The 288,358-nt window shown below is 43.4% G+C and overlaps 2 protein-coding genes and 1 pseudogene across 3 annotated transcripts; all 3 read left to right on the forward strand.

Moving 5' to 3' along the window:
* The first annotated feature begins 698 nt into the window (after positions 1–698).
* Positions 699–89,647, forward strand: LOC126108121 (D-3-phosphoglycerate dehydrogenase). Its single transcript, XM_049913365.1, has 10 exons — positions 699–923; positions 51,882–52,039; positions 58,339–58,404; positions 67,129–67,282; positions 70,620–70,752; positions 74,134–74,240; positions 77,615–77,823; positions 82,303–82,460; positions 84,235–84,456; positions 87,827–89,647. Exons 1-10 carry the CDS (start codon positions 789–791, stop codon positions 88,129–88,131), a joined length of 1,647 nt encoding a protein of 548 aa, XP_049769322.1. The 5' UTR covers positions 699–788; the 3' UTR covers positions 88,132–89,647.
* Positions 89,648–97,780: 8,133 nt separating this feature from the next.
* Positions 97,781–97,898, forward strand: LOC126109006 (5S ribosomal RNA; annotated as a pseudogene).
* An 18,497-nt stretch (positions 97,899–116,395) lies between these two features.
* LOC126108958 (uncharacterized) lies at positions 116,396–237,615 on the forward strand. Of its 2 annotated transcripts, XM_049914347.1 has the most exons (8): positions 116,396–116,473; positions 171,677–171,962; positions 181,504–181,621; positions 191,019–191,180; positions 198,224–198,460; positions 221,571–221,702; positions 232,566–232,738; positions 236,249–237,615. In XM_049914347.1, exons 2-8 carry the CDS (start codon positions 171,799–171,801, stop codon positions 236,355–236,357), a joined length of 1,095 nt encoding a protein of 364 aa, XP_049770304.1. In that variant the 5' UTR covers positions 116,396–116,473; positions 171,677–171,798; the 3' UTR covers positions 236,358–237,615. The 2 variants fall into 2 exon arrangements, with proteins under 2 accessions (XP_049770304.1, XP_049770305.1); XM_049914348.1 differs by lacking the exon at positions 221,571–221,702.
* Positions 237,616–288,358: the final 50,743 nt, after the last annotated feature.

Here is a 288,358-nt window from a genome sequence, read left to right on the forward strand (position 1 = left end):
TTTGAACCATTTAGACTTTAGTTACACCTAACTAACCAAATGACAACACAATCCACGCCTGAGGCGGGATTCGAACCTGCGACCTAGCAGCAGCCCGGTTCCGGACTGAAGCGCCTAGAACCGCGCGGTCACAGCGGCCGGCAGATACCCTCAGTGCAGTCGCAAACCTCACCTCTCACCCCATATGATCGTAATTTCGATAGCAAGCGCGTATGTAATACCGAGTCAAATGCCTTTTGACTCAAGGTCAACAGCATCCGTTTGACCGCCCTGTTCCAAGGCTTCCGCGATGTCACGTGGGAGAAGCTACGAGTTGTGAAGTAAGCGACCGACCGTAGATATAAAATGGAACTATTGTTACAATAATTAAACGCTTTATTTCGCTCGCGGGGGCCGGCGAGCTAACGCACCGCGATGCCGGCGTGGAGCTAGTGGCCGAGTGGGCCATCAATGAGGCGATCTGCCCGTCCTGCGTCAGACCCCACGAGCGCTCGGACGAGATAACGCCAACAATCCGGCCCATGACAACAGCTTTCGCAAGCGTCCGTTCATCCCAGTCACACCACACGCCCCTCACCCCGTGCCGGCCGATTCGCGCAACAAGTGGCCGACGCGCGCACCGCCTACCGGCCGCCGCGCGAAGCTCTGGCACGCGCGCGCGGTATAAAACCCCACGCTCCGGGCACTGCGCCGTCATTCCGGACGCGGCTGTCGGCGAGGACACACGTGTGGTTGAAAGTCTGGTTTTTATTCAGTGTCTCGAGTACGCGCACTGCTAAACCGCTGACATGCCGGTGAATATCGCTTCCGTTCTGGTCGCGGACGCAGTCCACGAAAGCTGCGACCAAATCCTGCGCGAGTACGGCATCTCCGTGACGCGAAGGCTACGCATGACACCTGAGGAGCTGTTGGAAGAAGTCAAGGTGAGTGTGTGCTCTGAAGCCACCCCGTGGCCACAGAATACTTCCGGAATGAATGCGGCGGAGTGTCTGTTCATCTGCATCAGTTGACAATTAAGTGCCTGGCCTCTATCGTTTCACTCTCGAACAGCGCGTAGGATAAACGAACACTTACGGCGTGACAAGAGGGCGACGGACGAAAATATTGCTCAAATTCAGGATTTTTTTCTGTGTACTGGAATCTAATAGACAAATGAGTTTTGCTGCTATGAATGAAGCATATATTGAAGTTTTTATTGGTATTTTTTACTGATAAATATTGATATCTTCACTGTGTAATTAGGATTTCGCGAGGCAGCTCTAGAAGGAGATAGATCGAGGGCTGTCGCTATAGCTCCGTTTGTGGTTATCTGAAACATGAAATCAACGTATCACCCTGAGCCTTAGAGATGTAATTTTAGTTCATCATAGTGATTTGAAAAAAAAAAAACGTGAAATTATAGATATTCGAAAAAAAATGACAATTTTTGGTCCCTCCTTTTTGACCCAAAGAATACTAAATATCAATACAAAAAAATCGGCTACGATGAACTGTACACAATTCAATTTGCTTCAAGGAAGACCAAAAATTACTAAAATCGGATGAAGATTGTAGTATGGGCGACGACAACCATGCCGAAAAACAAAGTTTTTGAGAAAAACGTGTTTTAAGTTTGACAAGAATTTTTCGTATAAAAAAAGGGACAAAGCTTGAAAGTTACGGGATATCATCGATGCCTGGTCCATAGTAACCGTATAGTGGATGGCCGCATTCTGCTACTTTGACCTGATAAAATAAAGCCCTCATTTTCGACCTCAAAACTCTTTCCGTCTTTGAGCACCTTGCCGCTGGTGTCTCTGTCTTCACATAATAGTCGCGTTTCTTCGCCGATGTTGATTTGAAGAACGTTTGCCACATGCGTTATTGCAGTATGGCCTACACTGAATTGACTTACGGTCAAACTTGAAGCAATGTTGACAATTACGCTTCGGCTGTATGTTACTTTTTGGAGCGTATCTCCAAGTGAGACTACTGAAACTTTCGTTCACATTTTGAGTAACGCTCCAGCACATCAGGTTTACTCAAATGGTGACGGTATCGATAACGACTGTGGCAACCTCTTCTGTGTCGGCCGGTGTGCCCGAGCGGTTCTAGGCGCTTCAGTTTGGAACCGCGTGAACGCTACGGTCGCAGGTTCGAATCCTGCCTCGGGCATGGATGTGTGTGATGTCCTTAGCTTAGTTAGGTTTAAGTAGTTCTAAGTTCTAGGGGATTGATGATCACAGATGTTAAGTCCCATAGTGCTCAGAGCCATTTGAACCATTTTTTTGAACCTCTTGTGTAACGCCTACGCGGTCCGTGCACGCTCGGCTTCAAACGTTCACAGAATCGTTACTTTTTGGAGTACGCGCATAATATTTTGGGTAATAATTCTTCAGTGTCTATACGACCGAATCCCGCAGTAAAAAAAATTTCGAATTATTCGCCGTCAAAATTTCGTACCCTCTTAAACCGTGCTGCGCGTGCTCTGATTTGCCTTATTTTATTATCAGATCATTCGTTTCTACGTAAGTCGGCGACAACCAAATACTTGCACACTCTGATGACAACGTCGGTGATCGAAATTTAATGAGAAGGTCTTGCCGCAACGAAAAAACCGCTGTCTTAATGACTGCCACCCCAATTCGTGTGTCATATCCGTGACCTTCTCTCCCCTATTTCGCGAAGATACAAAACAAGCTGCCTTTCTTTGAACTTTTTTCGATGTTCTCCGTCAAGCCTGTCTGGTGCAGGTCCCACGCCGCGCAGCAGTACTCTACAAGAGGGCGGGCAAGCGTTGTGTAGGCTAGAGATGGGTCGAACTCGTTCATTCCCGTGAACTACTTCATTCATTTCACTCTTTGCCGTGAAGCGTTCAAATGAAGTAGTTCATTCGTGAAGTAGGGAAGCCTGTCGAAGTTGCCCAGTTCGCCGCTCAGCCGCGGCTACGATCGCTTCGCCTCGCTCGTACAATAAAGCTTCGTAATACTTCACAATTTTACCAACAGATGGCCGAACTATGCAGTAACGTGCACGCAACGTTTTACGCTCTTACAGCGTCTGAGCTAACTTAAATAGAGCATGGTCGAAGGGGACAAAGGAAAGATAAACAGAGAAGCCTGTCACATATAAAGAAAGTATTACATTTAATTTTGCTCGACATTTTCTCAGGAAGCGCCCAAGAAAGTCTTCATCTGCCAAATGAAACATTATTTGTTGTATTCATGGACTGAAAACTAGGACTACCAACGAAAGGCAGTCCAATTTTATGTTCCTTTTAAAATTTAATCCAAAATAAAATGAGTATGTTTACCACTGTCATAAAGTCTATATACCTACGTTAAGTTTTCCTTTAGATTTTATTTTTGTTGAGAATAATAACCCTCCAGATTCAAAACGTAAACTGTCACCTGTAGTCATTGGACACGATTTCAGGTAAAATCCCTCTTTCAGTGTTATTAGTAAACAGCCAGCCTCTTCGTTTGTATCTTTAATATTCATTTGTCTGCAAGCGCTGCCAACGGTAGGCTACCCGTAGACGCGCCGATGTAATGGGTGAGGGAGAGGGGAAGAGAGTGAGTGAACTAGAAAAAAGTGTGGAGTGTGCTATCTGTGAAGAGTTTGAAGTACCAGTTCATTGAAAATGAGTGGTTAGTTCACACTTCACTGGAGTGAAGCGTTCATTTGAACGACTCATTCACGAGCTCCGCATCACTAGTGTAGGCAGTCTCTTTGGTAGACCTGTCGGATTTTCTAACTGTTCTGCTAATAAATCGCATTTTTTTTGGTTTGCTTACCCCACAAAATTATCCGTGTGATCGCTCCAAGTCAAGTTATTCGTAATTGTAACCCCTAGGTATTTTCATCAGGTTGCCCTCCTTGGGGTGGGTGCACCGACTGTGGTTATATTGGGTTAGACAGAGCAGCAATCAATCGTAGAATTAAGTTGATGACATTTATAGTCACAACGAAGATCCGATTTCGAACTGTGTCAGGTCATTATCAATGCAGTGGTGTTTAGCTGAATTACAGGCTTCATGTTTCTGTGTCTTATTCTGTAACCGAAATTTAGCGGATTCCTTTTTGTGCTCCTGTGGATGACTTCACTCTTTTCATGACTTAGAGTCAATAGCCGCCTGTCGCACCATCTTTTCTAAATCGTTTCGACATTTGTTTTACTGATCTGATGACTTTTTAAAACGGTGAATGATATCATCTGCAAATAATCTAAGAGGGCGGCTCAGATTGTCTCCTGTATCGTCTGTGCAGACTGGGAACAGCATAAGGCACTTCGTTGGATAACGCGAGGCGTTACTTCTGTTTCACTTGATGACATTTCGTCAGTTACTACATCCTGGCAGGAAATCACGAATCCAGTCGCACGGTAGTCTATGGGCACGCAATTTGACTGGAAGTCGCTTGTGAGGTACGGTGTTAAAAGCGTTCTGTAAATCTAAAATCCCCTGGTGAGAATAAAGAGGTTGTGTAACTGCACAAGAACGATATTTTCCACAATCTGGAACTGCGAGACCGTTACGGTCGCAGGTTCGAATCCTGCCTCTGGCATGGATGTGTGTGATGTCCTTAGGTTAGTTAGGTTTAAGTAGTTCTAAGTTCTAGGGGACTGATGACCTCAGATGTTAAGTCCCATAGTGCTCAGAGCCATTTGAAGGATATTTTCTGACTCCGTGTTGACTGTGTGTCAATAAATCGTTTTCTTCAAGGTTAACTATAATATTCGAACACAGCATATGTTCCAAAACCCTTCGAAAAATCCACGTTAGTGATATTGATCTGAAATTTAGCTGATTACTCCCATTTCCTTTCTTGGGTGTTGGTGTGACTTGTGCAACTTTCTGGTCTTTAGGTACGGATCTTTCTATAAGGGAGCCGTTGTATATTTTTGCTAAATATGGTGCTATTTTTATCAACATTCGATATATGGTATGATCAGTTTCACATTGAAACTTCCTGGCAGATTAAAACTGTGTGCTGGACCGAGACTCGAACTCGGGACCTTTGCCTTTCGCGGGCAAGTGCTCTACCATCTGAGCTACCCAAGCACGACTCACGCCCCGTCCTCACAGCTTTACTTCTGCCAGTACCTCGTCTCCTACCTTCCAAACTTTAGAGAAGCTCTCCTGCGAACCTTGCAGAACTAGCACTCCTGAAAGAAAGGATATTGCGGAGACATGGAAAAGTTTGGAAGGTAGGAGATGAGGTACTAGCAGAAGTAAAGCTGTGAGGACGGGGCGTGAGTCGTGCTTGGGTAGCTCAGATGGTAGAGCACTTCCCCGCAAAAGGCAAAGGTCCCGAGTTCGAGTCCCGGTCCGGCGTACAGTTTTAATCTGCCAGGAAGTTTCATATCAGCGCACACTCCGCTGCAGAGTAAAATCTCATTCTGGAATTTCACATTATTCATGATGACATCGGACTTCCCTACGGACTGAAACTTCCTGACGGACTAAAAGGGTGTGCTGGGATTCGAACCTCTGACCTCTGCCTGTGACGGGCGGGCGCTCTAGCGACTGAGGTATCCGCTTTCCTTCCACCAATGCCTCATCTGCTGCCTCCGAAGCTTTACAGAAGTTCTCCTGCATGCATTTCTAGAAGAGAGAATATGAAGCTATGAGGGCGGGTCGCAAGAAGTGCTTGGATACCTCAGTCGGTAGAGCACATGTCAGAGGAAGGCAAAGGTCCGTGCGGGTTTCGATTGTCGGTCTGGTGCACAGTTTTAATCTGCTGGAAAGTTTCAACTCAGCTCCTCACTGCAGAGTGAAAATTCATTCTGGAAACAGTTCCTTACGAATTAATTAGATCCTTACATATCTTCTGCGTGACGCAGAATTCAGCAACGCAGTCCAAAGACTGGTCTGATGCAGCTCTCCATGGTACTCTATCCTGTGCAAGCTTCTTCATCTCCCAGTACCTACTGCAACCTACATCCCTCAGAATCTGCTTAGTGTATTCATCTCTTGGTCTCCCTCTACGATTTTTAACCCCCACACTACCCTCCAGCACTTAATTGGTGATCCCCTGATGTTTCAGACTGTCTCCTACCAACCGATCCCTTCTTCGAACCAGGTTGTAAGACAAAGTTCTCTTCTCCCCAATTCTACACTCCTGGAAATTGAAATAAGAACACCGTGAATTCATTGTCCCAGGAAGGGGAAACTTTATTGACACATTCCTGGGGTCAGATACATCACATGATCACACTGACAGAACCACAGGCACATAGACACAGGCAACAGAGCATGCACAATATCGGCACTAGTACAGTGTATATCCACCTTTCGCAGCAATGCAGGCTGCTATTCTCCCATGGAGACGATCGTAGAGATGCTGGATGTAGTCCTGTGGAACGGCTTGCCATGCCATTTCCACCTGGCGCCTCAGTTGGACCAGCGTTCGTGCTGGACGTGCAGACCGCGTGAGACGACGCTTCATCCAGTCCCAAACATGCTCAATGGGGGACAGATCCGGAGATCTTGCTGGCCAGGGTAGTTGACTTACACCTTCTAGAGCACGTTGGGTGGCACGGGATACATGCGGACGTGCATTGTCCTGTTGGAACAGCAAGTTCCCTTGCCGGTCTAGGAATGGTAGAACGATGGGTTCGATGACGGTTTGGATGTACCGTGCACTATTCAGTGTCCCCTCGACGATCACCAGTGGTGTACGGCCAGTGTAGGAGATCGCTCCCCACACCATGATGCCGGGTGTTGGCCCTGTGTGCCTCGGTCGTATGCAGTCCTGATTGTGGCGCTCACCTGCACGGCGCCAAACACGCATACGACCATCATTGGCACCAAGGCAGAAGCGACTCTCATCGCTGAAGACGACACGCCTCCATTCGTCCCTCCATTCACGCCTGTCGCGACACCACTGGAGGCGGGCTGCACGATGTTGGGGCGTGAGCGGAAGACGGCCTAACCGTGTGCGGGACCGTAGCCCAGCTTCATGGAGACGGTTGCGAATGGTCCTCGCCGATACCCCAGGAGCAACAGTGTCCCTAATTTGCTGGGAAGTGGCGGTGCGGTCCCCTACGGCACTGCGTAGGATCCTACGGTCTTGGCGTGCATCCGTGCGTCGCTGCGGTCCGGTCCCAGGTCGACGGGCACGTGCACCTTCCGCCGACCACTGACGACAACATCGATGTACTGTGGAGACCTCACGCCCCACGTGTTGAGCAATTCGGCGGTACGTCCACCCGGCCTCCCGCATGCCCACTATACGCCCTCGCTCAAAGTCCGTCAACTGCACATACGGTTCACGTCCACGCTGTCGCGGCATGCTACCAGTGTTAAAGACTGCGGTGGAGCTCCGTACGCCACGGCAAACTGGCTGACACTGACGGCGGCGGTGCACAAATGCTGCGCAGCTAGCGCCATTCGACGGCCAACACCGCGGTTCCTGGTGTGTCCGCTGTGCCGTGCGTGTGATCATTGCTTGTACAGCCCTCTCGCAGTGTCAGGAGCAAGTATGGTGGGTCTGACACACCGGTGTCAATGTGTTCTTTTTTCCATTTCCAGGAGTGTATTAATTACCTCCTCATTACTTACGCAATCTATACATCTAATCTTCATCATTCTTTTGTAGCACCACATTTCAAAAGCTCCTATTCTCTTCTTGTCTAAAGTGTTTATCGTCTATGTTTCACTTCCTTACATGGCGACACTCCATAGAAATAGTTTCACAAAAGACCTCCTGACACATATATAGTCCATGTTAACAAATTTCTCTTCTTCAGAAACGCTTGTCTTTGCCGTAGCCAGTCTAAATATTATTTCGAACCGTATGTTTGTGATGTTGTTGTGGTGTTCAGTCCAGTGACTGGTTTGATGCAGCTCTCCATGCTACTCTATCCTGTGCGTGCCTTTTCATCCCGAATAAGTGCTGCAACCTACATCCTTCTGAATCTGCTTACTGCATTCATCTCTTGGTATCCCTCTACGATTTTGACTACTCACTCTTTCTTGCATTACCAAATAGACACCGAACGAGGAGGCGCAGTCGTTAGTACACTGGACTCGTATTCGGGAGGACGACGGTTCAATCCCGCGTCCGGCCATCCTGATTTAGGTTTTCCGTGATTTCCCTAAATCGCTCCAGGCAAATGCCGAGATGGTTCCTTTGAAAGGGCACGGCCGACTTCCTTCCCCGCCCTTCCCTACACCGATGAGACCGATGACCTCGCAGTTTGGTTTCTTCCCCCAAAACAACCCCAACCCAAAGTGACGCCTACATCTACATCTACATTTATACTCCGCAAGCCACCCAACGGTGTTGGCGGAGGGCACTTTACGTGCCACTGTCATTACCTCCCTTTCCTGTTCCACTCGCGTACGGTTCGCGGGAAGAACGACAGCCGGAAAGCCTCCGTGCGCGCTCGAATCTCTCTAATTTTACATTCGTGATCTCCTCGGGAGGTATAAGTAGGCGGGAGCAATATATTCGATACCTCATCCAGAAACGCACCCTCTCGAAACCCGGACAGCAAGCTACACCGCGATGCAGAGCGCCTCTCTTGCAGAGTCTGCCACTCGAGTTTGCTAAACATCTCCGTAACGCTATCACGCTTACCAAATAACCCTGTGACGAAACGCGCCGCTCTTCTTTGGATCTTCTCTATCTCCTCTGTCAACCCGACCTGGTACGGATCCCAGACTGATGAGCAATACTCGAGTTTAGGTCGAACGAGTGTTTTGTAAGCCACCTCCTTTGTTGATGGACTACATTTTCTAAGGACTCTCCCAATGAATCTCAACGTGGCACCCGCCTTACCAACAATAAATTTTATATGATCATTCCACTTCAACTTGTTCCGTACGCATACTCCCAGATATTTTACAGAAGTAACTGCTACCAGTGTTTGTTCCGCTATCACATAATCGTACAATAACGGACGTGACCTACCGACCCATCCCTTCTTTTAGTCAAGCTGTCACCTAAATTCCTCCTTTCCTCACTTTGCTTCACGACCTCCTCATCAGTAACTCGTCACGCGCGGCTATTCTTCGCCACTGTTGTGCAGCGCCACGCTTCAGAAGAGCGGCTGTAATCTCTTCTTGACTGAGCCGCTTAGCAGCCAAGTTTCACGTCCATGGAACACTTGAGACAAGTGCCTTAACAAAAGAATTTCTAACACAATTGATATTCGATGTAAAGAAACTGCTGTCTCTGAGAAACGCTTTTCTTGCTGTGTGTGTGTCCGCAGCTCGTGGTCTAGTGGCTAGAACTGCTACCTCTGGATCACAGGGTCCCGGGTTCGATTCCCGGCCGGGTTGGGGATTTTCTCTACCTGGGGCTAGGTGTTTGTGTTGTCCCGCTCCTCATCATCATCATTCGCGACTGTGTCTAGACTGCGGAAAAAATTGGTCTGTGTGAAAATTTGGACTTTGAGTGGGCGCTGATGACCGCGGTGCTGAGCGCCCCAGAAACCAAACATCATCATCATCATCATCATCATCATTTCTTGCCGTGGCCGGTCTGCATTTTGCATTACCTTTTTTATCTCGGCAACCATGCTGCCCAAAGGGTAGAACTCACCTAATACTTTCAGTGTCCCATTTTCTAAGACTTAAAAAAAGCAGAAAAAATCGTGCTTGTAAAAAAAAAAAAAAGTTGAAATGTGTGTGAAATCTTATGGGACTTGACTGCTAAGGTCATCAGTCCCTAAGCTTCCACACTATTTAACCTAAATTATCCTAAGGACAAACACACACCCACGCCCGAGGGAGGACTCGAACCCCCGCCGGCATCAGCTGCACAGGAGGTTGCTTGTTGTAAACGATGAAAACTGCTGGTGTATCACGTGGTTTATTAAGAGTTGGAGCAAACTTATTCACAAAGTGAATATACATCTTACATGGTCTCTACCGTGACATGGAGGCGAAAAAAGATGCATTAGTGAAAGTCTCTTCAGTAGCTCCCAAGGATACAACGTGGGATTTTTGCTCAAAAAAATGGTTCAAATGGCTCTGGGCACTATGAGACTTAACATCTGAGGTCATCAGTCCCCTAGACTTAGAACTACGTGAAACTAACTATATCGTACACATCTTTGCCCGAGGCAGGATTCGAACCTGCGACCGTAGCAGCAGCGCGCTCCCGGACTGTAGCGCCTAGAACCGCTCGGTCACAGCGGCCGGCCCAACTTATAGTCCACCCACTACACTTCTAGTGCCCCTGCCCATTACACACATTACTCGCTGCAGACAATCTGACTGAGTCCCGTAAGAGTTGGGGTAATGCGTGTGCATCCGGCACAGAAGGAGGAGGTCAATGGCCGGTTAGCCTTATCTGTATGAAGATGGTATCTGTTCTTTTGGACGTGTCCAAAAGAATAGATACCATCTTCATAGTATACACTTATGCCGGCGCGTTTTCTATCTCCCGGAACATTTAAAAAATTCCATCTTTCGTATAGCTGTTGTTCTCTCAGTGAAGCGTCTTTAATCTGATATACGGCTGCTAAACGGCGGTCCTTTAAGTTTATTTATTTTTGGGAACAGGGTGAAATCACGTGGGGCCATGTCTCCTGGATGTTGAGGGTTGGGCATCATTGCAGCATTGTGTTTGGCCAAAAAATTTGCGAAAAATCAGCTAAATGTGGCCAGACGCATGATCGTAAAGTAAAAACTGTGAATCGTTACGGCACAGATCCTGGCGGCTTACTTTCAGGTTGCTTCACGCAGACGGCACTGAGCTTGTGGTCCGTAGCTCGTGGTCCAGTGGCTAGCGTTGCTGCCTCTGGATCACGGGGTCCCGGGTTCGATTCCCGGCCGGGTTTGGGGATTTTCTCTGCCTGGGAACTGGGTGTTTGTGTCGTCCTCATCATTCCATCACCATTCGTGACAGTGGCTAGATTGGAATGTGTAAAAATTCAATTGAGCACCCCGCAAACCAAAAAATGTTCAAATGTGTGCGAAATCTTATGGGACTTAACTGCTAAGGTCATTAGTCCCTAAGCTTACACACTACTTAACCTAAATTATCCCAAGGACAAACACACACACACACCCATGCCGGAGGGAGGACTCGAACCTCCGCCGGGACCAGCCCCACAGTCCATGAATGCAGCGCCTGAGACCGCTCGGCTAATCCCGCGCGGCTCAGAAAACCAAACATCATCACTGAACTTGTGAGCAATACTCCTTGTTGATCGTTCGACCTTGTGTCATGAACTCGTGATGTGATGGATAGGCCGTTCAAATAGAAGAACCTGGTGAGCATAGGCACAGCTGATACAACTTGTGCAGTTTTTTTTTGTGTTGTAGCGATCCACAACATTTTCACTGGGAAGATCGAACTTAGTTTCGACGTCGTATCCGCAAGCCCATGTTTACTCGCCTGTTTTGACGTGTTTCAGAAATTCTGCGTCGTTACTGACTTCACATAACTACAGGGCTATTACAAATGATTGAAGCGATTTCATAAATTCACTGTAGCTCCATTCATTGACATATGGTCACGACACACTACAGATACGTAGAAAAACTCATAAAGTTTTGTTCGGCTGAAACCGCACTTCAGGTTTCTGCCGCCAGAGCGCTCGAGAGCGCAGTGAGACAAAATGGCGACAGGAGCCGAGAAAGCGTATGTCGTGCTTGAAATGCACTCACATCAGTCAGTCATAACAGTGCAACGACACTTCAGGACGAAGTTCAACAAAGATCCACCAACTGCTAACTTCATTCGGCGATGGTATGCGCAGTTTAAAGCTTCTGGATGCCTCTGTAAGGGGAAATCAACGGGTCGGCCTGCAGTGAGCGAAGAAACGGTTGAACGCATGCGGGCAAGTTTCACGCGTAGCCCGCGGAAGTCGACGAATAAAGCAAGCAGGGAGCTAAACGTACCACAGCCGACGGTTTGGAAAATCTTACGGATAAGGCTAAAGCAGAAGCCTTACCGTTTACAATTGCTACAAGCCCTGACACCCGATGACAAAGTCAAACGCTTTGAATTTTCGGCGCGGTTGCAGCAGCTCGTGGAAGAGGATGCGTTCAGTGCGAAACTTGTTTTCAGTGATGAAGCAACATTTTTTCTTAATGGTGAAGTGAACAGACACAATGTGCGAATCTTGGCGGTAGAGAATCCTCACGCATTCGTGCAGCAAATTCGCAGTTCACCAAAAGTTAACGTGTTTTGTGCAATCTCACGGTTTAAAGTTTACGGCCCCTTTTTCTTCTGCGAAAAAAACGTTACAAGACACGTGTATCTGGACATGCTGGAAAATTGGCTCGTGCCACAACTGGAGACCAACAGCGCCGACTTCATCTTTCAACAGGATGGTGCTCCACCGCACTTCCATCATGATGTTCGGCATTTCTTAAACAGGAGATTGGAAAACCGCTGGATCGGTCGTGGTGGAGATCACGATCAGCAATTCGTGTCATGGCCTCCATGCTCTCCCGACTTAACCCCGTGCGATTTCTTTCTGTGGGGTTATGTGAAAGATTCGGTGTTTAACCCTCCTCTACCAAGAAACGTGCCAGAACTGCGAGCTCGCATCAACGATGCTTTCGAACTCATTGATGGGGACATGCTGCGCCGAGTGTGGGAGGAACTTGATTATCGGCTTGATGTCTGCCGAATCACTAAAGGGGCACATATCGAACACTTGTGAATGCCTAAAAAAACGTTTTGAGTTTTTGTATGTGTGTGCAAAGCATTGTGAAAATATCTCAAATAATAAAGTTATTGTAGAGCTGTGAAATCGCTTCAATCATTTGTAATAACCCTGTATTCTTGCATTCATCTGTAGTTCAACAATTTGGAAACAAGTTTTCCTGTTTTGACGTGTTTCAGTAATTCTGCATCGTTACTGAGTTCATATAACTATTCTTGCACTGATCTGTAGCTCAACAATTTTGGAACAAGTTTTCGTACCCGAAACAGCTAATCGATGTGCCAACATCATCAACCACTTTCCCGACTGCGATCTGGGGATAGTACGTCACCACTTCCCCGGCATTTCTCACGACTTCATCGGCTGATGATGTCCGCTCGAGATCTTCACAGAGCTTTCCGGAACGTATCCCACCACTCGCGAACCCATGTTTCATTCATAGCACACTCGCCAACAGCGGTGTTTAACATTTCTAAAACTTTGCAGTACTTGTTGTGTAGTTATAACACAATTCAATATAAATTTTTTCATCATTTTTATACAAAATAGATAATCAGTACTATCAAAACACCCGTTGGTTTTTGGCGGCTGACAACAAACTAAATTGCCGCTGTGGCTACCATTTTACTCACAACGGAACCTCCCCATCGCACCCCCCTCAGATTTAGTTACAAGTTGGCAAAGTGGATAGGCCTTTGAAAAACTGAACACAGATCAATCAAGAAAACAGGAAGAAGTTGTGTGGAAGTATGAAAAAAAAAGCAAAATATACAAACTGAGTAGTCCATGCGCAAGATAGGCACCATCAAGGAGAGTGGGAGCTCACCAGCGCCGTGGTCCCGTGGTTAGCGTGACCAGCTGCAGTACGAGAGGTCCTTGGTTCAAGTCTTCCCTCGAGAGAAAAGTGTAATTTTTTTATTTTCAGACAATTATTATCTGTCCGTCCGTCCGATGCGATCACTTTTTTGGGGGTGATTATCACATCCACAAGAAAACCTAAATCGGGCAAGGTAGAAGAATCCTTGTACCCATTCGCCAAATGTACAAGTTAGGCGGGTCGACTACACATGCCGTCACCAGTGTCGTAGAGAATATATCAGACGTGTTTTCCTGTGGAGGTATCGGTTGACCTATGACCTTGCGATCAAATGTTTTCGGTTCCCATTGGAGAGGCACGTCCTTTCGTCTACTAATTACACGGTTTAGCGGTGCGGTCGCAAAAACACAGACACTAAACTTATTACAGTGAACAGAGACGTCAATGAACGAACGGACAGATCATAACTTTGCGAAAATAAAGAAAGTAAACTTTTCACTCGAGGGAAGAGTTGAACCAAGGACCTTTCGTTCCGCAACTGCTGACGCTAACCATGGGACCACGGCGCTCCTGAATACATACGGGCCTTGATGTTAATTATCTTGCACCTGGACTACTCAGTATATATTTTTTTTCATACTTCCACACAACTTCTTCCTGCTTTCTCGATTGATCTGTTTTCAGTTTTTCAAGGCCTATCCACTATGCCAACTTATAACTAAATCTGAGGGGGGTGAGATGGGGAGGTTCCCTTGTCAGTTATGTTTACAAACACAACGAAGGAAAAAAATATAACGAATAGAATTAATACAAGCCGTGAAATTACGTAAGTGCCGTGACATTCTGAACACACCTCGTAATACGCCTATTGTAGAGGGAGTATCCGCCAATCGCTAGTGACGTCACGCCCTTGGAAGTGACCGATTTCCGGAACAACAGCTTCAAGGTCACAGCGCGCTCTTGGCGCCTCTGAACGTAAACACGAGCGCGTGGAACGGCGGTAGGTAAACAGGCTAAGCTCAGTTGCTTCTCGGAACGCCTGCGTGCTTAGCGAAACGCGAGCTGTTGCGTCGTAAGATGACGAGGCGTCACACACGCACACACTCACACAACCACACAGTGAATACGAGCTGTAGTAAACACACTCCCACACGGTACAATGGCCAGTCAATGCAGCTAAGTCAACTCAAAGTCAACAAGGCACTGGGCCCTGTAACACGATAGCCTACTGTAAAGGGAAGAAAAACTTTGGCTCTCTGAGGACTATACGACTTACCATCTGAGGTCATCAGTCCCCTAGAACTTAGAACTACTTAAGGGGCTCCGGAAAGCCCTATACTTGCAATGTTAAAATAACGCTTATAAATTACATCTATCCTCACAAAGTATTTGAGGTAGGAACTTGAACTCTTTACAGATTATTTATTGGAATATGGGCTACAACTTAACACAGGGATTTTACAAAATTTTAGTTCAGTTATTAAAGATGATTTTTTTCAATTGTATTGAAAATTCACAACATTTTTTTTGCAATTTTTTATTTATATATTCATAAATATACATTTTTTTGGAAAAAGGCTGTGTTAAATTATGCAGAAGGTACTGTGTAACATTTACTGAAAGTTTGAAACAAATATGTTTGGAAGATCCTTAGAAAACATGTAATTAGTATGAGAAAATAAAAGTTTTGGGAATCGAACGACAAAGATCGGATTAACTTTTTACTGCATTCCAGGTCCATAGGATGGATTATCTTCATCCTCTGCAAACTCCTCCTCCAGCTTCATCTTGTTCCTCCTCCTGTTTACTCTTGCTTGTATTTCTAGACTCTTGACAGCCCTGTCTGCAGCCCGAAGGCGTTCCTTGTCTAAAGCAAGCATCGCTCGTACCATATTAGAACCTATCTTCATTCCCATATTTCTAAATACCTTGCACCTTACAATGTTGCCATCACTGAAAGTCGCAACAGCATCATACACACCAAAGTGAAGTGTTTCTATTCCAACAAATACAGTCTTGGGGATTCTCGACCATATAACACTATTTACACTTTCATTGGGGTTTTGAGTTTTTCCGGGAGTACACTTTTTCAACAGTTCAGGTGCTGCTAAGTCTCTGAAAATAGGTTTTATCACCTCCATTATGTACCTGATGAACACGGACGTTAATAATAACACCATTTGACAGCAGTTTAACAGCGCCACAGTGGGTCACGCCCATGTAGAACACATTTCAAAAAAATTTAAAAATAGTTGTAGTCTTCGGAATTGAATAAATTATATATCTATTAAAAGGTAATAGTCTGCAGATTCAGAAAACGCAAAAAAGTAAAATTTGAACTTTTCATGATTTTGAGCCTTTCCGGAGCCCCTTAAACCCAACTAACCTAAGGACATCACACACATCCATGCCCGAGGCAGGATTTGAACCTGCGGCCGTTGCAGTCGCGCGGTTCAAGACTGAAGCGCCTAGAACCGCTCGGTCACTCCGGCCGGCGAAGACACACTTTATTCAGTCACAAACACGCGACCGTGGACGCAGCTAAGGCGGCGTCCTACGTTAGCGAACTGTTCCGAACGCTTTGAGGTGCAGCGACCGCGCTCAAATACCAAACAATGGCCAACGGTCAAATTGTCCTGCGTGAGCGCGCACGTGCGAGCCAGTGTGCGACTCCAGTTGTGGCGAAGCGGACGCCAGCAAATTGTTTTTTATTTCTGCGCGAAGTGGACGCGGTTTGCAGTGTGTTTCACAACTTAAAACAGCTGAAATTTTAATCAGTGCTGGTTCAAGAACGGCGTGTATTGTGGGCAAGAGAAATAAAAATTAGCGTAACCGATTAATATCATACCGTGAATGGGGGGGGGGGGGGGGGAGTTGCGAATATAATTGGTACTACAAGTAACTACATGTGTAATATACATTTATTAAGCAGTGTTGTTTACTTTCTGTGCGCAGTATTTTGTTCAACATACAAAAGTAGTAAAGCGCTTTAGCTATTTGGGGAGCAAAATAACTGATGATGGTAGAAGTAAAGAGAGGATATAAAATGTAGACTGGCAATGGCAAGGAAAGCGTTTCTGAACAACAGAAATTTGTTAACATGGAGTATAGATTTAAATGTCAGGAAGTCGTTTCTGAAAGTATTTGGATGGAAGTGAAACGTGCACGATAAATAGTTTGGACAAGAAGAGAATAGAAGCTTTCGAAATGTGGTGCTACAGAAGAATACTGAAGATTAGATGGGTAGATCACATAACTAATGAGGAGGTATTGAGTAGCATTGGGGAGAAGAGGAATTTGTGGCACAACTTGACAAGAAGAAGGGACCGGTTGGTAGGACATGGTCTGAGGCATCAAGGGATCACAAATTTAGCATTGGGTGGCAGCGTGGGGGGTAAAAATCGTAGAGGGAGACCAAGAAATGGATACACTAAGCAAATTCAGAATGATGTAGGTTGCAGTAGTTACTTGGAGATGAAGAAGCTTGCACAGCATAGAGTAGCATGGAGAGCTGCATCAAACTAGAGTCAGGACTGAAGACCAGAACAACAACAACAATTTAAAATTTTTCTGCATTGGCAATATAGATGATACTACAAGTAAGAGCGCACAACACGTTTTTAAGCAGTGTACTCTACATTCTTTTTTACAGGATTTTGTTCAAAATACAATTTAAAATTATCCCTCATTTGCTGCTCGTCATCATGCATTGTATATCTTTTGTAAATTGCCTTGTGCTGAATTTGGTATATTTCGGTATACATCTTGGAAAAATGACACCTCTGACTCGTTTATTGATTCAAGTTGACAGATGATGTTGTGTAATAAAGTTATAGTTTTAACAATATGTACTGCATTTTATGCAAAATTCTAACTTCATTTGAACCATTTTTTAAAAAAAAGAATGGTTCAAATGGCTCTGAGCACTATGGGACTTAACTTCTGAGGTCATCAGTCCGCTAGAACTTAGAACTACTTAAACCTAACTAACCTAAGGACATCACACACACCCATGCCCGAGGCAGGATTCGAACTTGCGACCATAGCAGCAGCGCGGTTCCGGACTGAAGCGCCTAGAACCGCTCTGCCACCAGCGGCCTGCTGGACATTTCAATTCTTCGTAGAAATGGTGAAATTGTCCATGGATATGCCTTTCCAAATATATCATATTAGTTTCACTCCTTTGTTGTAGACAATATTTCTTGAGTATTTGATACCTGAGATACGAGTTTTCCATTAAAAATATGTTCCTTCTGTCCATAATGAATGTAGTGTAGTGATAGGGCGGGTATGCTGACACCAGATTGACGCGTCTGCTTCCACAACTGTTCACGCCTGAGCTGCAGGCAACGCGCTCGACACCTGCACCCTCGAATAAAAATACTTCAGCAGATCTTTCGCCATTCTTTACTGAGATATTGCTTTTGTTCCTGCTTTAAAAACAATTTCGATATGTCAGCTACATTTTATACGCAGCAACATACCACTTAAAATTAACCAGACGTAAACTAGCCAGCGACCACATTTTTCACTGAAAACACTCTAAATTTGATGAGATAACTTACTTAAAAATTGATTATCACAACGACTGTGACAAATAGCGAAAAAGATTGACATTTCATCATCAAGCTGCGATATGATGCTGTAAGATGCGGAAAAATCAGTTCTTTGCAACAATTAGTTTTCTTTTAATCGAATGAGAAGTATTGTATTGTGAAGAAAACTCCCAAAACGGAAAGAAGCGGTTTTTAATTTTTTAAAGGAAAAGGAGAATTGCTACTGAAAAACTAACTACAGGAGTTGATGTTGCTTTGCTTCATTAACACGCAGGTTTTTTTTTACTGCCAGAAAATCGGGAAACACTTTTTTCTCTTGAACTGGTATGATTCGTTGCGCAGCTGACAGCCCACGTAGGACAGAACCGCACCGCACCGCATCGCTTCGCTCGCCTGCTTACGCGGTCCCCATTTGACCGCTCACTCAGGACTTGATATAAGATCGGGTCTTACTCGAGTTCACGGCTGAAATCAGCTTGACTCGCACTATGCTCCACAGATGGTGTTGTCTCTGGATTTACACCGGCCGCTACGGTGACCGCGCGTGACCTTGAAAATCCGTCCGTCGGGCAGCACAATGGTTTCTCATTTCTCATGGCCGCTTTTGCGCGCCAAGTGCAAAATTAAAGCTTACCTCGAAATTAATAAATATTGAAACACACGTGTCGCTGCAAGAGCCAGTAGGCTCTTTTGAAGCGGAAAAGATGGACGATTACAAGTGTGAAGACGCGCCTTCGACATCCGCATTAGTTTCTAAGTTCTACATCCACATCTATGTGATTACTCTGCTATTCACAATAAAGTGCCTGGAAGAGGGTTCAATGAACCTTCTTCATGCTGTCTCCGTACCGTTCCACTCTCGAACGTCACGCGGGAAAAACGAGCACTTAAATTTTTCTGTGCGAGCACTGGTTTCTCTTATAGTATCGTGATGATCATTTCTCCCCATGTAGGTGGGTGCCAACAGAATGTTTTTGCAATCGGAGAAGAAAAGTGGTGATTGAAATTTCGTGACAAGATCCAGCTGCAATGAAAAAGCCTTTGTTTTAATTACTGCCACTCCAATCCACGTGTCATATCTGTGACACTATCTCCCCTATTTTGCGATAATACAAAACCAGCTGCCCTTCTCTGTACTTTTTCGATGTTACCTGATGCGGATCGCACACCGCGCAGCAATACTCCGGAATAGGGCCGACAAGCGTGGTTTAAGCAATCTCTTTAGTAGACCTGTTGCACCTTCTAAGTGTTCTGCCAATGAGTCGCAGTCTTAGGTTTGCTCTGCCCACAATATTATCTATGTGATCGAATTTAGATTATTTATAATTGTAATCCCTAAGTATTTAGTTGAATTTACAGCCTTCACATTTCTGAGACGTATCGAGTAATCGAAATTTAGCTGATTTCTTTTAGTACTCATGTGAACAACTTCACACTTTTTTATTTAGGATCAATTGTCACTTTTCGCACCATACAGATATCTTATCTAAATCATTTTGCAAGTCGTTTTGATCACCTGATGACTTCATAGGACGGTAAAAGTATCATTTCCAATCTAAGACGGCTACTCAGATTGTCTCCTGTGTCGTTAATATAGATCAGGAACAATAGAGGGACTATAACACTTTCTTGGGGAACGCCGGATATTACTTCAGACTTTCCGTCTATTACTACGAACTGTGACCTTTCTGATAGGAAATCACGAATCCAGTCGCACAACTGAGGTTATACTCCGTAGGCACGCAGTTTGGTTAGAAGACGCCTGTGAGGAACGGTGTCGAAAGCCTTCTGGAAATCTAAAAATATGGAATCTATTTGACATACCCTGTCGATAGTACTTATTTCTTAATGAGTATAAAGACCTAGTTGTGTGAGTGTATTAAAAGTTAAATGTTATAAATGAATCTGGACTGTAAAAGTGAATATCTCGGCAATGCATTATCCGATTGCAAACACGCATACACGGATACATCTCGTAGAGCTGTATCGGACTGTGGTAGTAGATTTACTGAAATTGTTCACGTATTTAAATAAGAGGCCGAAAAATGGATTTCGCGCCATTAGAAACAGATTTTCTTACCAAATAAATAGAGAAACATTAGAAGTAGCGGCAGTACTGTAAACTTTAGATATATAGGAAATTAATTAATGCATAATTTAAATTATTTGTTAATATTTTCATTTATAGATCCGAAAATGGAGAAAAACCATAGAAATTGTTGTTCGTAAGTAAACTGTGTCAGATAAAGGAAAAATGATAACAACACAATATTTGTCAGAAAACTTCTGTGTGTGGCCGAGCGGTTCTAGGCGCTTCAGTCCGGAACCGCGCGACGGCTACGGTCGCAGGTTCGAATCCTGCCTCGGGCATGGATGTGTATGATGACCTTAGATTAGTTAGGTTTAAGTAGTTCTAAGTTGTAGGGGACTGATGACCTCAGATGTTAAGTCCCATAGTACTCAGAGCCATTTCAACCATTTTGTGATTAGAAGTATCATATGCGTATAAAAAGTAAAATGGCTCTGAGCACTATGGGACTTAACATCTCTGGTCGTCAGTCCGCTAGAACTTAGAACTACTTAAACCTAACTAACCTAAGGACATCACACACATCCATGCCCGAGGCAGGATTCGAGCCTGCGACCGTAGCGGTCACGCGGTTCCAGACTGAAGCGCCTAGAACCGCACGGCCACAGCGGCCGGCTATAAAAAGTAAAAATTTCAGCAGTTTTCACATTCAGTACTTTAACTGACTTCAGTGGTGCTAGAGCGAGGTTTCCTTGGTGAACAGCGGCTATTTGCACGGGAGTCTAGGTTCGAACGCCGTTGGTGGCGGTCAGGCTGTGTTAGTCTTGTGTTGCAAAAAAGTTTTATCTGATGAGCGGTGAAACAGCCGCTAGTTCGCGTGTGTGAATTATTCAGAGTTCCTACTTTCGCACACAGATATTAGGATTGCTTACAAAACACTCGCGGGACCGATTCCAAAATATTGCTCAAGTGTGTGGAACCCGTACCAGAGAGGACTAATAGGGGATATTGAACATATACAGAGAAGGGCAGTGCGAATGGTGACAGATTCCTAGAGTCACCATTTAAAGCCTTGGCTTGAAACTTTGTTAACACAGACTTTCTTTCAGGAGTGCTAGTTCTGCAAGGTTTGCAGGAGAGCTTCTGTGAAGTTTGGAAGGTAGGAGACGAGAGACTGGCAGAAGTAAAGCTGTGAGTACCGGGCGTGAGTCGTGCTTTGGTAGCTCAAATGGTAGAGCACTTGCCCGCGAAAGGCAAAGGTCCCGAGTTCGAGTCTCGGTCGGGCACACAGTTTTAATCTGCCAGGAAGTTTCTCAGGACAGTTTACATCTGTCCTCAAGAACCTGCCTGTTCACTTCCTTCAGTATCTCTCCGACACCCTCCCATGGATTAAACATCCTACCTTCCAAACTTCTGTTCTTTGTATCTCCTTTGGAAGTTCATATACGGAATATCGGACCAGGTTTGTGATTGGATTCAGGATTTTCTAGAAGAAAGAACACAACATGTCATTCTTAACGGTTCAAAATCTGCAGATGTAGAGGTAATTTCGGGAGTACCGCAAGGAAGCGTGATAGGACCTTTATTGTTTACAATATACATAAATGACTTAGTTGACAACATCGGTAGCTCCGTGAGGCTATTTGCAGATGACACGGTTGTCTACAAGAAAGTAGCAACATCAGAAGACTCGTACGTACTCCAGGAAGACCTGCAGAGGATTAATGCATGGTGCGACAGCTGGCAGCTTTCCCTAAACGTAGATAAATGTAATATAATGCGCATACATAGGGGCAGAAATTCATTCCAGTACGATTATGCCATAGGTGGTAAATCATTGGAAGCGGTAACGACCGTAAAATACTTAGGAGTTACTATCCGGAGCGATCTGAAGTGGAATGATCACATAAAACAAATAGTGGGAAAAGCAGGCGCCAGGTTGAGATTCATAGGAAGAATTCTAAGAAAATGTGACTCATCAACGAAAGAAGTAGCTTACAAAACGCTTGTTCGTCCGATTCTTGAGTATTGCTCATCAGTATGGGACCCTTACCAGGTTGGATTAATAGAAACGATAGACATGATCCAGCGAAAAGCAGCGCGATTCGTCATGGGGACATTTAGTCAGCGCGAGAGCGTTACGGAGATGCTGAACAAGCTCCAGTGGCGGACACTTCAAGAAAGGCGTTACGCAATACGGAGAGGTTTATTATCGAAATTACGAGAGAGCACATTCCGGGAAGAGATGGGCAACATATTACTACCGCCCACATATATCTCGCGTAATGATCACAACGAAAAGATCCGAGAAATTAGAGCAAATACGGAGACTTACAAGCAGTCGTTCTTCCCACGCACAATTCGTGAATGGAACAGGGAAGGGGGGATCAGATAGTGGTACAATAAGTACCCTCCGCCACACACCGTAAGGTGGCTCGCGGAGTATAGATGTAGATGTAGACGTATAAAAAGTAACATGTTCAAATGGCTCTGAGCACTATGGGACTCAACTGCTGTGGTCATAAGTCCCCTAGAACTTAGAACTACTTAAACCTAACTAACCTAAGGACAGCACACAACACCCAACCATCACGAGGCAGAGAATCCCTGACCCCGCCGGGAATCGAACCCGGGAACCCGGGCGTGGGAAGCGAGAACGCTACCGCACGACCACGAGATGCGGGCAAAGTAACATGTATTACAGGCCACTGAAGATGCTTATAAATAAGGAAAGCGAAACGCGTATGGTAATAAACAAACTGTCTTCAGTTAGTTGCATAGACCGAACATACCTCCATGAATTTTGGAAACAGTTACGGAACGACGGAAAACAGAAAATAATGACGAAACAAAACAGAGCTTATGTGGCGATTTTCACGTATCAAAACGAAACAACGTCAACGTTCATTTGGGCCACTCTGTAATTCACCTGTGACTGGAAAAGATGGTTTGTCGCACTGCACTGCAAGGGCTAAAATACACCGGCTGCTCGTAAGTGTGTGAGGCAGCTCCTGGAAGCAGGGTTTGCGTGGCGTGCCGATGCTGTTGGCTACACTGGAGGGCTGAAGGCCAACAGGTCGTGTGTGTGTGTGTGTGTGTGTGCGTGTGTGTGTGTGTGCCCTTGCCAAGGTGAACGGCCGGCTCAGTTTGTGGCTCCCACTGCCAACGATACGAACGTTCTTCCCTGTCCTACACTACGCTATGTCGCGGTGCGCGTTAGGACATGAAGTGCTGAGTGCTATTGACAAGCGATTTCAGATCGATTCCGTTTGCCTGGATTTCCGGAAGGCTTTTGACTCTGTACCACACAAGCGGCTCGTAGTAAAATTGCGTGCTTATGGAATGAATAGGGCAGTTAAAGATATAGTAAAAGGAAAAGACAAAAAGATGATTTTTGCAGATGATATGGTAATATGGGGTGATAAAGAGGTAGATGTACAGTTACAGCTTGATGCGTGGAAGGAAATAATGAAAAGGTATGGATTAAGAATAAATAAAGATAAGAGTGAAGTAATGGTATTTGGAAGAGAGAAAGGAATCAATGGAAATATTACCTTGAATGGAGAACCCCTCAAAGTGGTAGAAAGTTTCACTTATTTAGGGAGTGAAATATCTAGGGATGGAAGAATAACTAACGAAATTAATAGGAGGTTACAGAAGGGAGGCAATTTCTACCAAACAATAAAACATCTGATTTGGAATAATGAAGTTTCAGAAAGAGCAAAACTCCTGATGTATAAGAATTATTACTTCCCTATTGTCACCTATGGTGGAGAAACATGGACAATGAAAGAAAGGGACTGGAGCAGACTGCAAGCAGGGGAAATGAAATTTCTCAGAGCAGTTAAGGGAAAAACAAGAATGGACAGAGTAAGGAATGTAGAGATTAGAAAGGACCTCAAACAAGAAAGTATGAGAGAAGAAATTGAAAGAAAGAGATTAAGATGGTATGGGCATGTTAAGAGGATGCATGGGCGGAGACTCCCCAAAATTATGGAAGAACTAAAGATGGATGGGAAACGACCTAGAGGGCGCCCAAGAACACGGTGGAAAATGGGAGTGGAATATCTGTTGAAAGGAGAGGTGTGACCTGGAAGCAAGTGGAGGAAGAAAAGTGGTGGGAGGGCCGAGCCACATGGAGAGGACTCGTCAGCACCCAGACCCGGCAGTAGCTGGAGCGGGATTCGGATATAGATAGATGGAATATCGCCTCAGTTATGTGACTGGATTTGTGATTTCCCGTCAGAGAGGCCACTGTTCGTAGTAACTGACGGAAAGTCATCGACTAAAACAGAAGTGATTTCAGGCGTTCCCCTAGGTAGTTTATAGGCCCTTTGCTCTTCCTTTATGTATATACGCGATTTGGGAGACAATCTGAGCAGCCGTCTTCGGTTGTTTGTAGATGACGCTGTCGTTTATCGACTAATAAAGTCATCAGAAGATCAAAACAAACTGCAAAACGATTTAGAAAAGAAATCTCAATGGTGCGAAAGGTGACAGTTGGCCCTAAATAAGTGTCAGGTCATCCACATGAGTGCAGAAAGGACCTCGTTAAACTTCGGTTACACGACAAATCCGTAAATTCAACTAAATACCTAGGTATTACAATTACGAACAACTTACATTGGAAGGAACACATAGAAAATGTTGTGGGGAAGGCTAACCAAAGGCTGCGTTTTATTGGCAGGACACTTAGAAAATGTAATAGACCTACTAAGGAGACTGCCTACACTACGCTTGTCCGTCCTCTTTTAGAATACTGCTGCGCGGTGTGGGATCCTTAGCAGATAGCACTGACGGAGTACATCGAAAAAGTTCAAAGAAAGGCAGCAAGTTTTGTATTACCGCGAAATATGGGAGACAGTGTCACAGAAATGATACAAGATTTGGGCTGGAAACCGTTAACAGAAGGGCGTTTTTCGTTCCGACGGAATCTTTTCACGAAATTCGAATCACCAACTTTCTCCTCCGAATGCGAAAATATTTTTTTGACACCGACCTACATAGGGAGGAACGGTCACCACGATAAAATAAGGGAAATCAGAGCTCGTACGGAAAGATATAGGTGTTCATTCTTTCCGCGCGCTTTATGAGATTGGAATAATAGAGAATTGCGAAGGTGGTTCGATGAACCCTCTGCCAGGCACTTAAATGTGGTTTGCAGAAATCTGGTAATGAATGCAGGTTGCTTATCGAGTTGAGCCGAAAGAGGTGATAGGGAAGCCGTATTTGAGAAGGGAGTGAGATAGGTCTGATGTTACTAATAAGTATGAATTAACAAACGCCTTCCGTCACAACTTTTCGTGTTTTACTAAGTACACGATGCATTTCGGACGCTATGGGTCCATAATCAGGTGTAACTTGTCCTAATACATGCTTTGTTTTCCCCTGAATGAGGTGAAATGTATATTCCTCTCATGCATTTCACCTCATTCAAGGGAAAAAAAAACAAAGCGTATATTAAGACAAATTACACCTGATGATGAACTCACAGGGTCCGAAATGCATCGTGTACTTAATAAAAGACGAAAAGTTGTGACCGAAGGCGTTTGTTAATTCACACTTCCAATGTACTGAATACAGTCACGTTTGAAGCCGCGAAATACGGATAAAATTAGATTGATGCTACTAAGTCTGTATGCCGGGCAAGTGGTAAAGGAAACAAAAGAGAAAGTTGGAGAGGGGATTGAACTTAAGAGGTTCAAATGGTTCAAATGGCTCTGAGCACTGTGGGACTTAACAACTGAGGTCATCAGTCCCCTAGAGTTAGAACTACTTAAACCTAACTAACCTAAGGACATCACACACATCCATGCCCGAGGCAGGATTCGAACCTGCGACCGTAGCGGTCGCGCGGTTGCACACTGTAGCGCCTAGAACCGCTCGGCCACCCCGGCCGGCTACAACGGTCTGTGGCGCGTTGTTGTATAACAGCGAACTGGAAGGGCGCAGCGGTACAAACAAAACGAACAGCAGCCTTTGCCACGTACTTAGGAACTCGGAGAAACCTACTGTAGAATACATGGGCCAAACAACATGCCGAATGGACCGCTCAGGTTTGGCATCACGTTCTCCTCACCGATGACTGTTGCATATGCCTTGAACCAGACAATCGTCGGAGACGTATTTGGAGGCAACCCCGTCAGGCTAAACGCCTTAGACACACTGTCCAGCGAGTGCAGCAAGGTGGAGGTTACCTGCTGTTTTGGGATGGGATTATGTGGGGCCGACGTACGCCGCTGGTGGTCACAGAAGGCGCCGTAACGGCTGTACGATACGTGAATGCCATCCTCCGACCGATAGTGCAACTATATTGGTAGTATATTCGCGAGGCAGTCGCCTTCGTGGACGACAATTCGGGCCTCCATCGTGCACATCTTGGGAATGACTTCCTTCGGGATAACGACATCGCTCGGCTAGAGTGGCCAGCATGTTCTCCAGCCATGAACCCTATCGAACTTGCCTGGGATAGACTGAAAGGGCTATTTATGGACGACGTGACGCAGCAACCACTCTGAGGGATCTACGCCGAATCGCCGTTGAGGAATGGGACAATGTGGACCAACAATAAAATGGGCCGAAATGATGTTTAAGTTGATCTCTATTCCAATTACCTGTACAGGTTCCGGAACTGTCTGAACCAAGGTGATGCAAACCTTCTTCTGATGTGTGTATTAATAATACCACTTCATGTAACTTTTTGTCAGTTGGGTTACTGAAACATTAACCTTATATCCTGACAAGTAATGGTCTAAATAGGAAACAACATGTTTCTTGAAACTTCCGGGCAGATTAAAACTGTGTGCCGGACCGAGACTGGAACTGGGACCTTTGCCTTTCGCGGACAAGTGCTCTGCCAACTGAGCTACCCAACCACTACTCACACCCCATCCTCACAGTTTTACTTTTGCCAGTACGTCTCCTACCTTCCAAACTTTACAGGAGCTCTCCTGCGAACCTTGCAGAACTAGCACTCCTGAAAGAAAGGATATAGCGGAGACATGGCTTAGCCACAGCCTGGGGGATGTTTCCAGAATGCGATTTTCACTCCGCAGCGGAGTGTGCGCTGATATGAAACTTCTTGGCAGATTAAAACTGTGTGCCGGACCGAGACTCGGGACTTTTGCCTGAATCCCGAGTTCGAGTCTCGGTCCGACACACAGTTTTAATGTGCCAGGAAGTTTCATATCTGCGCACACTTCGCTGCAGAGTGAAAACATATTTCTTGATTGTGACGCACTTCACTTCTTCTATACGACTAATGACAGCCTAATGTTGGTTGTAAAGAATAGAACAAGCAAAAGTGGGAAAAAGCGATTATAATTTTAAATGAAATATTTTGCAAAATTGTCGGTCGATCTTCAACACGCTGATGCTTGATAGTGAACATAGTAAATCTTCATAACTTTATACACTACTGGCCATTAAAATTGCTACTCCACGAAGATGACATGCTACAGACACGAAATTTAAACGGCAGGAAGAAGATGCTGTGATGTGCAAATGATTAGTTTCAGAGCATTCACACAAGGTTGGCGCCGGTGGCGACACCTACAACGTGCTGACATAAGGAAATTTTTCGACCGATTTGTCAAACACAAACAGCAGTTGACCGGCGTTGCCTGGTGAAACGTTGTTGGGATGCCTCGTGTGAGGAGGAGAAATGCCTACCATCACGTTTCCGACTTTGATAAAGGTCGGATTGCAGACTATCGCGATTGCGGTTTATCGTATCGCGACATTGCTGCTCGCGTTGGTCGACATCGAATGACTATTAGCAGAATATGGAATCGGTGGGTTCAGGAGGGTAATACGGAACGCCGTGCTGGATCCCAACGGCCTCGAATCACTAGCAGTCGAGATATCAAGCATCTTACCGCACGCCTGTAACAGATCGTGCAGCCACGTCTCGATCCCTGAGTCAGCAGGTGGGGACGTTTGCAAGACAACAACCATCTGCACGAAAAGTTCGACGACGTTTGCAGCAGCACGGACTATCAGCTCGGACACCGTGGCTGCGGTTACCCTTGACGCTGCATCACAGACAGGAGCGCCTGCGATGGTGTACTCGACGACGAACCTCAGTGCACGAGTGGCAAAACATTTTTTCCGATGAATCCAGGTTCTGTTTACGTCATCACGATGGTCGCATCCGTGTTTGGCAACATCGCGGTGAACGCACATTGGAAGCGTGTATTCGTCACCGCGATACTGTCGTATCACCGGGCATTACGGTATGGGGTGCCATTGGTTACACGAATCGGTCACCTCTTGTTCGCATTGACGGCACTTTGAACAGTGGACGTTACATTTCAGATATGTTACGACCCGTGGCTCTACCCTTCATTCGATCTCTGCGAAACCCTACATTTCAGCAGGATAATGCACGACTGCATGTTGCAGGTCCTGTACGCGCCTTTCTGGATACAGAAAATGTTCGACTGCTGCCCTGGCCAGCACATTCTCCAGATCTATCACCAACTGAAAACGTCTGGTCAATGGTGGCCGAGCAACTGGCTCGTCACAATATACCAGTCAGTACTCTGGATGAACTGTGGTATCGTGTTGAAGCTGCATGGGCAGCTGTACCTGTACACGCCATCCAAGCTGTCTTTGACTCAATGCCCAGGCGTATCAAGGCCGTTATTACAGCCAGAGGTGGTTGTTCTGGGTACTAATTTCTCAGGATCTATGCACCCAAAATTGCATGAAAATGTAATAACATGTCAGTTCTAGTGTAATATATTTGTCCAATGAATACCCGTTTATCATCTGCATTTCTTATTGGTGTATCAATTTTAATGGCCAGTAGCGTAATTTAACTCAACTCCGTTGAGGTGGAACGTTACGGAGCATGATAGTAGATGATGGCGGGGCACTGGAAAACAGTCAGAGCACGCACTCCTATACAATTTTCCTGTATCTCTGAGATCGGGAGGCCGTGGAAAAGAAGTTCAGTGTTTTGTTTCAGGCTGTTGCACCGGGGGACCGTAGCGACGACCCAGCTGGTCGGCTCACTCGGGCAGAGAAAGTCGTCCTGGATGCAGAGGTTGGCGAAACCGGGTTGCGAACCAGAGACCCACTTACCTCTGCAACCCCTGCCGCAACCCGCACCCAGATGCACCGGTTGTGAAGTCTACGTGTCCATAGGCAATTTAAGGCCTCACTGCTCTCCCCGAGTACGAGACTAACAATTCCTTGATGACTCAGGATGTTTCGTATCAACCGAGCCCTTCTTCTAGTCAGGTTGTGCCACAAATTTCTTTTCTTCCCAATTCAATTCAGTACCTTCTCGTTCGTTAGTCAATTCTTCAGTAGCACCACATTTCAAAAGCTTCTATTTACTTCTTATGTGGACGGTTAATCTTCCGCATTTCACTTCCGTACAACGGTACAGTCCAGACAAATATCGTCGTAAAAGACTTCCCAACACTTAAATTTATAATCGATGTTAACAATTTTCTCTTTCCCAGAAACGCTTCTCTTGCTATTGCGAGTCGCATTCCCTCCACTGCGGCCATCGTCCGTTATTATGCTCTTCAAACAGCAAAATACATGTATCACTTTAGCTATCCCATCCGCTAAGACTTTTTTGAAAAAAAAAAAAAAACTAGAAAAATCCGCTAAGGAAGTTGAAGCGTTTTGACGTGTTCTACACTGAAGAAGGCCACACGCCAATCGGATTTTTGTAATTTTTTTTGTATTTATTGTACCTAAAGTTCATGCCTCAAATATCAGTCATCCAAACCTACTTAGTGCAAAGGTTTCCAAGCACATTTAATATCTACGTGTACGTGGTTACTCTGCTATCCACAATAATCTGCGTGGCAGAGGGTTCAATGGACCACCTTCAAGCTGTCTCTCTACCGTTCCACTCTCGAACGGCACGCGGAAAAAACGAGCACTTAAATTTTTCTGTGCGAGCGCTGATTTCTCGTATTTTATCGTGATGATCATGTCTCCCCATGTAGGTGGGTGCCAAAAGAATGTTTTCGCAATCGGAGGAGAAAACTGGTGATTGAAATTTCATGAGAAGATCCCGTCGCAACGAAAAACGCCTTTGTTTTAATGATTGCCACTGCAATTCACGTATCATGTCTGTGGCACTATCTCCCCTATTTCGCGATAATACAAAACGAGCTGCTCTTCTTTGTACTTTTTCGATGTCATCCGTCAGTCCCACCTGATGAGGATCCCACACCGCACAGCAGAATAGGGCGGACAAGCGAGGTGTAAGCAGTCTCTTTAGTAGACCTGTTGCACCTTCTAAGTGTTCTGCTAATGAATCGCAGTCTTTGGTTTGCTCTGCCCACAACATTATCTATGTGATCGTTCCAATTTAGGTTATTTGTAACTGTAATCCCTAAGTATTTAGTTGAATTTACAGTCTTCAGATTTGTGTGACTTATCGCGTAATCGAAATTTAGCGGATTTTTTTTTAGTACTCATGTGAATAAGTTCACACTTTCCCTTATTCAGGGTCAAGATTGTCTCCTATGTCGTTATTATAGGTCAGGAACAGTACAGGGCCTATAACCTTCCTTGGGGAACGCCGGATATTACTTCTGTTTTACTCGATGACTTTCCGTCTGTTACTACGAACTGTGACCTTTCTGACAGGAAATCACGAATCCAGTCGCACCTTAGATGAAGTTAAGCTTTTCCGTAATTCACGTTGTTCATGTGGGCAGCTTGGGTTCGCTTTCCAGTCAACGCATATTTTTAAACAGAGGTGCATTTTCTACAAGCAGCGGCGAGATCTTAAAATACATTAAGATGAAAAAATTGTAATTTATAATATTTTTTAGTTTAAACAATCTTTATTAACAATGTTTTATAAAATATCGGTAATTAACACTATATCGGAGAAGAAATACTCGTAAAAACTTTCAGGTTTCCCGATGACTTTGTAATTCTGTCAGTCACAGCAAAAGACTTGGAAGTGCAGTTGAACCGAATAGACATTGTCTTGGAAGGACGATACAAGATCTTTTCTTTTCTTTCTTTTGCTGGTGCCGTTTTCCCGCAGTGATGCAGGGTGAGCATGGTTAATGGAATTTGGCAAGGTTAATTTAAGGGGTGGCCGGATGCCTGCCGCAACGCCTTACTCCCCGGGACGGAATTAGTGTACCCCAACTGTCTGCGTCTAGTGTAAACCATGGAATAGTGCGAATGTGTTCATATGTCTGCGAGCCGTGTAACTGAAGCGCGACGTGGGGAACAGGCCGGTATTCGCCTAGGGGGATGTGGAAAACCGCCTAAAAACCACATCCGGGCTGGCCGGCACACCGGCCTCCGTCATTAAGCCGCCGGACGGAAGGACGATACAAGATGAACATCGCGAAATCAAAACAAGGATAATGGAATGTAGTCGAACTAAATCGGATGGTGCTGAGGGAATTAGATAAGGAAACGAGACACTTAAAGTAGTAGCCGAGTTTTGCTATTTCGGCAGCAAAATAATTCATGTTGGCCGAAGTGGAGAGGATATAAAATATAGACTGGCTAAGGCAAAAAAGAAACCATTTCTAAAGAAGATAAATTTGTTAACATCGAATATAGATTTAAGTGTTAGGAAGTCGTTTCTGAAGATATTTGTCTGGAGTGTTGCTGTGAATGAAAGTGAAATATGAACGATAAACAGTTTAGAGAAAATATTAATAGAAGTTTTCAAAATGTGGTGTTATAGAAGAATATTGAAGATTAGATGGGTAGATCACGTAACTAATGAGGAGGGACTGAATAGAATTGGGGAGAAGAGGAATTTGTGGCACAGCTTGATTAGTTCTGAGGTGTCAAGGGTTCACCAGTTTAATATTGGAGGGAAGCGTGGAGGGTAAAAATCGTAGAGGGAGACCAAGAGATGAATACACTAAGCAGATTCAGAAGGATGTAGGTTGCAGTAGGTACTGGGAGATGAAGAAGCTTGCACAGGGTAGAGTAGCATGGAGAGCTGCATCAAACTAGCCTTCAGACTGAGGACCAAATCAACAACAAGAACCTTTGATCACTGAACCCTCGTAAAATTAACGATTACAGTAAGGTATCAAACAGAATATTCTGTACTTCATTTGGTATATAATATACCACAGGAGATGTAATAATTGGAATTAATTAAAGCACAACTTAAAAATTATGACATTTGAATAAATTTGGGGTAGCGCAACTTACGATGGTTTAGTGGCAATGTAACATTTCTCCCCCTTTAGTGTTCTAGGGTTAATAATTTGCATTTGCTTCGAAAAATGGATTTTCTATGTGATATGTAAAAAGAAATAGGAAGACGTGCATTTTTCATAAAAATGACAATTATAGTTTTGTTAATTAGCGTATATTTGACGAATTTTGTATTTAAGTGACACGATTATTCAAAGTGAACGGGAAAAACGCGAGAAAAATAATGACCAAAACGGGACTCGAACCGGCGGTCCAGTGATTACGTCTCGAGCGCTGCTAATTTTTTCCATGTTTCTGTATTTTGAGCTTCACGGAAATGATTGCAGAACATGCTACTTTTCGTTAAAAAAATGCATTGGCCGCAAATAGGACCCATGCCGCCCTCGTGTTAGGCGAGTGTGATACAACAGACACGCGACCCAGCAAAGAGGTTACCTTGATTTCAGGTATTAACGGTGCTCAGAAAGCTTCAAAGTCGATTTAACGAGAACGGCTTTGGTTGGTTGATGTTCGCGGTCTGAACTTTTCGTACCATAAATATAAAGATTTACAAAAAGTCGGCCGGTGTGGCCAAGCGGGTCTAGGCGCTTCAGTTTGGGACCGCGCGACCGCTCCGGTCGCAGGTTCGAATCCTGCCTCGGGCATGGATGTGTGTGATGTCCTTAGGTTAGTTAGGTTTAAGTAGTTCTAAGTTCTAGGGGACTGATGATCTCAGATGTTAAGTCCCATAGTGCTCAGAGCCATTTGAACCAATTACAAAAATCCGGTTGTCTCGTGCTTTGCTTGAGAGCACAGTATGTCTTGTGAACTATACAACAGCCAGGTGAACTGCAAAACTCACGAACTGAGCATAAGAAAAGACTGGTTCACGAAAGGCGAAAAACTACGAAAAGCGACTAAGCAACCACGTTCTTTGTGACTTTCAACCTACGCTTACAACGAAGAAAAAAACCACAGGACTTCAGAACGTGTTAGTAAACTGTGCGCCCATTATACAAGCAAATACTGCTTTTAGTCTACGAAGGTAAGGCAATTATTATCCGCAATTTAGTTATAGTTTTGTTTATCTTGGTAGTACTGTCGTTTTACGTTGATGACGCATGCTTTGTTTATTAGTGTTATATCTTTGCACTTTTCAAGCCGCTAGATTAGTTTCGTTATCGCTGCCGTGCTGTTAATCATGGCTGCTCCGCTGTCTATTTGCACCGGAGACGAGCAACGTTCAGTGATCTGTTTTTTGTGGTGGAAAGGCGTATCAGGGGCCGAAATTCATCGAAGCTTTCGGTACAGTACGGGAACAATGTTTTGCCACAACGTAGTGTTTACGAATGGACTGAAAAATTCCGAAATGGTCGCACAAGTGTTACGCACGATGAAGGAGCCGGACGACCGTTTACCGCCACAAATGAAGAAACAATTGAGCGTTTACGTGAAATGATTCTCTTACACAGACGGTTAAATATTGCTAAAGTGGCACATCGTCTGCAAATATGTCACGGTTCTGCCTACGAAATCATCCACAACAGACTTGGGTTTCATAAAGTTTTTGCAGGATGGGTCCCAAAACAACTCACACTTGCATAAACAAACGCACTTGGACTTCTGCATAAAACATTTGGCTCGCTATGGTAGCGAAGGGGACAATTTCTTAGACAGAATCATTACTGGTGACGAAACATGGATCCATCATTACGAGCCGGAGAGGGAACGGCAGAGTATGGAATGGAAACACCCAAATTCATTGTGCAACAAAAGTTCAAGACCCAACCATCCGCAGGAAAACCGATGCTTACGGTTTTTTGAGACTCACAAGGTCCAGTACTGGAACATTATGGGGAAAGGGGCACAACAATAAACAGTGTACGTTGCGGTGAGATGCTTACCGCCAGGCTAAAGCCTGCAATTCGAAGCAAACGCCGAGGATTGCTGTCAGAAGGTGTTGTGTTGTTGCACGACAATGACCGTCTGCATACTGATGCCCACACTGCTGAAACGCTCCAGAAACTAAAATTTGAAGTACTGGATCACACTCCATATAGTCCCGATCTTTCCCCTTCTATCACTTGTTTGGTCCACTTAAACAGGCACTAAGGCGCCTTTGATTTGCCTCGGACGAAGCAGTGAAGGAAGTGGTGTATTCCTGGCTCGCAGCTCAACCGAGAAGCTTTTTTATGAGGACATCAGGAAGCTTGTAAAACATGGACCAAGTGCGTTGAAACGCAAGGAGGCTATGTCGAAAAATGATGTTCTTGTAAGTTTCCTATTTGATTACAACGAAATTTTATACTACTTTGCGGATAACAGTTGACTTACACTCGTATAAGCACCAAAATGTAGGGACGTAATACGAGGGTCACTCGAAAAGAGATGCACACTATTTTTTTAAAAATCCATCTTTCATTCTACATGTCTGAAACTTTTACAGTGTGTAGATACATCCTTTACGAACAATATTTACATTTCTCCACATAATTTCCATCCCTCCCAACTCCCTTACGCCATCTGGGAACCAGCGCCTGTATACCCGCACAGTAAAATTCTGGACCAACCTGTTGGAGCCACTGCTTGGCAGCGTGCACAAGGGAGTCATCATCTTCAAACCTTGTTCCACGAAGAGAGTCTTTCAGTTTCCCAAAGAGATGACAGTCACACGGAGCCAGGTCAGGACTGTAAGGCGGGTGTTTCAGTGTTGTCCATCCGAGTTTTGTGATTGCTTCCACGTTTTTTTGCCTGACATGTGGCCGTGCATTGTCGTGCAACAGCAAAACATCCTGCTTTCTCCGATGTGGTCGAACACGACTCAGTCGAGCTCGAAGTTTCTTCAGTGTCGTCACATATGCATCAGAATTTATGGTGGTTCCACTTCGCACGATGTCCACAAGCAACAGTCCTTCCGAATAGAAAAACACCGTAGCCATAACTTTTCCGGCAGAAGGTGTGGTTTTTGAATTTTTTCTTTCTTGGGTGAATTTGCATGATGCCACTCCATTGATTGCCTCTTCGTCTCTGCTGAAAAATGATGGAGCCACGTTTCATCACCTGTCACAATTCTTCCAAGAAATTCATCTCCACCATTCTCGTACTGTTCCAAAAGTTCGCTGCATACAGTTTTTCTTGTTTCTTTGTGAGCCACTGTCAACATCCTGGGAACCCACTCGGCACAAACTTTTTTTAACGCCAACACTTGCTTCCCCTATCCCAACGTAGTGTGACAATTCGTTCACTGTGATGCGTCTGTCAGCAGTCACCAATTCGTTAACTCCCTGCACATTGTCTGGAGTGTGTGCAGTACGAGGCCTGCCGCTGCGAGGACAATCCTCGATATTGCCGTGCCTGCTTTCGTCACGTAACCTGCTCGCCCACCGGCTAACTGTACTGCAATCGACAGCAGCATCTCCGTACACCTTTTTCAACCTCTTGTGGATGTTTCCCACTGTCTCGTTTTGACAGCACAGGACTTCTATGACAGCACGTTGCTTCTGACGAACGTCAAGTGTAGCAGCCATCTCGAAGACATGCTGTGACAGCGCCACTCACGGAGTCAGGTTGAACTAAGTTCGAAAACAAACGGGAAGGATGTATCTACACACTGTAAAACCTTCACACATACAGAATGAAAACCCTATTTTTAGAAAAATAGTGTGCATTTCTTTTGGAGTGACCCTCGTATGTATGGTGTTGGGAGCGCAGTCTTCCACTGGTACGTTTCTGCCAGACTACGAAGCGTGCCAACTGCGGCGTGCTGAAAGGAACAGCCAGAAGTGTGCGTACACAACCACAAACGCAAACGGAAACGCAAACAGTGCTACACAAAGGCGGTCACGCGCGCGCGGGCGGTAAACATGTTTATGCCGGCTGTTCAGTGAACCCCGGTAATTCTCCTCGCTAGCGTCTGGTTCTGACTGCAGGTCACCAAACTCGTTCAGTTTTACATTAAAAGTTGTCGCTTCACTTACCGCGTCAGGTTCGGACAAAATTTAAAGTTTTTGATGATAACCTACATCGTCATCGACAGATACTAAAATTGACTTCCGTGAACTGGTTTTTTTCTCTTATTTTATCCGTCCCCATTCAAAAAAATGGTTCAAATGGCTCTGAGCACTATGGGACTCAACATCTATGGTCATAAGTCCCCTACAACTTAGAACTACTTAAACCTAACTAACCTAAGGACAGCACACAACACCCAGTCATCACGAGGCAGGGAAAATCCCTGACCCCGCCGGGAATCGAACCCGGGAACCCGGGCGCGGGAAGCAAGAACGCTACCGCACGACCACGAGCTGCGGACCGTCCCCATTAGCTGAGTGGTAAAACTACGCCCAACGCCGTTACGACTGCTGAATTTTTAAACCCTGACGGTATACCTTACCCTAAAACAAAGCGAAACGCAATTAACTGGTTAGCCGGCCGTGGTGGCCTAGGCGCTTCAGTCCGGAACCGCGTGACTGCTGCGGTCGCAGGTTCGACTCCTGCCTCGAGCATGGATGTGTGTCATGTGCTTAGGTTAGTTAGATTTAAGTACTTCTAAGTTCTAGGGGACTGATGACCTTAGATGTTAAGTCCCATAGTGCTCAGAGCCATTTGAACAATTTTGAACCAACTAACTCGTCGAAAGGCCTAACGATGCATTACATCCTCACAAAAGAATCAAGCAATAGGGAGGACTTCTGGGTATACCTTACAACTGAGCACCACAAGTTGATGTGTACTAAAAAATACAAAGAAAATTACGCAAATTTTGTAACTAAAACAACACTGTAACCAAAAAAGTGCGTACTTTACATTACACATCCAAGCATTTCGTATATTAGACGAAAGATTTTTGGTTAACGTTTGTACTTCACGTAGCAGCAGGAGGATTTCCAACAGAAAGTAAACAGAGAAGATCATCAGTATAGACCAGTTAAGGTAAGCCTGTGTGTATCTATTACTTTGTTTTATGGTAAGCACAGTGATGAAACTGGTATATACCCTTTATTTAGTTTCTGTCTTTCTTTCCTTTTCTTTTCACAGTAAGACACATTTATGTTAATTATGTGTAAAATGAGGCAGAAAAAGCCTACTTTACTTCATTACCTTCTGAAGAAGAAAATTTTACTTATCAGCAATAATGAGTTTGCTTCTTTCCGTTTTTCCACGCACGGAGAACGAAATTTATAGATGCAGTTACATTTCCATAACAATTATGTGACTGCCTTCTCAACGAAATTTACATTTATTTTTATTCGCCGGCCGGTGTGGCCGTGCGGTTAAAGGCGCGTGACCGCTACGGTCGCAGGTTCGAATCCTGCCTCGGGCATGGATGTGTGTGATGTCCTTAGGTTAGTAAGGTTTAATTACTTCTAAGTTCTAGGCGACTGATGGCCTCAGAAGTTAAGTCGCATAGTGCTCAGAGCCATTTGAACCATTTTTTTTTTATTCAAGCCATGTTGCAAACAAAGGCAACAGAAGAGGCATACTTAGTTTGTCATTCAGAAGAAGCGCATCTCCACACCATCAAGTTACGTTCTCTCTTTAGAGGCGGAGAAGAAAAAAAAAGCGGTCTAAGGCGCTGGTTAAAAATATAAAAAAATAAAAAAAATAAAAAAGATAAAAAACGAAAGAAAGTGGTCAGCGCGGCGGAATGCTACGCCAAGGGGCCCGGGTTCGATTCCCGGCTAGAACAGGAGATTTTCTTCGCTCACGGACAGGATGTTGTGTTCTCCTCATGATCATTTCATCCCCATCTCCGACGCGCAAGTCTCCCAGTGTGGCGTCGAATGCAATAAGTACTTGCCCTCGGCGACCGAACTCCTCCGAATGGGGGACTCCCGGCCTACGATGCAGTCCGCTCACTTCCATTCTTTTATTCTTATTTCAGTTCTCCACAGCGGGAGCGGATGAAACCGCTCTTCAGCCAAATGTCACATAAACTACACTACTGGCCATTAAAATTGCTACACCACGAAGATGACGTGCTACAGACGCGAAATTTAACCGACAGGGAGAAGATGCTGTGATATGCAAATGATGAGCTTTTCACAGCATTCACACAAGGTTGGCGCCGGTGGCGACTCTTAGCAGAATATGGAATCGGTCGGTTCAGGAGGGTAATACGGAACGCCAGTGGCGACACCTACAACGAGCTGACATGAGGAAAGTTTCCAACCGATTTCTCATACACAAACAGCAGTTGACCGGCGTTGCCTGTTGAAACGTTGTTGTGATGCCTTGTGCAAGGAGGAGAAATGCGTACCATCACGTTTCGGACTTTGATAAAGGTCGGATTGTAGCCTATTGCGATTGCCGTTTATCGTATCGCGACATTGCTGCTCGCGTTGGTCGAGATCCAATGAATATCGAATATGGAATCGGTGGGTTCAGGAGGGTAATACGGAACGCCTTGCTGGATCCCAACGGCCTCGTATCAGTAGCAGTCACAGGCATCTTATCCACATGGCTGTAACGGATCGTGCAGCCACGTCTCGATCCCTGAGTCAACAGATGGGGGGACGTTTGCAAGAGAACAACCATCTGCACGAACAGTTCGACGACGTTTGCAGCAGCACGGACTATCAGCTCGGAGATCATGTCTGCGGTTACCCTTCATGCTGCATCACAGAAAGGAGCTCCTGCGATGGTGTACTCAGTGTCGAACCTGGGTGCACGAATGGCAAAACGTCATTTTTTCGGATGAATCCAGGTTCTGTTTATAGCATTACGATGATCGCATCCGTGTTTGGCGACATCGAGGTGAACACACATTGGAAGCGTGTATTTGTCATCGCGATACTGGCGTATCAAACAGCATGATGGTATGGGGTGCCACTGGTTACACGTCTCGGTCACCTCTTGTTCGCATTGACGGCACTTTGAAGAGCGGACGTTACATTTCAGATCTGTTGCGACCCGTGGCTCTACCCTTCATTCGATCCCTGCGAAACCCTACATTTCAGCAGGATAATGCACGACCACATGTTGCAGCTCCTGTACGCGCCTTTCTGGATACCGAAAATGTTCGACTGCTGCCCTGGTCAGCACATTCTCTAGATCTCTCACCAACTGAAAACGTCTGGTCAATGGTGGCCGAGCAACTGGCTCGTCGCAATACGCCAGTCACTACTCCTGATGAACTGTGGTATCGTGTTGAAGCTGCACGGGCAGCTGTACCTGCACACGCCATCCGAGCTCTGTTTGACTCAATGCCCAGGCGTATCGAGGCCGTTATTACGGCCAGAGGTGGTTGTTCTGGGTACTGATTTCTGAGGATCATTGCACGCAAACGGCGTGAAAATGTAGTCAGATCTAGTATAATATATTTGTGCAATGAATACCCGTTTATCATCTGCAATTCTTCTTTGTGTAGAAATTTCAACTGCCAGGAGTGTAGATGTAGAAACAGCATTAGTGGAGCGCGGACGGATGCAAGTTGTGAATTTATTAACAGCGGCAAATCGCAGTTAAGAATCGCAGTTACCGAAAAGTGGCATTCTCAGAAATTACTGCTATCGGAAAATCGCTGTTTAGTCAGCGCTGCCTACTGAACGCCTCCAGCGCCGTCGCCGGCGAGGAAGTGAAGCTGCGACGTATGGTGAGGGGGGAGAGGGGGGGGGGCGTTGAATTAATGACGGGACGTGTCGACCTCTGGCGCGCGGGAACCGCTCCGAACCGGTTCCCCTGTGGCTGTGATCCTTAAGACAAACAAGGAGCAGGCGTCCGTCTAGCTACTTCTGGTTCCCGCAGTCGCACACGGTCACAGCTGGACTCCGCTTCTATCGCACCGGACAGCGAGGTAGCGATACGAGACACCGTAGCACGGTCGACTTACAAGTTTCTGTAATCACTAGACGGCGCTATAGAGATGCGACATTGCACAATGCGTACTGAATAACGCCACTTCTTTCCCCCATATCGGCCGTCTATAGACCACATGAAGTAACTTACTATTGATCTGTGGTGTGACCGCCAGACAGCACACTTGCTAGGTGGTAGCCTTTAAATCGGCCGCGGTCCGTTAGTATACGTCGCCACTGTCAGTGATTGCAGACCGAGCGCCGCCACACGGCAGGTCTAGAGAGACTTCCTAGCACTCACCCCAGTTGTACAGCCGACTTTGCTAGCGATGGTTCACTGACAAAATACGCTCTCATTTGCCGAGACGATAGTTAGCATAGCCTTCAGCTACGTCATTTGCTACGACCTAGCAAGGCGCCATTACCAGTTACTATTGATATTATGAATAATGTACAGTCAAGAGCGACGTTCACCATTAATGGATTAAAGTTAAGTATTCCACCAGCTACGTCCATTTTTCTATAGTCTAATTTCCTTGTACTGTTCCAGACCTCATGACAGCCTGCGTGAGCTAAAACGCGTGCCTTCCGGCTTCCTCTAGTAAACCGGTGTTGGCTCTCCTGCCAACCCACAACATGATCTTCTCTTTGTTGCTAATTTTCAGACTTTCCAGTATTTCTTCAATATTGCACTGTCTCCTCTTCCTCTTTCATCTCTCTGTACAGTGATCGTTTTCTAACTTCTCCCTGGAAAACCCCCAAACTTCCTATTATTGCCTTCAAAAGCTAGCCTGTATAGAAATTATGGTTGTCTAAAGTACACTACTGGCCATTAAAATTGCTACACCAAGAAGAAACGCAGATGATAAACGGGTATTCAATGGACAAATATACAGGGTGATTCAAAAAGAATACCACAACTTTAAAAATGTGTATTTAATGAAAGAAACATAATATAACCTTCTGTTATACATCATTACAAAGAGTATTTAAAAAAGTTTTTTTCACTCAAAAACAAGTTCAGAGATGTTCAATATCGCCCCCTCCAGACACTCGAGCAATATCAACCCGATACTCCAACTCGTTCCACACTCTCTGTAGCATATCAGGCGTAACAGTTTGGATAGCTGCTGTTATTTCTCGTTTCAAATCATCAAAGGTGGCTGGGACAGGTGGCCGAAACACCATATCCGTAGCATACCCCCATAAGAAAAAATCGCAGGGGGTAAGATCATGGCTTCTTGGAGGCCAGTGATGAAGTGCTCTGTCACGGGCTGCCTGGCGGCCGATCCATCGCCTCGAGTAGTTGACATTCAGGTAGTTATGGACAGATAAGTGCCAATGTGGTGGCGCTCCATCCTGCTGAAATATGAATTGTTGTGCTTCTTGTTCGAGCTGAGGGAACAGCCAATTCTCTAACATCTCCAGATACTGTAGTCCAGTTACAGTAGCACCTTCGAAGAAAAAGGGACCAAAAACTTTATTGGCTGAAATGGCACAGAAAACGTTCACCTTAGGCGAGTCACGTTCATACTGAGTTGTTTCCCGCGGATTCTCGTCGATTCACTTCTGCCGTACTCAATAACACAAAAAGCTTTCTGTTGAGCGGTCGCCATCTTAGCATCAACTGACGCTGACGCCTAGTCAACAGCGCCTCAAGCGAACAAATGTACAACTAAGTGAAACTTTATAGCTCCCTTAATTCGCCGACAGATAGTGCTTAGCTCTGCCTTTTGTCGTTGCAGAGTTTTAAATTCCTAAAGTTGTGGTATTCTTTTTGAATCACCCTGTATTATACTAGAACTGACATGTGATTACATTTTCACGCAATTTGGGTGATGGACGTTTAAACCTTTGAAACGCGTCGTGGAAATGAATAAAACGGTGACTGGTAACAGTAAACTTGTTGTTTCATTTAATGTCAATAACAGTCACGGTAAAGCCTAACATAAAACGTTCGCATTTAAAGGCAAGGATTACGTTGGCCACTCGAACACATCTTGATGCAGTTGTGCGGGTGAATAGGCAAGGTTTAACTGATGTCTGGTACCGTGACGAGATCTCGGGACCCCATGTGCGATTGTTGTGAAGTGCTATAGGTCTGGACTGCATGTTGATGGGTGATAGTGCTAGACTTCATAGAGCACGGGAGGTTGATGTTTTCTTGGAAATGGAAGATACTGCACGCATCGTGTGGCCTGCTCGCTCTCCCAATTCGAATCCCGTAGAGCATGTGTGGGATGCACCAGGGAGACGGGTAGCATCATATAGTATCCAGCAATCACTCTCCAAGACTTGCTAGCAGCTCTGCAGCAAGAATGGTCGTTACTGCCTCAACATCAGATTGATGACATCATTCACAGCATGCTGTGACATTACAGCCTTTATCACTGCGATTTTTAACATGTAAAAGTTTTTTTTTTCTGTATTCGCGTCAGTATGTGCGAACTTTTAACATATACCAATGAATGTTGTAACCAGATATCTTTGCCGCGCTCCTGAAAAGCGCAGAATATCACGATAGCTATAAACTGTTATACGCTGCTATCTATCAGTAAAAAAAAAAGGATGCACCTATGTTTCAAAATAACAATTGCCAAATTTTACTTCTGCAGGGAGCCGCGCCGCTCTCTAGTTGTTCTTCTGTGAATGTGTTGCGAGTCGGACGCAAAAGTATTGTGCTCCATACTGATATAGTCATTTTATTGTAACTTTAAGAGTTTAAGTGATTAAAAATATATGTAGCCACAAACAAGCGAGAATGTGTATCATGAAAATTCGCTCCACCGCCACAATGGGTGGCCATGTTAATGTAAGTTTCCGTTTCATAATATAATACTTGAAGCCTTGAAGTTTATTTAATTTCAAAGAAAATCTCTCAACCTTATTTTCATTAATTATACTTGTGATAATCTTTTCTGTTTAAAAGATTTATGCAGCTTATGATCCAGCGTGTGTTCTGTCGGAACAGGAGGCTGTCGTGACGACATCGCTATATTATTTATTCCCAGTTCTTTCAGTTCCGTTTATATGTTCGTACAAATCCAATTAGTTGGTCCCTTAGGTTTCTTTCATGTAACTTCCGTCTGTTTTCTCCGCGCGATCTTCCTCCGAAAAAAAATTCTGTTCATTTTTTAGTAATTTTCGATATCGCCAATGAGAAAAGACAGCCGCCTCCTGCTCCGAACGGAACACCACGACTTTTCTAACGTCGGAGAGTACCGCACGAATTTTCCGCTAAAAGGTAATAGAATTTCTTAAAGCTGGATCAATTACACATGTTGCTGCTGTTCTCCGACAAATCTGGTGTGATTAATAGTAATTTATTCTGTCACGACAAAAAGAACCAATTTTATTTTTACCAAAGCAACAAAGCTTTCAATTAAATTACTAAAAAAAAAAATCATACCAGAATGCCCCATCATTGTCAGGCCTGTAATGCTGCCAGAGGTGGTGACACCCCATACTGAGCACATTAACCAGTTGTCGGAATGTGTATGCAAGTCTTGTAAGCTGGAATAACGAAGAACATTGTTGTCTATGGTTATGCATGTTGCAGCTGACTACGTTCTGTATTCTTTACGTTGTTTCTACTTTATTATCGTCTGATTATACTACACACATGTTCATAAATTAAGGACAATGCTGATACACGGTGAAACAACGATCTGGTGGGCGGTTTGCGGGTTTAAATCACCTCGGGGTATGACCGTGCGGTGCATTTGACCTGCGGTCGTCGCACGGCGGCGCTGGCAGCAGTCCAAATACGCAGAGGTGTGTTGGTGCATGTCAGAGTACGCTGCAGCGAGTAAGCGTGCAGACGTTTTCACACATGCTAATGGTGACGGTGTGTTGAAAATGGCTCGAAGAACATACTGATGACGTTATGAGGGGTAGAATACTAGGGCGACTGGAGGCTGGTCAAACACAGCAGGTCGCAGCACGGGCCCTCCGTGTGCCACAAAGTGTGATCTCAAGATTATGGCAACGATTCCAGCAGACAGGAAACGTGTCCAGGCGCTACAGTACGGGACGTCCACAGTGTACAACACCACAGGAAGACCGATATCTCACCATCAGTGCCCGCAGACGGCCACGGAGTACTGCAGGTAGCCTCGCTCGGGACCTTACCGCAGCCACTGGAACAGTTGTCTCCGGACACACAGTCTACAGACACGGTTTATTCGCCCGGAGAGATGCAAGCTGCATTCCACTGACCCCTAGTCACAGGAGAGCCCGTAGAGCCTGGTGTCAAGAACACAGTACATGGTCACTGGAACAGTGGTCGCAGGTTATGTACGCGGACGAGTACAGGTATAGTCTGAATAGTGATTCTCGCCGGGGTTTCATCTGGCGTGAACCAGGGACCACATACAACCCCCAAATGTTCTTGAAAGGGACTTGCACGGAGGTCGTGGTTTGATGGTCTGGGTGGGATTGTGATTGGTGTACGTACACCCCTGCACATCTTTGACAGAGGAACTGTAACAGGTCAGGTGTATCGGGGTGCTGTGGGTCCCACCTTCCTTCTCATGCATGATAACGCACGGCCCCACCGAGCTGCCATCGTGGAGGAGTTCCTCGAAACAGAAGATATCAGGCGAATGGAGTGGCCTGTCTGTTCTACAGAGCTAAACCCGGTCGGGGACGTCTGGGATGCTCTCGGTCGACGTATCGCTACACGTCTTCAAACTCCTACGACACTTCAGGAGCTCCGACAGGCACTGGTGCAAGAATGGGAGGCTATACCGCAGCAGCTGCTCGACCACCTGATCCAGAGTATGCCAACCCGTTGTGCGGCCTGTGTACGTGTGCACGGTGATCATATCCCATACTGATGTCGGGGTACATGCGTAGGAGACAGTGGCGATTTCTACATCTACATCTACATTTATACTCCGCAAGCCACCCAACGGTGTGTGGCGGAGGGCACTTTACGTGCCACTGTCATTACCTCCCTTTCCTGTTCCAGTCGCGTATGGTTCGCAGGAAGAACGACTGTCGGAAAGCCTCTGTGCGCGCTCTAATCTCTCTAATTTTACATTCGTGATCTCCTCGGGAGGTATAAGTAGGGGGAAGCAATATATTCGATACCTCATCCAGAAACGCACCCTCTCGAAACCTGGCGAGCAAGCTACACCGCGAAGCAGAGCGCCTCTCTTGCAGAGTCCGCCACTTGAGTTTGTTAAACATCTCCGTAACGCTATCACGGTTACCAAATAACCCTGTGACGAAACGCGCCGCTCTTCTTTGGATCTTCTCTATCTCCTCCGTCAACCCGATCTGGTACGGATCCCACACTGATGAGCAATACTCAAGTACAGGTCGAACGAGTGTTTTGTAAGCCACCTCCTTTGTTGATGGACTACATTTTCTAAGGACTCTCCCAATGAATCTCAACCTGGTAGCACATGTGCTTCGTGACGGTTTTCTCAACTTATCACCAATACCGTGGACTTGCATATGTGTGTCGTGTATGTTTCCTATGTGCCTGTGCTATTAGCGCCAGTTTTGTGTAGTGCCACGTTGTTAATTTATGAGCATGAGTGTATTTTTTGGCAAAATAAACGCAACCTTGCAGAATTTCCGTTTATTGCTTTAATTTTGGACACCGGCGTAGTTACACCCTGCCCACCCTGCAGATGTGCAGGTTCTGCAAATCGCAGTAGCGTTTTTTTCCGGTCAGTGTTCGAAGATAAGTCGATTTTCGCACCGGCTGCGCTCCGCTCTTGCGGGCCAGGACTGTGCAGTGACCTCGACAGCGCTCGACAAGCGGCCGGCAAATGAGAACCAGCGTCCAGCCTGCTCGCCTCATTCTGCCAATTGCCGCCGGCGCCAACTGGTTCGTCCTCTGCCGCACCAGAGGTCGGCGTCCGTCTCAGACTGCTAACTCCGCACTTCTTTCCCACAGAGGTGAGTCCAGTACAGAAACTGGGCGCAACTGGCAAGGAAGCGCTCGGACGCGAGGTCGCAAGTTCAGTTTTTTGTAAGGCTTATTCGAAAGCGCTGTGTTAACAGTTATGACAAGACGTACACTACTGGCCATTAAAATTGCTACACCAAGAAGAAATGCAGATGGCAAACGGGTATTCATTGGACAAATATATTATACTGCAACTGAGATGAGATTACATTTTCACGCAACTTGAGTGCATAGATCCTGAGAAATCAGTACCCAGAACAACCACCTCTGGCCGTAATAACGGCCTTGATACTCCTGGGCATTGAGTCAAACAGAGCTCGGATGGCGTGTGCAGGTACAGCTGCCCATGCAGCTTCAACACGATACCACAGTTCATCAGGAGTAGTGACTGGCGTATTGAAACGAGCCAGTTGCTCGGCCACCATTGACCAGACGTTTTCATTTGGTGAGAGATCTGGAGAATGTGCTGGCCAGGGCAGCAGTCGAACATTTTCTGTATACAGAAAGGCCCGTAGAGAACCCACAACGTGCGGTCGTGCATTATCCTGCTGAAATGTAGGGTTTCGCAGGGATCGATTGAAGGGTAGAGCCACGGGTCTTAATACATCTGAAATGTAACGTCCACTGTCCCTCTCAGACTGCTAACTCTCGACAGAGGTCAGCCCAGTGCAGAAACTGAGCGCAACTGGCAAGGAAGCGCTCGGACGCGAGGTCGCAAGTTCAGTTTTTTGTAAGGCTTATTCGAAAGCGCTGTGTTAACAGTTATGAACGGACGTACACTACTGGCCATTAAAGTTGCTACACCAAGAAGAAATGCAGATGGCAAACGGCTATTCATTGGACAAATATATTATACTACAACTGAGATGTAAGATATTGCACGCATCGTGTGCAGCTCTGCAGGATGAATGGGCGTTACTGCCTCAACATGAGATTGATGGCATCATTCACACCATGCCCCGTCATTGTCAGGCCTCTAATGCTGCCACAGGTAGTCACACCCCATACTGAGCACATTAACCAGTTGTCAGAATGTGTGTACAAGTTGGAAAAACGAAGAACATTGTTGTCTAGTGTTATGCATGTTCACGCAACTTGGGTGCATAGATGCTGAGAAATCAATACCCAGAACAACCACCTCTGGCCGTAATAACGGCCTTGATACGCCTGGGCATTGAGTCAAACAGACCTTGGATGGCGTGTACAGGTACAGCTGCCCATGCAGCTTCAACACGATACCACAGTTCATCAACAGTAGTGACTGGCATATTGTGACGAGCCAGTTGCTCGGCCAACATTGACCAGACGTTTTCAGTTGGTGAGAGATCTGGAGAATGTGCTGGCCAGGGCAGCAATCGAACATTTTCTGTATCCAGAAAGGCCCGTACAGGACCTGAAACGTGCGGTCGTGCATTATCCTGCTGAAGTGTAGGGTTTCACAGTGATCGAATGAAGGGTAGAGCCACGGGTCGTAACACATCTGAAATGTAACGTCCACTGTTCAAAGTGCCGTCAGTGCGAACAAGGCGCGACAGAGACGTGTAACCAATGGCACTCCATACCGTCACGCCGGGTGATACGCCAGTATGGCGATGACGAATACACGCTTCCAATGTGCGTTCACCGCGATGTCGCCAAACACGGATGCTGCTGTAAACAGAACCTGGATTCATCCGAAAAGACGACGTTTTGCCATTCGTGCACCCAGGTTCGTCGTCGAGTACACCATCGCCGGCGCTCCTGTCTGTGATGCAGAATGAAGGGTAACTGCAGCCACAGTCTCCGAGCTGATAGTCCGTGCTGCTACAAACGTCGTCGAACTGTTCGTGCAGATGGTTGTTGTCTTGCAAACGTCCCCATCTGCTGACTCAGGGATCGAGACGTGACTGCACGATCCGTTACAGCCGTGCGGATAAGATGCCTGTCATCTCGACTGCTAGTGATACGAGCCCGTTGGGATCCAGCACGGCGTTCCGTATTACCCTCCTGAAGCCACCGATTCCATATTCTGCTAACAGTCATTGGATCTCGACCAACGCGAGCAGCAATGTCGCGATACGATAAACCGCAATCCCGATAGGCTACAATCCGACCTTCATCAAAATCGGAAACGTGATGGTACGCATTCCTCCTCCTTACACGAGGCATCACAACAACGTTTCACCAGGCAACGCCGGTCAACTGCTGTTTCTGTATAGAAATCGGTTGGAAACTTTCCTCATGTCAGCACGTTGTAGGTGTCGCCACCGGCGCCGACCTTGTGTGAATGCTCTGAAAAGCTAATCATTTGCATATCACAGCATCTTCTTCCTGTCCGTTACATTTCGCATCTGTACCACGTCATCTTCGTGGTGCAGCAATTTTAATAGCCAGTAGTGTATATTGAAACTTCCTGACAGATTAAAATTGTGTGCCGGAGCGAGACTGGAATTCGGGAGGTACTGGCAGAATTGGAGCTGTGAGGACCGGTCGTGACTCGTGCTTGGGTAGTTGGGTAGCTCAGTTGGCAGAGCACTTGCCTGCGAAAGGCAATAGGAGCCCGTGTATCCTATGCGGCAAGGCCGTTGTCCCTGACCATTTTGTACCCCATATTTTTTTAGTCCCTGTGCTGGCTGTAATACTGGTGGCACTCTACAACCCTCGCGAGATTTGTTCCGCTGATTTCGTCCCTTATGATGCTCGTCGTCCTGGATGCGTGACATCTGTGTGGTCTGAGTTTAGCTTTCGCTGTTCCTGCGCGTTTCCACTTTGCAGTCATATCACGAAGAGTCGACTTGTGCAGCTGCAGAAGGGTTGGAATGTCGATGACGGATTTTCTGCTCAGTTGACGGCCAGTGTCCAGCTCACGTTCGAAGTCACTCAGCTTTCTTGACCGACCCATTCTGCTCTTCCCGCTTCTCTACTGAGAACACAATGCTCCCCAACTCTTTTTATACTGGCGGATCCGCCTACGATGGTCAATTCTGCATTACTCGCGGATGGACACTTTCGATCAGATAGAGTGTTTGATATGATGTTGGTGTTGTGGTGTTGCTGTTTGTAATCTACCCCTTCCTTCCTACTTCCATCTGGAGTCCACATTAAAGCCTTTTATGAAGATTTGAGAGCAGCGAAGATTACAATAAACTTTCTAGTTTATGTAGCTTGTCATGTTGAGTTTTTTCTCCAGTTATTCTTGTCTGGTTGTCTGAAAATGTCACATCAGGTCCTCACGGTTGGTTTGAACTAAATAAATCTGAAGACTGTTGCAGAAGTTTTTTTGTTACGTAAATATATTTCCTCAAATTTTAGTATATTATACAGTCTTTTGATTTTTCACATTAGCAAAGCCGCAATTACATTTTTCACACAAAAATACGAAATTACGTCTGATCACATCAGAGGCAAGCTTACGACTCTCTCACTCTGCGGAAATAACCATATTCCAAGGCGTTCACAATTTTTCTTAACAAATGAATTCCTACTAGTTTTACTTACATTCTTACTTTCAGTCATTATTTCTTAAATGAATGCAGAAATAAACATAGTAAAAAGTACAGGACTGCGTAATTAATAACAGAAATTTTAAGTGTGAAAATGTTTCGTAATTTCAAATTTTTCTAAACAAAAAAAATATATTTAGCAGTACATTCAGAACTAGTACTTATCGATTATAACATCGAAACTAAAATATTTTATAAAGTTATTCCTTTTCATAAATTTTAGCTTGAAATATAACGTATTGTGTATAAAATTATATGAAAGTTTTCAGAAGAGATAGTATTGACCCGTCCACATTTCGAAAAATAGTACTGGTATCGACAACTACTGTTGGGGGGAAGTAATGCTAGGGTAGGATGTCATATTACATGTTCGTCAGCTTGATGTACAGACTGCTACAAAAGTTGAACGGTCTGAGGAATCGTTATGGCGTCTGGTATGGTGGGGGCGCAACTTACAGGAGCTATGGCGACAGCGGTGGCCATCTTGAAATCCACCATCTTGAATACGTGATTCAAATGGGGTGGGGGTTGTCATGTGGCACATCATTCTGAATTGCCTCATTCTGAGAAATACATATATGCAATCTGTTTTAAGACATCGTCATTTTTGTAGGAGTTATGACCTGGTGACTGTCACCTGATATAGCTGACAACAGACGTGTACTGCAGTGTGAACTTTTTACAAACAATGCCACAATTTCTTTCACATTCTCCTTCTCGGTGGCTGTTCTTGGACGTCCACTGTGTGGCTTGTGCACTACAGAATCTGTTGTACGAAATGTGTCCAATAACTTGGATACTGTCATCAGCAAAATGTGATTTCTGTCACGAAGCCAGGCAATGAAGCCAGCAGCAAACACTCCAGTACTTCATCCACCACTCATTAACACAATTTCAATGCGCTCTTTCTGTGTAAGTGCTAATTTGGATCAACTGCAACAATAAACAGAATTGATCACCTCCTTGAAACTTCAGATTTTAACAAGTCATAACTCCTACACAAATTAAGATATCTTAAAACAGATTTCATACGCGTATTCCTGAGAAAGAGGTAGTTCGAAATAATGTGCCACGTGACCCTCTTCTCATTTGAAACACGTAACCCAAACCAAGATGGCGGCTTTCAAGATGGCCGATACTGTCACCACAACACCTGTAAGTTCCCCCTCGCCCCACTCCCCTATAGAGACCCTATACCAGACGCCATTGTGATTTCTCACACCATTCAAGTTTTTTAGGGGTGTGTTCAGACTTTTGCTTCACCGTGTAGTAATGGCGCTGTTGGTGTGATGGAGATTTGCTTGTCTTTATGATTATGTTTATGTCACGGTGATGTGAATGCGTTGACTTTGATACGGTGGTGATGTCGACGAGTCGCTGTTATGGTGAAGTCGGCGTGGTGGTGATGTGGCCGTGTTTACTTTTTCAGAGGCACGATGCGCCAGTGGTGATCTGCTTGTCATTATGATCATGTTTATGTCACGGTGATGTGATTGCGTAGACTTTGATACGGTGGTGATGTCGACGTGTCGTTGTTACGTTGAAGTTGGCGTGGTGGAAATGTGGCCGTTTTTACTTTTTCAGTGGCACGACGTGCTGGTGGTGATCTGCATGTCGTTATGATTATGTTTATGTGACGGTGATGTGATTGCGTAGACTTTGATATGGTGGTGATGTCGACGTGTCGTTGTTACGTTGAAGTTGGCGTGGTGGAAATGTGGCCGTTTTTACTTTTTCAGTGGCACGACGTGCTGGTGGTGATCTACATGTCGTTATGATTATGTTTATGTGACGGTGATGTGATTGCGTAGACTTTGATACGGTGGTGATGTCGACGTGTCGTTGTTACGTTGAAGTTGGCGTGGTGGAAATGTGGCCGTTTTTACTTTTTCAGTGGCACGACGTGCTGGTGGTGATCTACATGTCGTTATGATTATGTTTATGTGACGGTGATGTGATTGCGTAGACTTTGATACGGTGGTGATGTCGACGTGCTGCTGTCACGGTGAAGTCGGCGTGGCGGTGATGTGGCCGTGTTTACTTTTTCAGAGGCACGACGCGCTGGTGGTGATCTGCTTGTCGTTATGATTATGTTTGTGTCACGGTGATGTGATTGCTTTGACTTTGATACGGTGGTGATGTCGACAAGTCGCTGTTACGGTGAAGTCGGCGTGGCGGTGATGTGGCCGTGTTTACTTTTTCAGAGGCACGACGTGCTGGTGGTGATCTGCTTGTCGTTATGATCATGTTTATGTCACGGTGATGTGATTGCGTAGACTCTGATACGGTGGTGATGTCGACGTGCTGCTGTTGAAGTCGGTGTGGCGGTGATGTGGCCGTGTCTACTTTTTCAGTGGCACGACGCGCTGGTGGTGATCTGCTTGTCGTTATGATCATGTTTATGTCACGGTGATGTGATTGCGTTGACTCTGATACGGTGGTGATGTCGACGTGTCGCTGTTACGGTGCAGTTGGCTTGGCGCTGATGTGGCCGTGTTTACTTTTTCAGAGGCACGACGCGCTGGTGGTGCGCTCCGAGTCGAAGGTGACGGCGGAGGTGGTGGCTGCGGGGGCGGGCGCGTCGCTGCGCGCCGTCGCCAGGGCCGGCACTGGCGTCGACAACATCGACGTCGACGCCGCCACCCGCCGCGGCGTCATCGTCCTCAAGTAAGCACACTGCACCGCTGCGGCCGCCGCTCTGCCCCGTCCAGCGAACCTCCAGATCCGACCTGTCTCAATGGGTCCCGTTTACAACCATTAGCTGCACCGCATTCTTCTCGTCTGTCTCACCCATTCTGCACGCGAACACTGCCACTCTGAAACTTCCTTGCAGATTCAAACTGTGTGCCGGACCGAGATTCGAACTCGGCACCTTTGCCTTTCGCGAACAAGTGCTCTACCAACTGAGCTACCCAAGCACGACTCACGCCCCGTCTTCACAGCTTTACTTCCGCCAGTACCTCGCCTCCTACCTTCCAAACTTTACAAAAGCTCTCCTGCGAACCTAGCAGTACTAGCACTCCTGAAAGAAAGGATATTGCGGAGACATGGCTTAGCCACAGCCTGGGGGATGTTTCCAGAATGAGATTTTCACTCTGCAGCGGAGTGTGCGCTGATGTGAAACTTCCTGGCAGATTCTGCAAGGTTCGCAGGAGAGCTTCTGTTAAGTTTGGAAGGTAAGAGGTGAGGTACTGGCAGAAGTAAAGCTGTGAGGACGGGGCGTGAGTTGTGCTTGGGTAGCTCATTTGGTAGAGCACTTGTCCCCGAAAGGTAAAGGTCCCGAGTTCGAGTCTCGGTCGGGCACACAGTTTTAATCTGCCAGGAAGTTTCACATCAGCGCACACTCCGCTGCAGAGTGAGAATCTCATTCCTGAAACATCCCCCGGCTGTGGCTAAGCCATGTCTCCGCAGTATCCTTTCTTTCAGGAGTGCTAGTTCTGCAAGGTTCGCAGGAGAGCTTCTGTAAAGTTTGGAAGGTAGGAGGTGAGGTACTGGCAGAAGTAAAGCTGTGAGGACGGGGCGTGAGTCGTGCTTCGGTAGCTCAGTTGGTAGAGCACTTGCCCGCGAAAGGCAAAGGTCCCGAGTTCGAGTCTCGGTCGGGCACACAGTTTTAATCTGCCAGGAAGTTTCATATCAGCGCACACTCGGCTGCAGAGTGAAAATCTCATTCTGGAAACATCCCCCAAGCTGTGGCTAAGCCATGTCTCCGCAGTATCCTTTCTTTCAGGAGTGCTAGTTCTGCAAGGTTCGCAGGAGAGCTTCTGTAAAGTTTGGAAGGTAGGAGGTGAGGTACTGGCAGAAGTAAAGCTGTGAGGACGGGGCGTGAGTCGTGCTTCGGTAGCTCAGTTGGTAGAGCACTTGCCCGCGAAAGGCAAAGGTCCCGAGTTCGAGTCTCGGTCGGGCACACAGTTTTAATCTGCCAGGAAGTTTCATATCAGCGCACACTCGGCTGCAGAGTGAAAATCTCATTCTGGAAACATCCCCCAAGCTGTGGCTAAGCCATGTCTCCGCTGTATCCTTTCTTTCAGGAGTGCTAGTTCTGCAAGTTCGCAGGAGAGCTTCTGTAAAGTTTGGAAGGTAGGAGACGAGGTACTGGCAGAAGTAAAGCTGTGAGTACCGGCCGTGAGTCGTGCTTCGGTAGCTCAGTTGGTAGAGCACTTGCCCGCGAAAGGCAAAGGTCCCGAGTTCGAGTCTCGGTCGGGCACACAGTTTTAATCTGCCAGGAAGTTTCATATCAGCGCACACTCGGCTGCAGAGTGAAAATCTCATTCTGGAAACATCCCCCAAGCTGTGGCTAAGCCATGTCTCCGCTGTATCCTTTCTTTCAGGAGTGCTAGTTCTGCAAGTTCGCAGGAGAGCTTCTGTAAAGTTTGGAAGGTAGGAGACGAGGTACTGGCAGAAGTAAAGCTGTGAGTACCGGCCGTGAGTCGTGCTTCGGTAGCTCAGTTGGTAGAGCACTTGCCCGCGAAAGGCAAAGGTCCCGAGTTCGAGTCTCGGTCGGGCACACAGTTTTAATCTGCCAGGAAGTTTCATATCAGCGCACACTCCGCTGGAGAGTGAAAATCTCATTCTGGAAGCTTCTGTAAAGTTTGGATGGTAGGAGGCGAGGTACTGGCAGAAGTAAAGCTGTGAGGACGGGGCGTGAGTTGTGCTTGGATAGCTCATTTGGTAGAGCACTTGTCGGCGAAAGGCAAAGTCCCGAGTTCGAGTCTCGGTCCGGCACACAGTTTTAATCTGCCAGGAAGTTTCACATCAGCGCACTCTCCGCTGCAGACTTAAAATCTCATACTGCGACTCTGGTAAAAATAATTATTGATACCTGTTTATTTGCGGCCGCACTCCTCGAATATTTTACACAAATATAACATCTTCTCTCTGGACTGTTACTAAACTATTCATTGACGATAGCGATTTCCCTGTTACACCAATCTCAAGTGGCAGCTCGCTGTCAACCGTGTCTGAGCACGGTCCCTCCTCTCAAGAGGACACGGTTGTTGTGTCAGACCCCTATTTACGTATCTGATATGTACACTGAAGTGCCAAAGAAACTGGTATAGGCACGTGTATTCAAATACAGAGATATGTAAACAAACAGAATACGAAGCTGCGTTCTGCAACGCCTGTATAAGACAACAAGTGACTGGCACAGTTGTTAGATCGATTACTGCTGCTACAATGGCAGGTTATCAAGATTTAAGTGGGTCTGAACGTGGTACTATAGTCGGCGCTCGACCGATGGGACACAGCATCTCCGAGGCAGCCATGAAGTGGGGATTTTCTCTTACGACCATTTCACGAGTGTACCGTGAATATCAGGAATCCGGTAAAACATCGATTCTCCTACATCTCTGCGACGGGAAAAAGATCCTGCAAGAACGGGACCAACGACGTCTGAAGAGAATTGTTCAACGTGACAGAAAGGCAGCCTTTCCGCAAATTGTTTCAGATTTGAATGCTGCGCCATAAACGTCAGGAAACATAATCGATGTGGGCTTTTGGAGCTTAAGGACCACTCGTGTACCCTCGATGACTGCACGACACAAGGCTTTACGCCTCGCCTGGGCCCGTCAACACTAACATTGGACTGTTGATGACTGGAAGCATGTTGCTTGGTCGGACGAGTCTCGTTTCAAATTGTATCGAGTGGATGGACGTGTACTGGTATGGAGACAACCACATGAATCCATGAACCCTGCATGTCAGCAGCTGACTGTTCAAGCTGGTGGAGGCTCTCTAATGGTGTGGGGCGTGTGCAGTTGGAGTGATATGGGACCACTGATACTTATAGATACGACTAAGACAGGTGGCACAAACGTAAGCGTCCTGTCTGATCACCTGCATTCATTCACGTCAATTGCGCATTCCGACGGACTTGTGCAATTCCAGCAGGACAACGCGGCACCCCACACGCCTAGAACTACACGTGACACGTACATAAGCATTTTGTCTGATCAGTTGCATCCATTCATGTCCATTGTGCATTCTGACGGACTTGGGCATTTCCAGCAGGACAATGCGTCACCCCACACGTCCGGAGTTGCTACAGAGTGGCTCCAGGAACGTTCATCTGCGTTTAAATACTTCCGCTCTCCTCCAAACTCCCCCCCAGACATGAACATTTTTGAGCATATCTGGGATGCCTTGCAGCGTGCTGTTCGTAAGAGATGTCAACCCTTTCGTATTCTAACGGATTTGTCGACAGCCTGCAGGGTTCATGGTGTCAGTTCCCTCCAGCACTACTTCAGACATTAGTCGAGTCCACGCCACATCGTGTTGCGGCACTTGTACGTGCTCGCGAGGGCCCTACACGATATCAGGCAAGTGTACCAGTTTCTTTGGCTCTTCGGTGTACATACATCTAATTTTACACTATGTTACCTCGTATGAACTGCAGATTGAAACTGAAGAAACTTCAAAAAGGTGGGAATTTAAGGAGATGGGACCTGGATAAACTGACTAAAACGGAGGTTGTAGAGAGTTTCAGGAAGAGCATAAGGGAACAATTGACAGGAATGGGGGAAAGAAATACAGTAGAAGAAGAATGGGTAGCTCTGAGGGATGAAGTAGTGAAGGCAGCAGAGGATCAAGTAGGTAAAAAGACGAGGGCTAATAGAAATCCTTGGGTAACAGAAGAAATATTGAATTTAATTGATGAAAGGAGAAAATATAAAAATGCAGTAAATGAAGCAGGCAAAAAGGAATACAAACGTCTCAAAAATGATATCGACAGGAAGTGCAAAATGGCTAAGCAGGGACGGCTAGAGGACAAATGTAAGGATGTAGAGGCTTGTCTCACTAGGGGTAAGATAGATACTGCCTACAGGAAAATTAAAGAGACCTTTGGAGAAAAGAGAACCACTTGTATGAATATCAAGAGCTCAGATGGCAACCCAGTTCTAAGCAAAGAAGGGAAGGCAGAAAGGTGGAAGGAGTATATAGAGGGTTTATACAAGGGCGATGTACTTGAGGACAATATTATGGAAATGGAAGAGGATGTAGATGAAGACGAAATGGGAGATAAGATACTGCGTGAAGAGTTTGACAGAGCACTGAAAGACCTGAGTCGAAACAAGGCTCCGGGAGTAGACAACATTCCATTTGAACTACTGATGGCCTCGGGAGAGCCAGTCATGACAAAACTCTACCATCTGGTGAGCACGATGTATGAGACAGGAGAAATACCCTCAGACTTCAAGAAGAATATAATAATTCCAATCCCAAAGAAAGCAGGTGTTGACAGATGTGAAAATTACCGAACTATCAGTTTAATAAGTGACAGCTGCAAAATACTAACGCGAATTCTTTACAGACGAATGGAAAAACTGGTAGAAGCCGACCTCGGGGAAGATCAGTTTGGATTCCGTAGAAATGTTGGAACACGTGAGGCAATACTGACCTTACGACTTATCTTAGAAGAAAGATTAAGAAAAGGCAAACCTACGTTTCTAGCATTTGTAGACTTAGAGAAAGCTTTTGACAATGTTAACTGGAATACTCTCTTTCAAATTCTGAAGGTGGCAGGGGCTATTTACAGTTTGTACAGAAACCAGATGGCAGTTATAAGAGTCGAGGGGCATGAAAGGGAAGCAGTGGTTGGGAAAGGAGTAAGACAGGGTTGTAGCCTCTCCCCGATGTTATTCAATCTGTATATTGAGCAAGCAGTAAAGGAAACAAAAGAAAAATTCGGAGTAGGCATAAAAATTCATGGAGAAGAAGTAAAGACTTTGAGGTTCGCCGATGACATTGTAATTCTGTCAGAGACAGCAAAGGACTTGGAAGAGCAGTTGAACGGAATGGACAGTGTCTTGAAAGGAGGATATAAGATGAACATCAACAAAAGCAAAACGAGGATAATGGAATCTAGTCAAATTAAGTCAGGTGATGCTGAGGGAATTAGATTAGGAAATGAGACACTTAAAGTAGTAAAGGAGTTTTGCTATTTAGGGAGTAAAATAACCGATGATGGTCGAAGTAGAGAGGATATAAAATGTAGACTGGCAATGGCAAGGAAAGCGTTTCTGAAGAAGAGGAATTTGTTAACATCGAGTATAGATTTAAGTGTCAGGAAGTCATTTCTGAAAGTATTTGTATGGAGTGTAGCCATGTATGGAAGTGAAACATGGACGATAACTAGTTTGGACAAGAAGAGAATAGAAGCTTTCGAAATGTGGTGCTACAGAAGAATGCTGAAGATAAGGTGGGTAGATCACGTAACTAATGAGGAGGTATTGAATAGGATTGGGGAGAAGAGAAGTTTGTGGCACAACTTGACTAGAAGAAGGGATCGGTTGGTAGGACATGTTTTGAGGCATCAAGGGATCACAAATTTAGCATTGGAGGGCAGTGTGGAGGGTCAAAATCGTAGAGGGAGACCAAGAGATGAATACACTAAGCAGATTCAGAAGGATGTAGGTTGCAGTAGATACTGGGAGATGAAGAAGCTTGTACAGGATAGAGTAGCATGGAGAGCTGCATCAAACCAGTCTCAGGACTGAAGACCAGAACAACAACAACCTCGTATTATACTGCTGCTGAACCAGCGGCTAGCCGGGCAGGCACCTTGACTATACTTCCACCATTCGACAGAATTCTTCACGTCGCCCCCTTGACCCGCCTAAAAAGACTGAGCCAGCATCCCACTGCAATAAGTGAGGTGTTGAGCTCAAGAAAATGGAAACAGGTTTGAATTATCCCTCAGATTAGGTTCAAAATGATTCAAATGGCTCTGAGCATTATGGGACTTAACTTCTGAGGTCATCAGTCCCCTAACTAACCTAAGGACATGACACACATCCATGCCCGAGGCAGGATTCGAACCTCTCAGCTTAGGAATATGCAGTAAGCTTCCATAAGCTATACAGTTACCTCTAGGATGACAGCTGTTTAGCATTAAGTGATGATAATTTGTTGTCATTCTGTACTGTCTGTTGTCTAACTAACCATTCACCGTGTTTCGCCTGTTCCAGCACTCCCGGCGGCAACTCCGTGAGCGCCTGCGAACTCACCTGCTCTCTCATCACCGTCCTCGCCAGGTCAGTAAGTCCACAAGACTCACCGCTGTCTCAAACCATGTTTGTGTTTTTCATTTGACTGCAGCTTCGATACACTATTCCGGATGTAAACACATAAAACTGAAGCCGGTCACTTTTTTGAATCATCAGCAGCAGCACTCCGTCTTCAGGCCACAAGTGGCCCATCGCGACCATCCGACCGCCGTGTCATCCTCAGTGGAGGATGCGGATAGGAGGGGCGTGTGGTCAGCACACTGCTCTCTCGGTCGTTATGATGGTTCTCTGTGACCGGAGCCGCTACTTCTCAGTCGAGTAGCTCCTCAGTTTGCCTCACAAGGGCTGAGTGCACCCCACTTGCCAACAGCGCTCGGCAGGCCGGACGGTCACCCATCCGAGCGTTAGCCCAGCCGGACAGCGCTTAACTTCGGTGATTTGACGGGAACCGGTGTATCCATTGCGGCAAGCCCGTTGCCACTTTCTTGAATAGTTATTTATTATTCCACTAACCGGTTTTCTAACCTTTTCAGATTTATCTTCAGATGGTTTTCTGCAAGTTAGATCACTGTTTCTAGCATAATGCTGGGCCAGAATGAGATTTTCACTCTGCAGCGGAGTGTGCGCTGATATGAAACTTCCTGGCAGATTAAAACTGTGTGCCCGACCGAGACTCGAACTCGGAAATCTCATTCTGGAAACATCCCCCAGGCTGTGGCTAAGCCATGTCTCCGCAATATCCTTTCTTTCAGGAGTGCTAGTTCTGCAAGGTTCGCAGGAGAGCTTCTGTAAAGTTTGGAAGGTAGGAGACGGGGTACTGGCAGAAGTAAAGCTGTGAGTACCGGGCGTGAGTCGTGCTTCGGTAGCTCAGATGGTAGAGCGCTTGCCCGCGAAAGGCAAAGGTCCCGAGTTCGAGTCTCGGTCGGGCACACAGTTTTAATCTGCCAGGAAGTTTCATAATGCTGGGAGCTAACTCTGTGACAAAAATGGAACACGCTTTAGTGTATCGCCATGAGTACTGTTTATCTGTCGATATGGATGCAAAATTTTTAGTTTTATACTTACTGCGACAATATGGGCGCCTTTTTTTCTGTTAGTGTCCATCTCTCTGCCTCCATTTCGATGGCCAGTTGGTACATCACTTCACACACTTTTACACAATTTGTACACATTTACACTGTGATCGCGAAACTTTGCCAGCATCCAGCGTGTGCTATACAACTGTTGCTTGTCACAAAGATCTTGACAAAAGATATGACACAGGTCTACTTTGGTCAGAGATGCTATTTGTTTTTTTTTTCGCCCTATATCGACTTTAAAACATAAAAACAAAAACAAATAACATCACTGAGCAAAGTAGGCCCATGTCATATCGTTTGTCAAAATCTTCGTAACAGGCAACAGTTGTATAGCACACGCTGGATGCTGGCAAAGTTTCGCGATCACAGTGTAAATGTTTACAAATTGTGTGAAAGTGCGTGAATTGATGTACCAACTGGCCATCAGTATGGAGGCAGACGGATGGACACTAACAGAAAAAAAAGCCGCCCGTATTGTCGCAGTAAGTACAAAACTAAAATTTTGCGTCCATATCGACAGATGAACAAATACTCATGGCGATACATTAAACTTTAACATGCTTTAATGATTAAAGCATGTTCCATCTTTGTCACAGAGCAAGTAGCCAGCATCATGCTGGAAATAGTGATGTAGCTTCCAGAAAACCATCTGAAAATGAACCTCAAAATATTCGAAAACCGGTTAATGGAATAATAAATAACTATTCAAGAAAGTGACTGGTTGCAGTTTTATGTATCATATGCTATTCAGACGTAAACAACTACACTCTTCAGCTTTCAACAATTACTCTGTTCAACGATCGTCAGTTACAAAAACAAACTGACTTTTTTTAGAAGGGTATGAACGTGCAAATTACTTAAGAACAACACTTTTTCACTATTAGCGAAATAGGGCAGCTGCATAAAGTCTGAATATAGCAACAATAATTAAATTTTTCTTCAGGAAAAATGTTTACAAACAGGTCAGCACAGTAGAACTCTTTGACATACAATCAATTATGTTAATTTCCGATATGTTAGTTTGACAATGATATTATTCAAGAAAAGTTTGTTAATTAATGAATAAAGTCGTGATTTCTGTATAGGTCCTTGGTCGTATTTTACAATTGCTTCTCAGCCATCTAAGGAATGAGTTACTGTTCTGTACTAAGAGACTAATAATGCTTGTAGAAATGATTTTCTGGACTTCCTAAGATCTGCTAGGAATTGTTCGCTGTGTTGCTGGAACCTGGGACATTCGAGGATTAAATGATGAACATCTCACAGAGCTGTGTTACTGCGATCAGAAATGTCTGACTTACAGAACAGGAAAGGCACCACAGGACATTTTAATTTGCATTGTCTATACTTTTACAAATAAATTCATAACACTTTGTCAGCATGACCAGGAAGTATTCAGGATTCACACTCATAGCAGTGGAAGTTCAAAAACATAACAAAATAATTTTTTTTTATATGTGGAATTTCATAATTTTTTTCACTTATTATTGGCTGCACTTGTTACTATAGGTACACTTTTCTTCACAAGCAAGGGAGATTCTTCGATGAATTCTGCACAGCATACGAACTATACTTAAATATGTATGAAACTCTAGAATTTTCCAAATTTGTTAAAAACTGTGGTAAAAATTCAGATAATTAAATATGAAAGTTGAGTTTTTTCTAAACAAGAAGTTTAAAATTTAACAGCTCACTCATTTTTTCATTCATTAAATCAATTCTACATTGTTCACTCACTTCATGACTTGAAAAATGAGAGCGTGGATGTCATACCGTCATACGTACAGAGCAAGATTAGCACCTGGTGGACACAATTGTAACTAATGTGTTTTCCCGAGTAAATCGGTTCCGCATTAACGCATTAGCATATCTACCAAGTTCCACTGTCGTGCGATAGTTACAAGCCACACTAAACGCCTTGAACAGGTGCACTTTAATTGTCAACACTCGATACGAAGTTCTGTACATGTGATCGACGATATTGTCAAATACGTTTGCTTACTTCATAATCTCACTGGCTGAGGACGAACTGAACATTATCCTGTAATGAAAACAAGTTGAAATTCGAATTTGACAATTTTTCGACCGTGAATGTAAAGGTTTCTAACTGCCGTTATCAGTCACAAAATGTGTTAACTAGTGTATCATTCATTTATTGTGCGAGGTGTTTCGAGGTTATACCTCATCATCAGGCTATATGGCATTACAAAAAGAATTTCACAATAGGATCATGAAGATCTTAAACAGTCTTTTCATAAATGCTGTGGTTGCCCTGGGGAAGAAGAAGAGAAGACCAAGTAAGAATCGATGCCACTCAATTTGTTCTTATGGCGTGGTGGGAAACATCTCAGCTCATTGCAGAGAGACTGTCACGCCATAAGAACAAAGTGAGTGCCTGTTACATAACTTTTTCATGCAAACATCAGTCCTGCTTCCAAAGTGACATCGATTCTTACTTGGTCTTCTCTTCTTCTCCCACAGGATAACCACAGCATTTATGAAAAGATTGTTTAAGATCTGCATGATCCTATTGTGAAATTGTTTTTGTAATGCCACATAGCCTGATGGTAGGATGTACCCTCTAAACAAGTTGCACAGTAAATGAACGATACATTAGTTAAGAAATTTTGTGATTGGTAGTGGTACACCTACATCTACGTGATTACTCATCCATTCACAAAAAAGTGCCTGACAGAGGGTTCAATGGACCACCTTCAAGCTGTCTCTCTACCGTTACACTCTCGAACGGCACGTGGGAAAAACGAGCATTTAAATTTTTCTGTCCGAGCCCTGTTTCTCTTATTTCATCGTGATGATCATTTCTCCCTATGTAGGTGGGTGCCAAAAGAATATTTTCGCAATCGGTGGAGAAAACTGGTGATTGAAATTTAATGAGAAGATGCCGTCGCAACGAAAAACGCCTTTGTTTTAATCATTGCCACTCCAATTCACGTATCATGTCTGTGACACTATCTCCCCTATTTCGCGATAATACAAAACGAGCTGCCATTCTTTGTACTTTTTCAATGTCATCCGTCAGTCCCTCACTACACAGCAATACTCCAGAATAGGGCGGACAAGCGTGGTGTAAACAGTCTCTTTAGTAGACCTGTTTCACCTTAGGTAGTTAGAAACCTGTACATAAGTTTAAATTCGACAGATGTCACGCATCCAGACTCCAACTGCTAGTCCAAGGCAATGGACCACGAGTATTCCCAAACTCTTACAAACTTGCCTCAAACCATTGTTGGTTATTACACGTTTTACTGAGACAATAAACTTTTTCATATACGTGTTATCCTCGATTTAACTTCCACTTCATTCGAAATTTGTCCAAAAGGAGCCGTATTATGATGCCTTGTGTCTCTAAGATCAGACAAATATAACCTGGAAATATTTGACCAATTTATACTTCCAGTACCCATGCTCGATACTGCCGAAGAGAAGTGTAACACGGGTTGTGGATGCTCCTTCTGCCGCTGCTCAGCTATATACTAAGCGTGAATGAGATTTTCACTCTGCAGCAGAGTGTGCGCTGATATGAAACTTCCTGGCAGATTAAAACTGTGTGCACCGACCGAGACTCGAACTCGGGACGTTTGCTCAGATGGTAGAGCACTTGCCCCCGAAAGGCAAAGGTCCCGAGTTCGAGTCTCGGTCGGTGCATACAGTTTTAATCTGCCAGGAAGTTTCATCTAAGCGTGGCTCAGAGCGGTGGGCCAATAAATGTAAAAACTGGTATAGGAAAGCTGTTGACAGGTTCCGCCGTTATGGTAGCGTCGCAGCTCCTTTCTTTATACGTAAGCAGCCTCATATGCCTCTGCGGAGAACGCCTGCGCTGCAGGCAACCTGCAGCACACACCTACTGTACAGGTTGTATCTGCTCAATAAACAAGGAGTCGCTATCGTCACCATGTTTTACACAGGAAACGCACGAACAAGTTGAAGACTGCTCTGCTCTCATCGATTTTATCCGTACTTACAGGAATCAGTTTCTTAAAACAATACGATACAGCTCTGGAAAATATTCGAAAAAACTTTGAAGTGTGTGTGTATCTTAGCGGTGGTAGATATAAGCGGTGATCAAAAAGTTTCCCTTCCAAGGTCCTACAGTCCAGACTACCATCGATGCACCATATTGAAGATACCCGTTTGGTAAAACACCGTGGCCTGCTGCGTGAAGAAATCCGTAACTGCCTGCAAGAACAACCTCGGCCGTACAAGGCTTATTTAAAGGGACCTGTTGCTGTTGTTGTTGTTGTGGTCTTCAGTCCTGGTTTGATGCAGCTCTCCATGCTACTCTATCCTGTGCCAGCTTCTTCATCTCCCAGTACGTACTGCAACCTACATCCTTTTGAGTCTGTTTACTGAATTCATCCCTTGGTCTCCCTCTACGAATTTTACCCTCCACGCTGTCCTCCAATACTAAATTGGTGATCCCTTGATGCCTCAGAACATGTCCTACCAACCGGTCCCTTCTTCTAGTCAAGTTGTGCCTCAAACTCCACCCCAATTCTATTCAATACCTCCTCATTAGTTATGTGATCTACCCGTCTAATCTTCAGCATTCTTCTGTAGCACCACATTTCGAAAGCTTCTATTCTCTTCTTGTCCAAACTATTTATCGTCCACGTTTCACTTCCATACATGGCTACACTCCATACAAATACTTTCAGAAATGACTTCCTGACATTTAAATCTATACTCGATGTTAACAAATTTCTCTTCTTCAGAAACGTTTTCCTTGCCATTGTCAGTCTACATTTTATATCCTCTCTACTTCGACCATCATTAGTTACATTGCTCCCCAGATAGCAAAACTCATTTACTACTTTAAGCGTCTCATTTCCTAATCTAATTCCCTCAGCATCACCCGATTTAACTCGACTACATTCCATTATCCTCGTTTTGCTTTTGTTGATGTTCATCTTATATCCTCCTTTCAAGACACTATCCATTCCGTTCAGATGCTTTTCTGGTCTTTCGCTGTCTCTGACAGAATCTCATTGTGATCGGCAAACCTGAAAGTTTCTGAAACTTCCTGGCAGATTAAAACTGTGTGCCGGACCGAGACTCGAGCTCGGGACCTTTGCCTTTCGCGGGCAAGTGCTCTCGGTCCGGCACACAGTTTTAATCTGCCAGAAAGTCTCACATGAGCGCACACTCCACTGTAGAGTGAAAATTTCATTCTGAAAGTTTTCATTTCTTCTCCATGGATTTTACTTCCTACTCCGAAATTTTCTTTTGTTTCCTTCACTGCTTGCTCAATATACAGATTGAATAACATCGGGGATAGGCTACAACCCTGTCTCACTCCCTTCCCAACCACTGTTTCCCTTTCAGGCCCCTCGACTCTTATAACTGCCATCTGGTTTCTGTACAAATTGTAAATAGCCTTCCGCTCCTGTATTTTACCCCTGCCACCTTCAGAATTTGAGAGTATTCCAGTCAACATTGTCAAAAGCTTTCTGTAAAACTACAGATGCTAGATATGTAGGTTTGCCTTTCCTTAATCTACGCTACTGGCCCTTAAAATTGCTACACCACGAAGATGACGAGCTACAGACGCGAAATTTAACCGACAGGAGGAACAGGCTGTGATATGCAAATGATTAGCTTTGCAGAGCATTCAGACAAGGTTGGCGCAGGTGGCGACACCTACAACGTGCTGACATGAGGAAAGTTTTCAACCGACTTCTCATACACAAACAGCAGTTGACCGGCGTTGCCTGGTGAAACGTTGTTGTGATGCCTCGTGTAAGGAGGAGAAATGCGTACCATCACTTTTCCGACTTTGATAAAGGTCGGATTGTAGCCTATCGCGATTGCGGTTTATCGTATCGCGATCGTATGCGGACGTTTGCAAGACAACAACCATCTGCACCATCAGTTCGACGACGTTTGCAGCAGCATTGACTATCAGCTCGGAGACCACGGCTGCGGTTACCCTTGACGCTGCATCACAGACAGGAGCGCCTGCGATGGTGTCCTCAACGACGAACCTGGGTGCACAAATGGTAAAAAGCCATTTTCTCGGATGAATCCAGATTCTGTTGACAGCATCATGATGTTCGCATCCGTGTTTGGCGACATCGGGGTGAACGCACATTGGAAGCGTGTATTCGTCATCGCTATACTGGCGTATCACCCGGCATGATGGTATGGGGTGTCATTGGTTACAAGTCTCGGTCACCTCTTGTTCGCACTGAACAGTGGACGTTACATTTCAGATGTGTTACGACCCGTGGCTCTACCCTTCATTCGATCCCTGCGAAACCCTACATTTTGAGTGTCATTTTATGCGTTTGGTAGTTTACTAGTCGATAGTTATGAATATTACATAATCTGTGATAGTAAAAATTAGTAGACTGCCAAATAACATTGTAAATTTAATAAAAGTTCATCCGATTACACGCGTTTTCCCCATTGTATCAATTGTAATATAAATAATAAAGAAATTGACTGTGTTGCAAAAAAAAAAAAAAAAAACTGACGAACGGAACTCGATTCAGCGTGTTCATTCAATTTGTTCAGGTCGGACGCCCAATGACACCCGCTCAGTTCGTTCAATGATGTCTTCGCTCAGCTTGTTTTAATAGAAAGGGTAGCTAACGCTCTGACCGAACACGATTTTTTTTTTTTCAAATCTCATTTTCTTCTCTTTCGTTCGTTGTATCTGCTCGGGGCGGACGTCGTAAGACTCCCGTTTCGGTTCGTTGTTGATGGGTGAACTCAGTTATTTTATTACAGAGAGCGGCTAATTCCCTGAACACGCTCAGCTACCGTGCCGGCTTAATTTGTTCTATATTTTTCGCTGAATTTGTTCAGGGCGTATGTCTGATGACACCCGTTCAGTTTGTTCGTTCACCCGTTCGCTCAGTTTTTTTATTATAAAGGTAGGCAAGGCAGTGACCGAACACGCCTTTGTTTTTGTAATCTCATTTTGTTCGTTATTGTTTGTTTCAATTGTTCGTGGCGGACGTCGCCTGACGCCCATTGAAGTTCGTTATTGATCCATTCACTCAGTTTTTTTTTTTTATTATAAAGAGTAGCTAACCCTCTGACCGAACACACTGAGCTACCGTACCGCCACCACTCGGCTGCAGCCGCTTCGTGGTTAAAATGGCCACACACAGGTGTATATATATCTGACGACCGAAATTATCTCGCGATTTTCTCAGTAACGCTTGAGAAGTACGGGCTGGTGCTTACACATTTTGTTGTCCTCGTGAAGTACTACGAGTGTACAAAGTTGGAAGTAAATCCGCATTCCACACCGAGCGAGATGGCGCAGTGATTAGCACACTGGACTCGCATTCGGGACGGTTCAACCCCGCGTCTAGACATTCTGATTTAGGTTTTCCGTGATTTCCCTAAATCACTCCAGGCAAATGCCGGGATGGTTCCTCTGAAGGGGCACGGCCGACTTCCTTCCCCGTCCTTCCCTAATCCGATGAGACCGATGACCTCGCTGTTTGGTCTCTTCCCCCAAACAACCCAACCCCAACCCGACCCAAAATCCGCATTCCAAACGTCGTGGCCTCCCCTTGTGAGTACAAAATTGCACTGTGTAAAAATTGGGACTTTGTACGGACACTTATGACCGTGCAGTTTAGCACCCCACAGACCAGACATCTTCATCATCATGATGATCTGCGGTGTGTTGTTGCAGGAACGTGCCGGCGGCGTGCCAGTCGCTGAAGGAGGGCCGCTGGGAGCGCAGCAAGCTGGCCGGCTCGGAGCTGAGCGGCAAGACGCTGGCCGTGCTGGGGCTGGGCCGCATCGGCAGGGAGGTGGCGGCGCGCATGCGCGCCTTCGGCATGACGGTGAGTGCGGCTCCGCCCCCACCTGCCCACCCACCTATACTTCACTTTTCATTGGCTTTCGGGGCACTCCCACACAGCCAACAGCGGTGGTCTCAATTACACTGATGAACCGAAACATTATGACCACGTCCTTAATAGCTTGTCTGTCCATCTTTGGAACAAAATACGTTTGTCGTCTTCGGAACGAAATAACGCATGATCAAAAAGTCAGTATACATTTGAAAACTGAATAATCCACGGAATAATGTAGATAGAGAGTTCCAAATTGACACACATGCTTGAAATGACATGGGGTTTTATTAGAACCAAAAAAATACAAACGTTCAATAAATGTCCGACAGATGGCGCTTCATCTGATTAGAATAGCAATAATTAGCATAACAAAGTAAGAGAAAGCAAAGATGATGTTCTTTACAGGAAATGCTCAATATGTCCACCATCATTCCTCAACAATAGCTGTAGTCGAGGAATAATGTTGTAAACAGCACTGTAAAGCATGTGCAGAGTTGTGGTGAGGAATTGGCGCCGGACATTGTCTCTCAGCATCCCTAGAGATATCGGTCGATCACGATACACTTGCGACTTCAGGTAACCCCAAAGCCAATAATCGCACGGACTGAGGTCTGGGGACCTGGGAGGCCAAGCATGACGAAAGTGGCGGCTGATCACACGATCGTCATCAAACGACGTGCGCAAGAGATCTTTCACGAGTCTAGCAATATGGGGTGTTTTTTTTCTAATAAAACCCCCGTGTCATTCCAACCATGTGTGTCAATTTTTACCTCTCTATCGACATTATTCCGTGGTTTATTAAGTTTTCAAATTTATACTGACTTTTTGATCACCTGGTACATCACTCATTCTGCCTATAAGGGATCCGGTATTTTTCAGGTCGGTTACTGGAGATACACTATGTGAACAAAAGTATCCGAACAGCCCCAGAAACATACGTTTTTCATATCGGGCCACTACTGCTAGCAACTTCAGTTGTCATTAGACATCTTGAGAGAGCAGAATGGGTCGCTCCGCAGAACTCGTGGACTTCGAACGTGGTCAGGTGATTGGGTGTCACTTGTGTCATACGTCTGTACGCCAGATTTCCACACTCCTAAACATCCCTTGTCCACTGTTTCTGATGTGATAGTGAAGTGGAAACGTGAAGGGACACGTACAGCACAAAAGCATACAGGCCGACCTCGTCTGCTGACTGACAGAGACTGCCGACAGTTGAAGAGGGTCGTAATGTGTAATAGGCAGACATCTATCCAGACTGTCACACAGGAAATCCAAACTGCATCAGAATCCACTGCTAGTATTATGACACTTAGGTGGGAGGTGAGAAAACTTGGATTTCACGGTCGAGCAGCTCCTCATAAGCCACATAGCACGCCACATAGATGCCAAACGTCACTTCGCTTTGTGTAAGGAGTGTAAACATTGGACGACTGGACAGTGGAGAAACGTTGTGTGGAGTGACGAATCACGGTACACAATGTGGCGATCCGACGGCAGGCTGTGGGTACTGCGACTACCTGGTAAACGCCATCTGCCACCGTGTGTAGTGCCAACAGTAAAATTCGGAGGCGGTGATGTTACTGTGTGGTCGTGTTTATCATGGAGAGGGCTTGCACCCGTTGTTGTGTTGCGTGGCACTATCACAGCACAGGCCTACATTGATGTTTGAAGTACCTTGTTGCTTCCCACTGCTGAAGAGCAATTCAGGGATGGCTATTGCATCTTTCAACACGATCGATCACCTGTTCATAATGCACGGTCCGTGTGACCTGAATCCTATGAAACACCGTTGGGATGTTTTGGAACGCTGACTTCGTGGCAGGAGTTATGGATTGACATGGATACCTCTCCTCAGTGCAGCACTCCGTGAAGAATGGGCTGCCATTCCCAATGGAACCTCACAGCACCTGATTAAATGTATGCCTGCGAGAGTGGAAGCTGCCATCAAGGCTAAGGGTGGACCAACATTGTATTGAATTCCAGCATTACCGACGGAGTGCACTACGAACTCGTAAGTCATTTTCAGCCAGGTGTTCGGATACTTTTGATCACATAGTGTGTGAGGCCATAGATGACTACGCACAGGCCACGTAATTCGCGCAAATAACAGGGCGCTGATTTGCGTACATGGTGATGCTGCTTGATAGTGATCCAGATAAATGCTTGTTCAAAATTTTAAAATATGAAGTACATGGCTAGATTACAATATTTACGAAAGATGGGCACAAAGTACCCATCACTGGTATTGCTAGCGTTGATGTAATTATCTTTAAAATTAATTTAACATAAGACGCTTATCACACTAGTTGACTCACACTATATTCAAGCCTTGTACAATAATAACACCAAAACTTATGCTGTTGTCCATATATATGGTATATCTACACTTTTTGAAAAACAAACAGAATACCATACCTTAAACAGATGTTCAAATGTGTGTGAAATCTTATGGGACTTAACTGCTAAGTTCATCAGTCCCTAAGCTTACACACTACTTAACCTAAATTATCCTAAGAACAAACATACACGCACACCCATGCCCGAGGAAGGACTCAAACCTCCGCCGGGACCAGCCGAACGGTCCATGACTGCAGCGCCTTAGACCACTCGGCTAACCCCGCGAGGCTGTAATGTATCAAAATCATCATACTTCACCGAGCCTCTCCACAGAACTCTCTCTTTTTTTTTCTCTCGCCAGTTCAGTGCAAGCCGGCCGGGGTGGCCGAGCAGTTCTAAGTGCTACAGTCTGGAACCACGCAACCGCTATGGTCACAGGTTCGAATCCTGCCTCGGGCATGGATGTGGGTGATGTCCTTAGGTTAGTTAGGTTTAAGTGGTTCTAAGCTCTAGACGACTGATGATCTCAGGAGTTAAGTCCCTTAGTGCTCATAGCCATTTTTCAGTTCATTCCAGCTACAACCTTCTGATATGTTTCTGCTAAACCCCTTCGTTCGTTGCCCAGCACTGCCCCTCCAGTGACCAGAACTGGAATCATCCAACATGCGATTTGCGAATTTCTCATTCCATTTCAACCTCGTCAGTGCCGACCGGCATGGACTCCTGTACCTTGTGGACAGCACGTCACTGAAAGTCCGATCACATTGAAATGGACTGGGTGCAGCAACACGTTAATTAATCGGGCTTATCCTTTCTTCCCCCGCTCCATTTTCAGTCTGAGCTCATGCGTGTATGGTAATGTTGCAAAACATCACTCGAGCAATTTGGCCACACCATGAAACTGGAGGCAGTGTTTCATGAATTGGGGAAGATGGTATGTGAGCAGATGAGTGAAACTGACAGGACACATGTCTGTGTGTTGCAGACAATTGGCTTTGACCCTCTGGTGAGCGCTGAGGCGGCCCAGCAGTTCGGCGTGGAGAAGCTGGAGCTGGAAGAGATCTGGCCGCGCGCTGACTACATCACCGTGCACACACCGCTCATCCCGCAGACCAGAAGTGAGTTTGTAACAACTGCCTCACGACTCATCATACCATCTCCAGCACACAACACTGCCTTCTCAAATGTACCTCTACAGGTCACATGTAAACAGCTGTCATATGTATCACAAAAACGTGACTCATCTCCTGAATACAAGTTAGTGCAACTTTTCTTCTACTGCCACACTTGACATAACAAAATTAATGTTGGTCTCAGGGAATTACATTTTCCTTGAGATGGGGGTGGGAAACAGAATTTATCCCCTCAATAATAATCAGATCCAGATTATTATTAAAAATTGGAGCTGTACCCTTTCATTTCTGATTTCCAGAAGTCTTAGGCGCTTCAAGCTGAAATAACTGTTTAACATTAATAACATGACAAAACGTTGCCCCAATAATGGTACTATCATATTGCATTCAACTAAGAACCTTTATTTGAACCATTATCATTTTAAGAATTATTATTGAGGCAATAGGAGGTTTAAATCAAACATCTTTACAACAACTTCTAGCATACTCTTAAGTTATACATTTAGGGCGAATAATCAGATCCTTAACAGTCAGAGAAAACATCTGGGAACTATACTTTATTATTTATTCATTACTAAGACTAATCATAGTCTTATTATTCAAGCAAATAAATTTATTCTTTATAAATCAGATTTATTCAGCAAGAAACATAAGAACTGGATTAAAATTCGTAATATTTTTATCCCTACTATCTCTAGGTGGTTTACCACCATTTCTTGGATTCCTACCAAAATGAATTGTAATACAATCATTAATAAAAAACAACATAACAACCATTATAACTATTATACTCATACTAACTACAATTAGACTTTATTATTACATACATATTAGATTCTCAGCCTTAATTATATCATATAACAAAAATTAATGATCTATAAAGATAAATTCTCAAAAATCAAGAATTATTCTTCCTATAACCATAATAATTTCAACAATAGGATTTATTTCAACATCAATCCTAATCCCATTATACTAAGGACTTAAGTTAATTAAACTAATAATCTTCAAAGTTATAATTAAAAGAATAATCTTTTAGGCCTTAGTGAAACTTTACACCTCTAGAATTGCAGTCTAGAATCATAATTGAATATAAGACCAAAGTATGGTAAGAGAGAAATTATCTCATAAGTAGATTTACAGTTTACCGCCTAAAATTCAGCCATCTTACCACAAAAATGATTATTCTCAACAAACCTTAAGGACATTGGTACTTTATACTTTCTGTTTGGAGCATGGGCAGGAATAGTAGGAACATCAATAAGAATACTTATTCGTGCTGAACTAGGTCAACCAGGATCTGTAAATGGAGATGAACAAATTTATAATGTTATTATTACAGCCCATGCATTTGTAATAATTTTCTTCATAGTAATGACCATTATAACTGGTGGATTTGGTAATTGACTTGTACCATTAATAATTGGTGCACCAGATATAGCATTTCCATGAATAAATAATGTAAGTTTTTGATTACTACCACCCTCATTAACCCTTCTTCTTACATCTTCTATAGTAGATAACGGTGTTGGTACAGGATGAACAGTTTACCCCGAGTTGCTTTATCTTTGTTAATAATAGAAGCTGAAGAAATGAATTAAAATTTCTGAAACAGCTGGGATTTGAACCCAGGTCACATGCTTGGTAGGCAGACATGCTAGCCATTACCCCACTGGAGCAGTGTAGTTCAGATACCTGCATGGAATACCCTAGTCCACTGCCCTCTCTAACACAACATTCAGGTCATGCCTTCAGCGTATTTTCCCCTTCTTAAATTCTCTTTATTGCCAAACTTATCTGGTATCGGAATAGCAACCCCGCTTTGTACATAATGGAGAAATCCTGCCTGTATCTCAAATGTAGGTGATCTATTGATATGTAGAATTACATTTTCCTTGAGACATATGAGTCTCAGCTTTAGCTTCAATAAAGATAGGAGCTGAAGAAATGAATTAAAATTTGTGACACAACTGCAACTTGAACCGAAGTCTCCTACCTACAAGGCAGATGTGCTAGCTGTTACACCCTTGCAGCAGTGTAGCTTATCAATCGTAGATAGGTCACTTACATTTGAGCTACAGGCAGGATTTTCCCATTACATACAAGGCTGGAATGCTATTCTAATACCTGAGAGCCTCACCAATACTGACGATAGGGAAAATAAACAAAGCGTGACTGAAGTGCTAGGGAGGGCATTGGAATAGGGTAGTCCATGTAGCTTTGTCAGCTACACTGTTACGGTGATGTTATAGCCAGCACATCAGCCTAGTATGCAGCAGACCTGGGTTCAAGTCCCAAGTGGGGTTTGAATTTTAATTCATTTCTTCAGGTTTCAACATGATCAAAAATTAATTGTGATTGTGAGGTATAGATCATGGTGACAAAAATATCAACCTTTTGAAGGACATCACTGTCAGCTGTGACTGTTTGAATAATTTCTTTATAAAACACACTGAAATTTTTTCCATTTAACTATTTTAAAGTAGAACACAGAGAAAATTTAGTGTTTCAGCACATGTCACAATTTTAAAAACATCAGTGATGTGTCATCATCACACTGCGTGAACATAAGAAGTTCTTTGATGTCATTTACGCAAAAGATGCAAACAATGTAAAACACTATGCCTATACATGATATAAAAAGATATACATTTGTAGCACTTTCGAAAATTTGACATGTGCTGGAGCACAGGATTTTCGCTGCACCTCCCTAGAAAAGTGGCTGAATGGCCAAAAACGTGAATTTTGAAATCTAAACAATTTTAGCAGCTAAATGTGACAATGATGTCTTTCAAAAAGTTTAAACTCAGTATGAAGTACCACTAAGAAACACTGAAATGTCAATATAACCTGTGCAGTAGAGTTAATTTGAAATGCTAAATTTATTATGTAAGATGGGTGTAAGACTTCACGACTGTCATCAATGGTAAACTACAAGTCAGAAAGTTAAAGTACACATATATTGTAATTATTGTAGTCAACTGTTCAATGCAGTATGTTGATAGATAATACTTTCAAGGCTTAAAGTTACTTTTCGATACATATAGTGTGGAACATTTTTTTGTCAGTCAGTACATTTGAAGTGCTAGGCCTATTACAAGACATATGTGTAAGGCATCACTCACATAACTAATCCACTTTTCTGCCAAAAAATATTTACATTTCTAATGATCTGTTGTGGCCTCTCCAAGCGAAATAACCTGGCTTACTATGGAATTTTAGAAATAGTTAAGGTGTTAAGATGATATAAGGATTACATTTCATATGGGATGGATACTGGTTGTTGTAAGTTATAATTTATTAACTTCACCAAACACTACACATTATGTTGCTGAAGTAACATTCTTTGATGCTTGCATGTTACAGATCTGATTAATGATGAAGTGCTCAGCAAATGCAAACGTGGTGTCCGCATCGTCAATGTCGCAAGAGGAGGGATCATCGATGAGAAGGCACTGCTGGTGGCTCTAAATGTAAGTAGCATACATCCGCTCATATCCAACTCAATGGCAGCTGCAGAATGCAGCTCAGAACATATGTGGTGAAAGTCTGTCTTTCTACTTTTTCTCACCAGGTACAAGGTGTTTATTGGAATTAGTGAGTTTGGTCACATGTGTTATCTCAATGAATGCATATGACCCACATACAGAGTCTACAAAGACAGAGGAAAGATAGAAATACAGAGGGTTCAAATGGCTCTAAGCACTATGGGACTTAACATCTGAGGTCATCAGTCCCGTAGAACTTAGAACTACTTAAACCTAACTAACTTAAGAACATCACACACATCCATGCCTGAGACAGGATTCGAACCTGTGACCGTAGCAGCAGTGCGGTTCCGGACTGAAGCGCCTAGAACCGCTCGGCCACAGCAGCCGGCATTATGGAGGGATATGTAGATAGAAATGAAGAGAAAAACAGAAATATATTGAGATACATAGATACAGGTTGAGAGAAAGATACATAGGGTTATAAAAATATAAAGACATACACAAAGAAATAGTGAAAGATAAAAACCTGACTAAATATAAAGAGTGTCATAGAGAGAAATATACAAAATATAGAGCAGTGTGCAGCAACATTTAGAAATCTTAAGCAATGCACCAGTAGAATAGCATGAAAGACTGATACACCGATAGAGATAAAGAGAAAAATTGAAATACTGAGCAATACTCACAGAGAGATGGAGGGAAAAATAAAAAGTAGGGAGATGTACAGGCGGAACTGAAGTGCAACTGAAAGATACTGGGAGATGAGCACATGGAGATTAGGTGAATGATGGAAATGTAGAGAGGAAGATAGAAATGTAGAGTGATACATAAATAGAAATGAAGTGAAACACAGAGATATGATGCAGGACAGAGATAGAGAGAAAGATGGAAGTGTTGAGTGATATAGAAAATGAGGTAGAATCAGAGCGCAACAGACAGACAGAGCAAAGAAAGAAATATAGTGATATACCTTGCATGGAGTGTAGCCATGTATGGAAGTGAAACATGGATGATAAATAGTTTGGACAAGAAGAGAATGGAAGCTTTTGAAATGTGGTGCTACAGAAGAATGCTGAAGATTAGATGGGTAGATCACATAACTAATGAGGTATTGAATAGGATTGGGGAGAAGAGGAGTTTGTGGCACAACTTGACAAAAAGAAGGGATCGGTTGGTAGGACATGTTCTGAGGCATCAAGGAATCACCAATTTAGTATTGGAGGGCAGCGTGGAGGGTAAAAATCATAGAGGGAGACCAAGAGATGAATACACTAAACAGATTCAGAAGGATGTAGGCTGCTGTAGGTACTGGGAGATGAAGAAGCTTGCACAGGATAGAGTAGCGTGGAGAGCTGCATCAAACCAGCCTCAGGACTGAAGACCACAACAACAACAACCTTCATCTTTCACTCTACAGACAAAATGATAGAAATATAGAGAGAAATGTAGGGTGATGCACAGATATAAGTAGAGAGATTGGGGCTTATAGGTGAGTAAAAGAAACAATGTAAATATATAGTGCGCTATGGAAAAAGCTTCTGTTCGGAGGCCACTCTAACCCCTTGCCTTCACGTCAGTGCTTAAATATTAGCAATGGAGTCATGCTGGGTTACACACAGGCTGTAGCAACTTACTCAAACGGTAACTTTTTGGTTGCCAATTATGTAAGTTGTGCTTGTGGTCGCTCTGTGAAGCGAAAAATACGTGATCAGTGCTCATTCTCCCCTCACATCTTCCACAACAGGACCAGAGTAGTGTCAGCTCCAGCTCTGTGGGATTATCTTGGGTGGCCTTTGACTGAACATCAGCCTCTATGTCACAAGACTCACCTTCAGTAGGAATGGGGGTTCACATCATTGTCCATTGTTGCCTGTGTTTTCCATGTGTCCACTGAAAATGAAAGGGCTGATTTGCTTCCCAGTGTGGGCTTGTATTCTGTCTCCAATAAACTCGCCTCAAATGGACGTTGAGAACCTATCATACTTCAAATTTTATAGGAGTTTATAATGAGGAGCAGCAATGTCACTGGAAGAGTTAATTCTACTGTAGATATTCCAGTTGAGGAAATTAAAGAGGAGTTGGCATGCGACATTCCAGGACGCTTTTTCTATGAATAAAAGATTGAGTAGTTATGTTGCCCTTGAAAGTACACGAGGACAGATACAGGCATTTACAGTGTGCTGCAGGCTATCAGTGACTTGTTATTCACCCAGCCAAGATTTGGCAGCCTTTTCACCGTTGGACGCGTTATTTACTCAGATTTCGCTATAAACTGCTGCAGAGAATTGTCCTAAGTAGGGTGCATACCAAAATTATGCAAGCTGTCCCAGACGACAAGCCAGTTTTCGAACTGGTTGGAGCTGTACAGCTAGTGCTCAGTGTCACAATTTTCATTAAAGGATGCTTTGAAAAGGCTTAAAAATATCGTAAGTATTTGTCAAATTAACTGCAGCATTAGTGTGCTAGTCTGCTTTTTATGTCGTCTTTGCTGGGTATGTCGCGTATTACTTTGCTTCCTAGGTAATAGAATTCTTTCGTCTTTTCCACTTTTGGATTCCCAATTTTGATGTTCAGTTTATCGCTAATTACATTTGTGCTGCTCTGCTACTTCATCTTTCCTCAGTTTACTCTCAATCCATATTATATATTCATTAGGCTCTTTATTTCCTTCTGCAAGTCCATAATTCTTCCTCCTTTTCCTGAGGCTAGCAATGTTCTCACCGAATATTATCATCGACAAAACCTTTACCCAGAATTTTGATCCCCTCCTGCACCTTTCTTTTATTTCAGTCGTCTCTGATGTATAAGCTGAAAAGTAGAGGGAAAAAATACAACATAGTCTTATACCCTTTGTAGTCTGATCACTTCATTCTGCCGCTTCCACTCTTATTGTTCCCTCTCAGTTCTTATGCGTAATGTCTATTGAATGTCTTGCACCATTTCACATTGTCATCAAATTTTATAGGTTGATGAATCGTATGAATATGTCTCAGTTTTTCTCAGGTCTTTCTTCCATTATGAAACCTAACTCTAATTGACGTATCTATTATATCTACCTGTTTTCGTTTTAGAAATGGCTCTGAGCACTATGGGACTTAACATCTGAGGTCATCAGTCCCCTAGAACTTAGAACTACTTAAACCTAACTAACCTAAGGACATCACACACATCCAAGCCCAAGGCAGGATTCGAACCTGTGACTGTAGCGGTCGCGCGGTTCCAGACTGTAGCGCCTAGAACCGCTCGGCCACAACGGCCAGCTTGTTTTAGAAGGTCGCTTGTGGAAGCACATACAGAACACTACATATAGCAACACTTCTTGCCCAGATGCCTAATAATGTGATGCTGTTTTCCAGGACGGCCGCTGCGGTGGCGCTGCACTGGACGTGCTGACGGAGGAGCCGCCGCGCTCCGATTGGCTGCTGGAGCTGGTGCGTCACCCGCAGGTGGTGGCCACGCCCCACCTGGGCGCCAGCACCGCCGAGGCACAGCGGCGGGTCGCCAGGGAGGCCGCCGAGCAGCTGGTGGCGCTCTCCGCCACCGTGCCCGCCGCACAGAGGGCCAGGTGAGTCGCAGCACGCCTGCCTGCCTCACCTCTCGATACACCCGAGTGGACTGACATCGCGACCCTCCAGTAGAACCTCGGGGGTCCTCCGAACTAGCTGTGAATTACAGCTGCGCGAACTGCTGGGGCCTCTGATATGGCAGACGCAAGCTCACGACACAGTACACTAATCACTGTGGTTGCTTTGGATTGCTGTAAGAGGTGTATAACTGGCACTGTGTCATCATGGGACCATTCACTGCTGACTTGAGTGAAGACAATGAGGTGGTACATATTTGTGTGGGATTAGTGAAGTAATGTGAGCCACCATTGACAGACCACGCAATGGCAGAAACAAACTGTCATGTACAGATATGCCTGCTCATCAGTCACAAAAAGTTTTGTGATTGAATTGCTAAATAATTATTTAAATGAAGGCGAATTTTTAACATACTACATTTTCAGATTTCTCCTAGACACATACAGAGTCTTAACCTCATGCAGATAGTTCTGAAAATCCAGAATGAGATTTTCACTCTGCAGCGGAGTGTGCGCTGATATGAAACTTCCTGGCAGATTAAAACTGTGTGCCCGACCGAGACTCGAACTCGGGACCTTTGCCTTTCGCAGGCAAGTGCTCTACCATCTGAGGTACCGAAGCACGACTCACGCCCGGTACTCACTGCTTTGCTTCTGCCAGTATCTCGTCTCCTACCTTCCAAACTTGGTAGAGCACTTGCCCGCGAAAGGCAAAGGTTCCGAGTTCGAGTCTCGGTCGGGCACACAGTTTTCATCTGCCAGGAAGTTTCATATCAGCGCACACTCCGCTGCAGAGTGAAAATCTCATTCTGGAAACATCCCCCAGGCTGTGGCTAAGCCATGTCTCTGCTGTATCCTTTCTTTCAAGAGTGCTAGTTTCTGCAAGGTTCGCAGGAGACTTTCTGTAAAGTTTGGTAGGTAGGAGATGAGATACTGGCAGAAGTGAAGCTGTGAGATCGGGCGTGAGTCGTGCTTCGGTAGCTCAGGTGGTAGAGCACTTGTCCGCGAAAGGCAAAGGTCCTGAGTTTGAGTCTTGGTTGGGCACACAGTTTTAATCTGCCAGGAAGTTTCAGTTCTGAAAATGTGTGGCTGTGAAATTTTTTTAGCTATGAAAATACTTGTAAAATTTAAAGAGGAAAACTTAGCTACAGATACACTACATACCAGTAAGGACATGAATTATGCATACTGCAAGTGTCCCTAGTTATTGTTTTAAATCTTACAAGTACTTTTTAAAAAGTTCACAATCACAAATTTCCAGGACTATCTGTATTGGGTTAGGAATCTATACAAGGCTGTGCGAAATTATTTCAAACTTTCTGATCTAATTTAAAAGGATGGTACATTTAAAATTCTTTTTCCTTTAAATAATTATGTTCTGCTTTTAGTCTTGTGTGTTTGAAAATTTTAATAGATTTCAAACATACTGATGAGATAATAAGGGAGACATGGTGATTTTCAGGTTTATTTCAGTCTCTCCTCACCTGACCCAAGAAATGTAGTGCTCCCTCCTACATATATCTCATGAAAAGACCATGAAACTGAAAGTTAAGATAGATTTGTGCTCGCACAGAGATTTACCAGCAATTCTGCTTTCTGCAAAACATTTGTGACCGAACAGAAAAAGGGGGAAAGGGCAGAGATACACAAAGTAGCTTCTGACATGTACCAGAAAAGAAAATGATTTAATCTAGCACTCACCCAGTTCTGAGCTATACTGTAAGTTTCACATATTGAAAGTTTCACCTCTCTAGCTCACTGGGAAATGAGTGTGGTAAACAAACTATTCTTCAATACACACCAGGTGATAAAGCGAGTTAATATTGCTTTGTCACCAAGCACTGAACTGTAAAGCGAAATTTGTACCTAAGACACATAAAAATAAAACCAAAATATCCATCTTATCTTCCTGCTGTATTGGCTCATCTGTGCCTGTCATCTCAGATACTATCTGCAACATATTCTAATCCTACTCACACAACATGTTGCTGTCGCAGGGCAGCCAACATGTCAGGCATCACCAAACTTTTTCAAACCTACCCCCATCCCTACCGAAAAGGCTGACACAAAAGCAGTTTAATGTTGCATTGTCATCCAGTTCTGAGTTATATTTAAAATTTCAATCCTCTAATTCATCAGAAAGTTAACTTTAAACCAATTACAAAATTTGTATCAAACAGAGATACAAGACAGGGACTTAATAAAAACGTGGTGAAAGTGAAACAAATCAACATGTTTATTTTGATGCTTCAGGTGTTCTACATACCCCAGCCCCCACAGGAGCACAATATGCAGAATGTTCATACAGCTACATGAAACTGCCACCAAGATCCCATTTCAAGATGTTGTTCAACTTGCAGGCCACATTCACACTTTTTTCGATCTTGATCAGCCACCTGCATTTTGTCATATTGTATTAGGCTGTGAAACTATCTCTTGAATTATTTTTATTAAACACAGACCTACAGAATTTTCCCTGATGGAGACAACCTATTCATTTATTACCCACAATATAAAAGCCCAACATTATCTGACTACTATACATTGACAACATGACTTCCAATAATTAACACAAAACAAGGCTCCGAATTTCAAGAAATCCTAACAATAATACAAATCGAAAAAACATGAAATTAAAGAAATATGAAACTACCTCCAACTCTGTTAATTGCCTAAACTTATTTCAATCACGAATCCCAACAGTGCAAACCCCATTTTTTTCCCATAAGTCACTTACCTCATAGAAAATCTTCACAACACAAACTACAGCAATTACAGCAAGTAGCAACTATGGCTAGGTACATAAAAAGATTGTAACTACTAGGGGCTCTAACTATAAGGAGGCGTATGGTTAGCAAAAGAAAGATTTTATTGAAGAGCAAACAATGTATTTAGAAAATTTTACCTTATTCATTTGACATCCAGTTCCAATAAGTATATAGTTGTCAATAATTCCACTGCCCAAACAATATCAACCAAACATCTATCCTCATACATTTCCTTGTGTATTTTCTTATAAACACTTCATTTTACCTCACTTTCAATGCATGTCCTACCAACACAGAGTCACCACTAAAAATATCATGTCCATACACTTTCCTATCCACTCGCTAACTGCTAGTCCATACAACCACAGAATCTTTTGGCGAGGGCAATGAGGGCTGTCAGCAATATTAAAGCAGTCTATAGCACTGCCAACATACAAACAGGCTACTTACAGCTGGTACTGATGACACCAAGTCTCATCATCTGTGATGATTTTCTCAAAAAAAGGTTGTCTGCAATTTTCATTTCAATAAAGTCACAGCAGTTGTCCATTCATCATCTTTTACTCGGCTCTTGAGATGTGTGGGAGAAAGTTTGGATGCACTTTTCTCTTCTTTGAAACTTGAGTTAGAGGTTCTGTGGCTCCACTGCTGTTTGTGACACTACAGTGTTAACACCCTATGGGCCCATGACTTATTGGTCTACCAGTGTGGCATGTCCAGTGTGTGTACAAGAAATGGTGTACCACCCACAGCCAAGTAACAAACCACGAAAACTGTGCTCGTAAAAGGATCCCAGCTGACAGGGAGGGAGACAAATGTCACACATTGTCAATGGTTTCAAATCTGACAGGAATTGCTGTTGTCTATGACTGCAAGAAAACCTCAAGTGAATGAACGTAGTGAAAGAGACAGCACAGTGGCACTTGAATCTGACATCAACACAGAAACTAGGCAACAGCCGACTGGAGATGTGTGATGTAGTCCGAGGAGTCACGATTTTGGCTCTTTTCAGATGATGCAACGTATTGAGCACACTGATGGTCCAGTGAAACGTTTAAATCACAGTATCTGTAAGGTGCAACTCAGGGCAGAGCTACTGCTGTGGCGTTCCACTGGATTCCACATTAAACAATAGGCCCCCTTTCCCCAGATGGATAACTGGGGCAGTCAGGGTCACACAAGTCACTGTAGTGGCATCCAGTAGAAACACTCACACTAACCCATTGAAACATGCGAGATTACTGCTCATAGGGCTGATATTTGTACCATGACTTGGCAATACTCATTTGAGACACCATGAACATCAATTACGATGCTTGTTTCAACATTTCTGGCTTGTCATCTCTTTTAAATCTTCTTGATGAATGTGTAGTAGACACCACCACCTTCCAAGATGACAGCAGCCATACTGACAGGGCTGCATGCATACATTCCTGGTTTGACATAGACCCAGGGTGTTCTGTCATCTGGAGTGACCCGCTAAATCTCTCGATCTTAATCCAAAAGAAAATGACTTGTAGACTCTGACACTGCAATTGAAATATGGCACTAAGAATCACTGCTATCCGGTAGCCCGACAGGTGCTAATCGTCAGCTACATGAACACTCTAGTACAAATACTACTAGCTCTTGTTATATTTTGGGGGGCCCGCACTGACAGCCACCTGATTTTGTTGCTTCTGCTGTTGTGCAGGTTCCAGCTGACAGGTGTCGTGAACGCACCCGCGCTGTCTGCATCACTGGACGAGGGGAACCAGCCCTGGCTCCAGCTGGCAAAGGAGCTGGGCTCACTGGCCGCCCGTCTGGTCCAGGGTTCGCTGCCCGGGACGGCCATCAACGTCACAGCCTCTGGTAAGACCATCATAACCACTACTGGGTGGCCTCGTCTTACAGGTTGTGACAGCACCTTGGTGATACTGAGGATTTGTCCTTTTGCTCTACAACTTTTCTAAAATGTTATGTAACTCTGATGTATGATACTATTTTTAAAGCTGTATTGTCTATTTGTCGACTGTGAGTCACAAATACGAATACCTTTTTTCAGAGACCACTACTACTCACAATTATTTGTCAATTTACTTAATTTATTGAATGAAATAACATGTTTTGAGGCACAAACTTCATCTTCAGGTTACAATGGCAACACAAAAAATTTAACATAAGTACACATAGATACTAAATAGGCTTTCTACAGTCTTGGTTAGCTGGTTTAAAGGGGGGGGGGGGGGAGAGGGACTTACAGTCTTGGCAAGTTCATATGAAATGGCTGTCATCTTGTGGAGGTTTAATTACATCTATTTCTCAGCTTCTTGGATCTTGTTAACGACGGTTTATAGACATGCAAAGGACACACAAGACACATCATCATGATCAAATACCGCACAGTTGACAGTGCTTTCATAAGAAATTGACATAATGGGATACTGAGAGCCTGAAATCATGATGGCACTTTTACTACAATTATTTTCAGTCACTGATCACCATTTTTGGTTACTTCCAAAGAGGCTGTAGATACCTCCATAGGTATAACAAAATCCTTCACTTCTTTAGCAAATGTGTAACAACTTCTTATGTTACTTGTTTGTTTGAATATATACACAGCTTTCAGTTTTCAGTCACAATTCCTATTGATTTTGTTGTTAGGGCACAACGTGTTATTCACAATTTGCCAAATCCTGTTTTTTTGCTTATTTAGTTTTACTTGTCAGCAAAGTCCAGGTCTTTTCAGATTCATTAGTTTCAATCTATGTTTTTCTTCTTCTATGAACAAGAAATAACTATTGTCTATCTTTTCTTTTATCTCACTTTGAAATTTGCTTGTTGGATCTCTTTCTATATTGACAGTATTACTTTCCACGAAAAATATCTGATCTTTTGCCGATGTAATCGTCATCATGTATCGGAACAACCACATTGTACTTGTGACCCATACTTACTATGACTTTTTGATTTTCAGTTTGTTTAATTTATTGGCTTAATTGTGTTCAGTACTTTTGTTTGACCACATTTTCATTGAGAGCCCTTTGAACCTTCCTTTTTTGACTGGACTACACTCATTATTTTCTGAGACTCATTTACTATAGTGGCATCAACTTAAGAAATGGTTTTTTGAGTACATTAGTATCAATCACTGGCTGAATACTGAAATGTAAGCCTTTGTGTCATAATGTAAAGGCAATATTGTTTGGCTATGATGAAAGTTATTGTTTGAAATAAACAACATGCAGAAATTAATCACTGATTCATCATGTCATATCGTTCATATTACTCATCTCCAGGGTTGTACAGTGCACTAAGAAAATAAAGTCATACATTGGAATTTATGTATAGAAAAGGTCTGTTGCCATGCCACAAGGAAAGCAAAACTATAGGTCTTTAGCTCTGGCAGAAATAATTTTAATGTGTAATTTTCATGTACACACCTACTGGGTGTTTAAATAAGTTCACTTGATGTTACATAACACGCTAGTTAATAATTGTTTCATCTGGATGTATATTACTCTTCTAATTCCTCTTCAAATTTCTCGCCACTTATTTTTTGGCTTTACTTCGCTCAATTAGGAACAGCTAGTATGCTGACTGATATGGAACTCATGGTAAGTGAAGCCTTGTCTAATGTTGGCAGGCCCTGGTAGTGAGCGGCTGACCTTTGTTGCCACGGCAGCCGTTACTGGTTTGCTGTCTGGGCGCACACCTAATGGGTTGAACCTGGTCAACGCCCCAGCACTGGCGCGCGACATGGGTGTCACAGTGACATCCGAGAAGGCCTCTGCTGGCAGCCAGGGAGATGACACCACAGTCACTGTCAAAATCCAGCAGGCCAGCGGGGAGGTGCATGCCGTCACTGGTGAGTCTCCCCTCCTCACTCTGCTCTACTGTCTACTTTCTGCATGGTTTCATTCAACTGCACATCTGTTCACTTCTCCCATGCATCACTCCTCTCTTCAGTACCATCACCTCAAAACATTGTTTCTTATTTCCTCCTTTCCCCATCATTCCTTCCATATTTTCTTCTATTTTTTGGTTTCTCCTACACAACTCAAACTTCCTCTATACTCTTTCCTACTTTCTCCACAACTGCATTGAATTCCATACCTATTCACTTCTCTCATGCATCCTGTTTCTACTGAGTGAGTGAACTCTGCTTCCATCATAATTTATTATTTCCTCTGAATCCACCAGTATTTGGTTTCTTCCACAGTCCCCTAGCTCATCTTCCCACTTTTTTCATCATTTCAGTCAACTGCACATCTGTTCACTTCTTCCATGCATCACTCCTCTCTTCAGTACCATCACCTCACAACATTGTTTCTTATTTCCTCCTTTCCTTATCATTTCTTCCATATTTTCTTCTATTTTGTGGTTTCTCCTACACAACTCAAACTTCATCTATATTTTTTCCTACTTCCTTCACAATTGCATTGAATTGCATACCTGTTCACTTCTCCCATGCATCCTGTTTCTACTGAGTGGACTCTGCTTACATCATTATTTCATATTTCCTCTGAATCCACCAGTGTTTGGTTTCTCCCTCAGTCCCCGAGCTCATCTTCCCTCTTTCTTCATCATTTAAGTCAATAGCACATTTGTTCACTTCTCCCATACATCCCTGCTATCCCTGTTCTCTGCAGTGGTTCCTTCTTACAAAATTTTTACTTAGTTTCTTCATTTCCACCAGTTTCTGGTTTATTTTGTGCTGCCTTACCTAACTCTCCTCTCCTTCATAATTCCTTCACCATTTCATGCATCTGCATGCATCTTTACTTCTCCCACATGTGCCATCCCTCTTTAGTGGGATCTGCTTAGGACATCCCACCTTACTGCTCTGACTCTACCACTCTTTTTTTTCTCCTACTTACTTCACCTAAATCTACTCTACATCCTTCTTCCTTCACCATTTCATCAAACTGCACATCCATTCACTCCTCCCTTGCACTATTCTTTCTTTAGTGGGACTCCTTTTATAAATTACTCTGTCATTTCCTTTAAATGTACCACTTTTCAGTTATTCTTGGCCTGCAGCTCGTGGTCGTGCGGTAGCGTTCTCGCTTCCCACGCCCGGGTTCCCGGGTTCGATTCCCGGCGGGGTAAGGGATTTTCTCTGCCTCATGGCAGTTAGGTTTAAGTAGTTCTATGTTCTAGGGGACTGATGACCATAGATGTTAAGTCCCATAGTGCTCAGAGCCATTTGAACCATTTAGTTATTCTTGCTCCATCATTACATCGGCATTCTTATATCCACTTACCAGTTGTTCAACACTGAATAGCATGTGTTTCCTGTTACCAATATTTTTCATGTGTTGCACAAGGCAATCTGATCCATACAGCCAGCTCTGAAAAGCTAAAACAGTGTGCAGCTAGGGAACTCAAACACATGACATTCATGGGTAGCATTCCTGAATTCACTGAAAGCTTGTAGATTCCATCAGCTTCTCATTAAAGCTTCAGAGGTCAACAGAAAATTTCTAACCATGATATAAGTAACTAAACAGTTGACATGAAGGGCTGATTTCAATAGTGGTACAAGTCCATTACCTCCACTCTCCTGTCTATAATGCTTCTGACATTAATGGTCCAAACAAACAGAAAAAAAGGTTCATCTCTAGTGAGAAGCTATATGCTTGAATATTTCTGGTATCTCAACTGCAGATTTTTCAGTGCTCATTTAACTTGAGGACTCTGTATCTCACATAGAACAAAAATGGACTTGTACCACTATTGAAATAAGCCCTTCATATATATAGCAGAAATGTTAACTCACAATTGAGGTATCCATCCAGATTGCGCCTTCCACTTGTTTGATTGAAAAGCAAATACTCAGTAGATAGTATCAAGTGAAATCATTGCCACCTGTATGACAGTTATAGGTATTTTCACTTGAGTTTACTTATTGATGACTTCTTTTCTCTCCTTCTTATATGTCAGCAAATTCTCATTGTCCTTCGCTTTATCTCTTTATTCTCTGTCTTTTCTTCCATCAAAATGTTGCATTGGTTGTATTGATACTCCTCTTTTTTATTTATATATTCTCTCTTCTGCTGCTAGACTCTTTGTTGCTATAACATTCCTATTTTCATTCCACTTCTTTCTCCATTTTTGTTCTACATCGGCCTCATTCATCATTCCCTGGCATGCTAATTTCTCTTCAGCCTCATGTTGCCTTCTTCACTACGCTCTGACTTGTACCTCCATATCATGAATTTCTGATCCTGCTTCCTCTACCGCGTACTCTTATTGAGCTCTCTCTGATTCTTCATATCTCCTAATTTTAGTTCTATTTCTCCTCCTGCTTTGTTTCTTGCCTGTTCCTTCTTGAGTCTTCTCCTTTTTGTCTACAAATTGTTTTCCTCAGTCTTTGTTATCTCCTTATTCTTCAAATTAGACTTTCTCTTTCTTCTCATTTTGTCACTGTCCTTAGATTTGACATCATCAACTTTTGCTCCTCCTCAGGTTTATTGCTCATCCCTGAATCTTCGATATTCTTCTCTAGCTTGAAGTTGCCAGATTCCTTCTCATTTCTATTCTGCTCTTTTAAATCCTATGTCTTCCTCTGAGTTTATATAGTTTCTCTTTGTGCATGTCTTTGTTTATCTATCCTCCTCATAAATTCCCCTCTATGCATGCGATATATGTTCCTTCCTTCCTTCCTTCCTTCCTTCCTCTATAGCTCTCAATGTTTCTGCTCAGCTCCCTCTTATTCTGCAACACTCTTCTTTCCTATACTCTTTACACTTTTTTATTTTTAATCTTCTTGATGTTGAAAGTCTCGGTAAATAAAATTACCGCAGCTGATAAATGTGTTCTCCATTACTTTTTATGAGAGGTTCACTCATGGTATACAATGTAAACTCATCTGGATAAATGTAGTGGTGCACACTTTCACAGTGGTGTGGCTGTAACTGTGATGCAAGAGGTCCACTCATAGTATACAAGAGCTCATCCAGATCAGTGCAGCAGTGCACACTTTCAAGCTGGTTTGGCCGTGACTGTGATGCCACCACATGTGTCAGCTTACACACACTTAAAGATTATTCATACATAGGTTGCACATTTTGAAAATTCTTAATATGTTGAAAGTTAGTAAAGAAGACTTTTTAACAGCTAATTGTTGTCAAAGTAGTTCTCCCTCCATCTATAATTCCTTTGCTGAGATGTTATGTACAGACAGGTACTGATGCCACTAATATGCATGGCAATTGATGCTGGTGTACTTCCAGGTACGGTCCGTGCTGACAACCGGCCCCTCTTGCTCTCTGTCGACGGCTGCGTCTTCGACGGTGGCATTGCCCTCGGTGGGGGCGCACCTCTGCGCCTGTTCCGTGCCGCCTCTGCCACCTCAGCACTTGGAGCTGTGTTGGGGGCACTGGCTTCTGCCTCTGCTTCCATTACCGGTGTGTCCGTAGCCGCCCCTGTTGTGGAGCCGGCCAAAGGCCAACCCACCGACTCTCACGCCTGGATCGCTGTACGCACCACGCAGCGCGTCGAGACCCGTGTTAATATCCCGGGTGTCGTCGACGTCTGAAGATTCACTTGTGCTGCTTTGCCCAGTTTGTGAAGCTACTGTGCCCAGCAGAACTTGACTTGTGTCTTCAGCATTCGTCTCACTTGTTGAAGTGTGTTTTGTAACCTTCTGGTGCTCTGAAACTGTAGTAACTGGTAAGGAATGAAATTTCGAAATGAACTGCCATCAGTCAGCTCTTAGCTGATTATCCATTGTTGCCCAGTTACTTTTTTTTTAAGTCAACCTGTTCCTACTAACCACCACACCAGTGGGGCAGAAATGTCAAAAGGACTGTCACTTATTAGCCAATGACCCCAGTATCCTTTGCAGGTGGCGCTAATACCTCTCATTTGCTAGGTGGGTGTATCTCCAGATAGGATGTGATGTGTTGAAATTACTCCACACACCCAAACAGTCCACATTACACATCATCCCCTTCCCTCCCTCAGCTCTCCCCATGACTCCTATTGGTCAAATGTCATCAAGACTGTCAACAATTGTCCTAATAACAGAATACTGTGGATTATGTACTATTATAGCTCACTTTCTATTATTTTTGTGTGTAACTCCTGTCCCAGCCCATCCTAATTTTAAGTGTGATACAGGTGTTTTACCCCAGCAGGGTATTTTTCCCACATAATAAACCATATTTCTACCACATTTAGTTGAAGTTGCTGGTGATGTTCCAGCTTTGTGCCACCACATATGCTAGGAGTATATTACTACCATGACAGTTTTCGCCTTAGTCGTGTGTCTCTCACATATTGTAATATCTCCAGGCATTCCAGAAGCATGCTGAGCACCCACTTTATATATATAATTTCGTTTTGAAGTATTCATTGAGACTAGGCACCAATGTTTACCTCTCCTTGTAGTAAAACAATGAGCAAGTTTCCGTAAAAACTTGTTACCCTCTGTTTTTCACCAAATGTGATAGTATAACATGCATCTAGCTGATTGGCCAAAACTTTTCATTCTTACCCTTCTTACGGACAAGCCTTAATGTTTCAGACAACTATTTAAAAGAAAAAGTGAACAATACATTAATTTATTTTACTAATTACAGATTGCATCAATAATGCTTGGTAAAAAGGAAAAAAAAATCATATAAATACTGGTGCATTCCAACTAATTTCAAATGAAATGTTCTCACAGTATTAGAAATAAGACTTCCTACCATATTGTGCCGTAATTTAATTTGCAGTGAAACCTGATTCATGAAATTAGCTTTATGAAAACTTGAAGTTTTTTGCTTCTACTTCAATTTTTCTGTGAGCTCTAACATATATTTTCATAATGTATTTTTAATATTTTGATCTGCAAATTTTTGTTTAAGAGAAAGCGTTTGACTGATACAATGATTTTTGTGGTGTGTTGTAATCAATGGCTGTGATATTCATGTACTGTGAAGGTAAAAACTTTGCTTGAACAATAACATTTTGTGGATCTAATTTCATCATGAAATTTAAAAAAATAATTTAATACAGAAAAAGTTATAAGATTGGAAAATATGAACTGATAACGCCAAAGAAGCGTAGTCCGACACAAGAGAAATTACCAGTTATTCTACAGGCTGAGTTCTCTGTATTTAATCATGTCTGTCTTAATCATAGCAGTGAAATTCATTCTGTCTGGTGACGTTGCATACACTGTGCAAAAACTGTGTTTCTATCAGGAAACCACAAATTTTAGGATTAGAACAGAAATTTATTATCCATGTTTCTTAAAGTCCAAAATTTGAATAAATTATCTTAGTTAATACACTACACATCAAATTTTCTGTATAAAAGCTCATAGAGAAGATGAAAAACTGCCACGTAAAACTGACAAAAATGGTCTATTAGGAAGAAGGCCAACTTTTTGTTTTTCTATTAAATGTGTCCCTAAGTATACTATCTGTCTGTCCACATCAACATACAGAGAGAATTAACGGTCATTTCTTTTTATTAATGTCTAATGTATTATATACTAGTAGACTATGATTTGATCAATATTCTTATATTTTTAGCATTGCATCACCATAAATATTGCTGTAGTTGTTACAGCAGCATATGTTAGTTCTGTGGTGAAATGCATAAAGCTTAACAGCCTATGGTTGTGGAAATATATCTTTTAAGACTGTAGTTGACATTTTTGTCTTGATAGTCTTAATAACTGTAATTTTTTGTACCCATATCTTCCCTTATTTAAAAATAAAACAAATACCATTGCATTCTTTCATTTTACATTATTAGAATTGTAAAGAAAATAATTGAGTACATCAGAAGATAGTTTTTTTACTGTAATACTGTAATTTTTCTGTATGAGAAAAGTGCTGTGTATAAAATAAAAATGAAAGATTTTAAAAATCAGTTATTACTCATTTTATTACCATCCTGACATGAACCCAATCCTCCCATAAATTAGTTTCAAGACTACATTACTTAGTGGTCATTGTTAAATCAGTTAAATTTCTTGGTAATAGAAGTTCTGTTATAAAATATATTTCACTGACAATGAACATATTTAACAAATTATCATTGGTGGTGATGTGAGGGTAATTCTTTTTTATACCTTTTCTACTATATATTAATTACACTGTTTTCTAGACTTTTTACAATAAAATAATATATAATATTTAATGGTATCAGAACTTTTATTAAAAATTACTTTTCAATGAAATTTTTCCATATTTCCAGTTAGCATATAAAATCATTAATTTGTTTTACTTTTACACAGAAGAAAGATGTTTATTTCAAATCACTCAGTTTCTCACTGCCAGGAAACTTGTTTTACTGATACCGTAGATTTTGTGTGACATATCACATGAGGCTTATGTACGCAGACTTACTAGCTGCTGGAAAGTCATAAACTATCAAAAATAGACTTTATTTTAAATAAAAGACTCCGAATAGATTCTCCATTGCAGAATCTATTTATTTTCAAGCATTTCAAAGAAAGTAATCCAAATGTTAGTTAAGCAATTTAATAAAAGTGGTACCTAAAACCATGATTTCAATATTTGTAATAGTGCAGTATCTCCTCATTTGAAATGGCAAATAACCATTTAACAAGAAAATATAAGGTTTTGTTCCAGAAATAAATCTGACATAAAAGAGTTAAACAGAAAAAAAGAGAGAAGAATGCTCAGTCATATTCATTGCCATAGAAATATGTATAAGTTTAAAATGAACTGTAAAACTATTAATTGTAGACCAGACAGTGTTGGTTAAACTCCAATTAGATTATCCACATATAAACACTTATCACTAATGCACAATAATGATAAAGACTAGAGATACCAGCACTAACTTATCCACAATGTTAACAGTGTATTAATTAATATAAAATCAGCAACACATTTTCTTCATCTCGCTATTCCAAAAGATTTGTCATAAATTCTCTACCTGTTCAGAAGTGATTTTCCATATAATTACAGAAGCACATTTTTATTAATAATAATTACATATGTAGCTTACATGAAAGTGTTTGTACAGAGATTTGTATATGAACACAAGATTTTAGTACATTTGAAACAAAATTTTTGATATTGATTCATTAGTAAAAAATGGTTTATTTTTGATACTACAGAAGAAGTAATCCAAACTTTTCTTGTGAATTGTAAATATAAGTTACATCAGTCAAACACATTATGTTACAAAATGCTATATGTCTCAAAAAATTGTGATGTTTTACTGTTCTCCATTTCCAAAAATATGTATGATCAGTTTATAGAGAGCTATTTGTCTTCCTTCTAGAATTAATTTTCCCCCAAAAGTACTCGTAGAATGGGAAAGAAAGGACAGGTCCGGATCACAAATACTGCAATAATGATGCTGTCAGTTTAAAATTAATATTACCATCATTCTAGTTGAGCCACAAAAATTAGTGGACTTGCCTAGCAACTAAATAAGCAGCACATTTTTTGTGTTTAAGTCTGTGAATAGCCACCAGTAGATTTTGTAAAATGCACGGGCTTAATAACAGTGGAACAATAACAAACAATGGATTTGTTGCTGTCATTGGCCACATGCCATTCCTTGCTGAACTGTTAAATGCAGAATTTTAGTAAATCAAACAACAACAAAGTGCTACTGCCATGTGCAGATTTCAGTAAGCTGGGAAAATGAATAGAATCATGGGTGACAGTACGTGTCTGACACCAACCATAAGAAACTGCAGGAACTATTTTTCAAGTAATAACGTTGCTGTTAAAGTGAGTGTGCGTGTACATTCGTAGCCGAGTGTATATTATTCACAATTACCAAACAATGTTAACCATTAATGGTGTTTGTATCAGTTTGACATAACGAGAACATCAGTAGCAATTTATCATTGAACACCCAGTTGCCTGCTTCGTTTTGCTTCAGGTTCTTTTCTCACAGATACATAACGCTTTTTAGCCATTACAAGAAACTACTAAGCAGACGAAGAACATGGCACAAAGCCTACCTACATTGGGTGTGTATTGTACCATCAGCACGACTGCCAACCCAAATGACCCATTGTCCCCATCTTCATGGTGTGCTGCTGTTTACATCAGGACTTGCCTTCTAGTTTTTCCTTCTCCACCCACTCTTTCAAGTATTGCTTCCTTCTCTCGTAATTCCTTGCCTCCCCAGTGCCTCACCTCCAAAATTGGCAAAGAACGTGAAACAGACACCACTTACTATGACACCGTCTATCCCTCACATGTGACATATGTGATCATATTGGTACAGTCGTACACAAGCTGTATTTCACAAGAAAGTCCCACCTGGCTGTAAGTGCATTGATGGCTGCTAAAACTGCACTACCATGACGTCGATATACAACAAACACCAGACTGGCATTAAGTGCAGTACGTGCTTGGCGGTGCTATTGATTAGCATTTTGGTGCAGCAACACAGGGCAGGTAGGAGTGATGTTATCCACGTTCTCTATTCAGCCTGATTTAGTTGCCCCTGCCAGTGTCATTTTACACAACCTGCAATGTTCTACCTTCCTTTCAAAAACCACGTGCAAGATCTCCTATTCTCTCGTTCACTACATGTGAATTATTGCTGTTGCAGAAAGAAGTCAACGTGACCTTATTGTATGAAATTTGATGTAATTAAACTTTGTACTGGGTTGTGTTTCCGCTAGAGGCAGTAGTTTTAGAATTATTCAATTACAATGTTTTCCAGTCATACTTCAGCAATGGGGTACAATCAGTAAAAACAAACTATCAAAAGTCAACTCCCATGAAAGTAAAGAGAGGAATTCCACAAGGCTCAGTGCTTGGCCCTTTCCTGTTCATTGTTCACATCAATGACTTCTCAAATTATATGCCATGCAACAATGTACTGTATGCTGATGATATGACACCAATAACAGATGGAGAAAGTCTGCAAGATGTCATAGAATACAACTGAAATGAGCAGTGACTGGTGCAGAGCCAAACTTTTATCAATAAACAAATTGAAAACTGAAGAAATTTACTTCACCCTGAAACCACTTGAACAGAACACAAAAAATGTCAAGTAACTAGGTTTACATATAGATCAAAAACTTACATGGGACAGACACACAGCCAGCTGGGGTGGGCAAGCAGTTCTAGGCGCTACAGTCTGGAACCACGCGACTGCTGCCGTCGCAGGTTCGAATCCTGCCTCGGGTATGGATGTGTGTGATGCCCTTAGGTTAGCTAGGTTTAAGTAGTTCTAAATTCTAGGGGAGTGATGACCTCAGAAGTTAAGTCCCATAGTGCTCAGAGCCATCTGAACCATTTTTTGGGACAGACATACAAATTATGTGGCAAACTTGCTAGAACTCACTCTCTATTTCACAAGCTGAGACACGTTATCAGTAAAAATCTGCTAATCTCCACATAGTTTGCTTTTCTCCAATCACAGCTGCAATATGGGGTACTTCTTTGGGGTAACCCAGTGGGTTTTAGTACCATCTTCAAGTGGCAGAAGAAAGCTGTTAGGACTAGCACCGAGACAAAGTTGCAAAAATCATTTTAAAGAACTAAAGATAATAGCACTACATAGTATATACATTTAAAATTGTTTAATATATGCTAAATAGAACGTAAAGAACTTTAATTTAAGATCTGAAGTGCATGTTCATAATACCCAAAATAATAGTAACTTAGACCAACCATGCACAAGGCTGGCATTAACACAAAAGAGCCATAAACACCTTCGCTTGAAATTTTATAACAGTCTGTCAAAGGCTGTCAGTAAAATACAGATGAATAACTTTAAGCAAACAATAGAAGTGTGGCTCAAATGTACGCCATATTAATCACTTGATGAGTTTCTAAACAGTGACAGAAATGAGATATGCTACATGAAACAAAAAACTGCCATATGAATTATACCTACATGTTTGTGACAGTAATGTACCAACAAAGACTTTTTACAAGGATACGTAAGATGTACCATAAATATATCTTGATACTATTGTATATTTAACTGTTATGATGTATTATTATTATTATTATTACTGTGAGTGAATAATTGTTGTATTATCAGTATTACTTTAGCATGCGTATCTGCTTGCCCTGCACAGGCCCAATTATGTACAATAATAATTATTGTAATTTTTTAAAAAATGTATTGAACACACTGACGTTGCCAATTGTATGGAAAACATACTGAAAGGCAAATAAAGATTGTATTCTATTCTATTCAAGAATAGCGTACAAAAGTGACCTTCAAATGCAGCCCCACCCTCACACTCATCCCACACAGGTCCGGATTTCTTGTGTGTTGTTCGTAGCACTCCCCTATACCATTGTACAAAAATTTGCTACCGCACGAATTATTTTCCAAATTCTTTCTTGGTCCTCATTGACTCGCTGTATTACGCCATCAGCTTAATCGAGCACTTAAAAATTTGAAAACTGACTTTTGTGTAAATTTCAGCTAACAATTTTATGAATTTTCACAGCATAAAATAAACGATTACACCGTCGAACACGTCTGTCCTTCCGATTACGACTCTACTGTAAGGATCGAACTGTCAACGTATTGGTTTTGGCGTAACTTTTACAAGTCATTTTTCGTCCATCACGTTGAGGGGCACATTCAAATTAATAATGAAAATGAAATGACGTGTGGTGAGGGCACCGTGGTGGGTAGACCCGATTGCCTGCTGCGAGTCTTTTGAGATGACGCCACTTCGGCGACTTGCGCGTCGATGAGGATGAAATTATGATGATGAAGACGACACAGACACACAGTCTCTGAGCTGAGAAAATCTCCAACCCAGCCGGGAATCGATCCCGGGCTCCCTGGCATGACGCCGTCCACTCAGCTACGGTGGCGGACATATTAATAATGTTAACGAAACAGCCGACGATGCTGGTGGGGTAGTAGTCCAGTCAAGAAAGAGCAAAAAAGATCGAATAGCGGGAAAAGTTCGCGTCGGTGGGAAATTGTTGTACAGTGATAGGAGGGAGTGTCGCCTGCAGCACAGGAGAAATATCGACCGATGGGGGCTGAGTGTGAGGGTGGAGTTGCGTTTGAAGCTCACTTTTGTATACTACCGGCCATCAAAATTGCTACACCAAGAAGAAATGCAGATGATAAACCGGTATTCATTGGACAAATATATTATACTTGAACTGAGATGTGATTACATTTTCACGCAATTTGGGTGCATAGATCCTGAGAAATCAGTACCCAGAACAACCACCTCTGCCCGTAATAACGGCCTTGATACGCCTGGGCACTGAGTCAAACAGAGCTGGGATGGCGTGTACAGATACAGCTGCCCGTGCAGCTTCAACACGATACCACAGTTAACCGAGAGTAGTTCAAGTGTTCAAATGTGTGTGAAATCTTATGGGACTTAACTGCTAAGGTCATCAGTTCGTAAGCTTATCCTAAGAACAAACACACACAACCATGCCGGAGGGAGGACTCCAACCCCCGCCGGGACCAACTCATCGAGAGTAGTGAGTGGCGTATTGTGACGAGCCAGTTGCTCGGCCACCATTAACCATAAGTTTTCAATTGCTGAGAGATCTGGAAAATGTGCTGGCCACGGCAGCAGTCGAACACTTTCTGTATCCAGAAAGGCCCGTACAGGACCTGCAAATGCGGTCGTGCATTATCCTCCTGAAAAGTAGGGTTTCGCAGGGATCGAATGAAGGGTAGAGCCACGGGTCGTAACACATCTCAAATGTAACGTCCACTGTTCAAAGTGCCGTCAGTGCGAACAAGATGTGGCCGAGACGTGTAACCGATGGCACCCCATACCATTACGCCGGGTGATACGCCAGTATGGCGATGACGAATACACGCTTCCAATGTGAGTTCATTGAGATGACGCCGAACACAGATGCGACCATCGTGACGCTGTAAACAGAACCTGGATTCATACGAAAACGACGTTTTGCCATTCGTGCACTTAGCTTCGTCGTTGAGTACACCATCGCAGGCGCTCCTGTCTGTGATGCAACGTCAAGGGTAACCGCAGCCGCGGTCTCCGAGCTGATAGTCCGTGCTGCTGCAAACTTCGTCGAACTGTTCGTGCAGATGGTTGTTGTCTTGCAAACGTACCCATCTGTTGACTCGGGGATCGAGACGTGGCTGCACGATCCGTTACAGCCATGCGGATAAGATGCCTGTCATCTCGACTGCTAGTGATATGAGGCCGTTGGCATCCAACACGGCGTTCCGTGTTACCCTCCTGAACCCACCGATTCCATATTCTGCTAACAGTCATCGGATCTCGACGAACGCGAGGACAAATGTCGCGATGCGATAAACCGCAATCGCGATAGGCTACAATCCGACCTTTATCAAAGTCGGAAACGTGATGGTACGCAGTTCTCCTCATCACACGAGGCATCACAACAACGTTTCACCAGGCAACGCCGGTCAACTGCTGTTTGTGTTTGAGAAATCGGCTGGAAACTTTCTTCATGTCAGCACGTTGTAGGTGTCGCCGCCGGCGCCAACCTCGTGTGAATGCTCTGAAGAGCTAATCATCTGCATATCACAGCATCTTCTTCCTGTAGGTTAAATTTCGCATCTGTAGCGCGTCATCTTCGTGGTGTAGCAGCTTTAATGGGCAGTAATGTATATTGTTCTAGAACAGTTCTAAAGCTATGGCCTCTGGCGAAAAAGTATCCCAGCACAAAATTTAACTCTGTTTAATTTACTGCAAAATGTCCTGTGGATTATTTTTCTTCTTTTCTATTGCACTGATAGCGCGCACGTAACGAGCGAGAGGACGTGAAAATGTCGTACGCAGTTCTTGAAGGTCAGATACACGACAGCGGTGGAGCAGCTGATTCAAAATGGTTCAAATGGCTCTGAGCACATGGGACTTAACATCTGAGGTCATCAGTCCCCTAGAACTTAGAACTACATAAACCTAACTAACCTAAGGACATCACACACATCCATGCTCGAGGCAGGATTCGAACCTGCGACTGTAGCGGTCGCGCTGTTTCAGACTGTAGCGCCAGAACCGCTCGGCCACTCCGGCCGGCGGAGCAGCTGAATCATGATGTACAAGGATAGATCACGCAGCTGGTTTCTCGGTCAGAAGTAGGATTCGGATGCCGTTTGCCCGTGGAGAAGCAATCGTTATGCGTCGAGCAAGGAGCAGGAGCGTCTGACAGCGAGTATGGGGATCCAGCAGCGACGGCGCTGCTGCCCGCATTTGTATTTGTTACACTAACAAAATTAAAAGTCTAACCAATTCACATGGCAACAGCCTTGCCGCAGTGGATACACCGGTTCCCGTGAGATCACCGAAGTTAAGCGCTGTCGGGCGTGGCCGGCACTTGGATGGGTGACCATCCAGGCCGGCATGCGCTGTTGCCATTTCTCGGGGTTCACTCAGCCTCGTGAAGCCAATTGAGGAGCTACTCGACCGAACAGTAGCGCCTTCGGTCAAGAATACCATCATAACGACCGGGAGAGCGGTGTGCTGACCCCACACCCTGTAGTGGGACGCGAAATTGAAGCGTCACCCATCCACCAGTGTCAGCCCAGTTTGCAGGTGAATATAAGTTTAATTTAGTTTTGTTTATGTATTTTTGTAATATTTGTAATGGTTGTGAATTGTCTAAAGTTTTGTATTTATTTTTTATGTTTCATGTACGGAGAGGGCGGCTCAACGAACGGAGACAGCATCTTCGCTGCCGGGACCAGAGAGAAAATTGCTGGCCACTATACGTCGCGGGTCGACAGCCAAAGAGCAACAGAAGATCCTGAAACAGAGTTGTTGCGTCGTGCTTCTAAAAATTGAAAATTAAGAATTTGTAATGTTTCTACAACAATGACGTCATAGAAAGTTTAATCATGTTGTAAATGTGCAGTTCTGTCTTGTCAAGGCTCGGGTTCACGTCTATATGTAGGAAGATAATAAACTAGTGGATGCTACTAAAGTTGAAATACGTGTTCCGAGAATTTATTTATGAAGAATTATGTTACGTAATTTATTTGACAAGATTATTAATTTTTGACAACGTCCATCGCGAGTTTGAATCTCGAGAGTTTATCCAGTGTGGTTCTAATATTTATTAAAGCAGATCACTTGCATTAATATAATTTCTGAGGAGAAACAAACGACATCTAAATTGAAAAAAGTTTGCGCAAACCAATTGGCCTGAGTCACGAAATGCTGCGCATACGACTCAAATGATGATGTTTTAATTACAGTTTCGTTCAAGAACCATTCAGAGACAAATTTAAAAAAAGGATTTAAATAATTTTGAAGTGTTTTGTAACTGACGTAGGAGACGAAGTCTGCACATGGTCATATGTCAAAAGAAAATCATTCATACAAAACTTACGTCGTTACACTACAACCCCTCCTATCCGCATCCTCCTCTGAGGATGACACGGCGGTCGGATGGTCCCGGTAGGCCACTCGTGGCCTGAAGACGGACTGCTAAAAAAAATCCAATCCACATAAGTTGCAGCATCGGTTGTATTTCAATAATCTTTAATGTACACACACACTGAATTGACAAAAATCAAGCCATTGGGATTTGCTCTTATACAGGTGGCGGTAGTACAGCGAACACAAGGCGTAAAAGGGCAGTGCATTGGCGGAGCTTTCATTTCCACTCAGGTTACATCTACGTCATTACACAGCTGTTCACAATAAAGTACCTGGCAGAGGGTTGAATGATCGAGCTTCAAGCTCTCCGTCTGCCGTTCAACTCTCGAACGGCGCGCGGGAAAATCGAGCACTTAAATTTTTTTGTGCGAGCCCTGATTTACCCGATTTTATCGTAATGATCGTTTCCCACTATGTAGCTGGGTGCCGACAGAGTGTTTTTGCAATGGGAAGAGAAAACTGGTGGTTGGAATTTCATGAGAAGGTCCCACCTCAAAGAAAAACTCCTTTGTTTTTATGATTACCACTCCAATTCACGTATCATGTGTGTGGCACTACCTGCCCTATTTCGCCATAGTACAAAACGTGACGCCCTTTCACCTTTTCCGGTGTCATACGCCAGTCCCACCTGATGTGGATCCCACACCGCACAGCAATACTCCAGAATAGGACGGACAAGCGTGGTGTAAGCAGTCTCTTTAGTAGACCTGTTGCATCTCTCAAGTGTTCTGCCAATAAATCGCAGTGTTTGGTTTGCGCTACCCACATCATTGTCTATGTGATCGTTCCAATTTAGGTCATTTGTAATTGCAATCGCTAAGTATTTAGCTGAATTTTCAGCCTTACGATTTGTGTGACTGATTGTGTAATCGAAATTTAGCGGACTTCTTTTAGTACTCATGTGAATAACTTCAGACTTTTCATTATTCAAGGTCAATTGCCACTTTTCGTACCATACAGAAGATATCTAAATCATTTTGCATTTCATTTTGGTCATCTGATGACTTTACAAGACGGTAAATGACAGCATCATCTGCAAACAATCTAAGACGGCTACTCTGATTGTCTCTTATGTCGTTAATATAGATCAAGAACAGTAGACGGCCTGTAACACTTCCTTGGGGAACGCCGGATATTACTTCTGTTTTACTCCATGACTTTACGTCTATTACTACGAACTGTGACCTTTCTGACGGGAAATCACGAATCCAGTCGCACAACTGAGGCGGTATTCCACAGGCACGCAGTTTGGTTAGAAGACGCATGTGAGGAGCGGTATCGAAAGCCTTCTGGAAATCTAAAAATATGGAATCAATTTGACATCCCCTGTCGATAGCACTCATTACTTCATGACTATAAAGAGCAGGGTGTGTTTCACAACAACGATATTTTCTGAATCTGTGCTAACTATGTGTCAATAAATCGTTTTCTTCGAGGTAATTCACAATGTTCGAACACAGTATATCTCCCAAAGCCCTACTACAAATCGACGTTAGTTATACGGGCCTGTAATTCAGCGCATTACTCCTATTTCCCTTTTTCAGTATGGGTGTGACTGGAACAATTTTCCAGTCTTCAGCTACAGAGCTATCTACGAGTGGTTGTATATAACTGCTAAGTATGGAGCTATCGTATCAGCATACTCTGAAAGCAACGTGGCTGGTATGCGATCTGGATCAGAGGCCTTGCCTTTATTGAGTGATTTAAGGTGCTTTGCTACACCAAGGATATCTACTATCCAGAATGAGATTTTCACTCTGCAGCGGAGTGTGCGCTGATATGAAACTTCCTGGCAGATTAAAACTGTGTGCCCGACCGAGACTCGAACTCGGGACCTTTGCCTTTCGCGGGCAAGTGCTCTACCATCTGAGCTACCGAAGCACGACTCACGCCCGGTACTCACAGCTTTACTTCTGCCAGTAACTCGTCTCCTACCTTCCAAACTTTACAGAAGCTCTCCTGCGAACCTTGCAGAACTAGCACTCCTGAAAAAAAGGATATAGCGGAGACATGGCTTAGCCACAGCCTGGGGGATGTTTCCAGAATGAGATTTCACTCTGCAGCGGAGTGTGCGCTGATATGAAACTTCCTGGCAGATTAAAACTGTGTACCCGACCGAGACTCGAACTCGGGACCTTTGCCTTTCGCGGGGAAGTACTCTACCATCTGAGCTACCGAAGCACGACTCACGCCCGGTACTCACAGCTTTACTTCTGCCAGTGTCTCGTCTCCTACCTTCCTTAAGGAGAGCTTCTGTAAAGTTTGGAAGGTAGGAGACGAGATACTGGCAGAAGTAAAGCTGTGAGTACCGGGTGTGAGTCGTGCTTCGGTAGCTCAGATGGTAGAGCACTTGCCCGCGGAAGGCAAAGGTCCCGAGTTCGAGTCTCGGTCGGGCACACAGTTTTAATCTGCCAGGAAGTTTGATATCTACTATGTTTCTCATCTTGACCGTCGTTCTTGACTGGAATTCGGGAACATTTAATTCGTCTTCTTTGCTGAAGGAGTTTCTGAAATCTGTGTTTAATAGCTCTGATTTAGTGCCACTGTCATCGGTGACTTTACCAACATCAAAAGGCTTCGGAATGATTATGACCGCACGACGGAAATTAACACACTCTGAACGCTGAATGGCAGCTGCAACTAGACGCATGGGACATTCCGTTTTCAGGAAATCTTTGTTCAGGTACTCCCGCGTCCGCCGGCCGTCGTAATTTAATATCTTATTTATTGGTAATGTTGATTGTTGCCGACTTACGTGGTGGGCCTTAATAAAAATGATATTTCATTCAATTTTGATTTACAATTAAATGCTTTTGTGAAGTTCTCTTTTTTAACAATATTAATCATCAGTGGAATTAGACTCGCTGAATCTTAAAACATGAGCATGTAAGTTGAACAATGGATTAAACTTTTCATATTAATTTCCTCGGCTAGTCAGTTCACTTTAAAGCAAAAAATCTTTAGTTATTAATTACAATTGCGGCCCACACACGCGCGAGATTATTTTTCCTTGCCTCCGTTAACCATTGCACTGTAGTCGGAGTCCTGGCTCTGGCTCTCGGCTGTAGTACTGAAAATAAGAACCTTAAAGCTACGTATTTTCTGCAGCGTCCGGCGGCTGTGGAGAAGAATGTACATAATGTTAATAGCGGGCGAGGTTTTCGCTTCCACTAATTTTTATAAGTTAATATCGCCATATAATGGCGTCGTTGGCTGCATCGGCCGGTGTGATTGTTGCACTCCAAATTAGCCAAATGCAGGTTATTTCAAGGATGGCGGGCATGAAATCGGGATCACCTCTTACCAATTAAAAGTGAACAATAATATTAAATCAATATAGTATCTGCATAATTAGCAAATGCTCACATTTGCCAACACTCGCAAGATGTCCGTCTACACGCAATCAAGACAAGAGAAGAAGTGAAGACTAGTAAAAAACTAACAAAAGAGCGTATCTTGTCGTCTCTTTAGATCATTTTGTTATATTTCTTTGCCCTCGAAACTTACATAGAGAAATTATTATAATACGGATACATGAGAAAAATGTATATTATTCAATTTTTAAATGTCTCTTCTTTATAAATACCGTTTTTTGTGTTTTCTTATTATTTCACTCGGGAAGCCATAGTACCCACATATTTCGCGATGAAAATGGCATTCTGGTAAAAGATGAACGGAGAGTCCATCTGCATTTGAGGCATCAGCCATTGCTGCAACGTGTCCAAGTAGGAATATCCAGTGACAGTGTTCTCAGCGAAGAAGAATGGCCCGTACAGTTTTTGACGTGACAGGGCACAAAAAAACATTTTCGTTTGGTGTATCATGCTCAAATTCAGTGAATTCGGGTGGATGCTGTGTACGCCAGATTCGACAATTATGCCTGTTCACTTTCTCATTAGTGTGAAAGGTGGCTTTGTCGCTAAAAATTAAGCGATCAACAATGACATCCCCATCCTCATTCAATTGTTGCAACTGCAAACAAAACTCAAAACGCTTGTCTTTGTCGTCGTCATTGAGCTTCTGTACTAGCTCCAATTTGATTGGTTTCATAGACAGTGCTAAGCAGGGATGGCTAGAGGACAAATGTAAGGATGTAGAGGCTTATCTCATTAGGGGTAAGATAGATACTGCCTACAGGAAAATTAAAGAGACCTTTGGAGAAAAATGAACCACTTGCATGAATATCAAGAGCTCAGATGGAAACCCAGTTCTAAGCAAAGAAGGCAAAGCAGAAAGGTGGAAGGACTATATACAGGGTCTATACAACAATGATGTACTTGAGGACAGTATTATGGAAATGGAAGAGAATGTACCGGTAGATGAAGATGAAATGGGAGATACGACACTGTATGAAGAGTTTGACAGAGCACAGAAAGACCTGAGTCGAAACAACGCCCCGGGAGTAGACAACATTCCATTGGAATTACTGACGGCCTTGGGAGAGCCAGTCCTGACAAAACTCTACCATCTAGCGAGCAAGATGTATGAGACAGGCGAAATACCCTCAGACTTCAAGAGGAATATAATAATTCCAATCCCAAAGAAAGCAGGAGTTGACAGATGTAAAAATTACCAAACTATCAGTTTAACAAGTCACAGCTGCAAAGTACTAACGCGAATTCTTTGCAGACGAATGGAAAATCTGGTAGAAGCCGACCTCGGGGAAGATCTGTTTGGGTTCCGTAGAAATATTGGAACACGTGAGGCAATACTCACGTTACGACTTATCTTAGAACAAAGATTAAGGAAAGGCAAACCTATGTTCCTAGCGTTTGTAGACTTAGAGAAAGCTTTTGACAATGTTGACTGGAATACTCTCTTTCAAATTCTAAAGGTGGCAGGGGTAAAATTCAGGGAGCGAAAGGCTATTTACAATTTGTACAGAAAGCAGATGGCAGTTATAAGAGTCGAGGGACATGAAAGGGAAACAGTGGTTCCGATGGGAGTGAGACAGGGTTGTAGCCTCTCCCCGATTTTATTCAATCTGTATATTGAACAAGCAGTAAAGGAAACAAAACACAAATTCGGAGTAGGTATTATAATCCGTGGAGAAGAAATAAAAACTTTGATGTTCTCGAATGACATTGTAATTCTGTCAGAGACACCAAAGGACCTGGAAGTGCAGTTGAACGGAATGGATAGTGTCTTGAAAGGAGGATATAAGATGAACATCAACAGAAGCAAAACGAGGATAATGGAATGTAGTCGAATTAACGCGGGTGATGATGAGGGAATCAGGTTAGGAAATGAGACACTTAAAGTAGTAAAGGAGTTTTGCTATTTGGGGAACAAAATAACTGATGATGGTCGAAGCAGAGAGGATGGAAAATGTAGACTGGCAATGGCAAGGAAAGCGTTTCTGAAGAAGAGAAATTTGTTAACATCGAGTATAGATTTAAGTATCGTCGTTTCTGAAAGAATTTGTATGGAGTGTAGCCATGTATGGAAGTGAAACATCGACGATAAATAGTTTGGACAAGAAGGGAATAGAAGCTTTCGAAATGTGCTGCTACAGAAGAATGCTGAAGGTTAGATGGGTGGATCACACAACTAATGAGGAGGTATTGAATAGAATTGGGGAGAAGAGGAGTTTGTGGCACAACTTGACTAGAAGAAGGGACCGGTTGGTAGGACATGTTCTGAGGCATCAAGGGATCACAAATTTAGCGTTGGAGGGCAGCGTGGAGGGTAAAAATCGAAGAAGGAGACCAGGAGATGAATACACTAAGCAGATTCAGAAGGATGTAGGTTGCAGTAAGTACTGGGAGATGAAGAAGCTTGCACAGGATAGAGTAGCGTGGAGAGCTGCATCAAAGCAGTCTCAGGACTGAAGACCACAACAACAACAACATAAACAGCTTCTGTCCCAGAACTTTCCACACTGTCATTGGAGCCATTTCGAGTTCACGGGATGCACGACGCACCGCTTTCTTTGGACTCCTTACGAATGTCTCTTGTCTGCACTCCACATTCACTACACTCGCACTTGGACGACCTCTTTGCCAGGCACAAGCAACTCGTCATAACGAATTTGTTGTGCCAGTGGTAAATGGCCTTCCTTGTTGGTGGCTTCTTATCGTACTTGGTTCTAAACATCCGTTGAACAGCTGTAGCACACTTGTTGTTGTCGAACCTCATCACACAGAAAGCTCGCTCCCCACCTGAACTCTCCATGTTTGCGACTTGCGCTGACTATCGGCAAATTACCACACTACGCTGTCGCGGTATGCATGAAAAAAAAAAATAAACTTTCAGGGTTTCTCTTCAAAATGACATATACAGGGTGTTTCAAAAATGACCGGTATATTTGAAACGGCAATACAAACTAAACGAGCAGCGATAGAAATACACCGTTTGTTGCAATATGCTTGGGACAACAGTACATTTTCAGGCAGACAAACTTTCGAAATTACAGTAGTTACAATTTTCAACAACAGATGGCGCTGCGGTCTGGGAAACTCTATAGTACGATATTTTCCACATATCCACCATGCGTAGCAATAATATGGCGTAGTCTCTGAATGAAATTACCCGAAACCTTTGACAACGTGTCTCGCGGAATGGCTTCACATGCAGATGAGATGTACTGCTTCAGCTGTTCAATTGTTTCTGGATTCTGGCGGTACACCTGGTCTTTCAAGTGTCCGCACAGAAAGAAGTCACAGGGGTTCATGTCTGGCAAATAGGGAGGCCAATCCACGCCGCCTCCTGTATGTTTCGGATAGCCCAAAGCAATCACACGATCATCGAAATATTCATTCAGGAAATTAAAGACGTCGGCCGTGCGATGTGGCCGGGCACCATCTTTTATAAACCACGAGGTGTTCGCAGTGTCGTCTAAGGCAGTTTGTACCGCCACAAATTCACGAAGAATGTCCAGATAGCGTGATGCAGTAATCGTTTCGGATCTGAAAAATGGGCCAATGATTCCTTTGGAAGAAATGGCGGCCCAGACCAGTACTTTTTGAGGATGCAGGGACGATGGGACTGCAACATGGGGCTTTTCGGTTCGCCATATGCGCCAGTTCTGTTTATTGACGAAGCCGTCCAGGTAAAAATAAGCTTCGTTAGTAAACCAAATGCTGCCCACATGCATATCGCCGTCATCAATCCCGTGCACTATATTGTTAGCAAATGTCTCTCGTGCAGCAATGGTAGCGGCGCTGAGGGGTTGAATTTTGTATGGATAGAGGTGTAAACTCTGGCGCATGAGACGATACGTGGACGTTGGCGTCATTTGGACCGCAGCTGCAACACGGCGAACGGAAACCCGAGGCCGCTGTCGGATCACCTGCTGCACTAGCTGCACGTTGCCCTCTGTGGTTGCCGTACGCGGTCGCCCTACCTTTCCAGCACGTTCATCCGTCACGTTCCCAGTCCGTTGAAATTTCTCAAACAGATCCTTTATTGTATCGCTTTTCGGTCCTTTGGTTACATTAAACCTCCGTTGAAAACTTCGTCTTGTTGCAACAACACTGTGTTCTAGGCGGTGGAATTCCAACACCAGAAAAATCCTCTGTTCTAAGGAATAAACCATGTTGTCTACAGCACACTTGCACGTTGTGAACAGCACACGCTTACAGCAGAAAGACGATGTACAGAACGGCGCACCCACAGACTGCGTTGTCTTCTATATCTTTCACATCACTTGCAGCGCCATCTGTTGTTGAAAATTGTAACTACTGTAATTTCGAAAGTTTGTCCGCCTGAAAATGTACTGTTGTCCCAAGCATATTGCAACAAACGGTGTATTTCTATCGCTGCTCGTTTAGTTTTTATTGCCGTTTCAAATATACTGGTCATTTTTGAAACACCCTGTATATGACATCTGTACAATGTTTGGTTCTTGTGCAGTGAGTAATTGAAACTGTTCCCTGACTTCATGTACACCCAGTCTTTCGCCACCCAGATCGCACGACATGAATCCCATCCAACAATTATGGGACATGATCTAGATGTCAGCTCGTGTACAAAATCCTGCAGCGGTAAGACTTTCGCAGTTATACGATCGTCTGAAGGACGCAAAATGGTACAGTATTTCTGTAGCTGCATCGGAGGACTTGTTGAGTACGCGTCACATCGAGGCGCTGTAATGCGGCGGGCGAAAGGAGGTGCGACAAGGTATTATGTGGTGTCCCAAGCCTTTTGTCACCTCAGCGTTCAAATAGAGAATGACACTACATCTACATCCATACTCCGCAAGCCACCTGACGGTCTGTGGCGGAGGGTACCTTCAGTACCTCTATCGGTTCTCCCTTCTATTCCAGTCTCGTATTGTTCGTGGAAAGAAGGATTGTCGGTATGCCTCTGTGTGGGCTCTAATCACTCTGATTTTATCCTCATGGTCTCTTCGCGAGATATACGTAGGAGGCAGCAATATACTGCTTGACTCTTCGGTGAAGGTATGTTCTCGAAACTTTGACAAAAGCCCGTACCGAGCTACTGAGCGTCTCTCCTGCAGAGTCTTCCACTGGAGTTTATCTATCATCTCCGTAACGCTTTCGCGATTACTAAATGATCCTGTAACGAAGCGCGCTGCTCTCCGTTGGATCTTCTCTATGTCTTGTATCAACCCTATCTGGTACGGATCCCACACTGCTGAGCAGTATTCAAGCAGTGGGCGAACAAGCGTACTGTACCCTACTTCCTTTGTTTTCGGATTGCATTTCCTTAGGATTCTTCCAATGAATCTCAGTCTGCCATCTGCTTTACCGACGATCAACATTATATGATCATTCCATTTTAAATCACTCCTAATGCGTACTCCCAGATAATTTATGGTATTAACTGCTTCCAGTTGCTGACCTGCTATTTTGTAGCTGAATGATAAAGGATCTGTCTTTCTGTGTATTCGCAGCACATTACACTTGTCTACATTGAGATTCAGTTGCCATTCCCTGCACCATGCGTCAATTCGCTGCAGATCCTCCTGCATTTCAGTACAATTTTCCATTGTTACAACCTCTCGATACACCACAGCATCATCTGCAAAAAGCCTCAGTGAACTTCCGATGTCATCCACCAGGTCATTTATGTATATTGTGAATAGCAACGGTCCTATGACACTCCCCTGCGGGACACCTGAAATCACTCTTACTTCGGAAGACTTCTCTCCATTGAGAATAACATGCTGCGTCCTGTTATCTAGGAACTCTTCAATCCAATCACACAATTGGTCTGATAGTCCATATGCTCTTATTTTGTTCATTAAACGACTGTGGGGAACTGTATCGAACGCCTTGCGGAAGTCAAGAAACACGGCATCTACCTGTGAACCTGTGTCTATGGCCCTCTGAGTCTCGTGGACGAATAGCGCGAGCTGGGTTTCACACGACCGTCTTTTTCGAAACCCATGCTGATTCCCACAGAGTAGATTTCTAGTCTCCAGAAAAGTCATTATACTCGAAGATAATACGTGTTCCAAAATTCTACAACTGATCGACGTTAGAGATATAGGTCTATAGTTCTGCACATCTGTTCGACGTCCCTTCTTGAAAGTGTAGTTTATACTAAGTGTAAACGTGCATTTCTGAAAGTGCAGTTTATACTAAGTGTAAACGTGCAATGTAGACCGCTTCAAAACGAGTCTCTTTGACAAAGAAAAGCTGAATCGAGTGAAACTGAGCAATGCGAGAATCGTTCAATGACTCTCAAAGCAAATTTTGTCAACCAATCTGCGTAAAAGCCCTAATAGGTTTCGTCTTACGTAAAATCAGTAAACGGCTTGAAGTCCTCTATTCTTCAGGCAGAGTCCATAATTGCACCGCAACGGAAGATAACAGAGAGAAGGCCGAAATACTGAGCTCGGACTTCCGATATTGTTCCACCACGGAAAATCGCAACGTGGTCCCTCCTCTCAATCATTGCACGAACGTCGAAATGTCAAATGCTGAGCAAACCGATCGCAGAATGAAAAAGCACCTACAATCGCTTAGTAGTTGAGTGACTGATGGAGTTGACCTTGGTGATGGGGGTGGGCGGGGAGGGGGGGAGGAAGGGAACAAACAGTGACGTCATTGGTCTCATCGGAGTAGGGAAGGATAGCGAAGGAAATCGGCTGTGCCCTTTCAAAGGAACTATCCCGGCATTTGCCTTAAGGGGCTCCGGAAAGGCTCAAAATCATGAAAAGTTCAATTTTTACTTTTTTGCGTTTTCTGAATCTGCAGACTATTACCTTTTAATATATATATAATTTATTCAATTCCGAAGACTACAACTATTTTTAAATTTTTTTTGAAATGTGTTCTACATGGGCGTGACCCACTGTGGCGCTGTTAAACTGCTGTCAAATGGTGTTATTACTAACGTCCGTGTTCATCAGGTACATTTTAGTGATGTGAGATAAAGTATGTGTTGTGGCTAACCTGTGATGGTTCAATATATATCGCTGGTGTGATTGTCGATTGTTTCATGTTTATTTACTCTGTCATTATCTCGAAAATATTCGTAATTAATTCTGTTTCTTGAGTCTCTGTTTTGTTGAAGTATAATAATGAGTAAAATTAAAGTAGCTGTTGCGACTTTCAATGATGGCAACATTGTAAGGTGCAAGGTATTTAGAAATATGGGAATGAAGATAGGTTCTAACATGGTACGAGCGATGCTTGCTTTAGACAAGGAACGCCTTCGGGCTGCAGACAGGGCTGTAAAGAGTCTAGAAATACAAGCAAGAGTAAACAGGAGGAGGAACAAGAGGAAGCTGGAGGAGGAGTTTGCAGAGGATGAAGATAATGCATCCTATGGACCTGGAATGCACTAAAAAGTTAATCCAATCTTTGTCGCTCGATTCCCAAAACTTTTATTTTCTCATACTAATTACATGTTTTCTAAGGATTTTTGTTTGATATTTGTTTTGTTTGATATTTGTTTCAAACTTTCAGTAAATGTTACACAGTACCTTCTGCATAATTTAACACAGCCTTTTTCCAAAAAACTGTATATTTTTGAATATATAAATAAAAAATTGCAAAAAAATGTTTTTTTCATTACAATTGAAAAAAATCATCTTTAATAACTGAACTAAAATTTTGTAAAATCCCTGTGTTAAGTTGTAGCCCATATTCCAATAAATAATCTGTAAAAAGTTCAACTTCCTACCTCAAATACTTTGTTAGGAAAGATGTAATTTATAAGCGTTATTTTAACATTGCAAGTATAGGGCGTTCCGGAGCCCCTTAATGGATTTAGGGAAATCACGGAAAACCTAAATCAAGATGGCGGGTTTGAACCATCGCGCTCCTGAATGCAAGTCCAGTGTACTAAACACTGCGCCACCTCTATCAGTGCTTAGTAGTGCAAAGGCACCTGGACCAGATGAGATACCTGTAAGACTGTACAAATATTATGTGAAAGAACTCTCTCCCCCTCTAGCAGATGTTTGTCGTAGGTAGCTGATCGCTGGAAAAAAGCACAGGTCATTCCCATTCCCAGGAAGGGTCGTAGGACAGATGCACACAATTACTGACATGTATGGTTAAACGTCAGTCTGTTGTATAATTATGTGACACATTTTAGGCTCAAGGATCATAACGTTTTTGAAAAACGAAAATCTCCTCTAGAAATTCCGCAAACAATGGTTTTCCGAAATTCAGCTTGCTCTGTTCCTCCATGAGATCCAAAGCGCTGTAGAGAACGGCATTCATATTTACGCCGTGTTTCTTGAGTTCAGAAACGCATTTCACACACAGTCCTGCACTTCCGTTTACTGAAAAAAAAAGGTGAGCTTATCGATAACTCAAGACTTGAAACTTCCTGGCAGATTGAAACTGTTTACAGGACCGAGACTCGAACTCGGGACCTTTGCCTATCGCTGGCAAGTGCTCGCAGGAAGTTTGGAAGGCAGGAGACGAGGCACTGGCGGAAGTAAAGCTGTGAGGAGGGGGTGTGAGTCGTGCTTGGGTAGCTCAGACGATAGAGCACTTGCCCGCGAAAGGCAAAGGTCCCGGGTTCGAGTCTCGGTCCGGCACACAGTTTTAATCTGCCAGGAAGTTTCGTATTAGTGCACACTCTGCTGCAGAGTGAAAATTTCATTCTGGAACTCAAGACTTCCTTGCAGACAGGACTTAGCACGTCGCTCTTAAGGTAACTTGCCAGAAAAAAAGCTGGAAAAACAGCAACAATTTTCATAAGTTTATGAGCGTCTAACTACATAATGTGAACTCTGAACGCAAAGAAATTTCAGGACAATGAAAGTGCTTTAAGGATGACGATTTTGGTATAAGAATAATCAGAATAGCTTTGATGTAAACTTGATTATATAAACATTTATGTCGGTCAGTAATTTAAAATTTTTCCTCCCAGTCTATGTTTGAAGTCTATAGACTTATTAACTACTTTTCCTAGATGCTTAAAACTTTGTGCACACATTTATGGCATTGTTAGACTACAATCAAAAGATTTCAATCAATAGTTTTTATACTATAAATACATAAATTAGACAATCAAAATTAAGGCAATTTTTTTATAATTAATAAGGGTATGTTTTTCTTCCTGGTGATAGTAAGCTGATGTATGTAGTCTACTTTTCCCCAAATGGTAGCCCAAAAATAACAAAAAATTTCAGACCTCTAGCTCAAATAGTTTTTTTGTATAAAATAAACATGTTAGAAAATTTGATTCTTGGGAAATTCAGTGTAAAGATACATTTCATCTGTTACTCACCTCTGTTGTTCTTAAAACCCTCCAGTTGCATAATGTTCTTGGTTTGTGTGTTCCTCATCTTCTCTCTTCCTTTTCTTGCTCCTCTTTGCTATTCTGGCCTTTTTAGTTGTCTCAAGCACCCATTTTTCGCCTTTGGCGAAAGGAACCAACTGCCGTCAGTGCCTGTTCTATATTGAATCCAGGAGTTAGTCCTAACAACATTTTATGTGTTCAGATAACTTACATGTTTGTTGCCGGGTGACGTCGTCGACCACCGCCGATATTTCCACAGTAGCACACCCTGCCATTCACGAGGCACAACTGCAAGGAGGAAGCAACGTGCAAGGGAATTTAATACCTCGGGTCACAGAGGAGAAACAAGGAAGATACCACACACAGAACAAGTGTCAACACAACCAAAGATAACCAACATCAGAAATATCGATAGTGACTAGTAATCAACAGGTGAGGTAGCACTAATTCTGTCCCTCTGTTTTTTTGAGCCGGATTCCAAGCAGCATATCCTGTTTATAAGGTTACTTGATAGTTTGATTTCAACATCTTCCTTAATAGCACTGTCCCAATAGCTGGACGTACAAGCCAGAATCTCCGTGTTGTTGTATTCCATAAGATGACCGGTGTCAAGGCAATGTTCTACAATAGCGGATTTTCTCAGCTGTTATAAGCGTGTGTGACGCTTATGTTCAATACACCGGTCTTCCACAGTCCTGACTGTCTGACCAATATATGACATGCCACAACTGCAAGGAGTACGATAGACATCGGCCTTACGTAAACCAAGATCATCTTTTACGGACGCCAACAGGGCCTTAATCTTAGAAGGTGGTCGAAAAACACATTTCACATCATACGGCCAATCCTGATGGCACCGAAACAGAGGACGACCGAAGAAAGGCAGAAATACTGAATTCAGTGTTCCGAAACTGTTTCACTGCGGAAAATCGTAACACGGTCCCTGACTTCAGCCGTCGCACGGACGCCAAAATGGAAAATATTGAAATAAACGATATCGGAATTGAAAATCAACTGCTATCACTTAGTAGCGGAAAAGCATCCGGACCAGACGAGATACCCTTAAGATTCTACAGTGATTATGCTAAAGAACTTGCCCCCTTTCTATCAGCAATTTATCGTAGATCGCTGGAACAACGTAAAGTACCTAGCGACTGGAAGAAAGCGCAGGTCGTTCCCATTTTCAAGAAGGGTCATAAATCAGATGCGAATAATTATAGGCCTATTTCGCTTACGTCAATCTGTTGTAGAATAATGGAACATGTTTTGTGTTCTCGTATTATGACGTTCTTAGATAATACAAATCTCCTTCATCATAACCAACATGGATTCCGCAAACAGAGATCATGTGAAACTCAGCTCGCCCTATTTGCCCAAGAAATTCACAGTGCCGTAGACACTGGCGAGCAGATTGATGCCGTATTCCTGGACTTCAGGAAGGCATTTGATACGGTTCCGCACTTACGTTTAGTGAAAAAAATACGAGCTTACGGAATATCGGACCAGGTTTGTGATTGGATTCAGGATTTCCTAGAAGAAAGAACACAACATGTCATTCTTAACGGTTCAAAATCTGCAGATGTAGAGGTAATTTCGGGAGTACCGCAAGGAAGCGTGATAGGACCTTTATTGTTTACAATATACATAAATGACTTAGTTGACAACATCGGTAGCTCCGTGAGGCTATTTGCAGATGACACGGTTGTCTACAAGAAAGTAGCAACATCAGAAGACTCGTACGTACTCCAGGAAGACCTGCAGAGGATTAATGCATGGTGCGACAGCTGGCAGCTTTCCCTAAACGTAGATAAATGTAATATAATGCGCATACATAGGGGCAGAAATCCATTCCAGTACGATTATGCCATAGGTGGTAAATCATTGGAAGCGGTAACGACCGTAAAATACTTAGGCGTTACTATCCGGAGCGATCTGAAGTGGAATGATCACATAAAACAAATAGTGGGAAAAGCAGGCGCCAGGTTGAGATTCATAGGAAGAATTCTAAGAAAATGTGACTCATCGACGAAAGAAGTAGCTTACAAAACGCTTGTTCGTCCGATTCTTGAGTATTGCTCATCAGTATGGGACCCTTACCAGGTTGGATTAATAGAAGAGATAGACATGATCCAGCGAAAAGCAGCGCGATTCGTCATGGGGACATTTAGTCAGCGCGAGAGCGTTACGGAGATGCTGAACAAGCTCCAGTGGCGGACACTTCAAGAAAGGCGTTACGCAATACGGAGAGGTTTATTATCGAAATTACGAGAGAGCACATTCCGGGAAGAGATGGGCAACATATTACTACCGCCCACATATATCTCGCGTAATGATCACAACGAAAAGATCCGAGAAATTAGAGCAAATACGGAGACTTACAAGCAGTCGTTCTTCCCACGCACAATTCGTTAATGGAACAGGGAAGGGGGGATCAGATAGTGGTACAATAAGTACCCTCCGCCACACACCGTCAGGTGGCTCGCGGAGTATAGATGTAGATGTAGATGTAGAAATGCTTCCTGCGTAAGCCAAAAAGGCCGTAGACTTAGGTGCCACTTCGTTGCTATCGTCACTCACCCATTGCACGGAAGGCTGATAGCGCAACGCAGGTTTGATCTGCCTCTCACTATAACCATTCTGACGAAAGGTGACTTCGAGATGTGACAGCTCAGCTGCCAAACTTTCAGGGTCTGAGGTAACGTGGGCCCTGTGAACCAAGGTGCGAAGTACTCCCTCACGCTGAGCTGGATGGTGACAACTACCAGCTCGCAGATGCAAGTCAGTGTGGGTAGGCTTCCTATAAACAGAATGTCCCAATGTACCATCAGTCTTCCTTCTGACCAACACATCAAGGAAGGGAAGGCATCCATTCTTTACCACCCCCATAGTGAACTGAATATTCGGGTGTATTGAATTCAGGTGTTCCAAAAACCGGTTTAAATTCTCGCTACCATGAGGCCAAAGAACAAAAATATCGTCTACATATCTGAAAAAACACGCAGGTTTCAAGGTCGCTGACTCCAATGCACGTTCCTCAAAGTCCTCCATAAACAAATTGGCCACCATAGGCGACAACGGGCTTCCCACTGTAACTCCATCAGTCTGTTTATAGTACTGACCATTGAATAAAAACTGAGTGCAAGTCATCACAGGAAACAAAAGAAAAATTCGGAGTAGGTATTAATATCCATGGAGAAGAAATAAAAACTTTGAGGTTCGGCGATGACATTGTAATTCTGTCAGAGACAGCAAAGAACCTGGAAGAACAGCTGAACGGGATGAACAGTGTCTTGAAATGAGGATATAAGATGAGCATCAAGAAAAGCAACGCGAAAATAATGGAATGTAGTCGAATTAAGTCGGGCGATGTTGAGGGAATTAGATAACGAAATAAGACGCTGAAAGTAGTATACGAGTTTTGCTATTTGGGGAGCAAAATAACTGATGATGGTCGAAGTAGAGAGGATATAAAATGTAGACTGGGAATGGCAAGGAAAGCGCTTCTGAAGAAGACAAATTTGTTAACATCGAGTATCGATTTAAGCGCCAGGAAGTCGTTTCTGAAAGTAGTTGTATGGAGTGTAGCCATGTATGGAAGTGAAACATGGACGATAAATAGTTTGAACAAAAAGAGAATAGAAGCTTTCGAAATGTGGTGCTACAGAAGAATGCTGAAGATTAGATGGGTAGATCACATAACTAATGAGGAGGTATTGAATACAATTGGGGAGAAATTTGTGGGAGAACTTGACTAGAAGAAGGGATCGGTTGGTAGGACATTTTCTAAAGTGTCAAGGGATCACCAATTTAGTATTGGAGGGCAGCGTGGAGGGTAAAAATCGCAGAGGAGGACCAAGAGAGGAATACACTAAGCAGATTCAGAAGGATGTAGGTTGCAGTGGGTACTGGGAGATTGCAGAGGATAGAGTAGCGTGGAGAACTGCATCAAACCAGTCTCAGGACTGAAGACCACAACAACAACGATTACAAGAAAGAATAATGGATCGACCAATTTGCAGTGGACACTAGGCGCTTTGTGAAAGAAAGTTTGTTTTCTTCAAAAATATGAATTTGGCAACCCCCGAAATTGCCACCCGGGGCAAATGCCCCGACTTGTCTTACCCCCCCCCCCCGCCCCCCTCGGCATTTATACGTGCCTGAATACGCGAGGACGACATATCGAGGTGATGCAAAGCTTTTGTTGGTGTGTGTACTAGTGAAAAAAATGGTTCGAATGGCTCGGAGCACTATGGGACTTAACTTCTGAGGTCATCAGTCGCCTAGAACTTAGAACTAATTAAATCTAACTAACCTAAGGAGATAACACACATCCATGCCCGAGGCAGGATTCGAACCTGCGACAGTAGCGGGCGCTCGGCTCCAGACTGCAGCGCCTAGAACCGCACGGCCGCCGGCCAGGGTGGCCGAGTGGTTCTAGGCGCTTCAGTCTGGAACCGGGCGCCCGCTACGGTCACAGGTTCGAATCCTGCCTCGGGCATGGATGTGTGTGAGGTTAGTTAGATTTAAGTAGTTCTAGGGGACTGATGACCTCAGATGTTAGGTCCCATAGTGCTCAGAGCCATTTGAACCGCACGGCCACTCCGGCCGAAGTGTACTAGTGAAAATCGCATCAAAATCGCTTCAGTAGTTCGTGAGACGAGCGTTGACATACCGACAGCCAACTCGGCCGGGGACATCTTAATACGAGTGTATAGCGATGAGGAGGCAGCTGACGTCACGCGGCCTACGTCACAGCGCCTGGATCACGTGGGACGTCGGCGGCGGCGTGGCTGCCTGGCCTATCAGTAGCCAGAGGGCGCCAGCAGAGGTCGGACGCTGCCAGCTTGCGTCTCTCAAGGCCGGCACGCATTCGACTGCGGTGAGTACAGTCTGTACAGTTGAGCGAGACCCCGTGACACACACACCAACCGACAGACAAATTCGATGTGTGTAGGGACGTGTCGGCCGGCGTGGCCGTGAGGTACTAGGCGCTTCAGTCGGAACCGCGTGACTGCTACGGTCGCAGGTTCGAATTCTGCCTCGGGCATGGATGTGTGTAATGTCCTTAGGTTAGTTAGATTTAAGTAGTTCTAGGGGACTGATGACCTCAGAAGTTAAGTCCCATAGTGCTCAGAGCCGTATGAACCATTTTCGTAGGGGCTTTTGCCAACCGAAAAAAATGTTCAAATGTGTGTGAAATCTTATGGGACTTAACTGCTAAGGTCATCAGTCCCTAAGCTTACACACTACTTAACCTAAATTATCCTAAGGACAAACACACACACCTATGCCCGACAGAGACACTTAAAGTAGTAAAGGCGTTTTGTTATTTGGGGAACAAAACAACTGATGATGTCGAAGTAGAGAGGATATAAAATGTGGAGGGTAAAAATTGTAGAGGGAGACTCGAACCTCCGCCGGGACCAGCCGCACAGTCCATGACTGCAGCGCCTGAGACCGCTCGGCTAATCCCGCGCGGCTTTGCCAACCGACCGACCAACTTTTCTTGTCTTTATGTCGGTCGGGGAGAACCACGCGACAGCCTACTCCCTCTTCCTCCCCCCCCCCCCCCCCCCGCCGCCGAAACACCATCCGATAAATTGTATGACGCGCTGAGGTGTCAAACGCCTGATAGGAGTTGTTCTTTTGTCACTGTGTACAGAATTAAATGCTATTCTACATTGAAGAGCCAAAGAAACTGGCACACGTGCCTAATATATCATGTAGACCCCCCCCCCCCTCCGAGTACGCAGAAGCGCCGCAAAACACGACGTAACATGGTCTCGACTAATGTCTGAAGTAGTCTTGGAGGGAACTGAAACCATAAGTCCTGTAGGTCTGTCCATAAATCCGTGAAACCAGGAGGGCGAGGAGATCTTTTCCGACAGCATGTTGCGAGGCATCCCAGATATTTTAGCAAATAAAAAAAAATTAAAATAATAATAATAGTAATAATTTGTAATAATAATAATTGTTAGTTTGGATAAGTAAGTAATTGAGAGATTAAAATTTACGCCGTGAATTTATCGAGCTTCGCACGTCCGAAGATGTACGGAACGTAGCCAGGGCTCATTATATATATTTTTTTTTTGTAGACAAAGTCTAATATCTGACCTGAGCTTCAATCATGAAAATGGAGCGACTAAAATTACTAAAACAAAGAAAGGCATACGATTAAATAAAACATATATTCATTTTAACATATACATTACGATATGAATGACACTTACGTAAAATTATAGGTAAATGATTGCAGATAATTTACAAATGAGAGCGACTTATTGGTTCTGCGCCTCTTTTCTGCAAATAAGTATGAAATGGCTAACTGTGGAGCCACACAAAATATTACGTCCTTCTAGGACAACGAATGACATAAGAGTGATGATGCCTACTGGCTGTGACAAGAGAGCGGTGTTAATTGCTTTATTTTGCATTCTCTTGTCTTAAAAAATCGATACATATAATCTACGTTAACTAAATTGAATATTGTCTGTGCTCGAGTGCAAATGGTTCCTTAAACTGCCCCCCAAATTGCGAAGGCAAAGGTGTACCACCTGCAGCTGAGCAATTTGTTGACGTATTTTCTTTATTTATCATGTTATGAATCATAAGTTGCTACGTATCATGTTTCACAGATTCAACATACATATAATATCATAAATGTCATACATCTATACAAATACATAAATAATATTTACATACAAGATAAATGAAAGTGAAAAGAAAAAATAAAAATACTTGTTTCCGAGCGGTATTGAACCTGGGAACTCCAGTACCAGAGTGCAGTGCACTGGCTCAGAGCTACCATTGCTCTTTTAATTTTATTGTAGTTTTGCAGAGACTGTAACAAATTTCACAGTTCGTATTCACTTGTGCTGTTACCTTGTAATAAATTGTTGGGTATATAGTCCGTTGTTCTCATTCACTTCAAAATGTTATTACACATGTTCATTCAATAAATAAGATTAATTAATTGTTTTGTGCATTTTCAAAGATATGTGAACATATTCTCTTTAGAATGTCACTTGTTAGTAAAGGTTTATACTGTGCTAAAGTCTTTGCACTGTAAAATAAATGTCACGTGTCACACGTTTTGTTTACATTGAGACGAAAGTTCTTTAAGAAACAAGTTGGAGATCAAGAATCTCGATCCTCTGTTATGCCAGTCCTGCCTGGATATCTGCCCCCCCCAAATTCTATCAGTCCCTCCAGATCCTTGAGCGTCATGCACTCCGCCTCGCCTTCCGTATCCGCCTCCCGTCCCCCACGCGGATCCTCTATGATCTCATTCCTTTCCCCCATCTGCTCCTCTTCCTCGAACATATCCGCATCCTCTACACCTCCCGCCGTCTTGACCCCCCTCACCCCCTGGTTGCTCCTCTCCTCTCCCATCCTCGCCCCCTGCCCCGTCTTCACTGTTGTGTCCCCCCTACCCTCCATCTCTACACCCTCCATCTCCTTTCCCAAGGTGGCTTCCGTCAACTCCCCCTCCCGGATGATGCCCTCTCTCCCTCCATTTATCCTTCCTATCAACTCTGATCCTCCCTCCCCCTCCTTTCCTCTGTCCTTTCCCTGGGCTCCCTCTTCCCCCCCCCCTTCCGTCCTGTTTCCTCCCCACTACACCTCTCCCTACCTCCCTTCTCCCCCCCAGTCCTTTTGTATTCCCCTCCTCTGCCTACCCCCCCTCCCTGTCGCGTCTGCCCCCCACCCCTCTTATGGGTTCTCATCCTCCATCAGCTCCTTTCCCGGTTTCCCCCCCCCTTCGCTTTTCCTCTCCTTTCCCCCCCTTTTTGTTTTCCCATCTCCTGTCCAGTTTCCCCCCACCTGCTCTCGACTGTGGTGTCACCTTTGCCGACTTTTCGTGCTGTGTTCTAGTGACTATTCAGTGTTGTGTTGCGAACAGAAACCATGCTGTCGCTGGGTGTGCATTTTTATATACTTTGCGAACAGAATCCAGACTGTCGCCGTGTTTTTTAATTGTCTATTGTTTCCCCTGTCTGCTCCGTATGTATTTTTATTCGCTTCATCCTCCCTCTGTTGTTTGTTTTCATTTCCCCATTTTCTTTTCACCTGTTTACTCACTAAGTCCCCGATTTTATCGCCTGTTTTTTATTATTGTTTATTCTCCTGCTTTTTATCAGAAAATCTGTAGGCTGCAGAGCGGCGTCCTAAGCTGCTGCCAGCCCGCCCCCTTCGGGGGGAATTGAAATTCAATAAAGGAAAAAAAAAAAAAAAAAAAAAAAAAAAAAAAAAAAAAAAAAAAAAAAGAATCTCGTAATGAAGCGTGCTTTGGAAGACGCAGTTAAAATGTGGTTTCGTCTTGGTAGGAATACATGGTGTCAGTGGTTCCGTACTGACCAGTCCGTGTTACGTCTACTCAATAACCTCCAATTTCGTCTTCCAAAAGGCGTATGTCGTCTCCTGGATATTGTGTCGTCGTTTCGTCGAAAAGCGTGCCGTGGTTTTGCGACTCACGTCACCTATAGTGTCCCATCATGAGCGCAGTGAACCGTTTTTTCAAATATTTGCACACAACTTGTTCATACATTGCTCGTTGCAAAACAAAATGTTCGATCACAACAGAGAGCACAAAACATAACAAATATCACTTCACTTTGAGTACAGTTTTCTGTTACATGTTTACATAGATATAAAAAAAATTTCTGTGGAACATGTACCTATACATTTACGTTACATTGTTTGCTTAGGCATATACATATTTTACATATTTCAATTGCATTAAACTAGATATTTACAAATACATATGGGCCAGACATAGAAAAAATTGTCTTATAGGTTCAGTGTATTGTGATACATTCAGAAAATCCATTTTCTTTTACAGGTCTCTTCCCCTTTTTAATAAAGTTTTCCTTTTAAGTATATTTTCCTTTACATCAGTACTACACAATAAGTGTTCTTCCTCATTAAATGTTTCCTGCAACATAAACTTTCATAGTAGGTTAGAAAACATCTTGGAGATGATCTGTCCTGAAAAGTCATGATTACAATAAGACACGACACGTCACATCCACAATCAATTCCAAATTAGCACATGCACAAAGTATCATTTACAATTAAAATAATATATATATATAGCCTTGCTCAATTAATCTCACATGTCATTTCCTGTAGAGTGTTTTTTGTGCATGTTGTGTTCATGTGGATTGTGGTGTGAGTGTGAATAGCAAATCAAGTGTCTTATCATGCCAATTAATATATCAGGTGCAGGGCAGGAATTGTCTCCGGTCATTTAGTCTGTCAGCTTGTCTGGAGGGTATTAATAAATATAATCTGTAACTGTGCTTTGCATGAAAATTGTTAGTTCTTCTTGTGTCTTATCTTCTTGCTGCTGCTGTTATTGCTGGTGCTGTAAAATGTAGATACTTAAGATTATAGCTTATATCTTCTTCTTCTTCCAGCTTGAAGTACCAGATGTGACTTACCTTGTGGGTGTATCAGTATACTGTGCTAATGGCTAAAAGTTTTCAAATCTTTGTGAGGGTACAAACCTAAAATTCTCTTATTCTTGGGGTTTTGTAGCAGATATGCTCCTGGGTGTGGTATATCAATGATTGTGTAAGGACCTTCATATAATGGACGCCACTTGACATTACGTTTTAGAGGTGATGACGATTTGTAGTGGGTCTTAAGTAAAACTTGCATGCCTATTGTAAAGTTTTGCCTTCTTTTCAGATTAGCACCATAGTTCTTATTTCTAATGTCAGCTTGTTCAGTAATTGCAATGAGTACTTCCCTTACCTTTTCCTCGTGTGAAGGTTTGGTGTCAGAAAATTTTGGTAGCGGGTTGCTCCATTCATTAGTTTCCTTTATGTCAAACATGATTTCTCTGGGAGTATAGGGTGTGTTGTATATATTTAAATTGTTGTGTATTTCCTCAAAAAGTGCTAGGTAATGTATCCAGTTTGTGTGCTGTGTTGAGGTATAAGTTCTCATGAATCTATTTAATTCTCTAAAAATTCTCTCACAAGGGTTGGCTGATGCATGAAACTTTGAAATAAAGATACTCTTAATGTTATTGTCCTTTAGAAATTTTCTCCAGATGAATCCTGCATAATACGTGGCATTATCTGATAGAATGGCTTTAGGTTTTCCACAGTATGGCATGTAATCATTTGTGAATCTTCTGATGATGGTGTTTGCTGTGGGTGACTTAATGGCAAAAAGTTTGATGTGCTTAGAAAATATGTCATAAAATGCTAGAATGTATTTACAACCACCGATGCTAGTTGGATGAGGTCCGCTAACATCTGTACAAAGTATCTCTCTAGGTCCAGTGGGTAAGATAGAGTGCAAATCTGTTTTGGTGGATTGATTTTGTGGCTTGGATTTTTGACATATGAGACATTTGCTGATAACATCATGTATTTTTCTTCTCATGTTTGGAAAATAGCAATACATTTGTAACTTGTTTAGACATTTCTTTGTTCCGTAGTGTCCCCAAACTGTGTGAGTGTGTGCAATGAGTTTGTGCACAGAATCTTGTGGTATGCAAACGCACCAGTTAGTAGCATTTGTGTGTCTTTTGTAGAAAAGTATGTTGTTGTGCAACATGTATCTGTCTTGTAAAGTGTCATTGTGTTGTTGCACTATGATTTGTTTTACTTTGTACCAGTGTGGATCTGAATCTTGTAGTGTTGCCATGTTCTTGCATAGGTCTATGTAGTATTGTGTAAACTGTTTGTCTTGCATGAGTAGTATTCTGTAATCGTGTGTGTTCTCAAAGTCTGTATTGTTATGGTGTAATCCTTGCGGTAGTCTTGAAAGTGTGTCAGCTATTATGTTGTCTTTTCCCTGGATGTGCTTGATTTCAAAAGAGTAATTCTGTAATGCAAGTGCCCATCGTGTAAGTCTAGGATGAATGAGTTTACATGACAAAAGGAAGGTAAGTGCTTGGTGGTCAGTGTATATAATGGTGTGTCTTCCATACAGATAATAATTAAACTTTTTAAATGCCCATATAATAGATAATGTTTCCAATTCTGTGGTGGAGTAAGATCTTTCACATTCCGTTAAAGTCTGACTGGCAAAACCAATGATCTTAATATGTTCTGAAGTTTCTGTTTTAACAAGTTGGAATAAACAACATCCCAAGCCAATGTTTGATGCATCACAAGCAATACAAAAGTTCAAATTGAAGTCTGGATGTTCCAGCATGTTAGAATTTACTAAGGCTTCTTTGATTTTAGTAAAGTCATTTTCACAGTCTTGGTTCCAAATCCATACCTGGTTCTTGTTTAATAAGTTTAGTAAGTATCTGCTATTGAGTAACTGTTTAGGTACGAATCGTCTGAAAAATGAGCATAGACCGAGAAATGATTTTAACTGTTTCTTTGTAGTGGGATTGGGGAAATGTCTGATAGCATCTAATTTTGAAGGGTCAGGTTTAATGCCTTGTGTGTTGATGATGTGCCCTAGGTATTTGATCTCAGAACAAGCAAATCTAGATTTACAAATATTGGCAGTGATACCAGCTTGTGTAAATCTGCATAGTAAAGTGTTCAGGGTATCAGTGTGTTCCTTCCAGGTTTTTGAGGCAATCAGTATGTCATCTACGTAGTGTGTAACAGTTTCTAGTAAATCATCACCGAGTACAGAGTTTAGTGCAGTAATGAATACTCCTGAGCTTACATTTAGGCCAAATGGTAATACACAAAATTGATACGTTCTGCCACCAAACATAAAGGCTGTATATTTTCTGGATTCTTTGCTTATTGGCACCTGCCAAAACGAATTTTTAAGGTCTATTGTAGAGAAATATTTTGCATCCAAGAATTTCTGAAGTTGTTCATCAAGATTTTCTGGTTGTGTCCTCACAGGTAAGATAATTTGGTTGATAGCTCTTGCATCTAATCTTTCCAAAAAATATTCAGGATCGTCGTCCGGTAAGTACAGTAATTTCTCTTTAATATTAAAAGGAAGTCTTGCTTTTAGTGATCGGATCACATCTTTTGGTTTAACTGGTTCATTAAGGAAGTGTGTCATGTTTAGGTACTTCTCGAAATATCTGCGCAGGTTGCCGTTTTTAGGATTGAAGTGTTCGGGTTCAGTGACTTGTTTGCGGATACGTTCCTGCACAGTGGGTGACCAAAACTTATTCAAGAAGGCGCGTTCAAACTGCTCGTATGTTACACATCTGTCGCTTTCATGGTAAGCCCAAACAGCAGCGTCCCCTTGAATGTAATCCACAACGTACGCAATGCGTTTGTGGTCGCTCCACGAACGTGGGAATGCGTTCCTAAAAGCTTTTAAGAAGATGACAGGGTGTACAGTGTTTTTGCCTGGTATAAAAGGTTGAAATTTACGGTGCTTGAATAGACTTTCTTCTTCTTTGTTACGTGTTCGTCTGTTTCTTTCCGTGTAATCATTGAATTCTTCCCTGTGTGTACATGGTTCTTCATCAGAATAATTGTATTGTATTTCAGGTGATGGGTATCTGTTGCTATGCGTGTCAGTGTATTGTGTATTTGAGTGTTGAAATTCGTGTGTGTACATGTGTTCATTTCCGAATCGAGATTTTCTTTTGTGTGTGTAAAAAAGTGTAGTGGGTGTATTATTCTGTTGTGCTTGGCATTGAGTTGTCTTTGTTTGCATATCGTCATCGATTACTTGTCTATTGTTGTTCATGTATTCCACTACAGAATCGTGCACAATATGTGGCAATTTGTTTTATATACATTCTTCAAAAATTTCGTCTTTGTGTGCCGTCCAGTCTTTAAATTGTGAATTAATTCGAGACAAATGGGGTTCAGCCTCTATCTGTATTGTTGTGTGAATTTGTTTGTGAATGTCAGCTACGTTTGTTTCTATTGTATTCACCTTTAAATTAATTTCGTCACACGCGTGCGTGTTTGATTCTAATTTTCAATTAACAGTTTCACAGGTTTTTGTCAATTCATGGATGCGATTGGCATTGTCGCTTTGTCGTAACTCTAAATTTTCAAATTTTTCCGTAAGATCGTCAACCTGTTTGGAAAGACGTGTATTAATTTCATCTACCTTTTGAGTCAGTGTGGCGAAGTCTGACTTTATCTCATTTCTGAAAGCTGCATTGTCTGTCATTAATTGTGAGAATTTTTCGTCATTATCTTGCTTAATATTGGATATGCCTTCCAAAATTGAATTCAGTATAGTGGCAAAATTTTGATTGCAAAATGAACTTGCCCCCGCCCCGTCATTAGACGTGACGTGGTCTCTCAGGTTTGGTTCAGAATTGCTCCTTTCGGCGTTTGTGTGTGTGTGTAGCAGGTTATTTTGATGTGTTTGCGTGTCTGTATTAATTTCTGTGCTTGAATGTGTCTGTGTATCCATGTTTGCATTACTTGATTGTTGTTCCATTGTGTACTGGTGTCGAGTTTTTACCATATCGTGAATAAATTGTGTGGAAGAAAAAAAAATTGTTTAAACGCGTAGTGTGAAAATGTACTGCCTATGTGTGTGTTTAAATGACTGAGAATGATTAAGAGATGACTTTAAAGATCGAAAGTAGCATACGTGTTAATGGTGACTAGCCATGTTGCTTGAATCTTGTACAATGTCAGCCATATTTGCAATGTAACTTGCGTATTGTTGGATCGGAATGTAATCGTCTGAATAATGAGATTTCGCGGAATTTGGAAAAAATTACTGAATGGAAACTGAATATTGAATTTAATGCCGAGAAAAATAATTTTGAATGAAAAATGTGCTTGGAATCAATTGTGGATGCGCGAGTGCTGCTTCTTACCGTACATGTCGTCTTGATGCGAAGATTGCATTTCCAGTCCAAATTGTCTCCAGATTTTATTCGCTTTCTTCCATATTCTCGTCACATGGGTTGTTGCCGGTCAGGATGTACATGAAAAAGAACAATTAGTTGTAGTACAGATACAATAATGAGTCCTGGCACATAGTCGCCAGTTTAGCAAATAAAAAAAAATTAAAATAATAATAATAGTAATAATTTGTAATAATAATAATACTTGTTTGTTTGGTTGAGTAAGTTATTGAGAGATTAAAATTTACGCCGTGAATTTATCGAGCTTCGCACGTCCGAAGATGTACGGAACGTAGCCAGGGCTCATTATATTTTTTTTTTTTTTGTAGACAAAGTCTAATATCTGACCTGAGCTTCAATCATGAAAATGGAGTGACTAAAATTACTAAAACAAAGAAAAGCATACGATTAAATAAAACATATATTCATTTTAACATATACATTACGATATGAATGACACTTACGTAAAATTATAGGTAAATGATTGCAGATAATTTACAAATGAGAGCGACTTATTGGTTCTGCGCCTCTTTTCTGCAAATAAGTATGAAATGGCTAACTGTGGAGCCACACAAAATATTACGTCCTTCTAGGACAACGAATGACATAAGAGTGATGATGCCTACTGGCTGTGACAAGAGAGCGGTGTTAATTGCTTTATTTTGCATTCTCTTGTCTTAAAAAATCGATACATATAATCTACGTTAACTAAATTGAATATTGTCTGTGCTCGAGTGCAAATGGTTCCTTAAAATATCCTTAATAATGTTAATGTCTGGGAAGGTTGAAACTTCCTGGCCGAATAAGACTGTTTGCCGTACCGAGACTCGAACTCGGGACCTTTGCATTTCGCGGGCAAGTTCTCTAACAACTGAGTTATCCAAGCATGACTCACGCCCCGACCTCACAGGTTCACTTCTGCCAGTATCTCGTCTCCTACCTTCCAAACTTTAGAGAAGCTCTCCAGCGATCCTTGCAGGACTAGCACTACTGAAAGAAAGGATATTGCGGAGACATGGCTTAGCCACAGCCTGGGGGATGTTTCCAGAATGAGATTTTCAGTTTGCAGCGGAGTGTGCGCTGATATGAAACTTCCTGGCAGATTAAAACTGTGTGCCGAACCGAGACTCGAACTCGGGACCTTTGCCTTTCGCGGGCAAGTGCTCTACCAACTGAGCTACCCTAGCACGACTCACGCCTCGTCCTTATAGCTTTACTTCTGCCAGTACCTCGCCTCCTACCTTCCAAACTTCACAGAAGCTCTCCTGCGAACCCTGCAGAACTAGCATTTCTGGAAGAAAGGATATTGCGGAGACATGGCTTAGCCACAGCCTGGGAGTTGTTTCCAGAATGAGATTTTCACTTTGCAGCGGAGTGTGCGCTGATATGAAACTTCCTGGCAGATTACAACTGTGTGGCGGACCGAGACTCGAACTGGAGACCTTTGCCTTTCGTGGGCAAGTGCTCTACCTTTCTTTCATGAGTGCTAGTTCTGCAGGGTTCGCAGGAGAGCTTCTGTAAGGTTTGGAAGGTAGGAGACGAAATACTGGCAGAAGTGAAGCTGTGAGAACGGGGCGTGAGTCGTGCTTGGGTAGCTCAGTTGGTAGAGCACTTGCCCGCGTAAGGCAAAGGTCTCGATTTCGAGTCTCGGCCTGCACACGGTTTTAATCTGCCATAAAGTTTCATATCAGTGCACACTCCGCTGCGGAGTGAAAATCTCGTTCTGGGAAGGTTGGTTGCCAGCGGAAGTGTTTAAACTCAGGAGAGTGTTCCTGGTGTCACTCTCTAGCAAATTCTGGACTTGTCGGGTGTCGCATTGTCCTGTTGGAATTTCCCAACTGCGCTGCAATGCACAATGGACATGAATGGATGCAGATGATCAGACAGGATGCTTACGTACGTGTCACCTGTCAGGATCGTATCTAGACGCATCAGGGGTGCCACATCACTCCAGCTGCACCCGCACCACAGCATTACAGAGCCTCCACCAGCTCGAACAGTCCCCTACTGAGATACAGGTTTCATGGACTCATGAGGTTCTCCCCATACCAGTACACGTCCATTCATTCGATAGAATTTGAAATGAGACTCGTTCGACCAGGCAACATATTTCCAGTCGCCGGCCGGAATGGCCGAGCGGTTCTAGGCGGTACAGTCTGGAATCGCGCGACCGCTACGGTCACAGGTTCGATTCCTGCCTCGGGCATGGATGTGTGTGATGTCTTTAGGTTAGTTAGGTTTAAGTAATTCTAAGTTCTAGGGGACTAATGACTTCAGAATGTAAAACGTAGACTGGCATAGGCTAGGAAAGCGTTTCTGAAGAAGAGAAATTTGTTAACATCGAGTATAGATTTAAGAGTCAGGAAGTCGTTTCTGAAAGTATTTGTATGGAGTGTAGCCATGTATGGAAGTGAAACGTGGACGATAAATAGTTTAGACAGGAAGAGAATAGAGGCTTTCGAAATGTGGTACTACAGAAGAATGCTGAAGACTGGATGGGTAGATTACATAACTAATGAGGAGGTATTGAATAGAATTGGGGAGGAGTTTGTGGCACAACTTGACTAGAAGAAGGGACCGGTTGGTAGGGCATATTCTGTGGCATCAAGGGATCACCAATTTAGTATTGGAGGGCAGCGTGGAGGGTAAAAATCGTAGAGGGAGACCAAGAGATGGATACACTAAGCAGATTCAGAAGGATGTAGGCTGCAGTGGGTACTGGCAGATGAAAAACCTTGCACAGGATAGAGTAGCATGGAGAGCTGCATCAAGCCAGTCTCAGGACTGAAGACCACAACAACAACAAATATCTTTTGGTTCAAAAAATCGATTTTTTTTAATTGCATTTTTGGATCCATAAAAGTGTTTAGAATCCACCCCTGAAACGGTTTTTCCGAATACGGAACTGAAATGTTTGTTATTCGCGGTTGAACAAAAAAATGCACCTGTCTGAAATCGGTCTTTTTCATGCAGCAGTTTTGTTTTATTTTGGAGGAGAATTATTGTACTGGTGCTTGGGAGGAAACACGCAAAATTCAAATGAAAGTTTGAACGCGTGTGTTTGGAAGTTAGCCCCCAAGCATTTGCATTCTGGTGCGAAGACTGTGGAGATTGCGACTTTCCTGGCAGTGCTCAGAGCCATTTGAACCATATTGTTTCCAGTCATCAACACTCCAATGTTGGTGTTGACGGGCCCAGGCGAGGCGCAAAGCTCTGTATCGTGCAGTCATCACGGGTACACGAGCGGGCCTTCGGCTCCGAAAGCCCATATTGATGATTGTTCATTGAATGATTCGCATGCGTGGCACTTATTGGTGACCCAGCATTCAAATCTGCAGCATTTTGCGTAAGGTTTGCACTTCTGTCACGTTGAACGATTCTCTTTCAGTCGTCGTTGGTCCCATTCTTGCACGATCTTTCTCCGGACGCAGCGATGTGGGAGATTCGATGTTTTACCAGATTCCTGATATTCACGGTACACTCGTGAAATGTTCGTACAGGAAAATCCCCACTTCATCACTATCTCGGAGATGCTGTCTCGTATCGCTCGTGCGCCGACTGTAACAACACGTTCAGACTCACTTAAATCTTGATAACCTGTCATTGTAGCAGCAGTAGCCGATCTAACAACTGCGCCAAACACTTGTCTTTTATAGGCGTTACCTACCGCAGCGCCGTATTCTGCCTGTTTACATATCTCTGTAATCTGACAGAGTGCCAGGCGGACGAAACTTTAATGACAGGTTTTCGGGGAAATTTAAAGATATTTAAAGATTGAATATCTTTGTGGGACTTGTCGTGCAAGGAGTATAGCAACAGAGATGCAAGAAATGAAGCACAAGCTTCATTTTTTAACGAATTCGTAATGGTTTCATGGCGCACATTGAGACAGCAAAAGATACATGTCCTGTGAATAAATCTCCGTTGAGCATCTACATCTCGGAGTTTAGGTTTTATTTCCGCTGTTTGTCAGAAATGGAATCTAAAAAACGAAATACAGACAAATTAGATGTTAAATTACGTTTGCGGTACATATTGGAAGTAAAACCTAAAAACCGAAATACAGAATGTCAGTGGACACTTACGTATAAAATACACTTACTTGTTGCTTTTTTAAAAAGAAAAATATCAAATCTTCTCCTATAAAGAGCAAAGTGTTGGATTTTTTTTCACAGTTCTGATAGTTGCCAAATGTTTTATTTCCTATGTTGCTGTTGCCGTATTTATTAGATGATGTTCACCACCATCATTTTCTAATCTGAAATGAGTTTCTTAAAATTACAGAGCCAACTTTGATGCTCCATACACAAATAAATTAATGAAGTTTACTTGAATTTCCTTTCTTCTATTTATTTTGCTTTATCATGATGTTTTTCCTCAGGCAACTACAAATCACGCTGCAGGTTTCAGGGATCATTTTAGATAGTAATTGTGTGGGTAGAACAGCACTGAATTGGTGGCCCTCTTAATTTCTGCCAATGGCTAACAGTCTTTTCTTGCAGCTTACAGCGTCTCTCAGGACTGTATTTAGTTAAGTGTTCTGTCTAGACAAGACAGTCTAGAGACAGGGTGAGGTTACCGAAAGGCACGCGTACACACACGCCGGCTGGCGTGAATTCTGGAACAGGATACGTAATTAATGCTATACTGAAAAGTACGTAGCTGAGGTTATACTTAACTTTTATTCCATCATTGTGGTACATCGCTATTGTTAATACAAGTGAGACTCTCCCCAGATATGGTTAATGGCGCCTTGCTAGGTCGTAGCCATGGACTTAGCTGAAGGCTATTCTAACTGTCTCTCGGCAAATGAGAGAAAGGCTTCGTCAGTGTAGTCGCTAGCAAAGTCGTCGTACAACTGGGGCGAGTGCTAGTCCGTCTTTCTAGACCTGCCATGTGGTGGCGCTAGGTCTGCAATTACTGACAGTGGCGACACGCGGGTCCGACATGTACTAACGGACCGCGGCCGATTTAAAGCTACCACCTAGCAAGTGTGGTGTCTGGCGGTGACACCACATTAAGATTGATGATGTTCAACAGCTTCGAAACGCACGATTCATCCAGTTTTAGACAATTACGAAAATCATCAGCTCCTAGATCAAATGGTTCAAATGGCTCTGAGCACTATGGGACTTAACATCTGAGGTCAGCAGTCCCCTAGAACTTAGAACTACTTAAACCTAACTAACCTAAGGACATCACACACATCCATGCCCGAGGCAGGATTCGAACCTGCGACCGTAGCGGTCAGGCGGTTCGAGACTGAAGCGCCTAGAACCGCACGGCCACACCCGCCGGCTTTATGGCTTTACTTCCTCTAAAACCAACAAGGCAAGCCGCTGTTCTTCTTTCTGTGTAAAATCAAGCGGGTTGTACTATGACACAATCTCATCGTACTTACGATACGCCGCGCGGGATTAGCCGAGAGGTCTCAGGCGCTGCAGTCATAGACTGCTCGGCTGGTCCCAGCGGAGGTTCGAGTCCTCCCTCGGGCATGGATGTGTGTGTGATTGTCTTCAGGATAATTTAGGTTAAGTAGTGCGTAAGCTTTGGAACTGATGACCTTAGCAGTTAAGTCCCGTAAGATTTCACACACGTTTGAACATTTGAACTTACGATACAATAGTGCAGCTCTGTAGTCCTGAATGCAATCAAATCTAGGCTGACACGAAATTTGTCGGTAGGACGGTCTGTCTGTCGGTCGGTTGGTTGGTCGGTCTGTCTGTCCGTCCGTTGGTCAGTCAGTCGGTCGGTCGGTCGGTCGGTCGGCAGCTGAACTGATGCGTGTGTAGCCGCTGAAGTGTGACGTAGAGGCAGACATCAAAGAGGTGCGGAGACAACTAAATTGGTTTATATGTGTAGAAATATTAAACTGTCCGCTTCACAGAACAAAGTATCCTACGACCACAGTACGAGTGAAGCACTTGGAATCGGACTTCGGTTTATTATACTAGGGAAACGGAATCAGTCTATAAAACGAGACTGTTACAAATCACTCGCATGACCCATATTAGTATATTGCTCAACTGTGTGGTATCCATACCAGACAGTACAAGGAGGATGTTGAACGTATACATCTACATCTACATCCATACTCCGCAAGCCACCTGACGGTGTGTGGCGGGGGGTACCTTGAGTACCTCTATCGGTTCTCCCTTCTATTCCAGTCTCGTATTGTTCGTGGAAACAAGGATTGTCGGTATTCCTCTGTGTGGGCTCTAATCTCTCTGATTTTATCCTCACGGTCTCTTCGTGAGATATACGTAGGAGGGAGCAATATACTGACTCCTCGGTGAAGGTATGTTCTCGAAACTTCAACAAAAGCCCGTACCGAGCTACTGAGCGTCTCTCCTGCAGAGTCTTCCACTGGAGTTTATCTATCATCTCCGTAACGCTTTCGCGATTAGTAAATGATCCTGTAACGAAGCGCGCTGCTCTCCGTTGGATCTTCTCTATCTCTTCTATCGACCCTATCTGGTACAGATCCCACATTGCTGAGCAGTATTCGAGCAGTGGGCGAACAAGCGTACTGTAACCTACTTCCTTTGTTTTCGGATTGCATTTCCTTAGGATTCTTCCAATGAATCTCAGTCTGCCATCTGCTTTACCGACGATCAACATTATATGATCATTCCATTTTAAATCACTCCTAATGCGTACTCCCAGATAATTTATGGTATTAACTGCTTCCAGTTGCTGACCTGCTATTTTGTAGCTAAATGATAAAGGATGTGTCTTTCTGTGTATTCGCAGCACATTACACTTGTCTACATTGAGATTCAATTGCCATTCCCTGCACCATGCGTCAATTCGCTGCAGATCCTCCTGCATTTCAGTACAATTTTCCATTGTTACAACCTCTCGATACACCACAGCATCATCTGCAAAAAGCCTCAGTGAACTTCCGATGTCATCCACCAGGTCATTTATGTATATTGTGAATAGCAACGGTCCTATGACACTCCCCTGCGGGATACCTGAAATCACTCTTACTTCGGAAGACTTCTCTCCATTGAGAATAACATGCTGCGTCCTGTTATCTAGGAACTCTTCAATCCAATCACACAATTGGTCTGATAGTCCATATGCTCTTACTTTGTTTGTTAAACGACTGTGGGGAACTGTATCGAACGACTTGCGGAAGTCAAGAAACACGGCATCTACCTGTGAACCCGTGTCTATGGCCCTCTGAGTCTCGTGGACGAATAGCGCGAGCTGGGTTTCACACGACCGTCTTTTTCGAAACCCATGCTGGTTCCTACAGAGTAGATTTCTAGTCTCCAGAAAAGTCATTCTACTCGAACATAATAAGTGTTCCAAAATTCTACAACTGATCGACGTTAGAGATATAGGTCTATAGTTCTGCACATCTGTTGGTCGTCCCCTCTTGAAAACGGGGATGACCTGTGCCCTTTTCGAATCCTTTGGAACGCTACACTCTTCTAGAGACCTACGGTACACCGCTGCAAGAAGGGGGGCAAGTTCCTTCGCGTACTCTGTGTAAAATCGAACTGGTATCCCATCAGGTCCAGCTGCCTTTCCCCTTTTGAGCGATTTTAATTGTTTCTCTATCCCTCTGTCGTCTGTTTCGATATCTACCATTTTGTCATCTGTGCGACAATCTAGAGAAGGAACTACAGTGCAGTCTTCCTCTGTAAAACAGCTTAGGAAAAAGACATTTACTATTTCGGCCTTTAGTCTGTCATCCTCTGTTTCAGTTCCATTTTGGTCACAGAGTGTCTGGACATTTTGTTTTGATCCACCTACCGCTTTGACATAAGACCAAAATTTTTTAGGATTTTCTGCCAAGTCAGTAGATAGAACTTTACTTTCGAATTCATTGAACGCCTCTCGCATAGCCCTCCTCACACTACATTTCGCTTCGCGTAATTTTTGTTTGCCTGCAAGGCTTTGGCTATGTTTATGTTTGCTGTGAAGTTCCCTTTGCTTCCGCAGCAGTTTTCTAACTCGGTTGTTGTACCACGGTGGCTCTTTTCCATCTCTTACGATATTGCTCGGCATATACTCATCTAACACATATTGTACGATGGTTTTGAACTTTGTCCACTGATCATCAACACCATTTGTACTTGAGACAAAACTTTTGTGTTGAGCCATCAGCTATGAAATCTGCTTATTGTCACTTTTGCTAAACAAAAAAATCTTCCTATCTTTTCTAATGTTTCTACTTACGGCTGAAATCATCGATGCAGTAACCGATTTACGATCGCTGACTCCCTGTTCTGCGTTAACTGTTTCAAATAGTTCGGGTCTGTTTGTCACCAGAAGGTCTAATATGTTATCGCCACGAGTTGGTTCTCTGTTTAACTGCTCAAGGTAGTTTTCAGATAAAGCACTTAAAAACATTTCACTGGATTCTTTGTCCCTGCCACCCGTTATGCACGTTTGAGTCTCCCAGTCTATATCCGGCAAATTAAAATCTCCACCCCGAACTATAACATGGTGGGGAAATCTACTCGAAATATTTTCCAAATTATCCTTCAGGTGCTCAGCCACAACAGCTGCTGAGCCAGGGGGCCTATAGAGACATCCAATTACCATGTCTGAGCCTGCTTTAACCGTGACCTTCACCCAAATCATTTCACATTTCGGATCTCCGTCAATTTCCTTCGATACTATTGCACTTCTTATCGCTATAAACACGCCTCCCCCTTCACTGTCCAGCCTGTCTCTGCGGTATACATTCCAATCTGAGTTTAGAATTTCAATACTGTTTGCATCTGGTTTCAGCCAACTTTCTGTCCCTAGTACTATGTGGCCATTATTAATGAGAGCAGTTCTGGGCAGAAGAGAAGGGCAGTACGAATGATCGCAGGTTTGTTTGACTCATGGGAGAGAGTCACAGAGACGCTGAAAGAACTGTTGAAAATACACGCAAAGAATTCTGCGGAAATCTCCTCAGGAAGTTTGAAGAACAGATTAAGGTGATGATTGTCAAGGTATACTACAACCCCTTACGTAACTCTCCCGGAATGATCCCGAGAACAATATTGCAGTAATTACGCTTTGCACAGACGCGCTTAAGGAGAGGTTTACTATCTTTGGCATTTTTTTCTCGGGATGTGTTATAGATATCTATGTCAAATTTGGTCAAAATGTTTATTGGTATTTCCTCTACAAACTAGAATTTTTTTGACCGGAAATGTCGAAGAGCAAAGGCGGAACTGCCGTCGGAACGAAACAAAATTTCGATGTAGACCTCCTCGCGCGGTATGTCACAGGTCAACCGGCGAGTCTGAAAGCAAAATTGAGTCGACGTTAGCGAAGTATACGACATTCTTTAGGAGTTGTACCTCGCTTAAGTTATTTGGGCCATAGAAAACGAAATGGCGGCCATTTGAAGAAAAAAAAAAGTTTTTTTTCATCGATATTTCGACTTGGTCGGCCAAGTAAAAATATTTATAGTTGATGGACCGGAGTAAAAGTGGTACAACTCCTAGACAATTTAGTTAGCTTCGTCGGAAACAAAGAATCATGCCAATCGGTTCAGTAGATTTGAAGTTAGCATACTGCGCGATAAAAAGAAAGTCGTTTCGAGAAAAACTCGTTTGAAGTTTTGACTACATATAAATGCAATATTACGCAACGTACATTCAATCTGCTATTCCGGGTCCACAAACTAGTCCTTCATCCATCTGGGCCATCCTGCACTCTCCAGAGCCGTTCGTACGGCCGGTGACAAGCGGTTTCCGGCAGCTCGAATCCGGTGGTCGTCCGTATGGCTCAAATGGCTCTGAGCACTATGCGACTTAACTTCTGAGGTCATCAGTCGCCTAGAACTTAGAACTACTTAAATTAAACTAACCTAGGGACATCACACACATCCATGCCCGAGGCAGGATTCGAACCTGCGACCGTACCGGTCGCTCGGTTCCGGACTGTAGCGCCCAGAACCGCACGGCCACTCTGGCCGGCTGTCGTCCGAATGCTTGGCGAACTGCGTCGAATAGAGTCCCAGGGTGGCGTCCATCGTTGTCACGGTCTTCAGAATTACTGAACACCCTTCGTCGAAGCTGCTCACTGCCGGGAAAGTCGCAATCTCCACAGTCTTCGCACCAGAATGCAAATGTTTGGGTGCCAAGTTCCAAATACAGACGTTCAAAGTTACATTTGAATTTTGCGTGTTTCCTCCCAAGCACCGGTACAATAATTCGTCCTCCGAAAGAAAAAAAAAACCTGGTGCATGAAAAAGGCCGATTTCAGACAGGTGCATTAATTTGTTCAACCGCGAATAACACACATTTTCGTTCCGTATTCGGAAAAACCGTTTCACGGGTGGATTCTAAACACTTTTATGGATCCAAAAATGCAATCAAAAAAATCGATTTTTTGAACCAAAAGATGTCGTTGTGGTCTTCAGTCCAGAGATTGGTTTGATGCAGCTCTCCATGCTACTCTACCCTGTGCAAGCTTCTTCATCTCCCAGTACCTACTGCAGCCTACATCCTTCTGAATTTGTTTAGTGTATTCCTCTCTTGGACCTAATCTACGATTTTTACCCTCCACGCTGCCCTCCAATACTAAATTGGTGATCCCTTGATGCCTCAGAACATGCCCTACCAACCGATCCCTTCTTCTAGCCGCTGTGCCACAAATTCCTCCCCAATTCTATTCAATACCTCCTCATTGGTTATGTGATTTACCCATCTAATCGTCAGCATTCTTCTGTAGTGCCACATTTTGAAAGACTATTCTCTTCCTGTCTAAACTATTTATCGTCCATGTTTCACTTCCATACATGGCTACACTCCATACAAATACTTTCAGAAAAGACTTCCTGACACTTAAATCTATACTCGATGTTAACAAATTTCTCTTCCTCAGAAACGCTTTCATTGCCATTGCCAGTCTACATTTTATATCCTCTCTACTTCGATCATCATCATCAGTTATTTTGCTCCCCAAATAGCAAAACTTCTTTACTACTTTAAGTGTCTCATTTCCTAATCTAATTCCCTCAGCATCACCCGAGTTAATTCGACTACATTCCATTATTCTCGTTTTGCTTTTGTTGATGATCATCTTATATCCTCCTTTCAAGACACTGTCCATTCCGCTCAACTGTTCTTCCAGGTCCTATGCTGTCTCTGACAGTATTACAATGTCATCGGTGAACCTCAAAGTTTTTATTTCTTCTCCATGGATTTTAATACCTACTCTGAATTTGTCTTTTGTTTCCTTTACTGCTTGCTCAATATATAGATTGAATAACATCGGGGATAGGCTACAACACCGTCTCGCTCCCTTCCCAACCACTGCTTCGTACCCCTCGACTCTTATAACTGTCATCTGGTTTCTGTAAAAATTGTAAATAGCCTTTTGCTCCCTGTATTTTACCCCTGCCACCTTCAGAATTTGAAAAAGAGTATTCCAGTCAACATTGTATAAAGCTTTCTCCAAGTCTACAAATGCTAGAAACGTAGGTTTGCCTTTCCTTAATCTATTTTCTAGGATAAGTCGTAGGGCAGTAATGCCTCACGTGTTCCAGTATTTCTACGGAATCCAAACTGATCTTCCCCAAGGTCGGCTTCTACCAGTTTTTGCATTCGTCTCTAAAGAACTCGAGTTAGTACTTTGCAGCCATGACTTATTAAAGTGATAGTTCGGTAATTTTCACATCTGTCAACACCTGCTTTCTTTAGGAATGGAATTATTATATTCTTCTTGAAGTCTGAGGGTATTTCGCCTGTCTCATACATCTTGCTTGCTAGATGGCAGAGTTTTGTTAGGCCTGGCTCTCCCAAGGCTGTCAGTAGTTCTAATGGAATGTTGTGTACTCCTGGGGCCTTGTTTCGACTTAGGTCTTTCAGTGCTCTGTCAAACTCTTCACACAGTGTCGTATCTCCCATTTCATCTACATCCTCTTCCATTTTCATAATATTGTCCACAAGTACATTGCCCTTGTGTAGACCCTCTATATACTCCTTCCACCTTTCTGATTTCTCTTCTGTGCTTCGAACTGGGTTTCCATCTGTGCTCTTGATATTCATACAAGTGGTTCTCTTTTCTCCAAAGGTCTCTTTAATTTTCCCGTAAGCAGTATCTATCTTACACCTAGTGATATGTGCCTCTACATCTACAAAGGATAGTAAACCTCCCCTTAAGCACTCTTCTGGCTTTCCATTCGTGAATGTAGCGGGAATAAGTGGTACAATAGTAAGCATCCCTCCCCCTGCCATGTACTTCACAGAGGTTTGGTGACGACAGATGTAAATTGGTTGGTTGATCAGAGGGAAGGGACCAAACAGCGTCATCATCGGTCCCATCAGGTTAGGGAAGGATGGGGAATGATGTCCGGCTTGCCCCTTCAAAGGAACCATCCCGGCATTTGTCTGAAGCGTTTTAGCGAAATCATGGTGAACCTGAATGAAGATCACCGGACGCGGGATAGAACCGTCGTCCTTCCGAGTGCGAGTCCCGTGTGCCAACCACTGCGCCACCTCGCTCGGTAGGTGTAGATGTGAATGTTATTTCATAAAAGTGCAGAGGAACAAATTATATTCTTTAAGATGAGACGCGCGAGAAAGGTATCGGTTTGTATCGCTGTCTTAGGAGGTGTATGTGACCCACAGAGTTCTGGGGCCTATCTCTTTGACACGATATCTGAAATTAAAAAAAAAAAAAGTGACAATAAACACTGGAACAGCTATCCACCTCGTTCTCTTCCCAGCCCAGAATCTGCATCTACATCTACATTTATACTCCGCAAGCCATCCAACGGCGTGTGGCGGAGGGCACTCTACCTGCCACTGTCATTACCTCCCTCTCCTGTTCCAGTCGCGTACGGTTCGCGGGAAGAACGACTACCGGAAAGCCTCCGTGCGCGCTCGAATCTCTCTAATTCTACATTCGTGATCTCCTCGGGAGGTATAAGTAGGGGGAAGCAATATATTCGATACCTCATCCAGAAACGCACCCTCTCGAAACCTGGACAGCGAGCTACACCGCAATGCAGAGCGCCTCTCTTGCAGAGTCTGCCACTCGAGTTTGCTAAACATCTCCGTAACGCTATCACGGTTACCAAATAACCCTGTGACGAAACGCGCCGCTCTTCTTTGAATCTTCTCTATCTCCTCTGTCAACCCGATCTTGTACGGGTCCCACACTGATGAGCAATACTCAAGTATAGGTCGAACGAGTGTTTTGTAAGCTACCTCCTTTGTTGATGGACTATATTTTCTAAGGACTCTCCCAGTGAATCTCAACCTGGTACCCGCCTTACCAACAATTAATTTTACATGATCATTCCACATAAAATCGTTCCGTACGCATACTCCCAGATATTTTACAGAAGTAACTGCTACCAGTGTTTGTTCCGCTATCATATAGTCGTACAATAAAGGATCCTTCTTTCTATGTCTTCGCAATACATTACATTTATCTATGTTAAGGGTCAGTTGCCACTCCCTGCACCAAGTGCCTATCCGCTGCAGATCTTCCTGCATTTCGTTACAATTTTCTAATGCTGCAACTTCTCTCTATATTACAGCAAAATCCGCGAAAAGCCGCATGGAACTTCCGACACTATCTACTAGGTCATTTATATATATTGTGAAAAGCAATAGTCCCATAACACTCCCCTGTGGCACGCCAGAGGTTACTTTAACGTCTGTAGTTGTCTCTCCATTGATAACAACATGCTGTGCTCTGTTTGCTACAAACTCTTCAATCCAGCCACACAGCTGGTCTGATATTCCGTAGGCTCTTACTTTGTTTATCAGGCGACAGTGCGGAACTGTATCGAACGCCTTCCGGAAGTAAAGGAAAATGGCATCTACCTGGGAGCCTGTATCTAATATTTTCTGGGTCTCATGAACAAATAAAGCGGGTTGGGTCTCACAGGATCGCTCTTTCCGGAATCCATGTTGATTCCTACACAGTAGATTCTGGGTTTCCAGAAATGACATAATACGTGAGCAAAAAACATTTTCTAAAATTCTACAACAGATCGATGTCAGAGATATAGGTCTATAGTTTTGCGCATATGCTCAACGACCCTTCTTGAAAACTGGAACTAGCTGTGCTCTTTTCCAATCATTTGGAACCTTCCGTTCTTGCAGTACACGGCTGTTAGAAGGGGAAGCAAGTTTTTCAAAATCTGTGGGGAAGATAAAAACAAAGACGAAAATATTGTCCTGATTGTTCCCACAATATTCCGAAGCGGAAACTTGGTGGTCAGTTGCTTCGGTAAATGAGAAATGTCGTTCGTATTTTCTATAGAATCAAAAGGAAGCTTTTTCTCAGTTTCTTATCACAATACGTACAGTGTTAGTCAGGTCAGACATAACAGCCCTTTTATTTCGTTAAGTGTACCAGGTATCGAAACGGTTTCCTGCAAATGATGATACGCTAAGGAGGCACGTACTTTTGTTATGTGATAAAGAGTTTTAACTCCTGTATCGATCGAGATAATGAAGCAAGAGTGATTTTTTTACATGACATGATATGCTTTCTTAACGATATCCGAAAGCGCTTGAAAAGATAAGTACAGCGATATGAAACTTGGTAATTTTGACGGCGAAACTCTTCGCCATGGAATGTGAGAAACGCTCTAAAACTGAAAGGCAAGTCGACAGGAATCGACCACCGTGTTGTAAACATGCTGTACCAAGCCTTTCGACTGTCTACTTGTTCGCACTGCAGACCTAGCAGGAGCTGTGTCGTTTATCGGCCGGTCATTTCTGCTTCAAAATTCCCGACATGTACACCAATGAGGAGAAGACAGACATGCTTCTTTTGTTCAGTGAACGTGAGAGAAATGCTGTCAAAACGGTACGGCATGCAGGGATGTCCAACTTGATCGTCGCTAGGCAGTTTGCTCATATTATTGTCTCAAAAATGGTTCAAATGGCTCTGAGCACTATGGGACTTAACTGCTGAGGTCATCAGTCCCCTAGAACTTAGAACTACTTAAACCTGACTAACCTAAGAACATCATACACATCCATGCCCGAGGCACGATTCCAACCTGCGACCGTAGCGGTCGCGCGGTTCCACACTGTAGCGCCTAGAACCGCTCGGTCACTCCGGTCGGCTTATTAGGTCACTGTTGCGTAAAGGCAGCTTAAGGGGACCACACCCTGCCCATCTAACCCATGTTAATTTAGGCAAGTATTTGACCCATTTCTGAAAAGCTATTTGATGCAGGACCTTAATATTTTTACTCTGTGTTTCATGATACTAATCGAGTCTAAATCTACTTTATCCATTTTATAGTTTTTAAGAAATACAGGGTTATTACAAATGATTGAAGCGATTTCACAGCTCTACAATAACTTTATTATTTGAGATATTTTCACAATGCCTTGCAAACACATACAAAAACTCAAAAAGTTATTTTAGGCATTCACAAATGTTCGATATGTGCCCCTTTAGTGATTCGGCAGACATCAAGCCGATAATCAAGTTCCTCCCACACTCAGCGCAGCATGTCCCCATCAATGAGTTCGAAAGCATCGTTGATGCGAGCTCGCAGTTCTGGCACGTTTCTTGGTAGAGGAGGTTTAAACACTGAATCTTTCACATAACCCAACAGAAAGAAATCGCATGGGGTTAAGTCGGGAGAGCGTGGAGGCCGTGACATGAATTGCTGATCGTGATATCCACCACGACCGATCCATCGGTTTTCCAATCTCCTGTTTAAGAAATGCCGAACATCGTGATGGAAGTGGGGTGGAGCACCATCCTGTTGATAGATGAAGTCGGCGCTGTCGGTCTCCAGTTGTGGCATGAGCCAATTTTCCAGCATGTCCAGATACACGTGTCCTGTAACGTTTTTATCGCAGAAGAAAAAGGGGCCGTAAACTTTAAACCGTGAGAATGCACAAAACACGTTAACTTTTGGTGAATTGCGAATTTGCTGCACGAATGCGTGAGGATTCTCTACCGCCCAGATTCGCACATTGTGTCTGTTCACTTCACCATTAAGAAAAAAATGTTGCTTCATCACTGAAAACAAGTTTCGCACTGAACGCATCCTCTTCCATGAGCTGTTGCAACCGCGCCAAAAATTCAAAGCGTTTGACTTTGTCGTCGGGTGTCAGGGCTTGTAGCAATTGTAAACGGTAAGGCTTCTGCTTTAGCCTTTTCCGTAAGATTTTCCAAACCGTCGGCTGTGGTACGTTTAGCTCCCTGCTTGCTTTATTCGTCGACTTCCGCGGGCTACGCGTGAAACTTGCCCGCACGCGTTCAACCGTTTCTTCGCTCACTGCAGGCCGACCCGTTGATTTCCCTTTACAGAGGCATCCAGAAGCTTTAAACTGCGCATACCATCGCCGAATGGAGTTAGCAGTTGGTGGATCTTTGTAGAACTTCGTCCTGAAGTGTCGTTGCACTGTTATGACTGACTGATGTGAGTGCATTTCAAGCACGACATACGCTTTCTCGGCTCCTGTCGCCATTTTGTCTCACTGCGCTCTCGAGCGCTCTGGCGGCAGAAACCTGAAGTGCGGCTTCAGCCGAACAAAACTTTATGAGTTTTTCTACGTATCTGTAGTGTGTCGTGACCATATGTCAATGAATGGAGCTACAGTGAATTTATGAAATCGCTTCAATCATTTGTAATAGCCCTGTACTTTTTTAAATTTATTAACAAATAATATTAAGTTTGTCCTGCAGATAATATTTTTGTGAACTTCCTAATGGTGGAATATTAATGAATGTAGTATCAGAGGTGGCTTTTTATGTCATGCAGAGTCTCTGAAAATTTCATTCATTTATCTATGATAGTTTCTGAAATAATAAGGCATATGTACTAAAAATGTTAGTTTGCAGGAAATTGACTAAAGATAAAACTTTTGAAATTTGTTGCGTACAGGTAATTAAAACTGTCCTGCTGCATACGATGGCCCTTCTTTGGCCTCTAGCAGGTCGTCCAGCTCCTTTTTCACCTTGCTGGATGTTTGTCTTGCTTTCTTGGCCATATTAGATGCAGACCTGTCTGCATCGGCTATTCTCATTTTATCGCAATGTTGTAGCCCAGTGATCATATTTTCACCAGGATTAATTCCCAGCTTTTTCAGTACCCAACACTTTCCAATATTGCCACAGTTGAATGTAATAACAGCATCATGAACTCCTAGTTTCATTGTATGTGTGCCTACAAATACCGTTTTAGGAAGGCGGTTCCAAATTATGCTGTTGAAACATTCATTTGGGTTCTGTGTCTGCCCATGCAGACATTTCCTTAGAATGTCAGGATGAGCCAAGTCTCTGAAAATAGGTTTAATTGCTGTAATAACAGCAGCAGGAAGAGAATGTTGGTGAGAATAAGATTCTCCAGTTGGCTGAGCCCTATTGTATTTGCACCACGAATTTTCTGCTGATGGACACAATCCATGACATGGCTTATCATCAGTAGAGGACTTATGGAAGAATATGGTCCAAACATCTCTCTTCATTACCTCCAGATTTTCTTTTTTTCTCCCAATTACCTGCCCATAGAATACCTGCAAGTTTTTTATTTCAGTTTTAGTTAACTGACCCTGTCCGCCCAACAATTTTCCATCTTCTAATTTTTTTCCTCTCATATCAACAGTTAGTTTTCTCAGCCTTGACGTTTTTGAACATGGCCTACACTTTCTATTTTGCTAATAATGGCATCTCCATATGGATTAGAGTTCACCACATTGTTGTATGCCTTACTGTCACCATCAACCAAATATTTGGTGTACTGTACGCCTCTTGTTTCAACGGAGTGATGAAATATTTTCTTGTACTTCATGAACTTCCATAGCACCACTTGTTCCTCTAAAATTAGCCACACAGTTGTGTTCTTTATGTTCACTGACTTTACAACATTTGCAATATTTAGACATTACCTCCACATCTAACACTTTACTGGTGTCCACACTCATGGCAGTCACTACCCCATTCAGAGAAGTATGTCCTCTTTTCTGCCAACTTCCATCAAGTGCAACTGCAATATCCAAACATCCATCATTTTCTTCCACTGCTTCCCTAGCAGCCAGTTTCATACTTTCCTCACTGACCTCACATACAGCTTTCTCTAATATTGCAGTCAGTTTTTCAAATTTATTTGGTGGTTGATGTTGTTGTTGTTGTTGTTGTTGTCTTCAGTCCTGAGACTGGTTTGATGCAGCTCTCCATGCTACTCTATCCTGTGCAAGCTTCTTCATCTCCCAGTACCTACTGCAACCTACATCCTTCTGAATCTGCTTAGTGTATTCATCTCTTGGTCTCCCCCTACGATTTTTACCCTCCACGCTGCCTTCCAATACTAAATTGGTGATGCCTTCATGCCTCAGAACATGTCCTACCAACCGATCCCTTCTTCTGGTCAAGTTGTGCCACAAACTTCTCTTCTCTCCCATCCTATTCAGTACCTCCTCATTAGTTATGTGATCTACCCATCTAATCTTCAGCATTCTTCTGTAGCACCACATTTCAAAAGCTTCTATTCTCTTCTTGTCCAAACTATTTACCGTTCATGTTTCACTTCCATACATGGCTACACTCCATACAAATACTTTCAGAAATGACTTCCTGACACTTAAATCTATACTCGATGTTAACAAATATCTCTTCTTCAGAAACGATTTCCTTGCCATTGCCAGTCTACATTTTATATCCTCTCTACTTCGACCATCATCAGTTATTTTGCGCCCCAAATAGCAAAACTCCTTTACTACTTTAAGTGTCTCATTTCCTGATCTAATACCCTCAGCATCACCCGACTTAATTCGACTACATTCCATTATCCTCGTTTTGCTTTTGTTGATGTCCATCTTATATCCTCCCTTCAAGACACCATCCATTCCATTCAACTGCTCTTCCAAGTCCTTTGCTGTCTCTGACAATAATAATGATAATATTTCCAAATTTATAATAATGTTACTGCACCCTTTGCCACTTACAGTAAATTCGTTGTAACTCTCTCGAAATGGTGAGAGCTTCTTTGATGATGCACTTGTTGGAGAATTACAATTAGAAGCATCGTTGCCGGGCGACTTAACCTCTTGTACAGAAAGCTTTCTAAACTTGTTTACATTTCGTCATCTTCAATAAACACATGAAAACACACGTAAACAAGCACTGCAAACGTAAATATAACAACTACTCGCAATCACACTTGAACAAAACTAACCACGTGTTTGAAAGCGTGTTGTTTACAAACAGCAGCAACAAAAGAATACCGACCGCTGCATTCCATGGATAGCCAACACACTTGGGAGTAAAAGAAAATAAGTAACGTGCAATGTAGGCGATATAAAGATGTAAAATATATGCAGAAAAGTGGGTGACAGAAAAGTGGGCGTGGCACATAAACACACGTGGTAGGAAAATGCTCTTCAAATGCTCGGCAAAAAATTCAGCATAATCCTTCCCAAAGTACTTACATAAAACCTTAATCTTTCGAAATATGATGAAAACCGAAAACAGATTTTTTTCGACCTGAACCACGGTGTGGTCCCCTTGCGTCACATGGAGGTCGAGGATGAAGACAGCAACTTGCAGAACACACGATGAAGCTGTTCTGGCTACGACGCTTATAAATCCGCATGACGCTCCAAACCAAGGAACATGGGATCAGCCACAAGAGTGTCATTCGCTAGCTCGCATCGACATAATCTGCAGCCTTATCATCCGTCACTACATCACGCAGTCGGAGGGCGTGACTTCGAACGCGGTACAGAATTTTTGTCAGTTTGTCCTTCATCGCCTGGGAAACGACAGTACTGTTTCCCAAGTGTGCTCTTTAGAGGCGAAGCTACGTTTACGAGCCAGAGTGATGTAAATTATCGCAGCATGCTCTATTGGGCAGCCGAAAATCCGCGCTAGCTTCTCCAGGTACAAGTTTATGCCACGATGATGATGATGTTCGGTCTGTGGGAAGCTCAACTGCGCCGTCATCAACGCCCGTTAAGTCCAAATTTTTACGCAGTCCAGTTTTTACACAGTTCAATCTAGCCTATGTCGCGAATGATGATGAGGAGGATGAAATGACGAGGACAACACAAACACCCACGCCCCGGGCAGAGAAAATCCCCAACCCGGTCGGGAATCGAATGGGGGACCCCGTGATCCACAAGCGGCAGTTTATGCCGTATCCATACGGGTGAGGAAATTACCTATCAGGCGAGTGATGCTAAAAATGAAAATTACACTACTGGCCATTAAAATTGCTACACCACGAAGACGACGTGCTACAGACGTGAAATTTAACAGACAGGAAGAAGATGCTGTGTTATGCAAATGATTAGCTTTTCAGAGCATTCACACAAAATTGGCGCCGGTGGCGACACTTACAACGTGCTGACATGAGAAAAGTTTCCAACCGATTTCTCAGACACAAACAGCACTTGACCGGCTATGCCTGGTGAAACGTTGTTGTGATGCCGCGTGTAAGGAGGAGAAATGCGTACCATCACGTTTCCGACTTCGATAAAGGTCGGATTGTAGCCTATCGCGATTGCGGTTTATCGTATCGCGACATTGCTGCTCGCGATGGTCGAGATCCAATGACTGTTAGCAGAATATGGAATCGGAGGGTTCAGGAGGGTAATACGGAACTCCATGCTGGATCCCAACGGCCTCGTATCACAAGCAGTCGAGATGACAGGCATCTTATCCGCATGGCTGTAACGGATCGTGCAGCCACGTCTCATCCCTAACAGATGGGGACGTTTGCAAGACAACAACCATCTGCACAAACATTTCGACAACTTTCACAGCAGGATGGACTATCAGCTCGGAGACCGTGTCTGTGGTTACCCTTGACGCTGCATCACAGACAGGAGCGCTTGCGATGGTGTACTCGACGACGAACCTGGGTGCACGAATGGCAAACGTCATTTTTTCGGATGCTGTTTACAGCATCATGATGGTTGCATCCGTGTTTGGCGACATCGCGGTGAGCCCATATTGGAAGCGTGTATTCGTCATCGCCATACTGGCGTATCACCCGGTCTGATGGTACGGGGTGCCATTGGTTACACGTCTCGGTCACCTCTTGTTCGCATTGACGGCACTTTGAACAGTGGACGTTACATTTCAAATGTGTTACGACCCGTGGCTCTACCCTTCATTCGATCTCTGCGAAACACTACATTTCAGCAGGATAATGCACGACCGCCTGTTGCACGTCCTGTACGGGCCTTTCTGGATACAGAAAATGTTCGACTGCTGCCCTGGTCAGCACATTCTCCAGATGTGTCACCAATTGAAAACGTCTGGTGAATGGTGGCCGAACAAATGGCTCGTCACAATACGCCAGTCACTACTCTCGATGAACTGTGGTATCGTGTTGAAGCTGCATGGGCAGCTGTACCTGTACACGCCATCCAAGGTCTGTTTGACTCAATGCCCAGGCGTATCAAGGCCGTTATTACAGCCAGAGGTGGTTGTTCTGGGAATTGATTTCTCAGGATCTGTGCAACCCAAATTGCGTGTAAATGTAATCACATGTCAGTTCTAGTATAATATACTTGTCCAATGAATACCCGTTTATCATCTGCATTTCTTCTTGGTGTAGCAATTTTAATGGCCAGCAGTGTATATTAATGAGTTAAGTGCTAGTCGAAATGGTAAAAAGCGAGTGGTATTTCGTTTAAGATGAGGACTTTTAATAAAACTCTGGTATAATGTACAGTGTCATTTCAGGGCTTATAATTTACGGAATGTTGCTTTGAGTAACTCAGGCAAAATGAGCAATGTTAATAAGACTAGGGGTAATGGAACGCCAATGAAGGGAAATATTGTTAAGGGGTGGTTTACTATCATTGGCCCGAAAAAAGCAGGTTCATTGAGAATTTCTTTCTCGCGATGTGTTATAGATACCAATGTCAAATTTCGTCAAAATGTTTATTGTTATTTCCTCTACAAACTGGAAATTTTCGACCGGAAATGTCGAAGAGCAAAGGCGAAAGTGCCGTCGGAACGAAACAAAATTTCTATGTAGACCTCCAAGCGCGGTATGCCACAGGTCAGCCGGCTCGTCTGAAATCAAAAATGAGTTGACTTTAGCGAAGTATATAAGAATCATTAGGCGTTGTGCGTCGCTTAAGTTATTTGGACCATAGGAAACGAAATGGCGGCCATTTGAAGAAAAATAGGGTTTTTTCATCGATTTTTGGACTTCGTCGGCCAAGTAAAAATATTTATAGTTGATGGATCGCAATAAAAGTGGTACAACACCCAGAAAATTTAGTTAGCTTCGTCGGAAACAAAGAATCGTTCCAATCGGTTCAGTAGATTAGAAGTTACCACACAGCGCGATAAAAAGAAAGTTATTTTAAAAAAAACGCGTTTGAAGTTTTGACTACATATAAATGCAGTATTAGGCAACGTACGTTCAATCTACTATTCCGGGTCCATAAACTGGTCCTTCCTCTTCCTCACAGAGGGCGTTCTGCTCGATCTGGGCCATCCTGCGCTGCTCCAGAGCCGCTCGTACGGCCGGTGACAAGCGGTTCTCGGCCGCTCGAATCCGGTGGTCGTCCAAATGCTTGGCGAACTGCGTCGAATAGAGTCCCAGGGTGACGTCCACCGTTGTCACGGTCTTCAGAATTGCTGAATACCGTTCGTTGAAGCTGCTCACTGCCAGGAAAATCGCAATCTCCACAGTCTTCGCACCATAATGCAAATGTTTGGGGGCTAAGTTACAAACACAGACGTTCAAAGTTACATTTGAATTTTGCGTGTTTCCTCCCAACCACCGGTTCAATAATTCGTCCTCCGAAAGAAAAACTGGTGCATGAAAAAGGCCGATTTCACACAGGTGCATTAATTTGTTCAACCGCGAATAACAAACATTTTCGTTCCGTATTTGCAAAAACCGTTTCACGGATGGGTTATAAACACTTTTATGGATCCAAAAATGCAATTTAAAAAAAATCGATTTTTTGAACCAAGAGATAGTAAATCTCCCCTTAATGTGGGTAGCAATGTTAACAGTAAGTGTGCTACAGTGGCTGAAATCTCAGAGAGTGAACATCGCCACTCGCGCCTTCTCGCTTGGCGGTGCTGGTTTGGGGTCAGTGGAATGCCCGTTAGAGGGCCTCTGCCGGAGCTGTCCTTCAAATAGCCGATTAGTAGCAGTTCGTTGTGCCACTGTGGAGCCAAACGTTGCTCGAACTGCTACTGCAGACTCAGTACGATGCACCAGAGCCATATTACTTATTGATTTATTCTTCAGCATTACAGTCTATTACCTGAAAAGCTAAAATAGTCTATACAAGTCACATTTGCTCGGATACTAATAAATTATTAATTGATAATTTAGACAGTCGAAATACTCAGAGATTTCAAGAAGAACATAATTATTCCAATTCCAAGGAAAGCACGTGCTGACAGGTGTGAGAATTATTGAACTATCAGTTTAATAAGTCACAGTTGCAAAGTACTAACACGAATTGTGTACAGAAGAATGGGAAAAGAGACAGAAGAGGACTTGGAAGAACAGTTAAACGGAATGGACAGTGTCTTGAAAGGAGGGTATAAGATAAACATCAACAAAAGCAAAACGAGTATAATGGAATGTAGTCGAATTAAGTCGGGTGATGCTGAGGGAATTAGATTAGGAAATGAGACACTTAAAGTAGTAAAGGAGTTTTGCCATTTGGGGAGTAAAATAACCGATGATGGTCGAAGTAGAGAAGATATAAAATGTAGACTGGCAATGGCAAGGAAATCGTTTCTGAAGAAGATAAACTTGTTAACATCGAGTATAGATTTAAGTGTCAGGAAGTCGTATCTGAAAGTATTTGTATGGAGTGTAGTCATGTATGGAAGTAAAACATGGACGATAAATAGTTTAGACAAGAAGAGAATAGAAGCTTTCGAAATGTGGTGCTACAGAAGAATGCTGAAGATTAGATGGGTAGATCACGTAACTAATGAGGAGGTATTGAATAGGAGGAGGAGGAGATTTAGTGTTTAACGTCCCGTCGACAACGAGGTCATTAGAGACGGAGCGCAAGCTCGGGTGAGGGAAGGATGGGGAAGGAAATCGGCCGTGCCCTTTCAAAGGAACCATTCCGGCATTTGCCTGAAGCGATTTAGGGAAATCACGGAAAACCTAAATCAGGATGGCCGCAGACGGGATTGAACCGTCGTCCTCCCGAATGCGAGTCCAGCGTGCTAACCAGTGCGCCACCTCGCTCAGTAGGTATTGAATAGAATTGGGGAGAAGAGGAATTTGTGGCACAACTTGACTAGAGGAAGGTATCAGTTGGTAGGACATGTTCTGAGGAATCAAGTGATCACCAATTTAGTATTGGAGGGCAGCGTGGAGGGTAAAAATCGTAGAGGGAGATCAAGAGATGAACACACTAAACAGATTCAGAAGGATGTAGGTTGCAGTAGGTACTGGGAGATGAAGAAGCTTGCACAGGATAGAGTAGCATGGAGAGCTGCATCAAACCAGTCCCTGGTCTAAAGACCACAACAACAACGACTTAACAAGGAAAAAGAAGATAAAGAACTGCAACTACACTACTGGCCATTAAAATTGCGACACCACGAAGATGACGTGCTACAGATGCGAAATTTAACCGACAGGAAGAAGATGCTGTGATATGCAAATGTTTAGCTTTTCGGAGCATTCACACAAGGTTGGCCCCGGTGGCGACAACTACAACGTGCTAACACGAGGAAAGTTTCCAACCGATTTCTCATACACAAACAGCAGTTGACCGGCGTTGCCTGGTGAAACGTTGTTGTGATGCCTCGTGTAAGGAGGAGAAACGCGTACCATCACGTTTCCGACTTTGATAAAGGTAGGATTGTAGCCTATCGCGATTGCGGTTTATCGTATTACGACATTCCTGCTCGCGTTGGTTTGAGATCCAATGACTGTTAGCAGAGTATGGAATCGGTGGGTTCAGGAGGGTTATACGAAACGCCGTGCTGGATCCCAACGGCCTCGTATCACTAGCAGTCGAGGTAACAGGCATCTTATCCGCATGGCTGTAACGGATCGTGCAGCCACGTCCCGATCCCTGAGTCAGCACATGGGGACGTTTGCAAGACAACAACCATCTGCACGAACAGTTCGACGCCGTTTGCAGCAGCACGGAGTATCAGCTCGGAGACGGTGGCTGTGTTTACCCTTGACGCTGCATGACAGACAGGAGCGCCTGCGATGGTGTACTCGACGACGAACCTGGGTGCACGAATGGCAAAACATCATGTTTACGGATCAATCCAGGTTCTATTTACAGCATCACTATGGTGTATTCGTCATCGCCATACTGGCGCTTCACCCGGCGTTATGGTATTGGGTGCCATCGGTTACACGTCTCGGACACCTCTTGTTCGCACTGACAGCCATTTGAACAGTGGACGTTACATTTCAGATGTGTTATGACCCGTGGCTCTACCCTTCATTCGATTCCTGCGAAACCCTACACTTCAGCAGGATAATGCACGACCGCACGTTGCAGGTCCTGTACGGGCCTTTCTGGATACAGAAAATGTTCGACCGCTGCCCTGGCCAGCACATTCTCCAGATCTCTCACCAATTAAAAACGTCTGGTCAATGGTGGCCGAGCAACTGGCTCGTCACAATACGCGTGACTACTCTTGATGAACTGTGGTATCGTGTTGAAGCTGCATGGGCAGCTGTACCTGTACACGCCATCCAAGCTCTGTTTGACTATGCCCAGTGGTATCAAGGCCGTTATTATGGCCAGAAGTGGTTGTTGTGAGTCTATACACCCAAATCGCTTGAAAATGTAATCACACGTCAGTTCTAGTATAATATATTTGTCCAATGAATACCCATTTATCATCTGCATTTCTTCTTGGTGTAGCAGTTTTAATGGCTTCTAGTACTACAAAACAGCACATTTAACCCAGAAATGATTGTCTCCGCTACTGGATGCACGCTCATATTACCCCGCTCAGCAGACATCGTCTGCTGCATCCTTTGTGCAGCACGTCGTCGGCTTTCCCACTATTGAAAGTAAAGCCAGAGCCACACGCGGAACACGATGGTCTTCCCTCTCGCCAGACGAAACCCGGTCTTCTTGCGACCGTACATTCCCGTGACCACCCTGCCAGCAATGGCGTATAGTGACTACAGTCCTGCCAAGCCTGTCTGCAGTGTCGCACTAGCAACATCCAGCTTCTGTTACCCCTGCTACACGGTCTCGTTCAAACTCAGTGTGATGTTCATAGTGGCGTCTCTGTCATCTTAAGGGGAGTTGCAACGCCCTATCCCGACAATGTTACACTACTGGCCATTAAAATTGCTACACCAAGAAGAAATGCATATAATAAACGGGTATTCATTGGACAAACATATTACACTAGAACTGACATGCGATTACATTTTCGCGCAATTTGGGAGCACAGATCCTGAGAAATCACTACCCTCTGGCCGTAATAACGGCCTTGATACGCCTGGGCATTGAGTCAAACAGAGCTCGGATGGCGTGTACAGGTACAGCTGCTCATGCAGCTTCAACACGATACCACAGTTCATCAAGACTAGTGACTGGCGTATTGTGACGAGTCAGTTGCTCGGCTACGGTTGACCAGACGTTTTCAATTGGTGAGAGGTCTGACGAATGCGCTGGCCACGGCAGCAGTCGAACATTTTGTGTATACAGAAAGGCCCATACAGGACGTGCAACATGCGGTCGTGCATTATCCTGCTGAAATGTAGGGTTTCGAAGGCATCGAATGAAGGGTACAGCCACGGGCCGTAACACAGCTGAAATGTAACGTCCACTGTTCAAAGTGCCGTCAATGCGAACAAGAGGTGACCGAGGCGCATAACTAATGGACCCCATACCATCACCCCGGCTGATACGGCAGTATGGCGTTGATGAACACACGCTTCCAATGTGCGTTCACCGCGATGTCGCCAAACACAGATGCGACCATCCTGATGCTGTAAACAGAACCTGGATTCATCCGAAAAAATTACGTTTTGCCATTCGTGCACCCAGGTTCGTCGTCGAGTACACCATCGCAGGCGCTCCTGTCTGTGATGCAGCTCAAGGGTAACCGTAGCCATGGTCTCCGAGCTGATAGTCCGTGCTGCTGCAAACGTCGTCGAACTGTTCGTGGAGATGGTTCTTGCCTTGCCAAAGTCCCCATCTGTTGACTCAGGGATCCAGACGTGGCTGCACGATCCGTTACAGCCATGCGGATAAGATGCCTGTTATATCGACTGCTAGTGACACGAGGCCGTTGGGATCCAGCACGGCGTTCCGTATTACATTCCTGAACCCACCGATTCCTATTCTGCTAACAGTCATTGGATCTCGACCTACGCGACCAGCAATGTCGCGATACGACAAACAGCAATCGCGATAGGCTACAATCCGACCTTTATCAAAGTCGGAAACGTGATGGTACGCATTTCTCCTCCTTACACGAGGCATCACACCAACGTTTCACCAGGCAACGCCGGTGAACTGCTATTTGTTTCTGAGAAATCGGTTGGAAACTTTCCTCGTGTCAGCACGTTGTAGGTGTCGCTACCGGCGCCAACCTTATGTGAATGCTCTGAAAAGCTAATCATTTGCATATCACAGCATCTTCTTCCTGTCGGTCAAATTTCACGTCTGTAGCACGTCATCTTGGTGGTGTAGCAATTTTAATGGCCAGAAGTGTAAATTTAGTGACTTGTCTTCCCTGTATTTCAGGAAGTCATTGATATGAAATTTTTGTAGGACATCAAACTGTATGTTCTAAGTCTACTGAACTACAATCATTGAATTTCAGCCACAGTTTTCGGAAATACAATTTTTTAATTACACGGTTAAAATTTTGTGTACTTTTTTTGTACGTTATCCTAAATAATTGTAATTGTTGTTGTTGTGGTCTTCAGTCCATTGACTGGTTTGACGGAGCTCTCCATGCTACTCTATCCTGCGCAAGCTTCTTCATCTCTCAGTACTTACTGCAACCTACATCCTTCTGAATCTACTTAGTGTATTCATCTCTCGGTCCCCCTCTACGATTTTTACCCTCTACGCTGCCCTCCAATGCTAAATTGGTGATCCCTTGATGCCTCAGGATATGCCCTACCAACTGATCCCTTCTTCTAATCAAGTTGTGTCACAAATTTCTCTTCTCTCCAATTCTATCAATACCTCCTCATTGGTTATGTGATCTACCCATCTAATTTTCAGCATTATTCTGTAGCACCACATTTCGAATGCTTCTATTCTCTTCTTGTCTAAACTATTTATCGTCCATGTTTCACTTCCATACATGGCTATATTCCATACAAATACTTTCAGAAACGACTTCCTGGCGCTTAAATCTATACTCGATGTTAACCAGTTTATCTTCTTCAGAAACGCTTTCCTTGCCATTTCCAATCTATATTTTTTGTCCTCTGTACTTCGACCATCATCAGTTATTTTGCTCCCCAAAATTGAAAGCTCATTTACTACTGTAAGTGTCTCATTTGCTAATCTAATTCCCACAGCATCACCCGATTTAATTCGACTACATTCCATTACCCTCGTTTTGCTTTTGTTGATGTTCATCTTATATTCTCCTTTCAAGACATTGTCCATTCCGTTCAGCTGCTCTTCCAGGTCCTTTGCTGTCTCTGACACAATTACAATGTCATCGGCGAACCTCAAAGTTTTTATTTCGTCTCCATGGATTTTAATTCCTACCTCGAAATTTTCTGTCTGCTTGCTCAGTACACAGATTGAATAACATCAGGGATATGCTACAACCTTGTCTCACTCCTTTCCCAACCACTGTTTACCTTTCATGCCCCTCGACTCTTATAACTGTAATCCGGTTTCTGTACAAATTGTAAATAGCCTTTCGTTCCCCGTATTTTACCCCTGCCACCTTCAGAATTTGAGAGTATTCCAGTCAACATTGCCAAAAGCTTGTCTACAAATGCTAGAAACGTAGGTTTGCCTCTCCTTAATCTATTTTCTAAGGTAAGTCATAGGGTCAGTATTGCCTCACGGGTTCCAACATTTATATGGAATCCAAACTGATCTTCCCCGAAGTCGGCTCCTGCCAGTTTTTCCATTCGTCTGTAAAGAATTCGTGTTATTATTTTGCAGCCGTGGCTTACTAAACTGATAGTTTGGTAATTTTCACATCTGTCAACACCTGCTTTCTTTGGGATTGGAATTATATACGTAACATTATGTTCTTATTTTAGTTCAGTAGACTCAGGATATGTGTGTTATTACTGCCCGAAAATTTGAATATTCTACTCGTGGTGTTTTCTGAGATTTAGCGAAAAATGCAACAGAAAATGTAAATTTTCAGGAACGGCTTCTAAAGCTTCAAAAGACAGTAACTCACTCAATATATGTTTAATTTCTTATTTTTAGTCACTCAGAAGCACCCTGCACCATGCTGTATATCATCCTCTTGATCTTTTTCCAAGTTTTTTTTCTTCTTTCTGGACTCCTTAGTGGCCAACTGTGCTGCATACTCAGCTTTATCAATGCGAACCTTGTCCATCTGTTCGAGTTCTCTGATGCAGTTTGCTCCTAGATTAATTCCCATATGCTGCAGCTCCTTCGCCATATCAATGTTGCTATCATTAAAAGCAATAACAGCATCACTTTAGTGTCTTCATTCAAAAATAAGAATTTGTTTTTTTTTTTTTTGTTATGCGAGTCCATATAAGATTATTGAACGACTCATTGGGATTTCGAGTCTGACCATGGAGGCTCTTCTTCAGTAAGTCAGGATTTTCCAGGTCTCTAAATAGATTTTATGATAGCCATGACTGCTGCTCCTGGGATGGAATATTTATAGCTCTATGAAGTGTTTGAGTACTGGGCATTGTGGTAATTGCACCATCAATCAGGTCCAGGAGAGCGAAGGTTCGCGGGGCTACCCCTGTCCGAGGTTCGAGTCCTCCCTTGGCCATGGGTATGTGTGTTGTCCTTAGCGTAAGTTAGTTTAAGTTCGATTAAGTAGTGTGTAAGCCTAGGGACCGATGACCTTAGCAGTTTGGTCCCATAGGATCCTACCACAAAAAAGAGCGAAGGTGGTGTACTGGTGTTTCATCAGCTGACAGTCTGTGGAAGAAGGTAGCCAATACTGCGTGCTTCATTTTCAACAAATCCTCAGTATTATTTCTAGTGGCCATCCCATAATACTGCTGTAGTTCATCTATCATTTTGTCTGTAAGCCTGCCTCTTATGGTTTTACCATCAGAAAGTTTCTTGTGTCTCAAACTTTGTTTCAACATCCTCAACCTGATGCTCATCCTCTTCTGAACATGACCTTTATAGCACATCAATCCGCAGCCTTCTATATAAAAAAGATACCGATTTTATTAGATTTCTAGATTATGTTTAAAAAAGTAAAATAAAATACTTCCCATCTGAGTTTATAAGTGATATATACATCATTTTACTCGGAAAATTGCAAATTTTATAATGAGATAAAAATCCGAAAATGTGAAATTTTTTTTTTCCTTTCTAACTCCCATTAAGGGGGGTAGGACGTCAAACGGGCCGACTTGGAGCAAGAGAGGCACCACAGGACATTTTAATTTCCACTGCCTATATACTCACAAATAAATTCATAAAAATTGTCAGCATGACCAGGAAAGATTCAGGATTCACACTCAAAGCAGCGAAAGTTCAAAAACATAACAAAATAATTTTTTTAGATGTGAAATTTCACCATTTTCTTCTCTTACTATTGGATGCATTTGTTGCTATAGGTACACTTTTCTTCATAAGTAAGAGAGATTCTTCGACGAATGTGACACAGCATACAAACCATACTTACAGGTGTATGAAATTCTAGAATTTTCCATATCTATTAGAAAGTGTGGTAAAAATTCAGATAATTAATGTGAAGTTTAAAATGTAACAGCTCATTCATTTTTTTCATAAATTAAATAAATTCTAGAGTTTCATATGCCTGCAAGTATGGTTTGTGTGCTGTGCAAAATTCATCGAAGAATCTCTCTTGCTTGTGAAGAAAAGTGTACCTACAGCAATAAATGCAGCCAATAGTAAGTAAAAAAAAAAAAAAAAGATGAAATTTCGCATCTAAAAAAATATTTTGTCATGTTTTTGTACTTCCACTGCGATGAGTGTGAATCCTTCCTGGTCATGCTGACAAAGTGCTATGAATTTACTTGTAAAAGTATAGACAGTGGAAATTAAAATGTCCTGTGGTGCCTCTTCTGCTCCAAGTCGGCCCGTTTGACGTCCTACCTCGCTTAAGGGCGTGCTTGACTAGCATCAACTCATCACTTCCAGTCTCAAAGACAACTAACGCTCGTGACTTTTTTTTTCCTTTATTGAATTATTATTGGCATGCGCGTAGTTGATTCACTTGTTGAGATAAGGTACATTTTTTTTTCCTTTATTGAGTTTTGATTCGCCCCAAAGGGGGGGAGGGGGGCTGGCAGCAGCAGCTTAGTATGCTGCTCTTCAGCCTACAGAATTTTTAAAACATAAGAACAAGTGAAACATGGACAATAAATAGTTTGGACAAGAAGAGAATACAAGCTTTCGAAATGTGGTGCTACAGAAGAATGCTGAAGATTAGATGGGTAGATCACATAACTAACGAGGAGGTACTGAATAGAATTGGGGAGAAGAGGAGTTTGTAGCACAACTTGACAAGAAGAAGGGACCGGTTGGTAGGACATGTTCTGAGGCATCAAGAGATCACCAATTTAGTATTGGAGGGCAGCGTGGAGGGTAAAAATCGTAGAGGGAGACCAAGAGATGAATACACTAAGCAGATTCAGAAGGATGTAGGCTGCAGTAGGTACTGGGAGATGAAGAAGCTTGCACAGGATAGGGTAGCATGGAGAGCTGCATCAAACCAGTCTCAGGACAGAAGACCACAACAACAACAACAAGAAGATAAGAAATAATAAAAGCAGGCGGTAAAACGGCGACTTAAATTGTAAAACGGCGGAAAATTGTGGAAAGTTAAAACATTAAACAATGAGTTGGCGATTCTCATAAAATACACAGGAAGCAGACAGGTTAAATAGTAGACAGATAATTAGAAAACACAGCTACAGTCTGGTTTCTGTTCGCAAGAGATATAAAAATCGCACCCAGCGACAGTATGGTTTCTGTTCGCAACACTCCAGAAAAGACGTTTAACACCGAACACTCGCTGGAAACATTGCACTAAAAAGTCGGCACGAAGACGTTACACCACAGCCAAAGGCAGATGGGTGGGGGGGGGGGGGGGAACCTGGACAGATGAGGGGAAAAAAATGGGGGAGAAGAGGAAAAACGAAGGGGGAGCGACGGAGGGAGATGACTCATAAGGGGGGGGATCAGGGCAGACGTGTGAGGGAATGTGGAAAGGCAGAGGAGGGGAATTCAAAAGGACTCAGGCGAGAGATGGGAGGCAGAGAGAGGATAGACGAGGTAAAATCAGTATGGAAGGGGGGGGGGGGGAGAGTTACAGTGTGTATTTGAAGCAAACGTGACATGCAACTCAGTGGCGACACTAGCAACCACTCTTATGTGACTGGCGCAAAAATCTGAATACACGCCATCTTTCAGACGTACAAACACGCCTACCAGTTTTCGTTTACCTCGCACAACTTTTTGTTGATGTGGGGAATTTTTTCCGTCAATGTACACTCCTGGAAATGGAAAAAAGAACACATTGACACCGGTGTGTCAGACCCACCATACTTGCTCCGGACACTGCGAGAGGGCTGTACAAGCAATGATCACACGCACGGCACAGCGGACACACCAGGAACCGCGGTGTTGGCCGTCGAATGGCGCTAGCTGCGCAGCATTTGTGCACCGCCGCCGTCACTGTCAGCCAGTTTGCCGTGGCATACGGAGCTCCATCGCAGTCTTTAACACTGGTAGCATGCCGCGACAGCGTGGACGTGAACCGTATGTGCAGTTGACGGACTTTGAGCGAGGGCATATAGTGGGCATGCGGGAGGCCGGGTGGACGTGCCGCCGAATTGCTCAACACGTGGGGCGTGAGGTCTCCACAGTGCATCGATGTTGTCGCCAGTGGTCGGCGGAACGTGCACGTGCCCGTCGACCTGGGACCGGACCGCAGCGACGCACGGATGCACGCCAAGACCGTAGGATCCTACGCAGTGCCGTAGGGGACCGCACCGCCACTTCCCACCAAATTAGGGACACTGTTGCTCCTGGGGTATCGGCGAGGACCATTCGTAACCGTCTCCATGAAGCTGGGATACGGTCCCGCACACCGTTAGGCCGTCTTCCGCTCACGCCCCAACATCGTGCAGCCCGCCTCCAGTGGTGTCGCGACAGGCGTGAATGGAGGGACGAATGGAGACGTGTCGTCTTCAGCGATGAGAGTCGCTTCTGCCTTGGTGCCAATGATGGTCGTATGCGTGTTTGGCGCCGTGCAGGTGAGCGCCACAATCAGGACTGCATACGACCGAGGCACACAGGGCCAACACCCGGCATCATGGTGTGGGGAGCGATCTCCTACACTGGCCGTACACCACTGGTGATCGTCGAGGGGACACTGAATAGTGCACGGTACATCCAAACCGTCATCGAACCCATCGTTCTACCATTCCTAGACCGGCAAGGGAACTTGCTGTTCCAACAGGACAATGCACGTCCGCATGTATCCCGTGCCACCCAACGTGCTCTAGAAGGTGTAAGTCAACTACCCTGGCCAGCAAGATCTCCGGATCTGTCCCCCATTGAGCATGTTTGGGACTGGATGAAGCGTCGTCTCACGCGGTCTGCACGTCCAGCACGAACGCTGGTCCAACTGAGGCGCCAGGTGGAAATGGCATGGCAAGCCGTTCCACAGGACTACATCCAGCATCTCTGCGATCGTCTCCATGGGAGAATAGCAGCCTGCATTGCTGCGAAAGGTGGATATACACTGTACTAGTGCCGACATTGTGCATGCTCTGTTGCCTGTGTCTATGTGCCTGTGGTTCTGTCAGTGTGATCATGTGATGTATCTGACCCCAGGAATGTGTCAATAAAGTTTCCCCTTCCTGGGACAATGAATTCACGGTGTTCTTATTTCAATTTCCAGGAGTGTATTTGACTGTCAGCATGTAAGCGAGAAAAATTGTAGGACAGGTCTCAAATTCTGCCTAAAATTTCTTGAAAGTCGCAAAGTCCTCTCATCACTCTACTCTGGAGGAATGTAGACTAGGAAAATTGCACTTCAGCGACAGCTAATTTATGACGCTTCTAACTGTGCGTGACGTCATATCTCTTGAACGACGGCATAATTTTCCAGGTGCTGTAGTTGGATGCTGTCTGGAAGCTGTTCTGAGAATGGGGTCGCTACGAAAGAAGTAACGAAATGAAAAGTCGTGTCAGGTGCGGCCGTTTTGCTGCAGTAACAGGGAAAAAGTGGGAATCGATTGACTTTTTTCCTTTCCTCATTTTCTTGGAGATGCCGACGAGAAAATGTTTCGCAAAGGTTTGAAATCACATGTAGTGATTGGGGCGAAGTCACTAAGTGGCGGCATTCCCAAATACTGCATGGACACGGTCCGAGGGTTTGCGTGCCGTCAGTTCAGCTGCCCGAAGAAATACACACAGTTTCCAGCTGTAATAGTTAACTTATCGTAATAAACCATTTACATAAGATTATTCCTCCTAATGATTAATTTTAAATTTTTTAAATACAATCAGTAATTGTACGAAATACTCAACATGAAATTTCTGTTGTCCCACGAAGGCATTAGATAGGCAACCCGCAAGAGAGATAATTCCTAGAGGCAACAAGAGTTATACCTTACGTTGTGTAGATTCACAGCGTGTAAGCGACAAGCTCCTATAATTAACTCCGATGGTTTAGTGCAAATTCAGTTTTCCTTATAGCAGGCATCTGCACCCCAGCTTCACAGATGTGTAATTTGTTAGCTAATATTACTTTAAAGAGAATATTTACAAACGAATTAATAGTAGCATTGTTATCAGTAATTAAAAAATTAGACTGTCAGTAATAAAACTTTGATAGTCTCTGCTTGAAAGGTAAGTCTGGTGGGACTATTTAAATGATTGAGAATGTTGGCAAAATTTAGTGTACCAACAATATTATTTTCCCAAACTGACATAAATTATATTAAACAAGTTATAAATTGAATACCCTAAACAACGAACAGGTGATTTGATATTCCGTTGTGTGGATTCCGGTTGTCAAAGACAGTTTAACTACGTAATCGGTGCGTCAAGTACTCTGGCCCTAAAATGTGGATAACGCAAACTGATCTGACGCTGAGCAGACTTTTATTGATCATATCTACTGAAGTTTCTCTACATAGGCGCAGCTGAGAGCAAGTGGGGTTTGAGATCTGACGCAGCATGTCATTCTCATTGGAGAGAAGTCTTCCGAAGTAAGAGTGATTTCAGGTGTGCCGCATAGGGGTGTCGTAGGACCGTTGCTATTCACAATATACATAAATGACCTTGTGGATAATATCGGAAGTTCACTGAGGCTTTTTGCGGATGTTGCTGTAGTATATGGAGAGGTTGTAACAATGGAAAATTGTACTGAAATTGTTGTATACATAGTCCCGCGTGGTCAGCGCGTACACAACTTTCCCACTAGAGCGCGCCCCGCTAAGCATAACACCGTCTTCGCTCTACGAGATGGCGCTGCCATAAAGACGGACCAAATTCTGCTTCCGCCGATCCGCGTATTAATACGTAACGCAGCCAATGAGATTGCTGCTAACGTAGAACCTTTTCTCCTCGCGGATCACACTCACACAGTGATACATGAACGCGCGAGGTATTATAACGAGTGTACAGACCTCCGATTAGTCAGTCTGCATTAGTCTGTAGTCAAGTTTCAGTCTGCGCCTAATAAGATTTATCATATTCCTGTACATAGCCATGAAGATAAATGTATAGACACTTTGTCAAGTATCAGAGATATGCGAGAATAAGATTAACGTATCAAGACCAAAGGAACTTCAGATTGTCAATTGTAAATAGCATCCAGAACCAAGTTAAGTTATCTTTATGCTTATTATGTATTTAATAAATGTGTGTGAAAATTAATCAAGTTCTGTTCAAAGTTGGTCACCGTCAATCTGCTACTCTAAGCGTGCAAGTGGCGTTTCTATCGTCTGACCTAACGGCAGAAGATAAACACGCCACGATAAGACCACGAGACACATTGCTGACAGTCGCCTACTTCGTTAGAGCGACAAGACAAATAATCTGATGGTGTGTGTACCGAAGGTCTTACAGTACGCACACCACAGAAATGCAGGAAGATCTGCAACGAATTGACACATGGTGCAGGGAATGGTAATTGAGTCTCAATGTAGACAAGTGTAATGTGCTGCAAATACATAGAAAGAAAGATCCTTTATCATTTAGCTACAATATAGCAGGTCAGCAACTGGAAGCAGTTAATTCCATAAATTATCTGGGAGTAGGCATTAGGAGTGATTTAAAACGGAATGATCATATAAAGTTGATTGTCGGTACAGCAGATGCCACACTGAGATTCATTGGAAGAATCCTAAGGAAATGCAATCCGAAAACAAAGGAAGTAGGTTACAGTACACTTGTTTGCCCACTGCTCGAATCCTGCTCAGCAGTGTGGGATCCATACCAGATAGGGTTGATAGAAGAGATAGAGAAGATCCAATGGAGAGCAGTGCGCTTCGTTACAGGATCATTTACTAATCGTGAAAGAGTTACGGAGATGATAGATAAACTCCAGTGGAAGACTCTGCAGGAGAGACGCTCAGTACGTTGGTACGGGCTTTTGTTGAAGGTTCGAGAACATACCTTCACCAAGGAGTCAAGCAGTATATTGCTCCCTCCTATGTATATCTCGCGAAGAGATCATGAGAATAAAATAAGAGAGATTAGAGCCCACACAGAGGCATACCGACAATCTTTCCACGAACAATACGAGACTGGAATAGAAGGCAGAACGGATAGAGGTACTCAAAGTACCCTCCGCCACACACCGTCAGGTGGCCAGCGGAGTGTAGATGTAGATGTACATCTGTACGACCTGACAATGCTGGAGCGTCAGTACGTTACCCTGTTTACTTCGTGCGGCGACATGACTAGCAGATGGCGAGAGGTGAGGCTTGGAGGCGGCACCTGTGAATTAATCGCGGCCATAAAGGATGATATGTCTGCGTAAGCAGAAGAAGCTAATGATCGAAGTCCGGAAAACAATTTATTGGACTGTTCAAGTAACCAAAACAAATTCTCCAATTATAACACCAACACAAAACAGTGATCCGTCTTCGAATCACAACTACATACAAGAATAAGATAGAAAACAACTGAAATAATTTCCTACTAGTGTCCGCCAGAGACTTCTCTGATATACCAATCCTAATCCAGAGATCAGCGAGGAGATGCAAGCCAGGCTGCTGGGGCGGCAGCTATCCAAGTCTGCTGGCGGTAGACGAACTGCTGATGTGCGGTCGAGCGCCGGCCTTTATAGCGCTTCGGCAGATGAGTACCTTGGAACTATTTTCCATCACGTGGTTTGACGTGTGAAAATAGTTCCAGGATCTGCAGCGACCTCTTCCTTATGTTTATGTGGGCCGGTAGTGTCCCCTGGTGGCCGCTGGTGTCTTTGCTGTGGTGTTGTTGTTGTGGTTGTTGCTGTTCGTCAATATTGCCTGTCGGTTGTGTAGTGCTTCGGTGTGCCTGCGAGGCGGGCAACCCGCAGCTGCAGGCTGTCAGTTTGGTTGCTGATACTCTAGGCGCCGTGATGTTTGGTGGAGAAGGCCACAGCAAATGAAATTCAAAAATCTCCCGGTCTAGCGGTCAGGCAGATGGATCGCAATTTACTCTCTACCAGAGCCGTGAAATCATGGTAGATTTCAGTGTGTGACACACCCATTCGCTGGTATCCAAGGACCAATTTCGCTCACTCACACGACAGAGCACACAAGGATATCAAACGTCAAGACTGGTAAACCAAAAACCAATAAGTGTGCCCTCGGCAAACGAGTAGTCCGAGACATTTGTAGTCACACTATCAGTTCAGTGAGAACTTCACCACAGGCTCCTCAGTGTAAAGTACTCGCAAGTGAGGTCAGTCTCAGGACAGGTCCCAGCTACCAACCACACATGCCAGGGCTTCGACCAGAAGTCCTTACCGGACCACAGTCCTGCACCTGAGTGCCTTGCTCCTCTCCAGAAAAAAAACTCCGCTTTCCTACAAAGTGCACAATCTTGAGCCAAACACAGGGCTCTAGAGGCGCGAAATCTCCCCTCCCACACGACAACACAAACTCATGTCGAACCAGGGCAAGAGTTAAGAAATGTGTGACTCTGAATAAATAAATAAATAAATAAATAAACTGCCAATTACAGGCGTTTTTAAGTTTTTGCAGAGGGGGAAGAGATGATTCTCTGAAGTCGCATCACTTCCCACAGCAACAAGCAAACAGATACAATCTCAAAGATCTTGATCTAAATCGCCTGTGCCTTGTAGCTTGTTAGTCTTAGCTATGAGGTGCAATAAAGATTCTGTCCCTAAACGTTTCTCAGACGCCGGAGTTTTCTTACACACCCGAGGCAGCCAAGGGAAGTGGTTCACTGGTCTATTTGCACTATCGGCAAACAGGAAAACGTGAATTTTTGTTACACATGGCTCTGCACAGAGTGCCCAGTTTACAGCTCCACTGTGTAGATACGTTACTTCAGACTGTCACCCCAGCCCAGGCTTCTGCTGGCACCGCAACAGGTATCGCGGCAGTGTTCTGCTGGAGACCTGTCCCAACGAGGGGCTGCCCTGTATGGCTGTGGGCCTGTCCGGCATGATTTACTGAGGGATGGGCTCATCGCCAATTGCTTTCAAGTCCCAACAACCCACTTCTATGAGCTAACAATCGTAAAAATACCACATGTTTTTAGTGCCCTACCAGGCTCCACAACGTCTGCTCAGGTCATCAACTTTCTAGAGTCTCACTCAAGGTGCGCCAGGTTGTAAATGGTTCAAATGGCTCTGAGCACTAAGGGACTTAACAGCTATGGTCATCAGTCCCCTAGAACTTAGAACTACTTAAAACTAACTAACCTAAGGACAGCACACAACACCCAGCCATCACGGGGCAGAGAAAATCCCTGACCCCGCCGGGAATCGAACCCGGGAACCCGGGCGTGGGAAGCGAGTACGCTACCGCACGACCACGAGATGCGGGCACCAGGTTGTAATAAAATCTTTAATAACTTTCTGTTTCAGTCCGGAACCGCGCAACAGCTACGGCCGCAGGTTCGAATCCTGCCTCGGGCATGGATGTGTGTGATGTCATTAGTTTAGTTAGGTTTAAGTAGCTCTACGTTCTAGGCGACTGATGACGTCAGATGTTAAGTCCTATGGTGCTCAGAGCCATTTGAACCATTTGAATAGCTTTCTGTATGCGAAAAATAGGTGAGAGAGTAACTTGTCCCCTCTCATGCTTAAATGAGAGATTGTATATTTTTAATCGTCTATATGTCCCACTTTCTACCCCCACCTCTCTCATCTTCTCCTCCCTCTTAGTTTTCCATCTCCTACTGTCCCCCAGCTCTCTCCATCTAATCTTCACAACTCTCTCTGTCCACCCCTTGTCCCCCTTCTCTCTGACCTTGAGCCTTATTTATTATCATTGAAAATTCAGACTTCATAATACACTTACAATTATAAACCGATAAGCCATAAATACTACTTTCCATTTTTCTGTGAAACCGAACTGCAAGGAAGGAAACAAAACTGCACAGATTCATAGCAGAGCACAACACAGCATTTTCTTTCGTGCTGTTGGTTCTGACAGAAAACCTGCAACTTGTTGTTTAAAAATATATATTCTCTATGAATTTCTGTATGTTTATTAGTTGATTGTGTAAAAATTTCAAGTAAAGCTGTGAAGAACTTGTTTTTCTGTTATACAGGTATATTACACATAAGGAGTATCAGTGCAGATATTTTTATATGTGGTACCTTAATATGTATGCACATCAATGTGTTCGCTATTTATCATGTGTCGAACAGTCTTCCCACAAACACCTCAAAAACTTCATGACCTGATGTTTTCAGCACAACCATAACTGCACCACTAAAGTGGACAACATCTGTCAGTATAGACTGACTGTGTTATCTTTTATGTCAATGCATCCACAACTCAACAACTGAGCGACTCTCCATGGTAAAATAAGCATTAATGGCTTGCTCTGCCACGTGCCCATGGATGTACTAACGGACCCGAAAATGTATGACTTGTAATAGGTACAATTATTAGTCTTCACATGATGTAAATATTCATGTAACTTTGTTCAGTACACTGTCCTCATTCAGTAACAGAAATGTCTGCACTTACACCTGTCGGACTGTGTATATTAAAATACACTAATGTTTAGAAAAAACAGAACACCTTGAATGACTAGATATAGGATGTTCATACTCACAGAACAGATACATTGGTATGTTCTGCAGAAATGGTTACTATTTCAGTCATCTCAGTTCAGCACATGTCCTGCTGCCTATAGGCACAGAGTGTGCCATCGGGCCTGATAACTTGTTCCATGCATGATGGCATCGACGCGTATAAGGCGCAAATGGCATCGATGCTGCATGCACCTGGTTGCAAAGTTCGTCTGCGGTGGTTGGCACTAAATCACAGCGCTGCACCTGTCGTTTCACCATATGCCACACATTTTCGATTGGCGGGCCAGGCCAAAAGGCTGTCAATCCTGTGATACCAGGAAGGCACGTGATTGTGCAGCAACATGTGGTCATGCATTGTCTTGCTGAAAAATGGCGTCTGGGCTGGTGTACTGAAAGGGTGTGGTTGCAGGTCCGAAAACACTGTCAGATGGCATTCCTGTCCGCAGTGATGTCGTTCCAAATCATTGCCGTCTACCATGTTACTGCACATTCGTCAAAGGTAGGTGGAGAAGTGGGGACGCATACGTAACCCTTGCCGTAATTACCTGCTATGGACTGTCACTCCTGGTAGTGTACAATGCCTTCCACTGTTCCACTGTTGCGTCAGAGTCGAGGAGGACGCTGGTCCATCCTGCAATGCCATTCGGCTGAGGTGTCGATATTATTGGCGGTGGTCCGTTTGGTGCACCTTGACCCATCCTGTCCTGTTCTTCAGCCTTTCATGAACCATTATGCGCACTCCCGTTGCGCAACGAAAACACTTCGTCTCACATGATCAGCAATTCCCCAGATGGATGCATCAAATTGTCTCATGCCAATAATACGTCCCCTTCCAAACTCAGTGATTTGATAATACAGTTCGTGCATATATCTCTCAGGCATCCTCCACTTCCGCTGTAGTCACACTGATCCATTACCTGCGGTTTATAGCGTCAACGAGAGATGTAGGCACATTTTACTGGTAGGTAGTGTTGTGCAGTGATATTGGTCTTTACTTTGCACCCACGGGGGGTGGGGTGGGGGAGGCTATGTTCAAATGGTAACCATTTCTGCAGAATATACTAATGTATATGTCCTGTGAATACGAAATAAGACCTATGTCTGTCTAAGCGGTTTTATTAGACTGACGTGTAAGACTTTGAGGTATATCTCTGAACAAGTTTTTGAGATTTTTGGTAACAATATATATCACATATATATTCATATTAGAAAATCTATAGCCTCTTTTCGAGATTTTTGTTACAACATTAAACAATAACTTGTTATGTACACTATGTGATCAAAAGTATCCGGACACATGGCTGAAAATGACTTCGTGGCGCCCTCCATTGGTAATGCTGGAATTCAATATGGTGTTGGCCCACTCTTAGCCTTGACCACAGCTTCTACTCTCAATCAGGTGCTAGAAGATTTCTTGGGCACTGGTAGCCCATTCAAAGGTAGGTGGAGAAGTGGGGGACGCATACGTAACCCTTGCCGTAATTACCTGCGATGGACTGTCACTCCTGGTAGTGTACAATGCCTTCCACTGTTCCACTGTTGCGTCAGAGTCGAGGAGGACGCTGGTCCATCCTGCAATGCCATTCGGCTGAGGTGTCGATATTATTGGCGGTGGTCCGTTTGGTGCACCTTGACCCATCCTGTCCTGTTCTTCAGCCTTTCATGAACCATTATGCGCACTCCCGTTGCGCAACGAAAACACTTCGTCTCACATGATCAGCAATTCCCCAGATGGATGCATCAAATTGTCTCATGCCAATAATACGTCCCCTTCCAAACTCAGTGATTTGATAATACAGTTCGTGCATATATCTCTCAGGCATCCTCCACTTCTGCTGTAGTCACACTGATCCATTACCTGCGGTTTATAGCGTCAACGAGACCTGTAGGCACATTTTACTGGTAGGTAGTGTTGTGCAGTGATATTGGTCTTTACTTTGCACCCACGGGGGGTGGGGGGCTATGTTCAAATGGTAACAATTTCTGCAGAATATACTAATGTATATGTCCTGTGAATACGAAATAAGACCTATGTCTGTCTAAGCGGTTTTATTAGACTGACGTGTAAGACTTGGAGGTATATCTGTGAACAAGTTTTCAAGATTTTTGGTAACAATATACAGGGTGATTCAAAAAGAATACCACAACTTTAGGAATTTAAAACTCTGCAACGACAAAAGGCAGAGCTAAGCACTATCTGTCGGCGAAATAAGGGAGCTATAAAGTTTCATTTAGTTGTACATTTGTTCGCTTGAGGCGCTGTTGATTAGGCGTCAGCGTCAGTTGATGCTAAGATGGCGACCGCTCAACAGAAAGCTTTTTGTGTTATTGAGTACGGCAGAAGTGAATCGACGACAGTTGTTCAGCGTGCATTTCGAACGAAGTATGGTGTTAAACCTCCTGATAGGTGGTGTATTATACGTTGGTATAAACAGTTTACAGAGAATGGGTGTTTGTGCAAAGGGAAAAGTTCTGGACGGCCGAGAACGAGTGATGAAAATGTAGCACGCATCCAGCAAGCATTTGTTCGCAGCCCAGGAAAATCGACTCGCAGAGCTAGCAGAGAGCTGCAAATTCCACAATCAACTGTATGGAGAGTCCTACGAAAAAGGTTAGTTATGAAACCTGAACGTCAACTACCCGAGGCGATGGATCGGCCGCCAGGCAGCCCGTGACAGAGCACTTCATCACTGGCCTCCAAGAAGTCCTGATCTTACCCCCTGCGATTTTTTCTTATGGGGGTATGTTAAGGATATGGTGTTTCGGCCACCTCTCCCAGCCACCATTGATGATTTGAAACGAGAAATAACAGCAGCTATCCAAACTGTTACGCCTGATATGCTACAGAGAGTGTGTAACGAGTTGGAGTATCGGGTTGATATTGCTCGAGTGTCTGGAGGGGCCATATTGAACATCTCTGAACTTGTTTTTGAGTGAAAAAAAAACCTTTTTAAATACTCTTTGTAATGATGTATAACAGAAGGTTACATTATGTTTCTTTCATTAAATACACATTTTTAAAGTTGTGGTATTCTTTTTGAATCACCCTGTATATCACATATATATTCATATTAGAAAATCTATAGCCTATCTCCAATCGGATGTTCACTAGAGTATTGCGTAAAAATTGGAAGTAAATAGCTCAAAATACTTTTCGAGATTTTTGTTACAACATGAAACAATAAGTTGTTAAGTACACTATGTGATCAAAAATATCCGGACACATGGCTGAAAATGACTTCGTGGCGCCCTGCACTAGTAATGCTGGAATTCAATATGGTGTTGGCCCACTCTTAGCCTTGACCACAGCTTCTACTCTCGATCAGGTGCTAGAAGATTTCTTGGGCACTGGTAGCCCATTCTTCATGGAGTGCTGCACTGAGGAGAGGTATCGATGTCGGTCAGTGAGGCCTGGCACGAAGTCGGCATTACAAAATATGCCAAACGTCTTCTGTAGGATTCAGGTCAGGACTCTGTGCAGGCCAGTCCATTACAGGAATGTTACTGTCGTGTAACCATTCAGCCACAGGCCGTGCATTATGAACAGATACTCGATCTTGTTGAAAGATGCAATCGAGATTCTCGAATTGCTCTTCAACAGTGGGAAGCAAGAATGTGCTTAAAGCATCAATGTAGGACTCTGTTGCGATAGAGCCACTCAAAACAACATGGGCTGCAAGCACCCTCCATGAAAAACACGACCACACCATAACACCACCAACTCCGAATTTTACTGTTGGCATTACACACGCTGGCAGATGACGTTCACCAGGCAATTGCCATACCCACACCCTGCCATTGGATCGCCACATTGTTTCCCCTAACTCGACAGAACGTTTCTCCACTGTTCAGTTGTCCAATGTTTACACTGCTTACACCAAGCGAGGCGACGTGTGTCATTTATTGGCGTGATGTGTGTCTTATGAGCAGCCGCTAGACTGTGAAATCCAAGTATTCCCACCTCCAGCCTAGCTGCCATAGTACTTGCAGTGGATCCTGATGCAGTTTGCAATTCCTGTGTGATGGTCTGGATAGATGTCTGTCTATTACACATTATGACCCCCTTCAACTGTCGGTGGTCTCTGTCAGTTAACAAACAAGGTTGGCGTGTCCCTTCACGTTTCCACTTCACTATCACATCGGAAACAGTGGACCTAGGGATGTTTAGGAGTGTGGAAATCACGCTTACATACGTATGACACAAGCGACACCCAATCACCTGACCAAGTTCGAAGTCTCTGAGTTCCACGGAGGTGCTCTCTCATGATGTCTAATGATTACTGAGGTCGCAGACGTGGAGCGCCTGGGAATAGATGGCAGCACAATTCACCTAATATGAAAAACGTAAGTTTTTTGGGGTGTCTGGATACCTTTGATCATATAGTGTACTAGTGTAGCTATACCTTGTGTGGAGTGAGAAGAAATATACGTACACTCCTGGAAATGGAAAAAAGAACACATTGACACCAATGTGTCAGACCCACCATACTTGCTCCGGACACTGCGAGAGGGCTGTACAAGCAATGATCACACGCACGGCACAGCGGACACACCAGGAACCGCGGTGTTGGCCGTCGAATGGCGCTAGCTGCGCAGCATTTGTGCGCCGCCGCCGTCAGTGTCAGCCAGTTTGCCGTGGCATACGGAGTTCCATCGCAGTCTTTAACACTGGTAGCATGCCGCGACAGCGTGGACGTGAACCGTATGTGCAGTTGACGGACTTTGAGCGAGGGCGTATAGTGGGCATGCGGGAGGCCGGGTGGACGTACCGCCGAATTGCTCACCACGTGGGGCGTGAGGTCTCCACAGTACATCGATGTTGTCGCCAGTGGTCGGCGGAAGGTGCACGTGCCCGTCGACCTGGGACCGGACCGCAGCGACGCACGGATGCACGCCAAGACCGTAGGATCCTACGCAGTGCCGTAGGGGACCGCACCGCCACTTCCCAGCAAATTAGGGACACTGTTGCTCCTGGGGTATCGGCGAGGACCATTCGCAACCGTCTCCATGAAGCTGGGCTACGGTCCCGCACACCGTTAGGCCGTCTTCCGCTCACGCCCCAACATCGTGCAGCCCGCCTCCAGTGGTGTCGCGACAGGCGTGAATGGAGGGACGAATGGAGACGTGTCGTCTTCAGCGATGAGAGTCGCTTCTGCCTTGGTGCCAATGATGCTCGTATGCGTGTTTGGCGCCGTGCAGGTGAGCGCCACAATCAGGACTGCATACGACCGAGGCACACAGGGCCAACACCCGGCATCATGGTGTGGGGAGCGATCTCCTACACTGGCCGTACACCACTGGTGATCGTCGAGGGGACACTGAATAGTGCACGGTACATCCAAACCGTCATCGAACCCATCGTTCTACCATTCCTAGACCGGCAAGGGAACTTGCTGTTCCAACAGGACAATGCACGTCCGCATGTATCCCGTGCCACCCAACGTGCTCTAGAAGGTGTAAATCAACTACCCTGGCCAGCAAGATCTCCGGATCTGTCCCCCATTGAGCATGTTTGGGACTGGATGAAGCGTCGTCTCACGCGGTCTGCACGTCCAGCACGAACGCTGGTCCAACTGAGCCGCCAGGTGGAAATGGCATGGCAAGCCGTTCCACAGGACTACATCCAGCATCTCTACGATCGTCTCCATGGGAGAATAGCAGCCTGCATTGCTGCGAAAGATGGATATACACTGTACTAGTGCCGACATTGTGCATGTTCTGTAGCCTGTTTCTATGTGCCTGTGGTTCTGTCAGTGTGATCATGTGATGTATCTGACCCCAGGAATGTGTCAATAAAGTTTCCCCTTCCTGGGACAATGAATTCACGGTGTTCTTATTTCAATTTCCAGGAGTGTATTTTAGGAGCAAAACTGTAACAACTGTCTGGATACTTTTTATCATATAGTGTAGTAGTCTAGCTATGCTGTATGTACTTTAGGATCAGAACTGTAATTAGCAGAGTTGTAGCAACTGCATTCGTGCCAATGTTTCCAGGACGGCGCGTAGCTCTCTGCTGCAGACTGACCACGGCGCACAGCACCCCTCGCCCCCTTGCAAGCCTCGCTGCCCTCTGGCTCAGCAGCTGACACCAGGCAGAGCATCAGCTGCAGGCAGGCATGTCGCCCCCTACTTCGCCCCCCACTGGCCTACCCCCCACCTTCGTGCCAGGTTTCCACGACGAGGCGGCGGTGCGTGCCATGCGCTACAACCCACTGGGCGAGACCGGCCTCTGCGTGTCTCGCCTCGGCTGTGGCGGCGGCGTCTTCAGCAGCCTATATGGGTATGTCCTACCTGACACTCTGACCGCCATTTTTCATTATAAGAATAAATCAGATGTAAACAAACACAAACACGACGACTGGGCAGCAGCAGCAGTAGCACATGTATACTGGTGTTATTACACTCTTGGAAGTACGTCTTACTGACGTATTCTACACCTTATTACTATGTTGTGCTAAATGAAACCTTAAGATACTGTGGAGGTAAAATAATCCCCCATTTCGATCTCCGGGTGGGAACTACTCAGGAGGATGTCGTTACCAGGAGAAACAAAATTAGCATTCTACAGAGCACAGCGAGTAATGTCAGATCCCTTAATCGGGCAGGTAGTTTAGAGAATTTAAAATGGGAAATGGATAGGTTAAAGTTAGATATAGTGGAAATTAGTTATGTTCGGTGATAGGAGGAATGGGGCTTGTCATCAGGTGAATACAGGGCTGTAAATAAAATATCAAATAGGGATAATGCAGGAGTATGCTTAGTAAAGAATAACAAACTAGGAATATGAATTATTGATTTATTGGTCCATTTTCATGTACAGCTGCACAATGTACAAGATATATTTGGATTTTTATGTTAATATTAACAGTTTTACATATAATATACCTTTGTACATAATAACACACATTAATATATCAATTAATGATGAATACTTAAATAAATGTTGTTACGCTATATACAGAGAGATAAAATACAAATGTTGTTCTCAATGAGACTACAAGGGGTTAACAGAAAAATTTAGTTTTGTAGGTATTCATTTACTGTATAAAAGCAGTGATCGACCAAGTACGACTTCAGTTTGGATTTGAAATGACCTATGTTTTGTATGTGTTTAATGGTATCTGGTAAGGCATTGTATAGTTTGATACTAGGATGGATAAGGCTGTTTTGAAATAACTTTGTGTTGGCGCTTTGAACATGTACATCCAGTTTTTGTCTTGTATCATATCTGTGTATTGTGTGATTTTGAGTGATCAGTGGTCTTTTTGTATGTAAGTTTTGCCTTAAATACATTATATTTTCAAGTATATATACGCAAGGAAGTGGTCTACATGATTTGAGATTATCTATCCCTTCCATTATTCTTATAATTTTTTTTTAATTTTCAATGTTTTGATGGCTTCTCCAGAATTTCCCCAGAACATTATCCCATACCAGAGGTGAGAGTGTACAACTGCACTGAAGGGTGTTGTAGCTGGTACAATTTTTTAATGTATGTGACACAAAACAAGAAGTACTTAATGTTTTGTTCATTTGCTCAATGTGTTCTTTCTATATGAAGTTGTCTTGTAGATGAAGTCCAAGAAATATGGCAATTGTTTGTCCATGTAGCTCTAGATTGGGTGATATCAGATTTTTTGTTTGTGCTGTGTGTATATCCATAGCTACAGTTTTTTCAGTGTTGATTATTAAGTCATTGTCATCAAAGTAACATGTTAGCTTGTCAGTGGCTTCTTTTATGTTTTTTTACAAGAGTTTCTTCTGAGTTTCCTGTCATTAGAACACTCATATCCTAAGCAAATTCAAATATTTTACTGCTGTCGTTGCTTATGTTTGGGTCATTTACATAGAGTAGGAACAGAACAGGACCCATTACTGATCCTTGTGTCACGCCATATTTAACAGTCATAAGGTACTGTGAACAGCATAGTGAACGTATTATTGCAGCCATGACAGACACAAAGTCCACACCTACCAATGTAGTACAAGTTTATATGCCAACTAGCTCCGCAGATGAGGAGGAGATTGAGGAAATGTATTATGAGATAAAAGAAATTATTCAGATAGTTAAGGGAGACGAGAATTTAGTAGTCATGGGCGACTGGAATACGATTGGAGGAAAAGGAAGTGAAGGAAAAGTAGTAGGTGAATATGGGCTGGGGAAAAGGAATGAAAGAGGAAGCCACTCAGTAGAATTTTGCACAGAGCGTCACTTAATCACAGCTAACACTTACTTTAAGACAATGAGAGAAGGTTGTATACGTGGAAGAGACCTAGAGACGCTGGAAGGTTTCAGATTGATTATATAATGCTAAAACAGAGACTTTGGAACCAGGTTTTAAATCGTACAACGTTTCCAGGGGCAGATATGGAATCTGTCGACAATTTATTGTTTATGAATTGTAGATTAAAACGGAAGAAACTGCAAAAAGATGGGAATGTAAGGAGATGGGACCTGGATAATTTGAAAGAACCATAGGTTGTAAAGAGTTTCAGAGGGATCGTTAGGGAACGAATGACAAGAACAGGGGAAAGGGAAACAGTAGAAAAAGAATGGGTAGCTTTGAGAGACGAAATAATGAAGGCAGCAGAGGACCCAGTAGGTAAAAAGACGAAGGCTGGTAGAAATCCTTTGATAACACAAGAGATACTGAATTTAATCGATCAAAGCAGAAAGTATAAAAATGCAATAAACAGGCGGATGAGAGGGAATAAACAGGACTAAAACATGAGATCGACAGCAAGTGCAAAATGGGTAAGCAGGAATGGCTACAGGACAAATGTAAGGATGCACCAGCATATATCACTGGTGGTAAGATAGATGCTGCATACAGGAAAATTAAAAAGACCTTTGAACAAACGAGAGCCACCTGTATGAATATCAAGAGCTCAGATGGAAAACCAGTTCTAAGCAAAGAGGGGAGCGCACGAAGGTGGAAGGAATCTATAGACGGTTTATACAAGCGTGATGAACTTGAGGACAATATTATGGAAATGGAAGAGAACGCAGAGGAAGATGAGAAGGGACATATGATACTGCGTGAAGAATTTGACAAACCACTTAAAGACTTAAGTCAAAACAAGGCCCGAGGAGTAGACAACATTCCATTAGAACTACTGATAGCCTTGGGAGAGGCTCCATCTGGTTAGCAAGATGTATGAGAGAGACAATTGAAATACCCACAGACTTTAAGAAAAATATAGTAATTCTAATTCCAAAGGAATCAGGTGTTGACAGATGTGAAAATTACCGAACTATCAGTTTAATAAGTCATGGTTGCAAAAGACTAACACGGATCTTTTACGGATGAATGGAAAAACTGATAGAAGTTGACCTCGGGGAATATCAGTTTGGAATCTGTAGAAATGTAGGAACACGCGAGGCAAGACAGATAATCCTACATTTATAGCTTTTGTAGACTTAAAGGAAGTTATTGACAATGTTGGCTGGAATACACTCTTTCAAACTCTAAAGGTGGCAGGGAGAAAACACAGGGAGCGAAAGGCTATTTACAATTTCTACAGAAACCAGATGGCAATTATAAGAGTCGAGGGGCACTAAAGGGAAGCGATGGTCGAGAAGGGAATGAGGCAGGGTTGTAGCCTATCCCAGATATTATTCTATCTGTATATTGAGCAAGCAGTAAAGGAAACAAAAGAAAAATTCGAGGTAGGAATTGAAATCCATGGAGAAGAGATAAAAACTCTGAGGTTCGCCGATGACATTGTAATTCTGTCAGAGAAAACAAAGGACCTGGAAGAGCAGGTGAACGGAATTGGACAGTGCCTAGAAAGGAGGATATGAGATGAACATCAACAAAAGCAAAAGGATAATGGAATGTAGTCGAATTAAGTCGGTTGATGCTGAGGGAATTAGATTAGGAAATGAGACACTTGAAGTAGTAGGTGAGTTTTGCTACTTGGGCAACAAAACAACTGATGATGGGCGAAGCAGGAAGGATATAATATGTAGAGTGGCAATGGCAACAAAACCGTTTCTGAAGAAGAGAAATTTGTTAACATGGAGTATAGATTTAAGTGTCAGGAAGTCCTTTCTGAAAGCATTTGTGTGGAGTGTCGCTAATAATGGAAGTGAAACAATGTAGACAAGAAGACAATAGGGGTTTGTGAGATGTGGTGTTACAGAAAAATGCTGAAGATTAGATGGGTACATCACATAACTAATGAGGAGGTAATGAATAGAATTGCGGAAAAGATAAATTTATGGCTCAACTTGACTGGAAGAAGGGATCGGTTGGTAGGACATGTTCTGAGGCATCAAAAGATCACCAATTTAATACTGGAGGGCAGCGTGGTGGGTAAAAATCGTAGAGGGAGACCATGGCATGAATACATTAAACAGATTCAGAAGGATGTATGTTGTGGTAGTTACTCGGAGATGAAGAGGCTTGCACAAGATAGAGTAGCATGGAGAGCTGCATCAAACCAGTCTTTCGACTGAAGAGCACAACAACAACAAGATATTGTAATGTATGACAGCCATCAACATGTTCTTAATCATCTAACACGGCTCCTCTCGTTTATTGTGTGTGTTTGGTATAAGCGGAATTTTCACAAGTCCTTTTCTACCTCCCAGCTGTGGAGTTCCGAGATGATCGGGTACAAAATCTGCCAGTGTTAATGTACCCAACGGAAGCTTTAAATCAACACGATCTTTAAATCTGGCCCTGTCCTTCATAAATATGCCACGTGGCTAATGTTAGAGCACAAATTAAAGGAATAACCATGTCCATGAAAGAGAGTATCCGCTACCACGGTTAAAGTTCTTCTTGTGAATGTTATGACGCCATTAATAAATATAGACCTTAATCAGAAGCATATAGCTAAGGTAGAATATTCCAAATTTTTAGGTGTGTCCATTGATGAGAGAGTAAATTGGAAGAAACAGATTGATGATCTGCTGAAACGTTTGAGTTCAGATACTTATGCAATAAGGGTCATTGCAAATTTTGGTGATAAACATCTTAGTAAATTAGCTTACTACGCCTATTTTCACTCATTGCTTTCATATGGCATCATATTTTGGGTAATTCATCACTGAGGAATGAAGTATTTATTGCACAAAAGCGTGTAATCAGAATAATCGCTGGAGTCCACCCAAGATCATCCTGCAGACATTTATTTAAGGATCTAGGGATATTCAGAGTAGCTTCTCAGTATATATACTCTCTTATGAAATTTATTATTAACAACCAAACCCAATTCAAAAGTAATAGCAGTGTGCATAACTACAATACTAGGAGAAAGAATGGTCTTCATTATTCAAGATTAAATCTAACTTTGGCACAGAAAGGGGTGAATTATACTGCCACTAAAGTCTTGGGGTCACTTACCAAATAGTATCGACTCACAGATAACCAACAAGGATTTAAGAAGAAATTAAAAGAATTTCTGAATGACAACTCCTTCTACTCCATAGAGGAATTTTTAGATTTAAATTAAGAAAAAAAAGAAAAAAAATTATAAAAAAGAAATAAAAATAAAAAATAAAAAAACACAAAAAATAAAAAAGGTTGTTATGTTAACTTAAGTATGTTGTTAAATTAACTTAATTATGTCATGTATTGGAAAATTTGACTCGTTCCACATCATTACGAAATATCGTATTAATGATCCATGGAACTAGTATTAATCTAATCTAATCTAATCTCGCTCATTCGTATTTCAACAGCCTCCTTAAGAACAGAATCCCAGTATATGGAGGCATGGGACAAAACTTTTGTTTCATCAAACAGTATTTTATATTTGTCAGCGAGGCTGTGCTCCACAATTGCCGACTTCTCTAGTTCTCTATTTTTATTGTGCCATTGGAGTTCTGCACAGCGGTCGCAAATGATACGAATGGTCTGACGTATGTAATTGCTTCCACACTCACACGGGGTACTATAAATTCCAGGGAACCTGAGGCTGAGACTGTCCTTAACAGGGTGCATCATCTCCTTTTATCCCGAACTGACGCGGCAAGAACACCCAGAATGTTTTACGTACCAGTGTCGTCGCGAAAGACTTCGTTCTCAACGTAAATCTGAATGGATGGGCGCGCGTTTGAACTGTCATCTCCCCAAATGCGAGTCCAGTGTGTTAATCACTGCACCACCTCGCACGGTGCTGTCGCCGACTAATCATGTAAAACCTGATGTGAAGGTTCTGCTCATCTCACTCTCCCAGACCAGCCATCACTACATCGACGGCGTTTATTAACTTACATACTTACGCCTGTCACTAAACTATTTGACACTTGTGGTTATCCTACATCTTTTGCCCTTTGTAGTCAGACTGCCTCTCTCTCGATTTTTCACTCCTGTAGGAGGCGTGCGTGGCTCATGTTCCCGCCATCATGTGTTTTACAGCCTGTTTTTAACGTACTTCCACCTCACTACGCTAATTTAAATAACTACTGTCACTAAGTTGCTGCTTTGCCTGACCATGACCAGCGCTATCGATATGTCCCCTCTCGTAGTATCTTTGCTCGACTGCTATTACACTACTGCCCATCAAAATTGCTACACCAAGAAGAAATGCAGATGAGAAATGGGTATTCGTTGGACAAATATATCATACTAGAACTAACATTTGATTACATTTTCACGCAATTTGGGTGCATAGATCCTGAGAAATCAGTACCCAGAACAACCACCTCTGGCCGTAATAACGGCCTCGATACGCCTGGGCATTGAGTCAGACGGAGCTTGGATGGTGTGTACACGTACAGCTGCCCATGCAGCTTCAACACTATACCATAGTTCAAAAGTAGTGACTGGCGTATTGTGACGAGCCAGTTGCTCGGCCACCATTGACCAGGCGTGTTCAGTTGGTGAGAGATCTGGAGAAAGTGCTGGCCAGGGCAGCAGTCGAACATTTTCTGTATCCAGAAAGGTCCGTGCAGGACCTGCACCATGCGGTCGTGCATTATCCTGCTGAAATGTAGGGTTTCGCAGGGATCGAATGAAGGGTAGAGCCACGGGTCATAACACATCTATAATGTAACGTCCACTGTTCAAAGTGCCGTCAGTGCGAACAACACGTGACCGAGACATGTAACCAATGGCACCCCATACCATCACGGCAGGTGATACGCCAGTATGGCAATGACGAATACACGCTTCCAATGTGCGTTGACTGTGATGTCACTAAACAGGGATGGGACCATCATGATGCTGTAAACAGAACCTGGATTCATCCGAAAATATGACGTTTTGCCATTCGTGCACCCAGGTTCGTCGCTGAGGACAGCATCTCAGGCGCTCCTGTCTGTGATGCAGCGTCAAGGGTAACCGCAGCCACGGTCTCCGACCTGATAGTCCGAGCTGCTGCAAACGGCGTTGAACTGTTCGTGCAGATGGTTGTCCTCTTGCAAATGCCCCTATCTGTTGACTCAGGGATCGAAACGTGCCTGCACGATCCGTTACAGCCGTGCGGATAAGATGCCTGTCATCTCGACTGCTAGTGATACGAGGCCGTTGGGATCCAGCACGGCATTCCGTATTACCCTCCTGAACCCGCCGATTCCATATTCTGCTAACAGTCATTGGATCTCGACCAACGTGAGCAGCAATGTCGCGATACGATTAACCGCAATCGCGATAGGCTACAATCCGACCTTTATCAAAGTCGGAAAGTTCATGGTACGCATTTCTCCTCCTTACACGAGGCCTCACAACAAAGTTTCACCAGGCAACGCCGGTCAACTGCTGTTTGCTGCTGAGTAATCGGTTTGAAAATTTCGCTCATGTCAGCATGTTGTAGGTGTCGCCACCGGCTCCAAATTTGTGTGAATCCTCTGAAAAGCTAATCATTTGCACATCACAGCATCTTCTTCCTGTCGGTTAAATTTCGCCTCTGTAACACGTCATCTTCGTGGTGTAGCAATTTTAATAGCCAGTAGTGTACTTCCCAGTCGTCGTCTGCCGTAAGCGAGTTCGAGTGGCGATTTTGTGTGGCGAGTTCGGCCTGCCGGTCAGTTGTAACGTGTCTGGAACGCAGTCTGGACTTGCAATGCGGCACTGGTGCAGTCGGGTTGGAGCAGTGAGGTCTGCGTCGACATGGCTCGTCCAACCATTGCAGCCACGCATCACTTGAGCTGGGCCACGGCCTTGGTGGATCCTCGGTCGGTCTTCCTACCGGATGACGCGGTTTGGCTCGCCGATCGTTCATGAGTCGGCTGTGTGTGTGTGTGCATTGACTCCCGAATTGTCTTCGTGCGTGCTTAGTTACTACACTCCTGGAAATGGAAAAAAGAACACATTGACACCGGTGTGTCAGACCCACCATACTTGCTCCGGACACTGCGAGAGGGCTGTACAAGCAATGATCACACGCACGGCACAGCAGACACACCAGGAACCGCGGTGTTGGCCGTCGAATGGCGCTAGCTGCGCAGCATTTGTGCACCGCCGCCGTCAGTGTCAGCCAGTTTGCCGTGGCATACGGAGCTCCATCGCAGTCTTTAACACTGGTAGCATGCCGCGACAGCGTGGACGTGAACCGTATGTGCAGTTGACGGACTTTGAGCGAGGGCGTATAGTGGGCATGCGGGAGGCCGGGTGGACGTACCGCCGAATTGCTCAACACGTGGGGCGTGAGGTCTCCACAGTACATCGATGTTGTCGCCAGTGGTCGGCGGAAGGTGCACGTGCCCGTCGACCTGGGACCGGACCGCAGCGACGCACGGATGCACGCCAAGACCGTAGGATCCTACGCAGTGCCGTAGGGGACCGCACCGCCACTTCCCAGCAAATTAGGGACACTGTTGCTCCTGGGGTATCGGCGAGGACCATTCGCAACCGTCTCCATGAAGCTGGGCTACGGTCCCGCACACCGTTAGGCCGTCTTCCGCTCACGCCCCAACATCGTGCAGCCCGCCTCCAGTGGTGTCGCGACAGGCGTGAATGGAGGGACGAATGGAGACGTGTCGTCTTCAGCGATGAGAGTCGCTTCTGCCTTGGTGCCAATGATGCTCGTATGCGTGTTTGGCGCCGTGCAGGTGAGCGCCACAATCAGGACTGCATACGACCGAGGCACACAGGGCCAACACCCGGCATCATGGTGTGGGGAGCGATCTCCTACACTGGCCGTACACCACTGGTGATCGTCGAGGGGACACTGAATAGTGCACGGTACATCCAAACCGTCATCGAACCCATCGTTCTACCATTCCTAGGCCGGCAAGGGAACTTGCTGTTCCAACAGGACAATGCACGTCCGCATGTATGCCGTGCCACCCAACGTGCTCTAGAAGGTGTAAGTCAACTACCCTGGCCAGCAAGATCTCCGGATCTGTCCCCCATTGAGCATGTTTGGGACTGGATGAAGCGTCGTCTCACGCGGTCTGCACGTCCAGCACGAACGCTGGTCCAACTGAGGCGCCAGGTGGAAATGGCATGGCAAGCCGTTCCACAGGACTACATCCAGCATCTCTACGATCGTCTCCATGGGAGAATAGCAGCCTGCATTGCTGCGAAAGGTGGATATACACTGTACTAGTGCCGACATTGTGCATGCTCTGTTGCCTGTGTCTATGTGCCTGTGGTTCTGTCAGTGTGATCATGTGATGTATCTGACCCCAGGAATGTGTCAATAAAGTTTCCCCTTCCTGGGACAATGAATTCACGGTGTTCTTATTTCAATTTCCAGAAATTATAATAAATTACAATTTTGAGTGCACCTGGCCGACACCTTATTTGACCTTCTCCACAATCCTAATCACCTGTGCAGTGGATTTAGCGGGTGTGTCACTGTAGTTGCTTCTCCTCCAGTATATTCGGAAGAAATGTTGTAACGAAGTACTACGCTGTTTGCAGGAGCTTCACAGAGGAGGAGTGCATCGCCACCATCAGAGAGGCCATCCGCCAGGGGGTCAACTACATCGACACGGCCCCCTGGTACGGGCAGGGCCGCTCCGAAGACATCCTGGGCAAGGTAAGCCACCCGCCAACAGTCCAGGCCTGCCCAGTCTAGCTAAGAAACAACAAAACATACTAACCCAACAAGTTGTTGTTTGCAGGAGGTTGTCTGTGGGAGGCAACATTAAATAGACTACCACGGTACATTCTATATCTAAATCTAACACAGTCCACAAACCACCTTACAGTGCAAGGTGGACATACCAATTAGTCATTTTCTGCAGAGCTGACAACTGCGAGAATTATCGCACAATCAGCTTAACAGCTCATGCATCGAAGCTGCTTACAAGAATAATATACAGAAGAATGGAAAAGAAAATTGAGAATGCGCTAGGTGACGATCAGTTTGGCTTTAGGAAAAGTAAAGGGACGAGAGAGGCAATTCTGACGTTACGGCTAATAATGGAAGCAAGGCTAAAGAAAAATCGAGACACTTTCATAGGATTTGTCGACCTGGAAAAAGCGTTTGACAATTTAAAATGGTGCAAGCTGTTCGAGATTCTGAAAAAAGTAGGGGTAAGCTATAGGGAGAGACGGGTCATGTACAATATGTACAACAACCAAGAGGGAATAATAAGAGTGGACGATCAAGAACGAAGTGCTCGTATTAAGAAGGGTGTAAGACAAGGCTGTAGCCTTTCGCCCCTACTCTTCAATCTGTACATCGAGGAAGCAATGATGGAAATAAAAGAAAGGTTCAGGAGTGGAATTAAAATACAAGGTGAAAGGATATCAGTCATACGATTCGCTGATGACATTGCTATCCTGAGTGAAAGTGAAGAAGAATTAAATGAGCTGCTGAACGGAATGAACAGTCTAATGGGTACACAGTATGGTTTGAGAGTAAATCGGAGAAAGACGAAGGTAATGAGAAGTAGTTAAGTAGAAATGAGAACAGCGAGAAACTTAACATCAGGATTGATGGTCACGAAGTCAATGAAGTTAAGGAATTGTGCTACCTAGGCAGTAAAATAACCAATGACGGACGGAGCAAGGAGGACATCAAAAGCAGACTCGCTATGGCAAAAAACGCATTTCTGGTCAAGAGAAGACTACTAATATCAAATACCGGCCTTAATTTGAGGAAGAAATTTCTGAGGATGTACGTCTGGAGTACAGCATTGTATGGTAGTGAAACATGGACTGTGGGAAAACCGGAACAGAAGAGAATCGAAGCATTTGAGATGTGGTGCTATAGACGAATGTTGAAAATTAGGTGGACTGATAAGGTAAGGAATGAGGAGGTTCTACGCAGAATGGGAGAGGAAAGGAATATGTGGAAAACACTGATAAGGAGAAGAGACAGGATGATAGGACATCTGCTAAGACATGAGGGAATGACTTCCACGGTACTAGAGGGAGCTGTAGAGGGCAAAAACTGTAGAGGGAGACAGAGATTGGAATACGTCAAGCAGATAATTGAGGACGTAGGTTGCAAGTGCTACTCTGAGATGAAGAGGTTAGCACAGGAAAGGAATTCGTGGCGGGCCGCATCAAACCAGTCAGTAGACTGATGACCAAAAAAAAAAGTCTTTTCCTGTTCCACTCGCAAATGATGCGGGGGGTAGACGCCTGTCCTCAAGCCTCTGTCTTTTTTGTTTTTTTGAGGTCATCAGTCTTCTGACTGGTTTGATCTGGCCCACCACGACTTCGTCTCCTGTGCCAACCTCTTCATCTCAGAGTAGCACAGACAACCTAGGTTCTCAATTATTTGCTGGATGTATCCCAATCTCTATCTTCCTGTACACACCAACTGATATCGGGGCTACCTGACGAGGCTACCGTTTTCATGTAATCTAGGGTGCAACGCTGTGGTCACCAGCCCAGGAGAGGAGCAACAGGTGATGCCGTGGTGTTAGTAAAAGAAGTCTTGTCGGTCGCCTGCTGCTGCCACAGCGAAGTTTCGCCGCTCTGTGCTAACGGCTACGTTCGTTGTTCGGCTCACATACATTTCTGCGGTTATTTCATGCTGTGTTGCTTGTCTGCTAGCACTGACAACTCTACGTAAACGCCATTACTCTCAGTCGTTAAGTGAAGACCGTTAGTCTCTGCGTTGTTTGTGATGAGAGGTAATGCCTGAAATTTGTACTTATTGCCATGTACACTGTTATTAAGTGGACTACAAACAATACATACGTCAAGGCACACAACTACACTACTGGCCATTAAAACAGCTACACCACCAAGATGACGTGCTACAGACGCGAAATTTAACCGACAGGAAAAAGATGCTGTGATATGCAACTGATTAGCTTTTCAGAGCATTCACACAAGATTGGTGCCGGTGGCGACACCTACAACGAGCTGAAATGAGGAAAGTTTCCAACCGATTTCTCATACATAAACAGCAGTTGACCGGCGTTGCCTGGTGAAAAGTTGTTGTGATGCCTCGTGTAAGGAGGAGAAACGCGTACCATGAAGTTTCCGACTTTGATAAAGGTCGGATTGTAGCCTATCGCGATTGCTCTTTATCGTATCGCGACATTACAGCTCGCGTTGGTCGAGATCCAATGACTGTTAGCAGAATATGGAATCGGTGGGTTCAGGAGGGTAATACGGAACACTGTGCTGGATACCATCGGCCTTCTATCACTAGCAGTCGAGATGACAGGCATCTTATCCGCACGGCTGTAACGGATCGTGCAGCCACGTCTCGATCCCTGAGTCAACAGATGGGGACGTTTGGAAGACAACAACCATCTCCAGGAACAGTTCGACGACGCGTTCAGCAGCACGGACTATCAGGTCGGAGACCGTGGCTGCGGTTACCCTTGACGCTGCATCACAGACAGGAGCGCCTGCGATGATGTACTCGACGACGAACCTGGGTGCACGAATGGCTAAACATCATTTTTTTCGGATGAATCCAGGTTCTGTTTACAGCATCACGATGGTTGCATCCGTGTTTGGTGACATCACGGTGAACGCACATTGGAAACGTGTATTTGTCATCCCCATACTGGCGTATCAGCTGGCGTGATGGTATGGGGTGCCATTGGTTACACGTCCCGGTCACCCCTTGTTCACATTGACGGCACTTTGAACAGTGGACGTTACATTTCAGATGTGTTGCTACTCGTGGCTCTACCCTCCATTCGATTCCTGCGAAACACTACATTTCAGCAGGACAATGCACGACCGCATGTTGCAGGTCCTTTACGGGCCTTTCTGGATACAGAAAATGTTGGACTGCTGCCCTCGCCAGCGCATTCTCCAGATCTCTCACCAACTGAAAACGTCTGGTCAATGGTGGCCGAGCAACTGGCTCGTCACAATACGCCAGTCATTACTCTCGATGAACTGTGGTATCGTGTTGAAGCTGCACGGGCAGCTGTACCTGTATACGCTATCCGAGTTCTGTTAGAGTCAATGCCCAGACGTATCAAGACCGTTATTACGGCCATAGGTGGTTGTTCTGGGTACTGATTTCTCAGGATCCATGCACCCAAATTGCGTGAAAATGTAATCACATGTCAGTTCTAGTATAATATATTTGTTCAATGAATACCCGTTTATCATCTGCATTTCTTCTTGGTGTAGCAATTTTAATGGCCAGTAGTGTACGTACTACCACCATCTACCACTCTGTTAGGTCCTTGGTCAGCCGTTAATTATGTTTACCCTGGCCCATGATTACTGTCATGTCCATGCTAGTACTTTAGTAAAGATCAATAAAACACGAAAGAGTTATTTTTCAGTGTATGTGGCTGGACATCTCTATTGTTTCCAGTCTACTTAATAACATCGTAAATAACAATAAGTACAGCGTTTGTCGCATCGTGGTACGCCGTCACAACGCTATTGGAGCAACGTCGGCTTCACGCTTGCATGTCGGGATGTGCAGTAGCGCCGTGTTTCGTTTATTTCAAGCGTCAGCTTCGCTTTTCAATTTCCAGAAATGTAATTATCGTATGCGATGGAACGAATGCCATTATTTTTGTGATTTTTCAAGTTATTAATGGCACGACAAATAATACAGGTACCCCTTTTCAGAAGAAAACACAAGTTTGTGTTGAAAATAATATTTCCTTGCGTTTTAGAATATCATATACACTCCTGGAAATTGAAATAAGAACACCGTGAATTCATTGTCCCAGAAAGGGGAAACTTTATTGATACATTCCTGGGGTCAGATACATCACATGATCACACTGACAGAACCACAGGCACATAGACACAGGCAACAGAGCATGCACAATGTCGGCACTAGTACAGTGTATATCCACCTTTCGCAGCAATGCAGGCTGCTATTCTCCCATGGAGACGATCGTAGAGATTCTGGATGTAGTCCTGTGGAACGGCTTGCCATGCCATTTCCACCTGGCGCCTCAGTTGGACCAGCGTTCGTGCTGGACGTGCAGACCGCGTGAGACGACGCTTCATCCAGTCCCAAACATGCTCAATTGGGGACAGATCCGGAGATCTTGCTGGCCAGGGTAGTTGACTTACACCTTCTAGAGCACGTTGGGTGGCACGGGATACATGCGGACGTGCATTGTCCTGTTGGAACAGCAAGTTCCCTTGCCGGTCTAGGAATGGTAGAACGATGGGTTCGATGACGGTTTGGATGTACCATGCACTATTCAGTGTCCCCTCGACGATCACCAGTGGTGTGCGGCCAGTGTAGGAGATCGCTCCCCACACCATGATGCCGGGTGTTGGCCCTGTGTGCCTCGGTCGTATGCAGTCCTGATTGTGGCGCTCACCTGCACGGCGCCAAACACGCATACGAGCATCATTGGCACCAAGGCAGAAGCGACTCTCATCGCTGAAGACGACACGTCTCCATTCGTCCCTCCATTCACGCCTGTCGCGACACCACTGGAGGCGGGCTGCACGATGTTGGGGCGTGAGCGGAAGACGGCCTAACGGTGTGCGGGACCGTAGCCCAGCTTCATGGAGACGGTTGCGAATGGTCCTCGCCGATACCCCAGGAGCAACAGTGTCCCTAATTTGCTGGGAAGTGGCGGTGCGGTCCCCTACGGCACTGCGTAGGATCCTACGGTCTTGGCGTGCATCCGTGCGTCGCTGCGGTCCGGTCCCAGGTCGACGGGCACGTGCACCTTCCGCCGACCACTGGCGACAACATCGATGTACTGTGGAGACCTCACGCCCCACGTGTTGAGCAATTCGGCGGTACGTCCACCCGGCCTCCCGCATGCCCACTATACGCCCTCGCTCAAAGTCCGTCAACTGCACATACGGTTCACGTCCACGCTGTCGCGGCATGCTACCAGTGTTAAAGACTGCGATGGAGCTCCGTATGCCACGGCAAACTGGCTGACACTAACGGCGGCGGTGCACAAATGCTGCGCAGCTAGCGCCATTCGACGGCCAACACCGCGGTTCCTGGTGTGTCCGCTGTGCCGTGCGTGTGATCATTGCTTGTACAGCCCTCTCGCAGTGTCCGGAGCAAGTATGGTGGGTCTGACACACTGGTGTCAATGTGTTCTTTTTTCCATTTCCAGGAGTGTAGTATTTACTTTCATGAACCCCTGCCTTAAATTCACACCTGTGGGAGTGTTTGTCTATATCTATAGTTGTTCCAGATGTATTTGCGCCGTAATGTTTAAGTGGGCCACCGTGTATACCGCGAGGAGAGTTTCACAGAGCACTAAAAGACCTAACTCCAAACAAGACCCATGGAGCACTACTGATATCCATGGAAGAGGCAGCCATGACTATTGCAGCTAGTGTTCAAGACGTATGAGACAGGCACAATACCTTCAGACGTCAAGAAGAACTTAATAACTCCAGTTACAAAGGAAGCAGGTGCCCGCAGGAGTGAATATTACCGTGCTATCTGTTTAATAAGAAATGCTTGCAAAATAAGAGGATGAGTCAAATGAAAACCTTATATTTGTAATAACAAATCGAAATTTCGCGCTGTTGTGCTGTAAGTTGGTAAGCGTGCTACAAGCAGCATGCAGAATGGCCTAGTGCAGATGCAAGCATACCATCGCAGTATCAGTATAAAGATGGACGCCCCACTTCCGACTTGCAACAGGGAAGAACAGCGTTCTGTTATTCGGTTTTAGTGAAGGTGTGAAACCTATTGAAATTCATCGACGAATGAAGGTTCAGTATGGTGATGCACGTTTGTCACAGCAGGAAGTCTACGAATGGAATAGGAAGTTCGCAAATGGTGTGACTTCGGTGGAAGATGCTCCTCGTCCAGGTCAGGCACAACGAGTTGTGACTCCACAGAACATTGCAGCAGTTGAAGCCATAGTGAAGGAAAACCGCCGAGTGACACTGAATGACATAGTCATGGGTCGGCACACTACATTGTGCATGATGTGCTCCAGTTTCACAAAGTCTCTGCAAGATGGGTGCCACGGCAGCTGACTCCTGAAATGAGAGAACGACGTGTTGATGCTTGTGAAGAACTTCTTCGGCGCTTTGAAAGAGAAGGTGAGGGCTTCCTTGCAAGAATTGTTACTGGGGACGAAACCTGGCTTCACTTCCACCAACCGGAAACGAAGAGAGCGAGCAAGGAATGGCGCCATTCTTCATCATCAAAACCAAAGAAGTTTCGAACAGAACCATCAGCAGGGAAAGTTATGCTGACTCTCTTTTGGGACGAAAAAGGCGTCATTTTGGATCATTACGTGCCTAGAGGGACCACTGTCACCAGTGCATCATGCACAGATCTCCTAAAAAATCGTCTGCGGCCTGCAATCAAATCAAAGCGACGTGGACTGCTGTCTGCAGGTGTCCTTTTGCAACATGACAATGCAAGGCCGCACACTGCCCGTACAACAGTTGCAACAATCACAGACCTGCATTTTGAGTGTCTTCCTCATCCACCATACTCACCAGACCTTGCCCCAAGTGATTTCCATATGTTTGGAACACTCACAGGCGCAATGGGAGGAAAGAAGTTCCGTCCTGATGAAGAGGTACGCCACGCGGTGCATGAGTGGTTGCGCGGACTACCAAAAGAATTTATGCACTTTGTAAGCGCTGGAGGACTTGAATTGAGCGTGGGGGAGATTATGTTGAAAAGTGATACAGCTTTGTATCACTTCTGCACAATAAATAATATTTAAAAAATATTTAAGTTTTTCATTTGACTCACCCTCGTACTAACACCGATTTTTGCAGAAGAATGGAAAAAGTCGTAGAAGTCGACCTCAGGGAAGATCAGTTTAGATTCTGGGAAAATGTGTAGGAACACCTGAGGCCGTACTGACGCTACAACTTAAATCAGAACCTAGGTTAAGGAAAGCGAAACCTGCACCTATAGATATTGTAGATTTGGAGAAATTTTGGCAATGTTGACTGGAAAAGTCTGGAATTCTGAAGACAGCAGGAGCAAAATACATCGAGAGGAAGATTTTGTGCGATTGTGCAGGATCCAGACTACAGTTATAAGAGTCAAGGACAACGAAAAGGGAGCAGTGGTTGGGAAGGGAGTGAGGCAGGGTTGTACACTATACCCCATGTTATTCAATCTGTATCTTAAGCAAGCAGTAAAGGGAACAAAAGAAATATTTGGTGAAGGAATTAGAGTTCAGGGAGAAAGTTTGCCAGTGCCGTTAAAATTCCGTCAGAGTCTGCAAAGAACTTGAAAAACAGTTTTTAATGGACTAGGTAGTGTCTTGAAAAGAGAAAACAAGATGAATATCGACAAACGTAAAACGAGGGTAATGGAAAGTAGTCAGCCGATACTGAGGGAAATAGACTAGGAAATGATACCTTAAAAGTGGTAGATTAGTTCTGCTCCCTGGCCAGTAAAGTAACTGATGGTGGACGAAGTAGGAAGGATGTAAAATATAGACTGACAATAGCAATAAAAGTGTTTGCAAAGAAGACAAATTTGTTAACATGGAATATAAATTTAAGCGTTATGATGTCCTTTCTGAACATGTTCCTCTGCAGCGTAGCCTAGAATGGAAGAGATACATGAACAATAAAGGTTTACACAAGAAGGGAGTAGAAGCTTTTGGATGTGGTGCTACAGAAGAATGCTGAAGATGAGATAGGTAGAGAGAGTAACTAATGAGGAGGCACTGTACAAAATTGAGGGAAAGGAAGTTTGTAGCCTAATTTGGCTAAAACAATGGATCAATCGATAGGACACATTCTTAGATGTCAAGGGATTATAAATTTATAGTAGTCTTGGAAGGAAGTGTGGGAAATAAAAGTTGTAGAGGGGGACCAAGAGATAAATACCGTAAGCAGATTCAAAAGGATGAGGTTGCAGTAGTTATTTAGAGATGAAGGCACTTGCACAGGATAAAGGAGCGCGTAGAGCAGCAGCAAAGCTATCTTCGGACTGAAAACCACAACAACAACAACAAATTTCTCTTATCGCGAAACGTTTGTTTTTTGGTATTGCCAATCTGCCCTCTTTACTTCGCCCATCGTGTACTATTCTGCTCCCCAAAAATCGAAAGACGTCTACTTGTTTTAGTGACTCATTTTCTAATGTAACGCTCTCAGCATCACTTAATTTTACTTTACTCCATTATCTTTATTTTTATTTTGTTGATGTTCTCTTATAACCCCTTTTCAACACACAAATCATTCCGACTAACTCCCCTTCCAAATCATTTACCGTCTTTTTCAGAACTTAAATGTCGTCGGTAGCCTCAAGGCTTTTTTCTTCCCCCTGAATTTTTAATTCCTTCTCCAAATTTTTCTTTGGGCTCCTTCACAGCCTGCTCAACATACAGACTGAATAACACCAGGGATAGGCAACAATCTTGTGTCGCTACCTTCTTAACTACTATTTCCCTAACATGTGCTTTTACACCTGTAACTGCCATTGATTATTGTAGAAGTTGTAGACAATCTTTCGTTTATATCTCTTACCTTCAGAATCTCGAACACTGTGCTCATCTTAAATTTTTAAAAACGTTCTCTAAGTGTACAAATTTTATAAAGATAGGTTTGCCTTTTTTTTAACCCATCTTCTAAGATGAGCCGTAGGGTCAGTACTGCGTTGCATGTTCCTACATTTCTCTGTAACCCAAACCAATCACCCTGAGGTCGATTTTTGCTTTTTACCTGTGAATTATTCGTATCAGTAGTTTGCAGAAGTAAGTTCCCAAACTGATGGCTCAGTATTATATACATCTATCAGAGTGTGCCTGCTTTGGTTTCTTAAATTCATGTTTAAGACAGAAGGTATTTTTCTTGTCTGATATGTTTTGCATTCAGACATAGATATAGATGCCGTTACATGTATATAAATGTAGATGTAAATGTAAACAGAGATGTAGATGTTGGTGAAGGGCCAGGTGCAGATGTAGATGTGGATGTAGACACAGACATGGGTATAGATATAGATCCAGAAGCCTCATGTTATGCCACTAAGTTTTGCATCATTTCCATGTGGTACATTCCATGTGGTATGTTTTTGTATCCTTCGTTGCTGACTTCCTCACTGAGTGGTGCCTTTTCAGGCCCTGAAGGAAGTCCCCCGCCAGGCATACTACATAGGGACCAAGGTGGGCCGCTATGAGCTGGATCCTCGCCACATGTTCGACTTTTCAGCGAGTAAGACCCGGCAGAGCATCGAGAAGAGCCTCAAGCTGTTGCAGCTGGACTATGTCGACATTTTGCAGGTGAGCGACCTTTCTGTACAATTCATACATGTTATCAGATGAATGGATGGATGAATAGATAGGGTGGGTGGACGGGCAGGGGATGGGTTGGTAGATGGATGTATGTATGCATGGGATGGATGGATGGACTGATCAATGGATGGATCAGGGTGTGGTTGGGTGGATATGTGGATTAGTGGATATTTTTGGAAATTTGTGGTAAGTTCCCATGGGACCAAACTGCTGAGCTCATCAGTCCCAAGGCTTACACACTACTTGATCTAACTTAAACTAACTTACACTAAGGACAACACACACACACCCATGCCTGAGGGAGGAATCGAACGACCGACATGGGTATCCACGCGAACTGTGTCAAGGCGCCTCAGACAGTGAGGCTATCCCATACTGCGATTGGTGGGTGTATGGATGCATGTATGGGTGGTGGGTGTGTGAATTGGTGGATAGGTGGGATGTATGGGCAGATGGCTGGGTGCATGATATCTGTCTCATTTACGCCCTTACTGTTCTTCCATCAAGCGAGTAGCATTGAATACGAAATGATTACTTGTTCAAACAACTTATGGGAATGTGGCCTGGAAGCGGTTACCAAGGCAGCCGATATTCCGACATGTGAAAAGCCACTCATTTTCAAGGAAGAAAAAGCGAGAGAGAGAGAGAGAGAGAGAGAGAGAGAGAGAGAGCCGTGCAAAGCAATTTAAAAACTTAATGGGAGGGCCAACAGTCAGGAAACAAGAGACCACACACGGAGAAAATACACACAATAACATGGCCAAAGACAGCCAATGGCAACCGTTATAGATAGTAAAACATCAACAGGGCAGTAAATAGCAGTAACCTGATCCTCTTTCGTCTGACCAGGTATAGAGCAAGATTCCACACAGAATTAATTAGAAAGAAAAAAAAACCTCTGTCTCCATTTATAAAGTCATTGGGTAATTTAATCTCAACTAAGTCCTTTATCACATTATACCAATAAATGAAAGGCCACCCTAGTTGCTGATATGAACTTTGTTAATTCCAAGACCTGTTTTGGCATGTTAAGTTACAGGAAATGAAAAAAACGAAGCTTACATATGTACAGTATAAATACAGCGAGAATATATAACTTAGATTGAGATACTGAGAAGGAACGCCCAATGACAAAAAAATGTAAGAAAGTTGGGTAGACTTAAAAAGTTAGGTGTCATTGATAATGAAAGAAAAATGGGTGCATCATGATCATAAAAACTGTGGACAATAGAGAGAAATGAGTCTGATAACCCAAATGGGTACGTCATTCCCCACTCCTTCGTCTCAGTGTTGTAGTGGCTGCCGAGTGGTGGCGGGCCAGTCTCTCAGCAACCTCTGGGTGAGTAATCCGGCGTGTTGGCCAGGGCAACCGTCGACCCCTCACTGTGTTTTAATCTACCACGAAGTTTCACACCAGTGCACACTCCGCTGCAGAGTGAAAACCTCATTCTGGAAACATCCCCCAGGCTGTGGCTAAGCCACGTCTCTGCAGTAGCCTTTCTTCCAGGAGCGCTATTTCTGCAAGATTCGCAAAGAGCTTCTGTGAAGTTTGGAACGTAGGAGACGAGGTACTGACAGCACTGAAGCTGTGAGGACGGGTCGTGAGTCGTCGTTGGATAGGTAAGTTGGTAGAGCACTTGGCCGCGAAAGGCAAAGATCCTGAAATCGATTCTTGTTCTGGCACACAGTTTTTGTCTGCCAGGAAGTTTCGTGTCAGCGCACACTCCGCTGCAGAGTGAAAATCGCATTCTGGCCATCAAAAATGTTGCAAATTGGCCAAAATCACTCTCAACAGGTCAGTATGTGCTTGAAGATGTTTCTCCTTTTTAGATGAGACATAACAGTATCTTCTCGAAAACAAACAAAGATTTACCATTGAGAAATCCCGTTGTTAATCTGTCGTTATATACAAAACTAGTGACCCACCATGGCTTCATATGGGGAGAGCTATAGTAACTATCTACAACTAGATAACTTGTCTGTGGTGGCGGTGATGTATTCAGCTACAAATAAAATTCAGAGAACGTTGTTGTGTAACTGAATATCTTCACTTTAACATAAGTAAGCACTACATGGCACGAAGATTCTCAGCTGACAAAAATGTTCTCTGTTCAATGTTTAATCGGTGTTTTGCATGATATCTCATGGCAGTGTTGGTATCTGAAACCTACTGCACCACCCGTTCTGGCTGACCGCAGTGGCAGTCTGGTGCGAGCTACTACACTTTCTATGTAAACTTTCCCCACATTTCCCTTCACACCACGTAAACATTAGCTCTACACTATGCAATTTGTTCTTGTCAGTTTAATATCCAATACGTCCCGAATCCAAGGTCATTTAGGAAGTTGGCGGTAGCGCACACCAGTCTTGCTACAGAGGTAGCTCGCGCCGGTTTGGTGCTACTGTCAGGCAGCCATACACCTATCACCACTAGATGGCAACAGTGTCATTTTCATGGCAGCAGGGTACTTGAATGGACCATACTGCAGCCAGCACGAGATGTTTATAAATCATACACATAAACCTTCCTCATGAATCAGTCTATTTGGTAGAGAAAACCACATCAAAAACCCTACAGCAGTTCCTGAGATTAACTTGTATGTACAGCCCGAAACTAAGGTGTCAAACTTTAATTTATACACTATGTGATCAAAAGTATCCAGAAAACCCCGGATACATACGTTTTTCATATTAGGTGCATTGTGTTGCCCCATACTGCCAGGTACTCCATATCAGCGACCGCAGTCGTCATTAGACATCGTGAGAGAGCAGAACGGGGCACTCCACGGAACGCACGGACATCAAATGTGGTCAGGTGATTGTCACTTGTGTCACACGTCTGTACTCGAGATTTCCACACTCCTGGACATCCCTAGGTCCACTGTTTCCTATGTGATAGTGTAGTGGAAACGTGAAGGGACACGTACAGCACAAAAGCGTACAGGCCGACCTCGTCTGTTGACTGACAGAGACTGCCGACGGTTGAAGAGGGTCGTAATGTGTAATAGGCAGACATCTATCCAGACCATCACACAGGAATTCCAAACTGCATCAGGATCCACTGTAAATACTATGACAGTTAGGCGTGAGGTGAGAAAACATGAATTTCATGGTCGAGCAGCTGCTCATAAGCCACACATCACACCTGTAAATGTCAAACGACGTCTCGCTTGGAGTAAGGAGCGTAAACACTAGACGATTGAACAGTGGAAAAATGTTGTGTGGAGTGACGACTCAGAGTACACCATGTGGCGATCCGATGGCAGGGTGTGGGTATGGCGAATGCCTGATGAACGTCATCTGCCATCGTGGGTACTGTTAACAGTAAAAGTCGGAGGCAGTGGTGTTATGGTGTGGTCGTGTTTTTCATGGAGGAGGCTGGCACCCCTTGTTCTTTTGCGTGGCACTATCACAGCACAGGCCTATACTCATGTTTTAAGCACCATCTTGCTTTCCACCATTGAAGGGCAATTCGCGGATGGCGATTGTACAGGGTGTTTCAAAAATGACTCGTATATTTGAAACGGCAATAAAAACTAAACGAGCAGCGATAGAAATACACCGTTTGTTGCAATATGCTTGGGACAACAGTACATTTTCAGGCAGACAAACTTTCGAAATTACAGTAGTTACAATTTTCAACAACAGATGGCGCTGCGGTCTGGGAAACACTATAGTACGATATTTTCCACATATCCACCATGCGTAGCAATAATATGGCGTAGTCTCTGAATGAAATTACCCGAAACCTTTGACAACGTGTCTGGCGGAATGGCTTCATATGCAGATGAGATGTGCTGCTTCAGCTGTTCAATTGTTTCTGGATTCTGGCGGTACACCTGGTCTTTCAAGTGTCCCCACAGAAAGAAGTCACAGGGGTTCATGTCTGGCGAATAGGGAGGCTAATCCACGCCGCCTCCTGTATGTTTCGGATAGCCCAAAGCAATCACACGATCATCGAAATATTCATTCAGGAAATTAAAGACGTCGGCCGTGCGATGTGGCCGGGCACCATCTTGCATAAACCACGAGGTGTTCGCAGTGTCGTCTAAGGCAGTTTGTACCGCCACAAATTCACGAAGAATGTCCAGATAGCGTGATGCAGTAATCGTTTCGGATCTGAAAAATTGGCCAATGATTCCTTTGGAAGAAATGGCGGCCCAGACCAGTACTTTTTGAGGATGCAGGGACGATGGGACTGCAACATGGGGCTTTTCGGTTCCCCATATGCGCCAGTTCTGTTTATTGACGAAGCCGTCCAGGTAACAATAAGCTTCGTCAGTAAACCAAATGCTGCCCACATGCATATCGCCGTCATCAATCCTGTGAACTATATCGTTAGCGAATGTCTCTCGTGCAGCAATGGTAGCGGCACTGAGGGGTTGCCGCGTTTGAATTTTGTACGGATAGAGGTGTAAACTCTGGCGCATGAGACGATACGTGGACGTTGGCGTCATTTGGACCGCAGCTGCAACACGGCGAACGGAAACCCGAGGCCGCTGTTGGATCATTGGATCACCTGCTGCACTAGCTGCGCGTTGCCCTCTGTGGTTGCCATACGCGGTCGCCCTACCTTTCCAGCACGTTCATCCGTCACGTTCCCAGTCCGTTGAAATTTTTCAAACAGATCCTTTATTGTATCGCTTTTCGGTCCTTTGGTTACATTAAACCTCCGTTGAAAACTTCGTCTTGTTGCAATAACACTGTGTTCTAGGCGGTGGAATTCCAACATCAGAAAAATCCTCTGTTCTAAGGAATAAACCATGTTGTCTACAGCACACTTGCACGTTGTGAACAGCACACGCTTACAGCAGAAAGACGACGTACAGAATGGCGCACCCACAGACTGTGTTGTCTTCTATATCTTTTACATCACTTGCAGCGCCATCTGTTGTTGAAAATTGTAACTACTGTAATTTCGAAAGTTTGTCCGCCTGAAAATGTACTGTTGTCCCAAGCATATTGCAACAAACGGTGTATTTCTATCGCTGCTCGTTTAGTTTTTATTACCGTTTCAAATATACCAATCATTTTTGAAACACCCTGTATCTTTCTATACAATCTAGCACCTGTCCATAACGCACGGCCTGTGGCAGAGTGGTTACACTACAATATCCCTGTAATGGGCTGGCCTGCACAGAGTCCTGACTGATTTGTATAGAACACCTTTGGGATGTTTTGGAACGCCGACTTCTTTCCAGGCCTCACTGGCCGACATTGATACCTTTCCTCAGTGCAGCACTCCGTCAAGAATGGGCTGCCATTCCCCAAGAAACCTTCGAGTACCTGATTGAACGTATGCCTGCGAGAGTGGAAGCTGTCATTAAGCCTATGGGTGGGCAAATATCATACTTAATTCCAGTATTACCGATGGAAGGTGTCATTTTCAGCTACATAGTGTATGTGCATATAGTCAGAAGACGATATAAACAACCTTAATTCAAAAAATGGTTCAAATGGCTCTGAGCACTATGGGACTTAACATCTATGGTCATCAGTCCCCTAGAACTTAGAACTACTTAAACCTAGCTAACCTAAGGACACCACACACATCCATGCCCGAGGCAGGATTCGAACCTGCGACCGTAGCAGTCGCGCGGCTCAACCTTAATTCTGTGTTATACAGTTGTACTGAAATGCTAATCATTCATATACCTGAAAATACACACTGTTCAGTCACATCAATGTGACCACCTGTCCAAAACTTGAATAACCACCCTCTGTAGTGCGAGATTAGCAGGAAGCGAGTCTGTGTGGTTCTGGAAGGTACCAACAAGCATGAGGATCCATGCCAATTTAAAGTCATCCTGGTGCTCTTCACACCTGCAGATACGCTGTGAGCTGTGTGACACAATGCGTGGCCTGGTTAGTAGATCGTGTAGAGGAAAAACAAACTGCATACATGTGCTCTAAGAATAGGTGTATACTTGTCTTGATCGATTGTGACTTCCAGAATAACACGACCGTCCTGGGAATTCCATAGAAACATCCCCCTGCCTGTGGCAGAATGTTTGCTTTCATATGTCTCATGCATTATATACCAACAGCTATCCATCCAATGGAACCTAAAACTTGATTCATCTGAGAAGTCCAACTGTCGTCATTCAGTGGACGTCCAGTTGAGGTATTCGTGAGCAAATTTCAGCTTTCATCGCCAGTGTATTGCAGTCAGCGTGCGTGCATGGACTGGGCACCTGCTGCGTAGGTCTTCACGCAGCAACATATGCTGAATGTTTGTTGAGGAGGTGACACTTTTGTTTGCCTCTTGGTTCATCTGCGTTGTCAGTTGCTTAACAGCTGCACACCCATTCACCTGAACACATCTCCACATTGGTCCATGTGCATCTCGTGGTCTGGTGGCTAGCGTTGCTGCCTCTGGATCACAGGGTCCCGGGTTCAATTCCCGGCTGGGTTGGGGATTATCTCTGCCCGGGGACTGGTCTTTGTGTTCTCATCATATCATCATCATCGTCATCATTTGTGACAGTGGCAAAATTGGACTGTGTAGAAACTGGAATATTGTATGGGCACTGATGACCACACAGTTGAAAGCCCCACAAACTAAACATCATGATCTACACTGTCGTTCACCCTTGTCATCTATGGCCTGTGGTGCGCCACAGTTGCCTCGGCGCCAGTTATTTTACCCATAGCAGCATGCCAATAGCTTACAAATGTAACCATTCAGAAATGGTTCCATTCTAGGCCCAAAAGCTAATGGTCATACCCTTTTGGATGTTGGGTATATAATTTTGTTTCCACTTTATGACAATTGCTACAGTGTTTATCTGTGTCCTTCCCCTTCCCACCCCTCTTTATATACCCTCCACTGTCGTCTGTCACCTGTTGTCTTTGAGTGGTTATTGCACGTTCACATTGAACATAAGTGCTGGTCACATCAGTGTGACTGGACTGTATAGCACACAATGTCAGTTTGGTGGCTGTTGCATGCCTCTTTGTGGTGTTGCACTTTTAATGGTTAGCACTGTTCATATAAACGTTTACCACCATCTGTGCTTTCCTGTTTGCAGGTGCACGATGTGGAGTTTGCTCCAGATCCGGAAATGGTAATAAATGAGACCCTGCCTGTGGTTAAGGAGGCGGTGGAGGCAGGCAAGGCACGGTTCATTGGGATCACAGGGTACCCTGTGTCTGCTTTGAAGGACATCATCACCAGGAGTAAGGACATCAGGATCAGCACAGTCCTCTCCTACTGCCGAGACACCCTCATCGACAGCACTCTCCAGGAGTACATGCTTTTCTTCAAGGTGAGTCTGTAGCAGCGTGCTGTGCTGGGCACGTCATGCTTATAGGAACAGAAAGCTTTATACCAGGAGGCACCAGTGCGATATATATCAAACTTCAGGCTGATCTTCCTCACTTATTTTGAAATTCTGACTTGCTTGATGTGGCCTGCCACGAATCCACTCCTGTGCAAACCTATTCATCTCAGAGGAACACTAGCAACCTACATTCTCAGTTATTTGTTGGATGTGTTCCAATCTCTGTGTTTCCCTATAGAGTTCCCCTCTACAGCTCCTTCAGGTGTCGTGGTAGTTATTGCCCGATGTGTTAATACAGGTAAATATCCTCTCATACTCTCCTGCCTTCTTGTCAGTCTTTTCTGCATGTTTCGCTCCTCAGTGATTCTGCAAAGAACCTCTCACTTCTTACCATATCAGTCGACTTAATTTTCAACATCCTACTGTAGTACCTCATGCCGAACGCTTCGATTCAATTCTGTTCCGTTATTACCACAGTCCATGATCCGCTTCCACACAATGCTGTGTCCAGATGCACATTCCCCGAAATTTTTTCCCCAAGATAAGGCCGATGTTTGATACCACTAAGCTTCTTTTGATCAGGAATGCCTTTATCAGCTGTGCTAGTCTGTTATGTATGCCCTCCCTGTCTCATCCATTTTGTCTTATTTTCCGTCCACACTAGCAGAACTCCTTTACTTCATCTGCTTCATAGCACAAAATTTTCGTATTAAGTATTCCTAATCTCATTCCTGGTACCCCTTGTCACTTTCGTCTTTTGTCGGTCTACTTTCAGTACTTAGTACTCATGAGACTGTTGATTCCTTTCAAAAGTGTTGTCATTCTTCCTAACTTCCAGTGAGGATATCATTATCATTAGCGAAATTTATCGTTGATATCCTTTCACCCTAAATTTTAATCCCACTCCTCAAACTTCCTTCTGTTTTCGTCATTGTTTGCTTCATGTACAGATGAACGATAGCCCAAATACTACATACCTGTCTAAAATTCTTTCTAATCCAAATAGTTCTTTCTTGATCTTTGATTCTTATTCCACCAGCTCACCGAGCGAGGTGGTGCAGTGGTTAGCACACTGGACTCGCATTCAGGAGGACATCCCATACATTTTCTAAGGGGCACAAAATAGGGGACCGGACAGACCAGTCTAGGTCCACTACAACCATCAAGGTTGTCAATGGGCTGAGCTGCAGCGCAATGGCGTGCACTATCCTGCTGGAATATGTTATTTGGTACGCTGTGTAAGATGGGTATGGCAGCTGGGTTTCCCATTCATACCAGATTCTGGCAAGTATTCAACTTCCTTACTTCCTTTCAAAAATTACCAAATCTGTCCTGTTGTATTATCCAGTAGTTCCCCATGCGAGGAGACAGTTAATTCAAGACATAAACATTCATTTAAGACACAGACTTGCAAAATATAATGCTGTACTAACATTTTTCCTTGTTTCATTTGTCAATTTGATTTAATAAGTCAAAATGAAATATTTTGATGTAGACAGGAAAGCTCTGTAAATGTAGCTTGAAATGATAACTGTTAGTAGCGTGGAGAACTAATTGTGAAAATATTTTTTTATTTTTGGTGCATGTGCAGTTGTAATTCTCTTTATTGTTTCCTTAAAATACTCAGCTTACAGAAAGGAGAATTTGTGGTATGAAAGCAAATGAATGTGTAAAATAATTGTGTAAAGATGTCAAACAGAACTGTAATGGGTTGGCCACAGAGTTTTATGGTTGTTGAAAGAGCAGAATCTGACAGATGGTTTGAGAGACTGAAGAGTAGAGAAGTGAAGCAGTGGGCACGCATATGTCTACCTTGTGGTATTTGGAGGAAAACACGTATCTGGATACTTATGGAGTGTCGTATTGTGGGGTTGCTGAAAGAAGAGATTTGCCACTATGGATCATTTAATACAATACTAGCACTTAAAGCGTGAGGGAGCAAACGAGAAAACGTCAAGCTGCTACTGAAAGTAAGTCAGGCACCCTCTGCAACAGATCAGCTAAGTGCGAGAACTTGTTCTGAAGTGCAGCTTCTCAACGATTCGTTTCGAACTTGTTTAGATTTTGAATAGTTAAAAGACATTGTAAATGACTTACTTTCTTGTTCATTTTATCTACAACCTGCCATCAAACAGTAGTAATAATAGTCATTACTTGAAAAGACCAAGTTAAGATATTTATTACTTTGGCACTAAAGTAAAAAAGGCACTTTGCAAAAAATCTTCTAACACCTCAAAAACCATTGTAGTAATGTGATAGGTTTTACTAACTGCACAGTGTTGTTTGTTGATATTGATGTTGTTTAGAGCATATTACTATAGTAAGTTTATATATATATATATATATATATATATATATATATATATACTGGGTAATCAAAAAGTCATTATAAATTTGAAAACTGAATAAATCACGGAATAATGTAGATAGAGAGGTACAAATTGACACACATACTTGGAATGACATGGGGTTTTATTAGAACCCAAAAAATACAAAAGTTCTAAAAATATCCGACAGATGGCGCTTCATCTGATCAGAATAGTAATACTTAGCATAACAAAGTAAGACAAAGCAAAGATGATGTTCTTTACAGGAAATGCTCAATATGTCCACCATCTTTCCTCAACAAAAGCTGTAGTCGAGGAATAATGTTCTGAACAGGACTGTAAAGCATATCCTGAGGTCTGGTGAGGCATTGACGTCAGATGCTGTCTTTCAGCGTCCCTAGAGATGTCGGTTGATCACGATACACTTGCGCTTCAGGTAACCCCAGAGCCAATAATCGAACAGACTGAGGTCTGGGGACCTGGGAGGCCAAGCATGACGAAAGTGGCGGCTGAGCACACGATCATCACCAAAGGAGGTGTGCAAGTGATCTTTCACGTGTCTAGCAATATGGGGTGTTTCTAATAAAACCCCGTGTCATACAAAGCATGTGTGCCAATTTTTACCTCTCTATCTACATTATTCCTTGTTTTATTAAGTTTTCAAATTTATACTGATTTTTTGATCACCCGGTATATATATATATATATATATATATATATATATATATATATATATATATAGGGTGAGTCACCTAACGTTACCGCTGGATATATTTCGTAAACCACATCAAATACTGACGAATCGATTCCACAGACCGAACGTGAGGAGAGGGGCTAGTGTAATTGGTTAAAACAAACCAGAAAAAAATGCACGGAAGTAGGTTTTTTAACACAAACCTACGTCTTTTTAAATGGAACCCCATTAGTTTTGTTAGCACATCTGAACATATAAACAAATACGTAATCAGTGCCGTTTGTTGCATTGTAAAATATTAATTACATCCGTAGATATTGTAACCTAAAGTTGACGCTTGAGTACCACTCCTCCGCTGTTCGATCGTGTGTATCGGAGAGCACCGAATTGCGTAGGGATCCAAAGGAAACGGTGATGGACCTTAGGTACAGAAGAGACTGGAACAGCACATTACGTCCACATGCTAACACCTTTTTATTGGTCTTTTTCACTGACGCACATGTACATTACCATGAGGGGTGAGGTACACGAACACACGTGGTTTCCGTTTTCAATTACGGAGTGGAATAGAGTGTGTCCCGACATGTCAGGCCAATAGATGTTCAATGTGGTGGCCATCATTTGCTGCCCGCAATTGCAATCTCTGGCGTAATGAATGTCGTACACGCCACAGTACATCTGGTGTAATGTCGCCGCAGGCTGCCACAATACGTTGTTTCATATCCTCTGGGGTTGTAGGCACATCACGGTACACATTCTCTTTTAACGTACCCCGCAGAAAGAAGTCCAGAGGTGTAAGATCAGGAGAACGGGCTGGCCAATTTATGCGTCCTCCACGTCCTATGAAACGCCCGTCGAACATCCTGTTAAGGGTCAGCCTAGTGTTAATTGCGGAATGTGCAGGTGCACCATCATGCTGATACCACATACGTCGACGCGTTTCCAGTGGGACATTTTCGAGCAACGTTGGCAGATCATTCTGTAGAAACGCGATGTATGTTGCAGCTGTTTGGGCTCCTGCAATGAAGTGAGGACCAATGAGGTGGTCGCCAATGATTCCGCACCATACATTTACAGTCCACGGTCGCTGTCGCTCTACCTGTCTGAGCCAGCGAGGATTGTCCACGGACCAGTAATGCATGTTCCGTAGATTCACTGCTCCGTGGTTTGTGAAACCCGCTTCATCGGTAAACAGGTAGAACTGCAACGCATTCTCTGTTAATGCCCATTGACAGAATTGCACTCGATGATTAAAGTCATCACCATGTAATTGCTGATGTAGCGACACATGAAACGGTTGAAAGCGGTGACGATGCAGTATGCGCATGACACTACTTTGACTCAGTCCACCGGCTCTCGCAATGTCCCGTGTACTCTTGTGTGGGTTCATGGCAACAGCAGCTAACACACCAACTGCACCCGCTTCTCCCGTGACGGGCCTGTTACGGACCCGTTTGCGTGCTACGACCATACCTGTTGCATACAGTTTGCGGTAGATGTTTTGCAATGTGCGGCACGTTGGATGCTCTCTGTCCGCGTACCGTTCTGCATACACCCTGCAGGCTTCAGCTGCATTTCGTCGACACTCGCCATAGATCAACTAGGCCTTTTCAGAGTTCGAATACACCATGGTCACAGTTCCTACAACACTACACTATCACAGACGTCTGGTAACACGGTGTACTACAGTTGGTCTGCGTGCGGAGACGAATGCAGAATAACAATAGCAGCAAGTGCTACACGCGGACACTGCGACAGCTAGACCAAACCACAACAGTGCACTACAGCCACACTCGTAAACACGGTCGTCATCGTAAACATGTCCCTGCAGATGCTGCTCGCCGACCGTGGCCCGTGTTTGTTACAACACGCAACTGAACGTCGGAGGTTTCAAGCGTCAACTTTAGGTTACAATATCTCCGGATGTAATTAACATTTTACAACACAACAAACGGCACTGATTACGTATTTGTTTATATGTTCAGATGTGCTAACAAAACTAACGTGGTTCCATTAAAAAAACGTAGGTTTGTGTTAAAAAATATACTTCCGTGCATTTTTGTATGGTTTGTATTAAACAATTACACTAACCCCTCTCCTCACATTCGGTCTGTGGAATCGGTTCGTCATTATTTGTTGTGGTTTACGAAATATATCCAGCGGTAACGTTAGGTGACTCGCCCTGTATATTGGTGTGTGAACGCTTAATTATCATTATAATGCCATTCTTGCATTACGTGAGTCAGTACTATAGGATATAACACCATTAGCAGTATCTACGATTGATACATCCATTGTCAATGGTTTATTTTTTTTTCTAATTTCAATTCCATATTTCTTGAGAGTAAACGTCAAATATTGTTACCATGTGTACTGAAAATTTTTTGTTGAAACATTGGTGTTAAGGGTCCGATGCTGATTGTCGTTTTTCAGAATTAAATAGGGTAATCAGGTGGGGGCGATCCTGACGGCTGCGTCACACTCACTCCAAGTTTTCAGTAGTTAGAGAGGCACGGGTTTGCAGAGTCACTGCTTTCTACATCTACATCTACATCCATACTCCGCAAGCCACTTGACGGTGTGTGGCGGAGGGTACCGTGAGTACCTCTATCGGTTCTCTCTTCTATTCCAGTCTCGTATTGTTCGTGGAAAGAAGGATTGTCGGTATGCCTCTGTGTGGGCTCTAATCTCTCTGATTTTATCCTCATGGTCTCTTCGCGAGATATACGTAGGAGGGAGCAATATACTGCTTGACTCTTCGGTAACGAAGCGCGCTGCTCTCCGTTGGATCTTCTCTATATCTTCTATCAACCCTATCTGGTATGGATCCCACACTGCTGAGCAGTATTCGAGCAGTGGGCGAACAAGCGTACTGTAACCTACTTCCTTTGTTTTCGGATTGCATTTCCTTAGGATTCTTCCAATGAATCACAGTCTGGCATCTGCTTTACCGACGATCAACATTATATGATCATTCCATTTTAAATCACTCCTAATGCGTACTCCCAGATAATTTATGATATTAACTGCTTCCAGTTGCTGACCTGCTATTTTGTAGCTAAATGATAAAGGATCTATCTTTCTGTGTATTCGCAGCACATTACACTTGTCTACATTGAGATTCAATTGCCATTCCCTGCACCATGCGTCAATTCGCTGCAGATCCTCCTGCATCTCAGTACAATTTTCCATTGTTACAACCCCTCGATACACCACAGCATCATCTGCAAAAAGCCTCAGTGAACTTCCGATGTCATCCACCAGGTCATTTATGTATATTGTGAATAGCAACGGTCCTATGACACTCCCCTGCGGCACACCTGAAATCACTCTTACTTCGCCTTTGCCAGGTAGTCGATGTTACGTACACGGAATGTAAAACTGAAATTATAAATAAATAAAATATTGAACATCGTTGGAAAATTGGCATAGGTATTGCTAATGATGTAATATCCCTTAGCAATAGCTCACATAATAAAATATGGCACAATAATAATACAAGGCGTGTTTTTTTAAGTAAGTACCGTTTTGAAATTAAAGAAAAGACGTACTAAGATATCTCAATAATTTTATTTTTACGTGAAAGCCTGTACCTTTATCTGCGCACTGACGCCATTACGGTCTGATTCTCCCTTGTCTACGTTCTGTACTGAGTGTTTAAGATGCCTCCGATACTCGTGAGTCCCGCCGACTGTGAAGTACGGGCTGTTATAAGATTTCTCAGTGCTGAAGGCCTAAAAGCGATCGATATTCATCGTGAGATCTGTGCAGTTTACGGAGAAAAACATTATGAGTGATGGAATGGTAAGAAAGTGGGTGAGAGCATTTAAAGATGGCCGCACAAATGTGCACGATGAACAACGGAGTGGGCGTCCTTCAGTCGTTAATGAAAGTTTGGTGTAGCAAGTGGACAATAAGGTGAGAGAAAACAGACGCTTTACGACTTCCTCCTTGCGGGATGACTTTGCTAATGTTTCTCGTAGTGTTTTGTACGGCATTGTGACCGAGCACTTGAATTACCGAAAATTGCGCGCACATTGGGTACCGAAAATGTTGACGGATGTGCAGAAAACCAAACGTTTAGACAGTGCATTGATTTTCCTTGAGCGGGACCACAACGACGGTGGTGATTTCCTAAGCCAAATCGTTACGGGCGACGAAACGTGGGTGGCGTACGTCACACCAGAATCAAAGCAACGGTCCATGGGAGTCGAGCAAGGGCATCGTTTTGCTGCAGGACAATGCCCGTCCGCATGTGGCGAATCAGACCAAAGATCTCATCACATCTTTTCGATGGGAAACTCTGGATCATCCTCCGTACAGCCCCGATCTTGCGCCCAGTGACTACCATCTGCTCCTGCACTTGAAGAAACACCTGGGCGGTCAGCGTCTTCGAGATGATGACGAAGTCAAAACAGTGCTGGTGCAGTGGTTAACAAGTCAGGCGGTAGACTTGTACGAGGAGGGTATTCAAAAACTGGTACAACGTTATGACAAGTGCCTCAATATTGACGGAAATTATGTAGAAAAGTAGATTAAGGTACCGGCTTTCATGTAAAAATAAAATTATTGAGATATTTTAGGACGGCTTTTCTTAATTTCAAAACGGCACTTACTTAAAAAAAACACGTAATAATTAAGCACCCATGCACCCCTATATAAGTGTTACTATAGTAACCACGCACTGAAAAACATAAATTTTTATACAAGCGATACCATGCAGCTAATAAAACTTACTGAAATAGTGTAATGCTTTTTGAGATATTCTAAAAGATTTCCGTCAAAGTGAATTTGTGTGACTTTAGCGCCAAAATAATAACTATTTCAGCTTTTTTTCCAAATAAAGACTACGACTGCTACCGTTGAATGACAAGTTGTGAACAAGATGAACAAGAAGGCAAGTTCATAACGCAGGTACCTGCTGTAGTGTAGCCCATCCGCTTGCTAGAGAACAACCCGCACACACGGAAAGTCAAAGAAACTACACACTGGTCAGTCAGCTGATGCAGTTTTTAACCAAGCACTACCTGTGGACACACAGAGTATACTTTAAAAGTACGACACTGCCTTAATATGTGTACCCGTAATGTTAATAAGAAAACATTGTTGCAGTTACTTCACTGGTAACATAAAACATCCATAGTCAGTTATAGTTGCTGGCTTCTCTCTGTTGTACTCAGGCAGACATTCAACTGAAAACGGTTGTCCAAACGACCAGCATCCATTATTCTTGTGTGTCCATTTCTTCACTGCCAGCTCCAGCAAGAAGAAAAGTTGACGTTAGCCCAGGTGTGTGAACTCTGTGATAGTGCAGGAGAATCACGTCCTCTTAATAAGTGAGTGGTACGCTATGATGCGTTTTTGAACAGGTCTTGAGGAGAGGAAGTGGATTACAGAATGAATAGTATAGGGTGCTATTTAAGAAGTTCTGCTGTTTGCATCTTTCTAACAAAGGAACTTGCAAGAAAGGCAGAGATGCTCGTTAATGTTCCCCTGGTAGCTAAAATACATTTTCTTAGTATATTTTTATTTTTCTTCTGGCCAAAATGTTATTTGGTATGTCCACGACATATATGAAATCATGTATATATTATTGCTATTCTTATTATTCTTCTTATTATTATTATCATTACACACGTTACAGGCCTTTCATCAGTACTCCTTCATTCGTTCACTAAAGGCTCTCTTCCGTTCTTCGGTGCACTTTGGACTTTGGCCTTTGAGCTTTAGATGCTGTTTTCTCTGACCCCACTTGTTCACCCTCTGCCTATAGGGTGGTTCATAGATAGTGACCGGGCTAAATACCTCGCGAAAACGAAAAAACTACAAGGAACGAAACTCGTCTAGTTTGAAAGGGAAAACCATATGGCGCTATGGTTGGCCTGCTAGATGGCGCTGCCACAGGTCAAACGGATATCAACTAAATAGGAACTCCCATTTTTTATTATATATTCGTGAAGTACGTAAAGAAATATGAATGTTTTAATCGGACCACTTCTTTCGCTTTGTGATAGATGGCGCTGTAATAGTCACATACGTATAAGTACGTGGTATCACGTAACATTCCGCCAGTGCGGACGGTATTTGTTTCGTGATACATTACCCGTGTTAAAATGGACCGTTTACCAATTGCGGAAAAGGTCGATGTCATGTTGATGTATGACTATTGTGATCAAAATGCACAACGGGCGTGTGCTATGTATGCTGCTCGGTATCCTGGACGACATCATCCAAGTGTCCGGACCGTTCGCCGGACAGTTCCGCTATTTAAGGAAACAGGAAGTGTTCAGCCACATGTGAACGACCTGCAACAAATGATGCCCAAGTAGGTATTTTAGCTGCTGTCGCGGCTAATCCGCACATCAGTAGCAGACAAATTGCGTGAGAATCGGGAATCTCAAATACGTCAGTGTTGAGAATGCTACATCAACATCGATTGCACGCGTACCATGTTTCTATGCACCAGGAATTGCATGGCGACGACTTTGAACGTCGTGTACAGTTCTGTCACTGGGCACAAGAGAAATTACGGGACGATGAAAGATTTTTTGCACGCGTTCTATTTAGCGACGAAGCGTCATTCACCAACAGCGGTAACGTAAATCGGCATAATATGCACTATTGGGCAACGGAAAATCCACGATGGCTGCGACAAGTGGAACATCAGCGACCTTGGCGGGTTAATGAATGGTGTTGCATTATGGGAAGAAGGATAATTGGCCCCCATTTTATCGATGGCAATCTAAATGGTGCAATGTATGCTGATTTCCTACGTAATGTTCTACCGATGTTACTATAAGATGATTCACGGCATGACAGAATGGCGATGTTCTTCCAACATGATGGATGTCTGGCACATAGCTCGCGTGCGGTTGAAGAGGTATTAAATAGCATATGTCATGACATGTGGATTGGTCGTCGAAGCATCATACCGTGGCCCGCACGTTCACCGGATCCGATGTCCCCGGATTTATTTCTGTGAGGAAAGTTGAAGGATACTTGCTGCCGTGATCCACCGACAACGCCTCACAACATTTGTCAGCGCATTGTCAGTGCATCTGCGAACATTATGGAAGGCGAACTACTCGCTGTTGAGAGGAATGTCGTTACACGTAGTGCTAAATCCATTGTGGTTGACGGACATCATTTTGAGCATTTATTGCATTAATGTGGTATTTACAGGTAATCGCGCTGTAACAGCATGTGTTCTCAGAAATGATAAGTTCACAAACGTACATGTATCACATTGGAACAACCGACATAAAATGTTCAAATGTACCTATGTTCTGTATCTTAATTTAAAAAAGCTACCTGTCACCAACTGTTCGTCTAAAATTGTGAGCCATATGTTTGTGACTACTACAGCGCCATCTATCACAAAGCGAAAAAAGTGGTCCAACTTAAACATTCATATTTTTTTACATAGTACATACATATGTAATAAAAATGGGGGTTCCTATTTTTAAAAAAGCAGTTGATATCCGTTTGACCTATGGCAGCGCCATGTAGCTGACCAACCATACCGCCATCTGGTTTCCCCCTTCAAGCTAGACAAGTTTCGTCCTTTGTAGTTTTTTCGTTTGACTCTTATTTCGTGAGATATTTGGCCTGGTCACAATCAATGGACCACTCTGTATAGATGCCTTTGTCCATGACGTCCGCTGAATCTATCTGAGCTCTTTCCAGATCCGTTTTGTGTAGTGGTCTTGAGACCCTGGATATACCTGTTGGTGAGTCCAGTCTGTGGAAGTCTGCTGATGTGTTCATAAAATTTTAGTCGCCTCTTTCTAATGTCCACTGCGATGTTGAAGAAATGTTGTGTGGTGTCTCTGGAGTGGCACCTATCTCCTTCGTCCATGAGTTTTGGTCCAATAATTCTCCTAATGAATTTCCTTTCCTGTGTGAGAATGTTCTCAGAGTCGGCCTTTGTATGTAACATCAGTGTTTCACTGGCGTATTGCACCTCAGGTTTGATTACAGTGTTGTAGGGACGAATTTTGGTGCAGGTGGACAGACATTTCTTGTGTGTTGTACAAGGCGCTTCAGTCCAGAACCGCGCGACTGCTACGGTCGCAGGTTCGAATCCTGCCTCGGACATGGATGTGTGTGATGTCCTTCGGTTGGTTAGGTTTAAGTAGTTCTGAGTTCTAGGGGACTGATGATCTCAGAAGTTAAGTCCCATAGTGCTCAGAGCCATTTGAACCATTTTTGAAGGCTAGTCAGCCGACCTCCAGCTTGACCTTCGGTCATCCAAGTCGCACTGGCTTCCAATGGCCTTGTATTTGCAGCTCTTTCTGCCATTCCCTGATGACCATGTTCAGCAGTAGCTGGAAGAGGAGCGGTGAGAGTCCGTCCCTTTGGCGAGCGCCTTTCTTGATCTCAAAGGGTTTGGAGATTTCCCCCTTGAACTTCACCTTAGACGCCGTGTCTGTCAATATCTGTTTGATCAGTCACAGTGTCTTGCCGTCCAAACCTTTTTCATGTAGAATGTTGGACAATGACTGGCAATCGATGGAGTCAGATGCCTTCATGAAGTCAACGAAGGTGCATACGATTGGACTGTTCCCGAGGGCTTTGATTTATGGCGTAGTCTTCGGATTGAAGATTTGTTCTGCAAAGGAGCAACCAGGGTGGAAGCCCACCTGGTACTCGCCGATCTTGTGTTCCGGTTGGTTCCGTGTCCTTTGGAGTAGGCACGCTGAGAATACCTCGTCTGTCACTTGTCTTAGTGAGATGCCCCTGTAATGGTTCACATCTGTGGGGCTACCCTTTTTCTGCACAGGATGGATCAGTGCACATTTCCAGTAGTCTGGCAATTTTTCTGACCTCCATATGTCTGTGGTGAAATATGTGAGTTATTATTATTACGAGGGTCACTCCAAAAGAAATGCACACTATTTGAATACACAGGAAGATAGATCCTTTATCATTTAGCTACAAAATAGCAGGTCAGCAACTGGAAGCAGTTAATACCATAAATTATCTGGGAGTACGCATTAGGAGTGATTTAAAATGGAATGATCATATAATGTTGATCGTCGGTAAAGCAGATGCCAGACTGAGATTCATTGGAAGAATCCTAAGGAAATGCAATCCGAAAACAAAGGAAGTAGGTTACAGTACGCTTGTTCGCCCACTGCTTGAATACTGCTCAGCAGTGTGGGATCCGTACCAGATAGGGTGGATAGAAGATATAGAGAAGATCCAACGGAGAGCAGTGCGCTTCGTTACAGGATCATTTAGTAATTGCGAAAGCGTTACGGAGATGATAGATAAACTCCAGTGGAAGACTCTGCAGGAGAGGCGCTCAGTAGCTCGGTACGGGCTTTTGTCAAAGTTTCGAGAACATACCTTCACCGAAGAGTCAAGCAGTATATTGCTCCCTCCTACGTATATCTCGCGAAGAGACCATGAGGATAAAATCAGAGAGATTAGAGCCCACACAGAGGCGTACCGACAATCCTTCTTTCCACGAACAATACGAGACTGGAATAGAAGGGAGAACCGATAGAGGTACTCAAGGTACCCTCCGCCACACACCATCAGGTGGCTTGCGGAGTATGGATGTAGATGTAGATGTAGATTTTTGTAAAAATACAGTTTTCATTCTGCATGTGTGAAAGTTTTGCAGTGTGTAGACACATCCTTCCCGCTCTTATTCAAACTTAGTTCAACCTGTTCCCGTGAGTGGCGCCGTGACAGCACGTCTTCAAGATAGCTGCTACACATGACGTTCGTCAGAAGCAACGTGCTGTCATAGAATTCCTGTGCTGTGGAAACGTGACATTGGGAAACATCCACAAGAGGTTGAAAAAGGTGTACGGAGATGCTGCTGTCGATCGCAGTACAGTTAGTTGGTGGGCGAGCAGGTTACGTGACGAAAGTGGGCACGGCAATATTGAGGATTGTCCTTGCAGGGGCAGGCCTCATACTGCACACACTCCAGACAATGTGCAGGGAGTTAACGAATTGGTGACTGCTGACAGATGCATCACAGTGAACAAATTGTCACACTACGTTGGGATAGGGGAAGGAAGTGTTTGCAGAATACTGAAAGTGTTGGCGTTAAAAAAGGTTTGTGCCAGGTGGGTTCCCAGGTTGTTGACAGTGGCTCACAAAGAAACAAGAAAGACGGTATGCAGCGAACTTTTGGAACAGTACCAGAATGGTGGAGATGAATTTCTTGGAAGAACTGTGACAGGTGATGAAACGTGGTTCCATCATTTTTCACCAGAGACGAAGAAGCAATCAATGGAGTGGCATCGTGCAAATTCACCCAAGAAAAAAAAATTCAAAACCACACCTTCTGCTGGAAAAGTTATGGCTATGGTGTTTTTCGATTCCCAAGGGCTCTTGCTTGTGGACATCGTGCCAAGTGGAACCACCATAAATTCTGATGCATATGTGACGACACTGAAGAAACTTCAAGCTCGACTGAGTCGTGTACGACCACATCAGCAGAAACAGGATGTTTCGCTGTTGCACGACAATGCACGGCCACTAGTCAGTCAAAAAACCGTGGAAGCGATCACAAAACTCGGATGGAGAGCACTGAAACACCCGCCTTACGGTCCTGACCTGGCTCCATGTGACTACCATCTCTTTAAGAAACTGAAAGATTCTCTTCGTGGAACAAGGTTCGAAGATGATGACTCCCTTGTGCACGCTGCCAAACACTGGCTCCAACAGGTCGGTCCAAAATTTTACTGTGCGGGTATACAGGCGCTGGTTCCAAGATGGCGTAAGGCAGTTGAGAGGGATGGAAATTATGTGAAGAAATGAAAATATTCTTCCTAAAGGATGTATCTACACACTGTAAAACTTTCAAACATGTAGAATAAAAGACGGATTTAAAAAAAAATAGTGTGCAATTCTTTTGGAGTGACCCTCGTATTATTATTATTAGTTGGTTCGAGATGCTGTACAATTATGCAAGGCGTTCTTCCTGAACTTTCATGTTTCCTGTCTGTATCTTGTGTCCGCTGTGTGTCTGGTTTCTTCAGGTGTCCTACTCTGACTTCCCAATACACTTGTGCATCTTTTATCTGCAGACATTTACCTCTTGAGTTTCTGTTGGATCATTATGTGATTCCTCTAGGTCAACTTTGATCTGTGTGACCCGTGGTGTTGTTGGCTTATTTCCTTGTATGTATGTCAGAATTCTGTTGGTGATTACTGCTGATGTGTCCATAGAATTTTGATCTTTTTTGTCTGACATCTGCCGATAGGTTTGACATCTCCTTTGCGGTTTTCGTAGAGACTTATCTGTTCATCTCCTCTGTCAGCTTTAGATTGAGGATTTTTCAATTTTGCTTTATTCCTTCAGCATTTCTGTATCACTTTTTCATATGAACTGTTAATGTCTCGTTTGCATACAGTATTTAAGGCCTAGTTAGTGTGTTGTAGTGTCTAACGTGTGAGTTAATGGGCATGAATTTCTTATTATATGTGTCCTGTATCTAGGCAACGGCCTTGCAGCAGTGGATACACCGGTTCCCGTTAGATCACTGAAATTAAGCGCTGTCGGGCGTGGCCGGCACTTGGATGGGTGACCATCCAGCCGCTATGCGCTGTTGCCATTTTTCGCGGTGCACTCAGCCTCGGGATGCCAAGTGAGGAGCTACTCGACCGAACAGTAGCGGTGAAAGAAAACCATCGTAACAACCGGGAGAGCGGTGTGCTGAGCAACTGCCCATCCTGTCTGCATCCTCAACTGAGGCTGACGCGGGGGTCAGATGGTCCCAATGGGCCACTTGTGGCCTGAAGCACGGAGTGCTGTCATATGTCCTGTACATCGCTGTACGATTTCTTCATTTTGTGTTGTCGAGTATCTTCTCACCTGCAGTGGTTTCGAGGATTTGACCTAGATATTTGAAGTGTGTAACTCGGTTCATCTTGTATTTTGAGTCTAATTTTTGTATCTTTAATTGTGAGTAAAAGAACTGAGACTTCTGGAAAGAGGTTTGCAGGCCAACTTCTGTGCATTATTTTAGTACTTCTGTTTCAAGACGCATAGTAATTAATGATATTTGGGTGGTAGTGGGCATTGACTTACATCAAGGGGGAAGTTAAAAACTTGTGCTGGGTCGTGATTCGAACCCATCACTAGATAGATGCTCTGACCACTTTTCTTCTTTTTTATCTCATTTTGTTCGCTTTGTTTGTTCGGAGTGGACATCACATGACGCTAGTTCAAATTCATCGTTGAGCCAGTAAGTTTTTTGTATTACAGAGGGCAGCTAACTCTCTGACTGTACACGCTGAACACTAAGCTATCCAGACACAGTGGCCATGGTAACAGCATGTGTTACCCTAGCACGCCTCCTGTCAGACCTGGACTGTCAACTTACCGACACGCTACTGATGTAGTGCCTCTTGCCCATTATCCTCTTTACTCACTGTGTTTCGCCGTTTCCCGTAAGTGTTCGAGTGTGGTGTGCATCTGCACTGAAGGGATCATTGACTAGTCTAATCTTGACTCCAGAATGAGATTTTCACTCTGCAGCGGAGTGTGCGCTGATATGAGAGTTCCTGGCAGATTAAAACTGTGTGCCCGACCGAGACTCAAACTCAGGACCTTTGCCTTTCGCGGGCAAGTGCTCTACCATCTGAGCTACCGAAGCACGACTCGCGCCCGGTACTCACGCTGCAGTGTGAAAATCTCATTCTGGAAACATTCCCCAGGCTGTGGCTAAGCCATGTCTCCGCTATATCCTTTCTTTCGGGAGTGCTAGTTCTGCAAGATTCGCAGGAGAGCTTCTGTAAAGTTTGGAAGGTAGGAGACGAGATACTGGCAGAAGTAAAGCTGTGAGTACTGCGCGTGAGTCGTGCTTCAGTAGCTCAGATGGTAGAGCACTTGCCCGCGAAAGACAAAGGTCCCGAGTTCGAGTATCGTTCGGGCACACAATTTTAATCTGCCAGGAAGTTTCTTAGTCTAATCTTAATTATACAGGGTGGTCCATCTAAGGTTTCGGATGAGATTATCTCGAAAACTATACAGCGGGGAAAAATAGTGGATAAGACAAGTTCGTAAGCTCAAAGGGAGATACTACACGGGACCTCCAGCCCCGCCCCCTTGGGTGGAGTGGGGGGCAACTTTTACATCTTAAATGGAAACACCCATTTTTATTGCAGTTTCGGATTCTCAATAAAAAAAGTAATCCAGTATTGTCTGAAACATTTTTTTAAAACCATTGACAGATGGCGCTGAAATCGCGAAAAAAGTAAGATGGGGGAAGAACTCTGATTTATTGAGAATTATCCGAGCAAGACGCATCAAATGGATAGAAAATGTGCACCAGTTCTTTCGTTACACCAAATTAAGCCATTTTTGTACAAAAAGTACTGTATTTTACTTTTACCGTCACCCAGGAACAACGGCATGGACGTAGTAGAATGATGTTCCCATGTGGTGCTTCATTAGTGTGAATCCCCTTGCCTCTCACAATCTGGGATGCTTAATTAATGAAATTAGCCACTAAGAGATTGTTCATAATTATCCCCATTTGCTTCAGTGCAGAAAGTCAATCGTCTGTGACAGTTGTCCACAGTTTTGAGCAGCACATCCCGTGATTGCTGCACAAGCTCTTCGAATGCGTTGCTCCATATCGTTACGGGTTCTGGGCTGTCTTTCACAAACAATGTTTTTTAAATAACCCCGCAAGAAAAAAATCAAGAGACGTTAGGTCTGGTGAACGTGGAGGTCACTGAATTGGTCCGCCGCGTCCTATCCACCGACCAGGGAACCGTAAATTTAAATCATTCCGCACATTTTTAGTATAATGGGGAGCTGCTCCGTCCTGTTGGAACCACATTCGTTGCCTGATTTCAAAATGACACCTTCCAAACAAATCATCGCGGAGAAGTTGGAAATAAGATTCCCCAGTTACAGTTCGGTCAAAAAAATACAGTCCTATCAAGTAAGTGTTTAAAATTCCACACCAGACCATTAACGACCATTTGCGATGATTGTCAATGGGTCTGTGCCAGTGTGGATTGTCTGGGGACCAATCATGACGATTTAATTCGCCACTGTTTTTGGGTGTGGCTTCATTGATGAACATAACGTATCTAAAAACATCATTTTCACTTCTTATCATTTCCAAGGCCCATTGGCAGAAATGCACGCGTATTTGCATATCTTTTGGCGTTAATGCCTGAGCCAGTGTGATATGATACGCATGATATTTATGTGCCTTCCAAATCCTCAAAACAGTTGATTTCGGTATTCCAGTTTGTCACTGAATCGCACGACTAGTAATTTCGGGATCCAGTTGAACACGAGCAAGAACGGTAACGATAAGAGCGTCATTTTCATTGTATTCGCGATGACGAGGTGGACGGCGCATGTATCCATTTCGAGCTCGTTGAGTGCAATCTCGGATAATGTTTACGCTTGGATGTCTGTTTCGGAGACGATCCGCATACAATTGCGCAGCTGCAGCGTAATTGTTGTGCCATTCACCTAAAATTAACATCATACCAACAATCTCTGTGGGAGGATAGTAAGCCATGTTTCGCTAAAGAATAATTTACTTTCCTCAGTTGATGTTTACGGTCCACAATCTGAAAGTGAAGTGACGTCTGATCGCATTACACCGAGCTTTATACTGAGTCATAGTTCGCAATTTTGCCACGGTAGCGCCACAGTCGGGTGAGTAACGCAATTGTGAAGAGTTCCCTAAGGCGATTTTAATACCATTCCGCCTCCTTCCATCAAAAACTGTGGCGGGTAGGATACATTTTGTACAAAAATAGCTTAATTTGGCATAATGAAAGAATTGGTGCACATTTTGTATCGATTTTATCCGCCCTTCTCGGATCATTGTAAATAAATAGGAGCTCTTCCTCAATTTTAATTTTTCTCGATTTCTGCGCCATCTGTCAGTGGTTTAAAAAATGTTTCAGCCAAAACTTGATTGCTTTTTTGTGGAAAATCCGAATCTGGGGGTTTCCATTTAAGATTTAAATGTTGCCCCTCGCCCCACCCATGGGAGCGGGGCCTGCGGGTTACTTGTAGTATCATTTGATGTCCCCCTTTGAGCTTACGAAATTTTCGTGCCCACTATTTTTGCCTGATGTATAGTTTTCGAGATAATCTCATCCGAAACTGCAGATGGACCACACTGTATATACAGTGTCTGTTCTTTTGAACATCAAGGTCAATCCCTCCAAAACCCAGGCGCTCATTGTAGGCAAAACCACCCCTTCCTTCCGCCTCCTTGATTTCTATCTCACTGTCTATGGCCGTCCTATCGCCCTCACTCCCACCCTTAAGTACCTTGGCGTCACCCTCGACCGTCGCCTCTCCTGGACTCCCCACCTGCGGACAATCCAAGCCGAGGCACGCTCCCGACTCAGTCTCCTCGAGCTCCTCTCCGGCCGTACGTAGGGTCTGGACCCCTCCACCATACTCCACACCTATAAATCCCTCATCCGCCCTATCCTTTGTTACGCCCATCCGGCCTGGATCTCCGCCCCCCCTACCTTTTATAAATCCCTCCAAATCCTTGAACGCCATGCTCTCTGCCTTGCCTATCGCATCCGTCTCCCCTCCCCCACGTGGATCCTGTATGATCTCATCCCCTTCCCCCACCTCCTCCTTTTCCTTGAAAGGATACGGATCCTGTACGCCTCCCACAAACTCGATCCTCCTCACCCGCTCGTCTCCCCGATCCCCTCCCACCCCTGCCCGCTGCCGCACCTGTATTCCCACGTCCCACCCGGTCTCCATCTCTCCACCCTCCTTACCCTCTCCCGAGGTGGCTTCCGCCAGCTCCCTCTCCCTGATGATGCCCTCCTCCCCTCCCTCTACCCCTCCTACCAACTTTGATCCTCCCACCCTCCGCCTGTGCTTGCTCCTCTGGGCACCCTCCCTCCCTTCTCTCCCTTTTCCCTCCCTCCTCCATTTCTCCCTGCTCCTCCCCCGGGCTTCCCCTCTCCTGTCCCTCTCCTCCTGCCCCCGTATCATCAGCCATTGGCATACTTGTTCTCCCCTCTCCCTCACCTCACCCCTGTTCCCCTCTTGGCAGGTCCCCGGACTCGCACACACTACGTGGACTTTCGCGCGCCGGAGATCATCGCCATCTGTGTCTCGTGTGTGTGACGTCGATTTGTGTTTTTAGTGTCCGCCGTCCCGCTTCTACGTTCACTTGTGCCGTCGGATTCATCAGTGTTCTGTGCGCCGTGTCACCGTGTTTTCAGTGTTGTTATCTTCGCGTGTGAACAGGTCCGTGTTTTTTGTGTCCCTGTGACCACTATTTTCTTGCCCATCACTATGTTCTTTCTAATTATCCATCTTGTACTGTTATTGTCAACACTGTGGCTGAAGAGCGGCGTAGCGTGCCGCTGACAGCCTACCTGTATGTTCAGGTATTAAAATAACAATAAAGATAAAAAAAAATTTTTTTTTGAACATGTCCACAAGGACAGACACCACATTCACATTTTTAATTGTTTGGTTTGAGAGTATGCCCCAGCGGTCTGCAAAATGGAGGTTTGAGATTTCTTTGTTCACTCGGGCTCTTCCTAGTTGTGTTGCTTCCCATTATCTGTACATTTTCAGTTCTATTTCCCACTCCCTCATTATTTTGTCTTGGACTGGACTGAACAATGGTACTTCCAGAACGAAATTTTCACCATGCACTGCAGTGTGGGCTAATATGAAACTTCCTGGCAGATTAAAACCGTGTGCTGGTAGGAGACTCGAACTCGGGACCTTTGCCTTTCGCCGAGCTACCCAAGCACGACGCACGGTCCATCCTCACAGTTTTAATTCCGCCACTACCTCGTCTCCTACCTTCCAAACTTCACAATGGGGATAATCTGTCGCCTTTGCGTATTCACAGTTTTGGTCTCGAAGGCATCAGAGATTTCAGCTGTGAATTTAACTTCCAGTGTTATGAAACTTTCTGGCATATTAAAACTGTGTGCCCGACCGAGACTCGAACTCGGGACCTTTGCCTTTCGCGGGCAAGTGCTTTACCATCTGAGCTACCGAAGCACGACTCTCGCCCGGTACTCACAGCTTTACTTCTGCCAGTATCTCGTCTCCTACCTTCCAAACTTTACAGAAGCTCTCCTGCGAACCAGTGTTATGTCAACCGATGTTTGTTTGATTAGTCGTAGTGGATTTGCTTCAAGTCTCTGTTGTTTTAAGATGATGAACAACAATTGCCAGTCAACAGCATCGTATGCTGTTTTCAAGCCTATGGAGGTGTATATCTACATACACTGCTGGCCATTACAATTGCTGCACCACGAAGATGACGTGCTACAGACGCGAAATTTAACCAACAGGGAGAAGATGCTGTGATATGCAAATGATTAGCTTTTCAGAGCATTCACAGAAGGTTGACGCCGGTGACGACAAATAAAACGTGCTGACATGAGGAAAGTTTCAACTAATTTCTCGTACACAACCAGCAGTTGAGCAGCATTGCCTGGTGAAACGTTGTTGTGATGCCTCGTATAAGGAGGAGAAATGCGTACCATCACGTTTACGACTTTGATAAAGGTCGGATTGTAGCCTATCGCGATTGCGGTTTATCGTATCGCAACATTGCTGCTCGCGTTGGTCGAGATCCAATGACTGTTAGCAGAGTATGGAATCGGTGGGTTCAGGAGGGTAATACGGAACGCCGTGCTGGATACCAACGGCCTCGTATCACTAGCAGTCGAGATGACAGGCATCTTATCAGCATGGCTGTAACGGATCGTGCAGCCACGTCTCCATCCATGAGTCAACAGATGGGGACGTTTGCAAGAGAAAACCATCTGGAGGAACAGTTCGACGACGTTTGCACCAGCATGGACTATCAGGTCGGAGACCGTGGCTGCAGTTACTCTTGACGCTGCATCACAGAAAGGAACGCCTGTGATGGTGTACTAGATGACGAACCTGGGTGCACGAATGGCAAAACGTCATTTTTTTGGATGAACCCAGGTTCTGTTTAGAGCATCAGGATGGTCGCATCCGTTTTTGGCGACATCGCAGTGAACACACATTGGAAGCGTGTATTTGTCATCGCCTTACTGGCGTATCACCCGGCGTGATGGTACGGGGTGCCATTGGTTAAACATCTCGGTCACCTCTTGTTCGCATTGACGGCCCTTTGAACAGTGGACGTTACATTTCAGATGTGTTGCTACTTGTGGCTCTACATTTCAGCAGGATAATGCACGACCACACGTTGCAGGTCCTGTACGGGCCTTTCTGGATACAGGAAGTGTTCGACTGCTGCCCTGGCCAGCACATTCTCCAGATCTCTCACCAACTGAAAACGTCTGGTCAGTGGTGGCCGAGCAAGTGGCTCGTCACAATACGTCAGTCACTACTCTTGATGAACTGTGGTATCGTGTTGAAGCTGCATGGGCAGCTGTACCTGTACACGCCTGTACATCGCATCTGACTCAATGCTCTCAACAAAGCCGTTATTACGGCCAGAGGTAGTTGTTCTGGGTACTGATTTCTCAGGATCTATGCACCCAAATTGCGTGAAAATGTAATCACATGTCAGTTGTAGTATAATACACTCCTGGAAATTGAAATAAGAACACCGTGAATTCATTGTCCCAGGAAGGGGAAACTTAATTGGCACATTCCTGGGGTCAGATACATCACATGATCACATTGACAGAACCACAGGCACATAGACACAGGCAACAGAGCATGCACAATGTCGGCACTAGTACAGTGTATATCCACCTTTCGCAGCAATGCAGGCTGCTATTCTCCCATGGAGACGATCGTAGAGATGCTGGATGTAGTCCTGTGGAACGGCTTGCCATGCCATTTCCACCTGGCGCCTCAGTTGGACCAGCGTTCGTGCTGGACGTGCAGACCGCGTGAGACGACGCTTCATCCAGTCCCAAACATGCTCAATGGGGGACAGATCCGGAGATCTTGCTGGCCAGGGTAGTTGACTTACACCTTCTAGAGCACGTTGGGTGGCACGGGATACATGCGGACGTGCATTGTCCTGTTGGAACAGCAAGTTCCCTTGCCGGTCTAGGAATGGTAGAACGATGGGTTCGATGACGGTTTGGATGTACCGTGCACTATTCAGTGTCCCCTCGACGATCACCAGTGGTGTACGGCCAGTGTAGGAGATCGCTCCCCACACCATGATGCCGGGTGTTGGCCCTGTGTGCCTCGGTCGTATGCAGTCCTGATTGTGGCGCTCACCTGCACGGCGCCAAACACGCATACGACCATCATTGGCACCAAGGCAGAAGCGACTCTCATCGCTGAAGACAACACGTCTCCATTCGTCCCTCCATTCACGCCTGTCGCGACACTACTGGAGGCGGGCTGCACGATGTTGGGGCGTGAGCGGAAGACGGCCTAAAGCTTCATGGAGCCGGTTGCGAATGGTCCTCGCCGATACCCCAGGAGCAACAGTGTCCCTAATTTGCTGGGAAGTGGCGGTGCGGTCCCCTACAGCACTGCGTAGGATCCTACGGTCTTGGCGTGCATCCGTGCGACGCTGCGGTCCGGTCCCAGGTCGACGGGCACGTGCACCTTCCGCCGACCACTGGCGACAACATCGATGTACTGTGGAGACCTCACGCCCCACGTGTCGAGCAATTCGGCGGTACGTCCACCCGGCCTCCCGCATGCCCACTATACGCCCTCGCTCAAAGTCCGTCAACTGCACATACGGTTCACGTCCACGCTGTCGCGGCATGCTACCAGTGTTTAAAGACTGCGATGGAGCTCCGTATGCCACGGCAAACTGGCTGACACTGACGGCGGCGGTGCACAAATGCTGCGCAGCTAGCGCCATTCGACGGCCAACACCGCGGTTCCTGGTGTGTCCGCTGTGCCGTGCGTGTGATCATTGCTTGTACAGCCCTCTCGCAGTGTCCGGAGCAAGTATGGTGGGTCTGACACACCGGTGTCAATGTATTCTTTTTCCCATTTCCAGGAGTGTATATTTGTCGAATGAATACCCGTTTGTCATCTGCATTTCTTCTTGGTGTAGCAGTTTTAATGGCCAGTAGTGTATAACTTTGGTTGTGAAGTGAGATCCCGGCCGACCACTTCGCCTGCTTTTCTCGTTGCCTTCCTCAGGAGCGCGGCGTCGGAGTGATCAGCGCTTCTGGCCCCTCGATGGGTCTCCTGACGAACGCGGGACCCCAGCCGTGGCACCCGGCGCCCGAGGAGCTGAAGGAGGTGTGTCGGCGGGCGGCCGGCTATTGCGAGGTGAGGGGAACCGAGTCACCCCATCCTGCCTCTTATCCCCCGTGTTACACAGACCCCAGTCTGAAGGAGCACCATCAGCACTGTAGTATGATCCAGTGTGCGATCTCATCAGCAATTCGCTTAGAGATAATACTGTTGAAGCTGTTTGTACTAAGTTCTTACTTTAGTTATGTTTATCACGTACAGGGTTATTACAAATGATTGAAGCGGTTTCACAGCTCTACAATAACTTTATTATTTGAGATATTTTCACAATGCTTTGCACACACATACAAAAACTCAAATAGTTTTTTTTAGGCATTCACAAATGTTCGATATGTGCCCCTTTAGTGATTCGGCAGACATCAAGCCGATAATCAAGTTCCTCCCACACTCGGCGCAGCATGTCACCATCAATGAGTTCGAAAGCACCGTTGATGCGAACTCGCAGTTCTGGCACGTTTCTTGGTAGAGGAGGTTTAAACACTGAATCTTTTACATAACCCCACAGACAGAAATCGCAGGGGGTTAAGTCGGAAGAGCGTGGAGGCCATGACATGAATTGCTGATCATGATCTCCACCACGACCGATCCATCGGTTTTCCAATCTCCTGTTTAAGAAATGGCGAACATCACGATGGAAGTGCAGTGGAGCACCATCCTGTTGAAAGATGAAGTCGGCGCTGTCGGTCTGCAGTTGTGACATGAGCCAATTTTCCGCGGGCTACGCGTGAAACTTGCCCGCACGCGTTCAACCGTTTCTTCGCTCACTGCAGGCCGACCCGTCGATTTCCCCTTACAGAGGCATCCAGAAGCTTTAAACTGCGCATACCATCGCCGAATGGAGTTAGCAGTTGGTGGATCTTTGTTGAACTTCGTCCTGAAGTGTCGTTGCACTGTTATGACTGACTGATGTGAGTGCATTTCAAGCACGACATACGCTTTCTCGGCTCCTGTCGCCATTTTGTCTCACTGCGCTCTCGAGCGCTCTGGCGGCAGAAACCTGAAGTGCGGCTTCAGCCTAACAAAACTTTATGAGTTTTTCTACGTATCTGTAGTGTGTCGTGACCATATGTCAATGAATGGAGCTACAGTGAATTTATGAAATCGTTTCAATCATTTGTAATAGCCCTGTAAATAGGAACCAATCTATCTTTCTGCATGTGACCTTTTTTTACCAAACGTGTTTCACCTGTTCGTAGCCGGCCACGGTGGTCTAGTGGTTCTAGGCACGCAGTCCGGAACCGCGCGACTGCTACGGTCGCAGGTTCGAATCCTGCCTCAGGCATGGATGTGTGTGATGTCCTTAGGTTAGTTAGGTTTAAGTAGTTCTAAGTTCTAGGGGACTGATGACCACAGATGTTAAGTCCCATAGTGCTCAGAGCCATTTGAACCATTTTTTTTAACCTGTTCGTACCAGGCATTTCAGTGTTCTGTTATAAAAGGAAAATTACTTATTATAAGTATTTTTACGAGATATAATACACTCATCAAAAAAAGTTTTGCATCGCCCAAATTCCCAGAACACCTGAAGACAGACATTGACTGTGGATATTGTTTCGCAGATATAGTCCCTCACTAAACCCACCCAAAGATGTAAACAACCAAGCACGAGGAGCGCCTATTACACAGTGAAGGTCCGACAACCGATCAGTTCCAATCATTCCACCAGGAAGGAGGTACACTGCTCATGTTGTCTGTATTTCAACCACGCCTAGGTGGTCAATACCGCTGTTTGATCGCGTCCGGATTGTTACTTTGTGCTCAGTCAGGAACCACGCGACTGCTACGGTCGCAGGTTCGAATGATGCATGGATGTGTGTGATGTTCTTAGGTTAGTTAGGTTTAAGTAGTTCTAAGTTCTAGGGGACTGATGACCACAGCAGTTAAGTCCCATAGTGCTCAGAGCCATTTTTTTTTTATTATGGATGCTGTTCAACATAACCCGGGTACCAGTACAAGACTTATCTCTCAGCGATTAGGCATTTCACAGTCTAAGATATGGTGTAGATTGAAGCACAATAATCTGTAGCCTTACCATAAAAAAGCGCATCATTTACATCCGGGAGATCCTGCCCTTCACTTGGAGTTGTGCAACTTGTTAAACAGTAATGAGCGGTTTATTTACTGATGAGTGACAATTTACTCGAGATTGCATAAACAATTTACATAACGAGCACGTATGGTCTGAAGCAAACCCACAAGCAACAGTGCAACGCAATTTCCACTAGCGATTAAGCATGAATGTGTGGTGTGGTATAATCAACTCACACCTTATTAGACCATTCGTTTTCCCAGGACGTCTAACTGGCGAGATGTACTTACGATTCCTTCAAGAAGAAATGCCCCGCTTATTCGAAGATGTTCCACTTGTTACTCGATTGAAAATGTATTTTCAACATGACGGCGTGGATCCACATTTCTCCAACACCGTTACTACACATTTAAATGAACATTTTCCCCAGAAATGGATTGGTCGTGGTGCTACACGTCTGTAGCCCCCCACAGCGCCAGATTTAACACCAACGGATTTTTGTGTATGTGGATAGACGAAAGACAAAGTTTATGAGGACAAAGTCAATAGACGTGACGCATTACTTGCTCACATTATGAATGCAATAGACGAAATTAAGAACAACCCTGTGAAACTGAAACGAGCAACAAAATCTGTTCCTACACGTGCAGCTAAATGCACTGAACTCAGTGGACACATTTTTGAACGTTTATTGTGAATGGATTGGGAAATTGTATGTACACTATACAACTTCCTTAACGTGAATTCACGTGTGCTATGGTATTAATAAAAACAGATCATCTGACACATTCATACAGTTTCAGTTAACGTTATTCCCTTCACTTTTCCAAAATTATATTCTCTACAACGTCTGTCGAAAACTTTGTGCAGTTGTCTGGCATTTAAAAAACAAACTGGGCCAAGTGGTTAATAAGTTAAAAAATTTACGAAATTACTTCTTTGCTTCTCTGTATGTTCTGGAAAGCTACTGCAAATACACGTCTGGGACATGTTTTATTAGATTCACCAGATCAATAACAACAAAATAAATGGAAATCGTGCTTTGTTTTGACCTCATGCTGTTCTGCAATCGCTTCATATTAGCGAAGTTGCTAAATTTCTGGCAAAGTCTTTTATTAGCCGAAAATAAACATTTGCTGACCTATGTTTATATGAACTTTTTTCTTTAGTTTTACTTGTAGAATAACATTAATATATTTGCATATCTTTGTGAATCACGCCAACGGCCTTGCCGCAGTGGATACATCAGTTCCCGTCAGATCACCGAAGTTAAGCACTGTTGGGTGTTGCCGGCACTTGGATGGGTGACCATCCGGGCCACCACGCGTTGTTGCCATTTTTCGTGATGCCAACTGGGGAGCTACTCGACTGAACAGTAGTGGCTCCGGCCAAAGAAAACCATCATAATGAACGGCAGAGCAGTGTGCCTCATCTGAGGATGACACGGCGGTCGGATGGTCCCGATGGGCCACTTGTGGCCTGAAGACGAAGTGCTTTGTGAATCACCCTGTACAAGGGGGACGTACAGTGTCACCTGGCCAGTGGTCACTATGACGGACACGGAGATGCCGGGTGCTCGTGCGAGACAGCATTATCAGCAACCGACAGAGCTTTTTATTGCGGGTCTCCATTTGGCCAGCAGGTCGAGTTGTACAGTATCCAGATTTGGGAGCCGTTAGGAGCTGACAGAGGCACCATCTCGGACATAGGGGAACATGAGGGCATGCATACACATTGTCAAGGTGCTGGTCGACGACAACTGTCCACTGTAAGAGGGGATCGCTGTATTGTGCACCAAATACATTCTGACCCCTTGTCATTTTCTGCTGCCATTGGAGGACAAGCAATGAACCCCCTGCAATACTGTGTGTCACAGCACGCCATTGGTTGGAGACCAGCAGCAGCTGGACTGGGGTATTACCATCTTGTGTTTATGCTGCCAATAACGCTGTAACACAAATGGTTCTGTGGTTCTGTTTGGAGTAGCACCACGGTTGGGAATCGTGGACTGCTGTCACACTGTGCTCAGTGATGAATCACGGTCCTGTACCCCCCCCCCCCCCCTTGATGACCGCCGTCAGTCACTGTGTGGGGTTCCTGTGGAGAGGCACCGTTCAAGTTCTTTCTAAGTGTGCCTCGATATTGTAATTAAGGAAATAACTTCTCATAGCCTCTCCTTCCGTGAAGTCTCAGTTAGTTTCCTCCTCCCCACCAGGGTGCTTCACATCTTTTGTCAGGAAGTGTACACAGTGTGATCAAAAGTATCCGGACACCCCAAAAACATACGTTTCCCATATTAGGTGCATTGCGCTGCCACCTACTGGCAGGTACTCCAAATCAGCGCCCTCAGTACTCATTAGACGTCGTGAGAGAGCAGAATGGGGCGCTCGTCGAAACTCGTGGACCTCGTATGAGGTCAGGTGACTGAATGTCACTTGTGTCATACGTCTGTACGCAAGATTTCCGCACTCCTAAACATCCCTAGGTCCACTGTTTCCGATCTGATAGTGAAGTCGAAACGTGAAGGGACACGTACAACACATAAGCGTACAGACCGACCTCGTCTCTTGACTGACAGACTACCAACATTTGAAGAGGGTCGTACTGTGTAGTACGCAGACATCTATCCACACCATCACACAGGAATTCCAGACTGCATCAGGATCCACTGCAAGTACTGTGACAGTTAGGCGGAAGGTGAGAAAACTTGGATTTCACGGTCGAGCGGCTCCTCAAAAGCCACACATCACGCCGGTAAATTCAAAACGATGCCTCGCTTGGCGTAAACATTGGACGATTGAACAGTGGGAAAACGTTGTGTGGCGTTCCTATGGCATGGTGTGGGTATGGCGAATCCCCAGTGAACACCATCTGCCAGTGTGTGTAGTGCCAACAGTAAAATTCGGAGGCGGTGGTGTTATGGTGTGGTAGAGGTTTTCATGGAGGGGTCCTGCACCCCTTGTTGTTTCGCGTGGCACTATCACAGCACAGGCCTACATTGATGTTTTAAGTACCTTCCTGCTCCTCACTGTTGAAGAGCAGTTCGGGGATGGCGATTGTCTTTCAACACGATCGAGCACCTGTTCATAATGCACGGCCTGTGGCGGAGTGGTTATACGACAATAACATACTTGTAATGGGCTGGCCTGCACAGAGTCCTGAGATGAATCATATAGAACACCTTTGGGATGTTTTGGAACGCCGACTTCGTGCCAGGCCTCACCGACCGACATCGATACCTCTCCGCAGTGTAGCACTCCGTGAAGAATGGGTTGCCATTCCCCAAGAAACCTTCGAGCACCTGATTGAACGTATGCCTGCGAGAGTAGCGTCTGCCATCAAGGCGAAGGGTGGGCCAACGCCATATTGAATTCCAGCATTATCAGCGGAGAGCGCCACGATCTTGTAAGTCTTTTTCAGCTAGGTGTCCGGATACTTTTGATCGCATAGTGTATATTCATTAATACCCTTGCCGTTCTCAAAATTTCTCTTTGCTTATAAAACTGTGAAAACATGAATACGAGACCAGGACCGAATGCAACCTCTACAAAACTTTTGTGCATTAGTGCAGAATGGAGTCAGAGACAATCTTTCAGAGTGCGTTATATGTCACGTAGATATCGTGTTGAAGCTTAACATTACATTGAAGAACTTTCCACTGATCAACTGATTATACTCCACTGTATAGCGTCTTTAGGAAAACTCTTAAATTCAGTGTCTTAAGTTATTCTATGGTTAGAATTGTCTCCATACTACAATAGCATGAAATCATTTCGCTGACTTGCACTTATATTAAATCAAACGTACATCCTTGACTTCTCTCCACATTCCAGAGACCCATCTCTGTGGACTGCCTAGATTTTTTTCGATTTTTTCAGTCATGTGATTGGTTTTGATGTGTCCTGCCATGAATTTCTCTTCTCTGCCAACCTGTTCATCTCACAGTGGCACTTACACCCAACAATCTCAAACATTTATTTGGCATATATCAATCTCTGTCTTCTCATACAAATTTTACTCGTTACAGCTCTGTCAATTACCATGGACGTTGTTCCTTGAAGTCTTAATACACGTCCGGTCATTCCTCCTCTTGTCCATGTCAATGTTTTCCACATGTTCCCCTTCTCAGAACATCCTCATTTCTTATCTTTTCTTCTTCTTCTTCACTTCGTGGAGTAGACTTGCAACCTGGCGTGTCTCCACTGAAGCCAACTGTTCCCTGGTGCTCCTACTTTTCCCATTCCTGTTGGTTTATAATTCGTTACTTGTTTAACTAATCTGTCTTCGCCATCCTGTTGATGCATTGTTTCCGTTTCACGTATCTACGTCTTGATTTTTATTTATGCAGTACACATTCAAATGGTTCAAATGGCTCTAAGCACTATGAGACTTAACAACTGAGGTCATCAGTCCCCTAGACTTATCAATCCCGTCTCCGGCCAACCTGAATTAGGTTTTCCGTGATTTCCCTAAATCGTTTCAGGCAAATGCCGGGATGGTTCCATTGAAAGGGCACGGCCGATTTCCTTCCCAATCCTTCCCTCACCCGAGCTTGCGCTCCGTCTCTAATGACCTCGTTGTCGACGGGACGTTAAACACTAACCACCACCACCACCACCTAGATTTAGAACTAACTAACCTAAGGACATCACACTCATCCATGGCCGAGGCAGGATTCGAACCTGCGACCGTAGCAGCAGTGCGGCTCCGGACTGAAGCGCCTAGAACCGCTCGGCCACAGCGGCCGGCAATATACATTCGGTCTTTCTATTGTAATAGTGTTGCGTATTTGATCTCTTAACTTTCCATAAAAATTGCATTCTAGGTGAGAGTGTTCATCTCTTGTCTTTCTCAGTCTATGTCCAAGATCTGCTTTCATATACGAGATATCTCAATAATTTTATTTTTACATGAAAGCCTGTACCTTAATCTACGCACTGACACCATTACGGTCTGATTCTTCCTTGTTTACGTTGTGTACTGAGTGTTTAAGATGCCTCCGATAGCCGGCCGTGGTGGCCGAGCGGTTCTAAGAGCTTCAGTCTGGGACCTACGGTCGCAGGTTCGAATCCTGCCTCTGGCATGTATGTGTGTATTGTCCTTAGGTTAGTTAGGTTTAAGTAGTTCTAAGTCTAGGGGACTGATGACCTCAGCTGTTAAGTCCCATAGTGCTCAGAGCCATGTGAACCATGCCTCCGATAATCGAGATTCCCGCCGACTGTGAAGTACGGGCTGTTATAAGATTTCTTAGTGCTAAAGGCCTAAAAGCGATCGATATTCATCGTGAGATCTGAGCAGTTTGTGGAGAAAACATTATGAGTGATGGAATGGTAAGAAAGTGGGTGAGAGCATTTAAAGATGGCCGCACAAATGTGCACGATGAATAACGGAGTGGACGTCCTTCGGTCGTCAATGAAAGTTTGGTGCAGGAAGTGGACAGTAAGGTGAGAGAAAACAGACACTTTACGATTTCCTCCTTGCGGGATGATTTTCCTAATGTTTCTCGTAGTGTTTTGTACGGCATTGTGACTGAGCACTCGAATTACCGAAAATTGTGCGCACGTTGAGTACCGAAAATGTTGACGGCTGTGCACAAAACCAAACGTTTAGACAGTGCACTGACTTTCCTTGAGCGGTACCACAGCGACGGTGATGATTTCTTAAGCCAAATTGTTACGGGATATGAAATGAGGGTGGCGTACGTCACACCAGAATCAAAGCAACGGTCCATGGAAGTCGAGCAAGGGCATCGTTTTGCTGCAAGACAATGCCCGTCCGCATGTGGCGAATCAGACCAAAGATCTCATCACATCTTTTCGACGGGAAACTCCAGATCATCCTCCGTACAGCCCCGATCTTGCGCCCAGTGACTGCCATCTGTTCCTGCACTGGAAGAAACACCTGGGCGGTCAGCGTCTTCAAGACGACAACGAAGTCAAAACAGTGGTGATGCAGTAGTTGACAAGTCAGGCGGCAGACATCAATAAGGAGGGTACTCAAACGGTATGACAAATGCCTCAATATTGACGGAAATTATGTAGAAAAGTAGATCAAGGTACAGGCTTTGGTGTAAAAATAAAATTATTGAGATAGCTTAGCACGTCTTTTTTTTAATTTCAAAACGGTACTTACTTAAGAAACACGCTTTGTATAATAGGCGTAGCCATTAGTTTGTAAGATATTAGCTTTGTATCCTTCCTTTTCTTGTCACCGAGTTCTCTCTGTATCGCATCACATACCATTTATTGGTGACATCGTTGGAGTACTTGTACCTACTACCGCAGCCAGACAGTTGGTATTGTGGCAGCTGCTCTTTTGTTTGTCTAGTCCAGTGGTTCCCAACAGGTGGTCCGCGAGCTATGCTAGAGGGGTCAACAAGATGCTATTAGTGTAAAAAATGTATTAAATATATTTCGTATGATAACAGATTTTTTTGTTTTGGCCGCTTCCTGCACGAGCAGAGCTTTAGCGAACGCTAACTTCTGCGTCTAGCGTCTTCCTAGAGCCAACTGACACTAGCAAAACTAGAATTAGATAGAGGCAAAAAGCTCTGCTGTATGCCGTTAGACTGCGCGCGCTGCCTCTTTGCAGCTGACAACTGACAGTCACTTTACGCAGAAAGTCGCATTTCAGACGACAATCGGCCATTGTTAATTTATTGACAGTGCTTTCACAGACCGTGAAAGTTTCAAGTTTGGAACCTAATATTTCAGAAATAATGGATTGAAAGGTCAGATTGATGTCATCTCATTAAAAACTGAAAATTAAAACTAACTTGTAACCTCCCAACAGAAAAAAACATATATATAGTGTAACCTCCCAACAGATAAATTACATAATAACCTCCCAACAGTAAAAAATATAATTATATAATTCACATTCAGTGTAACTGCCCAACAGATAAATTCCGTAACCTACCAATAATATAATGTGACTAATCTCCTAATAAAAAAAATCTGAATCATATACAACCTTTCAATAATTGACTGACTGTGAATCTAAACTGGTAAATTTTAACATCAGCAGTGCTGCGTCATGGCCCTGAAAGATCATACTGAATAAATTGAAAATTCTTACCTCAATTAAGTCGCCGGATAACGCATATATATCTGCTCCTATAAGAAATTTTTCTGGCACAGCCCCAGTGCAATGCTGGCCAATAGATTTGTCATGTATAAAAAGAAACAACTGATTTTTCTTTACAATAATAGGGATGACCATGGATTGGAGAAATTAGTAAATTCTTTAAATTGAGATGAATGATTGTGAAAAGTTAAATTTTATAAGAAAGATTACTATTAAGAGATTTAAAAGAAAAACATTTACATGGGACTTGATATAACAACACTACATATGTGCGAGGCTGCTTTTACCTTATACTAAAACGCTCAGGCACTGCCATCGCTCCACACGACCGGCCCAGCCAACACGATACACCAGACTGATAGCTGCTACTACTGCAATTGCTACACAGTTTCTACTGCTGACAACACTGCTGCCTGGTCTGACATTCTCTTATAGCTTACATATCGCAGGCAGCACGTGAGCAATCCATCGAAATTACATGTGCTCAAGTGCGCTAGCAACAAATTTCTTAATCATGGACCTCTTACAAACTGTATGCTGATGGTGTATTCTATTGTAACTGTATTTTTTCAAGTAAATAATACCTTGTGTGAATTTAGTGTTTTCTTATTTTTCAGACATGTCTACTCAATTCAATCTCAAGTGTAGTACACTTGAAAGACCAATACTCTCAGTTTTAACTTTTTCCTGTCATTTTCAGTTCATACTCAATTTTTATATTTTTAATGAGTTTGTATACTAAACACACAGATTTGAAGACAAAGATTTTGTGCAATAATCAAACATTTAAAAATAACAATGATGGCTAAATTAAATCAATATTTTTTCACGAATGAACATGTCAATGTTTTTTCTAAGTACCAAAAATAGAAAACGTATAAAAAGACTCTTAATTTTGCTTTTTTAGGTACTTGATACTGTGATATGACAAGGTAGGGGTCATACTCTATGAGGGGGTCCTCGAGAAAATTTTGTTGGGAACCCTTGGTCTAGTCAGTCCACCTAACTTTCACAATCCTTCTATAGCACCACGTCTCAGCACTTCAATTCTCTCCTTTTCCCGGTGCTCTATGACGGGGTCCTCGAGAAAATTTTGTTGGGAACCCCTAGTCTAGTCAGTCCACCTAACATTCACAATCCTTCTAATGCACCACGTCTCAGCACTTCAATTCTCTCCTTTTCCAGGTGCTCTATGAGGGGGTCCTCGAGAAAATTTTGTTGGGAACCCTTGGTCTAGTCAGTCCACCTAACTTTCACGATCCTTCTATAGCACCACGTCTCAGTACTTCAATTCTCTCCTTTTCCCGGTGCTCTATGAGGGGGTCCTCGAGAAAATTTAGTTGGGAACCCCTAGTCTAGTCAGTCCACCGAACTTTCACGATCCTTCTATAGCACCACGTCTCAGCACGTCAATTCTCTCCTTTTCCCGGTGCTCTATGAGGGGGTCCTCGAGAAAATTTTGTTGGGAACCCCTACTCTAGTCAGTCCACCGAACTTTCACGATCCTTCTATAGCACCACGCCTCAGCACTTCGATTCTCTCCTTTTCCCGGTGCTCTATGAGGGGGTCCTCGAGAGAATTTTGTTGGGAACCCCTGGTCTAGTCGGTCCACCGAACTTTCACGATCCTTCTATAGCACCAAGTCTCAGCATTTCAATTCTCTCCATTTCCCGGTTTCCCTACATCCCACGGAATATTACTGACGTAATGTAATGGCGCCTCTGAACATAGCCCAGTCCACGTCTGGCGCTTTTTGTTCCCAGAGCCAGGGTGTGGAGCTGGGTAAGCTCGCCGTCTACCACGCGCTGACGCGCGAGGGCCAGGCGACGCACCTCGTGGGGGCCAACTGCAGGGAGGTGCTGCGCTTGAACCTGAGGACGCTGCGAGAGGGACTCACCGAGGCGGAGCAGCAGGTGCTGAAGCACGTCAAGGACAGGTGAGGCGAGGGTTCGGCCCGCGATTGAGGTTCTTGTACTTGGTAACTTACACTGCTGGCTAGTAAAACTGCAACACCGTACACACTGAAGAGCCACAGAAACTGGCACGCCTGCCTAATATCCTGTAGGGCCCCTGCGAGCACGCGGAACTGTCGCAGTATAACGTGGCATGGACTCCAGTAATGTCTCTAGTACAGTACTGGCTATTAAAATTGCTACGCCAAGAAGAAATGCAGATGACAAACGGGTATTCATTGGAGAAATGTATTATACTAGAACTGACATGTGATTACATTTTCACGCAATTTGGGTGCATAGATCCTGAGAAATCAGTACCCGGAACAACCACCTCTGGCCGTAATAACGGCCTTGATACGTATGCGCATTGCGTCAAACAGAGCTCGGACGGAGTGTACAGGTACAGCTGCCCATGCAGCTACAACACGAGCCACAGTTCATCAAGAGTAGTGACTGGCGTATTGAGACGAGCCAGTTGCTCGGCCACCATTGACCAGACGTTTTCAATTGGTGAGAGATCTGCAGAATGTGCTGGCCAGGGCAGCAGTCGAACATTTTCTGTATCCAGAAACGCCCGTACAGATCCTGCAACGTGCAGTCGTGCATTATCCTGCTGAAATGTAGTGTTTCGCAGGAATCGAATGGAGAGTGGAGCCACGGGTCGTAACACATCTGAAATGTAACGTCCACTGTTCAAAGTGACAATGCGAACAAGAGGTGACCGAGACGTGTAACCAATGGCACCCCATACCATCACGCCGGGTGATACGCCAGTAAGGCGATGACGAAACACGCTTCCAATGTGCGTTCTCCGAGCTGATAGTCCATGCTGTTACAAACGTCGTCGAACTGTTCGTGCAGATGGTTGGTGTCTTGCAAACGTCCCCATCTGTTGACTCAGGGATCGAGACGTGGCTGCACGATCCGTTACAGCCATGCGGATAACATGGCTGTTATCTCGACAGCCAGTGATACGAGGCCATTGGGATCCAGCTCGGCGTTCCGTATTACCCTCCTGAACCCACCGATTCCATATTCTGCTAACAGTCATTGGATCTTGACCAACGCGAGCAGGAATGTCGCAATACGATAAACCGCAATCGCGATAGGCTACAATCCGACCTTTATGAAAGTCGGAAACGTGATGGTACGCATTTCTCCTCCTTACACGAGGCTTCACAACAACGTGTCACCAGGCAACGCCGGTCAACCGCTGTTTGTGTATGAGAAATCGGTTGAAAACTTTCCTCGTGTCAGCACGTTGTAGGTGTCGCCACCGGCGCCAGCCTTGCCTGAATGCTCTGGAAAGCTAATCATGTGCATATCACAGCCTCTTCTTCCTGTCAGTTAAATTTTGCGCCTGTAGCACGTCATCTTCGTGGTGTAGCAATTTAAATGGCCAGTAGTGTAGTTATGGAGGGAATTGACACCAGGGCTGTCCATAAATCCGTGAGATTACGAGGGCGCGGAGGTCTCTTCTGAACAGTACGTTGCAAGGCATCCCAGATATGCTCAGTAATGTTCATGTCTGGGGTCTTTGGTGGACAGCGGAAGTGTTTAAACTCAGAAGAGTGTTCCTGGGGCCATTCTGTAGCAATTCTGGACGTATAGGGAGTCGCATTGTCGTTTTGAAACTGCCCAAGTCCGTCGGATTGCACAGTGGACACGAGTAGATGCATGTAATCAGACAGGCTTCTTACGTACGTGTCACCTGTTCAAATGGCTCTTAGCACTGTGGGACTTATAACATGTGAGGTCATCAGTTCCCTAGAACTTAGAACTACTTAAACCTAACTAACCTAAGGACATCACACACATCCACTTGTAGAAGAAGCAGGACACCTTTCTTTTGCAGTCCTGGACATTTCCTCTCTTCATCACGGGCTTGGCTTTTTTCTCAGTTGCAGCTCAATATGAAAGGCTGTTGATTATGTGTTCATAAAAAAAAAAAAAATCCCAGATAACTGGAATGGGTTCACTCCAGAAGATGATCAACATGAAACATGATGTTATCAGCCGATGGCTGCGTTTGTAATTCAGGGTGTTTCGATTGCATGCTTTGACGCTTAGCTGCTGGCTTAAAATGATGTATCTAGTTTTTGTAGCAGGTGAAAATTCTGTTCAATAGTGCCATCACCTTCGCTACTGCAAAGGATTTCTGAACGTGCCTCAGAGGGAAAGTGTGTGTCCCTTGTGATGAACGGTAAGCTCTCTGGGAACCCACCATGCAAAAGTCTTCTTCTTCCGTGTGGTGTAGTATATAAATAATGTCGTGTGACTAGGGCCTCCCGTCGAGTAGACCATTCGCCGGGTGCAAGTCTTTCGATTTGACGCCACTTCGGCGACTTGCGTGTCGATGAGGATGAAATGATGATGATTAAGACAACACAACACCCAGTCCCTGAGCGGAAAAAATCTCCGCCCCAGCCGGGAATCGAACCGGGCCCTTAGGATTGACATTCTGTCGCGCTGAGCACTCAGCTACCGGGGGTGGACTGTGGTGCAGTGAGCTTTACCGACACTAACTCGCGTTTTTCGGCTGATTTTTTAACTGTGAGTTGTCGGTCGTCTTGGATAGGTGGATCAGTCAGTAAGAGCTGGCAGTGCTGAGTCGGACGCTGGTGTCACACGCCCTGAGCTGTGGAGTTGGTCGCACGTTCTAGGCCTCTTTTGAATTTTCCCACTCACGTGTAAATACTCGGACGGTTCAAACAACTACTACCGTACTGTTTGTTCATCCGAGAGCGTATTTACGTTGGCTGTACACTTTTACAAATCCTTCACATCAAACATTTTTGCATGAATGTACGCAGCAGGAGGTAAAATTATTGCTTTCAGGGTTCCATGCCTCAGTCTCTAGAATTGGAACCCCGACATAATGGCTTTGCTGTCTGGCTGTCTATCTCTCTCTGTCTATCTGTATGTCCCCGCAATAGAAACGGTCGAATATTGGGAATAGTTCGTGTAGTCGGAAATTTTTGTACAGTTTCTCCTCAATAGTCCTGAAACTACTGCCTCCAGCGAAAACATAACCCAGTACAAAATTTAACTATATTAAATTTCCTACAAAAATGTGTTGTTTATTTCTTTCTGTGGCAGTAATAGTTCACACATAGCGGACCATAGAATATGAAAAATCGCACCTGGTTTTTGAAGGGTAGGTAGAACATTGCAGGTTGCATAAAATGACATCGGTAGGGGCAGCTGAATCAGTCTATTCGGAGAACATGGATTGCATCACTCTTACCCGCCCTGTGTTGCTGCACGAAACTGCTAATCAATTGCAGCTCCAAGCATGTAGTGCACTTCATGCCAGCCTGATGTTTGTTGCACGTCGACGTCATGATTCTGCAGTACTAATAACCAGCAGTGTACTTACAGCCAGTTGGGACTTTCTTTTGAGATGCGGCATGTATACACGTGTACCAATATTATCACACATGTCACGTTCGAGTAATGGGTGGAGTCATAGTGAGTGATGTCTGTTTCAGGTTCTTTGCCGATTTGAAGGTGAGGCACTGGGAAGGCAAGGAATTACGAGAGAGGGAAGCAATACTGAAAGAGTTGGCGGAAAAGGAAAAACTTGAAGGCAAGTCCTGATGAAAACGCCAGCGCACCACGAAAATGCAGACAATGGGTCATTTGGGTCGGTAATCGTACTGATGGCACAGTGCACATCCAATGTAGGTAGGCTTTGTGCCAAGCTTTTAGTCTGCTTAGTAATTACTTGTAATGGTTAAAAAGGGTTCTGTATCTGTGAGAGAAGAATATGAAGCAAAGCGAATCAGACAACTGTGTGTTCAATGATAAATTGCTTCAAACACCATTAATGGTAAACACCGTTTTGTAATTGTAAATAATATCCACTCTACAATAAATTTTAACGTTAAAAGCAATATTATTACTTGGAAAATACTTCCTGGAGTTTCTTACGGTTGATGTCAGACACATACTGTCACTCATGATCGTATTCATTTTCCTGGTCCACTGAAACCTGATCATGGCAGTAAAACCTTGCTGTGGTTTCATTTATTATGATTCTACATTTAACAATTAACCAAGGAACTGTATGTGGCCATGACACCAACAACTCCATGGTTTGTTATTTTTCCAGTGTTATTAAGCCTGTACATTTTACGAATCTACTGATGGCTATTCACAGACTTAAACACAAAAAATGAGCTGCTTATTAAGTTGCTAGGCAACTGTGCTAACTTTTGTGCTCAACAAGAACGATTCTGATATTATTTTCAAACTGACAGTATCATTCTTGCAGTACATATGCTCAGGAACTGTCCTTTCTTTCCTTTTCTACAAGTATTTTTGGGGGAACATTAATTCTTGAAGAAAGGCAAATAGCTCTCTACAATTTGATTACTTATACATTTTTGGGAAATGGAGAGACCAGTAAGATATCACAAATTTTTGAGATGTAGAGCTTTTTGTAACAGTGTGTTTCGCTGGTATACATTATATTTACAATTTACAACAAAAGTTCGGATTACTTCTTGTTTAGTATAAAAAATAAACCATCTTTTTCTAGTGAATCAAACGCAAAAATTTCATTTCAAATGTACTGAAATCTGTTGTTCATATTTGAATCTCTATGCAAACACTTTCATGTAAACTACATACATAATTATTATTGGTAAAAATAGTGTTTCAAAACTTCTGTAACTCTAATGTGGAAAACTCTTCTGAACAGGTACAGAATTTATGACAGTTATTTTGAATAGCAAGAAGAAGAAAATGTGTTACTGAATTTATAGTAATAAAGAGACTGGTAACAGTGTTGATAGATTTGTGGTGATATCACCAGCCTTTACCACTACTGTGCTTTACAAATAAATGTTTATGTGTGGATAGTCAATTTGGTGTTTAGCCAACTCAGTTAATTTTAGACTTAAAACAATGTTTACACATCTATATCACAACAAATTTGACTGACAGTTCTTCTCTCTTAGATTTTGCTTAGTTTTTTTATGTCATTTAATTTTGGGTAAAACCTTATATCTTCCTGATAAATGCTTATGGACTGTTTGAAATGAGGAAATAGCAAACTAACAAATATTAAAGTCATGCTTTTTATGTGCCAATATTATATGTATTACTTAACTTAAGTTTGGATTACTTTTTTCTGAAATGAATGAAAATAAATTATTTCTACAAAGGTGAATCTACTCCAAGTCTTTTATTTAAAATAAAGTTGATCTTTGGTTGTGTATGACTTTCCTATCTAGCTGCTACTATTAAGTTTAGTATAAAAAAGAATTACCCTCACAACATGACCAACAAGAATCTTTTAAGTATATTACTAATCAGTGAAATATCATATATTTTATTTCCATTAAATTTAAATGATTTAACAATGACAGCCAAGCAATGTAGTCTTGAACCTAATTTTTAAAATCTTTCGTTTTTATTTCACACAGCACTTTTCTCATACAATATTACAGTGCAAAAAAAATATCTTCTGGTGCATTAATTTGTTCTTTATAGTTCTAATAATGTAAAACAAAAAATGCTATGGCATTTGTTTTTTAAATAAGGAAAGATATAGATAAGAAATACAGTCATTAATGCTATCAAGACGAAAATATTGACTACAGCCTTGAAAGAAATATTGTCACAACCATAGGCTGTTAAACTTTATGCATTTCTCCACAGAACTAATACATGCTGCTGCAACAATTACAGCAATATTTGTGGTGATTCAATGCAAAAAATAAACGAATATTGTTCATATCGTAGTCTACAAGTGTGTAATACATTAGACACTAATAAAAAGGAATGATAGTTGATTCTCACTGTATTTAGACGTGGACAGACATATAGTATACTTAGGGACACATTTAATTAAAAAAAAAAGACCTCCTTCCCGATACACCATTTTCATCTGTTTGAGGTGGCATTTTTTCATCTTGTTTATGAGCTGCAATGCAGAAATGTTGATTTGTTGTTTATTAACTGAAATTCTTTACTCAAACTTTGCAATTTAAGACACACTGGTAACAAATGTATGTTCTAATCCTAAAATATATAGTTCCCTGATATAACCACAGTTTTTGCACAATGCATCCTGCAACCGCAACACAGAAAGAATTCAGTGCTATGATTAATAGGGATTTGATTAAATACAGGGAATGCAGACTGTGAAATAACTAGGAAGTTCTCTTTTGTTGGACTTTGCTTCTTTGGCGTTAGAAGTTCATATTTTCCGATATTATAACTTTTTCTGTACTAAATTATTTTTTTTTAAATTTTATAATGATATTAGATCCACAAAATCTCTTCCATCAAGCAGTCTTTTCTTTCACAATTCATTGATTATAATACACCAAAAAAGTCATTGTATCAGTCAAACACTTTCTCTTAAACAAAAACTAGTAGATCAGAATATTAAAAGTGCACTATAATAATACATGCTACGAGACCATAGAAAAACTGAAGTAGAAGCAAAAAACTTACAGTTTTCATAGTGCTAATTTCATAGATCAGGTTTGACTGGAAGTTAAACTCAAGTGTGGCAAGAAGCCTTATTTATAATACTGTGAGACTATTATATTTGAAATTTGTTGCAATGCTTCAGTATTTACATGATATTTTTATTTTTACCATCCATTATCATTGCAAACTGCAATCACTGAAATAAATTAACATATAGTCCACTTTTTCTTGTTAACAGTTGTCTGAAACATTAAGGCTTTAGTAGATAAGAACGAAAAGTTTTGGGCAATTAGCTAGGAGCATGTTACACTACCAAGTCTGGCGAAAAATATCACGAAACAAATTTTCATTGAAACTTGCTCATTGTATTATAATGATGAGAGGTAAACATTGGTACTAAGTCTCAAAGAATACGTGTGAAATGTAATTATTTATGTAGGGTGTGTGTTCCAGCATGCTTCTGGAATGCCTGGAGAAATTTCAGTACGTGAGAGACATATGACTAAGGAGAGAACTGGTGTGGTGGTAAGATACTCCTAGCAATTGTGGTGGCACAAATCTGGAACACATAAAAATAATAAAAAACGAATATAGTAGTCTCAATCCAAAGTATTCTGTTATTAGGCCGATTCTTGACAGTCGTGATGACATTTGACTAATAGGAGTCGTAGTGAGAGTTGAGGAAGGGAAGAGGATGATGACGTGTCGTGTGGGCTGTTTGGATGTGGAGTAATTTCAGACATTACACCCAATCTGGAGATGCACTGGGAAAACCATCCTCCTTGCATCTCTACATGAGGTGTGAAAGTGATGACATGGAAGATTATTGGAAATATTTGTACAACCTACCATGGATTCTGGGGTCGTTGGCTAACGGGTGACAGTCCTGATAACATTTCAGCCCTACTGGTTGGGTGTGGAGAAGGAACAGGGTCACTTAAAAATATGTAACTGGGCAACAATGAATAATCAGCTAAGAACTAGTTGTTGGCAGACCATTTCGGAATTTCATTTCTCATCCATTACCATAGTTTCAAAGCGCCAGAAGGTAGTTCAAATGGCTCTGAGCACTATGGGACTTACCTTCTGAGGTTATCAGTCCCCTAGAACTTAGAACTACTTAAACCTAACTAACCTAAGGACATCACACACATCCATGCCTGAGACAGGATTCGAACCTGCGATCGTAGTGGTCGCGCAGTTCCAGACTCTAGCGCCTACAACCGCTCGGCCACCCTGGCCGGCGCCAGAAGATAGTGTCGCATATTTTTTACGAAATCAACACAAATTCTGCTGGAATCAGTATCTTCACAAACTCGGGGGAAACAGCAGAATTGAAGCTTCAGACGTCTCAAAGGCTTCAGACTGTGTGAATGATGAAATTCTTCTAGATAAGCTTAAGTATTGTGGTATGAATGGGACAGTGCACAAACTGTTTAATTCATATTTAACTGGAAGAATGCAGAAGGTTAAAATTAACAATACAGATAGTCTTCAAAAATCAGCACAGTGCTCTAACTGGGGACATATCAAGAATGGTGTCCCACAGGGTTAGTCTTGGGTCCCTTATTGTTCTTAATATACATTAATGGCTTACCACTTTATATTCATGAAGATGAAAACCTAATTCTTTTGTTGAAGATACAAATATAGTAACCACACCCAACAACCAAGAATCAGCTGAGGGAATTGTAAATAACGTCTTTCCAAGAATTGTTAAATGGTTCTCTGCAAATGTACTCTCACTAAATTCTGAGGAAACACAGTTTATGGAATTCTGTACAGTAAATGGCATAAACATCATTGATAAATATAGACTATGAACAGAAGTCTGCTGCTAAGACAGAATATTCAAAATTTCTGCATGTGTACATTGATGAGAAATTGAACTGGAGGGAAACACATCGATGATCTATTGAAACAGGTTCAGCTACTTATGCTATTAGGGTTATTGCACATTTTGGTGATAAACATATCAGTAAATCAGCCTACTATGCCTATTTTCATTCACTGCTTTCATATGGCATCATATTTTGGAACAATTAGTCATTAAGAGAGAAAGTATTCATTGCACAAAAGCATGTAATCAGAATAATAGCTGGAGCCCACCCAAGATCACCTCGCAGACATTTATTTAAGGAACTCGGGATATTCACAGTACCTTCGCAATACATATATTCACCTATGAAATTTGTCATTAAACACATCTCAATTAAAAAATAACAACAAAGTGCATAGCTACAACACTAGAAAAAAGCTGGCAGCAGGCTACCGTGACGCACACACAGCCATCCTGAGGTACCCAGCAGCACCCGGGACCACTGCAGAGGCTGCACATTTTCTTATTTTATTTTTACAGATATAAATACAACAGAGAGTGCTACAACGAGTCTCCGAGATCTGCTTTGAGAGGACCATCACTAGAAAATGAAAAAGCAATATATTGATTTTTTTAATAACATTAGGCCATTTTGCAGATGTAAAAAATCAGGGGAAGATCATTTACGTAGGACTATAACTGAGGTCATTAAACACAAACACGTGATAATCAGTTTTCACTTTTACGTCATATTTAGTCTCGTGTATTTTTTTCTATTGTTTTTTTTTTCATTTTTGTGTTCTCTTACAAGATATAATTTCAAATTCTTTTAACATTACTCTGATTTGTAATTCAACAGTTTTTCCTGATTTCAGTTGTAATGCAAGAGGTTTGATTTACCAGTTGATACATATTTTTGTAAACAGCGTTGGTTTTCTATTTTGTTATAATGGCACAATCGGAGAAGAAAACGAAAGCAAAAGCGACAGTCTTAGAGCAATAGACTGACCGTGAGGAAATCTTTCCAGAAAACGAACGCGGTTAACGGGTACGTCGACATGAAATGAGAAGCTTTCTGAATTCGGTATTGGTCTGTGGAGGGGAAAAAAGCGCTTCAGCAGTTTAGAGGTAGAAGAAGCCCTTAGGCGACGACATCTACATCTATCTACATCCATACTCCGCAAGCCACCTGACGGTGTGTGGCGGAGGGTACCTTCAGTACCTCTATCGGTTCTCCCTTCTATTCCAGTCTCGTATTGCTCGTGGAAAGAAGGATTGTCGGTATGTCTCTGTGTGGGCTCTAATCTCTCTGATTTTATCCTCGTGGTCTCTTCGCGAGATATACGTAGGAGGGAGCAATATACTGCTTGACTCTTCGGTGAAGGTATGTTCTCGAAACTTTGACAAAAGCCCGTACCGAGCTACTGAGCGTCTCTCCTGCAGAGTCTTCCACTGGAGTTTATCTATCATCTCCGTAACGCTTTCGCGATTACTAAATGATCCTGTAACGAAGCGCGCTGCTCTCCGTTGGATCTTCTCTATGTCTTGTATCAACCCTATCTGGTACGGATCCCACACTGCTGAGCAGTATTCAAGCAGTGGGCGAACAAGCGTACTGTAACCTACTTCCTTTGTTTTCGGATTGCATTTCCTTAGGATTCTTCCAATGAATCTCAGTCTGGCATCTGCTTTACCGACAATCAGCTTTATATGATCATTCCATTTTAAATCACTCCTAATGCGTACTCCCAGATAATTTATGGTATTAACTGCTTCCAGCTGCTGACCTGCTATTTTGTAGCTAAATGATAAAGGATCTATCTTTCTGTGTATTCGCAGCACATTACACTTGTCTACATTGAGATTCAATTGCCATTCCCTGCACCATGCGTCAATTCGCTGCAGATCCTCCTGCATTTCAGTACAATTTTCCATTGTTACAACCTCTCGATACACCACAGCATCATATGCAAAAAGCCTCACTGAACTTCCGATGTCATCCACCAGGTCATTTATGTATATTGTGAATAGCAACGGTCCTATGACACTCCCCTGCGGCACACCTGAAATCACTCTTACTTCGGAAGACTTCTCTCCATTGAGAATAACATGCTGCGTCCTGTTACCTAGGAACTCTTCAATCCAACCACACAATTGGTCTGATAGTCCATATGCTCTTACTTTGTTCATTAAACGACTGTGGGGAACTGTATCGAACGCCTTGCGGAAGTCAAGAAACACGGCATCTACCTGTGAACCCGTGTCTATGGCCCTATGAGTCTCGTGGACGAATAGCGCGAGCTGGGTTTCACATGACCGTCTTTTTCGAAACCCATGCTGATTCCTACAGAGTAGATTTCTCGTCTCCAGAAAAGTCATTATACTCGAACACAATACGTGTTCCAAAATTCTACAACTGATCGACGTTAGAGGTATAGGTCTATAGTTCTGCACATCTGTTCGACGTCCCTTCTTGAAAACGGGGATGACCTGTGCCCTTTTCCAATCCTTTGGAACGCTACGCTCTTCTAGAGACCTACGGTACACCGCTGCAAGAAGGGGGGCAAGTTCCTTCGCGTACTCTGTGTAAAATTGAACTGGTATCCCATCAGGTCCAGAGGCCTTTCCTCTTTTGAGCGATTTTAATTGTTTCTCTATACCTCTGTCGTCTATTTCGATATCTACCATTTTGTCATTTGTGCGACAACCTAGAGAAGGAACTACAGTGCAATCTTCCTCTGTGAAACAACTTTGGAAAAAGACATTTAGTATTTCGGCCTTTAGTCTGTCATCCTCTGTTTCAGTACCATTATGGTCACAGAGTCTCTGGACATTTTGTTTTGCTCCACCTACCGCTTTGACATAAGACCAAAATTTCTTAGGATTTTCTGCCAAGTCAGTACATAGAACTTTACTTTCGAATTCATTGAACGCCTCTCGCATAGCCCTCCTCACACTACATTTCGCTTAGCGTAATTTTTGTTTGTCTGCAAGGCTTTGGCTATGTTTATGTTTGCTGTGAAGTTCCCTTTGCTTCCGCAGCAGTTTTCTAACTCGGTTGTTGTACCACGGTGGCTCTTTTCCATCTCTTACGATCTTGCTTGGCACATACTCATCTAACGCATAATGTACGACGGTTTTGAACTTTGTCCACTGATCCTCAACACTATCTGTACTTGAGACAAAACTTTTGTGTTGAGCCAACAGGTACTCTGAAATCTGCTTTTTGTCACTTTTTCTAAACAGAAAAATCTTCCTACCCTTTTTAATATCCCTATTTACGGCTGAAATCAGCGATGCCGTAACCGCTTTATGATCGCTGATTCCCTGTTCTGCGTTAACTTTTTCAAATAGTTCGGGTCTGTTTGTCACCAGAAGGTCTAATATGTTATCGCCACGAGTCGGTTCTCTGTTTAACTGCTCAAGGTAGTTTTCAGATAAAGCATTTAAAAAAAATTCACTGGATTCTTTATCCCTGCCACCCGTTATGAACGTTTGTGTCTTCCAGTCTATATCCGGCAAATTAAAATCTCCACCCAGAACTATAACATGGTGGGGAAATCTACTCGAAATATTTTCCAAATTATCCTTCAGGTGCTCAGCCACAACAGCTGCTGAGCCAGGGGGCCTATAGAGACATCCAATTACCATGTCTGAGCCTGCTTTAACCGCGACCTTCACCCAAATCATTTCACATTTCGGATCTCCGTCAATTTCCTTCGATACTATTGCACTTCTTATCGCTATAAACACGCCTCCTCCTTCACTGTTCAGCCTGTCTCTGCGGTATACATTCCAATCTGAGTTTAGGATTTCATTACTGTTAACGTCTGGTTTCAGCCAACTTTCTGTCCCTAGTACTATATGGGCGTTGTGATCGTTTATTAATGAGAGCAGTTCTGGGACCTTTCTATAGACGCTCCTGCAGTTTACTATTAGCACATTAATATTGTTATTCCCTGTTGCATTTTGCCTACTCCTACCTTGCCGCGTCTCAGGAGGCGTCTTGTCGGGCCTAAGGAGGGGATTCTCTAACCTAAAAAAACCCCCATGTGCACTCCACACGTACTCCGCTACCCTTGTAGCCGCTTCCGGCGTGTAGTGCACGCCTGACCTATTCAGGGGGATCCTACATTTCTCCACCCGATAGCGGAGGTCGAGAAATTTGCACCCCAGATCTCCGCAGAATCGTCTGAGCCTCTGGTTTAAGCCTTCCATTCGGCTCCAAACCAGAGGACCTGAGCAAACACCAGAAAGACGGCCGTGGGAGCCAAAAAATGATCAACCTCTCCCTCCAGATGTGTCCAAGCGCACCTTAAAGATCGGGGACACTTCGAAAAGGCGCTCGCCTGCTTGGAGCAAAAACAAGAATGGTGTTGAACTACCCTCTCACCGCCCCACCTTTGATTCGCCCTGATATCTTCGTTGTGGCGACAGTCTGATCAGTAGCATAGCTCGAGGTCCAGGTTAGGGTGAAAAGTAATGTTCCAGTTGAGAGTCGATGAATGCCAACTGAAGGTTGTGGTAGCAGATGGCCCCATAGTTAACCTCCATGGTTAAATACGCACAACGCACTCCTCATCATAAAAAGTATAACTGCAGGATACATTCGGAAAATGCACATTAGATAAGAACAAGTTTCTGACGAGTATTTTGATATACATTATAGGCATATACACTACATAAACCAAGGCAAATGCAAAGGGGTGGGTGTTCACTACTTAACTTACGGATACTTCTTTCAACACTACAATATACGTGTAAACTTTTGCGCGTGTCTCGAAATATCGTAGTTCAAATGGCTCTGAGCACTATGGGACATAACATCTATGGACATCAGTCCCCTAGAACTTAGAACTACTTAAACCTAACTAACCTAAGGACAGCACACAACACCCAGCCATCACGAGGCAGAGAAAATCCCTGACCCCGCCGGGAATCGAACCCGGGAACCCGGGCGTGGGAAGCGAGAACGCTACCGCACGACCACGAGATGCGGGCAAAATATCGTAGTTCGGCTTTTAACTGGAATATCTGTACTTCTCTTGTCTTTTCATTTGCATACGATCAATGTATAACCGAATCTTTATCAAGAATTACTTGGCAGAAAATTTAGGGCTACGGAACATTAACAAGGACAGAGTGGAAATTTCATAATGCTTGCAGAGTTTACATTCTCTTATCATCCGTTTGAAAAACGCATAACGAGTTCATAGACACAGCGAAGAAATAATCAGTTTGCACACTTTACAGGCGACAAAATGCGACTTCCGTTGCACTGAGACGGGTTACCTGACCAGAAATAGCAGTTAGCACTAAGAATGGCGGTTATGACTGAAGCAATTGCTTGTCGGGTATACCGGTACCTTTCATTTCCAGTATAACCTGACAGATAAAACCTCTCAATATAACCGCTATCTGAAATAAATGATTGAATAATGATGGTAAAATTCTAAGACCCTCTTTTGCATTATTCCTTCCAAGGTACACATAATCAATTCATCAAATAAAATAGGTAAATACAAGAATACTTAGTCCATCCAGTGTTCGCTACTTTTCTCCAAATGTAAGGAGGGGTTGACTACTGCTAAAAACTCATGTTTTCTCCAACTGATTATATTTTTTACAAATCTCTGCCCAGAAATCGTGTTGCAATTGAAGATCACACATTCAATATTTTGGAGTCAGTGCTAAAGACTGAAAACTGAACCTGGAGAACTCTCTTTTTCGTTTTAAGTTATGGCTCCACGAGCTTCGAGCAGATAAAAGCATATTATATTGACACAAAGGGCGGATAAAGACTCTATTTCTTCTGTAAACTTTTCATAATTCGCAAAGTTTCAAAATTGAGCTGCTCGGGGGAACAAAATAGTAAGCGCCAAAATCACAGTTTCGAGATACAGCACATCTAAAGTTTCAATTGATCTGCAAATCTGAATTTTTTTTAACAGTCCTTTTATTCTGTATTGATTCTAACATCTATCTTCTACTATACAGATATAAATGAAACTCAGAACTGACTAAAACAAATGAAATATACAAAAATTCTTACATTACCATACACCATTAACAACACATAGTGATAGAACATTACATATTAAATTTTACAGTAAGTCGTCAACAATTTACTGTAACTGCAAAATCATTCATCACTCTCATTACTAATGTCTTTTTCATCCAAAACTGTTGGTTTTAGTGACAGGAAAAATCCATAGTGGACAGGAGGTATGTAATTTAGGAGCGACAGGACGTCAGCAACTTTCTTCTTTTCAATAAGCCTTGGCCCATTGTATTTAAGTCGAAGCGCAGGAACTGGTCTTTGCCTTCCACGTTTCCTGAAGCTTATTTCATGCCAAATGTCATGACAAAATGTCTCGCTGATAAATAAAGATGATGCATATTCGGAGGTCATTTTCCACCTACATATTTTCCTTAGGTTGACATCTCGACCATCGACTGTCTTCTTTCTGAAGACATTCGCTTCTTTAGAGTGACGTATTTGATAGAAATCCTCTCTTTTCATATTATACAGGGTGTTACAAAAAGGTACGGCCAAACTTTCAGGAAACAGTCCTCACACACAAATAAAGAAAAGATGTTATGTGGACATGTGTCCGGAAACGCTTAATTTCCATGTTAGAGCTCATTTTAGTTTCGTCAGTATGTACTGTACTTCCTCGATTCACCGCCAGTTGGCCCAATTGAAGGAAGGTAATGTTGACTTAGGTGCTTGTGTTGACATGCGACTCATTGCTCTACAGTACTAGCATCAAGCGCATCAGTACGTAGCATCACCAGGTTAGTGTTCATCACGAACGTGGTTTTGCAGTCAGTGCAATGTTTACAAATGCGGAGTTGGCAGATGCCCATTTGTGTATGGATTAGCACGGGGCAATAGCCGTGGCGCGGTACATTTGTATCGAGACAGATTTCCAGAACGAAGGTGTCCCGACAGCAAGACGTTCGAAGCAACTGATCGGCGTCTTAGGGAGCACGAAACATTCCAGCCTACGGCTCGCGACTGGGAAGACCTAGAACGACGAGGACACCTGCAACGGACGAGGCAATTCTTCGTGCAGTTGACGATAACCCTAATGTCAGCGTCAGAGAAGTTGGTTCAAATGGCTCTGAGCACTATGGGACTCAACTGCTGTGGTCATAAGTCCCCTAGAACTTAGAACTACTTAAACCTAACTAACCTAAGGACAGCACACAACACCCAGCCATCACGAGGCAGAGAAAATCCCTGACCCCGCCGGGAATCGAACCCGGGAACCCGGGCGTGGGAAGCGAGAACGCTACCGCACGACCACGAGATGCGGGCTCAGAGAAGTTGCTGCTGTACAAGGTAACGTTGACCACGTCACTGTATGGAGAGTGCTACGAGAGAACCAGTTGTTTCCGTACCGTGTACAGCGTGTGCAGGCACTATCAGTAGCTGATTGGCCTCCACGGGTACACTTCTGCGAATGGTTCTTCCGGATGAGGCTTCATTCCAACGTGATCAAATTGTAAATTTTCACAATCAACATGTGTGGGCTGACGAGAATCCGCACGCAATTGTGCAATTACGTCATCAACACAGATTTTCTGTGAACGTTTGGGCAGACATTGCTGGTGATGTCTCGATTGGGCCCCATGTTCTTCCACCTACGCTCAATGGAGCACGTTGTCATGATTTCATACGGAATACTCTACCTGTGCTGCTAGAACATGTGCCTTTACAAGTACGACACAACATGTGGTTCATGCACGATGGAGCTCCTGCACATTTCAGTCGAAGTGCTCGTACGTTTCTCAACAACAGATTCGGTGACCGACGGATTGGTAGAGGCGGACCAATTCCGTGGCCTCCACGCTCTCCTGACGTCAACCCTCTTAACTTTCATTTATGAGGGCATTTGAAAGCTCTTGTCTACGCAACCCCGGTACCAAATGTAGAGGCTCTTCGTGCTCGTATTGTGGACGGCTGTGGTACAATACGGCATTTTCCAGGGCTGCATCAGCGCATCAGGGATTCCATGCGATGCAGGGTGGATGCATGTATCCACGCTTTCGGAGGACATTTTGAACATTTCCTGTAACAAAGTGTTTGAAGTCACGCTGGTACGTTCTGTTGCTGTGTGTTTCCATTCCAAGATTAATGTGATTTGAAAAGTAATAAAATGAGCTCTAACATGGAAAGTAAGCGTTTCTGGACGCATGTCCACATATATTCTTCCTTTTTGTGTGAGGACTGTTTCCTGAAAGTTTGGCCGTACCTTTTTGTAACACCCTGTATACAAGTAATGGATTCTTCTTAGCCGACTTCTTGATGATCTCGCACCACTTATCTGGACTGTACACATCTTGTACCTGTCGGCGAACGTAATTTTCAATTGTCGCGAAATCTCTATCGGACGGCAACATTGTGTGCCCGCTCACGGGGAAGTGGTGTTCAATGACTCGAAATCTACCAGTTGAAATTAGATATTTCAAAAACAGTATATTTCAAAAACAGTACCATGTTCCAGTTCTTATTCTGGCCACAGCAGTTATCAGATATCGCAATGAGAGTCTCTCCTGTTATGTCGTTTTCCTCAAAGTAACGTAAAAGGCAGCTCAAAATTTCCTCTGATCCACGGGCAGCAGTAGTCTCATTCCACACAAAGCAGTGCCCTTTCTTCTTGACACAGTCATGGACATTGAGATTATACAACCAAATCTTTCTTTTGTAAAAAGCTGGACCAGACTTAGAAATTGGGAGAGCCTGCTGCAAGTCAAAAGTCACAACATGTAGATTACTGTCTGCTTCTGCTCGTTTTGTCTGGATGGCAATGTTAGCTTGCCCTGCTTCTGCCCGACGTTGGTGTAATTCCAACTGAAGCTCCAGACTTGCTTTCAGTTGGGGGGCATCAGTGCTCTCAATTTGCACTTTGAGCATGTCACAAGTCTTACACGTATCATTCTTTTGTGACTTTACTCCTATGTTATATTCTTCAGTGGCCGCCCGCGGTGGCCATGCGGTTCTAGGCGCTTCAGTCCGGAATCGCGCGACTGCTACGGTCGCAGGTTCGAATCCTGCCTCGGGATGGATGTGTGTGATGTCGTTAGGTTAGTTAGGTTTAAGTAGTTCTAAGTTCTAGGAGACTGATGACCTCAGATGTTAAGTCCTATAGTGCCCAGAGCCATTTCAACCATTTTTGAACTCTTCAGTGAAAATTGGCCTGTACTTGTCTGCAGATACAGGCTCATAGGACATCATCTTGCAGAAAACATTCCTATAGTGCTCGTAACAGGAAGCGATTGTTGCATCTGTGCCCAGGTACAATCTGGTACGACTGTTTGAGCGTCTGTAATGACTCTCACATTTCGGTATTTTGTAGATGTGTTCCCTGACATGGTTAACACTAGTTTGAGAGTAAGCATGCGGACGTACGGTATGCTTGCCCCGTTTGTCCTGGGGTGGCGTGGTCGATCCGGATGCGATTTTCTTCTGTATATTTTCGACACGAGCGCGATTGCTGTGTAGACCATGAATGGCAAGAAAAGCTTTTTTGCATACTTTTATATCACTGCCACTATCTTTTAGGCTGTAGGAAATAGTAGTTTCTCCGAGAATTTTCTCCAGCTGCTTTTCGGCGACGTGCAATAGTATTGGATTTCATTGCACCAAATAAGTATGCATTTTGAATGTTCAAATCACCTACTTCCCAAAATGTTTTGAATAGTTTCATCACATTCAAATCTCCTACTTTTTCGAAACATTTACGAGGACACTGGCAATTAGGTCCCACAGTTGTTTTACTTATAGTTGCTCCTGTACGAGGAACATACTCTTCGCCCAAATTACGCCTCTTCTGTTTAATTTTGCGTTGAGAATCGACTCTCAGCCTTTTCCGAAACAACCTCTTTGTCTGTTCGAGGGCCCCTTCCTGAATGGTTTCTGCAGGAGCGATACACTGTTCGTTGTTTTGGGAAATATGACCTGATTCGCTATTAACCTGTATGACAACAAAAACTACTATTACCATTACCATTATTATTATTACGTGTAACAATATAACTGAGAAATGCGCATTTCCACACCACTTAGCCAAAAAATGTAGCCATTCTAAAATAACCTCAAAATTAACGTACTTCAGGAACATAATGGTATGTACATGCACTTACCATTATGTTCGTGAAACGTACTAAAGACAGTATATTTACAAAATAACATACCTCTGAGTCATCTAAACCGTTAGTAATGTATACTGGAGCCCTCTCGAAGATATTAGTATCATTGGAAGTATATTCCTCGTCTTCTGCCATGTTCACTGTTGCCATAATCTCGGAGATGTTTTTATTTGCCGCCATTCCCTCTGTTACTTACCATTACGTTTCCGCAACAGACGGACAGTGGCGCTTACCATTAAGCTCCGCCCTGACATCTGTTGAGTGAATTTTGGAACTACTAGTAAGTTTACTGCATTGTGCATCCCACAGGTGGTGTCATTAGCCGTGTACCGCAAAATACAGGGCGATGGCGCTTACCATTGTGTTCCCCCGTGCAGATCAATTATTGCTGTTGCCGCAACTTCCTTTGTCTTTCATTATTTCATAGAAATGACATATAATAACCCTTCGTCTAAAATTTTCCCTGAATTATTTCGAATGAAAAACGAATTTTTTCTCAAATTTTTAATCGGAATTTGAATGCAACTGATTTTTTATTGACAAAACCAAAAATGCTGTTACAAAAAAATTCAAATGAACAATTCAGATAGTAGATAAAATTCAGCAAATGATAGTAGTTAACATTTCAATAATTAATTAATCCACTGGACATTTATTGTCTGTTCATAAATACCTGTTCTCCAATGTGTTGATCTGTACGACGAGTTCATCAGTATAATTCGAAGATGATATCAAAATTCAGAAGTCAAACTCGCTTTTTTTAGAAAAAAAAAAGTTTGTTTAAAAATATAAAATTTAACCACCACTGCAATGGCAAACAGATTTATCGGTTTCACAATCGGTTATCAGTAAAAAAATACCTGTTATAACCGAGATCAAAGAAATACTGAAAAATACTAGTAATACAGAACTAAAATACTGGTATCCATCTTAACCAGACGGTTTTTTGCATCTTTAGTTAGCACACTTGTTAGCGCCCGTCAGATGCTACTTCTAAGTACAACGTAAGATCTGCGATGACAGGCCGTGTTATCTTTAGCAGAATGCTGGAGATTGTATGCTAGTAAATTGGGTGACGCCAACCACATGTTCATAACGATTAACGAGTCTAAAAAGTTTCGAATACTATATTACTTACATCATTAAGCTTGATTAATGTATATATAAATCAAGCTTTCCAAAAATTGTCATTTTAATATATAAAGTTGCACAGTGACTATAGGTTGTTGATTGTATATAGCATTCGTCAGAGAATGAATCAACGAGTGTGAAATATTTTTGTCGTAAATCGCTCAAGCGCAAGATGATTCATAGGAAGGTAATCAAACAATTAAAAATATATTCCTATTGGTCTGAGCTTTAGTTCAACTATTCTCCCCTGAAACGTTGAACTGCGGAAAAAACTCGACTGCTACAATAGGCTATTATCGAACGGTGAAACGGCCACGACGCTTTTGCTTGGCGCCACCAACAGATGGCAGCGCGGTAGCTGCTCTTGCTCTTAGTGCAGTGTCCGATCGTGAGAGTGCACTTTTTAACGTTAGTTTAGAGGAAAAAAAAAAGCGACCTGAATGTGTGAATTAGGGTCCTCAACGTGTCCGATCGGTAAAGATGACAGACTAGCGTCGTATGTATTAAGGCCGGTTCCCAGCAACGGCAGCGACAAGCGTTTTTTTTGCGGTGACGGTCTTCTGGAGGAATTGCGTTCGCACCTCGAAGTGGCAGACGCTAGCGGCAGCCAATGGCTACTTTGTTTCATCGCACCGTACGGGACTACAAGTTCCACCGCCACACCTTCACCCGCCCATGTTAGGCAAAATTTTCTGCCTGACTCATGTAGTACTATCACCGTCAGAGGGTGGTACGGGACTACAAGTCCCACCGCCACACCTCCAAAGACTTGCGTCTAGGGGACGCCAAAGAATTGGCTTTGCTGATTGGCCACGTCGTGCCATGACGTCGTCTCCCACACCAGCCAATCCAGATCGTTGCTACTTTCTGAAATGCGTTGTTCTTTAAACGAGGCCATTCGTCTGTCGATACATTGTGTGGCTAACTCGTATAGTACTTCACTGCTGTGTGTTCTAGGCCTATGTTTATAATGGCAGATTCCAACGCGTGTTTTGTGTGCGGTAAAGCATTTAAGCTTCGAGTAACTTTTTACCCGCACATCAGGAAAATGTATGATGTAGAGCCAAATACAGAAGGTAAGAATAAGTGCCCACAAGACGACTGCAGCTATTCCTTGAATACATTGGCTAGTTTGAGAGCACATGTGGAGGAAAAAGCACATGGTTCGAACTGCGGATGAAAAGATTGTATTCCAGTCAATGGACCGTAAGAAACACTGCATAATAATAAGTTTTTACTATTCAATAGTAGGATCGTTTCTGGTAAAACTATAGAATTTCGTTCTTTGTGCATTCAGTAATCTGGTGCAATGTTGTACTGCAAAGTTTCTTTCAGCTCACATGAAAGGATTATTTGTATTAACGGACTGGTCTTAGAAGACATTTAAGTCACAATCATTGTAATCCACAATGGGTAATTAACAAACCTTATTTTTACTGTCCATAAATTTTGAAGAAACTGTTTTTTTTTTTCATATCGCTCAATGCATGGAACCCAGATTGGAATGCAGTTTCATGTGCAACAGATTTCTCTTAGCAAAAGGAACAATTTAGACATACCGGGAGATAGTGAGCAAATTCTGAAGCTGTGGGAAGAAATTGCTGTCACTTGTTAACTCTTGCTCCGAGAAAGAAGGTCAACATTGTGCCAGCAATGAGAAGATGCCAGTTCAACGAACATCTAACAAACAGAACTTCAGTCCAAAAAGTGTCTTTGGTAAACCAACCCTGGCTGAAACGCCAAATGTTGCTAGTGCTTTGGTGCAACCTGACAGTGAAGTGTTGAGTGTACATGTCGGCATTGACCACACATACTCTAAGAATTAAATTTATCTGTCCTACAGTTGTGTGTGCATGTTTGGGTATCATGGTTTATAGGCCTACTGGGGAAACTCGCCATGTAAAAAAATGAGTAACGCATCATACTCGGTACCTCAGGGTGATGTGGATATCCGAGTGTACTTAATAAAGAAAATGTCACTGTTTGTGTGTTTCTTTTGACTCATTTATCCTATTGCATATAGTTAACAAAATGTAACTGAAATATCTACTAAACTGTAACATTAATCGGACTATGTATGTAGTCATTTCAAATGGTTTTGCTATTTTTCACAGGTAAAGTATGAGTATTCACCAGAATCCTACAGTATGAATGTTTTCCAGTTGACAACTAAATGAAGTCAAAAAGCAAAATATGCTTGGACAAGTTGAAAATTGTTTATCCAGTTCCAGTTATTATTTTTTATATTAAAACAGTTCCCGAGAATCTATTTTGCTGACTTTCTTGGTCTAATTTTCTATATTTAACATGTCGGTTATGACATGCTTGGTGATGGATGTTTTGTCACCAGGCATATGGCATCAGGTGTGTGGCTTTTAGTGACAATACTGTAGTCGATGTGTTAACAGCTTTTCGGGACCTTGAGCATGAAGTATATGCATCTAGAAGTCTTGCTTAAAAAGTGCAGCCAAAATTCTAATGTCTGTCTGAGGAATTTTCCTTTAATGGAATGTTTTTGCCCAATAATTCAGTTAATGTCTAATAATTACTTAACATGGTAAGTGCTATGAGGCCAACACCAGCCACAGCAGAGCTGTCTGCCATGGTTGCTGGCAACTTTGTGACATTTAAGGGATAATATACAAAAGTGGGCTGTGCAAGAAGTTCAAACTAGTTTTCTTTTGTTAAAGCAATTAAAATCAAACTTGTGAAGCATGTTGAAAATCACATACTCCGTACCATAATTTAAATGTTTACATTGAAATGGTTCTGACATGTGCATAATATATGGAAATGTTATATTTTCTTGAAACCTTAAGAATCAAACCTGTTGGTTGAATCAACATATGAGTAAACACATCACAATAGCACTATATTATGCATCAATTAGCTGTAGTTACAGGATAAGTAAACATGTACAGTAAACTTTTCATACAAATTTTATTATAAAGCTTGCAAAGGTTATAGAAAAGATGGACAACAAGATAAACTTGTATAGGCATCATTGTAAATCCTTTTTTACTTCAAGAAAGCTGAATCGGATAATAATAATCTCAAGATGTCTAAAATTGCATGACACATATCACCAATCAGGTATTTTCTGTTGGAGAAATAGTCTGGTTTTTCAGAATTTTTTCATTTGTTCTTGTGAAAAACCTTGTATCAAACAGCTGTTTTTCTACAATCAATCCATTATTACATGCATGTAGTTTTGGTGACCCAATGGCAGCCATCTTAATGCTGTATGCAAACCACCAGATAAACATGTCTACATAGTTGGTCTGCGTTGTGCAGCTCCCAGCAGTTTTTTATTAGATTCTGTGAATGTCTCCTTCAGTTCCATGTGGATGCCTCTGACATAAAAGTATTTTCATGATTTTATTAAATGCTTTCTTGCTGTGTTGACCTATATCAATGGTGACACAAGAATATTTTTGCTGGATCGGGATTTGAACCCGTCACTCCTGCTGTCAAGGCAGTTGCACTGACTACTTCACTACCCAGACACAGAGCCCATCACGACTATGTGGATTACCTCAGCAAGTCTCCCATCTGACCCAAAATTCCATATGTCACTACTACTGCAGTAGTACCCTCACTACAGCAGTCCATCTCACTCACCGTCTCCATGAGATATTCCTGCAAATGGCTCTGAGTGTATGAGTGCATCTGAACTGAAGAAAGTTCCCCAATGCCAAGCTAGGCTATGTATAGATAAAATTGTATGCATGGTGACTGTTCTTTCGGCTGTCTGAAAGAATGGATACCATGCATATAATTGCAGAAATATAACTAGTTGTCTTATGACTGAGGTGTCCACGTCAGTCTGCAGAAGTCTGTGGAATCTAGTAAAAAACCTGGTGGCACCTGCATAATGCAGACCGACTATGTGATATATTTATCTGGTGGTTTATGTATAGCCTTAAGATTAATGGTATGCCGAAACTAGTTGCATATAGTAAAGAATTTATAAAAAGTAAAACAGCTGTTTGGTACAAGGTTTTTCACAAGAATTTGAAGCCAGCTGCAGTCCTGTATCCTACCTCTGATGGATTCACGAAAAGAAGAAAAAATCATTCATTGCCCTAAGAATTTCTCCAAAAATATTACCCATTACATGGAATGACCAGATGCTGCATTCAGAACAAGAATTTTGGAGGCCTATGCAGGACCAATGCCTGGTAAGTGCTAGATCAAAATATGAGCTCTCCCAACACCTCTTCATTTTCTACCTCGTTTCCATTTTCTTCTTCTTCACCTAACTCTGAATTACTGTCATGGCTGCTATATAATCCGGATAAAGGCCCAACTCAGCGTTGTAGCTGGTTACTTTCTGTAGAAGAGGGCAAAAAGAAGACAGAAGTCCTAAATTTTGCATTTAAGAACTTGTTCACACAGGGTGATCATACACACACACTTGATTTTGCCCATCACACAGACTGGCATGTGATTGAACTTGAATGTGGCATCAGAGCTCACTCCCCAGAATTTACAAGAATTAGGGGACTTGGGTGCACAGATGTGGTGCCAACTCCCTCCAGCGACCTATCAAGGCTTCGCTGATTCTGTGCAAAAACGCATTGTCACTGTTATCCGTGCTGAAGATAGACATACCGGCTATTAGGTAGGTACCACTAATTGACTTGGTTGTAGAAGTGCTGAGTTCATTTGTCATATTTTGACAGATAATTAACAAAAATCAACTGAAAAACCATAAAACAGTACATCATGCTAAATGATTTTTTATTCCTTTAGGAAAACTAATAATCAAAATTGAGAGTGCAAAGATCACATTGGGACAAAAAATTAATGCAGGTGGTATGGGCAAGAGACGGAGGGAAGGGAGGCTTCCAAATTAATCTCAGCTTATGTAAATGTGAACCAGCAATCTCTGGTATTAATAAACTTAAAATAGGGAATAGAGGCTTACTGTAAGTCTATTAGGTATTGCGCATACACATAATAAGTTGAAGGTAAAATTTCTTTATAGTGCATAAACAGGTTATTAAATTATTCCAGCACTTAGATAAGAACACACAATATATTCAATATAATGTTATTCGAGTGGGGAGAAGCCATCTGCCTCTGTCAAACAGTAGTAAGTCACATATTTAACTTTTTTGTTTGTTTTCATAGTTTAAATCTTAAGTTAGAAATGGTAGGATGGATAGGGTGTGTGTTGGACACAATAGGAGCTGGCTGCAGTTCATGATTGGCTGAAGGTGCTTTTAACTATGGTCAGCTGTCTTCAGGCTGCTGCATTCAGCTGTAATGGTGGCGGAGAAACTGGTGCATTGCTTGGAACAGCTCAGGTATCATTTGTTTCACCATAGGCTCTGCTGTTGAGGCACCTTCTACTGTATCTGATGTGGTGGGTCTGCCCTGACCATAGGGTGAGTGGCAGTCGGTAATACATTTGCATCATTTGAGGCAAAGAGTCAACATTGAGGCAGGTCATTGGGACGGGTGGAGTGGACTGCACATGGTAAAGTGAGCATTCATGATCAAGGAAAGATGTAAGCAGAACACGGATTAAAGGGTCAGTGGAAGGAGGGTTTGGGCATGGAGATGTACAAAATAAGAGCAGAAGAGAGGAATATCATTTGATTGTGGAACTTCACTCCAGAAAATACCCTCTATGTTTTGATGGCTATCAATGTCAACACTAATAGGTAAATTTGGATATCATTTTATAATGATTGATATTGGCAGTCATTAGGTGTAGTATGATGGTCTTTGTGATACTAGTCTGCTCTGTGATTTTGGAATCAGCTGAAGACATTTTTCCTTCTACACTTGTTTTGATATATATATATACAAACAATGTTTTTTATCCTCATGAATATTATTGAATTGTTGTGTGTGTTTGCATATTCAGCAAAGCATGATATTGTTTATAATGTTTGAATTCTTTGCAGTATTAGGCATGTAATATATGTATTGGCTATCTATGCAAATTCCCAGTTGGAAGTAAGTTTGCTATTAATTCAGATAGAACACTACTGTATAAATTGGGATCGTGCCTATGACATGTAGTCCGTAGTCTTGTCATAACGCTGTGACATAATCTCTTCTGGATTTGTATTTATTACGACTCAAAACCACCCCCCTGCCACCACCATTTAGTCACTATTTATTATACTTATACCCTTGACCAAACCTCCTCATCTTCCCACTGCTCTTTCACAATCCCCCCCCCCCTCCCTCCAAACAAACATTCTGTATATGAAATTAGGTCAATTATGTTGAAGAAATCATCAGCCAAGTCATGAGGACAAAGACACAGCATGGCTTCCAATCTGTGGTGCAATGGGTAAGTTAGAGTGTAAACAGGCAAGGAATCAGATGAGTCTTTCTGTCACCAAGGAAAATTAAAGAAAGGTTGTGACCTGACAAACATACCCTCAGGCTCAGTGTACCAGGGATTTATAATATTCCTTGTGAGTATGGTATCAGTTATGTGGGACAGCCTATACAAACTACTGCTAATTGCTGTGTTGATCATCATCTCAGGCATGAAATAATGAAAATCAGTAGTTTCCGAAAACTGTTTAGTGAGTAAATGCAAGAAAGCCTTTAAGCAGATGAGGATCTGGCCCATATTTCTAGCTGTTGGGTCTCTGTAATTACGGAAGTAGCTGAAATTAGACTGTATGATCACAACAATATACACACTGGCTATGTAATTATCAGTTTATTTATTTGGTATTTTCTAATACAAGAACAGACCACATGAGGCAGTATATACACTCCTGGAAATTGAAATAAGAACACCGTGAATTCATTGTCCCAGGAAGGGGAAACTTTATTGACACATTCCTGGGGTCAGATACATCACATGATCACACTGACAGAACCACAGGCACATAGACACAGGCAACAGAGCATGCACAATGTCGGCACTAGTACAGTGTATATCCACCTTTCGCAGCAATGCAGGCTGCTATTCTCCCATGGAGACGATCGTAGAGATGCTGGATGTAGTCCTGTGGAACGGCTTGCCATGCCATTTCCACCTGGCGCCTCAGTTGGACCAGCGTTCGTGCTGGACGTGCAGACCGCGTGAGACGACGCTTCATCCAGTCCCAAACATGCTCAATGGGGGACAGATCCGGAGATCTTGCTGGCAAGGGTAGTTCACTTACACCTTCTAGAGCACGTTGGGTGGCACGGGATACATGCGGACGTGCATTGTCCTGTTGGAACAGCACGTTCCCTTGCCGGTCTAGGAATGGTAGAACGATGGGTTCGATGACGGTTTGGATGTACCGTGCACTATTCAGTGTCCCCTCGACGATCACCAGTGGTGTACGGCCAGTGTAGGAGAACGCTCCCCACACCATGATGCCGGGTGTTGGCCCTGTGTGCCTCGGTCGTATGCAGTCCTGATTGTGGCGCTCACCTGCACGGCGCCAAACACGCATACGACCATCATTGGCACCAAGGCAGAAGCGACTCTCATCGCTGAAGACGACACGTCTCCATTCGTCCCTCCATTCACGCCTGTCGCGACACCACTGGAGGCGGGCTGCACGATGTGGGGGCGTGAGCGGAAGACGGCCTAACGGTGTGCGGGACCGTAGCCCAGCTTCATGGAGACGGTTGCGAATGGTCCTCGCCGATACCCCAGGAGCTACAGGGTCCCTAATTTGCTGGGAAGTGGCGGTGCGGTCCCCTACGGCACTGTGTAGGATCCTACGGTCTTGGCGTGCATCCGTGCGTCGCTGCGGTCCGGTCCCAGGTCGATGGGCACGTGCACCTTCCGCCGACCACTGGCGACAACATCGATGTACTGTGGAGACCTCACGCCCCACGTGTTGAGCAATTCGGCGGTACGTCCACCCGGCCTCCCGCATGCCCACTATACGCCCTCGCTCAAAGTCCGTCAACTGCACATACGGTTCACGTCCACGCTGTCGCGGCATGCTACCAGTGTTAAAGACTGCGATGGAGCTCCGTATGGCACGGCAAACTGGCTGATACTGACGGCGGCGGTGCACAAATGCTGCGCAGCTAGCGCCATTCGACGGCCAACACCGCGGTTCCTGGTGTGTCCGCTGTGCCGTGCGTGTGATCATTGCTTGTACAGCCCTCTCGCAGTGTCCGGAGCAAGTATGGTGGGTCTGACACACCGGTGTCAATGTGTTCTTTTTTCCATTTCCAGGAGTGTATGAATATAACTCAGTAGTTTCACACAATTTCAAATTAATTGGTATAATAAAGCAATGCATGGAAGCATGCACGTCAGAAAGAAAAATTACAGAGAAAAACTCCACATAGTTCACCACCTATTACAAGTGATGGCACTGCAAGCTATGCTGGACAGCTTGCAAAAATGTGACCTATGAGTGCAGATGGTGTTGCTTTAGCATATGCTTTCTCCATGATGTAATTTAGCCAACTGCATTGTGTCCACTGGGCATAAGTGTGAACCTCATTAATTTTATGACAGTCAGACTTGGTCCCTGACAGTAGTGATGGAGGCAGTAATCAAAAGCATGGGATTCTATTCAGATTTAATGTGGAATCTTATGAGATAACTTTTTATCCACATAAGATTATTGGGTAAAAGTGATAGTTTGACATCTTACAGAAGCCTCCTCATTGTCCTTGAGTTTTACACTCTCATGTCAATATATTAACCCCCTAATTTTATTTGGTGTTTATAAGAAGTGTGAATTTAGGATTATTTGTGAAATTAAATGCCATAATACTTGCATAGTCTGTTTCTCTGCCGGGGATTCAGAATAGAAATTTACATTCGTTCGCAAAATCAGAATTTTATCCGTGATGTATGGTGCTGATCTCCATGACTGTTCCTTTATTTACCACCCTGTAGTCTAACAGGTTACTGGCAGGCATCAGACAGAAAACTGGAAACCCCAGATATTAAATAAATGTAATTACTTCTGAAACAGTGATTTACTGCCATATGGAGTTCTGCTCCACAAACAGCCACTGCCAATGGGTCTGAAGATGACCACATAAGTGGCCGAAACCAATGATAAAAAAAAAAAAAATTCAAATTGTGATCGAGAATGATTTAAAGTAAATTATACAAAATAAATATAAAGTAAAAGAGTATCTCATTAGCCTCCCCTCCTATAATTAATCATAATGTTTGGACTCAAGGATGCATGTACTGGATAACAGTAATGTTCATATTAAACAGATATTTAACTTTTCAGTTATATGAACAGCTGATGGTGCTCTCTAAAAATTATAAAATGGTTTGTATGAACTATTAGAGAAAACAACAGTTGAGTAAAAAAACTATTTCTAGCTTTCTGCACTCATAGTTCCTTCCTCTGGGAAGATGAATACATTTGGGAAGACTGGGAATGAGGGGTGTGTCGCTCAGACCACAAGTTGAGAGAAACCCACCTGTATTGAACACTGATGCAATTCATTCTGGAGTACCACTTGAATTTTTGGGATCCCCACCAGGTCAGTTTAAGGAAGAAACCAAGCAATTCAGAAGTGGGCTTCTAGATTTCTTACTGGTAGGCTCAATCAACATGCAAGTATTATGGAGATGCTTCATGAACTCAAATGAAAAAACCTTCGACAAACATGTTCTTTACATGAAACACTATTGAGAAAATTTAGAGAAATGTCATACAAGGTACCCATCACCACATACCGTATTGTAGCTAGTAGACTAGGCCCTATGTTTGTAATAGAGAATACAGAAAAGAACTATGAGTGAATGTCTAATACATTAAAACATACGGTATCACTCTGAAACTTTGTGATTTATTTCAAATGTTTTGTTACACATTTCACTGTAAATGATAAACTGTGATTACCAGTGACCTACATCTATAACAGTCTTACGATTTGGAGATGTGAGTATTGTCTAGACCTATTAATCCATTAACTACACAAACTACTGCTAATTGCTGTGTTGATCATCATCTCAAGCATGAAAAAATCAAAATCAGCAGTTTCCGAGAACTGTTTAGTGAGTAAATGCAAGAAAACCTTTAAGCAGATGAGGATCTGGCCCATATTTCTAGCTGTTGGGTCTATGTAATTACGGAAGCAGCTGAAATTAGACTGTATGATCACAACAATATACACACTGGCTATGTAATTGTCAGTTTATTTATTTGCTATTTTTTAATACAAGAACAAACCACATGTTGCACATGAGGCAGCCTATATGAATATAACAGAATATTTTCACACAATTTCAAATTAATTAGTATAATTAAGCAATGCATGGAAGCATGCACATCAGAAAGAAAATTAATCTAATTCCTCATTCAGCATTGTTTATCACAATGCCATATGAACATAACCCGGATTCTGAAAAACTAGACACGATGTAGGAAGACGCAGTTCGAGCATAACAATGACATATAGTTCCTTGTTTACATAACAACGACCAAAATTGAAGCGTAACACATACTTTGCCAGGAGCACAATTTTGGGACACCCCCCTGGAAATCTATTCTATGGATTTCTCTCTAATGTTGTCCGAGGCCTAGGTTAGTTGAAGGGTGATAATTTCGTTAGTTGTGGAACTCGTAAAGATTGTGTGCGGGATAATTTTTATGGTGACAAACGGACATATGGCATTGCCTAATATTTACGTTTGCGTTATATTTGACGGTACCACATTTATAGCACTTCTCGCAATAAAAAACCTAAAAGAAGAAGGTAAAATCGGAAAATATAGTTAATGAATAAGCATTCAAAGAATATTTTGATACATATCATGAACAATATCATACATAAACTGCAGAAAATGCAAGGAATATGTATGTAACTTTTGCATATATTTGGTCCGCTTTTCCGCATTTGCCACAGCTGCAACCGGGTTAGTCTGTCACCGCATGATTGATTATTCGCATTCCAACCAGGTTTTTACATTTAATTCCCATAAGTTAAGCTCCATTGAATAATCTGGACTTCTTTGCCGTTCCAAAATGACAGCTGTGGGCAACCTACATGTAATTTTTAAACAACAGGTGAGCGACGTCGCTAATGTCAATAGAGCTCATTACACTTCTTGTCACCAGGTGGCACTGCTACATACGTTCTGTCTCCCTGATGACTCATGAGCCTCAACCAATCAGCAGACCCAATTCCCTGGCGTCCCCTAGACGCAAGTCCTCCAAAGTGAATTGCAGTGACGCAGTCACTGCCCTGTGGAAATCACTGCCTCACCAACACAGTTAGACCGCAATAGACCGGTGATGCTGTATTGTAACATATCACCCCGGACTACAAGTCCATTAAAAAAAAAAAAAAAAAAAAAAAAAAAAAAAAAAAAAAAAATGCGATATATCCTTCCACGTGTTTCATGATTCATGTTCACTTTTTTCACCGTAAAGAGACTGGATGAAATATAGCTCATGATTGATCCCTGTTTCATTATGTAGTCGATAACATTTAGAAAACTAATGACCACAAACAGAAACTTGCTGTGACCCCTATAACAACTTTTAGTATTGACAGTTGCAGTGCCTAAATACAATTTACTAGAATTATAATACTATCTCACCATCTATGGCCGTCCTATCGCCCTCACTCCCACCCTTAAGTACCTTGGCGTCACCCTCGACCACCGCCTCTCCTGGATTCCCCATCTCCGGGCAATCCAAGCCAAGGCATGCTCCCGACTCCGTCTCCTCAAGCTCCTTTCCGGCCGTACGTGGGGTCTGGCCCCTCCACCATCCTCCACACCTATAAATCCCTCATCCGCCCTATCCTTTGTTATGCCCATCCGGCCTGCATCTCCGCCCCCCCCTACCTTTTATAACTCCCTACAAATCCTTGAACGCCATGATCTCCGCCTCGCCTATCGCACCAGTCTCCCCTCCCCCACGCGGATCCTGTACGATCTCATCCCCTTCCCCCACCTCCTCCTTTTCCTTGAAAGGATACGGATCCTGTACACCTCCCGCAAACTCGATCCTCCTGATCCGCTTGTCTCACCCATCCTCTCCCACCCCCGCCCGCTGCAGCGACTGTATTCCCACGTCCCACCCGGTCTCCATCTCTCCACCCTCCTTACCCTCTCCCAAGGTGGCTTCCGTCAGCTCCCCCTCCCTGATGATGTCCTCCTCCCCTCCATCTACCCCTCCTATCAACTTTGACCCTGCCCCATCCCCCACCTCCGGTGTCCTTCCCTTTAGGCACCCTCCCTCCCTTCTCTTCCCTTCCCTTCTCTTTCCTTTCCTTTTCCCCCGTCCCCTCCCTCCACCCCTCTTCCCCCGGGCTTCCCCTCCCCCTTCCTCCCACCCCTATCTCCCCTGCCCGTGGCATCTCTGATCTCCCCTCTCGCTCTCCCACTCCTCTTCCTCCTCCTCCTCTCTTGGCAGGTCCCCGGACTCGCACACGCACAGTGAACATTCGCGTGCCGGAGGTCATCGCCATCAGTGTCTCGTGTGTGTGCCTTCGTTTGTGTTTAGTGTTTGTTCACCGTCACGCCGCCACTGTTCACGTGTACCGTCGCCATCATCCATGTTCTGTGCGCCGTGTCAACTAGTGTCAGTGATGTTTTCTCGTCCAGCATGAACGGCTCCATGTTTTTTGTTTTTGTGTCTACATTTTTTTGCCCGCCGTTTTGATTGTATTCTCTGTGCCCCCTTGTAAAACTCAAGGCTGAAGACCGGCGTACTCTGCTGCAGACAGCCCACCTTGTGTAAGGTGATCAAAATCACAATAAAGAGAAAAAAAATTATAATACTTTACACAACAGACATTTACCACACCTTCAAGGGTTGAATCCCCTCAAAAACCACCCACTGCTGGCCGGAGTGGACGTGCGGTTCTGGGCGCTACAGTCTGGAGCCGAGCGACCGCTACGGTCACAGGTTCGAATCCTGCCTCGGGCATGGGTGTGCGTGATGTCCTTAGGTTAGTTAGGTTTAATTAGTTCTAAGTTCTAGGCGACTGATGACCTCAGAAGTTAAGTCGCATAGTGCTCAGAGCCATTTGAACCAAACCACCGACTTGCCCCAACCTTACCCCCGACGAACTACAGGACGAATACGATGTCCTGATAGCTGTTGCCACTTTCCGCAACCGTCCGAATCTGCCTGCCCCCTGACGCCCACGGCAGAAATCCAGCGAATCCCTACGACGGAAATGTGGCCGGTGAGCCTCTGCATTGGACGGAATTTTCAATGAAAATCATTGCGCCTTCCGCATACACCTCTCATCTTGAAACTTCCTGGCAGATTAAAACTGTGTGCCCGACCGAGACTCGAACTCGGGACCTTTGCCTTTTGCGGGCAAGTGCTCTACCATCTGAGTTACCGAAGCACGACTCACGACTCACACAGTTTTAATCTGCCAGTAAGTTTCATATCTGCGCACACTCCACTGCAGAGTGAAAATCTCATTCTGGAAACATCCCCCAGGCTGTGGCTACGCCATGTCTCCACAATACCCTTTCTTTCAGGAGTGCTAGTTGTGCAAGGTTGGAAGTAGATAGTTCCATGATGCAATAATCACACACCATAAGCACGCTATCATTTATCCCATTTAAACATTTATAAGTCAAACTTGCGATCTATGTTTTTAACAAAGTCTGATTTGTTTATTATCACCATGCCAAACTAACTCTTTGCATTAATTATAAACAATAAGACAGTTTCATGTTACAAGGCTTGCTGCTTTCTGATGAGAACTTCATGGCCTTATGCTACTGCGAATGCAATAAGAAAAGATTATCATCCCTAGCTTCTACTTGGCAACTGTTATCAATACATGTTTTCTTTTCTTATCTGCACTGTGATGTATCCTTTCTCCAGTGATATGTTTCTCCCATCAACAAGTGAACAAATAATGAAACACACAGTAAGAAAGTAATGGTACATTACACTATGTTATGGTTTTGATGGAGCCATTGTACCACATACATACAATGCAGCTGGACAAAGAATGGTTTATTTGGAACACCAGGTGGTAAAAGTTAAGCCAAACTAATACTGGTGAAAACACTGTGCAATCGTGCTGCACACAAGTGACATAATAGTCTGCCTGACACGAAACTTCCTTATTATTTCTGGATACAAATCCCACTACGAGGTATTTTTCTTTTTTTTTTTTCAATATCTCCTCAAAATTTATGTTAAGAGTTATGTGTAATTCATATGTTTACATGAAAATAAATATAACATATTTGTTTATGGCATTTTGCCAATGTCATTCTAATTTCTTCACAGTGATTAAGTTGATTGATTTATTCATCAAAGAATCATCTCACAATGACATGGGACTTGTCATCAGAATACAGTCAAAATAAATAGCTCAAAACACACACACACACACACACACACACACACACACACACACACACACACACACACACGTAATATGTAAGTACACTTTCATGTGCTTGGTGGTTGCTCATGGCCTTATGGCCAGACAGAGCCTGAAAATGAGGTGAGCATTTTAACAACTGCATTCCCTCTTGCATTGGTCCATATTGTATAATGTTCTTTGATTTACACACAATTTGCTCCAAATAATATGAAATAAAACGTAGTTCTGCACTTCATCACTGCACACGCTAATGATATCCACCATCAACACCTGATACAGACCAGATCAGTTTAACGCGTATACTATAGTGATGGTTACAACAATGTTTTCAGTTCTTTAAGGGCGAGTGATTGCAGAAATTCCAATTAACAATGTACTTATATCAGTACCAGTAATCTCTACCTTATGGATGATATAAAATGTAAAGGTTTATGAAACATCAGTGCACAGGAACATCTGAAATTATCATATTCTGTTCTAATTAGCATGTAATCATGTAGTGCAACACTAGTCATTTTCATATGTTAGCCAAAACATCTGAAACAGCTGTTGGAATAACATGTGAACTGTTCGAACAGTCCACGAGTGTACTGCTGGTGCTCAGAGTCCAACAGGCATGATATTTTGGCAATCAGACATGTTGCCAGCATCAGTTGCATTGACAGACCGAAATATCTGATAACGGTGATATGCATAGTTGCCAAATTATTGCACCTGTTGGACTATGCAGACCGCCGTACACCTGACTGTTCGATCAACAAACACAATGAAGAATAATAGGTGAACTGCTATTATCCATCTGTATAAGAAATCTAAATAAAAAAGTCATTACTTTTCAAAGTGATTAAAACAGTTTGCAGAATTATGCAACCTGAAATACAAAAACAAATCATCAAAAGATACTTTCTGCATAAAAAGACAGTATTACTGTTAATATCAATAAAAAGCTCTACTCAGATGTATATCAAAAACATGGTAGGAGAGCTGTCCTCAATTTTGTCTTCATATAATTAAAGTAAGTATTCTAAAGGAACAAGGGCTAGAAAATAAAACACTTAACACTGATTAAGGAAACATTAAATGTCACTAGCTTTAAAGTTAAATCCATGGGAGAAATTCCTGAACCATTTTATATAAAGACTGGTATTGGACAGGGAGATGGACTCTCCCCATTACTGTTTAACAGCGTTTTGGTAAAGGTGGTTACAGAATGGTGAAAGCGAAAGTCAAGTCGAATTCTTAAAGAAGATATGGAAAAAGTAGAACTACAAATATGATTTAAAAAAATGGGATATTGACGTACAACAAACAAGCACCAAAGTTTTTGAACACAAAATATGTAAAAATGTTAAAAAGGATTTTTCAGTTTAAATATTTGGGGGAAGTCATACAAGAAAACGGTATGGAAAAAGCTGCAAACAAAGATTACTGTCAAAGAATGGCAACTGCATTCAGATTAACACAAAATATTTGTAACAAAAAATCAATTTCTAGATTCAGTAAATTTAGGGATTACAGCACTGTACTCAAACCTGAATGTCTTAATGGAGCAGAAACATTAAATTTAAATACAAAGAGGGATATTGAAGAAATTCAAAAGGAAGAAAGAAAGAAAGATAATAGATTATTAGGAAAATATTAGGCCCACAGTTACTGATGGAGAAACTTATAGGCTGAGAAGTAATAAGGAAATAGAAGATTACACAAGACAACAAAGACTTAAATTTTATGGGCACATTAGAAGAATAGCACACACTAGGTTGACAAAACAAATAGCAGAATTCTATGAAAACAGAAGTAAGGCCAGAACTGAGCCAATTAAATGGATCACTGCAATTAAGGAGGATCTTAAAGTAGCCGGTATAATTCAGGCAGACGTTAAAGACAGAAAAAAATTCAGACAAAAGATATTTGATTGGAAAGCTGGTCAGAGAGAAATTAGAAAACAGACTGGAACACCATGGTCTGATGAAAGAAAGGACATAATTCTGAAAGGAGCGAACAAATTTGGACACAAAGGAAGGCCAACCATAAAAAGTGCCAGAGATGGACTGTACCTCACATAGACTTATTGGGTCCATACGTGAATACTAATACTAATACTAATAATAATAATAAAGTAAGTATAAACTTCATTGCTTGTTTTGCATGTTTGACATAAACTTGGGGTGATAACTGTTTGTTGGCTGAATTATATGTCTGAAATTGGTAACAGTATTTGAAACGATTTTGTACGTATGTCAAAATAACTTGATGTGATAATTTTTAATTTTAATATCTAAAATCTGTACTGTTAACAATGGAGTAATTGTTCAAAAACAACTGTCAGAGTGCGAGTTAGTTCACTAGACAGCACTATTAATCAGAGGATCTGTAGCAGACTACCTGTGCCACTTTGAACAATGAAAATGTAATGAAAAGCATAAAGGGACATCTGTAACTTAATCCCCATAGCACACTCACTAAATGGACTTTAGAGCTGAATCCAGTTCTTGTGAAGAATTCCAGGATAATGAGCAAGAAAACAAGATAAGTAACCTAGTTACATCTGCCATACAGGCTGTTCACATTTCATCAAGTTTAAAATTGCAGCAAGTTCATATCATACATAATTTTTTTTTTTTTCAAGATGAAAATACGTTTAGTTTAGAAAAAGAAAGAAGTGACTGCACTGAACCATGAACATGCTGCTATGCCCCTTGCACCAACTCCAGGCCATAAACAAACAAGTATGCCCCTTGCATGTCTTCATATCCTAATACCAGTATGCCTGGAAAAACTGAGCCAGCACCCCCGATGATGGAAGAGAAGTTGAGTTCAGGAGAATGACAACATATTACTATCAAGCACTGTAGATCTTGGCACATGATTTTCTTGTAAAAGCTTTATATTGTGATCATACTTTTAGATTAAAGAATGCCATTCACCAAAAAGCAGAAGCACTTAGTTGGGTTGGGTTGTTTGGGGGAAGAGACCAAACAGTTATTTCATCGGTCTCATCAGATTATGGGAAGGAAATTGGCCATGCCCTTTCAGAGGAACCATCCCGGCATTTTCCTGGAGTGATTTAGCGAAATCACAGAAAACCTAACTCAGGATGGCTGGACGCGGGATTGAAGCATTGTTCTCCTAAATGCAAGTCCAGAGTGCTAACCACTGCGCCTCCTCGCCCGGTACAGCCACACACAAAAAGAAAGGAAACTTAACACACACACACACACACACACACACAAAGAGAGAGAGAGAGAGAGAGAGAGAGAGGTGTGTCACAGGGTGCCCTTTTATAACTATCCACATTCCTGAATCCTCGAAGGGATGGTTACATGTGTAGTATGCATTACGTATGGAGAATGTTTTTGCTGTCATTTTAAACAGATATATTTTAGTTACATTTTTTAAATTTATTTCCTTATGAGCAATACAGTTTTGTGTTTGTTTCTCCATGGTGAATGTAAGTCCAAACTCCATGATTATGAACAGAAGTGTTGGTGAGATGCTTAGAAATGTTTTCCCTGATTTACACAACACATTGGTAGATTTACTCCTTGGTGAAGTAAGGACACCAACTTTGTTACATAGTTCCATGCAATGAGGTTGGATTATCTGGTTTTTTGATAATCCTGATGGCCTATGGTCTCCCCTAGTCTAAATAACTGACGTCTCACTGTAACTGTACTTTATTGGTTCATAAATCTGTACAGAAGGTAGAGTTAGGCAAAGAAAAAGTTGTCATTAATAGATTATGGGAGATGGTACAATGATTGCTGCCTAACATGAAGTGAGGCCACTACCTGTACCATCCCACATTACATGGTTGCATAGAAAATGGAACTACAATACTATGAAACTGGTATGCAGAGCAAATGCATTTGGTAGATGAACAATATAAATGGGAAGGACTGAACAGAAACTGCCAAGAAAGTAATGGGTCAGTCCAGTGAAACTGGAAGGAAGACGAGTAGAAAGAACCAAGTCTGCATTTAATTCTTTACACTATAAGCCACCTTTCAGCAGAGGGTACTTCTGGGACCACTGTCAAATGTCCCTTCACCTGTTCCATCTGCAAATAGTGCAAAGGAAGGATGGCTGTCAAACTTCTGTAGGAGCTCTCATTTCTCAAAGTGTCTCATTGTGGTCATTTCACAACATGCATGCGGGAGTAATTCAATGCTTGGCTGTTCTTGAAATTCAATGGTAAACACCTCCATGATCCACAACAGCTTTATTCTAGCCCCCCCCCCCCCTCACTTTCACTCTCTCTCATTTTGAGGTAGAAACCACCAATGCTATTGCAAGATGGAGACATCTAATGGTATACTCAGGTACTTACACAAATATAGTGCATTATCATTCGGTGTTTATTAACCAAAGTGGCAATTCTTCTGGAACCCATGGAATTCTCAGGGAAAAATTTGAGGCATCTCATGGAATTTTGTAAAATGTTGGGGAATTCTTTTTTTTCTTTTTTTAATGCAGTACTGAATTTTAATTTTATTGAGTTTTATGACACACAAATTTTAAAATACTCAGTTGTTTCAAAATGTGTTAATTATATGAACACAATTCCACATAAATTATCAATGTTTAAAAACTGCAGTTGAACAACAGCTAATATATTTTAGCTGAGAAGAAAGGATCATCATTGTTGTGTCCCCCCCCCCTCCCTCCTGCTCACCATTGATATATCACAAACTTCTTATGGCACCATCTTCCCCCCATACCTTGAATTCTCAGGGATTTTTTTCCTCCAAGTATGAATAGGCACTGTGTTAACAAATCTTGCTGTTCATATGTTTGGCAACTAGTTTCAACCAACTTTTTCATTCTCAAGGTTGAGCTACTAAGGCTACACTGAAAGTTCCTGATCTTCATAAGACACATCAGAGTCGCAGTACGTGCTTTACAAAGTGATCGCAGATGACAGTCACACTCAACATGCCCCTACTTAGCATGTCAGAATCAAACTTACACGTGATGTTTGTTGTGAAGATCAGGCACTTTCAGTGCAGTCTCAGTAGGTCAGGCTTGAGAATGAACCAACTGGTTTAAAACTAGTCCTCAAACTATGTACTGCAACTGTGACAGATCTGTTAGTAAACACTTAATGAAATACTGGAAAAAACATTGCTGGTCATGTATCAACAAAATGTTAAAACTGAAAAATTGTGCATTATACAGAATTCAAAGCACCAGTCAGCACACACATTGTGCTTTGCTTTGGGACTGTAGGAGATTGCATCTCTTAAGTTATTATAATGTAACATTATCTCTCTCTCTCTCTCTCACAGTTGAGAGTTGTGTGTGTGTGTGTGTGTGTGTGTGTGTGTGTGTGTGTGGTCTATTTTCAATGAAGCCCTTGCTGGCTGAAAGCTTATTTGTGACAGTGTTTTTGTTGTGCCTATCTGCGACTCAGCATCTCCGCCATGTGGTGAGTAACAACTTTCCTTCAATATTATTGTAATGTAAATTTAATTTTGTGCTACTGCTTTCATGAGTGGTTTCAAAATGAATTTATTACATTTTATGCCCAATTTTATTGTTATTTTGGACTATAGTTTGTTTTAGGCATTATGAGATCATGAAGTTTAGGAATGTCGGATCGTGTCTAGGAAAAATGTGATATTGCTTTCAATATATAACTTAAAATAATGGGTGATTGAAACCGTATGTCCCACTGGTTCCAAAGTGAAACCACCTGCTTAAAACAATTGACTGTTTACTTTTTACCCATTTCTTCTTATACTCATTGCTTATTATGACAATAGATATTAATTATTTGAAAAATGTTTAAAAATTATACTCCAAAGTCAAACCACCTTCTGAAAACAATTCATTGTTTGCATTTGCCAATTTCTTGTCATATTTGTTTCTCATGACAATGATAAAGGTTAATTTTGTGAAAAAATTTGAAACATTTTTTTCATATTGTTGGGAATGATGAGAAAATAGTCCAGAATTGCTCGTACAAATGTTTTGTAAGCCACTCCTTTCATGGGTCAATCAAATATCCTTACTATTTTTGAATGAATTTTAGCCTGGCATCAGACTTTCCTACATTTAATTTTATATGGTCAATCCAGTTTAGGTCATTGTGAATGTTTGGACTGCAGTATGTCAAGTTTGTTGATTTATCTGGTGGTTTGTCAACAGTGGTGTAATTGGACACTAGTGAATCTATTTACACATAGCATGTTGTTATTTGCATTCTGGGCCAACTGCAAGTCTGTACACCAATAACGGATTCATCGCAAGACTTCTTGCACTTTACTACAGCTTTCTGACATTTCAACCTTCTTAGAGAGAACAGCATCATCTGAAAACAGTCTCACAGAGCGCAACTGGCATTATACAATAGATCTTGATTGTATATTGTAAATAGTAAACATCCTTGGAGTTTGAGCAGCTGCTTATGGCAGGTGCTCTGTCACATATTGGAGTGGATCCAATTGATTCTGTTAGCAGATGGGATTATACTAGGCACAGCCTTCACCTCAGATAGCAACTCAATGATAAACTGGCTGGGCTAGTAGCAGGGGACTTAAAGGGGGGGGGGGGGGGGGCACTCTCATGAGTGGCAAAACACCAGTGCTTACAGGTGTCACATCAGCACTTTTTTTTAGGGCAGCAAAGGCAGAAAGAAATAGTTTTAAGAGAGGTTAGGATGGAAATAGACCTTCAGTTAAAGAAAGATACTGCATCAGCACAAACAGTTGTTGGTAAAAAATTTTCAGCAATCAGCAGAGATTTTATTTCCACCCACTTACAAAGGTCTGACAGATGAAAACCGAACGCCCACCACAATGGGACCATGCAATGGTTCCATTCAAAAGTAATCACCTCACAAATTAAGACATCTATCACATTGGCAGAAAAGATCATCAATTCACATTTCATAGAACACAGTCGGCTGCTGACAGATCCACAACCTCACCCTCTTGCGCCTCCTCATCTGACTAAAACTGATGTCCACACGTCTTTCTTCAGGTTACCAAAGACGAGAAAATCACAGAGTCAGATCAGTGAACCATAGCCTTCATCTGATTGGAGGTGTGGGGGTGGGTGTTATCGTGCAATTGGATGATTCTATCAGACAGCATTCCTTGACATTTTGTTGTTATAGCATGTCACAGTTTCGGCAGAGTGGCTTCCTGGCATTGCACATTGATTGTGGTTCCACACTTGAGGAACTCGACAAGCAGAGGACCCGAGGAGTTGAAGGAGGAGGTTATTGTGACCTTACTGGAAATTGTGTGAACAGCTTTGGATTTCTTAGGCAGGGGAGATGTGGGATGTTTCCACTGTCTGTTTTACAATTTGCCCTCTGGCTGTCAGATGCAATCATCCTGTTGCACAATAATGCCTGCCCCCACACCACCAGTCGGACCAAAGCTGTGCCTCAACAATTTGGTTGGGAAATACTGCAACATCCTGAATACAGTCTGAATCTTTTGCTGTGTGATTTTTACGTCTTAGGCAATGCCTTAACAAGTTTGGTGATTACTTTTGAATGGAACCATTCCACATGTTCAGTTTTCGGACCCCTTATATATTTGAGTACTAACAACTAAAATTAATGAACTACAGTACTTATCTGCCTTGGTGAATTACAGTCATCAAATCCATCTGACATAATTTACCTCTATGAACATTATGTGCCCACTGATACAGAAGTGCTAAGTGTAACAGGGTTTAGATTAGTCTCTTGCTTCTGAAGAGCAGAAATGGAAACAGAAGGAGCTGCTGCATTCATCAGGAATTGTCATCTGCCTAAAGCAGCTTGTGGAAGGATGCAGGACAGAACTAGAATTTCATAATAAATCATTTATAATGGTAAGGATGTACTGAATGCCACTGGGTAATTTTAATCTGTTCATAGATCACAATGATGTTCTATAGGCCTATGTAACAGCAACAAAAAAAAGATAGATAGTGATTCTGATAACTTTAATGTAGATTATCTTAAAAACTTGTCCAGTAAGGATTTATCAGTCAGTAACACTATCATTCAGGTAATCCATACTGTCAACTTCCAAACTAGGGTAGCTAATTGCTCAAACACAGCTGTTGATAACAATGCACTATTAATATTATCTGCAGGGTCATTTATATACAACAGGAAAATCGAGGTCCCAACACAATTTCCGCACGTCTGAAGATACTTCTACATCTGACAATAAAATTCTGTGACTTCACTACCAAAAAGTCCTCAATCCAGTCATAAATTTCACTCGAGACCCCATAAGATCGTAGTTTTGCTAATAAGCATAGGTGACTTACTGAGTCAAATGCTTTTCAAAAATGAAGCAACACAGCATGTTCCTGACACCCTTGATCCAAAGCTTTCAGTAGGTCGTGGGAGTGAAGAGTGAGTTGGGTTTAATATGACTGATGTTTTCGGAATACGTAGTCATTGGTAGTAAGGAGATCATTCTGTTGAAGATACCTCATTATGTTTGCGCTCAGACTATGTTCTAATATTCTACAACAAATCATTGTGTGGGATATCGGACAGTAGTTTTGTGGTACACTTCTACTACCCTTCCCGTATACACGTGTGACCTGTGCTTTTTTCCAAGAACAGAGCAAGGATTTTTGTTCGAGGGATCTGCGATATATGAAAGTTAGACGAGAGGCCAACTCGGATGCAAGTGCAGTCAGACCTGCAGCGAGGAAGAGAGGAGACGAGGATGAAGGGAGAGATGTCAGAGAGAGTAGCTCAGGGATAAAATGCACTGCCTGCTTCAGTGCAGAAATGACACTGGCACAGTTAAAAGTAAAGATAGATTAGAAGGAAGAGGAAAGAATAGTACAATTAGGAACTATGACACTCTAAGGGGTGGACGGAAAGATGGGAGGTAGGTAAAAGAATGAAGGTGGACAATAAAAGGAGAGAAAAGCCCAGTGAAAAAAATTACGAGGAGGGACATGTTAATGAAGATTTAGAGCAGGGTAGGGTGGTGTCGAAATGTGAGGGTGTGAAAGGTGACAGATTGGCAGCTCCAAATAATGGAGTCCAGGAAAACAGTACCAGGTGGGAACGGGGGGGGGGGGGGGGGGCATCCAAATGGCCTGTGTTGTGTAGTAGCGCCCTCGAATCATGTGGTGGAGTATATTGAGCAACTGGGTACTGGATGTCCCCAAAGGCAGACAGTTCTTACATGCACATTTGTATGCTCCACCAGTTTAGTGATGGTCAGGTATGTATATAACACAGTCCAGTGTGTGATGACCTCAACCCACAGGAAAAATAATTATCAAAATCTGAACTGTAAAGTCATCCACAATTCTAGTTGGAAAACCACACTCTTTGATATACTTATCAATTGGTCACAGTCCCACTTTGTTTATGAACTGAAAACTCTAATATTCACGAGAAACTGCTCTGAAAATAACCTTAACCGACAAAATTGTGTATATATTCTCTGAAACTTCAAAGACAGCTAAGACAATATCCGAAAGGAATTATAAAAAGAAAATTTCGTGAATCACACACAATACTGTTAATAATTGCATGAACACTGGGAGGGGTTCACCTAACATCTACCCACTTTTGAGTATAACCAGTGTCTCTTAATACGACTTGTAGCAATACAATATCAGAAACTTTTATTACTGGGTAAACAGTCCCTACGTGATTTGACAGCTGACATTTATAATTCGCGCTCACGTCAGGAAATACACCAATACGGGAATAGCAGCTTTTACGTTATTGGTCAGAACGCAAGCAATTATGGCGCTCGCTGTAACTTTCGCGCGACGCCATATTTCGCGACAAAATACTCTTGTTAGTCACTGTCATATATCTAGTCTCATAACAATACATAAAACTACATAAAATAACTACAATAATTTTGACATGCAAGGAGAATTAGTTCTAATCAGAGGAAGAAGTTCATATTTACTGGTGTTTCAACAATGACTACCAGGCAACTTTTAATTCACTGATTGTCATTTTATTTTGGTTAGCAGAAAGCAAACATAAACTAAACAAAGAATTTATGTTAAAAGAGTCTGTAATTCTTATACTTTTAATAGAGAAAGGAAGTTTCTAGGTCAGGGGATAGCGTTCGGCGAAATCTCTTAACTTTTTGTTGCATACGAAGCGTTGCGTTGGGCAGCACGATGTCGGCGGGTTACGATGATGAGAGCAGGATACAGGCAGTTCCGCTGTTTAATCTTCTCCGGCGAAACGCAAATAAAGTTCCGGCACAGCTGTATCACTAACCCCGTGATGATTAACAAACCACAAGACGCCAGTATGCGACCGTTGTTGACATGTCCTCTCTTTCAAAGTACATTACGTAGACATCGCTTGTTTTTACACTTTATGCACTGTCCGTGACGCTATCGTCCATAATTACACAGTTCGTCACATTCATATAGTTTTAGCCACAAATACACAGTTCATAGAATTGTTCTTGTGTGTGAAGCACACCGTAAACAATGTCCACTCTGTTCTCGCATTTCAAACTTCGACAACGTCACTGAAAGTCATTTATATTGCACACACTTTCAAGGCTTGGTACTTGGTAGAATGTGATAGACAACAGTTCCACCACCCAAAACCAATACCAGCAAAGTTCATTCGCATAAAAGCACTGTTCGTGTCGGCCTCAACAAAGTACTGTTAGCGGCACTTTCATAGTCCGGTTTATTTGCTCTTAACGTTCGCTGGCGATGGCATTACATACCGCAGTGGTAAAGAGAAGTAACAATCTGATAGTTCGGTATCACTGTCCATACAATTACGTATGCTTTTCGTAAAACACAGAACTATTTTTCCGCGCACGCTTCACAGACACACCATCCACCATCCCCTCTACTACACAACAACCTTTAGACTATCGATATCACTATCGCTGTCCCCTGTCTATAGATATTATATCGTTATCGTAAATTACATAAATCTTTATAAATGTTATTGACTGCATTTTTCACAATTAATAATATTCCAAAAGAGAACGTAACAAACTTTACCACAGGTACAAAGCAAGAAACATATTTATCCATTGGCAAACGAAATAATCACAATTACATCTTTACATTTAAAAACCACAGTAGAATGTTACATAATCACATTTAGAAATGCCCATATGAACAAAAGAAAAAGAATAGAAAGCTAAAGAAAATCACGAAAAAAAATTTATATGCATAATTAGTAATGCCTTCACAAGTGGACACAAGTTAATTGATAAACAACATGCATGATTTTGCAAGTTGATCTGCCTTTGATATTGTAGGATTTACTAATGGTGGAACTGGAGTAGGTGGTGGTTGGTTGGTGCACGGGGAAGGATTTACACTATGACAGTCGCAAGGGCAGGAACACTGGGGTAGGGGTAATGGTTTGGGAATGTCATATCGTCTGACTAGGATGGTACAGATATTAGGAGGGCATTAGAAGGTGACACTGGGTGGTGTGAGAAAGATATAAGGGAGAGAGGATCCCATTTGAGGACTCAACTTGAAAAAGTTGTAGCTGTGGCTTCATAAAGTAATACCCGATATTTGAGGCTGACTGCTGAATGAATCCACTGGTGCCAAAGTACATTTTCCACAAGGTCCAAGACAATAAGATGTGAGATGTTAGGGCTTGTTTTGACACTTTTAGGCAGTTGTTTTTTCCTCACTGTATTTGCGAGTGGATTAGTACAGGAAATTAATAGTATGGTAAAAATTGCCCTCTGTCGTGCTCTATTCAGTGATTTAAGCAGTGTGTATGTAGATGTATGAAGTGTAGAAGCATTTGAGGCCTGTGTGGTCCTGGGCATGAAGAGGGGTCCGTCGTCACTCTTTTGTAAGTGAGAACTGCATTAACGAGAGGGAGAGTGTATCAAATGGCCCAGGAGTTTTGTTTGTGAATAAAATCTGTGAGGTAGCTGTAGTTGAGGGCAGTCTGAGAGAGATTGCCAGTGTCGGTGTATACGTTGAGGGATTTTGTGGTGGAGCAGATACTTTTGCTGCAGGTGTGAGTGTTTATCAGAGATGAGAGTATTGTCACGAGTGCCCCAGGGAAATGTAATCAGACTGCTGTTGTTTTCTATGTACGTAAATGATTTGGTAGACAGGAGGAGCATCGATCTGCTATTGTCTGCTGATGATGCTGTGGTGTATAGTAAGGTGTAAAAGCTGAATGACTGCATGAAGATTCAAGATGACTTAGACAAAATTTCTATTTGGTGTGATGAATGGCAGCTACCTCTAAATGTGGAATAATGTAAGTTAATGAGGGTGAGTAGGAAGAACAAACCTGTAATGTTCAGACACAGTATTACTAGTGACCTGCTTGATACACTCCAGTCAGTTAAATATCTGGTCATAATGTTGGAAAGCGATATGAAATGGAATGAGCATATAAGGTTTGTGATAGGGAAGGCGAATGGTCGACTTCAGTTTATTGGGAAAATTTTAGTAAAGAGTGATTCGCCTGTGAAGGAAATCACATACAGGATGCTGGTGTGATCTATTCTTGAGTACTGTTCAAGCATTTTGGACCTGTACGAGGTCAGATTGAAGTAAGTCATTGAAGAAATTCAGAGAGGGTCTGCTGGATATGTTCCTGGTAGGTTAGAACAACACGTTAGTGCTACGGTGATGCTTTGGGAACTCAAATGGGAATCCCTGGAGGGAAGGCGGCACTCTTTTCAAGAAACACTACTACGAAAATTTAGAGAACTTGCATTTGAGACTGAGTGCCGAATGGTTCTACTGCCAGCAACATACATTGCGTGTAAGGACCACAGAGAGAAGATATGATAAATTAGGGCTCATACAAAGGTGTACCGACAGTCGTTTTTCCCTTGCTCTATTTGCGAGTGGAACAGGAAACAAAATGATTAGCAGTGGTACACTGTACCCTCCACCTCGCACCATACATTGGCTTGTGGAGTATCTCTCTAGATGTAGATGCAGATGCCTAGGTTGTAGGGAAGGGAGCATTTGATGTAGAAGGGGTGGCAGCTTTCATAAAGTGTAGGTATTGTTGGTTATTTGTTGGTTTTATATGGAGTGAGGTTTGGATGTGAGCTTCAGTGAGGCCTAAGTCAGCATGAAAGGAATTTGCTTTGGGTTTGGAGAAAGACCAGGTGAATTTGATTTGGGAAAATTAGTTAAGTTTTTGCAGGAAGAGGAGGAGAAATTGTTCTTCACCACGAGTCCAGAACACAAAGATGTTGTTGGTGAATGTGTATCAAACCAAGGGGAGGGGTACCTTATACGTCTTGGGGAACGCCTCTTTCATGCACCCATGAAAAGGTTGTCATAGGAATGGGGTGCCCTGGTCCCCATGGCTTTGCTTCTGATTTGTTTGCAGGTCTGGTCCCCAAATGTGAAGTAGTTATGGGTAGGGCCGGAGTTGGCTTGTGTGACAATAAAGGAAGTTTTAGAAAGACTATCAGGCAACTGTTGGAAGAGGTGGTGTTCTAGGACAGAGAGACCATGTGTATGTAGGTATCTGTGTAAAGCAAAGTTGTGTTGATGGTATATAACGAGGATAGCACCCTGTGGGAGAGCATTGGAAACAAATTGGACACATTCCAGGTGGTGATTGGTGTAGGAGATGTAGGAGCGGGACACAACTATTGAGGTGTTTGAGCAATTGGCTACACAGATTCTTAAGACAGTGAGAGGTTTTGTTCAAGTTTATGGCTGCCTACAAGGAGAACTGCACCGAGTGTGCTAGCACATTAAGGGGCTGAGAGGTAGGATTTTCAAGAGAGAAAGCAGTTGTCAGGAATGGCAGTTTGCAGAGGCAGTTTATTTGTCAAGGGCAAGGTGGGTAAAGAGTACAGATTTTTCAGTCTGGAATTTAAGGAGGGAATGGTAGAATAAAGGGTCACATCCAAAGATGGGTCTTGGCCTTTGGGAACAGAAACAAAGGTTAAGCACAGCTGAAGGAAAAGCATGTGATACTGTTCTGTTGTTTGGAGGTGAACATGGTGAAACGGGCCAAAAAAAAAAAAAAAAGAAAAAAAATCCCTCGGGCTGGTAAAAGTAGCATTTGAATTGGGGGGGGGGGGGGGGAGGGAGGCTGTACAAGGACATATAGGATGCTGAAAGAATGTTCTGGCAGAAATGGTGACACTTACAAATTGCTGGTCAACAAATTCAATGACTACTTCCTTGCAGTAGCTGCAATCAGTGCACCCAGTCATAAACAACCAAATACCGTCGAGTTGGATTTACTTGTGCAGATGCTGACAGACATTAATTTGGAGATTGTGGAATTATATATTATGGTAGTACCTGTTCCCGAAAGAACAGTTACCGTATATGACCATGAAGCTTTGCTAGAATAAAATGATGATTAAATGGACATCCTAGCTGCAACCAGGCATTGATATACTTCATTGGGGGACATGTTGAAAATGTGTGCCCCTACCGGGACTCGAACCTGGGATCTCCTGCATACCTGGCAGACACTCTATCCATCTAGCCATGTAAGCAGGAGATCCCGGGTTCGAGTCCCGGTCAGGACACACATTTTCAACATGTCCCCAAAGAGGTATATCAATGCCTGGTTGCAGCTAGCGTGTCCATTTAATTATCATTTCATTCTAGCAAAGCTGCATGGTCATCTACGGTAACTGTTCTTTCAGGAACAGATACTACTTTCATATATAATTAAAAAATATGGCTTCCCAGCCATTGACCTTCTTGTGTGAATGCACACGCTATGCCCAAACTCGTACGGGACTTGGTAGATTAATCTGCCATGAGTAATGAGGATGATGGGCAAACATCTATTAGGTGCACTACGGATGTTGTGAATGTGCGTCTCACGGGGAGGGTGCAAGGGATAAGTCCCTGCAGGTGCACTATTCTCTGTGCCCTCGGTGGCTCAGATGGATAGACTGTCTGCCATGTAAGCAGGAAATCCCAGGTTAGAGTCCCGGTCGGGGCACACATTTTCAACATGTCCCCAATGAAGTATATCAACACCTGGTTGCAGCTAGGGTTTCCATTTAATTATCATTTGATTGTGGAATTAATCAGGCCCTAAGAAGGAGTAATTTTGCTGTAGTGTTTACAGAACAGTTATGAAATCTTTTGCTGAGTTCGATAGCATTATCCTTATGAACAATCACTCAGAGCATATTTCCTGACAGACTTAAATATGCTGTCGCACCCATCCAGAAACTGGACAAATATAGAAAATCACTTCTAATTACAGAACTATATCACTCCTTCCAGGCTTTTCAAAAGTGAGTGAGAAAGTGGCATGTGATAGAATACTGACTCAATTAACTGAAGAGAACTTGTTAACTGCCTCCCAGTTTGTCATTTATAAGGGATTATCCACACACAAAGCAATACAAGGCCTCAGAAATTAAGTGTTAGCTAGTGGAGCTACACAAGAAAAAAATCTTATTGTCATATTCTGTGAACACAAAATTATACTTTGCAAAATAAAGCTTTACAGCATTAATGGCATGTCTCTTGCATGGATGGGACCTTACCTTTATGACAGAAAACAAAGGGTATCATTAACAGACTGTACCTCACGCTTGAAATTTGCTTCAGAATGGAGGAACATAACACATGGAGTGCCACAATGATTGGTACTGGGCCTGCTCTTGTTTCTAACCTACAAGCACAGATCAGCCAGACCATTATGACCACCTGCCGAATGGCTGGTTGGCACCACATCTGCACACACAAGTCACCTAATTCCTGTAAATTCCAGGAAGGGGGGTGATGAGCTCTGATGCCACTTCCAATCACATCCCAGATGGGTTTGATCGGGTTCACATCTCGAGAGTTGGGGGCCCAGCACATCAATAGGAACTCGCCACTGTGTTCCTTGAAACACCTGATCACACTCTTTGCCTTGTGACATGGTGCATTATCTTGCTGAAAAATGCCACTGCCATCAGGAAACATGAACATCATGAACTATGTGGTCTACAACAAGTGCACAATACTCCTTGGCCATCATGGTGCCTTCCACAAGCTCCACTGGACCCGTGGATGTTTACATGAAAGTTCCCCAGAGCACAATGGAGTTGCCACCAGCTTGTATCCATCCTGGAGTATGGGTGTCAAGGAGCTGTTCCCTGAAAGGCTGGGATTCATCAGACTGTGCAATGCTTTTCAACTAGCCCAACGTCCAGTGCCGATGGTCACGAATCCATTTCAGTCGCAGTTCCTGACATTATAATGTTGACATTGGCACTTGCAAGGGTCGTCAGCTGCAGAGGCCCGTCGTTAGGAGTGTTCGGTCTACTGTATGTTCAGACACACTTGTACTCTGCTCAGATTAACGTCTGATAGCACAGGTTGCTACCTGTCTTATTTTACCGGTCTACTCAGCCCACAATGTCCAACATCTGTAATGAGGGGTGGCCACTGTGATGGTCGCCTGGTCGTAGATATTGCTAATTGCTATAATCGCACTATTTCACTCCCATTTACGGAGCTTGTTAGCACTTGATGTTAGGTTGACGCCATTACAATGCATTGTAGTAATCACTGCTGCTTGCTGGATCACTGCTGTGTCTCGATGTTGATGCTGGCTCTAAATCTGGTTGTCTAGGGTTAAAAACATGCGGTCCCGTGTTTTGTTTTATGTGCTTTTGATGATAAAGGATGAGCGAAACCAACAAATATGTAAACTTCAAATATTTATTTCTCTGGTGGCCATCTTAATTCCACTGTCCACCAAAGACTATGACACAACACAACTTCCTTTACATGTTCTTTGGATTGTTTATCCACCTCAAACAATAACACACAAACACGCTGTACCAAAGTGACATTCCGACTGCCTCTCGACCCTTCTTGCTGCTCGTATTTATAACATTGTCAAAGAACTACTAAAAAGAGATATAGTTTACAAGTCACATGTACATCTGTTATCATAATTTGTGCAGAAAAGTTATTAATTTGCATCGAGTGACATAATTTAACATGTTATTAAAATGACAGATAGATTTGTTGACTTGACAGAATAATTCTTTGTTACAAAAAGTCCGTTTTCTAGAAGTTTGTCACTTGACTTCTCTAATTTGCATAAATAAGTAATTAACATGAATTATTAAGAAATACATTGGTTTTCGTCTAAAACAGGATTGATTTCGTGAATACTAAGTGAACCCGCTCCTAGTGAACAAATAGGTTTCACTGGGTGATTTTTATTTAAGGAGATCCAAAATACCTAAGTTCTACACTATTTTTCGTACTTCATATTAATTATTTAAGATGAACTCAGTGTTTTTACATGATGACATTTGCTGTATCAGTGATCAAGTGATATTAACTTTTGTGTGGGTTAGTTATTCAGTATAATTTAATGGGTTGACTGTTTATGGAGACATGTTACGCAATCATTGTTAACATACACAATAACTTTTCTATAATCATAAATACTCGTTAAACTGGTTGAATTTGGAGGGTATCGCATACTTCGGTACAGTAAAGCCTTTAATATGTTCCGTTACACCACCCGACCCGCTGACATCTGGACGTGGTTCCACCTCAGTTTCACCACGTGTCGAAGACACCTGTCACAGTACTCCTCGAACACCTGACAAGTCGTGCTGTTTCCGAAATGCTCGTGCCGAACCTCCGGGCCGTTACAGTCTGCCCTCAGCCAAACTCAGATAGATCGTGTACCTTCCCCTTTGTACTCACAGACAGCACGCTCACCGATACAACTTACACCGTGCACGTGTTGGACTACATCATTCCTTGGCAGGTGACACTGCTATCACTTGGACGGATTTATATTTATAGTAGGTCAGCTGTCATAATGTTTTACCTAATCTGTGTAAATAATCTTCTGATAGTTTTAAAACAGGATCCAGAAACTTTTAAGTTTGCTGATAACAGGAGCATACTAATCGAGGGCCCAAACTCGACCGTGGCCCACACAGATCCGATGATAGATGGTCTAGCGTTAAAAGGTTTTTTGTTTGGCTTTTCACATTTAACCAAATATAACATTGATGTTGATAATTCATGGCAATGTTTGCCGACAAGATAAAGAATGCAACCTTTTAACACTAGATTGCGTACTCACGGCAGTTCTCCTTGTTCCGTTTCTTGGTACGACTTGGAAAAAGAGAAAAATTAATGAATGATCGATGATGCGTTGGTTCTCGATTGTGTTTAGGAGACGTACGGATTGATTGTGTGAAAATAGTTTCTCAAATGACCTCTTAACCCGGATTGCTTTCACGCAATCAGACTCTTCAATGAAATTACCTAAGGGACCTATTTGAATAATAAAAAAAAATTGGAAATGAATGCAAAACAGTGAAATTTTGTAAAAAAAAGTTGTCAGATCGTAAATTGAACATGTTAATGGTCTCCCAAATACAATCGACACACCGCGATAAAGAGCGAACCTGTAACAAAGTTCATTTAAACATAAACATTATTTGTGGTTAATTTAAAGAAAAGAATAAGCATAGATTTTCTGTACAGTGGAGGAAAAGTATATTCTCAAAAAAGAAAGGCGTTAAACTATAAACATTACCAAATTTACAATGAATACAAAACTTACATTTTTATGTTTTTCTCATACATGGAGCAGTCCAACAATCGCTGCTTTTGTATGTGTGATATTTTGTAAAAATTAAATGTCCTGGCGTGCGCGTAAGTATTTTTTTATCGTCACTAGGTTTACAAAAGCGTTCTCTTTCTTGATGATAACGTGGTTTTTCACACTAAACTTGTAGCGGTGCTACACAACATGTCTTAACAAGTCGGCAACCAAACATCAAAGGTAATGAAGTACATGTTAACATATCGGCGACCAGAAGTACAACCAACTATAAAGACTCTAGAATTTTCCTAACAAATGATAAATTGTTCTTTCTTCTGTTTCGCAGCTTCTTGCTATCAAGCGCTGCGGCAATGATTTTAAATATCTGCGCCCAGCGAGTCATAGTATTTAAAAGTACCTTTTAAACGCTGGCCGCGCGTCTTGGTGTAGGCGAACGTTATAAACAGATTTCTTTTTTTTTTTTTTTTTTTTTTTTTTTACTCTCGTGTTGTCATGCTTAGTATCACTGCAAACTACAGCTTGGTGGCTGTCCTTTTCTCATATGCAAAATGTCTGAAATCCAATAATATCACAATGGACAGGCCTACAAGTGATTCACAGCTATCAGTAGTCTCAATCTGCCAAAGACTCCTATAATGCAACTTCAAACAAGTGTAAAGGATACAGCTATAATGGAAGTCTGAGACTACAATGGAGCACCAGGATGGAATCGAGGCTCAGACAATATCGGTCGGTGCTTACCAGTGGACTGTACAGTCAGCAGCGTAGCAACTGCCTCTGCATCAGCAGATGACACATGCTGAAGCTGGGCCAGCTTTCAGAGAGGTAATATTGTCGCATCACGATAACTGGGTCTTTGACCCAGCCCAGAACATTCGGCATGATCCAAAAACACTGCCTTTGCTGTGAAATCAGCAGGAGACAACTATATTTAAATGCAAATGAAACAGCTCGAGATCATCGAACTGCTGCACAGCTGTGTGACATCGAGCTCACGCTGTACCAGCTGTGCGGCAGTACAGCAGACACGTCTGCCTCTGCTGCTACACGAACTGGTACCCGCCGCCTAAGCCTTTACCTGGTACCTTGATTGTGGACAGTTTTGTTTTGAATAAAAAACATTGAGAGTTTTGTTTTGATTTAAAAATTTTATTCAGTTTCGTTTCCATCAGGAACAGCATTCTTCATGTCTGTAGCAACAGATTTGTGATAGAAGGAAAGATGTCATTGGCCATACATTCTTAATCTATTTAATATTTCCAAGTAATGATGACTCATAAATGTAATAGCACGTCATAACACTTGACATTATAGATAATAAACATCAGTTTAACTTGTCATCTCAGCCCACATTTGTCATGACCCAGAAACGTTGTCTTTACCATGAAACCAGAAAGGAGCAGCAGTATTTAAATGCAACTATACCAGCTTATGATTGTCAAACAACTAGGCAATTATGTGACGTCCAGCCCACGCTGTCAGTGTTACTGATGTTTGTTACCTGTCATGTCAAGTGGTACCATCTGCTGTTATATTTACAAATTATAGAGTGCAACAATCAGTCATCCTTTTTTCTGCAGGTTTTATTATACAAATCCAGATTTCGACTAGTGCCTAGCCGTTATCAATGCGCTATGTTCTAAACTCGATGCATATCAGTTCCCTGTTGTTCGGGTGTCATTCACAGTAGTGTTTAGAAAATAGTGCACTGATAATGGCTAGGCACTAGCCAAAATCTGGATTTGAGTAATAAATCCTGCAAAAAAAGGATTACTGATTGCTGTACTCTATAATTTTGCACCCACTTTCCTAATGGAAGATAACCTGGTATTATATTTACAACAAGTTATCAAGACTCGGATATAATACATCGAAGATAGCTACACAGTACCTGAAATCGATCTGTAAGAAACACATTAACAAACAGACAGACATTGCCCTTCCTCTTGTTGACTTCCAGTCTTTAAGTGCAGGGGAGGTGTATGAATTTTAGATCTTAGTAAAAGTGTACATGGCTTTCTCCTGCCTGTCTGTTTCATTATTCTTATGAGTACCTTTTATTTCCTTAAAACTGTTTTGGACTGATGTACACATCCCCAGAAAATGATGGCGGTCCTCAGTAATGAATGTAGATGAGCAAAGTATACAACCCAAATTATTTTCGACACTAGTATTTTTCAATAATTATTACTGCAGAATTCATTTTTGCTAGTTTTGAATTTAAGGATGTGATATGAGAAACCCATTTATGATTTTCTTGAATATGAATCCCAAGAAATTTACCTTCAGAAACAGCACTTATGTTCTGGTCATCCATACACATTATTGGTTGTGTCCTACCTTTATTTTGATCTGCATGCAAATTCATGGATACTATTTTCTGGGGATTTATTATTAGTCTGTTCTTGGTAGGCTACTTGGACACTTCTTTTGTGATATTTTCTGCAAATGCAACAAGATCTTCTTTGTTATTTCCACTGATCAGTAGACAGGTATCATTTCCAAACTGTAGTGTGTCTCAATCGCTAATGTGTAATAGGAAGTCATTTATGTGTAATAATTAAAAACAAAGGATCTCAAATTGAGCAATGTGAAACACCATGACTTAGTACACATGGTTCTGGAAGGTGAGTCTAGAGTTCATTTTGTTCTGTGTGTTTTATTTCTATTGCTTGAAAGCAATATTCCAAATACAATTTAATCTACTGATAGTTATTTAGCAAGCCTCTTACATAATATCTTTCAAGTTTTCTGAAGAGCACAGAATAACCAATCATATCAAATGTGTTTGTTAAGTCACACAACAAGAATAATCCTGACATTTTTATGTGATATTCCATTGCTTTTAATACATTGTTTATGAGGTTGAATGAAAGTAACTGTCAACTGTGAAAGGGACATTTTTTAATATGTACTTTTTAAAAACCCTGACAGTGGTGACACAGGCCTATAGCTACTCATACAATGTTGATGACAATTTTTATATGGGGGTACTACTTTTGCCATTTTTAGCTGCTTTGGGAACATGCTACTTAATAAAGATGAATTGCAGATATCTAACTAAGAAGTGAGTACGCATCTTGCTAATACTTTTATAACATAATCCGACCTGTCATTGATACTCACTGTATATTTACTCTTCAGTGAATTGAAGGTATTTAGATCAGCTGTCCACCTTCGTTGCTGAGTGGTCAGTGCAGCTGGAAACCGTGTTGAGGAACTGGGTTCAATTCCTGGTACTGCCTTGGATTTCCC

This window comes from Schistocerca cancellata, chromosome 11 (assembly GCF_023864275.1).
Source record: "Schistocerca cancellata isolate TAMUIC-IGC-003103 chromosome 11, iqSchCanc2.1, whole genome shotgun sequence".
NCBI classification, from domain to species: Eukaryota; Metazoa; Arthropoda; class Insecta; order Orthoptera; family Acrididae; genus Schistocerca; species Schistocerca cancellata.

Excerpts from the sequence above, each read along its gene's own strand:
- LOC126108121 (XM_049913365.1), top strand. The coding sequence starts at position 789 with ATGCCGGTGAATATCGCTTCCGTTCTGGTCGCGGACGCAGTCCACGAA. Across the intron at positions 924-51,881 it reads AGCTGTTGGAAGAAGTCAAG|AGGCACGACGCGCTGGTGGT; the intron begins GTGAGTGTGTGC and ends TTACTTTTTCAG. Across the intron at positions 84,457-87,826 it reads GGAGGTGCATGCCGTCACTG|GTACGGTCCGTGCTGACAAC; the intron begins GTGAGTCTCCCC and ends GTGTACTTCCAG.
- LOC126108958 (XM_049914347.1), top strand. The coding sequence starts at position 171,799 with ATGTCGCCCCCTACTTCGCCCCCCACTGGCCTACCCCCCACCTTCGTG. Across the intron at positions 171,963-181,503 it reads GTCTTCAGCAGCCTATATGG|GAGCTTCACAGAGGAGGAGT; the intron begins GTATGTCCTACC and ends CGCTGTTTGCAG. Across the intron at positions 221,703-232,565 it reads GGGCGGCCGGCTATTGCGAG|AGCCAGGGTGTGGAGCTGGG; the intron begins GTGAGGGGAACC and ends TTTTGTTCCCAG.